The sequence below is a fragment of the Rousettus aegyptiacus genome, unplaced genomic scaffold (assembly GCF_014176215.1).
Source record: "Rousettus aegyptiacus isolate mRouAeg1 unplaced genomic scaffold, mRouAeg1.p scaffold_m13_p_7, whole genome shotgun sequence".
NCBI lineage: Eukaryota > Metazoa > Chordata > Mammalia > Chiroptera > Pteropodidae > Rousettus > Rousettus aegyptiacus.
In genome coordinates this window covers 24,835,674-25,106,302 of record NW_023416310.1, presented here as the reverse complement: position 1 = coordinate 25,106,302, position 270,629 = coordinate 24,835,674, and the positions used below count along the sequence as shown (strand labels likewise).

At 37.4% G+C, this 270,629-nt stretch overlaps 2 protein-coding genes, 2 long non-coding RNA genes and 2 pseudogenes across 12 annotated transcripts; 5 read left to right on the top strand and 1 right to left on the bottom strand.

Moving 5' to 3' along the window:
- Nucleotides 1–45,691: 45,691 nt before the first annotated feature.
- LOC107509593 (cytochrome c oxidase subunit 7A-related protein, mitochondrial) lies at nucleotides 45,692–57,606 on the top strand. The gene is made up of 3 exons (XM_016142246.2): nucleotides 45,692–45,848; nucleotides 55,384–55,515; nucleotides 56,736–57,606. Exons 1-3 carry the CDS (start codon nucleotides 45,777–45,779, stop codon nucleotides 56,874–56,876), a joined length of 345 nt encoding a protein of 114 aa, XP_015997732.2. The 5' UTR covers nucleotides 45,692–45,776; the 3' UTR covers nucleotides 56,877–57,606.
- Nucleotides 57,607–60,309: 2,703 nt separating this feature from the next.
- LOC107509595 lies at nucleotides 60,310–95,388 on the top strand. 4 transcript variants are annotated; one of them, XR_004952084.1, is made up of 4 exons: nucleotides 60,310–64,723; nucleotides 70,189–73,111; nucleotides 77,151–77,231; nucleotides 85,715–95,388. It is a non-coding gene; the product is annotated as an uncharacterized LOC107509595 (long non-coding RNA). The 4 variants fall into 4 exon arrangements; XR_004952086.1 differs by lacking the exons at nucleotides 77,151–77,231; nucleotides 85,715–95,388 and having other exon boundaries at nucleotides 70,189–71,584; nucleotides 72,974–74,355; XR_004952085.1 differs by lacking the exons at nucleotides 77,151–77,231; nucleotides 85,715–95,388 and having other exon boundaries at nucleotides 60,311–61,047; nucleotides 64,649–64,723; nucleotides 70,189–74,355.
- EML4 (EMAP like 4) lies at nucleotides 73,365–203,536 on the bottom strand. Of its 5 annotated transcripts, none has more exons than XM_016142247.2 (24): nucleotides 203,215–203,535; nucleotides 146,550–146,732; nucleotides 132,360–132,489; nucleotides 128,850–129,023; nucleotides 126,896–127,021; nucleotides 126,389–126,414; nucleotides 126,155–126,187; nucleotides 116,025–116,148; nucleotides 115,539–115,688; nucleotides 114,797–114,866; nucleotides 113,569–113,679; nucleotides 111,572–111,667; nucleotides 107,532–107,666; nucleotides 107,283–107,418; nucleotides 101,062–101,213; nucleotides 99,461–99,586; nucleotides 99,249–99,380; nucleotides 98,479–98,546; nucleotides 89,617–89,705; nucleotides 88,168–88,265; nucleotides 79,419–79,506; nucleotides 78,867–78,965; nucleotides 76,702–76,832; nucleotides 73,365–76,062 (listed from the first exon to the last, which is right to left on the bottom strand). In XM_016142247.2, the coding sequence occupies exons 1-24, from the start codon at nucleotides 203,237–203,239 to the stop codon at nucleotides 75,613–75,615; spliced, it is 2,952 nt and encodes a 983-aa protein (XP_015997733.2). In that variant the 5' UTR covers nucleotides 203,240–203,535; the 3' UTR covers nucleotides 73,365–75,612. The 5 variants fall into 5 exon arrangements, with proteins under 5 accessions (XP_015997733.2, XP_036080655.1, XP_036080653.1 ...); XM_036224762.1 differs by lacking the exon at nucleotides 203,215–203,535 and adding an exon at nucleotides 155,665–156,435; XM_036224760.1 differs by lacking the exon at nucleotides 128,850–129,023 and having other exon boundaries at nucleotides 203,215–203,536.
- Nucleotides 203,537–214,725: 11,189 nt separating this feature from the next.
- LOC107509464 lies at nucleotides 214,726–215,920 on the top strand (annotated as a pseudogene).
- Nucleotides 215,921–219,822: 3,902 nt separating this feature from the next.
- On the top strand, nucleotides 219,823–221,886 carry LOC107509465 (annotated as a pseudogene).
- A 42,283-nt stretch (nucleotides 221,887–264,169) lies between these two features.
- On the top strand, nucleotides 264,170–269,246 carry LOC107509596. Of its 2 annotated transcripts, none has more exons than XR_001596574.2 (2): nucleotides 264,170–266,066; nucleotides 268,969–269,246. It is a non-coding gene; the product is annotated as an uncharacterized LOC107509596 (long non-coding RNA). The 2 variants fall into 2 exon arrangements; XR_001596575.2 differs by having other exon boundaries at nucleotides 264,181–265,140.
- The last annotated feature ends 1,383 nt before the right edge of the window (nucleotides 269,247–270,629 follow it).

The following is a 270,629-nucleotide window of genomic DNA, read 5'->3' as shown; positions in this document are numbered from 1 at the left end:
TATAGAAACACACTGATATTTGTGTGTTGATCTTGTATCCTGCAATCTTATTGAACTTATTTATTAGTTCTAATTGGTTTTTGAGAAATTTTTATCATTTTCTTTGTATAAGGTTATGTCACCTGCAAAGAGAGAGAGTTATACTTCTTCCTTCCTTTTATGTCTCTCTCTTGCCTAATTACCCATCTAGAACTTTCTAGTACAATGTCAAATAGAAGTAATGAGAATGGACATTCTTGTCTTATTCCTGATCTTAGAGATAAAACTTCCAGTCTTCCACTGTTAAGTATGATGTTAGCTGTGGATTTTTCATAGATGCCCTTGATCAGGTTGAGGAAATTTCTTTGTATTCCTAGTTTGTTTGACTGTTTTCATCATGAAAGGGTTTTTGGATTCTAATGATGTGTTTTCTTGAAGAGATAGACAAATTTTGTTATGAGTTGAGTTGTTGTACTGTCTGTGTCAGGAAGTACCTTTTGTTGAAGTGAGTTTCTAAATCTATACAAGATACTAATCAGATTGAAGCCACAGAAGTGCTTGTTGATGGTTTTTACAGTTCGTCAATTGATATACATTAAATGGATTCTAAGAGTATTAAACTGATTCTCTTCATTAACCCAAGTTAATTTAAGTTTGTGTTCACTTGCCGAAAGATGCAGAGACACACATGTACAAAAGAGATAAGATCATTTGTTTCTGTTGGTTGCTTTATTTTAATTCCTTTTTATTACCTCACCTAGATTCTCACACTCAGATATTCCAGGAGTACTAGGAGAATACCAAACTGGATAAAGGCAGGCTTCATCTTCCTTAATGGTCAGTATTAGAGCTGTTGCAGTTTTCTTCTTCTGCATGTCTTGAAGATACCTTGGTAGAAAAGCTTGAGAAGCAGAGAGGCAGTCCAAGCTTCCTGGAATTGGGTTTCCTAGCATTTTAAAGTCTGCATCTTTCCAGGAAGTACTGAGATGGGGAAGAAGCCATCTCAAAACAAGACTTGATGCCATAAGACCTGTGGCATCGCTGCAGGAAAATTTTTTTATTTTTGTTAATTTTTTGTGTACATGGGTTAGGAACATTTGCCTAATAAGTGTCACTGCTGTGCTGTGTCCTGTGGGGTACACAGAGATGATCATTAGCTGGTGTCGCCCTGCAGAGACCCTTTGAAAAACCCCTCCTATTCTACCCCAAAGTCCCATTCTTTGGTTTAACTTGAGGGTCCTTTACACAAATACTAAACCCAGACTTTTTAATGTAATACCTTGCCATGAAAATAATAATTCTGAAATTCCTCTAGGAAATTATGTCAGTAAAATAATTGGAGAAGAGTTCGGTATTATCTGTAAATAATACTTCCCCAACAGGTTTGGAAAACCACCTGCAAGATTGAGTTTTCAAGTCTGACTTTTTGTTTTAAATAATATTTTTTATTTTTAAATTACAGCTGACATACAATATTATATTAGTTCCAGGTGTACAACATAGTGATTAGACATTTATATAACTTACAGAGTGATCACCCTGATAAATCTAGTACCCATATGACATCATACATAGTTATTACAATATTATTAACTATATTCAATCTGACCAACTTTGAATGGATAGAACCTTACTGGCATTTTTTTTTTTCATGAGTAATATTGCTAATGTAGTATTTGACTGGCTACTTACAGTTTTCTGATTTTGTACATATACCCCAAAGGCCTATGGCTAATGGTTATATTTCAAATAAATCTCATGAATGTGCTGAGCAAATGTTAACAATCTTCAAACCTAGTTACCACCCAAGATTTGGAGTATGCTACATTTGTAATGTTATATTTTTACTACAAATATTTAGGAAAAAAGGTTTTAAAGAGAGGTTTACTTTGCTACAAATGTAAAATAAGTATTTTCAGTGCTATTCATAGCAAATATTCTTAGGATTAGTAGGATTCCCAATTACTAGTCATTGAATGCTTGAATAATGGCTACAATTTCTAAAATTTATAGAGTAATGAAAATTATGGCAACTTTTTCATAAAAAATAATGTACTTATGTTTTATAATTTTTTATTTTTGCTTAATGCTTTTATTAAGTAATTTGAAAATAAATCTGACCCTAATTGGTCATCCAAAAAACCAAAATGTGCTGAGGAAACAAAATGTATAACTAGCAGTAACTCAAAAATATATCATTCTTCTGTATTTATAGGTTCATTTGTTCCAGGGAATATGTAGGTCACCAAAAGCAATGGGCATTTATTATAAAGACACAGCAGCAGCTGCCTGACGTCTGATGTCTCTCTTCCTGCCTCTCAGGGTTGGCATCACTTTTGGCAATGTGGCATCTTTTCCACTTGATATCTACTGGTCGATTCTCTTTCTTTTTCCTGTTCAAATTCCAGAGGAGCATTAGCTTAACTTTACCATCGCCTGGATTGAGAAGCAGTTTTTCGAGCCAGTCCCCCTGGCTTGGGGGAAGCAATCTTTTTGAGGTGAGGAAATTGTCATAGGCAGGGCAGTTTCCTTTAGAAGGAGATGCTGGAAGTGCCATTATGTGGTCTGCAGAGACAATGCACAAAACCACACCCTGGGTCACTACATGTATGGCGTGTTGCTGATTACACATGATGAACAGGAGGTGGCAAGTTCTTTGTGATCGGCCTTGTCTGGTGTACTCAGAGTAGAAAACTGATTTACCCAGAGCTTCAAATTGCTGTTGTGATTAGCCAGAGTTACAAGAAGAGTGGGCAGAAGCTGTGGCTGATTTTGGCTGTCTCTGAGTTTCGGTGTTTGAAGTCAGTGGCCTGTTCAGTTAATTACTAAATAAGCAGATTTCTAGATAGCTTGAAATGAAGAATCACTTGTATTTAGCTTATGGTTCCTCTTTTCCCTCCCCCACCTTTAACCAATGTTAGGACATTTTTGCAAAGGAGCAACTGTCTGAATTTGGTGCCAGAGAAAACTTGAGGGTGCTCGTGCCTAATCTGTAAAAGTCAGCAGGAGACCCCACAACCCGCAAATGCACGATGCCTGACATCATTATGGAAGTGGGATTTGGGTTGTGGATCTACTTCTGTACAGCTGTTTTAATGGAAACTTACATTCATCTGTCTACCATCTTAAGTTCCTTTTCATCTTGTACAATCAATGATGAGGTTACCAAAAAGTTTGCTCTTGAGTTTTCCAAAGTTTGGATTTCATTTGTCTCTATTGTTATAATTTATTCAGTTACATAGTCTAATCTTCTGAATCCCATTTTGTTTCCCTTATTTTAATCTAATTTGGAAACTTAATATGCAATTTCTGCTTAACTTCCCCTCAGAATAGTATTTTTCTAGAGTACTGGATTAAATTTTTAGGTGAACATATTTACAGATTTTTTCTCTTAATGTCACTAGAAGTTTGGCAGAGCAAACAAATGCAGTAATTGTCAAACTTTTCAAAATTCTCCCTTGCATTAGTTTTCCTTTATATTTAGGCATAATGAATACTACCTATTTTCATTTTAAGAAAAACATTTTTAATGTGAGTATAATTAGTAATTGTATATTTTCACTGAATGACATTGCAATCAAACTGTTCAATAACTAAAAATACACATTGACTATACATTTTTGGACTAGAGCCGATATTTGGGGTTTATTTTTTCCACTTTCTATAGTATCAATCATTTTTCACTTTTAGGGCCCAAAATGGATGGCTTACATGTTAATGTACCTAATGGCCTATGACTTAAATTTATCTTTTCTTTAATTTTATATAGCCATTGACTAGACATATCCAAAGATAAACTGTTAAACTGTTTCTAACTTGAAAGTAAAGAATAGATCTACTTTTGTAAAGGTCACAGAATGTAGATTTTTAAACATAGTATACATGCCAAGTTATGGATTATATTTAAATTACTTAGATAAAGGGTAAATATGTCCGTTTTACACTAAAAAGTACTTTACACATTCAAGCATTTTTATGTCACAGTGGGTCAGTTTTATGGTGAAATATGATAAGAAAAATTTTTATTTGATGTATTTTAAATTTTGCTTATTGCCTTATTTCAGTTTTGCTCAATAAACTCATCTTATGTCACTATCTCTCATGAGACCAATTCCTCTCTCTTTAGTTCAGAATAGCTTGAATTTTGGCACACATTTTTGCTGTTTTCAAGAACAAAGTTGAAGTAGCCTTATATCAAAGGTTAGCCTTATGTAGAGAGCCTTACTGCAAAAATTTTAGAGTATTTAATTTCTAGTATATTTTCTAGAATTCAGAATCTCGGGTATTTCTGGACATATAAGAACTTTGAGAAGAGTTCTCTATTTAGTTATGAGTAAAATATGTTAAGTACCTTACGGATGTCTTTACACTTTCTGACTTTTGTATTTATGTTGTTATACCTCAGTGTTTTGTTAAATTTGTACTGTCATGTGATAAAGTTCCCTAATGGATAAATTGCTGTGTATGTACATGATAAAGATACTTGCCTTAAAATAGAGCATTTCTGTATTGCAAACAGTCAATGGTTAACTTGTCTATCCAGTTACTCATGTTTCTGTGTGTCCAGTGAGTGCAGGTCTGCCAAAGTCCATGAAGGTAAGAATAAGATGAACATTTTTTATTGTTGATCATCTGAACCTGTATTAAAAAGTATTTTTGAAATGTAAAGATTTTATGGAACAAATAATATGTGTGTTATGTGGCATTTACTGCTAAAGATAGCAAGTGGGTGAATAGATAAAATGTGTATTGCTTTTAACCATTATTTTTATTGACCTTATTCTCCATGGGAGTAGTGATTCAAATGTATGTATGATTAGTTCTACTCCTTCCACTGTGTATACATAACTACTGCTAATTGTCATCATTAATCACCACTGCATATATCATGGAGGAATCAGATGTACTGTATTAACCAACAGGGAAGGTAATTTGAATGGTAAAGATTGTATTATAGCTTGGGATTTAAGGTAATAACTTTATTGTTTGGGAGTCTTCTAGGAATAATGATTTAAATGGATGTAGCTTTTACCTTCTAACAAAAATATTCTTAAAATCAGCTCAATTTATGTGGCATAATTTTGTTTTCTACTTTAATATGGGATAGATCAAGTATGCAATTATATGGGTTATAGCTTTTTTTCTCAGCTGTGTGACTTATGTATTTATGTCAGATCTTTAATAATACCTATAAATGTATATCCAATATTTAATTAATTGGTGGTTGAAGCTTTTTAGCATCTTTAGTCCTTAAGGGAATAACATTTTATAAAAAATTAACTTCATTATGATATGAATATGTTGTAAGTACATCTGAAAAAATCTGTACAGCTTGAAATTTGAATAGTTAATAAATTTTGACTTTGAGAACCACCTACTGCTGATACTAAATACACGTTACTATCTGTCGAGTCGACTACATTAATTAGTGTAATTCATTCTTGGTGGACTTATTTCCCATTTGTTCTGCCAAAACTTCACTTTGCAATAAACTAATGGTGGATGAAGCGTAACAGGTGTCTCCTGGCTGTGACAATACCTCTGATGGTCACATGGCTTTGAATCAGTCATTTGATCTTCCTCTGACCTGCTTACACATTCTTTTTCTCCCTTTTTTACTACTCCTGTCCTCTGTGGTAAGAACATACATAATCTTCAGGAGGTAAGTTTCTAGGTGATAATGATGGGTGGTACTTATAGACACATAACATGTGTTGAGTTGAATCAAAAACTTTGGAAATTGTACCTTCTAAATGCTTTGCTTGTGTACAGTATGTTCTCAGTGACACACATGCCTGCCAGACCCTTTCAGTTTTCCTAGTGAAAGGGCCATGCAACCCTCCCATCCTTCCCTTTAACCCTCCTCTTTTGCCACACTCGACATCCCTGACTTCCTGGAGGAAGTGAATTCAGATTTGACGTTCTTGTACTCCAGTGGCTCTTTAATTTGCATGGTGTTTCATCCTCACTCTCAGAAGCACCTTGCTCTGGCACTGCCGACAGCATGGTAGAGTCATCCCCAGCGTGGAGGCCAGCGGCACCTCAGGCAGGGCTTTCTTGCTTGTCCTGATTGTCTCAGTGGGCCCTGGCAATAGACTTAATTGTGATAAGAGGCAAGGACTTCTGAGGGTAGAGATGTAAGTACCTTCCTGGACAGCTGTTCAGTCAGGGTCCAGTGTTTCACTCCAGGGTCTCTGCTGACTGAAGTGGAAAGTGGTCCCATCTGCCCAAATGCTAAGGCAAGATTTCCTTTTATTTATTGCTTTTAAAGTTATTGTTTTAAGAGTTGGGCATAAACTCTAGAACTCTAGAACAGTGGGTGGGGATCACAAGAAATTTGTGATAATTACATTTAAGATAGGAATCCATTCGTCAGGTAATATTTATGTGCTGTTAATCAGAGTGATGATTTCTAAGCCACAGGGTTTTCTTTTCAACAGAGTTTTTCTTTATTTTTGGAACTAATCAGGATTTTGTTTTAAGGAAAAATAGTAACAAATGTCAGACTGAATATTACATGGTTGGATTATTTTTCACAAGTTTAAAAGAATTACAAGCCAATGTGCATGATTGAAATTTTTGATATCTGAAGATGTGTTGGTAAAAGAAAAAAAGAAAACAAATGAAGAATTTTCAGAGGGCTTTTTACCCCCTATCTTTCACTGATGCCTCAAGTTGAGAAGGTGATATAGAGAAATCATTCAGAAGTTCCATTGTCTCCATCCTACATAAATCTTATGCAGGTTCAGTGAATGTACTTCTTCATTTGTGTTAGGCTGTGAGTACAGTGAGGTTCTGATGAATGTTTGGCCAAAAATGGGTTTTGGCACTCAGCTACTAGAGCAATGTAACCTTTTCAAGGCCAAAGAATTTTTGTGTGTGTGGGTGGTCCTTCTGTCTACTAAAAGTGTTGAAGTAAGTGTTTCTACTTTGCTAAGTTCTAAAGAATTTGTGGAGCTTGAGGTGGGGGGTCTTGAGGAGCCAGAGGGGCTTGGGGAGAGAAGAACTTGATTTTACTTAGGCAGTGAATTCTTTTATTAGAGCTATGTAGGAGAGCTTGGACACAATTTAAAAATAAACTGATTTTTTAAATGTATAAAAATAGTGTAATCCACATACTAGAGAATATAGAAAACAGGAAGAGAAAAAATAAGCACATGCTTCTCTATCAGTATAACAACTTACTGTCACCACTTGGCTTTATTTTCTTCCTCTTACCTCATTTCTCTTTGTGTTGGGCCCTAGAACATGTGGAAGACATATTCTCCATCCTTACAGAGCTCCTGGTGGGGAAAGAGACCCGTAGCAAACCGCTAAAGAGGTCTAAGGGTGGGATAAAAGTTATAAAGTGGATCCCAGAGGACAGTCACTTCATTTAGCTCAGGAGTCAAGGAGTGATTTTTAAATTTGCTTCAGGGAGACAGACACTTAAGGATTCATGACACTTACAGGGTTTAGTATATACTAGAGCAAGAGAATGTGGCTTGTTCTGGCAACTGCACTTGGTTGGTCCCTTGCCCAGAGAAGAGTATGTGAGGACCAGATTAGGAAAGGCCTCACGTACCAGCCAAGGAGGTGAGCTTTACATTGAAGGCAGAGAGCCATTGAAAGACCTAAGTCAGGGGAATGACCTTGGCAGGGGTTTGTTCTTAAGGAGGATCACTCTTTCAGCTAAGTCAAGGGTGGAGAGACTGGGGACAGTGGGACCATTTATGAAACTATTGTGGTCATCATCCAGGTAGGAGGAAGTGATGAGAGAGGATCTGGTATCAAAGAGATACAAGGAGAGAGTAAGTATCTTTTGGTGGGAAAGAGTTAGTTCCATTTGAGACTTACTAAATTTGAGGAGCCTGGGCAGCATCCAAAGGGAAATATCCAGCAGGCTAGTGACTCTGTGACTTGAGCCCTAGGGAGAGCTTTGACTTAGAGTCATCCAAATGGTCAGAATTTGGAAATCCTTGACACACAGATGGAAATAGAAGCTGATGTGGAATAGAATATGAAAGAAATTTCTCTGCAAGAGAGTACTAAGAGAACAGAGGCAGTAACCTGGGCTCAGGTCCAGGAGACTATCAAATAGGGCAAGAGGAGGAAAGAAGGTTAAGGGGTCCAGCAGGGAGGAGATGTTAAACGCTTTCCCACAGGCAGGTGAGTGGAAGACCGAAATATAATCATTAGATTCAGCAACTAGGCTCCCTGGGGGACTTTGGAGAAAGCGACTGTGGTGGCTTAAGACACAGATGCAGGTTATAAGCTTCTTCATAAACATGGTGGTAAACGCTGTGGGTGTATAGAATGGCATCAACATTAGTCTGTGACCTTTCTCCCGTTATTGTCAAAACATAGGTCATGACTTTTGACATCTCCTTATGAGTGTACCAGAATTGATCTGTTTCCTTAGGATAAAGTTGCCTATTTTTATGGCTTCTGTAATACACTGCTGTGCTAATTTATGGTTGGGGTGTACTGATTTGCAGTGTTACCATCAATGAACTGACAGGCTCAATTTCACCACACCCTCATGAGCATGGGATTTTACCTCATTAAATTGCTTTCCTAATGTAATCGATGAGCAATGGCTACTCGCTGTTACCAATTGCCATGTCTCATAGTCGTTTTTAGTCCATAGCCAACCAGATTTAAACAACACATAGAGGATTGCAGGTTTCAGAATAAAACAAAAAACAGACTTGTCAAATCCTTCTGACTGGTTCTGGGGGCTGGCTACTCTTGCAGTGTTTTTCTGGTTAAGATGCTTCATCTCACGGGGTCTGTTTCTAGACTAAGAGAATTTGATGATGTTTCCCAAGGTTCTTTCCAATTCTTAGATTTTGGGCTATTTAACTCTGTTCTCCTTTTGCCTCTTCCAGTGCCTAAGAGTATAGGTAAGGCCTACGGCTGGCCTCAAATAAATACCAAACTAAAACTTTGGTTATGATCAGAAAATATATTCGGCCTTAGAGTACAAAGATATTACCAATAGAACAATAAGGACTCTTTATGTTCATTAAGAAAAATGATAAATTATAGATAATCGAAAAGAAGAAAATCAAAATCATCTATATTGCTGTTACTCTTCCTCTGCCCTTCTCTCCAGCTAACTCCCACTTACCTTTAGGTCTTTGTGTAAATGTCCCTTTCTCAAAGGGTCTTGCTGACCCCTGTAAGAGATTAGATTCATTAGATGTGCCATCGTCCTACTGGCCCTCCTTTATTATAATCATTTCTGAACTATATATGCATCATCAGAACAGTGACCTTATATGGGTCATTAATTACTGTATCCCTAATACCTAGCACAGAGGCCAGCTCAATATTTGTTGAACTCGGAAACTTGGATAATTCTTTTTAAAAATATTGTGGCATTTTCCTTTTGTGCTCTCTCTCTCTCTCTCTCTCTGTGTGTGTGTGTGTGTGTGTGTGTGTGTGTGTGTGTGTGTATACCAAGATGTTTTTTCCTTCCGAAAATGAGATCAGTTTACACCACTGTTTTGTTCTTTTTCACTCTCATCCAGTCATTTTTGCATGGTTGCCTAGTTTTGTGATGACCCACCCTTATGACAAAATAGTCCCTTTGTTTCCGGTCACACACAGTTGAGCAATTGCTGGTCTGAGTTAAAGCTGGGACTTAAAGGATTTAACTAATTGGGCAATCAGTTAAAAAGGGTCATTGTCTAAACTGGTCAGTCGTTGGAAAGGTCAGAATGATTTGTCACTGTGGATGGTGGTCCCACAGGGACCCAGATCGAGCGACCAAGGAGTAAGTATAATAATAACCAGCCTTTCCAGTTCCCTTTCACGTACGTGATAACTGCTCCGTCTTTGCCATAATCCTGTAAGGTGGACATTATTAAGCCCCTTTTACAGATAGAGAAACTGTCTGAGGGTAGTTAGATAACGTGTGCAAAAGCACACTAGCTCTTTGTGGTTCAGCTAAAATTCAAAACTCGGTCTTCTAACACCGAATCCTTATTTTACGTACATTGCCACATAAGTAGCGTGGAAATCCCTGGTTACGATGGCTGGTGGCCTCTGCTCTTGTGTCACTTTGGCCTGGAAATCAGTTCTGGGATGGAGCCCCAAAGCTCACGACTGTTGTCTTCTCAGTGCTGCTGTTGGTTAGTTGTGAGTAGTTATTTATACTTTTGCCACTTTGTCCAGCGAGCCAAGAACATGAAATAAATGGGTTACCTTTTAATCAAAGGGCTGAAAGTTCAAGTTGTATTGAATGGAAGCTAAAAGTAGCTGAGTGCTAAGGCCAGGCTTTCCAACTCTGATTTAGCAAACCTTTGATTCAGAATCTCCATTTCCTTGAGTCTAACCTTTTCAAAGGATATTAAAAAGCACCATTTGAACTTTATTCTAATCACCTGGGAAATTGCAGCACATGAGAACTTCTGTGGGCCTGTCCGGAACAGTGTTACACAGTTTGAACAGTAGCATTTTCAGTTAAAAATCAAGGGCAGATACACAAGGATGAAGCTGAAACCGAGTGTATTCCTAATCACATTTAGACTTGGGAATGTAGTTTTGTAATAAACTTAAGCTTTGTTCAAAAAAGACCTATTACTAATAATCATTAATCGTTATGAGCCATAAAATCTGATACAGAGGAATAGGAGAACTAAGGGAGGAAAAAAAATGGTAATATTATGTGTAAGAGTCTTGGTTTAGTTGTTTACAGCTTCCCACAGTGTGATTTTAATTTTTAATAAATATTCTTCATTTATGGAGATTCTGCAGCTGACTGATTAGAGGAGCCACCCTAAGCTTTCACTCATTTTTAAAAATGCATTTGCAGTGATTCATTATGTCTCTTGTTCATCTTTTTATCAAGAGGAAGTATTTATTTTAAGCTCTTTATTAGCTTAAAAATTGCATTAAAATTGTTATGACAAATCTAAATAATGTAGGAATATATAAAATAAAAGTAAAATTAAATTAAACCTAAAAGCACCTATTGGCAGTGGTTCATTGTGTAATATTTCAGGCCTTTTTCTATAATAGCAAGTATTTGGCCACTACTTGATCAAGAAAGTACAGTGATAAAAGCCAGGAAGGTAGAAACATCTCAAATGTCCATCAACAGATGAATAGATAAACAAAATGTGGTACACACATAAGGGAACATTGCTTGTCCTTAAAAACACATGCTACAACATGGATGAACCTTGAAAACATTATACTAAGTGAAATAAACCAGACACAAGAGGATAAGTATTGTATGGTTCCACTTATACGAGGTTCCTAGAATTGTCAAATTTGTAGGGACAGAAAGTAGAATAGTGGTTACTGAGGCCTGGGAGTGGGGAGGGAAGGAATGGGGAATTTTTGTTTAGGGTATAGAGTTTCTGTTTGAATGATGACATTCTGGAAATGGACAGTGGTTATGGTTGCACATTTTGAATGTACTTCATACCACTGGATTGTACACTTTGAAATGGTTACAAGGGTAAATTTTATGCATCTTTTACTGTGATTAAAAAAGGAAAGCACAGTGAATATGTAACTTTCACATCTTCTACACACTTAGAAATGATATAAAATACATGATAAAAGTATTTTTTAAATGTAGCTGAAGCTTGTATCAGTCACCTTGGACTAAATTATGCAGCGATGACTAACAACCCCCAAATCTTATTTTTTTTACAACCACAAAAGTTTATTTCTTGCTCGCATTACATGTCTTTCACAGATTGGCCATGATTCTATGCCACATCCTCTTCATTTTGGAGCGCAGGGTGAAGGAGCTGCTTTTGTCTGGGATGTTGCTATTCTTGTGTCAGAGGAAAAGGAGAAGGTGGTGGAAGCATGCAGACTCTTAAAGTTTCTACTTGGAAGTTTCACATTTTATTTTTATTCCACTTTTTATTGACGATGCTAGTTATATGGCCCAGCCTGACATTATCGGGGTGAGAAGGTATCAGAGTTAGTTGCAGCCATGCAGGAGTTGGAGTCAGATGTCTTGGGCTAGTCACAACTCGAGGGTTGGGAGGAAGTTTTAGTAGTGGCTTCCTGACCCTGGGTTGCTGCCATCATGATGTGTTTTTTAATTCTATTGTCCCTGTGGCAGCATCCGGCTCTCCTCCTTCCTGATGGTGGCATAGTTTGCAGTTCTTCCAAAGGGTCAGTTCTAGACTGTTTTGGGAGTCATTTCTGGGGGACCCATCCAGAGCTTACTTCTTCAGCCCTTTCTGTAATTTTGGAAGCACCACGTTCCCTTTATTAAAGCAGTGATTCCTGTTGCTCGCACTCAGACATGACTGATGAAAAGAGTACTGTCAACAATTCTATGCCAAGAAACTTGAAAACTTGGATGAAAGGATAATTTTTTAGAAAATGCAAATTTCTAAAATGGATCCTAGAAACAATGAAAACCTGAATAGATGAAAATAATGAACTGAATAAGTAGTTGAAACTGCCAGCTCGCCTTTCAACTCATGCTGAGGCTACTAGACCTAAACAGTTTTATGGGCCAGTTTTTCAAGGAAAAGAGGACCCTTGTGTCATGCAAATTGTTCTAGAGAGAAGAAAAATAGGAAAAGTTACTTCAACTCATTTTGTGAAGAAAGTAGAACTGAATAAGGAGAGGACAAGAAAATTAAAGTCCAATCTCAAGAACATAGATGCAAAAATTCTAATTATTACCACATTAAATCCACTATTGTATTAAAAATTATGATTATGCAGGGTTTATTTCAGGATAATACTAGCATATTTATTAATTAATATGTTAAATAATTAATAGAAAATATATTAAAATTAATTTATAGATTTTTTTGGTGCCAATTTTAAATAGTTTTAAGACATCACATTTTCTACTTATAGTACAGTGCTTACAAGGTGCACTGTTGTTTCCTTTCCCCATGCACATATTCCAAATTAAAGTATCTGGAATGCCCAGTTACCTACCAGAGCAGCTCAACTTTAAAACTGCCATGGAATTTGCTGCAGATTTAGATCTTTCAAAGTTTTATTGGGAGAGCAAAGCTAAATCTGTGCTCAGAGTGGCTTCGTCAACCTCTTCAGCAGTGGACGCAGAGGAGGCACCATCCCATGAAATATCTTTTTTTATCCCTTTACTTTCAGTCTGTGAGTGTCATTTGATCTGAGGTTGGTCTCTTGTAGACAGCATATGCATGGGTCTTGTTTTCTTATCCATTCGTCTACCCTATTTCTTTTGATTGGAGCATTTAATCTATTTACATTTAAAGTAATTACTGATAGATACATAGTTACTACCATTTTATTATTTGTATTTGTTTTTTCTTTTATCTTTTTTACTCCCCCCATACACATTTTTTATAGAAGTCCCTTTAGGATTTCTTGTAATACTGGCTTGTTGCTGATGGATTCCTTAAGCTTTACCTATCTGGGAAGCTCTTTATCTCACCTTCTATTTTAATTGGAAGCCTTATAGGATAGAATATTCATGGTTGTAGATTCTTGTTTTTCATAACTTTGAATATTTCTTGCCAGTCCTTTGTGGCCTGCAAAATTTCTGTTGAAAAATCAGCAGACATTCTTATGGTGATATCCTCGTAAGTAACTAGCTGCCTTTTTCTTGCTGCTTTTAAGATTCTCTTTGTCTTTGACCTTTGGCATTTTAATTATAATGTGTCTTGGTACAGGTCTGTGACAGTGGAGCTCCACCTGCCGGGAAGCCCGCCTGCATTCCTCCTGGCCTGTCTGTGCTCCCTGTTGCCGCTTGGTAATGAACGAGAGGGTTGCAGACTTTCTCCAGCTCTTTCTCCTGATGTTCACATTCTTCCTTCTCTGCAGTCTGGTTCTTATCAAGCCAGTTGATGATTTTATTACACTTGTCAAGAATCTTCTGTCTGTCTTCCTTGTTGATCTTGCCTTGAAGTGTTTTATCTTCAACAGTTGTTTTCACGTTGAGTGTATAGGATTAAGTGAATTCTTGGAAGACACTTTGTCCCGCTGCTTCTCATCTTCGGCTTTGCACTTTTCACCTTTCTAGGCCATACACTCAATGTCTTCCTTATGGAGAAACACCGTATGATTTAAATAGATTCAGTAAAGGCATTTAGCAAGCTTCAACACCCTCTCATAATAACATTTCTTGGCAAACTGGGAATCAAAGGGGCCTTCTTCACTTGATAAAGGATGTCTACCAAAAAGCCCATAGCAAACACTCTCTCTGGTTAAACTTTAGCAGCATTCCACTAGCGTCAGGACCATGGCAAAGATGCCTGTGATTATTACTAGTAAATGGCAAGCTCTGCACTAGTGATCCTAGTCATACAATATTACCAAAAAATCCAAGAAACCATGAAAGCACTAATAAAGGTTTTTTGCGAGTTAGCTGAATCCAAGCTCAACATAAAAAAGCAATAACATTTCTTTGCATGAGAAATAGCCAATTAGAACACATGTAAAAAAGAGAGACACCATTAACATTAGCAAGATAAATAAGATACTTAGACAAGAAATGCAAACTCCCATTAAAAAACTATATAAATGCACTTAAAGGACACATAAGAAAAACTGAATAAATCATATTTATGGGTAGGAAGACTCAGTAATCTCAAAATAGTCATTCTGCCCAAATCTGTAAATTCAATGCAACCCTAACAAAAATTCCCAGTAGATTTCTTTTCGTGGCCCTTTGACAGACATTTCTTAAATTCATATAGAGGATGAATGGTGATGACACACCAAACTCAGTTCTGAAAAAGAAGAATAAATACCAGGAGTCCAGGCAATATATGTCTAGCGTAATTTAAATAGTGGATATAAATGCAGAAATAAGCTAACAGATGAGTGGAAAAGAACAGAGAGCCCATAAACAGAGCTCAAGTACTGTGAGGTGTATTGTGAGATCTCCATGTGTGATGGATGTGGTCTCACTAATCAGTTGTTAAACGTGGATGTTTAATAACCGGTAGTAGAAAAATTGGTTTTCTGTAGAAAGATAAAACTAAATCCCTATTCCATACCAAACATAAAAGTAAATTCCGGAAAATTAAAGATCCAAATAAGAAACAAAACTTAAAACTATTAAAAGCAAAGTGTTTCTTTAAAAAATACAAAAAAGAAAAACATCGAGGAGAAAAACAATAAATTTAACATTGAAATGTGAAACTTGTGAAAAAAAAGTTCCTGCCCAGAAAGAGCTCCCAGAGATCGGGGCAGACTTCGTCCTTCCTCTTTGGTCAGTGTTGTTTACAGCACTATGTGTCAGGATCCCTTTCCCATTTCTCTGAGGAGCTTTGGGATCCTAGTGCAAGCAGGATTCCTGAGGGTCTGTTCTGTTGGCTTTGAATCCCCAGAATGAGCCCCTCTCTTACCCCCAGGACACATGGGAACCTTTCCCCCTCCATATCCCATGTTTGTGAGCACGTCTGCAGTTTGTTGGCGTCTTGTAAATCCCTCGCTTGCAGAGCAGTTTGTTGGCGTCTTGTAAATCCCTCGCTTGCAGAGCAGAGGGGATAAACCTTCTACTGTTGCAAATTGTATTGTTCCAAGGCCATTTCAGAATTAATAAGCAGAGCACATGTGTCAAAAATACCCAGTGTTTTAAATTGTAATGGGGTTTCCTTTGGAAGCAGCTGCTACTTTATTCTTTTTCTGTGATTTTTTTTGTCCCTAAAGGTTTGGATTCTGATGGAAGATTGTTTATTTAATTTGGAAGGTTATAATAATTATCAAAGCCATTCTGAGTCTTCCATAATGTTGTGGTAGAAGTTAAATGTGTCATTTGCAAAACCACATCTTAGTTCCCAGGTCTGCTCCTGGGGGATGCCCGAGGTGGCAATGGACCCTCAAGGCTGGACTGAGCAGAATAAAGGCCACCAGAATGATGGCAGAAAGCCATGGCAAAAATCACTAACCTCAAGAGTCCAGCCTCAAGTGGTATTATTTCACCTTGATTTTTAAAGACAATATCTGCTGCTTAGAGTTGTCCTGGGAATTAATGACTGGATATACATGCAAGCAAACTGCAAATGCTAAAAGGGCCATGCAAATGCAAGCTTTCCTAATACATGGCAGCTAGTCAGCCATGTCTTCTTAAAACTAGATTCTCTTTCTTTTCCATTATTAAATGAATTCAGAGTCATGAAAAAGAGCTTTGAAAACATAAGCCAGTAGAAGGAGGAGTCCCACAATCAGAACAACCACATGGCACTGTAATGTATGTCCTTCCTTCATTATTCTATGCAAAGGCTCGAGCTTATTTTTCATAGTGGTGTAAGTATATGGAACATAAGATGTTGCATGTCACCTTTATACCTAATATCACAGTACTTTCTCGTGTTATTTAATTCTCTGTAAATCTATTTTTTTTCTTTTCGATATAATTTTTTTGATTATGTAAAGCATGATTACAAAGTTGAAACTATATAATAGGTGTGTGTGTATATATATATATGTAAGCGTCAATCCCTTTCCTCTCCACCCTGTTCCCTCCTTCTGCCATTTGCAGCCATTTTTATTTGTCTATGATTTGTCTTTCCAGTGCTCACATATATTAGTACTTTTCACTCCTTCCCACCTGAAAAATAACATATTTTGCTTTTTTTCCCATTGAACAGTGTATCTGGAGACCATTGCGTATCAGATTTTATAGTTTTTCCTCATTGCTTTTTATGGCTACCCAGTACTCCATTGTGTGGCTGTCTTTTAGTTTCTTCAACAAGTTCCTTAAACAATGGACATTTAATTCCTTTAAATTTTATACTATCACAGATAATGCCCCAGTGAATGACCTTGTGTATACGCAATTTCAAATAGTTACAGAATGTGCCTAACCTCCCCTGTCATCAGTTTTTAAAGCAGTTGTGTGAAACCCCATTCCATATTCTTCTCCTGAATTCTGAATTCTCTCTGCTGAATCATACCTCAGTGACCCCAACCTCAGTGTCTCTGCTTTGAACTTGAGGCTTGGGCACAGGTTCTCCAGGATTAGAATCTTGACTTTCCCAGGGATCTCAAATTGGTTCTTCTCCAGCTCTCATTACCCAATGTGGACCCAGATAGAAATGCCTGCAGGAAACCCCCTCCCTCACCAGCTTCCTTCTGGAGGAATTTGCAGAGGTCACACCACAGGGCTTTTTTTTTTTTTTTTTTTTTTTTTTTTTTTGTCATTTTTGGACTGTTTTTTGCTTGGTTTGGTTGGTTGGTTTTACTTTTTATTATGCAAATTTTGAAAACACAGGAAAAGAGAAAGAATAAGAATGAAATCCCAATACCTTCCCTCAGCTAGATTAAAAAATTGTTAACATTTTGCTGTATTTGATTCATCTGAATACTTTTCCTGAGCTATTTTAAATAAAATTGTAGGTGTTATATGCTCCACATCTAAATACTTCTGCATACAACTAAAAAAGGCACATTCTCCTACATAAACACCATTATCACACTTAACGAAATAACCAATAATAAAAAAGTAAACTAATTTCCTTGTTTCTAATACCCAGTCCATATTCAAATTTTCCTACTTGTTCTGAAAGTACCTTTTTAACTTATTTTGTAAACCAGAATCTAATCGAGTGCCACAAATTGCATTTGGTTGTTATGTCTCTTTGTATCTAGAACAAGTACCCCTCACACCGCTTTTTATTTTTCATCAGACTGACTTGTTGACATGGCCTGGCTAATTGTGATGTGTCCCACACCCCGGATTTGTCTGATTGTTTTCTCGTGATTTCACTGACATTGTTCCTTTATCCCTTGTATTTTTTTCCTTTTTTTTTTTTTTAATTTTGTTCACCCAACATGGTCTCAGTTTGTTTTGCTCCCCTTCCCTTGAGAGAGTTCCTCTAATGATTCCTGCTGATTGTTTGCCTTTCTGTGGATCCTGTCCTTGCTGGCTGGTTCCTATCCTTAGATGTCCCCCGATGTCAGTAAGTCTGATACCCCAAGAAGATGTGTCCAGTTTCCTGCCTTGAGAGTATACACCTGGGAGCCAGTGAGGGAAGGAGTTTGGGGCTTTCAACATTCAACACATAATCATTGTTCAATCCCCTGTGTTCCAACTGAAAACATGGTGCTTGTCATTTCTCAGACCAGAGGCCCTTTATGCTCTCCAGAGAACAAACCTCTAGTCTTCTGCTGGGGTAGAGGAAAGACTCCCATCTGAGAAACGGGATCTGGGGGTCGAACTGCTTCTTCAGCAGCCTGTCTCCAAATTCTCCTGCTGTCGGCTTTCTTGGAACCACCTATATCACTCACCTGTATCACTTTTCCATCCACTTTCCAGCTCCCAAAGTATTGTTCCTATTGTCTCTTCCCCTGTCATCTTTGTCCTTGTGGTTTGTATACTTTACAGATTCCTTTATTGATGCTTTAGAAGAGTGTGAGGAGGGATCAGGAGTAATATACATATTCATCCACCAGCTTTATCTGTTCTCTTATTTAGAAGAATGCTTTGTTTGGTCTGATGAGCATTTTGGTTAAGAAAGACTTGCCACCAGCAATAGCAGGGCCCCTGGGCACTCATACAGGTGAGGGCATTGCCAAGGAGAAGCTGAATTGCCCAGCATCACACTGAGAAGAATTTTGAATTGCTGGAGAGAAGTCTGAGACTAGGATCAAAGGGATAATGTGAGACAGGTGCAGGTATGACAAAGGTCTAGAGAGAGACAGGAGCTAAAGTGATGCCAGTGAGTTAGTGCACAAGAAAGGAAAGGTAGCCGATAAAAACTCTCCCGTGCAAAGGTCCGGCCATGAACTTTGGAAAAGACAAACCTAATATTTAACTTTAGGTTGTTTGTTGTGCTGTGGCGGTGTGGCAGAGCCTGATATCTCTCCCTGCATTAACGCTTCCCTTTCTTTTTCATGGTTTTTAGCTGGACATATTATCACCTGGAATAAAGAGCACATTTCCAAGCTCCCCTTGCAGCAAGTCATGATCATGTGACCCATTTCTGATTAATAAGTTATAAGAAGTGTGACCAAGTTCAGGTCAACAAATATAAGCTGACGTGTTAGGTCGAAATCCTAAAAAGGCTAATTAAAGGGGAGCTAACTCAGCTGGGATAACCTCTTTTTGCCCATATGCCTCTCCTCCTTTAAGACTGCAATTTAGATGCAATGAATGGAGATCCAGCAGTTATCTTGTGTTATGAGGCAAACTTAAGGATGGAACAGAAAGATAGGATTCTAGGTCTAATAACACCACAAAGCTGCCATACCAGCTCTGGACTGCTTACCTTTGGATGTTCTTTTTTTAATGTCAAAGAAAAATAAAAACTGCGGGGGGCGGGGAGGAGGTTTCCCCTTGTTTTATGGTAACAATCAGGTATCACATGCCAAGTAGTGTTCAGAGTGCTTGGGTTACATACTAATTTAATCCTTATACAACCAGCCCTATAAGATAGGTATTATTTTCTCTGTTTTACAAATGAGCGATGAGACACAGAGAGATGAACTAATTGGCTTAAAATCACATGGCTGGTAGAGGCTAGTCAACTAGACAGTCTGGGCTTGTGAGCACTGTGCTATACTGCATGAATGTGGCCAGATTCACCCCTCACTGGCACAATCGTACAGTACCAATCTGGAATCTGCCACGCACCACAGTCATGTGTTATTGGTGAATTTCAGTACTCCTGTTGAACGATTTACAAGGCACAAGGTAGCAAGCACACTGCCACCCACCTCCCCAATCCCCCAGTTACCTGTCCCCTGATGCTGGGTGATTTGAAGACAGGAGACCCTGGAGTTTCAGGTTGTGACTAGGGTGGCGTGAGCAAAGGCCTAAGGAGAACCAGAGACCAGGTAGGAACCAGGTAACCTGGAAGGGCAAGGAGATGTGGAGTGCAGCATAGACCAAGAGCAGATGTTCCCAAACACATTAGAGGAAGGCGGTAGAGACGCTTGCGTTCATGCTCATAAAGCATTTCCAACATTCAGCGTCATTTCCTCAAGACCGATTCCCAGGCATGAGCTTTGGTACATCTCGACTTCATTTGAATTGAATCGATGAAAGAATTCTTCAGCCATTTTAGATGTTCTACTCATTATGAATAAAACAATCCCCACAGATTCTGCTATATTATCCCTGGTAGGTAAAATTAGGGGCTGAATTTCAAGATACTAATAAGACCGCTTGGCACCATAAAGCCATCTTTATTGATTGAATTTATCAAAGACAAGAGATATAAAATGTTAAAAAGAGATATTCACTCCTTTGATCAATGAGGAGGCACAGAGGTACAGCTTGCTTGCTTGCTTGCCCTCTCTCTCTCTCTCTCTCTTTCTTTTTGAGGTACAGCTTTCTTAGGAAGCCATAGTGAGAAATTTGGGCTGTTCATGTTGCTACCTTATATCTCTGAAACTTTCAGTACTCAGGGGCGTAAGTTCCAGTCCCGGGTCCCCAAGCTGATTTAAGTAGGCCAACCTTAAGGACAACTTTGCAAACATGTTGCTGCGAGTTTTGGGGGCTGAGTTAGGTGAGTCAGTTTGCCCTGGGTCCTTAGGCAGATCTCAGGGACTTATCTCCTTCTCACAGAAATGAGGAGAATTGAGGAGGGTTGGCTTTTTGTGGGGGATGCCATATGGAGGATATAGGATCAATAACTCTATCTCAGAGATGCTCTTCTGCTCTGATTTCCCCCTCATTCCTAATAAAGACACAAAACACGGTGAAGCAAATAGGCCCTGCATTTGGAATGTGAACCACATCTGGTAGAGCCACCCTGGGAGAAAACAATGGTTAGCAGCTCTCACCAGAAGAGTCCTTCTAGAGGATTCCTCAGGAGAACTGTGAGCTGGGCCTATAAACTTCCCCTCTGAATGAGGGGCATGGCAACAGCCTGGGAGGAAATCCTAAGCCCAAGCTGGACTGCCTGGAGAAACGAATAGGTGTCCCCAAGGAACCTTGCTGAAAAGATTCCAAACTGGACTCTCGGAGAAAATGAAAACACAGGTGCATCAGTCACGGTTTCAGACGTATTTGGAGCTTAGAAGACAACTAGGCCTACAAATGCCGGTGTGAGAGTTGCCCTAGTAGCTCACTAAATATTTGTAAGTTTTTGATTCACTTCAGAGAAAGGGGCCTTCCTAAGGAAGAACAGATTTTCAGATAGGCAGTTCTGAGAAAGGCACAGAGCTGCTGTGCTAGGTCAAACTGGCCTTATTCCGGGGAATATGATAAACGGCCCAGCAGCCTTTCTTCTCAGCTTTTATTTTCTCCCTCCTGATCATTCCGTATTTCATGACTTCTCGTCCCTTCATTCACTTTTACCCCTGGGGATGGGGTCACGGCGTAATCAGGGATACATCCAGGCACAGATCCTTGTTCCGCATTAAGGAGAGCACATCGCAGAGCCATGGAAAATGAAGCAAATCATTCACCTAGGACAGCTTGGAACAAATCATTCCCTGAGCTCTGTACCCACCATTCATAAATGAATCCAGAGCCTTTCTACAGGAGCTTAAAAGATTTTATTCCTAATCCATTTTTTTCCCCCTAGAGCTTTGGAAATATGGCTCTATAATTTAATGATTACAGGAGATGAGCAAAAGAATGAACTAAATAAGACAGCATCAGCCTGCTTTGTAATGAAGGGCCAAATTTTCCAAATATAGAGCAAAATCCAATTGTGGGGCTGTTTATGTCCTTGCATTACACTGGCATGAGAGACCCTATGGGAACACACACATGCCCTTTCCCACATAAAGGGCCTTCTCCTTGGCTCTTTATAAAGTTTGGGGAAATAAAGCCTAATGGCCAAATTCCCTAAATCACCCTCACTGCCCTGTGCAACAGTAACTTTGTTGATAGAATAAGCATAGGCTGGAGCAAGTCATGCCCTGAAGCAATGAGCAAGAACCATTAGTTAGCATTAGAGACAGCAAGCCCCCATGACACCAGGGACTTTCCAGCGGTCGATAAAAAGTCAGATTTAGAAGTGATGTCACATAAAACACAATGCAGTGTCCTGGATGGAAATCTGGAATAGTGAGAGGACCTTTGTGGAAAAACTGGTGAAATGTGAATAAAGCCTGCAGTTTAGTTAACAGTAATGCACTGACATTAATTTCTTATTAAATTTTGATGAATGCACTGTCGGTTGGATAATACGTTACTGTCAGGAGAAATGGTGGAGGACACATAGACACTGTCGGTATTCGGTACTATCGCTGCGACTTTGCTGTAGACAGACATTTTTTCCAAAATAAAAAGTTTATTTAAGAAAAAAAACGCGAGGCAACATTTTCATTTGCTATTTGTGGGAATATAAATGGGTACAAATATTCTGCCACTACTTGTGAAAGGCTTTAGGAGTATGCATGCCCGCTGACCTCTAATTTCACTCCCAGGAATTTGTCCTAAGTAAATAGTCAAAGGCACTCATCCCAGCTCTTTCCGTAATGGGGAAAATTGGCTATGAACTAGAAGGCCAAAATTAGGAACTATAGGAACCATGACATAGCCACACTGAAGAATTTATGAAGTTATTAGAAGCAATGTTGACGAAGTGAATTTGATGATGTAGAAAGACGGTCACCATATATTAAGTGAAAAAATCAGGTTGCAAAGTATTCCTCATGGTATGATCTCTTTTTTTTCCCCTCTCTCCTTCTTGAATCTATGTGCTTAGAAGAATGGGAGAAGATACACCGAAGTATAAAGAGCAGCTTTCTCTAAGTGGGTGAGATTGCGGGTGCAATGGACTGAATTGTGTCCCCATCAAATCCATAAGTTGAAGCCTTAACTCCCAATGTGACTGTATTTGGACACAGGGACTTTAGAGAGGTCATTAATGTTAAATGAGGCCATAAAGATGGGATCCTAATCCTACAGGACTGGTGGCCTCATAAGAAGAGGAAAAGAGGGATTTCTCTCTCCATGCGCATGCGTCCAGGAAAGGCCACATAGCTAGAAGAGTCATCTGCAAACAAGAAGAGAGCTCTCACCAGAACCTAACCGTACTGGCACCCTGATCTCAGACTTTCAGCCTCCAGAACCGTGAGAAAATGAAGTTCTGTTGTTTAAGCCACCTAGATAGAGTCTAGAGTATTTTGTTATGACAGCCTGTGTTGACTAAGACAGTGGGTATTCTAAATTTTCTTGTTTTTGCCGTCTTGCTTTTCTGTAGTGAATATGAGTCGCTTAATTATTTAAAGAACAATAAATGTGAACATTTTATGCTTACGGTTTCACTTTACTATTGACAGAAAGAAACACAACTCCCTAGGTCTCCTTCAGAAACAGTCTCTGAGAGGAGATAGTAAAATCACCCAGAGATCATTTTCCTCGTGGAGTCAGCCTCTGGTCGGGCTCCTCTTGCCCCAGGTCCTCAGGGAGGGGATGGACCCCTTTATTTCTGTCATAGCCAGTAATTTATAGCTGTTCATACATGACTTATAACTTTAAAATGTACCTATATATATTAACTTAGTTGACTATCACATGTAATAAGCAAGGCAGGTAATGTCACCTGCCACGAGCGAGGTTTGTGAAGGTTACAGGACTTGCCTAGGTCATATGCCTAGTGGTGGTGGAGCCAGGACCAGGAACTTGGTCTCTTGATTGCAAGGCAAGTGGTCTCCGCTATCAGTTAGGCCCTGTCTAGCTCTTTCTTTTGTGGCACTCCTAGGCCGTATCATGAGTAGGATTCAGAGAGCTGGCTCAGTCCTCCAGAGCCCCATCCCAGGCAAATTCTGGTTCTCATAAATTTCATATTAGAAATAGAAAGATGCTACAGTCTCTCACTTCTGTGCCAACCACAAGCAATTTCTGGGTCATATGTTTTCTAGAACCTCAAAGGATGTGCAGACTTTGAAAGAGTCTTGAGCAGCCAGCCTGGGCCCCAAAAGGAAGTAACACTTTCCAAAATGACTCTGCTGGATCTGAAAAGGCCAGGATCTGTCAGCATTGGGATCTAGCTTCAGATCTATCTATGTATTTGTTCCTATTGGCAAGGATAAGCTTGGGTAAACATTTTAAATTCTCCTAGGGATTTTGCCATTTTTGCATTAGTGAATGAGAGCAGTTGCAGACATTCGCATTATTTGCTCGATTTCTTAATGTTCAGAGATTAAGTAAAAATTTAAGTGACTAAATGGAAGAACCAAGGAGAGTTTGTATTGGAATGGGATTGCTACCTCTCTCTTTGACTGTGGAACTTAAAAAGTCAGTTTATTTATAAAGTAGGAAAATAAGAAGAACACTGTACTGTATGTGCATTCAACAGACATATTAATGCTTGAAATGTGCAAGACATTGTGCTTGGCTTATAGGAGATGCAAAGCTGAACACAAAATTAATATCTGCTCTCAAGGTGCATAAAGTCCACTGGGAGACATGCACGGGCAGTTGGGTTTTCACTTTTTGGAAGAGTGATGGGGATTATTTTATTTATATTTATTTATTTTTAAATGAGATTTTTAAAAATTGAGGTATAATTGGCATATAATTTATATTTGTTTCAGGTGTCCACATAATGATTCAAAAATTGTATATATTGCGGAATGATCACCACAATGAGTCTAGTTAACATCAGTCACCAGACGTGATGAGAACTTTTAAGATTACTCTCATAGCAATCTACGAATATGCAATAGAATATTATTCACTATAGCCACCATGCTGTACATTACTTATTTATTTTATAGCTGGGAGTTTGCACCTTTTGACCACCATCACCCGTTTTGCCAAACCCTCTATCCCATGCCTCTGCAACCCCCAATCTGTTCTCTGTATCTATGAGCTCGGGTGTTTGTTTTGCTTTGTTTTGTTTAGATTTGGCATATATGTGAGATCATGTGATATTAGTCTCTTTCTGTCTGACATATTTCACTTAGTATACTCAAGTTTACATCCATTTTGTCCCAAATGGCAAGATTTCATTCTCTTTATGTCTGAATAATATTCCTATGTGTGCGTGTATTACATTTTCTTTTCCATTTGTACATCGATGGACACAGGTTGTTTTCATATCTTGGCTGTTGTAAATAATGCTGCAATGAAAAAGGGGGTGCATATATATTTTCAAGTTACTTTTTTATTTTCTTCAGATAAATATGCAGAAGTAGAATTGCCGAATTGTATGGTAGTTCTAATTTAATTTTTTGAAGAAACTTCATACCGTTTTTCATAGTGGTTGCACCAATTTACATTCCCACAAGCAGTGCACAGATTTCCTTTTCTTCACATCCTCGCCAACACTTGTAATTTCTTGTCGTTTTGATGTTAGCCATTCTAACAGGTGTAAGGTATTATCTCATCGTGGTTTCGATTTGCATTTCTCTGACGATTGGTGATGTTAAGAACAATTTTCACGTACCTGTTGGCCATCGGTATGTGTTCTTTGGGGAAAATATGTCTAATTTAGATCCTCTGCCCATTTTTGAACCAGATTGGGTTTTTTTTTTTTTTTTTTGCTATTGAGTTTTATGAGGTTTTTTATATATTTTGGATACTAATCCCTTGTCAGATATATGATTTAGAATTATTTTCTCCCATTCAGTAGTTATCTCTTCATTTTGTTGATGGTTTCTTTTGCTGTGTAGAAGCTTTTTAGTTTGATGTAGTCTCACTTGTTTATTTTTACTTTTGTTGCCTTGCTTTTGGTGTCAAATACCCCCTTCCCGCCCCCAAAAAAATCTTTGCCAAGATTGATATCAAGGAACTTACTGCCTACGTTTTTTCTAAGAGTTTCAGGTGAAAGCGTTTGTTCTAATTGTTATAGACACTAGGGGTTTCAGGTGAAAGGGTTTGTTTTAATTGTTATAGTCACTACGGGTCATGTCTGGCTTTTGGGCAGGTCTAGGGATGCTGAATGTCCTGTAGTCTTCGGAAGAGTTGCATGAAACAAAAGTTGTCTGACTCAGAATGCCGAGAGTGTCTTGAGTGAGGATCTGAAGAAAGAACAAGCAAGCACAGGGCTGGGTGGAGAGGCCGAAGCTTCTGGGGACACTGAGCTGATGCCTGCAGGCAGTTAGCGTTCTGACAGGCGCATATGGGCACGAGGATATTCTATGTGGATGGGGCAAAGCAAACCAAAGCCAGAAGTGAGAACGCACAGGACATAGTCTCAGAATGAGAGGTAGCTCAAGGTTTGAGAAGTGGAAATAAGACTGGGAACATATAACAGGTCTTGAAGTGCCGTGCTAAGAAGTTTGGATTTTATTTCCTGGGGAGTTGGTAAACTCTAGAAGGAAGTTCATGAATAAGAGGAGGAACAAGAGCAAAATTGTACTTAGGAAGGATGAATCCAAGCACAATGTGTGGACCAGGCGGAGATGTCTGCTCCACCACTTCTGGGGTCTATGATTTGGGCAGCTCTACTTCACCTCTCTTGGCTTCGGTTGTCTCATCTGCAAAATACCTGGCATGCAAGTTGTCGTAAGGTTTAAATGAGACATAATGTATGTAAAATGGCCAGTACACATTGCACAAGCCCTGTAAACAAATGGTGGTTGTTATTGTTTGTGGCTTTGAGTTCATCGGTTTCTGCAGCTACCACTACCAGCTGCTGGCCAATAAAACTAATCAGAGATGTGCACATCAGTATGTCTTGGCACACAGGCATGTTAGTGGCTTTGAGAGGACAATTCTGATCTTGACCTTCCTTCCCACCAGGGAACTAGAAGAGGCAGTGCCTGAGCCCATACTCTGTCCTTGTCCCCAAATGAGCTGTCCTTAAATCACGAGGGAGCGCTTGGAGTAGGGCAAACCTCAGACGTCAACTTGCTCAGCACTCTCATCTCCAGAGGAAGAGAGTCAGGCTGGAGGGGAACTGGCCTGGTGTCACACAGTGGGGAAGTGTGATCAGATGCGGGACTGAGTCAGATGTCGGAACCCATGCCTCTGTCTCCCCTGCACCCTTTGCGGGAGGAGAGAGCTGGAGTCTGGGCCACTGATAAGGCAAGAAGGCCCTCAGCAGGAAGGTGGAGGGGGAGACTTCAGTCAGAGGAAGCAGGAATGATTTAAGGGAGGCCCTCCCCTGCTCTAAAACTCCCCGTGGCTGCCCAATATGGCAGGATCAGGTTCAGTGTGGCCTGCTAGACCATTCCCGAGAGGCCTGACCTGCAGACACAGCCCATCTCTCCCTGCTCCTCTCCACACTCCCTGCTGGCCTTCCTTGAAACCCTCCTGCATGTTGCTGACACTGGGACTTTCTGCACCACATTCCTGTGACCTCTTTTCCCGGCTGAAACACTGTATCTTTCTCAGTCCAGCTCACATGCCTCAGTCTCCATTAAGCTTTCTTAGTCCCTGTCTTGGGAAGGGCTCCCTCTGCTGCCTCTCAGCACTTGGCCATGGCCCGCCCTATTCTGTCTGGTGTCAGCGAGTTTGCTAAGCACCTACCATTTGTCCCTGGGGCTGTATGTTCTCTGAGAGTAGGGACTGTCTTTTGTCAGCATCTCAAAGGTAAATCTTGTGACAGAAATTTTGGCATCTTCAGGGTCAACCTCAGTCTCTTACATATCCTCAGTAAAGATAAACATTTCTTCAAGGAGATTAAATTTTTCTCTCCTCCACTGTATGACACTTAGTAACTGGCCAACAAATCTTTGTTGATTTGAGGAAGGAAAGAGAAAAGACAGGCATTAGGGAGGCATTTGTTCCCTCATTTACAAGAAATAGCAGAGGCCTGAAGTTATAAATGACAACTGGCAGCCCAGCTGATGGGCCATGTGTCCCAGCTTTCTGGAGTGGCAGTGACAGCCTTGCTAAGGACCACACTCCAGAAACTCCCGACACTGACAAGGCCGACGCCCTGCAAGGATGGAGAAGGGCAGGTGGGCAGGTGGGGAAGGGAGCCCTGAAGAAGCACCCAGCTGCTGTGTTTTTGGATGGGAAGTGTGCAGCTTAAGCTTACGACAGACTCCTGCGACATTTACTCTCACAAAGCCAGCACTAGAGTCATTAATGATGGATTTTAATCTAGACAGTCCCTTTCACCGGGGCAATTCTGAGGTTGAATGACCAGTGAGCTGATGGCTTGGGAGGTTGCTCTAATAACTTTATTTTTGCAAAATGAAAGAAAACGGACCTTAAGAACGAGATGGTTGTTTAGACAAGCTGCACAGCCGGTTTAGAGTCAGACCAGAATTGGTGCTCCAACTCCAGCTTGCAATTCCAGGACACCCAAAAGGCTGCTGTGGTCTGGAGGTTTAAAAGCTGTCGTCATATATTTTAAGAACTAAGAAGCATCGTGGTATGCCTTGTACCAAATTCTCAGGACTTCGCCCTTCTCCGGGACTGTCTCTGGAGAGTCCCCAAGGAAGAAACTCTGTGTGTGGTCCTTACCCCAAAGTGTCAGGTCGACAGACACTTTGGGTGGTATTTCCATTGGTGCGGAAACACAAGTCCATGCCCAGCCCTTTATTGGTGGCAGGGATTCTGGGTTTATAAAGCCAAGAGGAGCTGACCAAGGCTTCAAGGGTTTCAGGCTCCATTTATCTGACTAATTGGCTCCACACCAGTAGTGGAGAAGAGAAATGGGATTAGGTCATAGAAACCGTCTTAAGTTACCAAGAGGTGACCAGAGTCACCAGAGACCAGAGAAGAGACTTGAGGCTGGAGAGGGGAGTGTGACTTCCAGCCTTCCTTCTCTCAGGACAGGCACAGGGCAATGACAGAGCCATTGAAGTCTACCTTTAAACACTACCACTGATTGCCAGGCCAAACTGGCCTCTGCCACACACAAAGCTTGCTATGGATGGTAGCTGCATACTTCATGGCTGTCAGAAAAAGTCATTTGTTCTAAAAAACAATAAAACTCTTTTTTTTTTTTTGAGTGCATGCTATCACCACGGGCAAGTCATGGAACATATGGGGGTCTTTGGGCTCTGTGTTAGGCCATTAACTTAATGGTTTGTGGAAGCTCTGCTGAGGATAAGTCACCCTGTTACAAAAACATATTCATCCGGCTGAAAAATGTGTGTTATTGTTTTCTGAGTAATAGTCATTTTAAGTAATGCGTGTGTTTCTTCCCTTTTGATTGTCGTGAATATTATTTAGGCTCCTAATGGCCCCAAGAAGCTCAAAGAACCACAGACTTTCCTTTCCACCCAGTCGGATCTGGTATTGTAATCATTTCCCACAGGTTGAGGAAGGTACTGGGCCATCACTGCTGAGAAGATAATTAGGAGATAATGTCAGTGGCAGAAGAGTCGTCAGAGCGAAGTGGTCTCCACCCTCTCAGACTGCCACGGAGTGTGGACGCCGGAGGCCGGGATAGGCGGGGGTGGAGGGAGGGGAGAGAAATCCTTAGTGGAAGTAAATGTGGAGGAAGAGCCAACTATTCCTTTGCCTCTGTGGAGATGATCATTTTGCAGCAATATTCTGCCAACAGCAAATTCTACTAAATGCCCATCTCACTCTCCCTTGCATAGATATGGCCAGGGGGGTGGCATTGCTGATTATTATAATGCATGGCTAAGATAAGGGGCAGCTGATTGAGGAGGCAATCAATTTTGTACTGAAGCTTAACTTCTGGTTGGTAAATATTTTACACTTGATTCTCATCCCCTGAAAACTGAATGCCCAATTGTTTTTGCAAAGACAGATTGTGCAGTTCAAGGGGAGAATGATGGGCAGTCAGAGGAGAGCTGGCAGGAACCCCAGGCCCGGGCTCTAGATTGTGTTAGTGGGTTGGCCTGCTCCCCTTACTGCCAGGGCCTGATGCACTGAGGGACACACTAGTGACAGGCACCATGGTCTCTGAGGCAGGCTTTGTGGTGAGATCCTAGATCTAAATTTGGATTTGCCAAGTAAACAAAGATGCAATACTCCTTCTTCAGTGTATGTGACGTGACAGGCTAGTAGAATATTCTGGAGTGTGTGTGTGTGTGTGTGTGGCGTTTATTTATAGAAACACTGTACACCTTAAGTTTTAGATAGTATGTGATACCAGGTATTTCCAGACTTTGTCAGTCACCAGCGGTCAGCAGTTGGCTGTGACGCTAATGTTTCTTTCGGGCGGGGATTGTTTCTCTCCCTCTCCTTTCTCTCTGTTTCCTCTCCACCCTTATTTGTTCCATTTCAGAGCTGACCAGATAACATCTCAGGCATCACACATTTTATTCCTTCTGGGAATAGTAATTCACATTTAATCTTTGAGCATTTATCGATGCTCATCGTAGATGCTCAACAAGAATTTGTGAGATGAATGAGTGAAAAAAAGTTTTCCGTATTCTTCTCTTCAAGACACTGGCAGGAGAGGTGATTCCAACACCTTTCGTTTGCAATGCTTCTGGTTCAATCCATGAAACCCTTGTCCACCAAAACTGGGATGTCTCAGGAAGAGTTGTTATTCTGCATTTGCACCTAGGAGTGGCCACAGAGACTGCTAGCTTGTCCTTGTGGACCCCAAGGGGTAGCTTTCCACTGCTACAGAACCTGGCAGTTCGCTTGAGTTCTTCATACTCAGAAGGGTCCCGTCACTTACGGCAGCTGGTTCGACGGCCTTTTTCTTCAACCAAGAACCAAGGCGTGAATGCAGATACTCAAATAGCCAAGTCCCAGTGTGGGGTATTTATTGTCTGAAAACAGTCAGATTAAAAAAAAAAATTAATTATACCAAGAAAATAAAAGAAAAAGTTCATCCTAACAGAATGAACTCTGAATTTGTAATTACTGAGATTTATTTTTTTTTTGAGAAGAGACAATTAATTATCAGAGATGGACTCTGATGAACTGTAACTGAAAACTGTATAAAAATCATGCCAAGTGAGGGGGTGGAGGAGAATGGAGAATTTCAGTTAACCAAAGTTAGAAATGCCAATGGGATCTTTTCTGTACATACATGAGACTAGCAGAGTCAGGCGGGCAGCTGTCTTGGAGACTGAAAATCGGTCATTCTTGAGGGGCCCAACCTCGAAGCAGGACCTTAAGGGATGGAGAGTGTACATTTCTTATAATTATCTATATTTTTTATGAAACAAAAATATTCCTCTCGTAAAATTTCATAAAAAATTTAAAATAAAGTTGACCTTGTAACCGTACCTGTAATAATAACAATGCGGAACAGACAATGTTGGTTTCCTACCATATCCTTTTGCCCCCTCCTTCCCCAGGTCACCTGTGACAGGTCTCATATGCAGAGCCCCAGCAAGGGGCAAAGAATGTCCCTGTAGACCCATCTCTGCAGGGTAAGTCTGAGGGGCCCACCTCCAGGAGGTGGAGCCCCAGGTGCCCGCAACGCCCATCAACACACCCTTAGTTGGCTTTCTCCCTTCTAGTCTAATTACTCCACTCCCCCTCTGTGCTTCCTGGATCATCCCCCAAACAAAGTGCTTGCACCCAAATTCTTGCCTCAGGTTGTGCTTGGTGAACCCTATGACACTCCTCACCTCCTCCTAGATTTACACTGTCTGCACCCAGGACCCAGGGAGGGGCCAGTGTTTGGGGTACACCTGTCCTTCTACCTCATTCTTTTTTTCTCCTACACAAGCTGCTCCTTTTGCTGCTCAGCTCTCTGGTGCAGAGACCATCTCTCTTCCCACCAAGTCACCTTCTCACCCAACACGGTTTTTTCTAGTTTATTTCCATAATGTAAATACATTTTAGAGTCACATCCTAATTTATAATTCAATATGCATTCAGTCATTTGCTAAAGTGTGTGTCAATCACCATTGTGTCAGGAGCAGGGCAGACTAGATGAATAGCTCATTTCTAGCCTCAAAGCAAGGGAGTAGGGAGACAGAGACAGACATTTTTAAATAGTTACAGTACAGTATGCCAAGTGCTATTATACAGATTGAAAAAGGAAGTTGCTGTTGGAGTTCAGAACTCAGAATGCCTTTTGTAATAGAAATAATGTAATGTGTGATAGTTGCCAGCCAGGTGTAATAGATGGAGTCCATGTCCTAATCCTCAGGATCTGTGAATATGTTACTTCACATGGTAGGAAAGACAGCAGAAGTGATTAAATTACAGCTCTTGAGATGGAGAGATTATCCCGGATTATCAACAAGTGGGCCCAATATAACCATGAGTCCTTATAAGAGGGAGACAAAAATGTTAGAAGAGAGAGAGAGAGAGAGAGAGAGAGAGAGAGAGAGAGAGAGAGAGAGAGAGAGAGAGAGAGAGAGATTTGAAGATGCTATGCTGCTAGGTGCAGCATAGAGGAAGGGGCCATGAACCAAGGAATGGAGGCATCCTTGAGAATCTGGAAAAGGAACCAGCTCTGTCAACACCTTGACTTTAGTCCACTGAAACTGGTTTTGGACTCTTGGCCTCTGGAATTAAGAAAGAGAAAATCAGTATCGTTTTAAGCCACTAAATTTGTGGTAATTTGCTACAACAGGAATAGGAAACTAATATGGCTAGCTAATAAAAATGTTACCAGATAAAATACAGAACACCCAAAGGCACAACTGCAGTAAGTACAGACCCTTCCAGGGCCAGCCCTGGGGAACAGGAGCTGTGACTAGACTGGCATGTGAGTGTCACCATCCATTGGCCAAATGAAGTAATCATTGGAAAGCCAGCAACTCTCTCAGGAAAAATTGCCATAATTATTTTAGTGGTTCAAGAAGTGCAAATTAAAACAACAACAAAATGTTTTTACCTATCATAGTAGCTAAAATTTGAAATAGTAATGGTAGCTGACTTTGTGGGTGCTTACGATGTCCCAGGCCTTGCGGCAATGACTTCGAGATGGATTCTCTGATGTAGCACTACAGCAGCCTTCGATGTCAGTTCTGTCATCCTCATTCCTGACAGGGGATGAGGCTTCGGGAGGTCAAGCCAGTGGCATAGACACCAGGGAGGACAGGGCTGAACTCCGTACTGAAGCCCGCGCCCCTCTCACACACCCGGGCGTGAGCGTCACAGCCTTTCTGGAGGGTAACTTGACAATGCCTAACAAAGTATAAATGCACATTGTCATCAGCCGGCAATCTCACTTCTAGTATAAGTGTGTAAAGGCACGTGTGCAAAGATATATATCATAGTGCTCTCTATAATGATAAAACGTGGACAAAAATTGTTCATCAATAGGAGCCTGGTTAAAATAAATTATGTCACATTTATACAAATGGGGTATATTGATAAGGGAGAGTATGGGCGTGCATGCATACATGCGTGTGTCTGTGTGTAAACAGAGATTTTGGTGACATATGAGTATTGTTGAGAAAATATAAAGTTGTAGAACCATATAACATCGTTTTATTTTGGTAAAAATGTATCTATAATCTATATATTTCAAATTTTTAAATGAACAGGTTATATTTTTGAAGTCAAGGCAAAAACATTATGATATTTCCTGTCTAATTATTAGAGTTTCTCTAAATTTCTGCCTCATTTCCTGCCAGGCTGTGTCCTCGCAGTCCTCCACAGCCCCTGTTTATTTTGCCTCAGGGCCTTAGACCACACTGTCTTCAGCGCTGCCTGACTCCCCAGCTCACCCATTTAATTCTCCTCATCCTTCAAGGTCAGTTCAAGATCACTTCTCCAGGAGAGGTTCCTGAACTGTGGCAGACTCTGGGCAAACCTGTCTCAAAAGTATCCAGAGTGCATCCACATACACAATCTCACTTTTGTTAAGCCCTCTGTGGTACTTTCACCAGGTTTGTATGAGCCGAGCTGCAACAAGACTGCAAGCATCTTACACTTCTGTGGTCTTCCCTTGGGCCCCCTAGCTGACCCTGGGGCAGGTGCTGGCTGTTTCTGAACGGAAAGGCAGACATCGTCAAGAGTTATTTCTGCTGTGCCCTTGCCACATAGGACGTAATAGCTCAGTAGACAGGTTTCGCTCCAAACATTAATGGGTTGTATCTCTTGGTCCTTGCTCCTTGAACTTACTAGGTTATGAAATTAAACCTAATTGCAAATGTTAGCAAGATTTATTTTTTAAAAAAAATGTTTACGAAAGCAACACATTTATTATAGAAATATAGAAAAATACAGAAAAAACAAAAATAATTCCACCTCCTCTTATCTTCCCTTTTCATGAAACATATAAAGTAACATAGAAATAGAGAGGATCCTCCCGCCATCCCAGAGCTTGACTTTTGTTTCTATGCTTATCATCTATCTACCTATCTTGATAGAAGGACAAACTGTTATTTCCCTACTCTCAGCAGCTCTTGTGCCTAGAACCCAGGAGTTTCTGCCATGCTCTCCCTTTTGCACTTGATATCAAAAAGCTCTGTGGATCATGAAAATATACCCAACATCACTAGTCATTAGGGAAATGTAAATCAAAACCACAATGAGATATCACTTCAGACCCTTTACAATGGCTATTGAAAAACCAAACAAAATAACAAGTGTTGTCTAGGATGTAGAGAAACTGGAACCCTGTACATTGCTGGTGGGAATATAAAATGGTGCAGTCACTGTGAGAAATGATATAATGATTCCTTAAAGAATTAACACAGCATTACTATGTGATCCAGCAATTCCACTTCTGAGTATATATAGTCCAAAGAAGTGAAAGCAGGAACTCAAACAGATATTTGTACACTCCCGTGTTCATAGCGGCATTATTCACAAAAGCTAAAAGATGGAAGCAACTTAAGTGTCCACTGATGGATGAATGAATGAAGTAAATGTGGTCTACACATATAATGGAATATTATTCAACTTTAAAAAGGAAGGACATTTTGACACATGCTAAAACATGGCTGAGACTCAAAGACATTATTCTAAGTGAAATGAAGCAGTCACAACAGACAAATATTGTGTGATTCCTCTTAATTGAGGTTCCCAGAGTAGTCAAAGTCATAGTGACAGAAAGTGGAATGATGGTTGCCAAGGGCTGGAGTGTAGGGGGATGGGGAGTCATTATTTTTATGAGTACAGAGTTTCAGTTGGAGAAGATGAAAAAGTTCAGGAAATGGATAGTAGTGATGGGTGCACAACAATGCGAATGGACTTAATGCCACAGAACTATACATTTAAAATGGTTAAAACGTTAAATTTACATTATGTATGTAATGTTATGTGTGTGTGTGCGTGCACATGCACACACACACACACACACACACTCAGCTTTGTGAAGGAGTCATCAAGGGTGATGTTCTGTTCCAGAAAGTGCACCTCTTCTAGTAATAAAATCTAACTACTTTGAGTATTCAATATGCGTTAGACACCCGAGTAAGCCGTTTATATGCATCATTTTCTTTTCTTTTCTCAGAACCCTGAGGTAGGTACTACTATTATCTTCATTGTATAGAGCAGGAAACTGAGGCACAAAGAAGTTTCAGTGACTTGCCTAAAATGCCCAGCTAAGAAGGTACAGTCAGGACTGGTACCCAGAGCGGTTGGCTTCAGAGCCCAGTCTTTGGCCCTTGTGCTAGGCCTTTTTTTCTAGCAAAGGAGAAATCTGTTGGCCTAGCAGGCCACAACTTGTGGTAAGGGGCGAAATGCGGGTTCTGGAAAAGTGAGCACCAGTGGAGCCTTGCATTCACGGGACTTGGAAAAACCCCAAGCATTTCAACCAGTTCTGGAGTCCCAGTCCCTCCAAAGGGAATTTTTGGGCAGAGACAGCAGTGGTTCCCTGTACTTTTCACAGCACACTATGTCACTAGTGCTGCCATCGCGGCCCCCCTCCTTACTCTTAGAATCCACTGCCTTTTTGACATGAAAAATGTACTATAATGAGTCTACTGGCTAATTAATTAAAAGGGAAAAAAATCCCAATCTTCAAATATGAAATGATTAATTACATAAGCATTAACGCCTCTGCACACTCAGAACGGCACGTCTTCAATTTAAAACTTTTCCAGCACATTATTTTCTGCCAACGTGTGTGTTTTCTGCTCATACGAGGCCGATTTCTCATACACCCCAGTCCATTTCACAGCAAATGGTCCCAAATAGTGTTTATCCTGCTCATTAGGAGCCTGTATCAACTAAGCAGGCCTGGCTCAGCCTCCTGTCCAGGCCCCCATCTCGTGGGCCAGCCTATCTGCACTCTTCACATCAGAGAGCTGGCTGGGACATCCCATGCCCCTCCCCACCACTTAGGGGCCCTGGTGCTTTCCGCAGGCCCAGGGCAGAGCTCTGACATCAGAGAGTGGTGTTTGCACTTTATGGATTTTTAAAAGCTTATTGTCTGGCTCAGACACGAGGCTCCAAGCTGTGGACTTACTGGATCTTTCAGTTGTTTGCTTTTAACCAGAAGAGCCTCACCCCCTCTTATCCCATTTCCCAGCTTGTGCCCTTCTTTAGACACCTTTGTTCCACCTCACTCATGCTGCCTCTACTTGACTTCTGCCCCTCGTAAGGGGTGAGGCCAGGACTTCAGAGCCTGCTTCACAGGGACTGCTGGGAGCTTGCACCAGGGGGTGGCAGCAGCAGGAAGGCCCATGTACTGTCCCTTCCCTGGTGCCCACTGTCTGTAGGCAGAGGCCGCTTCACCCTAAGGGGATTTGCCTAGGCCCAGGGGTGGCACTCAGATCCAGGACATGAGCTGGTTGCTGAACCACAGTCAGTGGCATGTGAAATATTTCTCAGAGGAATAAGTTGTTACTTCACAAGCAGAAATGTTGAAATGCAGTGAACTGTCAGATGGCGTGGTTGTCTAACTCAGGGTGGGAAACCTGACCTCTCATTAGCAATAAAAGAACTCGTTGATGTTTGTGGCTGTAAAAGTCGAACAGGGCATTAGAAGGCTACAGAGGCCCAGCTCTACGTGGCTGGAAGACGGAGATATTAAATAATGATGGTCACATTTCGAAAATGGCACTGCCATTTTCCAGAAGCATACAATGATATTTTTCCCACCAAACTTATGAAAAAGAGAAGCTATTATGGTTCAACATTTAAACAGACATTAAAGCATTTTCAATACAAATTGAAATTATTTTTTCACTCCTGCGGCCTGAATTCATTAGCAAATGAGTTGGATTTCCCTCTTTAAAGATTTGGAAAAAAAGGAAGTTGTTCTGTCTTTTCTCTTTCTCACCTTGATTCCTTTAAACCTGTGTAATACCAAAGCCCCTAGCTGTATGTGGCTATCAAAATTAAAAGTAAAATGATATAAAATTACAAATTAAGGTCTTCAGTTGTGACAGCCACATTTCAAGCGCTTGATAGCCACACATGGCCAGCACAGACAGTGAATGTTACCGTCACCATAGAATGTTCTAGTGTACTGCTAATCTACTTTTATTATCAAAGTTAATTGTGCATTTTTGGGTAATATTTATTGAATAGCATTTTTGTATCTTGTAAGTAATTTAAATTACAAGTCAGTGAAACACTGTGGATACCCCTCCCTCGGACCCCAAATCTCTTCCTCTGTAAGCCCTCACGCACACACAGACCCCGCCACTCAACGCCCCAGCGACGTGGCTACATGAAGTTGTTTCTTTCTTACACATAAAAAGTTCCTCATGATTTTCTAAATCAGAGGCCTGCAAGCCCAGGAGAGAGTATAAATGTCTGACACTGTGTCTGTCAGGGCTTTCACTACTGTCCCCCTTCCAACTGTCCCAGGAGCTACCAAAGATCCTTCTCAGTCTGACTCCACTCATTTTCCCTGGGGACCCTTCCCCTTATTATGGGTGAGATGGTGTCAAAGTGGCTAAAACAGCCTGAGCAACCTGCTCAGGCTATAAAGGCAAAACTCCATTCGTGGCCATGGGGTGCTGCTAAATGGCTGTGGGCCTCCAGAGGCCAACTCAGGTTACACATAGCTTCGTCATGGAAATTTAATAAAAGTGAGTTCTTCTCTACAATATTTGCAATCAATAGAAAAGTAGGTTTGGTCTTTTTTGCTTTGTTTTAAATTCTGGAGCACAAAATCTTCACCAAGGGTAGTTATTCTTGCATCGTTTAACTTAGAATCCTACCGGGCCGCTGGCCCTCAAGCTTGCAGGATAAATGGCACTTTTACGACCCACCAGAAATTAAGTTTTGGTTGACCAACAGCACTCCAACTCTCTTGGAAAAGTCTGTGGCTCTCATTTCTCTCATTTGACCAGCTCCTGGAGTGGGCCCGGCTGGGGATGGGCAGTCCCAAGCACTCCCAAATCTCAAAGGAAAAAGGCCCACTGACCCAGTTAGCATTCCTGTAATTAAGACCTTGTTCTGGATACTGAATGTTGGCTGGACAGGCTGCAGAACAAAAGGCAAAGTACCTCTGTGGTGCTTCCTAGGGAGGGGAGGATGTGGAAGTCCATGGCACATAAGGGGCCTCCTGGGCCTTCTCCAGGGTGGATCCTGGTCTTGCTTTGCCCCTACTCCCAACCCCTATCCACTTCTGGGCTGGGGAGGCTTTTCTATACCTGCTTGTGTTGTGGGTAAAGTCTTCAAACCCCATCTCTGGATGAAAGCACTCCGGACATGCAGTCTCACTACCCTATTGAAAAGCAGTAATATTCTATTATTTCTGAAAGAATCCTTGCAAGTAGAGCAGGCAGAAGAGAAATTATTATGGAATTAAGTTATTAGATTTCTTCCATGGAACATTTTTTAAAATATCAAGCTCATTTTCCTAAGAGAAAATCTAATGCAATCTCTCCCTCTTTTAAAGCACCTAATGCTACCATTCTCTTGCCTCTAGTAGCAGTGCAGCTACCCCAAACAAGGGGACTTTGCAGTGATGTGCCACAGGGAACATGTCTTGGGGGCATGTGCCAGGTAGGACAATGCCCAGAAGCCAAAAATAAGGAGAGAAAGAAACAGTAAAGTAAGACTCACCCAGAGGGTACACACAGCGCCGGAGTCCAACAAGCACACATATTCCCCTTTTAGAGTGGGGGGACTGTGGGGGGAAGTGGCCAAGCAGGTAAAGTTAGAGGTAGGCACAACTGGGTTTGTTATCCCCATGATAAGTCTGAGAGCCACTATTTCTTGGGTGTTGCACTGTGTGCCTAGGTTGGGGAGGAGCGTATCAGAGAAAAGGATTTGCCAAAAGCCTACTCCATCCTTCTCCTGGCCTTTACCGCTGTTAGTAATAACAATATCTGCTACAGTTTAACGCAAACTTACTATGTTCTAAGCACTGAATCCTCACAAAGCGATATTGTGCCCATTTTGTAGATAAAGAAACTGAGGCACAGTGACGTTAAGTGTAATTTCCTGCAGCAGGTGCATAAACCACTAATTAAATCCTGCTGAGAATTAGCACCATGGAACTTTGTTTTTAAAAAATCTTTAAAAATGATTTCAGTCACAGTTAACATTCAATATTCTGTTAGTTTCTAGTGTATAGCATAGTTTGCAATCCAATACCTGCTCGACACTATACATAGTTGTTACATTATTATTGACTACATTATTGACTATATTCCCTATGCTGTACTTCACGTTCCGGGCACCACAGAATTTTCAATTCACTGGGTTAACAAGGTCCTCATTGCACAACGATGGAAAAAGGGAAGTGATTTTTTATGATTTGGGAGCAGTTGTTACGAGCTTTTTAAACAATACATGGTGTTCAAATTCAGTTGTTACCTGTGTTATTCATATTACTAAAACGTTTATTTCAATTGGGTAAATAGAATTGGTTTATTCTTTAAATTTATGGAGATTTTTATAAAGCTCTCAATATTTTTATTGGGTGTGGGAGAGCTGGAGACAGGAAGGAAGGTGGGGTGTTAAAAGGCAAACAGAAAAGATTCTTCTTAAAAAGAGAAAACACATCTAGAAATGATTGCTCCATAAACAAAACATGAGTGCACACAGCAATTTCATGTTCTCGTTCCGCCCACTCGGTTGTTCTTAATGATTCAAGAACAGAACTGCCTGGGCAGATTTACAGGCTTTGCGTTCCTGACATCTGTGCCGAAACAAGGCTACGTGTGTTTGCAGAGTACTTGCTTTTGCTCAGGGGAGAAAACACCAACACCTTGATTTGATTTTTACCTCTACCGTGAGTTGAATGAAAATAGAGGCAGTCATTCTCCAATATGCATCCGTAGGCTGTTAGGATATAGGGGTGGGCGCCAGGAAAGAGGGCAGAGTAGCCTGGAAGTTTGGGAGTTGAATGAGATGTGACGATCACACAATTAAAAGCCAATAATCATGTTCTCCCTCCCTTGCCGCTCCCCCCCCACCCCCACTTTTTCTCACTGTGAGAAAGCCAGGCTTCGACATAAGTCTTCTACTGGAAGGCTTTGGGTTGTTTGGATTGGTGCTCTAGCAAATTCTCTCCTGGGTCAGAGTCAGTGGAGGGCAGAGGCTTGGCTGGGGGGTGCCAGGCTCAGGGCCAATGCCACTTGACTTGGGCTTTCTGAGTTTCTCAGCTGTGGTTTTGGGAACGTCTTATGCTCTCCAGTCCCCCCACCCCTGCCCTTTGTTTAAGAGGGGACGTTTGTCTTCTATTAGCCACTTTCCCCAGAGTAATAACTTCCTCCTACCCTTTTTCCATGGCCTTGTTTCCCAGACTATAATGGTGATAGTCACAAGCCTGTCCATTTCTCAGAAGAGGACTCAGGCTGACCTTGCCGGTCCTCCTCCCCAAGTCAGCCATTCTGGAATCACCTGGTATGCTGAGCCCAGGTACTAGTGAACACAGGTTAGAACTTTTGCTACCTCATAATACACTGATAATTCTATGATTTAGAACCTTCATTTTACCTCTAAGATGCAGAGAGGGGAAGTAACTTTCCCAAGGTAACTGGGCTCGTTGGTAGGAAGAACTGGGATTCAAACGCAGGCTGGTCTGTGGTTACAGCCCACGTACCTGTCACCCTCTTCAGAAGGTGATCTGAAGTTAGAGCTATAACTTTGCGTTTCTATGCAGCATAACTAAAGAAACGCCAAATCTCCTCTGTATAAGAATCTGAGGCGGAAGAAGAGGCCAGTAAAATTATCTGGCATTTGAAAGTGATATCATTTTTTATTTTAATGTAGATGCTAAAAGGTTGGCTATTATTTTAATGGGACACTCGACTCCTCTCTTTGGCCTTCGAGCTTTAAAGATAGATTCCGTGTCTTTGGGAGCTGTTTTCATGCTGGTTTCTACCTGATAACTCTGGTCCAAATTAATATTTACTACTCTTGGGGAAAGGTGACAGGGAGAGGGGGAAAGCGGTAGGGACAGAGTAAATGGAAAGATTTTTAGGTTACTATGTTTATTATAACCAGGTGACATTACACAAACAGAAAATTGAATTGACTTAAAATTCTAATGCTTTATATCATGCTAAATTAATTTTTGGTTTCTATCATAGATCCAGTTTTACTATTTTTACTGAGTATTATTTCCAGGTAGACGTTCATATATTCACGCATTTTCTTTTATCTTTTCAGTACATATCTTATTTAATCCTTACAATCACCCTGTTAAGTCGAAATTTTTATTCTGTGCCCAAGAGAGGTTAAGAAACTAGTCTAAGTTCACAAATCTAGGGCAGGGCTAGGATCTGGACATATGGACTTTCAATGGCTATGGAGCAGCCTACGTATTGATATTGAATAGAGTTTAATAGGTTTTTCCCAGACAAAAAGTTCTACTACCTCAAAAGAAAATGATCCATCAACACTCACCTTCTTGAAACCCAGGTGTATGGTTCTTAGTTTCCTTTTCCACTTGATAATCAATTTGCATGGAATCAGGGTAATCATGTAAATAACTTCCCTGAATGGTTGTTCATTTCTCACAGCAATGTGTAGAGATGATGTTCTTTTGTCATTTGTTCTTCCATTCATATCTCCAGCAGCCTGGTGAAAAACCGCTGTAGTATTAACTCTGAAGGCCCCTTGATTGACCCTTCGTGTGGCTTAACACTTGGAGACTGTCACTCGATAGGCTCCTCACATCTGCACAGGGGGCGATTAAAGAATATTCTAAATTAATTGGTAATTTGGGGTATAAGAATGTGGAAACACTTTTAGAATTCTAATTTTTATGCCTTTTGGGGATTTTGTATTATTCGTGTTAGTATATGGATTAAAAAGTCACACATGCTCATTGTACACTATTCCAATACTGCAGACATGTGATGTAGAGAGTGAGAATCTCCAGTAATGAAGAATCGCCTTCTGACGACCCTAAACTAGGGAAGGCCACTGCTAATCTTTTTATTCTATGTATAGAACGACATTGCATATACTATATTTTTATAGATGATGTTAATGTAAAATTGCATGACTCTTGTTCTGGATCTCAACTTTTTTTCTAAGCATAATTAAGTGTGTTTGAAACGATTTAAAATAAATTATGAGTCATACCTCAGCCTTTCTCAACCAGTGAAACGAAATGTGATGTGTCAAAATTGAGTTAAATCCATAATCTCTGTGGATGTGCTTTTGACTTGCACATAACAGAAAGCAGGCAGCAAAAGTGAGCCAGCTTCACACACCATGTTGACATTCAACAATGAGAAGGTCAGAGGAGGGAGTTGATGTCAATATGTTCATCTCATACTGCAATAAAGCTGTCCCAGAAACTGCAGTCCCAGCTGCCATTTCCCCTTCTTTGGCTGAGAAAAGCACCATTCAGATCCTCAGCTCCTTAGCTGGGAAAATATCATATTGTAACAAAGGTTTAATTGTTTTTTAATAATATTGATAGAATCTAGATTGCAGGTTCAAAGACAAACTTAAAATTACCACACCAGATACGGCTTTGTTTGACAAAAAGACTAAGAAACGACAGCTGAGATTTCTAATTCTGCCACATGAAAATTGCCAAATAATTGCACGACAGGTGTCATTGTTCTGAGCATCATAAAGCGGGTGTAGCTCTCCATTTTATTTTAAGATATTTTATTGGGGGTGCTTTTCTTGGGGGATATTACCAGCAGTTTTAAATGTTGGGGAAAATGTTTTCCCTCATGTTCCTTTTTGCCAAAGAGAGGGTAGACTCAAACCACAATAGAAAAGGTAACACTGCACTGTAACATGACACTATTATAGTCTGTTTTCCATCAGAGAAACTACCTTAGAATGGGCAGAATCCACATGCACAAATGTGTTTCCCTAGGTTGGAAAAATTCTTCAGTTTGCAGATTTGGCAGCAAAGAAACAGTAAAGAGGGGGGAAGGAGGGCTTTTTGGAGATGCCTGCTGCATGGTAAATTAGCTCTCACTCATATTTCTGCTCCCAACTTGTGGCACCAAAGCTAGGTGATATATGGGCCCTTCTAAGGACAAGGAAGGATTGAAGGAATCAGAAAGAGGAGCCCACAATGATCTCAACTACTACAGGGCCTACACACTTTAACTCTGTCAGACCCATCAAGCATCAAATTTTTAAGTCAATTCTGAGAAAATTGGAGAATTAAAAAAATTAAGAACTGTTTCTCAAGGAGGCAGTTCCTATCTATGCTCAGTACAACCCAATTTAAAATTTATATTGGTTTTCCATCCATTCCCAAGTGCTTTCACAGAGAGGCCTGCCAGAGGCCATTTAGCACACAGCCCTTGTAAATGGAGAAGCGGCAGCTTTGCATTCGCTGGAGCCAGGCTGGCATTGAACTCACTCAAATCATATGGCAATTGACAGGCTTCTCTACACTGTGAATTGTGGTCACCTCCCCTCAGAATTGGATCTAGAGAACAACCTGAAGGAATCATAATATAAAGGAAGATCATACTTTGATGTTGGGTGGGATATGCAAATAAGGATGAGAATAGGATGCTTTAGTGCTGTCAGAGCGTGCTGCGTTTTATTTGGGAAATGAGACAAAATCTTCCTCTGATCAGCCACTCCATGTGACATCCCAACCCACACTCTGCTACTGACATTTTATCTCCCACTGAACAGCCCGACTGTTGTAACATTTTCAGGATTCTTAATTTATGTCTTGCAGGATCTAAAATCAGATGGCAGGAACTTTAAGAAAATAACCAGTGTTGACAGGCACCTTTATATTTCAAGAGGCTGGTACACCTTAGTGCTGCTAAAAGTTGAGTAACATTCTCTACTTTCTTCGTCCAAAATATGTCTACAAGACAGTGAGATGGAGATAGGGAGCTGTCCTAAATCATTTAATTTCTCTTTTTCAGTTTAAACTCTATGAAAGAACTTTTCTTCCCAAGAGTTAGCAAGCTCATTAGCCTTTCTTGATTTGAGTGATTCCAGCATTTAATTAATTAATCAATCAATAAATTAATTTAAATTAGAGTAACCAAGAAAAGTTAACTGAGATTCTTACATATAGCCAAGAACTATGAAAAAGTAAAATGATTCAAAGTAAGATCGGCAACATAACATTTGTGTAAGCTTTATAACCTACTGAACTGTTGAGAGGGTGATATAATGATGATTCCTATTTTATAGCAGAGACGGCAAGGCTCAGAAAATGGAAATGACCAGTTACGAATCACTCAGCCTTGAAGAAATGGCGATCAAAGCCAAATTGTATGTTCTTTTCATTATATCACAATGTTATTTTGTAAAAGCAGCGACTTTAGATCGGCTGATCATATGAAGAAGCTGAAACTTTTGCTCTGCAGAGCACTGGTAGCACTGAACATGCGCATGGGGCTCTTAGGCTTACACTTGACAAAGTTAGGATGCTCATGTATGCCCCAGCTCTGGTGTACTCAGCTTCCTCTTTTCAGAATGGATTTATATTTATTTATCTATAATGTAGTGCTTAAGAATACAGACTCTTGAGACAGATGACTAGCTCTGCCACTGATAGATGACCTGGGCAAGATACTTAACTTTCCTAGGCCTCATTTTCCTGGACTGTAAGACGGAGATGATAATAGCATCTAATAGGACTGTTGTCAAGATTAAATTAGTTTATTTATGGAAAGTGTTAGTATCACCCATCAGTTTGCCACATACTTTCATAAATGCACTATAAATGAACCTATAATATGCTGTGAAAACTTCTAGTTAGATGATAAAGCTAAGAAAAGCCTTGCTTTATGCCTGTAGATAGGAAGTGGCTCAAAAAACATTTTAAAATTGAACTGAAGTGAATACTACTTGAACTGAAAGTTGCTTTATGCCTGTAGATAGGAAGTGGCTCAAAAAACATTTTTAAATTGAACTGAAGTGAATACTACTTGAACTGAAAGTGGTAGTCCTGAACATTTCAGGCTCAAGGTCCAATTTTTTCAAGTGTTTTTAGTCCACTGTCCTCACCTCCCCACCTCATTTATCTCAAAGGGCAGAGGCCAGAAAAAGGATGAGTTAGGTAAGAATAAAAAATAGTTTTGAAAAACTGAAAAATTTACGTCCGGTGCCTCACGTTTTAGGTGTATTTTTTCTACACAAAGCCCAGGATATCTTCATATCATTGGAGTGAAACCCTTAACAGCCCTGTTACCAAACAGCTGTCAGCAGGTGCTTTCAAATTTTATTTGCTCCCAACTCCCAGGTTGCCAGAGGAGCCCGGCCGATGGGTCGATACTCCTAATCCGACTAAGTACGAGGAGGTAGATAGGGGAGGAAAAAAATAAGACTGTGAGCAAGTTAAATATTGTAAAGGAAGTGAAACCTTCAAGCCGAGGTACCAGGAGGCAGCCCTGCAACACTGGCTCCACGTGCCACACTAGTCACCCCGCCCCGCCTTTCCGCTCCCGGCCCCGCCCTCCCGCTCCCACTCCTCCGGTCCCGCCCTCCCAGAGCCCTCCCAGAGTCCGCCCTACTTGACCCCCGCACATCCCTCCGGCCCTGGCGCGCTGGGCGCCTGCGCATTTCTTAGGGCGTCTTGGCACTGCCTTAATTCAAATATAGGCAAAGCGGTAACCTCGTAGTTTCTAAAGACCCTACTTCAGTGGCTTTTCGCTCTCTCTTAAAGACTATTTCTCATTTCCTGGCGCTGCGCGCCTGGCTTTTCCTTCTCTCATGTGACTTAAGAGGGCATATTTTAAATTAGGCGGTCTTCGGGCAGCCCGTCTCTTGGCGCAGGGTCCTTGGGCTGAGCCTGGGGGCGACCGCCGGGAAGGCAGGGTCCTTCTGTGGGGCGGTCGCGCAGGCAGCGGCTGCGGGAAGCCGGGCACAGGGCGTCATGTACTACAAATTTAGTGGCTTCACGCAGAAATTGGCAGGAGCATGGGCCTCCAACGCTTATATGCCACAGGTACGGGTAGCGCCGCGCCGGCTCGGACAGTAGTGGCGGACCAAGCCTCTGCGCCAGGCAGTCGCGGCTCCGGAGCCAGCGAGGCTTCTTGCCTGCGTTTTGGTTCAGTTCGCCCCGCACCTCCCGGCGCCTTTCTTCATCCACTTATGGCGGCCATGGAGTCTCCCAGTTTTTTAGTTGCTCCTCCAGTGGGGTTGCCTCGGTGTGGAAGTTGGGCCTGGAAGTCAGGAGGAGTCAAGGTGACCCCGAGCTCCTTGCTTGTGGGTCATGGGGTGGCTCGTGGGGTCGGCGGGGCCCAGAATGTGACCCAACCGAGTCTGAAATTAGGTCTTGTCCTTTTTAATGAGGTCCGGCTTTCGGTCTCCTCAATGCCTATTGTTACCCACTGCCGCAGCCCAAAGGTAGCCTCATTCAAGCGCGAGATTGCAGAGCTGGTATGACGGCACTGAAGGAAGGCAAAGGGCGAGGACAGGCCGTATGATCAGAACTGGGAGAATTAACAGGTTCCTTGAAATGCCCCGGTGAGTCTGAACAGTTACATGCAACGAACTTACACTTTCGCAACTGTAAAATGGTTCACGGATGCCTATTATTTGAGTTGTCTGAAAAGTGTTCGGATTTCGCTCATTTTGCCAATTGGAGTTTCAATTTCCAGCTTGTGTCGTAGAGATGAGACCCATACATTTAATCTGGCGTTGGTGCTTAATTTTATGACCTTGATCAAGTTGCTTTATTGTGAGCTCAGGGCAGCGGTAGTACAGATTAAGTGAGCTGTGTGTCAAGTGACTAGCAGGCTTTGGCGGTTGGTTAGTACTGGATAAAGTGGTAGCTATTCTTCAGAAGCTGTGTCTGAGATATCACCCTATTTACTTCTCATCCTCGTAGTGATGTGGGAAAGGTTGATGAGATACGCAGACTGTAATAGTAAGAGGCTCAGGTAATGTGTAAAAGGTGCTCCATTGTTAAGTCCTTTTTCTGTGGGACAGGGCAACTTGCCCAAGGGGAGGGATAGTTAAGAATGATTTCAATCTAAGATTAGATGTGCTATTAACTAGGATAATGGAGGGCAAGAAAGACAAGTTTTGGGGTGGGCAGGGAGTTGGGGATTAAGGGTCTAGTTTATAAATGTTGAGCTTGTAATATGTCTGGTGGCAGCCGGGTTTATGAATATGGAGTATACTAGATTTGAGTATTTTCAGCCCATAGGTGGTAGTAGAATCTGTGGTGGGAAGATTACCCAGAAGTATATAGGGAAGAAAGTGAGTGGAGGAGAAAAATTGATATCAGAAGAACAATCCAGAATTGGTGTCACTGAAACCAAATTGGTGAGGAGGTCTAAAGAAGGAATTGTCAACAGTGATTTTTTTTTTTTAAAGATTATAGGAAAATTTCTATCGTATATGCTTCTACTATAAAGTGTATTTTTCAGTGCATGGATCTTAAATGTTACAGTTTGATGAATTTTGACATGCATATACTTTGTAACCTATACACCTATTAACATCATAGAACATTTCATCAACCCTAGGAAGGTCCCTTCTTACTCCTGCTGTCAATACCTGTCCACCTCCCTGTTTTGACTTTTATCACTATAAATAGATTTGCCTATTTTTGGATTTCATGTAAATGGAACCATACAGTACCCTTATGTAAGGCTTAGTTTTCTCGATATTTTTGAAAGTGCATGTTACATATGTGTTACGTAGTAGTTCCTTTTATTGTATGGATATTTAACAATCGGTTTTTCTTTTAGTGGTTGTAGGTGTTCTTTTAGTAGAGTTTATCATAATTTAGGTTCTATTACCTAGTAAGGAAAAAGTGAAGTTTTAGACTAAGACTAACATATTGAAATTAAATTGGCACTCAGCAGAGATTACCCTGAGTTGCATTTGGAACAGATAGGGCTTTCAGATTTCTAGCACCTCTTGAATTGTTTCTCTTGAGAATTTGAACTTCATAGTTACTAAGGACTTCTTGTTATGTTAAGTGATAACATGCAGGCTTTATATAATTTGTAGATTTCACACTGATTGTGGCAGGCATCCCCCAATTCAGGTACTTCAGTTTTCTTGGAAACATTAGCATACTGGAAAATGTGGATGTTTATGAATTTCAGCGTTATATAAAGTCCACTGAATAACTTAACATGCATCAAAGAACCTAATGTGGAAAAGCTAGTTCTCTTAACAATAGGATAGGTAGAGATTTATAAATCAATTTGATGGCAAGTAATTGTGGGAAGGGTATTTTTCAGTGGTTGATTGAAAAGCATTATCTTTACTTTCACATGCGGTGTCAAGTAAATTGAGGCCAATAAACACGTGAAAAGATACTCAGTATCTTTAATCATTAGGGAAATACAAGTCAAAACCACAATGAGATATTAGTTTACACCTGCAAAAATCAAGAAGACAGACAACAGTGTTGATGAGAATGTGGAGAAATTAGAACCCTACTGCACTGCTGATGGGAGTCTAGAATGGTGCAGCCACTTTGCAACACAATTTGGCAGTCTGTTAAAAAGTGAAACTTAGTTTTACCATATGACTCAGTAATTCCTCTCCTGCTTAAGCTAGTAGAATGATATTCTAGGTAAAGGGGACTGTGAGAGTAGGAGGAGACCAGCAGGGGAATCATTGAATAAGTTCGGCTGTGGTGCATGAAGGGAGATCATGAAAGGGCCTAGGATCATAGGACTTAATTTTGTGAGAATTGAGTAGGAATTTACGAAGCTACTTAGTGTAGCTTATGGTAGAGTTATGGTAGAGTCTTGTCCAGATGTTGAATTAAGGATATGCTTCTTACCTTTAGTTTAATGAAAGATTTATGATAGAGGAGCAAGTATCATGACCAGAGCTATGCCTTAAAAGATAATCTGACTGGGAGAGACCAGTGCCAGGGATTCTCGTAACACGTAAAATAGTTCAGGGTCTTCTGAGTAGGAATAAAGAAAGAGTCAAGAGGTCTGCGAGATAAGGACTCAGTGGCTGATGAGGGAAATTTTAGGAACTCCAAGGTCACTGGTTGATGGGAGGTTGGTAGTACTTTCCACAGAAAACTGGGATCTCCTGAGTAGGCTCGTGAGAAATTAGGTGAATGAATTTTAGCTGTGCGAAGTGCGAGGTGTCAGGGAAAGATGAAGGTGGCGATACCTAGCTGGCAGTTAGAAATGAAGGGCTTGAGCCACCGTGGATTGAAACTTCTTTCTAGTCCTAAATCAGGGTGAAAGAGTTCATAGGTTTCTGTCATTTAAAAATTAAAAACTTTTCACATAACTTATTTCTCCACCTTCCTTCTTCCTCCCCAAACCTAAAAGGTAGGAGAAGAGGAAAACTTTGGACCAGTCAACTTTGATGAGGAAAAAGCATCATGTTTACTTTTTTTTAAAAAAACGTTGGATCAACTAAAACAGACTAGAAAGAACTCAGCTACTGAACGTGATTACAGTCGAATGGCCCTTAGTCAATTATAGAGGTAGTGATTGTGTAAACAGCTGAGAGATTCAATATTAATAAGCAAAACCTGTGATTTCTATTTAGCCTACAGTCCACTTATTTTAAGAACAACTTTCAGTTTTTTCATTGCTGTGGGAGATGTGGGAGGCGTGGGAGGCTCTGCCTTCAAGTGCTGAATTACATGACTTTGGTTCTGAAATATTCAGATGAAACTAGACTTCCTTAGCTTATTTATATATTCAATAAATACTTACACACTCTTTGTGCCACTTGCTTTTTTAAGTCTTGGGAAAGAGGAGCAGTGAACAGAGCATGCCCAAATCCTGCCCTCATGGAGCTTCCATTGCAGTAGGGGGAGGCACAGTAAACAAAGTAGAAGATAGTATATTGATGGTGATAAGTGCTGTGGAGAAAAAGCACGAAAGGGGATAGGTTGTTAGGGTAAGGGGGGAGGACATGCAGTTTTAAAAAGGGTGGCTAGGGGACAGTCTGTCTCACTGAGAAGGTGACATGGGTAAAGATTTGAAGGAGGTGAGAGTTCAAGCCACATGGATACCTGGAGCAGAGCATTATAGGCAAGGGAAACATGCCTGGTGCTTGGGAGGTTTAAAGCCAGTCCAGAGGCCTGGGGCAGAGAAAGGGGATGAGGTGGGAGAGGGGTTGAGGGGTACATCTCATAGGGCCCTGAAAGTCATTGTAGGAACTTTGTGTTTTGCTCAGATTAGAGCTGAGTAGTGACATCCTTTGTTTTAACATAATCGCTGATTGCTGCATTCAGAGTAAACTGCAGGACAGCAAGGGTGGCAGCTGGAAGAGGAGTAGATGAAGGGATTTGCTCTAGGTCCCTTCCTGTAAATACAGCTTCCTGGTCAAGTCTATGCCTTAGTGCTACTCCCATCCAGCTGCCTTGAATCATTGGAAACATTGACTGCTCTTAATTTGTTAGGAGGTTTAATGAGGGATAGGTGAAGTACCTTCCGATCATATTCATTCCTTTTACCTGTGGGGCCAAGACAGCTGAATTGTTGATAGTATGGTATATAAAAAAAGCGTGGGTTTGAATCCCATCTTTTGGAATCTCCAAACTTTGGTTCAGTCATCTGTAACATGGGCTCATAATACCTCATTTATAAGGTTGATTTGAAGAGTAGATTTTGTAATGAAGATTGTGTAAAATCTTAAAAAAAAAAAAACGCTTATAAGTGAAAAAAAGCAGAATGTGGGATTTTACATTATAACTATAAAGATGTTAAATATGCCTATGAGAAAATATTGGAGGAGAGTATACAATTTATAATTTATGAGATAAACTAATGGGATGATAGGCAACTTTAAAATTCTATATTCTGAACTTTTACAATATAAATGGAAATATGAAATTATTGAAAACTATTAAGATGGTTGATACTCCTATTTTCTTAAGTTATTGTTCAGAAACTTTGCTGTAGTTTTGAATCACTTATTGGGTGAACAAACAAAGCAATTAAGTATAATCCCTTCTAAAAATGCTTTCATGTTAGTCCTGTCAAAACATGAATTTAATTTCAAACTGTCTTTGGAGATGCTTGGTAGGAAGCATTTTGGAGAAAATGCAAATTGCAGATAAGGTGTCTAAAATTCTCCAGGTCAAAGAGAGGTCCTTTATTAGGGCCCCCTCTTCCCATATCAGACTCCTTCTGAGTCTCTGAATAATGTGTTATATATCAAATGTAGGCTAACAGCTTACAGACTAAACTTTCTCTTTAAGTGTTTTGTTGTTTTTAAGCAGTAGTTGAGGGGCAGTGGCTGAGACAGCTAGTAAATACTTAAAAGCCAGGGCTTTGGTCTTATAGAGAGGCTTGAGTTTCAACACTTGGCTCTTTTTGCTATGTGATCTCAGACATGTTACCCTTTCTGACCCATCCAGTTTACTCCTTTCTAAGAAGAGACTAGTCACATTTTCCTACGGCTGCTGTCAAGATTAAATAAGATGATATATGAAATACTTAACATGATGCTGGGCACATAACAAGGGCTCAGATATTAGCTGCTGTTATTTCATAACAGTATCCATATTAGCAGAGATTTTATCTGTCTTATTCATTGTGTATTTTCAGTATAGCGTAAGAACTCAGTAATATGTTAATGTGTAAATGCAGTACAGAAATTAGTGATTCAGTACCATTTATGGGACTGTGTCCGAAGAAATAGAAGCCAAGTTTAATACTTTTTTGTTGCCTTGTTGATCCTAATGCCTTCCTAGTGGGAGTAACATTGAGGTTTCAATATTTGATTTTTAGAATAGGTTTTATCAGTTATAGGTAAATTTGATTTTTTTTTTTTTTTTTTTTTTGGCCATGGTCAGTCCAGGTGGGCCACTCTACACCTGAATTGAAATCCTGCATCTGACACATCTGCAGGCTACTAAGCCTGGGACTGGGTGGTTTTTCATCACTTCTGTAATGTGCCCTAAGAGTGTTTTAGCTGTTTTTTTTGAAGTACAGTTGACATAATAAACAGCATTTATATTGTACAGTTTGATGTCTTGCTATATATAAATACCTGTGAAACTATCACCAAAATCAAGATAATGAAAATATCCTTTACTTCCAAAGTGTTCTTCTGTTCCTTGATGATCTCTTTCACACTCCCCTCATGTACCATTCCACTGATCTCCTTCCTGTCACTACAGATTAGTTTTCAATTTTGAGATTATTTGGAGACACATCTATGTTGTTGCATGTATTGACACTATTCCTTTTTGTTTGTGAATAGCATTTTGATATGTAGACATGATTTATCCATGTACTTGATGAACATTTGGCTTGCTTCCAGTTTTTGGCTATTACAAATAAAACTGCTGTGGACATTCATATACAAGTCTTTGTGTGGACTTAAACTTTGAGTTCTCTTGAGTAAACATCTGAGAGTACAATGGCTGGGTTATAGTAAGGTACATATTTAATTTTTCTAAGAAACTCCAATTTTCAGAAGAGATTATACCATTTCCTTTCCTACCCATAGTGTATGAAAACTTCAACTGCTTGATATCCTTGTCAGTACTTGGTGAAGTCATTTAATAAATTTTTAGCAAATCTAATACGTACGAAGTGGTATCTTGTTCTAATTTGCATTTTCATAGACTACTGATGTTGAATGTCTTTTCATGTTCATATTTGCCATCTGTATACTTTCATTTGTCTGACCAAATCTTTTGCTTATTTTTTTAATTTAGTTGTCTTATTATCGACTTTTGAGAGTTCTTCATATGTTCTGGATACAAGCCTTTTTTCAGATATGTGAGTTGTGAATCTTTTCTCCTGGTCTTTGTCTTGCCTTTCTATTATCTTAACAGTGTTTTTCAAGTGCAGAAGTTCTGAATTCAATGAAATGCCACTTATTAATGTTTTCTTTTATGGATTATGTTTTTGGCATTATAACTAAGGAGTTGTTGCCTAATCCAAGCACACAAATTTTCTTTTGTTTTCATCTAGAAGTTTTACAATTTTAGGCTTCACATTTGCATATAGAATTTATTTTGAGTTAATTTTCGTATATGATTCGTGCTATGAATTAAAACATTTTTTTGTTTGAGCATCATTTATTGAAGACTACATTTTTCCTACTAAATTGCCCTCATACACTTTAAAAAGTTAGTTGACCATATATATATAGATCTACTTATGGACTCTTTATTCTGTTCCAATGACTTTTTTTTTCTGTATGCCAACGCTACATATTGAATACTGTAGCTTTATGATCAGTCTTTTTATTTTTTTAATTTTAAGTTTTAAATATTTTTAATTTTTCAATTATAGTTTATATGATATATTAGCTTTAGGTGTACAACCTAGTGATTAGACATTTATATAACTTAGAAAGTGATGGCCTCAATAAATCTAGTACCCATTTCACACCATACATAGTTATTACAATATTGGCTGTATTTCTTATGCTATACATTACATCCCCATGACAATTTTATAACTACCAATTTGCATTTTTTAATCCCTCCTCTTTTTTACCCACCCTACCAACCTTCCTCCCATGTTGCAACCATCAGTTTGTTCTCTGTATCTATTAGTTTGTGTTGTTAGTTTTGTTCCTTAGATTTCACATGTAAGTGAAATCATACAGTATTTTTCTTTATCTGACTTTCTCCACTCAGCATAATACCCTCTAGGTCCATCTGTGTTGCAGATGAGAAGATTTTATTCTTCTATTTGTTTATAGTTATGGCTGTGTAATATTCCATTGTATATGTGTACCACCTCTTCTTTATGCATTTACCCATTGATGGACACCCAAGTTGCCTCCATATCTTAGCTATTGTAAATAATGCTGCAATGAACACTTGGATGCACATGTCCTTTCAAAGTAGTAGTTTGGGTTTCTTCAGATAAATACCCAGAAGTGGGAATACTGGGTCCTACTTTGTCTCTTGTTATAGCCTTTGTTTTAAAGTCTATTTTGTCTAATATAAGTATTGCTACCCCAGATTTTTTTTCATTTCCATTTTCATGAAATATCTTTTTCCATTTCTTTACTTTCAGTCTGTGTGTGTCTTTTGATCAGAAATGAGTCTCTTGTAAGCAGCAGGTAAACTTAAATTTCTTTTGAAGAGATCAGAAACCAAAGGGTCTGATAACTATTAATTTGGACAAAGGATATTCTTTTTCATCTGTAAAATGGAAGAGGCTGGACTTGAATGCTACTTTCTAACTTTAACTTATTTTTCCTAGAATTTAATATAAAAGTATATGATTTTATTGATTTGGAACTCTAAGTTCCTTATTTTAATCTGCAGGTTATTTTGGAGAACCATCTATGTGTCTACTACTGTAGGTTCTTATAGAGTTCCCCTTAGGTTCTTTTTGTTAATAACAACTTTATTGATATATAATTCACATACCATATGTTCATTCATTTAAAGTGTATAATTAAATGGTTTTTAGTGTATTCACAGGTAATGTGCAACCATCACCATGTTAATTTTAGAGCATTTTTATCACTTCAGAAAGAAACCTATACCCTTCAGCTCACCCCCTGCCCCCCCATCACTCCAGCCCTGAGTAACCACTAATTTACTTTGTCTCTGAAGATTTCCCTATTTTGGACTGTCATATGAATGAGATAATATATTATGTGCTTTTTTGTGACTGGCTTCTTTTACTCAGTGTAATGTTTTTAAGGTTCATCTGTGTTGTAGCATGTATCAGTATTTCTTTTTCTTCCCTTTTAGGTTTTCTCTTTTAAGCCTGTGTTTGTCCTTTATCCATGTGGCTAAGGGAGCTGCCATTAGTAAACCTTTCTTAACCCCTTAATCTCATTCAGTTTATATTTATTGAATACCTGTGTGTGCCAGATGCTACTTTAGGCACGTATTATCTCATATGCAGTCCTTTCAGCAGTAGATACTATTATTATATTCATGTCATAGATGAAAACACTGAGTTTCTCATCTTTTTTATTTTTATCAACTTAAAGCATTTTTTTAAAGTTTATTAATAATAAAAAGTTCTGTTACTCTGTTTTTTTTTTGTTTTTTTTTTTTTTTTTTCTTTTCTGGTTCTTAAAAGGCAGTCTCTTAACCATTTCTGGCTCTTCCGGAGTGAGATATTTCATTACTGTATGTCTGAAATGTTTCTGAAGTCCTCTCTGGGGTTAGAGATTCCATGTTAGTACATCAGCTCACCAAGAGGAGAAAAAGAACAGCCAGATTTCTTTTGAAATCTACCCCAAAGATCATACAGATCATAAATGTTTTACTGTTTTGGTAACAAGATAGGCAAAATAGTTATTTCTACAAGTTCAGATTGGGCCTTTGTTGTTGTTTGCTCCTTTCTCCCTCCCCCATCTTAATGGCAGGGAGTTCTTGACAGGGTTTGCCTTGTGAAAGTGGACTAGGTGGTTTTGTTGGAAGTTTAAGGACTTTAAACCTTAAACTTAAAAAAATTAAAGGCCTTATAATGCAGAGTTGGAGAGATTTCTCATGTGGTTGAATGACTGTCTCAGCTATTTCTAGACAGCCTGCTCCTTGAAAGTCTTGTTCAGATGTCCGGACATACTTTCAACCTGATATTTTCCTTTTTTTCCCACAGGGATTAAAGCCTGTAGTTTCCAAAGAAGCACCGCCTATCATATTTGCCACACCAACTAAACTGACTTCCGATTATAGTGCATATGATTATGCTGGGAAAAACAAAGTTCCAGAGCTGCAGAAGTTTTTCCAGGTGAGAGAAGACTCTAGAACAGAGAAGCCTGTGAAATAATAGGTTTTATTATTTTTATTATTTAAAAAACTCTATGAAACCAAATCTTAATCTAGTTTACTATTCACCTTCTCTCTTGTACTTAAATAGAGTTTTCTGGATTTTAGTTTGAGCCCTAAACTAGTAGAATTTTGTGTAGGTAATTTCCTCATCATTTTTTGAGGGTATGCAGGTTTTCAAATTGCATATAAAAATGTTGATCATCCATTGGATGGAGGAAGCAATAGCATGTATGATATATAATATTGTGAATAATCCAATATATATTTGGCTTTGTGACACATGCAGTGACTTTTGGCAATGAGTTTTCTTTTAATTGTTCTTTGCTTGCGTGATATTAAAATTCACTGAGCTGTTGTTACAAGTGGAGGAGACTTTCTTGGGTTTGATGATCAACAGAAGACAGAATTGGATTTTAAAATGTTGATGTTAATGTACAGACAGATAATTGAGAGGCCATTGACCCAGCTATGTCTCAGGTTCTGTGGGAGTGGTAGTATCTGTTACTACTGATGCTGGAAGATGGCGTCTCCCTCCTCAAAAACAGTCTAGATTCAGGACCGACTTGGTAACTTTTGATCAATTTAATTCCTTTTTATCTGATATATAAGACTTGAGTGGGTATCTGGGGTCTTGCCTTGCAGTGGGGAGGGATTTTGGAGACTGCAAAATAATGGATTAAATATTTTACGGAGGCTTATTAAATAGGCGTTTAACAGTTTAATGGAGAGAAAGCAGTTGAATACAAAATGCATTTGAACCTATTAACTGACCCAGTGTGCTCAGACTTCATCCACTAATGATCAGGAAGTCAGACTGATTGTAGAACTAAATATAGAGCATTTCTTGTGCCTACAGTTCTATGTTTAGCTGCTGATTACCTTTATGTTTTGAAGAAATTCGCCAGTGCTTTTTTCCTAGTTAAAAATGTGATAAATTCCTTAGGAATTTTAAATTTGTTGCATGCATGTTCCTAAGGCTGCATTTTGGAGAATAACTTTGGACTTAAGCTTTAGTTACATTTAGAAGAAAATATAGCAGTATTTCAGTTAGCATTTTAATGGATTAGGGCTTTTTCCATTGCAGTGTGTTGATGGATTAGATACAGAGACATTTGTTCTTTATTAGCCTAAATTGTAAATCTTTTTCTCATCAACTGTGTCCTTGATAATTCTTTCAAGAAATCCGATGGTGTGCCCATCCACCTGAAACGAGGCCTGCCTGACCAAATGCTTTACCGGACCACCATGGCGCTGACGGTGGGAGGGACCATCTACTGCCTGATCGCCCTCTACATGGCTTCACAGCCCAGAAACAAATGAGTTAGGCTGCAAAGGACTGGTTTACTTTTTGGCATAAACCCTTTGAATTTTTACTTTTCATTGTTTCTGTAAAAAAATTTTTTTTTTTACTTGAACGACCTACTTAACATTTTACAAGAAAAAAAATAGATATTAAGGGAATATTTTGGTTTGTTTTTGAACTGCACATGGCCTGTCTGAGCTCTTTTGACAGTTAAAACTAGTATTCATGGAAATATTGCTGTTCTTCCAGTTGGGCCTCTTGATTTCCCTGGAGGTTTCGGATGAAGGTTGCGTACAGGCTCATTAATGGCAGTCTGTGCTGAGGTCATTGGGGACTTACAGTTGTATTTTTGAGCATGGGGTACAGAAGCTTTTCTGGATTTGGATGTGACTGAGTAAGGAAGACAAAAGCCAAGGCCAGGAGCATGAAATGAAGGGTTTGAGTTAGTAGTTACTTTGGGGATTTTTCCATCTTGCAGTAAATTGTTAATAGAAAATTTGCAGCATGCCTCTATTTATTGGGCAGTTTGTTCCAAAGAATTAATTGCCTCATCTCAGATTTTTAGTGAAATTTTATGTGTAATTGTTATGTATTTATTCCACCATGGGAACAGAACAACTGTTTAGTGTTGTACTTTAGACCGATGTCTGTTTTATTAATGCACAGTCTCCTTTACCTTTTAAAAATGTTATGGCTTTTAAATTATGATTTATTTTGATTGTGGAATAAATACATGAATGAAAAATCTCAAGTTTGAAGTTTTTTTAAGTGATCTTTCAAAATAATTTCAGAATACCAGAGATATCTTAAATCTGAGTGTAATTTCTTTCTTTTTAATTGGACACCAGATAATCTTTACAAAACTCTTCCTCAAAGTCAAGTAATAGAAGGCTGATGGCATATTGATGATTACCATATGGTTCCTTATATGAAACCTGCTTGCCCCTTAGTGAAATGTGCCCATAACACACAGTTCATTTAGACATTAATTTCCTGTGCTGTCACAGTTGGTAGACTTCATGTACCCTATGTTAATTCCACCTTAAAAAGGTGAAATTTCATTATTTAAGAAGCAGTGGTCTATATCTTGCCATAGCAAAGAACAGTGACCTCTTAATGAGGATAAAATATGGTATTTGAAAACAATATCATTCTCACAGGCTAGGAAGCCCTTATTTGTCTAAGCAAGTCTAAACTTTATTCTTAGGTATTTCCCCCAAGTTTTTACTTTGAAAAATTTCAGACTACAGAACCATAGTCAGAATCATACAATACACACCTGTACATCCTTCGCTTAGATTACCAGTTGTCAATATATTGCCATCTTTTTCTTGCTTTCTCACAAACATAGACACACAACAATGTATATACACACGTTTGGTTTTTGCTGAATCATTTAAGATTAAGCTATGAAATTATTCCTTCGGTCATAAATACTTTAGCCAGTATCTCCTAAGAATAAGGATATAATACAGTTGTCAGACCCAATTTAACTGGTAACAATACTAGTATTTAATATATAGTCTCTTTAATTTTCACCAAGTATCTCTATAATTTGTCCTTTGTAGTTGTGTTTTTAAAAATAATAGCTTTATTGGGGTAATGATTCACATACCATACAATTCACCCATTTAAAGTATACATTTCAGAGTTTTTTTTATTATATTTAGGGTTGTACAACCATCACAAATCAATTTTAAAACATTTTCATTATCCTAAGAGGAAACCTTAGGCCCTACTAACAGTCACTTCCGTTCTCCCTAGAGAACTACTAATCTATTTTCTATAGATTTGTTTTTTCAGGACATTTCATATAAATATACAATATGCAATCTTTTGTAACTGGCTTCTCTCAGTGTAATGGTTCATCCATATTGTAGTACATATCAGGATGTTCGCCCATGTAGTATGTATATATTTCCTGTTTATGGCTGAATAGTATGTCATATGCATATATACCACATTTTGTTTATCCAGTCATCAGTTGATGGACATTTGGGTTATTTCTACTTTTTGGCTATTATGAATAACACTGCTGTGAACATCGATTATACAAGTTTTTGTTTTCATTTTTCTTGGGTATATATCTAGGAGTGGAATTGCTGGGTCATAGAGTAACTCTGTTTAACTTTTTGAGGAGCTACCAGACTATTTCTATATTAGCTGCATCATTTTACAGTCTCACCAGCAGTTGGTTTTTGTTTTTGTTTTGGCTCCAGGATCCACTCAAGGGTCATACATTGCATTTATTTGTCATGTCCCTTTAGTCTCCTTTTAGAACAGTCCCCAATGTCCTTCATGTCATTGACCTATTTGAAGAGTTCAGGCCAGTGTTTTGCAGAATATCCTTTAACTGGATTTGTCTAATTGTCTCTTCATAATTGAATTCAGGTTAAATATTTTTGTCAGGAATTCTTAATGTATGGTATCCTTATTATATCAGGTGGTATTTGATACCAGTTTGCCCCATTACTGGCAGTTTGAATTAGATAATTAAGATGTTGTTTGCTGGATTTCTCCCTTGTAATTAGTAAGTAATCTGTAGGGTGATAGTTGAGACTGGGAATATTCTATCTTCAATAGCTTTATACCCAGTGTTAATGTTCATTGGTGATTCTTTGAATCATTTATTACTAAGGTGATTATAAAAAAGTAATTTTTTATTCTGTCATTTCTACTATATTGGTGACATTTTTCTGTGACGATGAGTACACCCCCTTTAAAAAGTTTCAGTGTAATTTTCTCATTCAATGTAATAACGATCTCTGTTGTTATTCATTCTGGTGCTCAATTCAGCTCAAATTGTCTTGTGTCCTGTTAACATGCCCCCGCTAGTCTTTGAGCATTATTCACTTTCTGACACACAAGATGCTTTCTCCATGCTTATCTTGCGCTTTCTCCATCCCACTTTCCTCTTGTTTACTTTCAGGTGTGTTCTATTCATGTACATGTACGTGTATTTTCCTTCTCCACCTGCTTTATTTTTGCCAAAATGGTACTGTGCATTCCTACTACTCATAATTTGGAAATTGTTCTTCGCCTCATTTTTCTGCATTGTATGAATCCATAGTTTAGTCTCCTTTTGATGGGTATTTAGTTTTAAATTTTTTGCTTTTACAAACATTTGATTGTATAATCTTTTCATGTCATTTTATATATTAAGTGTATTTGTGGACTAATTTCTAGAAGTGAGAATTATAAGGCAAAGGAAACGTGTGTTTCCAATTTCAATAGCTATTCCTCATTGAAAAAGATGGTGCTGATTTACATTCCTATCTAGCTGTGATGAGGGTGCCTGTTCTTCCTCCCCTTTGCCATCAGAATGCATTATCAAACTTTTTCATCTTTGCCAGTCTGGTAAGTGATAAAATTTCTTTGGTTTAAATTGCCTTTCTATTATAATTAGTGATGTTGACTATTTTTTATTTAAAATTTATTCTTATTTTTTTTAATCTTTTTATTTTTAATTTTTAAAATATTTTAAATTTTATAGGTAAGTTCTATTTCTTTTTTGTACTTTGTACAGCTATTCGTGTACTTTGCCCACTTATGTACAGGTATTTTTTGATAATGCCATAAATGTCATTGTTCCATCAGGTTGATTTCTTCAGGAACAGTCTCTACTGACTCTTGTCTGAGCCAAACCTCTTTTGATTGCAGATCCCAGAAGCTCTTAAAACCATCCCATACAGAAAGGGGGATTTTCCAGAACCCAAGTGCAGCTGGTCCTTCCTTACAAGGACGACCTCTGGGACCAAGGTGGTGGTTCTTTCTGTCACTCATGGCTGTGTGTCTGTTTGATTCTCTGTTTCTGTGGACCAGCTTTCTCTTTATTGTTGCACAAAGTAGGAAATGGTGGTCCAGCTACTGGAAACCAGCCCAAGATTCCAGGAGAGAGAATATCATTGGCCACCTTTTGGGTCAGGGGTCCCCCACCGGGTCAGTTAGCTGTTTGGTGCCAGGCTGTGGAGGCATGCAGAGAAACATCTCAGGCTAATCTGTCCCTGGGTCTGAACTGGTGACTCAGTCTTTTGCTGTATTCTCAAAGGTTCATTCCACCCAGGCATGTTACTTTGCACCCTTGTCAGGTTTGTCGAGTTTGCTCAGATGAGGACTATTCTCCTTGTCAGTGCTGTTTGGATGAGAGGCTGTTAACAGAGGGCCATTCACTCTTTTCACCTCCTCCAGGTCAGTTGGTTAGTCTTTACAATATTGATCTAGGCTCACATGCCCCTGGGGGTAGGAAGATTCCATGGGGTACCCAGCCAAGGATAGTTTTAAGGGAATCACTTTTTAGTTCCTCAGCTTCCATTACATTAGCTAAATTGAGCAGCCTGATAACACAATCTGGCTCAAGGGCCCTATAATCTTTTTCTCCTCACCCATTCTAATCAGACCATGGCATGTTGCCCTGGAGTATAAAAACCATCTCTGAGGTGCCATGGGGATAATTCCAAATACTAGCAATGTTGAGAATGTGACTCTAATGACTGGGTAATACATCTTTTAGCAAGTTAAAAGTTTTCTGAGTCTTTGCTTTTAACAAAATCGAAGGAAGAAACAATTGTGTTTTCAGTTGGTCATTAAGAATAATTGATAATTGACATGACTTTTAGTGTATAACTTGGGTTCATAGAATTAAGAGACATTGCTATTTAAAAACTTGCGTTCACATCTGTTTCTGAGAACAAGGTTTCTTAGTGCTTAATATCTGTAAAAATAAAAAATAGGAATGGAATTAGTGTTGAAAGTGTCTTTGTCAGGAGGATCATCCATGGAAACATGAACCAGCCCCCTCTAATTGGCATGCATTTTTAATAAAATTTTGCTCATTTTTTATAGTTATCAATATTTATATTTTGTTGTTTTGTTCAGGTATGTACTAATTATAATGCAATCTAGAATAAAATGTGTTTTAACACTGTTAGCCTTATGGTCACAGGCGATTTAACCAAATTTAAATTGTAATACGTTATAGAGAATTATAAGTCTGATCAATAAGAGATTTTCAGGCCTAATAATATGCTACATTAGGGTAAAGTTTTGGGAGTAAATTCTAGGTGGAATGGAAATACAAGTTCAAGAAGAAATTTCTGACTAAATAGTTTTAGCTTGATGAAGTTACATGTCCAGTTGCGATAGCATTTCTATTCTACTGGATACATTTAAAAGAGCGACTTGACAGTTTAAGCCATTATTTACAATATACCAGAAACTACTGTTTTAACAGTGAAAAGTTTTAGATGTTAAACTTGTATCTGCAAAAGGGTACACACAAATTTTCAAAATTATTTTAGGATGCACAAGAACAGGAAAAGTTGAAAATGGCTACTTTACACTTCTTTCATCTCAAAGAAGTATCCACTTACACCTTTTTTTTTTTTTTTTTCCTGTGTCAGCCAGATTCCCTTTCAGGGTTTGACTAGCTTTCCTTCTCCGTCCTCGTCCCTCATCCAGTATGACTCTGGTGTGCACCTCTCAGTGGCAGGATGAGGTGGGGAGTGACTTTTGTAACACTGGCTGGCTTTCTTTGATTTATATACTTTTTCTCCCCTTTTTGAGTGTGCCTCTGGGCAGCCTGCCCGGTTCTTTGGACCATGGATCTTCAAAGGCTAGAGGATACACCAGGAGCAATAATGATTGATTGCTTAGAACTTCTGATACTATTTGGGCCCAGTGATTTAATATATTTATTTGACATTTGACTGCAAATATCATGGGTTGGCTCACTCTAATCTAGCACCAAAGGCTGCCCATGTAGGGTTGGTTGAGAAGTGGGGTCCTGTCTTTATTGCTCCGCTAATCAAGTTCTTCGGTTGTCATCCTTGGTCATCCAGGGCCTCTTCTGACCCATGGTCATCAAGGAGTTCCACTAATCCTGTTTCTTCCATATATTTACTTAATGTGCAGGGACCTAGAGATAAATCAGATAGCTTTGCTTTTGTAAGTAAGCACTCTGATTATTTCAAAATTAGGTATTATTTTTAAAAATTACTTTAAAAATTATTTCTAGGTCCTTTTCAGGGTGTCTCATCTCTCAGGGTTGGTAAACAATTTGGCCAAGAAACTTTTTTGTTATGGAGGAATTCTGCTATTACCCCTCACCTACCTGTCTCAGTTGGGGAACTCCTTGGGACTGGTGGGGTTTGATTACTTTAAGATAGGCTGCCCTTGGCTGGGTGTGGATAGAGGAGCCTGGCTGAGGCTTCCGTTCTGGGAAACGTGTCACACCTTGGCGGTGGGCAGCATCAGCTGACCCTTTCTCTTATTACCTGAATAGACGGGTGGCTCAACCACCTCCTAAGGCGATAGTGGAGTGAACGGATCATTTGCAGTCTCCTCTACCATTAGCAGCCTTCTCTTGCATAAGCTTGAATCAGGAATCCTGGCCTTGGTGTGGCTCCAGGGTGCACAGGGTGCTTTGCTGCTGCAGATGTGTTGTGGTGGATAAATTGAGACTAGATACTGCTTGCTTAGGATCTGGAGTCTGTGAGACCTGATTTTTAAAGAAGCTGTTTTATGGAACTGATGGAAATGAGCAAGCAGAGTGGCTGGGAAAAGCATTTTTTAGATAATATATTTTTCCTCGAGTGCTGACACAGCTCCCCTGGGACATCATGCCTTTTCTTGCCCTGACCTTGTCCATGACATGGAGCTTTGTCATGGTTACATGTCTGTACCTCAGGGCCAAAATACAGGCCTTTCACTCTGCCCAACATATACTAGCTAGATGGGACTCTGCCAGCTCTCAATACCACATTCTGAGGAAGTTGGCTGAACCTGCCCAGGCTGTAAGAAATGATGGGGTAGCCTCCCAGTCAGCAGGGAAAAAGTTTTAGAAGCAGAAACTCATTGCAGAAAGGCCTTGGTATGGCTACAAAGTACAACTGACAAAGTCATGGACCTTGGTTTTCAAAGGCAGAGAGGAAGCGAGGCTGGGACCTGGGACCTGGGTGAAGTGCCAGAAGTCGGCTCAGACATAGGGGTGTTTCCTGAGGGCGCCTAGCCAGGCAGAAAGGCTGCACCAGGGCTCTTCACACATTTCAGCATCCGAGAGAGAGAAGTGGGAAGAAGGCAAGTGGGCAAGAGTAAAGCGGAGGTGCTGGGCAGGGCTCATTTCGGGGTCTGGCTGTGCCAGGCTTATGCTAAAGTTGTTGAGAGAATAGAGCCTGAGCCCAGGGCTGTGGGAAAGCCAAGGAAGGAGGCAGCTTGGTTGCTCAGCTCAGCCCAGGTCCCTTTTCTTGGGGAGGCCTGGCACAGGTTATGGAAGTGCCTTGCCACTGGAGAGGGTGGGGTAAGATGGAAGATGTTCTAGAATTGGTTAAAACTGTCAGGCTCCAAGTCCATCTTCCTCTCCGCCAGAGCTCCCCTGTTTAGGCCACAAAACCTCCATGTTAGACAGCAGATTAATTTGAAAATTGAGTTGCAGCTATGAGCTGATGTCAACTTCAGAGTTCAGTGGCGTTTAATTAAAGCTATCCAGGGACTAAACCCGCTCTCAGGAAATTATTCTGACCAAATAATTAAAGAGAATGAAGGGTAGATTTGAGTTTCTGGCTAAGTCTGTATTGTGTTTGGCATCGCCAAAACATGAGTTACAGTAAGCTTTCATGAACCAACTTTTCATGAACCAACCAACAGTTAGTTGTCAGTCTAATTAGAGTCACACAGAAGAGCCTTGTTTTATACTTGATGTCAGTTCCCTTTTCTCCTGGAGTTATGTCCTCTGGAAGAAAGTCGTTTGGAAAATTGATTTATAACCGTATGTGTCTACCCATCCCTCCTTTAGCTGGGTCCTGTTCATTGAGCTTCAGAAAGAATCGTGCCGGAGGGAATAAGCCACAGATGCAGCAGGAGGGCTTGGGTAAGTCACTCTTGGAGGTTGGGTTGAGGCTATGATTTGCAAAAATGTGTCCTGTTGGTGTGGGAGATTAAGGAATAGTTAAGGTCACCCACCCAACCCAGGCCAGCTTGGGCAGGCCTCGGGGGAGGTCCTGGGAAGCTGAGGGAAGTCATGGTCTTCCCAGGAAGACTGTGTGATCGGGAGGGGAGTGTGTTGCCCTTTGTGATACTGTGACCTAGCTGTCATTGAGCCTTATGCCCTGGGAGTGAGTGGCCTTGCTCCTGCCAAATGATGGATCAGAGTCCTCACCTGGGCCAATCTAGTAGCCACACAGGAGAGGTAGAGGAAAACGGTAGGGTAAAGCTATATGTCCCTATTTACAGCAGTTACCAGTACCTTGTCATCCATCATATGTTTTCTATTTTCCTGAGTGATTGTGGATTGATGTTTTAAAACCCAGAAAGAATTTCTAAGCCAATTCAGGATTCCTCAAGGTGGACCATCCCAGGCCCCCAGAACTCAGGAGATCGGGAAAAGAGATTTGCTTTCTTCGGCTCCAGGTTCGGACAAAGGTCAGAGGTGCTGGTTAGACCCTTACTTGTATATCTTGGCCTCCTACAAGTTTTGCTTTCTTCTCTTTTGGCCCATCAGGTTCCCTGTTGTCCTTTCCCATAGGGCTTTTCCATGAACAGATTTGGGATTACCTGAGGATAAGCACCCTGTCTCCCTATCAGACTGTGGGGACTTGCCCCGTATTCACCATCAGTAACCCTAACGGCACAAACCATTCATTCTGTAATCGCTGTGTGCCAGATTCTGTGCTGGGCAGTAGAACCCTAGAAAGATGACACTGTCCCTGGCTTCCAGAGCTCACAGAATGATGAGTGCAACCAAAGTGCAGAATAGTCCAGAGGCAGGGCTAGGGCTCATGAAGGTGAGGGGAGGAGTGAGGGGACTTTCTCAGAGGGGGCACTGTTTAAATTGAGTACGTATCACATGTGGAAGTAGTTTCCATGAAAATACAGTGTGGAAGGATACTTGACCTGAGGGAAGAGCATGCACTGATGTGTGAGAGAACCTTGAATGTGTGTGAGAGGATAGGGGAAGAGAGGAATGGCAGGACTCCGACTAGAAAGGGAGGCTTAGGCTAGCTCATGAGGCCGGGGCTGGGCCAAAGAGAGCTTAGACTCTAGTAGGTAAGTGGTAAGGGGGAGGGGGGGGGGTGCGTGTCAGGGGTGGGGGCAGAATCCAGTGTTCTTTTGTTTTTTTGAACTCCTACCAATATGGAGAACATACTGGGAGGGAGAAGGCTCAAGGCATTCCAACAGTTAAGAGTTGTTAGAGTTCACTTGAGAGGTAATGAGGGCCTGGGGAGCAGTGGCAGTAGGCTTAGAGAGAAAGGATGAATCCCAGGGAGGTTAAGAGGCAGAATGAACACAGTTTGACAATTAGTTGGACTTTGGAGGTGAAGGTATGAAAGGTTTCCAGGAGTGCTTGGGATGATTCAGCTTGACTTCTGCTTGAATGGAGGTACAAGCCTAAGGGAACACAGGGAAGGGCATGTTCTGCTGGGAAAATGGATTGCCCGTGAGACCTCTGGCCACAGACAGAGTTCCAGAAGGCACTTGTGGCCTGGACTGGATAGATATAAATTCGAGACTTAGTGGTAGAACTGATGGGTGTCTGTCACACTGTTAAGGAGTGTATGTAAGAATGAAGAAGTAGAATGGGAGAAATACCAATATTTTAGGAGTGAGTGGAGAAAAGTGTCTCATGAGGGTTATAGGAACGGAAGGAACACAGACATAATGTGTGAAAGAACCGAGATGCAAAAGAAACTATTTGTATAAAAGTCAAAACCAGACAAAACTAAACTTTAGTGATAGAGGTCAGAATAGAGGCTACCCTTGTCAGGGAGTATTGATGGAAGGAGGGCTCACAAGGCAGACACAAGTACTGGAGATGTTCCATACCTTCATCTCGGTGGCGGGTGTGTATGCGTATGCACACATGTACTAAGATTTGTGGACTTTGCTGTAGTTATACTTAAAAGTCTTTAATGAAGGAAGATGGCAGTGTAGGAGAGGAAAAAGAATTTTCAGTCTTTTGGATTCTTGGCTGAGACTCCTGTAATAAAAGACAGATTAACAGAAAAATATATTTGCTAACATGTTTACCTCGTGTGTATATGGGAGATACCCAGGGGAAAGTGAGTAATCCCCCGAAGTGGCTTAGCATTTAAGCTTAAATCTTCATGGGGAAAGAGGAGAGGCCTTTTAGGGAGAGAGTAAGTGGTTTTAGGGAAAGACAGTTGGGCCCTTAGACGATGGGAAGTATGGCAGTTTGTGACGAAGTTTGGAATTAGTGTGGACTTCTAGTCTCCTCTCCTGTGGTGAGTCAGTCTTCCCTGGTGGATGAAACTTCCAGGGAGGGACTTTGTGACAATTGAGTTCCTTCTGGAGACTCTGTTTTAAAGTAAATAGGGGAAGTTCAGAGAAAGCCTCTCCCTGCATCTGCTGTTTCTTGGGTACCTACAGCTGAAAATAACCAGTATACCATACCCAAAGTGGCATATTTTGGGGTGCAATGTTCTGCCATCCTTTGGAAGGAAGATGGAAAGAAGTAAGGAAAATAGGAAAGGAGGAAGGAAAAGAAAGGAAAAAGGGGAGGATGAAAGGAAGAAAGGATAGGGGATAGGGTTTTCAAAAAAGATGATGATGACTCATGTCACTCCCAGAGATCAAGCCAGGGCTGGCTCCATAGGGTGGCATAGATATGAGTTGTGTCCCTGGAGGCTGCCCTGCCAGCCCTCCAATGTTTAATAGTGTGTGTACCTAGAGCTGCTGAATGAGTGGCATAGAACAGACTCTAACATTGAATCAGAATGGGGAGGAGCGAGGTTCCCCAGGGCAAGGGCATACCTGAGAAACATCTCGCACTTTTGTCCATGGCTCTGGCAGTACAAATGGCCATGTCCGTGGTTTCCTGAGTGCTCTCCCAGACAGTCCCTGTGTTTAAATTTGATAATGTTTAATAAAAAATGTACTTAACTACTGTAATTTAAAAGAACTTCCTTCTATTTTAGTGTGAGGGTTCCCCATAGAAACCACTTCAGTAGTGGCAGCTGTGAATGGCAGCTTTATTAATGGAGCCATCTGCAGGCTTTCCTAGTTTTCCTAACAATCTGTCGCACTGCTCATTGCTTCCAGTGCAAACATTGTTTATTGTGATGAAGGCCCTAGGCAGTCATCTGGAGAAAACAGCCTTCCCTGCACCCTGATGCAAGCACAGCCAATCTCTTTCTCTTATGCCCCTTGAGTGCTGGGCCTTCACAGAGCAGGGGCAGGCAGAGCCCATGAGTTCACCAGGATGCCTCCCTGTGGATCAGATGCTTTTGGTGGGCAAGGCCCTTGTTCTCTCTTTTCAGATTGAGACCAGGAAGATGGGGCTCTGGGGCAGCACAGATAGTACCTAAACCCACAGTGAAAAATGCCTTTTTCATTGCAACCCTTTGTTTTTTTATATCAGATTCCTTACTTGTCCCTAAGGAAGGCTGACCCATCATCACATGGGAATGGGGTTTGGTCTCACTGCTCCAGGGTCCTGTGAAGGCCTGAGTCCTAACATTCTTCCAAGAGAGAGGGGACTTTTGGCTCAGCTCAGAATTAATTCATCTTCTAAATGGAAATGTCAAAGTTTGGGAAACAGCAGGCCACATAAAAATAGATTTCGTTGATGAAGCTGGGGGCCTGTCACTCTCATGGAAGAGAGCCTGATCATATAACCTCAATTTTTCAGCAGTTTCATGAGGGCCCTGCTAAAGAGTGGAATTCTTTTCCTTGTCATTTTGTGAATTCTGAATAAGGGAAGGTGATTCAGCCCAAGCACCTGAGCGAAGGCAGTGGCAGGGTGGCTTCTGGAGAGGTTTCCAAAAAAGGGAATGAGCACCAGTGACGCTCAGTCAGAAGTGAAACATGTAGGAGGGAGAAGGGGACGGAAAGCCCCAGCAAAGAGAGAGGACATCTCTTTTCATCAGTGGTTATACAGCAGGTGCCTCTCAGTGGAGGGCAAACCAGCAGGTCATTTCTCAGTGCCTCAGGTTGTCTCCTGCCCTGCTGTCCAGATGCTGAACTTTACAGCCACCTTGAACGAGCACCCCTCCCTTGTCTTGGGCTCTTTCATACCTACAGAAGAGCTAGGAATTCTCTGACAGACCTCCCCCATGGGAGCAGAGCGGTGGCTGGAAGGGCCGTGGAGAGCATACAGTTTCATAATTGTTTTTTTAGCCTGTAGGTGGAGTACCTCATGTACACAAGAACAGAAGTTCTATTAAACTTTTTTGTTGTTGTTGTATTCTACATTCTCTTCAAAAGAATAAAGGGACGGTGAAGTTTCTACATTATTTTTTAAACTTTTAATTTTGAAGCAATTATAGACTCAGAGGAAGTTTCAAAAATAATACATATCGTCTGGTGAACCCTTCTGTCAGCTTCCCCCAGTGGTGACATCTTAGATAACATAATATTAGGACCAGGAGCTTGATGTTGGTACAATATAGTAACCTACATTGCAGACCTTACTCAGTTTCTACCAATTTTGCTTACATTCACGTGTTCTGTGTAATTTAATCCCGTGTATATGTTCATGTAGCCACCATCCCCAAGAGTCTGATCACCATAATGGAACCTCTTTGTGCTGCCCCTTTATGGTGATAACCCCTCCCCTCTGTATGTGTCCCCTGGCAACCACTAATCTGTTCTCTATATTTGTCATTTCAAGAATGTTACATAAGTGGAAATACAATTGTTGAACTTTCAAGATTGACTTTTTTTCACTATGTATAATGCCCTTGTGCTCCCAATCCAAGTTTGCATGTATCAGTAGTTTGTTCCTTTTTATTAAGTAGAATTCCATTGTATGGGTTCTACATTATTTTTTAAATATCAAAATTTTACGTTTTGTATATTGTTACAGAATTTAAACAATGGATGGGTGGTCTCAATAGGTGACCAATCTAAGTTTCTTAATAGAAATATTTTCACATTTCAAATCATACACTATTTATAGTATGTTGTTAGAATTTTTTTAATTTTGAGGGAACTTGACTTTGCTATATACCAATTCTAAAATACACAAGATTGTCTTTACTAGGTTACTTGCCCCATGAAAGCAGGGGCTGTATCTGTCTCATCGTCGGATTCCCCACTGAGCCTGGCTCAGCTCCTTGCGTGAGGCAGGTTTGTAACATCTCTGATCAATGGATGATTCTTTTGGATCCTAGTCCCACCCAAACTCCCTAGTATTCAGACTGGGTACCACGTTGAAGGTGTTGGCAGCATAATAGATTTTTATTGTAGAGACTGAAATCTGCAGAAGAGGACCTGCCTATCTGGACATCTGACTTAACAGTTGTTACTCAAAATAGAGTTCTGCAATAGATAATGGTTAAGAGAATGTCAGCTTCTGCTTTCCTTGCCTCCAACTAGGTTTCCAGGTCAACCCAAGCCAGTGTCAGCTGGATATTACTGCGCGGAGGCTGGCCTGAGTACCCTGTGACCTTTCCCAGAATGCATTCTGGCTTGGCTATGTGAACGAGGAGGAGACAGGATGACCAGGTATGAGAGCTTTGCTTTTTGTTATTTTTCTTCCCTGAGGCTATTTCTTGTAGCACCCCCTTTTTCAGTTACTTTAGTGAGATCTGGTTAAACTTTGTCAGGAGTTGGATTTAGCCTCTGAAGCTGATTTTGTGTAATCTTGCCGAGGTGTGTAGTCATTAGCACCAGCAGTTATCCATGTTCATCTCTGTCAGTAGATGGCTGGCTCCCTGGTAAAATCTTGTTTTCAGGACTATGTGTTTACATGGCTGAAGGAGAGAAGATGGAAGATTAAAGCCCTGTGGCTGAGCACGGGGCTAGCAGGACCTCCAGGCTTGCCATGGGAAGTGTGGGATGGAGAATGAGGACAAAGTGGGAAAAGCACTTGGCCAATAACAAAAATAAGTTGCTCTGCTTCTTTTATGGTGAAATAAGAAATTACTGAAAGGTTGGAAAGTAAGAGAGCAGTGTCTCCACACAAATAGGTTTAAATTGAACATTGGGGACTGAGGACTTATGTTTGCTATAGCCAGTGAAGGCAGGAAGAGCAGGCATTTGCTGGCAGCAGGTGTCACAGTACTGTGTTAGGGCCTGGAAGCTGCTCTGCTCTGTGCTTCAGTTGTAGGGATGGCAGGAAAGGGGACTTGTGCATGAGAAGGGCGCCTTCAACTTGGTGACACTGTTCAGAGCCCAAAGCTACCTTTACCAAAGCTTAATCACTTTCTGTAGTTTTTCTTGATTCTAGTTTTAAATCTCTCCTACCATAATTTTAATTCATTTCTTTCCTGTTACTGATAATCACTAAATTATTGTTCTGTAGTAAACATCTGTAGTGCACTAGCAGTAGTGCATGGTGCTAGCTAGCCACAGGGACTCTGGAGGGAGAAGGACTTGGCTTTAAATCTTGGTGTAGCCACTTGCTATTAGTGTAACCTGGCTTCTGTTCCTTAAGTTTCCTGGTTTATAAAATGGAGATAACTGAATTTAGGATTGTTGTGAAGATTGAATGAGTTAATACACATAAAGCACTTAAATGTTACATTGTTAGCTCTTGTTGAATAGCAGTTCTATGGATGTGCCATATTTTAATCATTGAGCACCTAGGTGGTTGTTTCCACCTATTCCGTGTCTTTGTCCTTTGAGATATAAAAGTGGTACTCTTAAATTTTTCTGCCAGATTTCTAGATTGGTAAACTAAAAAAATAAAACCCAAGAAATAAAAAGTGCATTCAGTTGAGTAAGCCATGGTCTCCTGAGGATGCCACACATGGATACAGAAATTAAGCAGGTTGGTATTTCCAGAGGAGACAGTGAAACTTACTTTCCTTCATTTGAGTCTCTTTATTCCTTTAGCATCTTTGTATCAGAGCATTTAAGGTTATTGTACAGGCCTATTAATGAGGGCAGAGTAGAAACTCAGGTTTCCCTTGGAAAAGGTTAACTGATTATTAGCACCAAAGGTGTTAAATTATCTGAGACTCTGTGAAGAGAGCAGGAGCTGCATCAGCTGCATCTTTTTTTTTTTTTCCTTCTGGGGGTGGGGGGGGGGAAGTGGCAGAATGAAGACCTTTCTGTGGTCTTCGAGGACTCCATTCTTGGGTATCCTAGACAAAGTAGGCTCCTCCAGGGCCTGGTTTACGTGACAGTGACCTCACCCACTCCTGTATGGAGGCTTGAAACGAACACAGGGCCTCTTCTGTTTCTTAATCTGCTTTCCAAAATCTCTGAATTTCTGCCCTCATCTTTTCCTCCTTGCTTTCTGTTTCTAAAAAATGTCTTTCTCCTAATGTGAGTGGAAGAAGTGCAAGTTTTGAAGTTATAAAATGAGAAATCCTGGCGTGGCCCTTTCTAAGTAAACAAATAGTTACTAAATCTCTGCTATCCATCTTCTTGCCTACAGGGTAATATTACCTGCATTGCTAAACGAGAGTCAGGGTGTTCGGGGCACACTTGGCCGCACAGGTGCTCTTCTTGATCCAAGTCCTACATAGGTGCTCATCAGCCTGTCATTTGTCCTACAAATACTGTCTTGTCTTCATTTTCATTTCAGTTTCAGCTAGAGGTTATACCAGTACCTCAATACGTTTAAGATCAAATTCATAAACAAGTTATTTGCGATCTTTTTTATTAAGAGGAAAAATCACATTGTTTAGTGGGTTTGCTCTGGTGCCCATTAGCCATTTTGTCTCAGAACTGGGGAAGAATGTTTAGCCTCTTAAGGGTTAGTACAAGCATACCTTGGAGCTACTGCAGGTTTGGTTCTAAACCACTGTAATAAAGTGAGTCACACAGTGCATATAAAAGTAATGTTTACACTACTGGTTTATTAAATGTGTAATAGCAATATGTCTAAGAAAACAATGTATCTACCTTAATTAAAAAATATCTTATTGCTAAAAAAAATTCTAACCATTATCTGAACCTGTTGGCACTGACAGACCTGCTTGATGCAAGGTTGCCCCAACCTCAGCTTGTTTAAAAAAAAAAAAAAAAAAAATCTGAAGTGCAATAAAACAAAGTATGCCTATATATGTGAGCGGCTGTGAACTTATATTCATAGTCATCAAAGATGAGATGAATAAGGCAGTAATGAAAACCCCATCATTTCCATGATTGTAAAATGGAGAGGGGGGTGTATGGAATATTCTAATTCTTCATAGAGAAAAATTTGTTGCAGCTAATTTGTTTCCGGTGTACACTGAATCCGTGTCTCTAAGCAACATAGGAGAAATGGAGAAAGCAGGGAATACGGTGTCTTACTGAGTCCAAGGATTTCACAAAGGCTAATACGAGGGAGGCAGTGGCGTCGGGTCAGGTAGGTAACCAAGCTCACCACGATTAGCCAAAGTATAGACACTAAATTTAAATGAAGCTATTCCCCTATTAAATGGAAGCATAAGTCAGAAGTAATTTCCTCTAACATTACGAGATGGAGTTTGTTACTACCAGAATGGTGGTATCCATAGCAGTAGCCCTAGTCAACTAATAATTGTCATGCTTTCTGATGATTAGACAGTCATGGAGACTAGCAGTATAAATGGAGATAAGGCACATTTAGAGACAGATGAAACATTTTGATTATTTTATTTAATCTTCAAAAATTTCTGCCTTGAGACAGGAATGCATGATAGAAATGGCTCAACATCTTCACATGAAACACTTGGATTCATTTTCATTCACAAGTTTTTCTAAAAACATCTATAATTTCATAATCCCACCCACTTCCAACCATTATCACAGATTTAATCGACTGTTAAACAGTAGTTGCCAGCAATAGAGCTGGAACGCTTTCTGCGTATTAGTAGTGTCTTTTGAAACTACCACCCAAGAGTATCACGATTATAAATCTCGTATACAGCAACCCCAAAGTTGACTCATGTCCCCACATAAACTCCCTGCTTATGGAGAGCTGTGTCCCCCAGGTACTTGAAGAAATGCTTTTTCTACTCTTAGAACTACTTGTTCATCTCATAGTATTTTTTTTTTTTTGAAGGAAATAGCATATGCTGACTTGATAATTTAGTCACCACTGCTAAAAGGCAAATATATATGCCTGATACTTTACTTACTGATGCTCTCTGATAATTATGTACAGAACATACTGAAAAAGATGGGTTGCTTGGAGTCTACCTCTTCTTTGGAAGAGAGCTACTTTGAGGTTTTTTTTTTGAAGAGTTGTAAACAAAAGGAAAGAGATATACATGGACATTTATCTATACACTTAGAGATATACACTGAGTATATTCAATGTGGCGTATATCTGCTTATATAGATACACACAAATAGAGTGTCTACACTCACCCCTTCACACATACCCACACCCTTACATACAGCATGTGAATATAAATGTGAGTGTCCTAGGGAGTTCACTGGAGTTTGTATATTACCAAATGATGAAATACCTGATTTGTATTACTCCTGAGAAGATACTAGAAGGGAATGACAGTTCTGATGCACTTTGGAATGACACAATCACGTAAACACTTGCATACTTAAGACTTCTGAACTCATCCAAAGTTGCTAAACATGATCTAACCAAAAAAAAAAAAAAAAAAAAAAGATATCAAAACAACGCAGCAAGTTAAAAAATAAATCAAAACAGTTTTTTATAATCTAAGTATAAACAAACATATAGGAAATGCATATTTGTCAGTAATTTTAAAGTAGGAAACACATACTTAAGAAATAGTCATCTGACAAAACTTTAAAGAAACTATCCAATGCATAATACATGCATTGCCCAAATTAGCAGAGGATAGCCACATTAGAACTGCAAGGCTTAGAGCAACTCCACCAGAGAAAAATTACATATAGCAAGTCTGTTAAGTACGCAATTGATAAAAACTAGTGACTGTTCACACTTCTGTAAAAAAGAAATTGCAATTTGCTGAGTATCTTATCCCTCAATACATAAAAATTACAACTAAGCCAATGAACTTCAAGCACCAATTCCATCGTTTGAACTTCCTGTATTTATATTTCTCCTACTGAGGGAACAAATTATTTTGAAGGCTAAGCTAAAATTAGCCAAGTAATTAGTTTTATAGGCATGCGGTTTTTTTTTTCTTCCATTCACTTGAATGCCAAACATTTAAACTGGTAAAGGAATCCTTGGAGGAATCTTATTTCTGAGTATCAATGGTTTAATATACATTAAAAGCTCTTTAACAAACCACTGCTTTCTTAGTTCTAAGATTAAATAGATTTGCACACAAGAATTTAAGAGACTGTTCCTCATTATGACTTAAAAAAGGCAGCACCTATAAAGTAGACTAACAAGCACATTTGGACATTTAGTGGTAGTGTAGGAAAATGGCATTATTCAAGGAGGCAACACTTCACTGCCTGTGGCAATACTGACATTTTTCTTAACTAAAAAATTTCCACTAGATGTTTGGGGTGAGAGTCTATCTCAGTAAGAGTTTTTTTTTTTTTTTTTTTTTTTTTTTTCTGATTTTTTTTCTGCATCAGGAAGAGAGTAGCATAATCTGAGCCAGTAGATGAGTAAGTGTGATGCCTCTGGTTGTTCCTGAAGAAAACATTCAGATAACAAGGGGTTTGTTTTAAATCAATACAACTGCTGTTTTTGTTTCCAGTATTTACATCCTACCACTTACATACACAGTAATTTCTGAGACATTAAGTTTGGTTAATCTTCAGCATACACCAAACTGAACCTTTAGGTCCACTGTATTTGAGAGGCTGAAGAAAACAGATCACACAGAAACCGAAATCTTGATTAATAGTGATTTTTTGTCATTTCCCGGCCTGTTATCTGAACTCTATCAAAAGACCACATGCATTGAAGTCCTGGTGTTAAGATAGGGGTGAAGGGTCTTGCTGGTCCTCAGTAAGAGTGGTTTCACTCTGTTCCTCCTTCATCTCACTGGATGGCTCTTCATAAACAGGCTCACCGAGGTCTTCACTTCCCCCTTCACTCTTCTCCTCACTGTGGTCTTCACTGGGTTCCAGAAGTGTAGGAGAATTGCTTATTCTACTTTCTTCTTCAGCTGTCTCATTTAATGGCTGAGAAGGAGGTGGTGTGGGCGTATCAGATTGCATGACGTTTTCAATGGAAGAGATGGGGGCTTTGGTTAGACTAGTATCTGCTACAATCTCGTTTTGAGGCAAAGATAACTTTTCCACAAGTTTCCACTGAATAATGCTCATGTCTTTTCCACCAGTTGAAATCAGGTGACTGTCATTATGAGTAAAACTGACATTGGTGACATGGCTGCTGTGGGCACTGTACTTGTGACTAGGAGCCTATACGAAATAAATCAGACAAGAAAATTAAACTCATTCTGTACATGCCTGCTTACAGCAATGGAGGTGACTAAGGCAAGGGAGTAACAGGTAATTCAAATCAAAGCCATAAATCATCAAATCAGGAATAAAGCTAGCAGTAATTTTAATACCTATTTATATGGGAGAAACAGAACAAAATAATTAGACACTATACTTTCAGACTGTGTTAAAAAAAATCTGTCTCTTCTGGGTGTCAGGTTGGTGTACTTAGTAACTATTCTATTGAGATTGCCACAGAAGAATTTAATAGGTTGGCAGGATTATAGGTGATTTAAGAAATAGTTCCATGAGTTTTATGTTGAGCATATGTATAACAAAACAATATGTTTAGGAGAAATTTTAAACTTCCCCCAAATTCCAAATGGACAATAAAGAAAACATCAGCTGCCTTCTATATCTTCTCTTTGCCCTTAATGAGGAAAGAGAAGACAAGTAAAGCCTGCTTGCATGCTTACAGATGGCCCTATTTTCCTCCTCCTGTGCATCGTAGTCTCATGGACAGTAATTAGTGACCCTACAAATATTTTCTTGCCATTGACAAAAAATTATCCCCAAAGAACAGCCCCATGACGCTAGTTTTTATTAAATTGATTTTACCTTTGCTTTGGAGCATGGATACTGAAACAGATGGACTTTGCAAAAGTCATCAGCAACAGCTATCACCTTCCTATTATGGGATCGCACTAGCGCATTGATATCTGTCCCATCGGATCCTTCTGGCCAGACACCTTTAATATGGAAACATGGGTAGACAAAAATTAGCCTAAAAAGTATAACTGTGATGCCACATAGCTTTAATTTTAGAATCTTATTTTTCTCTGTGTTTGAACTCTCAGCTGCTAACATTTTCTTTACAAATTTCTTAATGGCTCAGTGCTTCATTCAAATAGTTTTATCCAAAATCTAACAAAATTTAACCAAAATAGCCTCAAGAAGGAAAATTTATTGGCCCAAAAGTACTCGCTGGTAACCAGCAGCTGGTGCTAAAAATAATTTGTTTTTGCTTAACTCACCTGAGCAATAAACTTTCTTTTTAAACTTTCTAGTTGGGAGGGAAGTTCTCAGTTACTTGTATCAAGGTGCAGCAACAAAGCCATAAAGCACTAACTCTTCAAAGTGGACTCTAGGTAAGCTACATAAAATTTACATACTCAGCCCCTTCCCTTTCAGGCAGGCAATTCCAAGAAAACCTCGTTAGAGTCTTAATGGAAATGCCATCCATTTGTCTGCTATGCTATCCCATAGAATTTTCTTGTAACTATTATTTATGTCCAAAGATAAGTTATAACAAATTTAATTTTTCTGGATCATGAGGAGGCACTGCTGAACACAGCATAAAATTCTATTAGACGAAAATTATGGAATGTGTAACTATTGAGATGTTGGCCTCCTGTGGTTCACTGCTTCTCTAGAAAACAAATGTTTTTGATAAATTTGCCTAAACAACTCAAAACACTTCTTAAAGTGATGTCTCTTAAGTATTATATATTGTTTCATTAAAATAACTAGGTAAGTTACCAGCTACTGGCCACTGCTTCAGTTTCACCTGGAATAATGAAATTGTTTATGGACTAGTTGTTTTTAATTTCTTCCTAGCCTGGTAGGCTTCTCCTCTATTTGTACAGCAGGAAAAGTACTAATGTTTTGGGTTTTACTTTAGGTATTGGTAACACATCCATATCCATTATTTTAATTACTGACTGTAACATCTCTTTTTAATTCTTTGCAAACAAGGCTTTATTATTTTCACTTTTCCATTTATCTTCTAACTTTTTCAGAAGGATATCTACAGATTGGGAAAGGATTGGAAAAATGTCACAGAGAACAGATTTCTAGAAATGTCCGAAGCATCAGATTAGAGATGATCCTCAAATTTTATCTTTAAATAATGTCCACTAAAAATGCCTTCATATTTCAACAAATGGTGCTGGGACAACTGGACATTTACATGTTAAATAAAAATAGCTGTTCACAAGAATGTAGAGAAACTTGAACCCCTCCTACATTGCTGGTGGGAATATAAACAAGCTCAGTCACTTTGGAAAACTGGCAATTCCTCAAAAGGTTAAACAGAGTTACCATTTGACCCTGCAATTCTACTTCTAAGTATATACGCCCCCCCAAATGAAAACACACCTACACAAAACTGACACGCTTGTTCATAGCAGCATTATTTATAATAGCAAGTGAAAGAAGCCAGCCTTAATGGATCACATATTGAATGATTCCATTTATATGAACTATCCAGAGTAGGCCAAGCATCAGAGGAAGAAAGTATTAGTGGTTGTCAGAGGGTTGAGGTGGGCAGTGATCACTAATGGGTGGAGAGTTTCTTTCTGGGGCGATGAAAATGTTCTAAAATTAGTGACGATGGTTGCAAAACTGTGAGTATTCTAAAACCACTGAATTGTACACTTTAGGTGAACTGTATGTGAATGCTATGTCAATAAAGCTGTTTTTAAAATGTATTTACAAATTTAACAGCTTCAATTTGCACTTGGAGGGAAAAACAGGCAATCTGTGCTATCATGCAAAATCCTTTTGTCTTCTATAAATTTATCAGAGACCAAAAGTCTGCGGGATTCTGTAGAGAACAAACCTCATATTGGTTCAATCCTAATATTAATTTCTCTCAATCTGGCATTAATAGTGATGACACAAGTGAACACGTGTAAGACTTTTACATTTAGCAATTTAGGCAAATAATTACTACATACAAAACCCTAGAAACCACCTTTTCTCATCAGGTGTCATGTCCTTACCAAAGACTTGAAAGCCTAGTACACAGGTGTATGTCGTCCAATCGATGTCCTTACAATCAGATCGATTCCTGATTAGTTTGCAGCCACCTGGAATGTCCCCTTTAAATTTAGAAACAGGCAGTAAATGATATAATCCATAAACCGAAAAACATTAAGAGACTTTTAAAAAGGAAAAGTGTTTCACAGGGTTTATGGAACTATGAACTGTTTCCCATGGAAGTTGTTCTTTTTTCTTTAGAAAGCATAAATGTCCATCCATTATACTTCTTGCCTCCGGGAAAAGTTGTTAAATACAAAACCACTCAGATCACCATCAATCTATCTCCCTGAGTAATTTCTTATGACTACATGTCTATACACATAAATTAACTCATTACTTTCTTGGAGAAGTGAAGCACATTTGAAATTCTCTTTCCTTAGCTCAGAGTGACATGCTTTCTCAGGTTAGAGAGGCCAGCAAGCATGCTCTCTGCACAATTAAAATTCCACACAGCCTGTTCATTAGTGCCCCTGGCAGACACATCTCAGCCATATGTGATCATTCATACTTACAGTACAATATTTCGTAGTCTCCCGAGTTAGACATTATATACTTGTTATCTGGAGACCAGTCAAGATGTGTGATATAACTGGAATGTCCCTAGGAAATAACAGATTAGTATTTGAAAGCATTTAGAACTTTGAATAATACATAGTTTAACAGTTAGCCAGTACTGTTTTCTGAGTAGCCATTCATCCATCTTACGTGTAGAGAGCAGTATCACAACCTGTGGAACTGAACGAGGCTCACAGCAGGTCTTTAGTTCTTTTTTCCTCTTTCTTGTTGGGAGGCGAAGATGTCAGGGATACATGAAGATTTCTGGCAGAACTTTGGAACTAAAAAGTTCTCACTACAGTGAAAATGATAAGCACTTGGAACTTGGGAGTATCCTGTTGGCCTCTCCACTTAGATACTGGCAACAAGCACCTATGGCCTGTGTGAGAGACTTCCACAACCTCTTAAACCTGTGCCTTTAAGGATACTGCAACAGGTACCACTCCCTCAGGCCTTATTTCAAGTCACTGGTATCCCTGTTAGAGTAACTTTATTTTTAAAAATGAAGTGATGATTCTGGTTTGTTCCCAGAGTAAAATCTTCCTGAGCTGCCTCTTGACTATCCATGGTATGCCCTAGAGGCTGAGGGACATGGCACATATATTCCGAGAAAAATTCCTGTTTCCAAAGAATATTCTAGGAGAAAAGTCACCCAACAATGTACTACTGTTGGATCCACTATAATTAAGACTCCTTAAACAGGAAGATTTTTTTCTACTTAGTTTTTACTAGCACTGTGAGAATTAAAAAACTACTAAATGCTGTATTTTGTTGGCTGCACATGTAAGCAGTTGATTTCCAATAAACTATTTCAGATAAATCACACAGGTCTTATTGGTTTACCAGAGATAATGGAGACTCAAAATCACTTTCATCTCCTATACTCAGTGGTAAAACATACTGAATTTCTAGTATACTTTTAAAATACTAGCTTTCTGCACAAGTGGTTGTATTTTTTAAGTTAATAAATTTAAAGTAGTTTAGATGTAGTTTTAATGACTTCTACAGAGTATATAAATTTAAATATTCTAATTATTCTTTTGCCCTTCTGAAGTCTTAATGACATGTCCTAAAACCTCTCTGGAGCTATGATCTCCCCGACACTGCTGCATGGCAAATATACACATTTATACATTATACATTTAAATGAGTTTCATGAATTTGAGAACTGTGAAGCTTCCTGAAGTCACCAGATTATTAGGTGGTATACTGGAAAACAGGATGGGAATCCCTTGCTGGGCACACAGGAGACCTACCAACTTAACAAAAAATTAAAGCCAGAAAGATGCAGGTGGTTATTGGGTAGTTTCTGAATATGGCAGAACGATGGGGTTCACACAAATCCTTTTCATAGTGCACATGAATCTGATGCCTGGCTCTGACACCTGTAGAAGTCAAGCTTCTAATTCTAAGATAACAAAACTTCTGTTACATGAATAACAAGATTAATCATGGCAAAGTGTAGTCCTCTAAGAAGTATTCATCTGAACGTAGACGTATTTAAATTACCTGAATCTGTGAAAAGCCTTTAATAGCATTACTGAAATCATCAAAAGCACTGTACGTATGCATAATATTATGTAACTCATGTCTGTTGGACACAGCATATTTAGAAGGTAAATCAATATATTCTCAAAAAAAAAAAAGACTCTTCAGTAGGAAAAGTAAATTCATACTGTATGGGTTCCAATAAATAAGCAAAGAAAAGATTAAATGCAACTGTTAGGGATCTCTAATCCTACCTTCCTAGATGCCACCTCACAGTGCCTTTGCCCCGTGCAATTCATAGGCCATGGAAGGTACAGGCACAGCTTGGGAGAAAAGAGCCTCGAATATCACCCCAAGGACAGAGGCACAGGAGCAAAATCCAGCATACCTCCTTGAAAAAAAGTCTTCCAAACCGGCACTTTCATTACTGCCACTAAATAGCGAGATGGTTTAACCACAATAACAACTATAGGTGATGGAGCCCAAAAATACTACTCTGGAAAAATGAGAAATATTTTAGCTAAATCTTAGTCAACTGCACAGAGAATCACCTACGTCAGTGGTTGCAACCCTGGCTGTATCTTAAAATTGCCTGTGGAGTGTTTGAGGTTTTTTTTAAAGTACCAAGGCGCAGAGTTAGGGATCTGGTTTCCTATCCAGGTATCCTCTCACCATCCAGAACAGTGCTGTCCAATGGAACTTTCTGTGGCAATGGAAATGTATATCTGTGCAGTTTGATGCAGCAGCGGCTAGCTAGAAAGTGGCTTCTGAGTACTCAAAATGTGGCTGGCTAGTGCTCCCAGGGAGCTGGATTGTATTTTATAAACAAAGTTGTGGTTAGTAGCTGCAATGCTAGATAATGTAGGTAGAGAACAGTTCATTCTTTCTCTACTGATTTCAGATACCTCTTTTATTTCCTATTAAGTTTCCACAGAAGCAGAGATCTGTTTCTGGACTCTTATGTTCCATTCTATTTGTTAGTGCCAGACAACTGTGATAGTTTCATGCTATGTGGAAAATTTCAGATGAACTTTAGAACTATTTTATCAAGCTCATAAATATGCTGAAAACTTAGGAGTACCTCAGCTTTAGAGAATAATTTGTAGAGAACATTTTTAGTAGTCTTTTCATCTAGAAACATTATGTCTATTTTTTCGCTTGTCTTCTAGCATGTTTCACATAGCTTTCTATGCTTGTAAGGCTTATTTTCAAAGCATCTATGGTTTTTGTTGCTATTGCAAATAGGATTTTTTTTCCCTCTCATCACAATTTTGATGTGCTTTTGCTGGATTGAGAGAAAGCTGATCTTTAGAGTGTAGACTGCTAGTTGCCTATTTCATCCACATTCTATCCTTTCGTTAAGTGCTCAGCTAAGACACTATTTCCCAACCTCTTGCAGCTAGGAGCTGCAGAAGTCAATGAATGAGACCTCTAGGAAAACTTTCAGATAACTGACTTGGCGAGAGTGCCTTTTTATGCCATGCTCTTTTCTTCTTGGAATCGGGACATGATGACTGGAGTTCCAGCAGCATCTTATTGAAGATGAGGGAGTAGAAAGAAAGAAAGGATCCTGAGTCCCCTACTTCTTTTAAATGAAAACATATCCCTTGTTTAAGTCACCACGTACTGCAATATAATTCTGAACTGTTATAGTAATATTGAATCGTACTTCATTATTGAAATACTGCATTTGTTTTTATGGGTTATTTTCCTGGAGATTTCTAGGTGAACAGTTAAAAACTATTTGACTTTTTGACATATATTTTCAATTACCAAAATCCTAGCAAAAGAACGTTTTTTACCAGGACTCCTTGCCTATGCTATCAGACTTTGTAATGTTTAGTACATCACTGTAACTTTGAAATACTGTATCTCTAGGCTAGGATCTGAATACCAGCATTAAAAGTACACAGTAATTTGAGTCAAACAAAGACATTATGTTGCTTTAATGTGCATAATAAAATAATCCTATGTGAACAGAATGGAACCCTTAGGTCAGTCGTAACATAAACTCAAGGAAAATAAGCATTTGTTTGTAATTAGAAAACAATTTTTAACTTTCATAGATTCATGTTAAATGTTGAAAAACACCTCTAGGTACAACCCAGGGCTCATTTAGTTACTGAGAATAATGCTACTGCTGCTGCTAACACCACCTAACATTATTGAGTACTTTTTATGTATATGGCATTAAGTATTTTACAGATATTATCAACTCTAAATCTTATAGCAACCTTAACTGAGGATGCCCACTTAGTAGCAGAGAGAGATGAAGTAACTTTTGGAGTCACAGTCCAAAGAACTGGTGGAGCCAGAGTTCAAACCCAGGGCAGATGATTCTGGACCAAATTAAGCACAGCATTTAAATCATGCTTATCTTCTACTTATTTCGATAACATTAAAGAGAGCAGAAAGCAATTTAAAAGTAGCACTAAAAAGGAAGTTATAAGTCATTGGGACTTTTTCAGTACATTTCAAAAACAGTACAGGAAAAGTCGTAAAACCTCATAACACTTAACACTAACAAGACTCAGAGATCTTTGAGAAAATCACTCAGCAGACTTCAAATTCTATTTAGCTATAAAATCCCTCTGCCACCTTAAATCTTACTACTCAAGAAGCCCACTATGTAAAACAAATAAAATCAGATCTATGCCAGCCCAGCCCCACCTCCAAAATCCTAGGGCTTAGTAGGAGATTTTAAAAAGAGCTTATGAACCCAAAGCCTTCTTAAAAGGTTTTCTATAGCAGCAGTTACAAAATCAAGCTGCTTATAGTGACTATATATCATGAACCCATAAAACCTATAATTTGGTCAAACAACTTTTTAAAATATTTACTGAACACTGAGAAGATGGAAGTTCTCATGGGAAGTAAAAGGAAAAATATCATTTTAAATCAGAGGAACAAAATGCCACAGATCAGGCCAAGTAGGTTTGCAGTTTGGCTGGAGGGAGACTTGAAGAACCTAAGGGCATCAAGAAGGCAGTGTGCTCAGGGGCAAACATGGGAAATGAGAGGGCAGAGTCAGGCACAGGAGAGAAAATGAAAGGCTGTCATGAACAGTATAGAGGGCTGACTCCATTCTACCTCTCTTCTCTTCTATCCCTCAGCTGACCCCGAGATTCAGGCTCATGAAGAGCAAATTATTTCTTGGAAGATCACTGGGGTTCCTTCAAAGAGATGGGCCAGGAACAGCCATGTATAGTAAACCTGAGGTATTTGTGAGGTGGTATTTGCCACATAGTAGCAAGTACAAAAGTAGCTTCAACAGAAAATGTTCATTCACTCTTCTTAATATAGATCTTTGAGGGAACTGCATGTGAGCACTAATCTGTAAGAAGCAAATACTGAGCAGAGCCCTATCTTATTCCTGCTTTCATACATAATGAGATTTATGCCTTTCTGTGGAATTTGTGATTGTCATAATTGTTTCACAAGCAATGCCTTAATAGCTATAGTCCGGTGACACAGAGTGGCTCTACACTACAATACAGGCCGACACCAAGCTTTAACATGCATGATAGAGAAAAAAGTCTTGTTGGTAGACTGAGCTATCTGCAGAAATAAGAGGCAAATGAAACATGTTATTCTTCCTTTCTGTACTACTCCAAAATTAAGAAACTCCTTTAAAAGTTGGAATGTGTTTACTTCATACTGCACCTATTTTTGCTTTGTTTCTAACAAAACAAAGATTGTCTTAGAACTAAATGCCAAGGTTAGAAATGGGAGAGAGAAAAGGGAAGAGACAGGGTATATGGAAAAGGTGCTCTCAGCTGGACTCTTCTAGCATAAGCTGTTTCAGGGTTCTAGGGATCAAACAGAGACACATCAAAGTTTTAACTCAGTCTTTATCACCTTTGGAGACTAGTTTATTCATGTACTTATACTGTACGGTGATCATGTTATGAGATTGGTTTGATCAGAGGAGTCAGAACATAAAACAAAGAAATGGTGATAAAAGAATGGTGATAAATGAGCTCCTGCTATAGCTGCCTCACTTTTCTTATGCATAAAATGAAGTTGAGCAGATAATGGTCCTTTCTGCCTTTTAAATGCTAAAAATTTTTATGATTCTAAATGAGATCAGATTTAACATTTTAAAAGAATACCTAGAAAAGGGGCTACATAATAAGTCTCCAAATTTAGAGTCTGTGCTAAGTTTTTTGAAACACTGATATTTTAAGTGGGTAAGGATAAACCAGGAAGATTATGAAAGATGTTTGGGGTCAGCAGAAAATGTAAATAAGTTTCAGTGAATGGAAGAGCAGGTTGTGTGTTTATGAAAACTACAATGGATGTTCCCTCAAAACCTCTGAGAGTTAAACTTCAGAATTAACACAAATCAGTCTAGAAAAAGGCAAAGTAAGAGTCACAATAGCTCTAAGGCCGCCGATTCTAGAGTACAACCTGATTGCGTGTATGAATCTATCCAAAGAAAGGGTTATTCACATGGGTTGGGGTATGGTGGTCTGCAAAGAACAAAGGCAAAGGTGGATACACCCACTTGCCTGAAGGGAAGTAATGGCTAGAGAATGCTCATGTCCTGTCCCCTTGACATTTATATATCTGCTTTAAATGAATAAACTGGTATTCTGATTATGAGTTGGTTTCCTGAGGCTTGCTTATAGACAGAAAACTTATAGGATTCGGTCCCTTGCCAGTTAATCGCTCTTGTGCAAACTGACATTTTATAAACCAGTTTTGGAGAACTTGGATGATGTAAGCCTATCTCTCTAAAAATGGATCTTGTCTTGTTTCTTAGCTTATGAGATTGCGAGCAAGGCCTTGGCTTGTAATGACCATGCCACTGATTAGCCAGCTGCCGTCTACTAAGAAGTGCTCCTTCATGTGCTTGGATACCAGTCATCTTCTCAACTGACATTTCCACAGAAAGTGAAGAGGGACAGGCTCCAACTGCTTGATTAAAATTTGCTAGAGGGACATTTTCTAAAGTTAGAAATGTGCTTTTGAGCAACGGTGGTCACTTAAATACTGACTAGTAACAGGAAAGTATTGGAAATAAAAGAGAAAACAGCATTTGTACCTGGAACTCTGACAGTAGTTCCAGTTGCCACATTTTAACAAAGACCTAATCTTCACAACAATCCTATAAAGTAGGAACTATTATAATCTCCAATTTTAAGATAATAAAATTAAGAATCAGAGAAGTTAATTAACTTGCCTAAAGTCACAAATTAGTAAGTTGCAGAGCCAGAATTAGCCTTGTTTTGTCTGTCCTATATCACAGTAGACAACACATAAAACCAGTTAATATGAAACTGTAAGACCAGCTGGTGGAAATAGACAGCAAAGGAGAAGTGATAGCTGGAAGCAAAGCAGAAAACAGAAGATAATTAGAAAAGCAGAATAATTGAGCCATTCATTACAGCCTCAAATAGTACTATAAACTTAAACAGTTCCTCAGGATACCTCAAATACCTTCAAACACTCTAAAGATAAAAGCTGCCTAAACTGGAGAAGGCCAAGTCTCATACCATTTCTCAGTACTTCCAAGATCATTTTCATTATCCAATGTCACACATTGCTATTTCCTTTCTGAATCAGTTGCTGTACTGTAAAAGCATAATACAATCATATACATATTGCAAAATCTGAGGCATTATTATATATTAGAAAGTTTGCTCTATTAAGAGAACAGGGTTCAAGTTCTGGATTTTCCACTATGTGACCAAGGACAAGTCATTTATCTTCTCTGAAGTGCAGTCTCATCTGGAAAATGAGGGCTGAGCTAAGTGTGTGCTACCTGTAACTATTATGATCCCACAAGATTAAATTATATTTGATATACTGTTTATTAAGACATGGATTTTAAGAAAAGGTTGAGGTAAAAAATAAGAAAAATTTGGTGCCTGGTAGGGTAAATTTCAGTAATCTGAAAATTCCTTTCTGTGGAGCATTTAATTTAATCATGTTGTACAATGAGGAGTCATTATATTCTTACATACCACAAATATGAAAATAATTAACTAAAATATGGATTTATATAAATTAATGGACGAAGATTTATAATTGTCAAGGTAAACAAAAATATTTTGGATAAATTCTAAAACCTTTAGGTTGCTTGTAGACTAGTTTATAGGCTGGTTTTAGCATATGATACAAAATATGCAAAAAAAAAAAAATCTTCAAATCGTAAATGACCTGCATCTGAGTTATGTATATGCTTCTAAAAACGAGTTCTTTTATTTATTTTCCTAAAACTATTTGTGATAAAGACTTAAAAAATCTGTGCCACTAATCACTAATTCACTAAGTGATTTACTATAATCCTAAATTAACTTCCTAACACCATAACATACCAAGCTACCTCCTTTTTCTATAAATAATAATAGTTAACATATATTGAGTACTGATATGCCAAGCACGGTTCTAAGTATTTTATATGCATTAACTTTTTTTAATTCAGTGAAGTAGAACCTGCTATTATCCTTATCTTATAGATGAGAAGACTGAAGTAGGTTTAAGCAGTTTGTTCAAGGTCGCACTAGCTTATAAATGGTGAAACAAGAATTCAAATCCAGGTAGTCTGATCCTAAGGCCGTGTCTTTAGCCACACTGTACAATACCACAAGCCTTTCTTGTCCTGTCAGCTTGAATGTGTACTTTTCAAGGACAAGGAACAAATCTTATGTGTACTGCCACTGCCTAGAACATTCTCTAGTTAGCAGAATACCTACCATTAGGTAAGTACTCAGTATATCTATAGAAGTGAATCTAATCTTCATCTTACAGTGATAATATAGTGAATCAGAAATGGTCAACAGATAAAAGGAAATACATTTCTGTTAATTAATAAGACAAATCTCTATAAATTATTTTAGTCCAAGGGAGGTGATACAGAAAACTGCAGGGTGGGCAGAAACATGGGATGTTGAGATTAAAAGTGAAATACCCTTTCATTTCTGACTCACTCCATTTTCAAAATGTGTTATTCTATGGCTTTCTCTGTGGAAATAGCTTTAAGAAACCACCTTAAAATTAGAGACCAAACTCCCATTAGAGGAGAACCCTTTCAAGAGTACACAGAACTATAATATTCTCTACTGTCAGGTAGTCTGTTTCAAAGATAGAGATTAAAGTTTAAAGCAGCTAAGGACAGAAAACAATGCATATATCAATGTAAACAACTCTTTTTAACAGAAGTAAAATTATCTAACAGTTTTACAACTTAATTTATTTTAATTCGCTACTTACAGTGCACTTTCCATATCTGCTATATTTTCTTCCATTTTCTGAGACTACATAGAGGTAAATAAAGTTGTCATGAGATCCTACAGCCAGGAAGGTGCCATCTAGAATGAAACAGGAAAAAGTGCTGACTGGAGGAATGAATTCGTAGATTTATTTACTGTTATTTTATTCAGCCTATACTAAAAGATATTTTACAAATTTAACTGTTACTTGGTTATTTGATGAATGAATCCTTCCATCACTATGCACATCTGAAAAACAAATGCTCATCAAGTCCAATACACAGTCCCTTTTTGGAGATACCCATAGGCCTTGGACTCTACCCTCGCTCTAGGCTCGTCTCCTAGTTAGCTACAAACTAGCCCCAGGAAGGATAACCTGCTTTAATGGGCCTAAATACACAGTATTCATATGGCAAGTTAAGTGTACAATTGCTCATTTCATCTGAGTACTACATATGACCTCTCCAACATCAAGGTACGTTTCTCTTGGGAAGGGACCTAGTTCTCTTCTTTATGGTCTCCCCTGTCGTATTTACTTCACAGCATTGGTCAACAAAGTCCAACTGATCTGTAGATTCTAATCATTACATTTGTAGTAGTTATTATTACAACACTGAAAAAAGCCAATCCCAAGTAGAAAACCTTTTCTGCTTAAACTATTGCCAGGCTTATAGCTTGAAGCAAATACCTTTGCTTACTTTTCTAACTCAGAGGACAGTATTCTGTGTTTCCCTTGAAACAACTTAAAATCAATAAAAAGATCCTTTGGACCCCACAATGATCCAACAACTACTGGAATATATTTTCAAATATAAGCAAATGTCACTCAAACTAACTCTAGGGAAGATAATATGAATCAAAAACATAATAATAAGGGGAAAAGAAATTGGAATACTATGGAAACACTATTCTGAATAAAGTAAAAAGAATTATTCAAACAAGGCTAAACAAATTTATCAAATTCTTATAATGAATTGCTGAGTATTTTATCTAATTAACCATCAGTGTATAACAACTAACAATGTAACTAGATTTTCAAGAACATGAAGGGTCTACGAAATTAGTGTATTTTGAATAGTACCATTTCCTTTGTATTCTCTTATATAAAAGGAAGGTTGCTAAAGAGATGTTCAGCCTGTTACCTATTCAAAATTTGAAGTCTATGTAGTTCCAAAAACAAAAGGAGTCGATTGCACTGTATTCTGCTTTCAACTGCAAATGCAGTTGGAACAGTTTGTTACAAATCTATGTTTACTTGATGATTTAGAATGCTGTTTAACTTTAGATCTTCTGCAGTTTCCTGCAGCAGAATTTAATCTGATGTTGGGGGGAAACATTGAATACTTTACAACTCTACTGGGAGTAGAGAAAAAAGTAGCTTTATTGGAACTGAAAATGTGCAATTATGGAGAAATGCGGCAAATGCCAGGGTGGGGATAAATCTGCCTACCTACTGAGTAGCGCATCACAGAGAGCTGTTCATTCCCATCTGTGTGGATAGAAACTAGATCTCTGGTTTCTGCATCCAGAACAAACCACCTGTTAAGAAATAAAATTTAAATATTTTCCATATATTAGCATTTATAGGAAAAAGTGGTTGCTGACTTTTCCTTTTTTAATTTTTAAAAATAAATTTTAATAATTCCCTTAAATATGATGTGTTACCCTCTTCTAATCCTCTTCTAATGAGGATAAATTCACTTTGCAAAATGTTGCTAGAGACAACATAAATATACGGGCCTAGGCATGTTCTCATTTCTATTTAGGTACTCACTGAATGCCAACAGTGTCTCTTTGCTAGGCAATGAACAGAGTAAGAGGACAGGATCAGTGTTCTTGAAGATTATACTAGCATTGGGGAAAAGGGAATGAACCGATTGAAACAAATTAAATGACAATCTCAGTGATAGTGACTATATATATACAGTAGAGGAACTCTCATAAGGAAAATGGTGACAGACACATAAAAACCTTTAGGGAGGATGTAGGATATGAGCTGAGCCAAACACAGGAAAAAAAGCACAGCAATTCAGGCAGGAGCACAGCTGCACAGCTATGGAGGTGGGGAGGAATATGGACAGAGTGAAGGTAGGAGGGAAAAGCAGAGGGCCATTCATTTGGTGTGATTTCAGAAGAACCAGCAGGGGGCACTCTGCCTCTTCAGTAATTCCAACTAAATTGAGACAGTTTTTCATTCACCTTTATAGAAGTCAAAATGTAAAAGTCTCTTGAGAGGTAAAACAATGCCTTAAATCCAAGTACATAATAAACGATGCTTATTGGGCCTTTTTCTAAGAGCACTTGAGGGAAGGGGTGGTGTTTCAGAACATGGCAAGATGTGGGGTATAAAGAAAAGACGGAAGTAAGGGTGAATGACTAAAGCCTGGGTAAGTGAGAGGAGGCAGGATATCGCATTGCTGGTGGGAAGGGTTTAGTTTAGAGTGGAGCACTGCCTGGTTCAGATTAGGCACTAAAAATATTTGTAGAATGAATCAATGAACTTAAACATAAATCTTGAACATGAAAAACCACAAGTGTTAGCAAGAATTACTTAATTGGAGAGCAGTGTGCAGGAAGAAATGGTTGGGGTGGAGAGAATGGGACAAGACTACAAAATAAAATCACTATCCTAATCTCACATACCTGGATAGGACAAGAACAGTTTTTAAAAATTATTCAGATGGAAAACATTCCACCACTAAAATAAGCCAATAACAAATCAGGACAGCTCCTCCTAATACTGAAGCTGATTTTATAACATCTAGGAAGAGACCACTTTCAGACTAAAAGAAATACTATTTAGGAGAGGAAAAGGCTTTAATGAATTTTTTTAAATGGAATGTTTAGTGGTGCGTTTCACATGCTTTAGTGTACTCAAGGTAGGAGATCAAAGACTAAAAGATCCCAACTCTGTATCAGTGACACCCCTCTCTACTTAACCTACCTTTTCTGTTTCTATAATTATATATCAGATGTTAATTCTACTTTTGGGAAGTAGTTTTTAGTTATAATTCAATAACTTGGTTATTAAAAGTAAACAACTTCCATGTGGACCCCTCTTGAGAGCTCTCTTTTTCATTGCATGAGTTATTTCTATGTTCAGAAAAGATTTTTGGGCTCAGGAACTCTGCCTCTAACAAAGGTATGGAGAAGAAAACAAATCCTGTAGTGAAGGGAATTTTCTAGAAATATTTAAGTTTTCACTGTGTTGAACTTATTCTAATCTAGAGTATATACATTAGAACCAAGCTTCTGCTTTAAGTTAATTTTGAATCATTATGGGGCTCTAAAGAACCTAATGGCCTAGAAGACTTATGGATCCTCCCAAATGTAACTGCTTAGTATTCGAGATGGGAAATCTTTGGTCATATATTTAAATTAATCTGACTTGTGAGTCAAATACCAAAATGTAGTATCATCATTTAACCTGATGACTTTTTTTTAAAGATACTGTATTGATTTCATTAGTGGCAAAAAAATGAGAAATATCATACTTTAAAGTCTGTAAATGGATAGGTTCATAATGAGTTAAAAAATATTCATCATAAGGTAAAGTGTGTCCTTTACGTGGTCCGTCTATAACTTTCACCCCACCTTGCTTTATGTTCTACTTAAAAGAATAGGAATGTGGCTTTATAATCAGAGAAATGTAAAGTTAAAAACAAGGGGAAGAAGAGCCAATTTCAACCCTCGTCTTACAAATAAGAACAATGAAATCCTATGATGTCAAAACACCTGACCAGTCATCAACAAGCTAGTTAGTAGCAGAACCAGGATAAATCTGGCGCTTGTGCTTCTCACTGTATCATACCAGGGAAGAGTGTGATCCCACCGAAAGTGTTCCCTGTCTTTGAAACACATTAACATTTAGGGATTTAGAGAGGAGTCAAGCAAAAAGGCAGAATAGTTCATAATCTAAATGGGGAGAAAGAATGCGTTAATAAAGTGGTAAATAGTTTGAAGTAATATGAATCACACATATAAGGATTCTGAAGTTTCCAAGGCAGGGAGTAATCACTGAGGATGTGGGTGATCTAGGATTTCATCACATCAAATGTGGCAAGAATAAGTGGGGGCATAAATTGGTGGAGAGGAGCAGCTAAGAAAGTAAAAAGGGCTGGAGTACATATAAAGGGCAACAAATTGACCATTCTGGCTGGAGTGGTGAGGGAAAAGATTTTTAAAATCTTTTAACAGGCTTTAAAGGCCAGGCCAGTAAGTCCGGATTCTACTGTTTAGGTACTGATGAGCCTTTAGAAACGTTCTTGTCCTGAGTTCAGTTTCTTGAGTTTGCTAAGTCCATTCCTCTTGCTTGATATGAGCTCCTCACTCTTCACTACCTCTTCAAGATCCAAGAACTTCAAGGCAGCACCAATTCTACTGCCTCTGTGAAGTGTTCTCTGACCAATCAGGCCCACAGTGATTTCTCTGTTGATCTTCAAGCATTAAATGCCTGTTTATGTTCAAGTAATACTAAACTACTTATGTGATATGATATCTTTTATGATAGGGATCATGTCTCATCCTTCTTTGTGCCATTCATTGCATTTAGTACAATGCTTTACAAATTATAGGAGCTCAAAAAGCATTTGAAGAGTGACTGAGAACTGGAGAACTCAAGGGAGATTCATGCTGATGGAATTCAAAGACACTTCTGTACCCTGAGGAATGAGTTAGGAATACCCATGGGCCAAGTTAAGAACACCAAATTACAGAGGGAAAAGCTATTTTTTTTTCTAATTAGACGTTTCCTCTTTAAAAAAAAAAAAAAAAAAAAAAGTCTCAGCTAGTGCTATTATGACTTTGACATCTTCCTTTTGAACAGAAGCAGTTCTTATGCTCAGAACCTTTATAATCAACAGTTATCTGGCTAGAATTTGCTAACAGTACTCTAGCTACATCACTGGCTCGCCAAGGTTACAGTCACTATCAAAATTGATGAATTGAGCTAGATCATTTAAGTCTCTCCAGGTTCAGAGTCCTGTGATTCCACATCAAAAACTAAAATTCTTTACTTACCCACTCCAGGCTCATTTTCTCAACTGTCTCTATCATTAGAGACCACCCTTATGTTATATATATAATGTGTTCTGTATTCTGACTCAATTCTGTAGATTCCTTTCTTTGAAACAATTCCCAACTTTAACCTTTGCTTTTTATTTCTCCCTATCTTCAAATCTATTGATTTCTCTAATTCTAGGTGTCTCACCTCCATTTACCAGCCTATAAAATGACTATGGCGAAAACTCCTTCTTTAAATACTATGTATGTTACAATTACTGTATGTTGGTTGGAAATGGAACTAAGTCTAACTGAGACTAGGATAAGGTTCCATGAAACTGCTCGGAGAATTTTGTCTGAGCTGATACAGACCTAACATCCTGATGGGATGATAAATATGTATGTGGTTTGGCGGTGGTATAAAGATTAAGTGTCTTTAAAAACTGGTTTTAAAAAACAGGAAGGGGAGGGATGATTGAGGTCTTGAAAAAAAATCAAGCAAAATGTATTTCTACCAGTAATTCATAGATTATAAACTTTCAAGTTCATCGTTTGGGTTACCATGTATTATGAGCTTTATGAAGAACTTTAAATCCTATCAACTATAACTGAGAGGTTATAGTTAAAAATCATGTGTAGTATACTTAGTAATTTTTAAAATAGTCATTGGTTCAATAAATCTAGTATTTTGGTAACTAATGATTAATAATTACTAGTATATACTAATTTTTATCCATTTGTATGCTTTAAATCTTAATTTTAGGAGATATCAGCCTTATTAAAGTCCTTAGTGCCAGTACTACCCTGATACCAAGACCGGACAAAGACATCAAAACATAATTACAGACCAGTATCTCTTATGAATACAGACATAAAAATCTTCACCAAAATACTAACAAACTGAATCAAGCAACATATAAAAAGGATGCTACAGCATGACCAAATAGGATTTTTCAAAGGAATATAAGGTTGATTTCACATCTGAAAATCAATTAATGTAATAAGGGACAAAATCCATGCTATCTCAATAGACCGGAAAAGGCATTTGACAAAATCCAATACCCTTCATGATTAAAAATTAAACTTAGAAGAAAAATTCTTCAATATTACAAAGGGCATCTATGAAAAACCCACAACTAACATATTTACTGTGAATGGCTGAATGCTTTCCCTCTAAGATAGAGAACAAGATAAGGATGACCACTCTTGCCACTTCTATCTGATATTGTGCTGGAGGTTTTAATTAGGATGGTTAGGCAAGAAAAAGCATTCAGCTTGGTAAAGAAGAAAACTATTTACATATTATATGATATTGTATGTAGAAAATTCTAAGAAATCCACTATAAAACTAAGAAACGAGTTCAGCAAACAACTTGTCTTGTGTGGGACACGATATCAGTATGTAAAAAGCAGAAGGACTTAATATTGGTAAGATGGTGACATTCCCTCAAATTGATCTATAAAGAAAAAACAATCCCTACCAAAATGTAGCTGGCTTTGTGGAAACTGACATGCTGATCTTAAAATTCAAGTGGAAATTCAAGACCCTGAACAGCCAAAACCACCCTGAAAAAGAACCAAGTTGGTAGGACTCACATTTCTTGATTTCAAAACTTAGTGCAAAGCTACAATAATCAACACTATGGTATTGGCATAAAGATAGACATATAGATCATGGAATAGAAATGAGAGTCCAGGTAGAAACCCATACCTTTATGGTCCATTTATTTTCGACAAGGTGTCAATAACTATTCAATGGGAGAAAAGAATAGTCTTTTCAACAAATAGTGCTCTAACTGGATATCCACATACAAAAGAATGAAGCTTACACCATACAAAGATTAACTCAAGATGAGTAAGAAACCTAAAGGTAAGAGCTGAAACTATAAAATTATTAGAAGAATGAGTAAATCCTTATGAATAAGAGATAAAAGAATAGATAAAATGACTAATGAAAATTTAAGTCTGTGCCACAAATGTTACCATCAAGAAAGTGAAAAGAAGCCTTGAAGTAAGAGAAAATACCTGCAAATCATAGATCTGATAAGGTACTGTATTCAGAATTATACGGAATTCTTACAACTCAACAATAAAAAGAGAAAACCAACTCGAAGATGGGCACAGGATCTGAACACACATTTCTATAAAGAGGTGAAATAAGCACCTGAAAAGAGATACTCAACAGCGTTAGCCATCAGAGAAATGCAAATCAAAAACACAATGAAAAAGCACTTTGCACCCACGAGGATGACTATAATCAAAATACAGACAATGACAAGTGCTAGTGAGGATGTAGAGAAATTGGAACCCTCATACTTTGCTGGTGGAATTATAAAATGGTATAGCTGTTGTGGAAAACAATTTGGTAGTTCCTTAAAATATTAAGCATAGAGTTATCACATGATCCAACAACTCTACTCCTTGGTAGGGAGCAGAAATAACTAAATATACCCAAGAGAGTGGAAATAACTAAAATATCCATCAACTGATGAAGCAGGTATATCCATACAATAGAGTATTATTTGGCCACAAAAAGAAGTGAAATACTTATATATGCTGTACAACATGGATGAACCTTGACAATAACATGTTAAGAAGCCCGTCGCAAAAGACATGTTGTATGATTCTATTTATAGAAAATGTCCAGAATAGGCAAACCTATAGAAACAGAAAGTAGACCAGCTGCCTACAGCTAAGGAAGTGGATGGGGATAACAACGAGTGATTACTAATGAGTATATAGTAAGGTTTCTTTTGGGTTAATTAAAATGTTCTGAAATCAGCTTGTTATGATGGTTGCACAATCCTGTGAACTTACTAAAATCTCTTGAACTGTGTACTTTAAATAGATCAATTTTATGGTATATGAATTATAATTCAATAAAACTTAAAAAGAACCCTTATTATGTGAAGATAAGCACGTTAAGGAAGTACTATGTCCACTTAAGGCTGCGTAATTACTTTTTTCCCCTTTGAAATTATATTAGTAATACATTCTTTTAAAATTATAATTTTATTTATCACTTTATTTATACATGTACTTATTTCTTGATTATAAGAAGAATATTTCTAGATATAGACACAGTACTAGTCACTTTTTATGAATTATACATAATTAGACATGTGTTGCTTTATACCAAAAAACAATTCCTTGCCCTAAGTGTGACCTTTTTTTCAGACTTGCGGCCAGTGATAATCTTTATGGCTAAGTTGAGGAATTTTCAGTTTTAGATGGGATAGCCAGGTAGTCACAGACCTATGTTAAAAATAAAAATAAATGAGAATGTTGAGAATCACCAGAATCTAATCAGATGTGAAACCAAAGACGGGAATTATGTATAGAATGAACTCCAATAACTATATCTCGCCTAAATCCTAAATATTCCCCTACTCCACGCCAGAAAGAACTGACCACCAGCACTTTTTACTTAGTTGTCACGTCACTCTCATTTATAAGTGTCTTCTACTCACAACTCCAAGCGGAATTAACAGGCTTAATGCAGGCTTAAGTCACTTAAATTGAGTGACTTCACTTTAAGCTTGTTAATGACTTCACAGCTACATATATGTTAGTAATTTCAGTGAGTTTAAATTCAAAGCAGTTTTTCCTTAAAAATTAGGGCTCCGTGTAGAACCTGAGTTCAAATCTAAGCTCAATTACAAGTGACTGAAACTCTATGGGTCTTGGTTTCCTGTATGTGCAATGGAGAAATTAATATTCTGTTGGGCTTTTGTGATGGTTTAAAGTAATATATAAAAATAATTTAGTATAAGATTTGTCATCGGATCCTGACTAAATGTTAGCTCTTACCCTTATTTCACTGACTTTAGCATCTGTGATATCTGTTCAGCTGAACTGAACTCCTTTGAGTTTTCTGAAAACCAGTTCAATATTATAGCTTTGGTTATGTGCTTAAGACTAATTTTTTTTTTTTTTTTTTAGGTAAAATAGAAAATAATTTCCTCCAGAGTGACCTGTCATACACCTTTTTAGTCCATGTCTAAGTAATACTCTAGTACTGACATGTAGAGTTTGAGGAAATCTGAGATAGTAAAGCCATCTATACTTGCAAGTTATTCCCAATTACACCCCAAGCAGCCTAATTCGAAAATTCAGTTATTTCACAACCACTCAAATAGCATCTCCAGTTCCACAGCCACATTTCAGTTTATCTTTACTTGAAAGACCTGTTTTTCCATGATTCCGAAAGATTTTGTAGCACTATATATATATATAACACTATATATGTGAATTTGAATGTTTTGACTTTCCAGAAGTGTTAATTTGTATCCAACAAAGGGAAAATTCTGCTACCAAACATTCTAAATGATTAAATTTAGTTAGAATTAAATGAACTGGCTGATTTGAAATATTTGTCACATAAAGAAAAATACTCACATAAGTGTGCTCATTAATAGTTTCACCTCATTAGAAATCTGTTTTTTAACCAATGTCACCTCAATAATTTTAATTAAAAAAAATAAAAAATCTGCCTTTCACATTTTCTATGGGTTTAACTTCTGGACATTGATTTCATATTTTCCTTTGCCTCTTTAAAAAAGAAATTAAGTTATTTGTGATGAACACTAATTATTAGCAGAGGCAATAAAAAGGACCCAATTAAAAATATACAGGTAATAAATGTTACTCAGTAACCATGGAAAGGTACCATACTAGGTCTGCGAAGACAAGCAATTAATAACAATTTCAGGAAATATACCTTCATAATCAGTCTGTGTAGCATTCAAAAGACAGGATAACAAAGCTATAGCACAAACTTATAAAAGCTCAACTGGGTTATTTCCGCTTTAATTCCCTTCCTAAAAGATAGACATTTTCTGATACTACAGAAAATTTCACAAAGGAGAATAAAGTCTCCTGAATGATCACCTCCCCAATGAAGCCTACCCTGACTACCCTATGTATTACTTTGCAACCACACTCCCTCCTAATCCCTCTACCACAACCATGGCTCTTAACGTTTTCTAGCTTAATTAGTGATAACGTTTATTTTTTATTCTGCCTCCACCCTGACACATGGTAAAATGTGGGCTCCACATCAAGGACAGGGATTTTTGTTTCGCACTATAATGTAGCCTGAATGCCCACAATAGCGCCTAACTAATGGTAGGTGCTCAATACATAATTATGGATGATTAAATATATATATGTAACAGATAAGAGCAATAACCCTATCAGTGTGCCACTTAAAAGATTAACTCTCCAGCTCAGAGAGAGAACATCCCTTAACAACAGTTAAACATCCCACCACTTTAAATTACTCAGCTCACATTTCCCTTAAAGACCCTACCTGCCTGAGTGCGTTCCTATGGCCACCACTGTGCCACTTGGATGAAAATCTGCACAGTGTCCTGGTTCCTAGAAGAGAGACAAACAGCTGTTGGGGAGTACATGACAAAGTTTCCCTAGATCTGTGGGAATAGTGGCAAAAACTTATTTGAAAATAACTTGTTTCATATACGCATGGAATTTCCATCAACTTCGTTGTAGCCAGTGGGAAATACCACATGGATATGAGAGGAAAAAGAACTTCAGAGCAGGAAAGGATATGCTGGCAGAGTGGTGAGGGGAAAAGACAGCCAGCTCATGGCTAGGCAGTGAAATAATAAGGATAATTTAACAAACATTTGTACAGTTCTTTAGAGTCTGCAAAGAACATGTATACACCTTTTGGGCTAGAAAAGGTGGCCATCTGGGTGGAGTAGGGAGAAAATACATTAAGAGACCAACTCGAAAAGAAGACAGTAGAGTCTAGTGGTGAGCATTTACTGAATCCAACCGCACTACCAGAGGCCCAAACATTTCCATAACAAATAATGCTCCAAAAATATGTAAAATCTTTTTGATTTTTACTACTGAAACTGACAGAAAAGTTGAATTTCTGCCTTGCTAATTTGCTTCTTCAGAGTAGGTTCATGTTATACTTTGTGACTAAACACTCTCCCCATTTACTAAACACTCTGTTTTAACCAATGCTGAGTTCTTTCTCCTTTGCTGCTCCCAACTGCTAGTCTGGGGAGTTTCTGTGGGAAGATTATGATCACATTTTGCTTTACTCACATCTACGAGTCTGGTCCATTCCAGCCTGTGTTCCACTGAGTTCCACATGCACACTTGTCTGTCCTGAGCACACGTCAAGAGCAAATCTTTGAAGGGATGTGTGGCAAGACCCCAAAGCTCATCTGTATGACCCTGAAAATAAAATACACCTATTGTTATAAGAAACAAAGGGTATCATCAAAAACATCAATGGTTAAAATCATACAGCTTACCTGTACTTCTATTTGAAAGCCATCATTAAAAGTGCCCCGTAAAATAAAGTTTCGTGATGTGCCCACTAAAAATTGATCTGCCTTTCCTTCTGCTACAGCTCTGATTGTTCCATACTGATCAGGAACCTAAAAAAATAAATTTGTAATGTCACCATACACATACTAACATGCATTAATTATTACCTAAAGACTGCATTTATAGATGAAAGCAATTATGGGGTAATGATAGGATTCCAAATTTGAAAGTAATATGGCAATCTTATGCTAATAATAATTTATTTGTTCAATTACATTTTATTACACAGAAGTTATAATGTATTATTATCAACATTCTTTGCTTAGTCCATTTTAAACTTATATTTTATGTGATTTCAAGAGTTAAGGGTTAAGAATAGAAAGAGTAATTTCTATTGGATTACATGAATAATGTGATCTGGTTTTGTTACTCACTAGTTATGTTATTTTAGGTAAGTCATTTAGTCTAAGAAAAATGTCTTTATATGTAATATGGAGATAATACATGTCCTACCTACTTGATTAAGGATCAAAATATGAGCGTAGTGCATGTGAGATTTCTCTGTAAACTAAAAAGCAATATATTGTAAAGTGTTATAATTGTTATTAATAGGACTCCTTGAGAGCGCAATCTCATTTAATCTACTACCTGGTATACTCTCAGCAAATGTTATATTAATATAAACATCCCAAAGAACGCCTCTTTCTGAAACAATGCAAGTCTGTCTTCTTTATGAAGTAGGATCCAAAATTACTCCTAAAAGCACAAAAAACTGAATTCTAAAAGCCAAATTTATGTTAGAAATGGCAAAGGGAGGATAAACTAGATGGTGTAGCTTTTGAATAAAAGGGTATGAAATAATATGAACTTAAGCAATTCTTATCTATCTTCTCCGAAATAAAACTCAAACGCAATACTATTAGGATTTCCCCTTGAGATTTTGTTTGGGAAGCATGTTATCTGTGGAAAACACTAAGCAGTAGTTCAAACTTTAAGTCACCAAAAAATAGAAGCAATATTAAGGTCTGTGAGATTTGCCCTTGCTTTGAGAATTACTGATCTAAAACACTATTTGTAACCATTTCACTTTCTGAGACCTCAATTCAATTACCAACCTTTTTACTGATCACACATCTGTCAGGTTTTATGGATACACTTGGTCCATGCCATGAAGCAGACACATGGTAGATAATTCCTGATTCTCATTAAGCCCACTGTCAAAAAGATTATTTTTAAGTTTTAAAATTAAACTGGGCATTTTGTATATCTTGGAGTAGAATACAATATTGGATGAATGCTTGTTGAATTTTAAGTTTGCATGGGTTTTTTTTGGGGGGATCACTAAAAAATAATCTCAGAAATACATAATAAGCAAGTTAATTATTCTACCCAATCTTTTTTATTTTTTATTCTTTCAAATTATTTTGTTTAACGAATGGTCATTTTGCTTTGTTTTGAGGAAATGATATGACAAGGACATGCACCAATTTCCCAGAAAAGTGTAAGCTATCTTAATGTGGGACAAAAGACATGAGTTTAGAGGATTTACTATTTAAAAAATTTTAAGTTCCATTTCCATCCTTACCTCAATTTCTCTTTCAGAGTTCAGATCATGATCCCACAGAATTACTTTTCTGTCTTTTCCTCCTCCTGTTAATAACATCCCATTTCTCATCTGACAAAGTGTGAATACACTGCCATCATGAGCTTTGATTTGTTTGCTGATCTGATAAACACCTAATATGATATGGGAAAAATAAAGATTAGTGACAACATTTGCCATCAGACTCTAGTGGATTTTTGGAAGAAAACTTTAGCAGGACTTATGATGAGGTTATGTGCTGATAAACCTACAGTGAGTTGAAATTGAAAATGCATTTACTATACCCAACTTACCAAACTGGCTTAGCCTAGCCAGTTTCTTCTAAATACATACAGCTTTAGAACTGTCATAAAGTCAAAAATTGTAAGTCAAACCGTAGTAAGTTGGGGACCATTTGTATAGAGTGAATAATCAAAAGCTCCTATGACTCAGCAAGTCTTCTGCAACATAGGTAGTAAAGCTTAAAATGATCTTTTGCATTTGTATCAATATTTAGTTACTCAGAGTATTTCGAAATGCATTCTTACAAAAAGGTAAGTTTAAGTAGTGATAATAGATAAACAGAGGATACTCAGAACTTTACTATCTCTTATAATCATCTTATATGGTAGTTAGGGTACTATTACTTTTCTGATTTTAAAAATGAAGACACAGGTATAGAAGTGGCTTAACCAATACCACAGTTAGCTAGTGACAAAGCTGTGACTGGGACTCATGTCCCTTTCCTCAATGTTCCTTTAAGTGTGCGCGCGTGCGCGCGCACACACACACACACAGCCTTTATTTCCTGCTGAGATGACAGCTATGATATTTAACATTTAGCAACCACTGTTGACCCGTTCTGCCATGGACTATCCCTTTTATTTGCTGAGATATAGGGGATTGGGGAAGGCACTGGGGCAGAAATGAGTGCAGGAGGCCTGGAGCAATGGCTTTTGACAAATGAGAAGTATTTTGGTATTTTAAAAACTGGTATAGCTATATAAAACTGATAGTTGAATGGTAGCCCAACTTTCTTATATGTTTACAGCACTTTACAAGTAACCAGGGACGGACAAGGAAGGTACATTAAAAATATTTTAAGTAAAGTCCATGTGGAGATTAAAGCACACGTGTATGCATGTGTGCATTCCGGACCCTTTTTCTTAAAGGTGAGGATAAGATTTTAATACTCAAACCTTTTATCTTTGGTATTCGTTATGCCTTATTCATAGTTCTTTATCTGTCTAGTGAGGCTGGTAGTATGAGAGCAAAGCTTTTCGGAAGATGATTATCTTACAGAATTAGTTACCTGGTAGAATCTTGTTTAAATATGGCCAAAGTCAATAAACAGGCCTTAGATCCTTTGGGAAAATATAAAAAATTACAAGTTCAAAATTATTCAGTGGGAGAAATGGGTAAAAGTGGTCAAAAGGTACATACTTGCAGTAATAAAGTAAAAACAGCTCTGGGGATTAAACTCACAGTATGGTGATTACAGTAAACAATATTGCATTGTATATCTGAACGTTGCTAAGAAAGCAGATCTTACAAGTTCTCATCACAAGAGAAAAAATTTTAACTATGTGAGCTGAAGGATGTTAACTAAACTTGTGGTCATCGTTTGGCAATGTATACCTGTATCAAATTATTATGTTGCATACCTTAAACTTATACAATGTTATATGTCAATTATAACTCAATAATCTTGGGAAACTATTCATTTTCTAAAATTGTTCATCAATTGATGAATGGATAAACAAAATGTAGTATGTCCATACCATGGAATTCAGCCATAAACAGGAGTGAAGTACTGGTACATACAACAACATGGATGAACTTTGAAAACATTAAGGTTCAAGTGGAAGAAGCCAGTTACAAAGGACCACACATTATATGATTCCACTTATATGAAATGTTTAAAATAGGTAAATCCATAGAGACCAAAAATAGACAAATGGCTGTCAGGTGTTGAGGGGAAGGAGGAATGGGAAATGACTGATAATGGGTACAGCATTTCTTTTGGGGGTGATGAAATGTTCTGAAGTTAAACAGTGGCGATGATTGCACAACACTGTCACTATATTAAAAACCACTAAAATGTACATTCTAAAAGGGTGAATTTTATGGTATATAAATTATACTCAATAAAGCTGTTAGTGAGATTGTTCATTTTTCATTATTTGAGCTGCTATTATATTTTTAAAATTAACTAAAATTTATAGAGAGCTTTGCTATCCTTAAAAAGTGCTACAGCTGACTATAAATATTACTCAGTGTGAGGCTGCTAGTGTACAAATACTTAGTAGATAGGTATATCTGGCAGGGTGGAAGGAAAAGGCTTGCCTGATTTGGAGTAGAACTTGCCCAGTTCAGCAGAGCTGAAATCAGAATTCCTACTAACTTGCTATTAAGGTCAACTGCTTCAGCTCACATCAACATTCATCACTTAAAAATACTTTAAACATTGAGCAATACGACTGTGTTCAGAAGGACAGCCAGCCAATTACCTATCATGGCTCTGGTGTAACCAAGAGAGAAAGGACATCTGAGAGATGTAAATTTTCTGAGAATATTCTTGGCTTTATTTGAGCATTAAAAAAAAAAAAAAAAGCAGCAGCAAAGGGCTTATTTTCTCATGCATGGTCAAATTAACAAGAGTAATCTGAAAATACCATGGTACCATGTACAAAATTACAATAAGCAGAGGTGTGGAGGTTCATAGATCCCTATCAAAATGTGGGAAAATGAAAGTTTTTATATTTTTAATTCAGTTTCCATACCTTTAATCATGCCAAAAACCTTGTTTAACACTTAAGATCTTTCTAGAATGCTGGAATATTAGAAAATAGAAAATACAACTGAAGAACAAATGCTTCATGAAGAATAAAAATACTGTAAAGTGAGATTCCCACTTTACGCTTCACCCAGGTAAATTATTTCCTAAGGAGGATCTATTATTAATTTAGCTAAAAAATTTCTGTGCTTTAAATTTATACAAATTAACAAAGCTTCAGATAGTATTTACCTATAAAAAAAAATTATAGTCAAAGATTTCTCTCTCATGGGCTTATATTTCTGACACTCCAGTTTAAGCCAAATTATTTGAAATACCTGCCATGAAAAATAATTACCCTTAAACTAAAAAATCTACTGTACCTCCAGGCTTAATCATGGCCACTTCTATCCAAGCATAAGTACAAATCTTCCCTTTCTTCTCATCTCTAACAGAAGTGAAGTTTCCGTAAAAAAACAAGTTTATGCTGACTGCCAAATAAAAATCACTTTTGATGGGGTTTCTGTGCCCATTTAAGTATAGAATCAAATGTCAGGGAGACTTTCAAATTTATGTTGTATTCTTAGCAACTGGGCAAATGGGCCCATGTTGATTATTTGGAGAGCAGGCAAAATGGTGGTGTTTCTTAGGTCCTTAAAGGAATTGATTTAAGAATGATCAACATTTTAACGATGTTGTAGATACAATCAACTTCCCCTTCTCACTTAAAAAATTATGAATTATTTCATATAAGAAAACTTTTGAACTACTTCATATATGTAGGAAATAACAAATACCTTGTATCCCATAAGAGAAAATCTGAAACAACCTAAGTGTCCAAAAACAGAGAAATGAATAAAGAAAATGTAGTGTGTTATGTGTATATTAATTAAAAAGAAGGAAATTTTGCCATTTGCAACAACACGGATGGTCCTTGAGGACATTATGCTAAGTGAAAATAAGCCAGAAAGAGAAAGACAAATACTGTATAATCTCATATATTCATCTAAAAAAATGAACTCATAGAAACAGACTGGTGGTTGCCAGAGGTGGGGGTAGGGGAAAGGGGTGAAGGTGGTCAAAAGGTATAAACTTCCAGTTATAAGATGAGTAAGTTCTGGGGATGTAATGTACAGCATGGTGACTATAGTTAATATTGTACTGTATATCTGAAAGCCGCTAAGAGAGTACTCTTAAAAGTTCTTGTCACAAGAAAAAAATGTAACCTTAAACTAAACAGTGTAATATGTCAATTACAATTCAATGAAACTAGAGAAAAGAGAAAATACTAATTACTTTGAAGGTTTCTGTTAATTTACATTTAAAGTATGGAAGTGAGAAGAAAATATACAGAAGACCTTATGTGGCATAAAATATACAGTTATGGTTTGTCGTCGTCTATTTACCAGAGTAAAAAGGATTAGCTATGATATTATGCTTCTGCCATTCCAACATGTCCCTGTATCACACACGATACCACAGTATACTCAAATTTTAGTTAAGGCCGTCATGGGTACAGAAATGTCATATTAGGGAATATGCAAACTGAATCAATCTACTGAAATTTTTGGCAAGAATTTAAAAATGGAAACAGAGCATTTGTTCCAATTTGGGCATACACATTTCACTGAACTCACCAAATCCTTCCCAGCTATATCTACAGAACTGGAAACCCAAAATATAAAGGAAAAAACAAAATTCTCTGCAAATTTGCCTATATAGGGTCAGTCACGCAGCAGAACACAAACTGGGCTATTTCATGCGCCCAGTTTACAAGATTAGATTTCCTGTTTCTTGTATGTACATATGCAGATTTTTCCTTGCAGAGGTTTTTCAGACAAAAATCAAAATAAAAACAACCTCTGAACCTTTCCCTGCCTCTCCCACCTCAACACACATTAAGCTAGTGAAGGGCACATTTATACCCAAATTCTGTTACATGTCAGAGGATAACATGTGAATATTTTAAGTCACAGTTTTGATATACAGTGCTGTTCCTGGCTATTTCTGATAGTAAACAAATGTGCCCAGGAAGAAAAAAAGAGAGATAAGTGGGAAAGGTAGTTGATAAATACAGTTGCTCTAACTTTCTTTTTTCTTAAGAATCCTCATCCCACTGCCATCCTTTTCACATGTGAATTTTGAACCTAAATTGCATGAAAGAGGCTAAGAATGCATGGTCAATGACTGAGCTCAAGGTTATTGGTATTACAATTTAAGGATTATTTTGTTAACTTTTAAATACATCAAATTCAATTCAACTGCAAAACTTAGAAATTTAGGTGAATGGATACAGAAAACACTAACGTAGTGTATCTCCTAAAAAATATGGCATGACAATCTTCACAATAAGACATCTGCAATGCTATAATCAAATTCCACATTTCAGTGAAAAGGGAATCAGCACCACTCAACTCTTCTACACTGAAATCCAAAAGTAAGATTAAAGTTATTTCCTTAAGAAATGTTTAACAAATAATTTTCAACAGCTAGTACCAAATGCCAGACATTGTGTTAGTCCTGGGAAAGTCCATCAGGGAAGACAGACAGACTTGTAAACTGGGCCTTTGCTTCTGAGCAGGGAACAGGATTCCCTTACTCAGGAGTCACATGTGGTTTCTATAGTCTGATGCAGACTCTCCAGACCGAGGGAAGGAGATGTTTCTTTCTCTCCAGTACCCCATCTTAACATTTTTTGTTTTTTTAATATCTCACTTCTGTAATCCTTGCAGGCTCTTTTCTGCCATCTAACTGGGATAAAGGATCCTGGGCCTCCCAGCTCTTATCTCTTCCATGGTGAGCGCAACCAGTTTTAAAGATTCTTGTGGATTACTCAGAAAATCTGTACCTTTAACCCCTACATGAATTTTCAATGGCTTAGTATACATTAAACTATTCAGAGAAATTATAAAACACTACTATTTTTTAAAATCGTACATCCTTCAAGTTGGTTACCTCCTGTTTCTGTTATTACTTTTTACATGGCAAATTTACACTACCATCAATGCCTCACATTCACATCTTTCTGCATTTGCTTATACTGTTTCTATAAACTGGGATCAAGGTTCCATATCTCTTGTAGTCTTATACATTAATTATGGCTTAAAGACCATTTTTTCTGTGAAGTCTTCACAAAACTCAGAAGATCAGGATGGTTTCTCTCTTAATCTTTATACTATTTAAATTACCGTATAGCTGTATCATCCCTAATTATTTTATATTAATCTCCTAGAAGGAAAAGTTCAGTACAGCAAATAAAGGTTATATATGCTTAACTGGGCAAATAATTTTAAAAAGATCATCATGAAAAGCCTTAAAAAATGAGATACGCATTAGTGGCTCTCCATGTTTCACTGCGGCTCGCTCTGCTGGTCTAGGTAAGATATAAGACTGCACTAGCAGTATGTGCAAATTAAAAAAGAACAACTTTAATCTGGGAATACTGTACCTTTAGGCCCTTTCCCAGGTGTCGGTTCTACAGTAGTTTTACTCCATATAAGTATGACTCCACCTGAGTCTCCAGTAAGAACATCTCCATTCCCCATAAACGCTAAACACTGCACAAATTTCGGTTTTTCGTATTTCTACAAAGAAACAACGAAAATTTTGTTTTCCCTTTGGCATAATGACTTTATATTTACTCAACAATTAAAAAAATTAAAGTTTTATAATGAACTTGCAACATTCTGATCCTTACCCCAAAAATTCCCTGTTTCCTTGTTAGCGAATTACCACTCCAGGTCCAGAAAAAAATATGAGATTTACCACATGTTATTATGATATTTGCATCTGTTGGATGGAACTCCACAGCCAAAACAACTTCGTTTGTTGTCTGTGGAAAGAGAAATAAAGCTTTAAATAAATGTATATCCTTATCTCCATCAAGTACCAATTACAGCTACTGATAAAATCTTTTAGGAAATGCCTCTTCTTCCGAGATCTATTTTCCTGAAAAATTTTAACAATAAATTTTTATAATAATGATTTAAATTCGATGTCCTTATGCTATATCATCTTTTATGCTATTTATATAACTTTATACTAAAAAGACATTTATATGAACTACGGTTTTAGATTATTTCAGTTTCTTGTACATTCAGCAAAAAGTATACTAAAACTATCAAATGCTAAAAAGCACTGTACATTTGTCAGTCTTATCTTTCTTTGTACTGTTATTATTGACCATTCACTTAAAAAATATTACTGATTTAGAGATTCATCTTCAGGTAAAATGCTTAAAAAGTAGATATAGAATGGTCACTACTGATTCATATAAAAATGATAAACAAAAAAAGCTTTTATGCTATGTCCTAAAACAAAAACTAACTTAGAAAAGACCAGAGTTAAATTTAAACGAACTGGAATGAAAAAAAGAGAAAACAGGCATAAGAGTCATAAAGGAATTAGAAGTACAGTTTTTTTCGTTGAAATTACTGAACTGAGGATGTTTTATAAACAGTAAATTTCAGTATGTTCAGTAAATCATAACTGAATTCTTACTAAATTGAGGTTTTTGGTAAAAGCACCTACTCAAACTTAACAGTGAGGTGAAATCCATGTGCTTGTAAAGCCGTTTACTGTTAGCTTGTGTTCACCTGCAGGGTAATCATTAATGTCCATTTTTAACTTAGCAAATAACTTTATATGGAAGCATTCCCTATTGCAAACCAACATGGTAAACATGGTAATCTTATGTACAAAGTTAGTTAAAGATAATATATTTTATATTCTAATAATAAAGTGACACTTGAAAGAACTGACCTAATTTTAAAAATTTTCCTATGGCTCCAATATTTCCACAAATTTTACATTTCAAATACTAACATATGGGCTCTATGGCCTTGTACAGGCACATAAATAAAACTCAAATGCTCTAATTTGAAGGCTTTTCCCCTTTATCACGTTACAAAAAGAAGGAAAAGGACAGTACCTTCTTGTAATAGAATTCTCCACAATGCTTAGTATAGAACTATATATACCTAGCAGCTCAAAGTAAATTTTAAAGATAATGTGTTAATAACGAAGCAAAAATTAGTTATTTCTTTTCCAAAATAATGTTGCCTTTTAAAAATTACCAGTAGTTAAATTTTCACTTAGACAAAATCAAAACTACTTGACAGTTAAATCTTATGCCAAACTGTTTCATCAAGGGTTAGAAAATTAACTACAAATATTCCAAGTATACAGACCTGTGGTGCTAGTATTAAGATATTTAATACAAAAATTGATTTATGAAATCACTTTGGGTATAAGTATAGCCTTATAGGATATTTCAACTTTTTATTTATGTGTATTATATAAACAGAAATGTTCACAATCCTATGTAGCTTGATAAATTTTCAAAAATTGAACATGCCCCTGGCACAGCCTGTACAGCAAAAAACAGAACATCACTAACATCCCAGAAACATCTCAGATTCCCTTTTCTAATCACTATGCTCTTCCTCTGCTTAAGTAACCATGATCCTAATTTGTAGCACCATAGATTAGCATTGTATGTTTTATTGCAGTGGAATCACATAGAATGTACTTGTCTCTGGCTTGTTTTATCAACATTACATTTGTGAGATCCATTTCATGTTGGTGCATGTATTGTAATTTGTTCATTCTAACTGTTGTATACTATTCCTTTTTATGGAAAGAGCATATAATTGATTTATCTATTCTAATATTGATGGGTATCTGAGTAATTTACTTTTACAATTATTTTTGATTACTTGCCTTTTGGTCAACATATGTATATACTTCTGTTGGGTTTATATGTAGGAGTGGAACAGGAAGGATCAGAGAGTATGCACATGCATACAGAATGTACATACATTATGTACATTTAGTACACAAATTCAGTTTTCCTAAATGGCTGTAATAATTTATATGCCCAGCAGCAGTGTACAAGAGTGTTTTTACCCATTAATATTTCCACAAATATTGAGCTTGTCAACTTCTGTAAAAACCATGCCGGATTTTGACTATATTGGACACATAGATCAATATGCGGAAAATGACATCTTTATAATACTGTCTTCCATTTTTACTGTATAATGCTCTATTTAAGTCTTCTTTAATTTCTGCCAATAAGGTTTTGAAGCTGCCTTAAACTTAAAAAAATCAACAAGTTATGTATCAATTTCCCCAAATCCTTATGACTTAGCCAAGAATAGAGCTCATCTACAGCAGAAAAGAGTAAGGTCAACACACAGGGAAAAGCTATGAGGAGAGACAGAGAATCAGAGGTCTAGCACTGGAATTACGTCATTCCTAAGGCTAAATTCCCTTATGACCTTTACTAGAGGTTTTCTTTTCCTCTCTAAACATGAATCGATAAATTCTATTTAAGTTAGCTTTTGTCGTTTTAAGTCACTTTGCTGGCTGACTAGGTGTGAGAAGCGAGTGACATGAATGATGCCCAAGTATCTATCTAGCTTGGGTAAATAAGTGGAATATGGTATTAATAATCACTGAGAGGTGATACTGATTGAGGGCTAAAGATGATTAGTACAGATTTGGATATGTTGATTTTGACTCGCAGGGCTGCAAATAAAGATGCCTGGCGGGCAACAAAATAACGTAGGTTTAAATCTGTGAGAGAGACCAGGGCTGGAGCTAACTGATGTGGGACACAGCAGATAGTAACTAAGGCCGTGGTAGTGGTATGTGGTATCAGTGGAGGACATGGGACATAACTCTGAGGAATGACAATTTAATACAAAGGATCAAAATTCACATATTTCACTTCTGTGTAATTTCCTCATGAATGATGGCTAAAAAAATCTTTATCTTCATTTATGCCTTCATAAGGTTTCCTGACATCTTATATTCAAGAACAATCAAATATACTCTATTTCTTTCAAAAGATTAACTTACACAAAAAGAAATAATCTCTTTTGACCAAAATACCTGGTCTTAAAGTTTGAAGTTTATATAAAACTGCTGAAAGAGGGGGAGGGGAGTAGGAGGAGTGGGAGGAGGGAGGGAGGGAGGGAAAGGGAGAGAGAGGGAGAGAGAGAGGAAAAAGAGGGAAAAAGAGAGCCAGAGAGAAAACATGAGTGAGAGCAACTGAAGAGGAATGGGATGTTATTTAAGAATACAGCAAATATGTCATAGGCTTTTTTTAGTCATCCTGCCACTCTGAATCCCTTTGAAAGCCTGTCAGAATGAGGCCATTTCTGACCCATGTGAATGCAGTTGCAATGTTAACCTTACATTCTTCTCTTACGAATCATAGCCTGCCTCATCCACACAAGGGGATCAACACTAGTCTATAACAACCATAAAATACGCTGTAGCATTTTATATACTAATCCCACAAACATAATTAAGACCAAAAAGCTTCTCATTACATATGCTTTTCAGCTGTATCAGCCATACTCCTAAGGTTGAATTTCTCCTTTAGATTTTTAAAGCTTTAAAGATTGAATGAACTAACACACGTTGTTAAAGCAGCAGCAGCCCAGTAGCATATTTAGTCTTAATTTTGCATTAGACACCCATCTACTTTGGCATTTTGGTAGCGCAAAGGGTCTAAAATAACACTGAAATTGGCTGAAGTTGCATGACAATCTTAAGAATACTGTAAGAATTGTATTCTTAATATCATAAAAATGATGTCAAATCAATAAATCTGATGAATCTGGCCAGTTGGTATACTTTGCACCTTAAATATGTGCAATGTACTTCCAAGGATCTGAAAAATGAATACTGTATTCTAAAAGATACTCAGAAATTTTTTTGATTTACCTTTATTTCTGCGCCTTTTGATTTTTTCTGCCAATCCCACACAGTAAGCATATGCTCATTGGAGTCATCGATAACACACAAATGAACACCTGAATCCTAAAGAAGTCAAAGGCATTTTAAAATTTTTAGATAAGGATGACTTTCTAAGAAGAAATACCATACTATTAAAACTGCTCCCCATCCCAAAAAAACCAAAACCTGCCAACATTATGATAATCGAAAATCCTTTAAACTCATGGTTCCTTGAAATATAATAAATCTACTACTAAGACTGTATTTTCTTCAGAAATATAATAAAGATTCTTTTTTAAAATATGTTCTATTTTTAATTTTTTCCCTAGGTTGATTCCTACTTGCCATCTAGCTACTCCTATTTGTTCAGAGATAACAAATAATTCATTTTGAGGATACCCTAGTCTCTTCTGCATCTTATGCTTCCCTCTAGGCTCCCTGAATTTAAAGCATACATGTCTCCCACCCCAATTACTTTTTGGACTTTTGGCTAAGATCAAATGTAAAGTATATACCCTTGAGGTAGGCATGAAATATGCATAATTTCATGACATGGCTCTTGACTAAATTTTGATAGTTTGATGGAACAAGCTGAAATTAATGGCTAAAGTCTGCCCATTTCAGTTTTCTATAATATACCTGATTTAGATTAACATGGCTACATAAGAAAAACATAACAAAATTCCTGTTTTTCCAAAACCATTTTCATTCATACAGTTTAAGTCTCCCAGTTTAAGAACTATGGATAATATTAAAGATTTGTGGGTTTTTTTCTCTAGTAGCCTTTGTAGTATATGCCTTAGATGTCTCTGGAACAAAGAAATACTGTGGTGAAGAGAAGAGGTACCAAGGAAGGGCAAAGCCTACTCTTTTCTCTTCCTCTTTCTTTTAGCCTGTATTGGAATGATTACCTAAATTAGGAAAAGTTAAGAGTTTGAAGTAACTGGAAACAGTCTTAACATTGTAACAATAGTATCAACAAAATGACAACAGTTCCTGCTACTGAGATTGGTGTGGGGGGGGGTAGTAAAAGAATTTCCTTTCTGTCCTTTTATCTCCTTTTCTAAATGCCTTTCTCCCAATTCCTGACTCATTTGACCCTTGACATTCAGTGCCTTTAAGCTAGCAAAGCTCATAGAGCCACCCAAATTTATCTTTCTGATCTAAAAATGTCCTATCCTCCATGTGCCACAAAACTCCCATAATCCAGAATATAGCTGCTGATAGCTAGGAACTGAAGAGAGAACATGAATACATGAATATATTCTAAAGTATGAATGACACCCAATAAAATCTGGAGGAATATTTACATTTTAACTTAAAAATTATAAATTCTAAAATATAGGTCTTCTGTATACTCTATAATAATTACATATAATTCAAGAATAAATGGAATGTTTAAATGAGTAACATCCTGTTTTATTTTCCCTTCAGAATGAAGCCTCCAGGCATAGGTAAGATTGCTGGACAGTGAATTTTAAACTCATGTTGTCATCAATTCAGAACCAAGATAATTCATGATTTTAATGAATATAAAAGGTTTGACTATTTCTTTTGCTCCAACGTGACATTAAGAAAAGACAATGTTTGTGCAGATTAGGCCAAGTTTTACATCTGTGAATTTTCGAAATAAAACATCTCCATTATTTAAGCTGAACAGAAGTATGTTTTATTCTTGTTTCTTTTTTACTGTGCTATGTATGTATTCTTCTAACCATTTCCTGCTACTACAATGGAATCCTACCTCAGGACAGAACAAAATTAAGTATAATTAAGTGCAGTATCTTGGATCCTATCTAAACCAAAGTTCTTTAGTACTTAGGTTAAAATACTGGCTATTACTAAGCAACAGCTAATATCTCATTTTTCAATTGAAAGTTATCACTTTCTTTGGACACATACACACACACACAAAACTGAGCTTAACTTGTTTTTTGCTTCTTTGTGTAGCATACTTAATTACTCCTTTAAAATTTATTACTTACTGCTTTTGAAAAATCAAGGCATCCTACTCCACGCTCAAAAGTTCCAAGTCCAATAATTTGCAGTGTGGCTAGACTAACTGAATCCCACACTCTGACATGGGGTTGCAGAGGCTGCAAAGACAATGGATAAAACGCAAGATAGCAGGACAAACTGGTATATATGCGGATGCAAATGAATACCACAACGCGGAACTGTTTGCTGTCTTTAAAAATAGAGATGGATAAATATCTAATAAAAAAATAGCTACTACATTTAGACATGTCCTTAAAGAATCCTGAACACGTATTTTCTTCTCATACCATGAAAATAAGGAAATAATAAGTGACAATAGTAGCAGCAGATGACTAAAGTACTTACTATGTGTCATATAAAATTCTAAGTACATCATATGTATTAATTCATTTAAATATCATAATTCCAGAGCTATGCAGTACTACAATCACCATTTAATGGAAGAGAAAACTGAGGTACAGAGATTTAAATAACTTGCCCAAAGCTATGCAGCTATTAAAAAGTGGATTCAAGTTTCTAACCCAGGTGAATTTGCTCTAGATACCCTGTTTCTGGCATTGCCTTTATTCCCGGGAAAATAATACTTTTTAAAATCAGTGTTTAATTAATTGCTGAGCAAACAGTACTTAAGACAGAATGTGAAACTGGAAGAGGTCTTATAAGTCATCCAATATAACCCCTCCAATTCCTTTTTATTAAAGAAACTGAAAACAGAGAATGTCATGAATACAGTCATATACTGCTAATCAGTAATCATTAATATTCACTGTTGATCCTTACAAATAATGAATTTGTTAAGTAAGCTATTTAATAATATTGAATAGTAACTGAAAAATTTTAAATGTTTTCAGTTCTAACCCATATATGAAATCAAGGGGTCTATAAATTTAGGGAAATCGCAGTACCTCTGGTAAGCATTAAGTTATTCTACGTCAAAAAAAAAAAAAAAGAAAAATAACAAGCTTATCGGTTCTTCTCCCATTTTGACAAGTAAACAGTTTCCTTAGGGAAAACATCTGTTAGAAAAAAATTTAAGTAGCATTCTCTTTTGTTTTGTGGACTGTTCTTATATTCTAATATCCCCTCCCCCCAGCTTATACTAGAAATCTCTTAGTAGTTAAATTTTAGAATAAAATGAGGTATTAAAAATTACCATCAATTCCATTCTAACAGCAACGTCACTAGGTACCGAAGGTATAAAACTGTACCACTCACCCTTCCATCTTTATCCACTCCAGCTATCTGTCCAGTTGCAATCCTAATTTTGTCGGGATGTACAGCAAGGCTAAAAAGCAGTATAAACAACGACGTTACATACAGATAACATGTGAAACAGCAGAAATATGCCTTACTACGAACGTTTTAAAAAACAAATAGTTTTTAATCATTAAAAATCTAAGTGACCTATTTACCTTCTTTAGCAATAAATGATTGAACTTAACTAAGAAGTAGCAAACTTAACTGAATAATTTAAAAACAAGCCTATCATTGAAAAGGTATTCTCACATTTTTACAGTTCGACATCCTATGGGATACTTATGATTCTTATTCAGCCATGATTTCTTTCTCTCAAAAAGAAAGCCTCGAGTCCAAATTTTATCTGCATAGATTAAATTGATAAATATTTGGTAACTAATAATCATCCTCGGATACCTGTAAGTCTAGTGTATCCCACATATATTTGATACTACAGGCAGGAAGGAAATGACCATAAGAGATCTGAGAAAGCAAAATAGGTTCTAATTGAGATTTATACGTGAAATGTTTTATGGCTGCTGATACCACAGCAACCATTTTGGTGGCCTTAAGTCCTTTTTTCTTTTTAAAATATTTTCTACAGAATACCCATAATATCCTTAAATTCCAAGCTCTCCACGAGAAATCATTTCCAATAAAACCCAAATTAAAAAAAAAAGAGCATAAAAAAAAAAAAAGAACAATGTTAAACAATACCAACCATTTCACACAGTCTGTATGACCCAGGTAGTGTCGTTGAGTTCTCTCCTCATAATTAAACAGTACTACTACTGATGCTATGAAATAAACTATTTCCCCAGTGGGAAGAAGGTAAACATTGGCTCGACAGTCCTTTCCTCGATAACCATATCTTAAAAGAGTCAAGGTTTTTAATAAATATAATTTCCAAGGTGTTAAATTTTTTTAAGGATACTTAAGGGAATCAAAAAAATATAAGTGGGAGTGAACTGGAACTACTTTACTACCTGCCATGATTATCGGATTATTTGCCCTATTCGAAGATATTAATTTCAGTGATTTTAAATTGCTAATAGCAAAATACACATGATATGTGAAAGGATCAGAGGTGGCATCTCCTTACTTTCTCAAGTAGTTGTTATGCTTAATACATTTACTTTACTTTTTTTGTATACTAATTTTTCTTAAACGAAATAAACAAATTTGCAGTCATGGTACAGAAGGATACGCCCACTCCAGTTTGAGCTTCTCAGGAGGCAGTTCTGTTCTGATGTCATCATAGTTGTCAACATCAGAAGGAATAAACATTGTAATTGGCCGACCTCGCATAAACATTTTAACATATTCTCCTTCTGTAGAAACAAGAGACAAAAGTTAAGTCAGATGCCTTTTCTGAATAATCATAGAAAAGTAGATTATTAATGTGATACAATAAAAATGATAAAAAAAGAGAGTTCTCATCTCATTATATATCAGTTTTTTGTATAAAGACCTCATCCAAAACATCATAGGAAAAAACTACTGGTCATTTTCTTAAATGAGAATAACTACTTTCATAATTAAAATACAATTTATTTGTATCGGTTGACACATTTCACCACGGCCAGGAAGGATGAGGTCGAAAAGTGCAAAAGAAAAGAATTTTATGATAGAAGTTTCTCTGATAGTTGAAAAGAAGAAAGATTATCAGGGTAGACAACAACCATGTCTACAACACTACTTTTATCAACCCACAAATGTTGTAAAGACATACAAAGAACATGGCCTGAGAACACACCACAGGGAGAGGAGTCAAACATCCTCATGTCAGGCTGGGAAGAGAAACTAAGAGCTCTGCTACACATGGCAGTGAGCAGAGCTACTAGGAAAAGAGGACCAACCAATGTCCCTCACTTCACAGCTGTGCCTATAATCAGCAATTAAATTTAATTATAATACACTAACATTTTAAAGACAATACTAGGAAACAGTTTCTAATTAGCAGCATTGGTCCTAAAACATCTTTTATTTACAGAAACCAGTAGCTATTTATAGGATTTGCAACAATCTAATACAAAAAATGTCAAAAAGACAACTCTTGAATCAAATCAATATACACCTTTCACAAATGGAAACAATACTTAACAATTGAGATTCTTATGCCTTAAAAAAGAAACAAAACAAACGGAACCAACAAAAAAACTCCCAACCTATCACTGGCCCCAGCCTTCCCAACCACATACAGACAGGTTTAATAAATGCTGACAGTGTTTGTAAAATGGTTATAAAATAACCTAAAAGAGAAAGAGAAATTAAGGGACTAAGTGCTATCTAGCACTTGCCAACTTGTCTGGCAAAATATGAATACAGCATTAGAAACAGACTGAGAATGTGGTCATCAACCAGAGGCTGATACAACCCTCAGAACCTCTAACAATGACCTAAACTACTAAGAGGAGTACATAAGTTTATATAACACAAACCAATAAAAGAAGATAAATTACTTTGCTGAATGTCTACAAGAATTTCGTAAGTTGGATTTAAAAACTGTGCTTGTTATGGGTGAGAAGTTCAAGTTATTTTTATTATTATTACTCAAAGTGTGCTGCTCAGCCTCTAAGATCTAAGAACAGGCTAATACCTCCTACGCCATGGTTTTAACACCACATGATGTATGTCTTTATTACTTCTGAATCTAAGAGTGGGCTCTGCTTCCTGATGATTTTTAGCATAGCTGAACTTTGATGATAACTAAATGATTACCAGCTGCAACTATCTCCCTTCTGCAATCTTTATCTGTATCTCATCCTTTTTTGTACAGTTTACTTTCTTATAGGTGTGAATTTGTTATATTATTTTCATTCTATTTTTTTTTTTTTAAGAACATAAATTCTCAAAGGCACATATCCTGTCCTTTGAAATTTCTCCCAGGACCTCTGATCAAAGATGTATACCATGAATGCTTTCTGAATAAAAAAGTAAAACATTTAGTAGACGCTTCTACCACCACTTAGAAGAGACTGTATGTCCAACAAGGGGAACGGGTTAGGGATAGTATCAAAGAAATGAAAAAAAAAAAAAAGTTTTCCTTTGCTAACAGAGGCAGCTCAGAATACAGTATTGATTTATCAACTGTCAAGCAACACAAGCAACTAAGTAAAAGTAAAGGAACTGTCTTGTGCTTGTTAACTTTTCTAATATAAAAATGGCAATGCATATTAGAATGAAAATGTTTTCCGTGACTGTATACTGGCAGTATATACACTGGGGGCCAAGTAAATAATCTAGGCAAAATTGTAAACAATTCCTGGGACTGACAGGGAGGCAATACATTACAGCAGAAAGGACATGAATTTTGGAAAAAGACTGTTTCAGATCCTTACTAGCTGTGTGATTTTGGCATTTTTCTTATTATATAAAATACTACTACTTGGAATTATGATTGATTAAATAAGACACCATACTATAAAGTATAATATGAGGTCTTTGACAAATATTCATTCCTTTCCCTTTGAGAAGAATCTGTAACCATTCTAAACACAGTCTAGTGCTTATAACCATCTAACACACTGTAATACCTCTTCATAAGCTTTAAAGTAACTGGCCACAGAACAGCAGGTGTAGGCAAATAAGCTCGAATTCTGCTGATTCTATCATGAACATTTTAAAACAGGAGTCACAAATTCAGATATTTATAGGCCCAGGCTGGAAATGCAAAATGAAAGAATACAGGATGACAGGTTTGGAGTGGGGGCACAGGCAGACCCCATACCCCATCTTAGGGAGGCAGCAGCTAGTCAACTCTATGAAAGATGTAGGCCCAGTGTTGCCAGATCTTCTCATTTTTCAAAAGAAGTAGGAAATCTATAATTTACTGCAAAATTTACAATTTTAAAATGTTTACTCCTTTGCCAAGAAAGGAAAAGTAGCATATAAAAACACACCTTTGGCCAACATACAGCACACAGGTTGCTAGTTGGCAACCTCTCTTTTCTATAACAGCCTTTGCCTTGGGAATAAGGTAAAATATATAAACAAAGAAGAGCCTATTTTCTCCTCAATCACTGTTGATCCAAATTCTCACTGCAGACTGTTCTCTGAGGCTGTCAGTCTTCTTGATCTTATAGTCAAAGGACTTAACAATTTGTTTTACCCCAATGCTACTTTCTAGCTGAGATCAGTACTATTAAAACAAAGCCTGGTGGTCCCGAAGAAAAAGAATGCGAGGAAAATAAATTATTAAACTATCTCATGATAATTAGTAAACACAGTGTAGGGCTACTAGTATTCGGAAATAAAGCTATTGCTTACCAAAATGTAATTAATTTCAACATTTTATCTCCTACCCTGGCACCATAAAAATTCCTGAGACTGAGAGGGAGGCTACACAGTACAGTGGAGAAAACACAAACTTGGTGATAAAGACAGATCTCTTTTTGAATCACAGTTTTTCCATTTACTAGCTTATGATCAAAGAAAATAAATATCCTTAATTGAATCTGATCAATGATAGCTTAATTATAAAAGAAGAAATTCTGTGGGATACTATTAATAAAAATACCATAAATGCTATCATTCATCTTTCTAGACACATGTTGGAACTGAAAGATATCCTAGAGCTACCTCTTCTAGTCCAACACTCCACTTTTACAGAAGGGGAAACCAAGGTTTAGAAAGATCAATTTAGTTTTTAGACTGTACTCCAAAATTTTGTCTATTATTTACAACCTGGGAAACATTTTCGTCTAAAACTATGCTCTGTATCTGTCTAAAGTGATACCACTGGTTATTGAATACTTAGAATGTAGCTAATTTGAATTGAGATATGCTCTAAGTGTAAACTACACACCAGATTTTGAAGACAGTATGAAAAAGGTAAAATATCTCATTAATGATTTTTTAATATTGATCAAACATTGAAATGATATTCTGGATTAAATATATTAAACTTAATGTTACCTGTGTCTTTTTACTTTTTAAAATGTGGCTACTAGGACATAAATCACGTATATGTTATACATTATATTTCTATTAGACAATACTGTTCAGACAATGGTGAGATCCTCAGCCTAGTCCATGGAAATCCAATTACCTGAAAATACAACTTACTTATAATCCAAATACTAGCTTGAATTCTGGACCCAACAGCAGGAATCAGAGAGCACAACAGAAGAGAAGATGATCTTTCTCCTCTACTATCTTTGAGTGAATGCTAGGCAAAAATTTGATATTCTTGATGTTATTTTCCTTTCTATGTCTTTTTGACATAACCTAGCATTTCCCCTTCAGTATCCTCAGGTTTTGTTGACCTTCTACTTCATCATCTCCCCTAGATTCTCCTGTTCCCCAAAATAATCTTAATATTTCCTAATTGCAAAATGATCTTCATATGTCCTAATCCAAACTTTGTGGGGTAGTTATCCCAGGTGTTCTAAGATAAGCAGTATTGCTGAAATGATTCCTACTGATGTAAATAACTGATTAAAAATCTTTTGCAGACTAACACTTCAGGTAGAGTGGAGAAGGAAGTTAGTAGTATAGGGCGACTCTGCTCCAGGATTAATACTTCCAATTTTCACAGCTTGCTCCATTTCTAGACTTGGGCTTCCAAATGCAATGGCAGAGCTTCCGGGGTTTGGACTATGACTGTACATATTGGTGTTATGGGGGTACTACTGTAGAAAGCCTTCTGAACTTTAAGAATGCCTGCAATTTATAGCATCTTTCTCCCCCCAATTTTTACTTTCAAATCCATTTTTGTTTTCTTTTAGGTTTACAATCTTTAGAACTAAAGAGCCCACCAAAACTGGACTTTGAATTTTATATTTAACGAAAATGTAGCATGTGGGGTGTGATACTACCTGATTTCAGCAAACAGAAAATTAAAGAATCTTTATTTAGTTTGAGCTTTTTCTCTGGTATTACCAGTTCTAGTCCCCAAAACTACAGTTACATGATAGGTAAACAAGATCTTAGAAATATTGACTATAATTTTACAGTAGAAAGTGACAAAGACCATTTTAGGTAGGCTAAAATCCATTCTAAAAAACAATGTTTTTTTCCAAACAAAAGATTTCAAGTCCCAGTTAATGACCGGCTCTATTTTAGTAATAATTTACTATTTTAAAATTCCAATGAAACAATGTAATCTATAAAAATCTTTGGACTTTTAACAAGGAATTTTATTTGTACTATCATAAAGTCAAAATTTCATCCCTTTTCAAAGGGCTAGCTGTTAAAATAGATCATAAAAAAAATGTAGATTCCCAAATTTTAAGAAGGAGAAGTGAATTCAGGAGAATATAATCTAATCTTATTTTATAGATTTCAAAACTTCCTAGTTGTGAGATTTGCCAAATATTATGTAGTTAGTTTTCCTGGCTAGGCCAAAAACTTAGGTCTGAAAATTCTGAACAAATATGAAAACACTTAAATTAATTTTCTTGGTTCTATAGACAGAGTTCAACTGGCTGGTAAATTTTACTGAATTCTTAACTACATGGAGGTGGGGGTGGTGTGAGGATGCACAATGAATATTTAAAAGGTTTCCATCTTTTACAAAGATGGAAAAGCCCCTTAGGAGCTTACAATGGAGACATAACCAAGTCTTACACATCAGCTAATCAATTCTTATACTAATAACTGTAATAAACCAACTTACAGTTAACTACTTTCTTGAGTCCAAACCTCAGTTAATCAGATTTCTCTTTGCTGTTCTGTTTACAGCTGTGACTGTCACAAAATTACTTGAAAATATCAGATATGGGAGTTTGCGTAAACATTTTAGATTATTTTTACTGCCTGAAAAAGTCTTTCTTTGGGAAAAGATAGAAAAGAAATCTATTTCAACAATAAAAGACACATAAAACGTTTAAAAGACTTGCTATAATTGGTATAGTCACTATAAAAAAGTTTAGAGGTTCCTCAAAAAATTAAAAATAGAACTACTTTATGACTCAGCCATTCCTCTTATGGGTATTTATTCAAAGAAAACCAAAACACTAATTCAAAAAGGTGTATGCACCCTTATGTTGACTACAGCACTATTTACAATAGCCAAGATGCGGGAGCCCATCAACACACAACTGATAAAGGAGATGTGGTGTGTGTGTGTGTGTGCACACACACACACACACACACACACACACAAAATGGAATATTACTCGGTCATAAGAAAAATGAAATCTTACCATTTGCAATGATATGGATGGACCTAGAGAGTATTCTGCTAAGTGAAATAAGTCAAAGACAAATACCACGATTTCACTTGTATGTGGAATCTAGAGAACAAAATAAACAAATAAAACAGAAACAGACTCATTTCACCCCTAACTAGGTCTACTGCTTATCCTCTTTCCACTATACCATTTTGCTTTCCTTTCCTAAGCCTAATGAAGCTTCTGTTGCTTAGAATGAATCTGTATTTTATAAATGTAATGGCTAACAAAAACAAAATTGAACGTGCACTATGATAAATGACCTCTTCACTGTTGCTTAACACAGCAAGAAAATGCTTGCTTGCTTCAGGGTTTATGGACTTTGATTTTCTCTGCTCATGAAATTCTTTTCTCCAGATAGCTACATATTTAACTCACTTCCTTTAGGTAGCGCAAATATCACTTTGTCAGAAATGTCTTCCCTAACCACTCTCTATACAATAGCAATTTACTCTCCTTTTTCCTTGCCAATATGCATCACCACTTGACATACTATGTATTTATTAAATGTTTTTTATATGGAGAATATAAGGTCCACTGAATTCAGACACTGTTAACTGCTGAATTTGGGTATCTAGGACCTGTCCTGACAAAATAAGCACTCAATAAATTTTTGTTAAATGAATGTTTAAAGTGTGTATCTGATAAAGAACAATAAAGAACATAACAGAGCTGTGATAGCTTTTAAAATGACAAGATTACTTATTTTTCTCTAATTTTGTAAATGATTTTACATTTTATACTTTTTGGTTATTTGAACAACTGTTTGGTTACCAAAGGATTTTGGACAGTATGTATTCCAATGTGACTTTTAAGTATTTTTCATCTGAAGCCATTTTTAGATGGGTAGCTAGGTGGCTAATAAGAAACAGTCATTTCCTTCTCCGATTCTAAGATATTACGACAAATATTCTTCCATCTAAATAGACCTGTAGTAAGCAGAAGTAAGAGTAAGATTTGGTTGACTGATGAGTTCCCTTTTCCTCTATTAAGCAGGGTTCTCTCCAGTAAGGATCTGAGTCATTTGGATTCTCAACAATGACCAATTAATTATGTGCCAGTTCTAAGGAGCACAAGTTTAAGATGCTACAAGGGAAAAATAATTTAAGATTATTCAAAACTGAAAAAAACCCCAAACAAACCAGTAACATGTAGTAATTTGAGGGCATTCAGGTTCTGCCCTAGAAATAAGAACATGTGACACTTATTTTCCATATTTAAAAACTGTCATATGTTTGATAACTTAATAGTTAAAGAAGAACTTACTGGCTGTACTCATTTTGCTTGTTAAAAATTTGTCAGATTATTATCTATTTTGCCTAATAGATAATTTTATAAAAGGTGCTTATAGTCCCCCAAGTTAGTTCACAAAACTTTCTAATCAATAACTTACCAAATAAATAGTATTGTACTAGAACCTAACTGCTACATCTAACAATAAATAGTCCTACAGGAAAAATGCAGTTTAACTTGATGTGTTGAGTCTTTATTTCTCTCATGATGAGAGCAGATCCACTATAACTAGGGAGAAAAGTAATGAAAGGGTTTAGACTTTTGGGATTTGAATGTAGATAAAGATCTAAGTAAGAGCCTCTTTTTAGTGGTATAACCTGTCCTTCCACCCACACCTAGCCTCAGAAATTGCCCAGTGTACATCCCATTACACCTCCCATTGCTTTTACTCATCCTTTCCTTCCTTCTGCCTAAGTGTTGATAAGAACATTCAGTTTTACAGCTCTTCTCCTACTCTGCTGTACCTGAAGGTCACAGGCCTTTGAGGTAAAGTTTTTCCTCCTACCACTCACCTAAATGTACCAAATGTAAAATGGCTTCTTCCCAAATCAAAGCAGATGGCTGGGAATAAGTCACACTTGCCATTGTTTAAAAAGAGCTAAAAGAAAACCCCAATAAGTCTTATTTTTAAGACTGTTCAAAAGTGACACATACATATTTTGGATTAATAAAGTGTATTTAAAAAATGTGTTGTGAAATGAATACCAATCACACTTTAAAAATATATCTACAATATCAAATAAAGATCATCTATTTAATAATCATCTTTCATCTTCCTCTACACATTTGAGTGCAAGGTTTTACAGCCACACTCATATATCGAATTTATTTCTGCCAGAATTATGTTTAAACATTTCATTATCTTTATTTTTGTAATAATATTTTGATGATTTATTATTATCTCAATTATAAATGAGAAAACGAAAGACTTAAGAGGGAAGAGTAACCTCAAGGTCACATAGCTAAGTAATAGTGAATTCAGTCTCTGCACTATGTTGCTTGCTACACATCTCTACAAGTAGATGAAGTCTTATGGACAACTCAAGTATAACTGTCCAAAATCAAACTCTTATTCTTTTCTATACATCTACTAGTCCTCAAATGTTCCTATTTGCTCAAGCTATCCTTCATAGATTCCCTATGTTCCTTATCTCTTTACCTCACTTATCTCCCAAACTATCCTCACCTACCCAACAGGCTGAAGCACAAAGGCTCTCCCTGAAGGTATATTCTAGCAATAAGAGCCTGCTGCAGACAGGCTATAGCTGATTAAAATGGCAAAAGAATAGACTCAAAATCCAAAAATAAGGCTAAATGCAAGCAACATTCGACATTAAATTCCAACATCTGGGACAATCTTTTTAAGTTAAAATTCTTGTAAACAGAATTTAACTTATTTTTCTATATCCTTTTTCAGCTTTTCTTTCTTCTTTCTTCCAAGACACAGGCTAAAGTCCTGCTTTGTGATGTTTCTGTAAGAAGAGTCACTCCTTTTAAAAACATGTGTTTACCTACATACCTGAATATTTTTGAAAACTGTCACCAATACAAACCACTCATTTACATACTAAACTTAAGTTCCTTTTGCCTTCCAAAGAATATACCACAATATGAGAAAGAGGCAGGCAGCTCTTTCTCATTTACCCAATACGGATTTTATAAAATTTAAGCTCTTTGGCAAAACATGTAATAATAATAATAACACCTTTTTATAGTTACAGTGTCTTCTATTTCAAAGTATTTTCATAAATATTATTTCATCCTTCAGTAGTCATGTGAAAGCTTCATAGTTATTATTCTCAGATTAGAAACCGCTCACATTGTCATTTTGCCTAGGTCACAAGGCTATTATCTAGAAAAGCCAGGACCAAACACTAAACACAGAGATTCTCCATTCACTGCTCTTTCCATACATATCACTACATCTATTTTTTAAAAAAGTTTTGATATACAGTAGTAAGGGTTGTTTTTGTAAATAAAATCTCATTTTTTCCTTAAAGTATCTCAACCATTACTTGATGTATACTTGATTATAAAAGAGGGGAAAAAATAAGATCAACTAAAGAAGAAAAATGCCAACTAAAATCAACTTCATTTAAAATTTCTATGTAAAAACAAATGATTCAAAGAAGATTATAAATATTTCTTTTCTTATTAAAACCAAAGGAAGAAATATCCATAGGTATCAATTTAAATCTCCAACAAAAATTTTAATCACATTGTTTATAATAGCCCAGAAAATAATTATGACAAATAGAAATGAACTGTAAAAAGCATGCACAGAAAGAACATGCTTTCCTCTAGACGGCATGCTTTAAATTTGCAAGCAATCCGAGGAGAATGTAAAACTAATGTATAAAACTTACTTACTTTGCAATTAAATTAAACACACATTTATAGAAAGTCTGCTCTCCTTCTTTTGGTCAGAACAAGCCAACAACAGCAAGTAGCCAGAAATTACAATTAATATAAAAAAAATTTAGGAGGAAATGGATTTGCTAGACTCATTATATTTCCAGTCTAAGCTTTAAGAAATGAGTGATTATTTGCAATGAAGTTGGCAAGACAGGAAACTGAGTTAAAATTTATCAATCTTTTAAATGGCTTTTCTAAGTACAACTTTTACTGTTTTTTAAAATGGGGAAATTCTGTTTAGTGTTTTATATCTTTTTGTAATAATGTATGTATTTCTACTGTTAACTCTGAATCTTCAGAACTCACAGAAATAAGATAAATTTTTAGAAAAGTATTTGGATTCACTAGTTCAAATTACCATATTTCCTTTAGTAGTATCAATAATGAAAAGCCAGATAAGAGATCCAGGAAGAAATTAACTTAGAAGGCGACCAACTGCGTAGCTTATTCTTACCTTGGCTGTTTTTTTCACGGGTTGACATTTTTGCTGGTTGAGACAAAAATGACATATCTTACAATAAAAACTGGGCATTTTCTTAAATGACTATAATAATGTACTTCTCTTTCATTACTATGAGCTAATAAAGTATACTGAATAAAAAAGTCAATATTCTTATCAATCAGCAAAAATTTAACTGAAGTAGAAAAGCAACATAAATATTTTTTTAAAAAAGTGTTTTTCATTTACCTTGATGGATGATGACATCTTTATGCCTACAAAAGAAATCAAAGACATTTATTTTATAATTTTATCTGGGTGACCATTAGAACTACCTAAAGTTGTAAAAGCTTCAATGTCGAGGCCATAACCCAGATAAAGCTCTAGAAGTGATTTTAAAAGCTTCAGCATTCTAACGTTTCTCACTAGTCTCAACTACTAATATATACTATTTTATAAAACAATGCATATTCCATGATTACATAAGTAGTGAAAGCACAGAAAGAACTTATGAAAGGAAAAATACTCAAGTCTTATGGGATCAATGAGCTTTATTATGTAAGTTAAGGAGCATTAACTCCTGGAAGACACCATCCTTCTTAGAACTCTTATAAGAAAAAAACACTTAGAAGATAAATTATAGTATGGATTAAAAAAAAAAAAAAAAAAGATTCAAACCAGGCATTTAATTGTACATGCAAACATGGCAGTCACATAATTAATTTTTAGTTTTAACTGAGAAAGTCTAGTACTTACTTGTCTGTATTTTTTATAACTCTTGATATTAATTTTGATGTTGAAACTGCTTTCAATAATTTATTACGACTATCATCTGAATTTTCCCATGAATTATGTGACTTTTCAGCCGTTGGTCGTTTTATGCTGCAAGAAACATATCAATTTCTTAAGAGAGAAATTCTGAGTGGCAGTGACATAAAACTGACAGTTTAAAGAGAACATAAAAGCAGCAATTAACATTTCCTTAAAGCTAATCCAGAAAAGGAAGGAAGGATTAGTTGAAAGGTTCTTCCTGGATGAGTGAAGGAGTTAAGCAAGGCTATTACTGTTTTACAATTTTCACTATTATTCACAAGATTCATTAGAACAAATATTATTTGATTAAAAAAAGTAATGCTTTAGTTTTTAATAGAAAAAAACCCATTTGCTTAAATCTCTAAGCAACACCATTTCTCATAATTTGTGATATTGTGTGAATCTGTGAAAAAAACCTATACTTTTTTGTGTCATTAAAAGGCTATTATTTTCATTTTTTATGTCATTATATATAGTACAAATGATAATTTCTAAGTAAATTGTGGGACTAAAACTCTTGTTTTTTACCTTTTAGAAACAATTTTACCCATGACCAGACTAATTCCATATATTTATAACGGAAATTTTTTGATTTATAAATGAGTTTTTGGCTGCATTGCTAACTATCCTACAACTCATCCAGTCTTCAAGACTTCTTGCAATAGTATATCCAAAGAGCAATTTAGAATGACAAGCACATTTCCAAGAGACCTTAAGAAGCTAGAAAAAAGATCTCGGACAAAGAAGATATCAAGTCAAATCAGAACCTTAAAGAGATTGATTATACCAAAAAAAAAAAAAGCCACCTTTAACCATACACATTCCAAAGTTGCATAACGTTAATGAACTACTTCCAAGAAAAACTCCATATGAGAACAGGCAGGAGAACTACAAACCATTTAGATAGCATAAGAATCTGCATGAAAAACACAGACAAAGCATTTTTTAATGTTAAACATGCATCAATGAAACGAAGAGTTGTTTTGTTTTCCCAAATTTCCATTAGAGATTTGAGACAAAATAGTAAACTGGTCAAATAAAAATATATTATAAATCTTTTAGGAATGGTTGTCATTTATTTTACTAAAATCCTACCCAGTTCTGGGAATGGTTTAATATTTTCCTAAGATTTCAAAGTGGAAGTATGGTGATAAAACATATCTATACCTAATCATCCAGCTGTAATCAGGCAAATTTTATTAAGCTGGTCTAATATTTGATTAAAAGGCAGCTGCAGCACTGAACTCTCAGCATGCAGGTTTAGATCCCCAATTTAGGCTCACATACATTGTTAGAATGTTTCTCCCTTCTCCCCCTCTCACAACTTTAAAATATTAATTATTACAGACACAGAGAGAAGCCCTCAAGCAAGCTTTTAGCATAGAAAAGACCAGGTGAAATGGATTCATTTATCTACTCAAGCAAGAACTTATCCTCCCAAAACCCAAAACTGAAAGTGAGATGCAGTCACAATGAAGAGCCATTTGTTGAGAGGGGCCCTTGCAAGTTGAAGGTTGTAATGATGCCAAAATACGGAGAGGATAATTACATATGGCAATTTTCTCCCCACGGCTATAAATTCATGCATAGTTATATATAAATTTTAAAAATTCTATACTTTATCATAAAAATATTGTTTTGGTTTTAGAGTAGGTTAGTTCTGCCTTCCTTTCATCAAACTGTTTATGATTTAGTTTTTTTCCCCCAGTTTTAACTGAGAAATTTTCACTTTAAATCTTCACCTCCCAATGTGCTAAAATACAGATTATAGCAACAAAACAGGGGGAAAAAAGCCATCAGGCTTTCTCTTGGACTCCACGGACAGCCAACTTTTTCTCACAGAATTTAGGTATCATTACAACTGTTTCCTAGCTCTGTACTTGGGGGCAGTTAAAACCTTTTGGTGGGAGTAGAATTCTTGCTTTCTTGAGTTTGTCTGTGTATTTGGAGAGGCTGTGAAGAGGGCTGGGGAGAAGGTGATGCTCGAATTTGTGGACTTTGATCATTAGAATGAGATTCCTCTTTTTTTTCTCTCTGTCCTTGTGGTTTTTCTTTCTTTTTTTCTGTACCACTGTAAAATAAAGTATAACATGGAACAACATATATTTCAATAAATAAAAAAGATAATATCAAATGATGGAAAAAGTAATTATATAATTCAGAAATCCTAAATCATAAAGCTAATACAACTTGTACTGTTCTCATTCAATAATAAAAACATTTCTCTGAAAATTCTGGAAGCTGTTAAAATCTTCATTGAAGAATTTAGGAGAATCCTAAGGTAAATGCATTTATGAAGATTGCCCCTATGAACCAAAATAATTTCTAAGGCAGGGGTCCCCGACCCCGGGACCGCGGACCAGACCGGTACTGGTCTGAAGTCTGTTATGAACAGGCCTCACAACAGAGGGTGAGCGGCTTGTGTGTGTGGGGGGGGGGGGGCCGGGGGGGAGGGGGACGGTGCGAGCGAAGCTACATTAGTATTTGCAGCCGCACCATAGCACATAGCCATCTCAGCTCCACTTCAGATCATCAAGCATTAGATTCTCATAGAAGCACTGCTCTCTGGTGCCAAAAAGGTTGGGGACCTCTACTCTCAGGCATTTGCCATCTTGGTGGATTTGGGGGAACAGCAGATCTCTTACTGACCTCAATTACCCAAATCAGAGCATTAGTGAAACTTTCCATTATATCTGTTAAACATACTGACACCCAAAGCACACTGAATGCTCATGTTTAGTAAGTTGTTCTCTAATTCCTGTTTCTTCTATATATTTCTGCTCCCACCAGTTGAGTATTAAACTTACCAAGAGTCAACTGTGTTTTCTTCCCTGAATCTGTTTCCGCCAGTTGTACTTGTTATTTTTAAGTTAATTAAATACAAAGAAAACTGACAAAACATACATAGAAAAGAGAATTGTAATTTCTATGACAACTCAGTTGAATGCTCTGGAAAGACTCCATTAAAATGAATTACTAAAAGAAAATACTGTTAAATTTTGTGTACATGATACGATTATATAAAAGGTTGAGGGGAAAAAATCAAAGAGAAAGACACAGATTTTAATTCATATTGTGCGTTTTAAATTTCTTACTCTTTTAAAAAATGAAAGTAAAAACTATTAAAAAATGATTTTCTGGGTGTATTTTATGCAAGACAGTCAGCAGGAATCTAATCAGGGACCATACTTAGAAAGAAGGAGTTGAGAGGTTCATTCAAATTGACAAATGAATATATGTGAACATATTTTATATTAAAACAAAATACTTAAAATATTTATGTATAAATTCTTGGGATTCTGCGCTTCGACTCTTGATTAATGAAGCATGTGCCATTCCCAAACACACTGGATAAGAATCTTTATATTGCACAAACACTTTTGACAATACTACAAAGCAGAAAGAATTAAGACTTGAATTCCGGAGTTGAAAAGGTAGAAAACTACTAATTGTCTATACTTCTTAATCAAAGGACATTTTGTAATCTGATTAAAAGGTACATAAATCTACAAGGAAGTATGTTTAAGAACATTTTAAACAAATACACATAGTATACATACAATTTATATTATAATAGCTTATAATAGCTTATAATGTTAAAATATAATTTTGACAGTGATGTTTCTTAATTTGATTCAGTTCTGATACCTTCAGACTGGCCCTTGACTGTCTATTCATGTTCAATTTTTTAAAGTATGTACCAAGAAATACAATTCTTCCTCAAAAATATCAGGTTAACTTCGAAATTTATAGCAGTTAAATTACTTCTTGTTGTTCTTCAAACTACCCTGAATGCATAGGTCACTAGTCTTATGTGGGCTCAGAATAACCTAAAAGAGTTTCCTCCTGGGGTAAAAGCAAACTACTACAGAGACCCTCCATCATAAAATAACAAAATCAGTTGGTTTCAGACTGCTGGCGGGGTCACTATCATGCATAATATTGATCAGTGCACAGAACTACAGCTATGTAAGAAAATGGTCTGAATCCAAACTGTTACTGGAAGTTGATTAAAAATTGTATTAAAAATTTCCACCAAGCATTTGTTTTCTTATAATTTGCCCTTTTTTTTTTTCACTGAAAAGTGGAGCACAGGTAATAAATTTTCGCATACCTTGGAGGAAAAAGTCTAGATCCTATAATGAAAATAACTTCAAGGACTGAATTCTAGTAGGGGTTTTTCTTCACCGTTTCTGTGGCTAAATGTTTGGTTAACATCTATAAATCCACATTGATAAATAATTCAGTCACTGGCATTAGTTTATTGAGGCAATCATTTTCCATCAGTACATTTTAAATATTATTCTATTACTTAAGGTCCTCAATCATTCTTTGAAGAAAACAGTTATAAGATTATGCAGTTGATCTCTTGTGGTCTCTCCAACTCCATAATGGAATAATTTGCTAGGAATTACACTAAAACAATTTTGCTTAAACAGAAGATTAAATTAATTAATTGATAAAAAGAACATATAGGATGTAAATCTGTAATCCACAGAAATTTTTATATTACAGTATTTTCACTGCCTTCCTGCCCTTCATCCCAACACACATACATATAGCACAGTACTATATTTTGAATTAAGCCTTAATTTTACAGTCATGGTTAAAGAATCAAAGTCATAGTAGTGTTTAACCCCCCACTAATGTAGATGTATATCAAAGATTATATTTCTTCTTTAAAAATGCTGTATCAGAGAATCACAAATACAATAATTTCACTTTTATGCGGAATTCAAAAAAAGAAAAAACAAAATAAAAACAAGACTCACAGAAAATAATCTGATGGGTCCTAGAAGGGAGAAGGGTGGGAAGTTGGGTGAAAAAGGTGAAGGGGACTAAAAGGTACAACTTCCAGTTACAAAATAAATCACAGGGATATAATGTACAGCATAGGGAATATAGTCAATAATGTCATAATAATAACTTTGTACAGTCACAGATGGTTCCTAGACTTAATGTGGTGTTCATGTTCTACGGTATATAAATATCAAATCACTATATTGTACATCTGAAACTAATATAGTATGTCAACTACACTACTTTAATAAATAAGCAAACAAGCATGCTATATCAAATATACCACTTATGATGGAAATTCACTTATGTAATTTCATTAAATATAGTCATGCTTATCTCATCAACAAATGCTTGTTAAAAAGAAACAAAACCAGGAAATGAAACTGCTTTCTTTAGTTAACAAACCAAAAGCTGCCTCACACAACTCAATAGGTATGATGAACGTAAACTGTGTGAGTATAGGCTGAATGTGTCTATATTCGAAGTTAAAGAATTCAAAGGACATGCTCACTTGAATTCCATAAACTCTATTTCCTATTTATTTCAAAAGGAGACTGAGTTATCACATTCAGACAATTTTATAATGATGCACCCTGCCCATGGATACCTTTTAGCAGCAGATGAAAGAGTTTCTTTTCTTGCAATTGAGACAGATGTGGTATGAGTTGGTTTTCTGTTCGCACCACTTCCATTGGTTATACAGGACATGGAAATAGCTTCTCGAATGCCTGGTTGGCCTAAAAATGGTTAAGAAAAAAATTTTACATCTAACTTCAAAATATTTCCTAAATATTGGAATTTAAAAAATTAAGCCCATCGGTGTTTGGAACTAGTAAGCAAATTGCTCTCCATGACATACAGCATACAAAATTATTGTCTCAAAATTGAATCTCATGAAAACAGACATATAGAGAAGTTAAGTAGCTTAACAGTAGCCAGACTCATTCTTTACCTAAATGATTCGCTTTCCACACAAAGCAGCTTTAAAGCACGATTCAAAGTCGTACTTCAAATTAAACCACAAATCCCCATGTCACTGATTTTCAGAAATAGCTCAAGTTCTGTTGAAATTTAATTTGTAATCCAGAAATCATAAATGTTAAATCTTAGCATGTTATCCTATATTAGTAAACCGTAAGTACACAAAGTAACCTCTGTTTTCTTAATTTATACATTAGAAGGACTGCAATAAATATGTGATGGGTATGTTGGAGTGGTCAGGAAGGTTCAAAGTCACAAGATACAACAGCCACATCTACTCAAGGGGCAAGTTTATTTAAAGATTTAAGCAATAGAGAAGTTTTGAATTTTTGGACTCAAGTTTTCTCATACGCACACAAGAAAATCTAACTTTTAAATTTGGCCAATCTCATGTTTGTTTATCTTTATAAAAGCATCAAGTAACACTTTTATGAACAGAGCCTAAAATATCTGGCATCCTAGAGTGTTTCAAACATGATTTTTAACATGAATAAGTAAAACTGGGGGCCACCTGTATCATAATCATCTAAAAAGCTCTTTAATATAGAGATTCCTAGAACCTACTTGAGACTGAATGACTGAGGAGAAAGGACGGGGGAAACCTACTGTACTTTTTCTTTTTTTAAACTTCCTAGGAAAATTTCCACATATTATAAAGCACAATACTCCTCCCACCCCTGATTATGCTAATATCACTGGTCATCAGATGTAGTACTAGTCCACCAAACAGGTGACTTCCTGTTGTATTACATCTTAAAAAAAAATTGTCTTAAAATACTCATAACATAAAAAACTTACCGGTTTAACCACTTAAAAAGGTACAATTCAGTGGCATTCAAAATGTTCGCAATGTTGTGCAACCATCACCATTATTCAGTTCCAGAACATTTTCAGCATCCTGAACAGAAACCCTGTCTGTACTCATTATGCAGTCACTACTCTCCACTCCTTCCTTCCTCCCCACAGCCCTCGTCAACCATTAATCTGCACTAATCTATACATTTGCCTATTCCAAATATTTTACATACGAAATATTCTCTTTTGTGTTTGGCTTCTTTCACTTAGTACAATGTTTTTAAGGTTAATCCATGTGTCAGCATGTATGGATACTTTATTCTTTTTATGGTTGAATTATATAAATATATTACATTCTGTTTATTCATCTATTGATGGACAATTGGTTGTTTCCACCTTTCGACTATTTGCACACGAGCTTTCATTTGAGTATCTCTGTCAATTCTTTTGGGTATGTAACTAGGAGAACTGCTGGGTCACACGGTTATTTTATGCTTAACTTATTGAGGAACCAATAAACAGCAGCTGCACTATTTTACAATACCACCAGCAATGTATTACAGCTCCAGTTTCGCCACATCCTTGCCAACATTTATTTTTGTTATTAAAACAAACAAACAAACAAACAAAACTTATAGTCACCTCAGTGAGCATTAAGTGCTATCTCACTGTGATGTTTGATTTGCATTTTCCTAATGATGAGACTCTTTTACTGGATTTGTTAGCCATTTATTCTCTTTGGAGAAATATCTATTCAAGTCCTTTGCCCATTTTTTAATAGGACTATAGGATGGAAATTATTAAGTCTTCCTTCTTTCTTTCTTAGTCATTCTAGCTAAAGGTTTGTCAAAGTTTGTTGATCTAGTAAAAACTTTTGGTTTCATTAATTCTTTATTCATCTCTTCATTTATCTCTAATCTTTATATTTTCTTCCTTCTGCTAGCTTTGTGTTGTATTTTTTTTTCCTTTTTCTATTTCCTTAAGGTTAGATTATTAATTTGAAATATTCGTTTTTTTTGTTTGTTTGGTTTTTTTAACACAGGCACATACTGCTTTTGCTGTACCAACAGCTGGTTTTTGAAAAAAAAAAAAAAAACTTTTATTATACACAAAAAACCATTAGCCACTGCAAAAAAAAAAAAAAAAAAACATACAGTCTGCAATCCACTTCCCATGCTCTCTTCCAGTGTCCCAAACCTCATCTCAAAAGAGCTCAATTACACCCATTAGGATAGCTATTATCTTCGACAACAACAACAACAACAAAAACCAACCCCACAACTCCTCCCCCAATAATACATGTTGGCAAGGGTATGGAGAAACTGGAATCCTTGTGTATTTCTGCTAAGAATGTAAAACATTGCAGGTGCTGTGGAAAACAGTATTAGCTGTTCCTTAAAAACTAAACATGAAATTACCATATGATCTAACAATTCCACTTTTAGGTATATTATATATTTCGAAAAGAAATGAAAGCAAGGAGTGGAGGTTATTTGTACACTCATGTTCATAGCAGCATTATTCACCAAAGCCAAAAGATGAAAACCACCCAATGTCCACTGATAGACAAATGGACAACCAAACGTGGTTATGTACATATGATGGAAATATTATTCAGCTTAAAAAAAAAACTAAATAAAGTTGTGAAACATACTATAACATGGACAGACCTTAAAGACATTATTCTAAGTGAAATAAGTCAGACACAAAAGGACAAATATGGTATGATTTCAATTATACCAAGTACCTAGAACAGTCAAATTCACAGAAATGGAAAACAGAATGGTGGTTGCTAGGGAAGGGAAAGGGCAAATGTGGAGTTATTGTTTAATGGGTACAGAGTTTCAGTTTGGGAAGATGAAGGAGTTCTGAAGATAGATGGTGGTTGTACAATATGAATGTATTTAATGCCACTGAACCATACATGTATAAATAGTTAAAGTGGTAAATTTTGTGTTATGTATACTTTACCACAATAGAAGTTTAAAAAAATCAACACATCACCAATGTTTCCAAGTCCTGCAGTTTATTGTTTAATTCTTCAAATGCTTTCAAGTTTTCTACAGAAGGATTGTTCATCTTCACTATTAGATGGCAGTGTATGTCTCACAGTTTTGATCACTCTAAGACCCTCTATTCTCATGCTAGATATTTACTCCAAAAAGACATCTTTTAACATCTTGGTCCTTCAAGGGCTATATACAATGACTTTCTTTTTATTATTGAACATAAAGGTTTCCAACTACTGAGCCAGTTATGAAGTTTACTCAATAACATAGTAACTATGCAAAAATAAAGTGTTTGTGCAATTACTTGAATATTTTATTCTGATTAAGGTCACAATTTGCATTAAGAGTATTAAGTCTTCTGTGACTCATTTGGAGTTTAATAACCTGTGGCTCTTCCATTCTCTAAACACCAACAAATTACCGGCACTGTTCAAAACATATGTACATATTTCTTTATATATGTATAATTCGTGAATACATAATCTCTAACTTTCCCATGTCATTGAATTGTTTCAGTTGTGTTTAAATTTTCTGCATTCTCTTGAATGTCATATAAAAAATAACTACCATCCTTTTACCAATACCTCAAATGGCATATTGACCTCAACTTACTATGTCTGGAAATTACGAACCTAAATTAACCTATATTGATAGTGATGTGATTGATACTGTTGTTATTCCTTCCTCAGCAACTTCAATGTTATGGTGAAATTTTAGTTATTAATTAAGAAATATACTTTTCTGAACTTTAATATATTCTGCAAACTGAGCCATTCTATAACCCTTAACTGAACATTACTTAAAGTGCTACAATGCAGAAAAATTTAAAAACTGATCAACTAAAACTTTGCAGAAGTCTTCCCTTCCCATCCTGTTCAAATTACACTATCCTGTAAGAATTGCTGTCAAGTTTATAATTAAAGGAATACAAAGGAACTTATTCAGCCATTATCAGAAGCAAAACCTTGGTTCTGACTTTTGAAAAATGTAAATATACTGCCATTAGAGATGAAGTCTATGTGTACTCCTCTCTGAACATATCCCCCTTCCTCCCTCCTGGAAGTTACCGTTTAGTTAGGGGGCTTCTAATTTGCAATAATAAAATCACCACACATAGCAAAACTTTCTGAGTACTGCTTAGCTACAACAAGCAGAGAGTTATAGCCATTGAAGAGAAAGAATCTGAAAAATGGTTATAAGAGGGTAAAGAAAGAATAGTTGGTGAAACAAGGTTTTTTCAGAAACAGGTTGGGGGTGGGCCTTAGCAGTCCTAAGGAAAGACTGGTCTTTACCAAAGATGTAAGGGTGGGTTGGGATGAGATGAGCACTGATTCCTTGCATCAATTACAAGGTAAATTGCATCTAATTACCCCTATAAATCAAATGCTTATAAACCAAATGCTTCTGTCTCTCTCCTCTAAGCCCCAAATTCTGTGGTTCCTCTTCCTGTGTCTCTGAATTGATCTCCATCTTTCCATTCTGCATGACCAAGGCTTACCCTTCATTCATAACCTTGCCTTGCTTCTATCCAACTGTCAGATTTATCTTTCTGAGACATAGATCTGATCATGTATTTCCTTAAGTTAAAGCTTTGATGAGAATAAGAAAAACAGAAACCTACATTAATATGGTAGAACTGCAGGTCATTTTTTCTTTTCAAAACTCCTTCAATGTTGTTAAATTACTTGTGTAATATTAAAAATTTGAATATTTAAAAGATTAAATCAAACCACCTTGGTAATTCTTGTAGAACTTAAGTTCATTATCTCACTCAATGCTCATTATCTGATCCTGACTCATCTTTACACCTCTGTTGTGCTTCTGTTTATGTTCTTTGTTTAAGACCAATCTTGCCTTCTTACTGCCAAGGTCCACTTCGACCTGCTTCTGAAGGAAATCTGGTTTTGCTGATTATTCTTTTTCATCTTTTAACCTGTTTTGGTCAACTTGGGCTGCTATAAAAAATTATCAGAGGCTGAGTGGCTTAAACTACAAACATTTATTTCTCACAGTTCTGAAGACAAAGTCTAAGATCAAGATGGCAGCAGACTGAGTTCTGATGAAGACTCCATTCCTGGTTTACAGATGGCTGTCTTCTGGTGGTACCCTTAAAATGGGGTAGGGGTGAGGGGCAGTGCTAGTTCTCTTCTTCTTTATTAGGACACTTAATTCCATGGCAGGGGCTCCACCCTCATGACCCAATTACTTCCCAAAGGCCCCAACTCCAACTACCACCACCTCAGGGATTAGGGTTTTAAATACAAATGGTAGATTCCATAGGATAACCCATTTTCAAACTTTCTCCTTGATGCCTCTTTTCCCTTGGCATATGAGAAAACATATGCTTACAGATCTACCTTATATATCCATACTCAAAAAAACTCCTTGATCCCATCTTCCCTCTAACTACACCTTCTTTGCCCCATGTGTACCCCGCCTCCCACTGCCGTCCCAAGTCTAATATTTAGAAAAGACCTAGTGATCTAAATTTTCCTACCTGCACCTCAACCTTCTGCAGTCTATCATCTAACTATTTCACAGAAATTTTTCTTGCCAAGATCACCAATGGCATTCAATGAATGCTTTTCAGTCCTCATCTTGCTCAACTTTTCTTCAGCATCTAATACTGCCAATCATTTAGGCAAAGACAATATCCTTAGCTTCTAGGACAATGCCCTTGCTTGAATATCTTCTTAGCTCTCTGATCATTTCTTCTCACATTCGTTAGATCTTCTTTTCTTGGCTCAGATTTTATATCTTGGCTCTTCAGATATCTTGATACCATCATATCCTTCTCATGATTTTTTTTATCTGTTATTGAACATCTCCCCATGAACTTTGTCCCTCCTCCCACCAAACAAAACTGCTACTCTACAATATACCTTACTCATGGTGAAAGACATTACCACCCATTCACTGTACAAACTAGAAAACATAAAATCGGCTTTGATTTCATTTCCTTACCACCAAATTCAAAGGTGACTAAGTCCTTTGATGCTTCTATGACTTATTTTTCCCCAGTTTTACTGAGATATAGCATACAGTAAGTTGCACATACATAACATGTTCAATTTACTGCATTTTGACATACATGCCTGTCAAAGAATCACCACAATCAAGATAGTGAACACAGACAACATTCTCAAAAGTTTCCTTGTATCCTTCTGTAATTCATCTCTCCCTCTTTAACTCTTGCTCCCAAGCAACCACTCATCTACTTCCTATCACTATAAATTAGTTTTGCATTTTCTAGAATTTTATATAAATGGAATCGTACAACATATATCTTTTTTGTCTCACTTTTAAAATTCAGCATAATTATTTTGAGATTCATCTGAGCTGAAATGTGCAGCAACAGATTATTCCTTTTTACAGTCCAACACTATCTCAGTATACAGACATACCGCAATGTTTTTATTCACTTACCTGTCGATACTTCAGTTGTTTCCACGTTTTTACTATTAAAAATAAAGCTAGAATGAGCCTGAGTGTACAAGTCTTTGTGTGGACATATGCTTTGATTTCTTAAAGGTAAATACTCGGGTTGTATAGTAGGTCAATGTTTAAATTTTAAGAATCTTCCAAGTTGTTTTCCAAAGCAGTCATATTATTTTACATTCTCACCTGCACTGTATGAGTTTCTAATTGCTCCACATCCCTGAAAGTACTTGGGATGACCGATCTTTTTAATTTTAGCCATCCTGGAGAGCATGTAGTGGCATCTCATTGTGGTTTCAGTTCATATTTCCTTAGAGTCTAAAGGTATTAAATATTTTTTCCTGTTTCGTAGCTAGCCTTTTTATTTTCAAAACAGCTTTGGAAGAACTTTTGATAAAGTTCAATTAATTGACTTTTATTATTTGTACTTGTTTGTGTCCTATTTAAGACACCTTAGTCAAACCCAAGGTCTCTAAGATTTTCTCCTGTATTTTCTTACAGAATTTTTATGGTTCTAGCCCTTACATTGATGTCTACAACCCATTTGAACTTAATTTTCTGTATACAGTACAGAATAAAAGTCGACGTGGTTTTGTTTTTTGAGCATATGACTAAAATCTTGAATTTAATTTTTCCTCCCTCTTCTTTCTTACACCAAGACTTTTGCATCTGGCTCTTCTGCTTGGAGAGTTCTTCATCTGGAAGGCTATCCTCAACTTTTAAATTTCAGCTCAATATCATTTCCTAAAAGGCGGCTTTTATGATCACCTTATCTAACATACCCCTATTAGTTTACTCTCTCACTAACCCAACTTTACTTTCTTTGCAGTCCTTATCACCATTTATAATGATCTGTAACTCTATCTCGAAACCTTATTTCTTTTGTGATTCTTATATGTATTCCTCATGCTTGGTACCGTGCTTGACATATAGAAAGCACTTAATCAATATCTAAATGACTAAATGGATGGCATTTTCACCACTACTGCCTCAAATTCCTCTTCTGGATTATGTTCGATTTATCTCTATACCCCCTTCTTACAGTGTTATCCTGCTCTTAAGGCATTCTCTACATGGTTCCAGAATGACCTTTATAAAACATGCTGTATGTCTTTGAATTCGAAGTGTATTGTGCACCACTATCTTGAATGCCACTACAAAGAAATATTGCCTATGAGAACTATAAGACACAATCAATTGTAAGATGCACTGCAGTTTTCAGAGATATTAAAATGCAAGTAATACAGTCATCTTAGAATTATTGGATTACTGTAAATCTACCTGTCACTCCTCAGTTTAAAATTCTTTAATGGCTCTCCAGTGCCCTCAGGTTAAAAATTATACTCCTTACCAAAGCATAAGAAAACCTTTCACTATAGGCCCTATCTAACCAGTCTAAGCTCATTTCTTAACATTCCCAACCTCACACCTAATGCTTCAGTTTATTCTGAACTCCTAAACTATGTACTTTTACTCCTCTGTGCTTCTGTATCTGGACAGTCCTTCTCTCTGGCATATGCTTATCATCCCTGCTTGCCTAAATTAACACATATTTATCATCCCTCTACCCATCAAATATTTATTCAGAGCCTATTATGAGCCCAGCCTTGTGTTTTACAAAAGAGTATAAGACAGGCCACTGGCATCTAGGAGCGCGAAATCTTGCAAAAGAGTCACTGGCAAAAACACAAAAACACGTGATAAGTATAGTAACAGTGATATGAACAGAGTATCCTGGATATATAAAGAGAAGAAGATACATAACTCTGTAAGGATGATTAGGGACACAGAGCTCAAGAAAGGCTTCCTAAAAGAAATGCAGAACTAAGCCCTAAAGGATAAGCAAGAGACAGCCAGGTAAAAGGGAGGTAATAAGGTACTGGGATCTAATTCCAGTATTTGTAAAGGAACAGAAAGAATATAAAAGCAAAGTGGGGTGTGTATGTGGGTGTAGCATAGGTGGGGGTAGGCGTAGACAAAAAGCTCTTTATGTGGTGAGAACGGAGAATAAGAAAGGACAGAGTCCAAATGCGAGAGGTGAGTCCAGATGGGAGAGGTAAATAGGAGTTAGATAATGGAGACCTTATCTGTTAGAAGGCAGAGACCACTATGGGGTTTAAGCTGAAAAAAAGACTTGGGTCAATTTACATTTTAGAGAAAATGCTCTAGAGGATACCTGAAGAGCAGATTTCAGGGCAATGGTCTAAGCTTAAGATGAGGGGATCTGAAACAAAGCTAGGTAGCATGAATGGAAAGGAGGTAGATTTAAGAAATGTTTAGGGCTTAAATGATGATGAAGCCAGTTTAGAGACATTTTACATTTATGAATTCTGAAGGACACACAAGCAGAACAATATAGTAAGTAGACAGACAATTCTGAAATGTTGAAGTCTAGATATAGATAACAATTTGGAAACTGCCAACAGTAAGTGGTTGTTTAGACCATGAAGGTAGATGAGTGCTAACGTCACTTCCTGCAAGGAACCTCCAACTCCAATCTGAGTTAGATATTTATCCTAGGTGTTCCCGCGGCACCCTAAATTTACCTTTTTAATACTAATTATCACATAATTTGTACTCATTATCTGTTTTCTCACTTCACCTCAAGTCCTTTAGGGGCAAATGCAGTGTCTTTTATTTCTTTAATCTCCAGGATTTAAAACTGCCTAGTATGAAGTAATATTAATTATCAAGCACTTGCTATGTGCTAGGTATCATTCTAAATACCTTACAATTGTTACATCTTTTAACCTTCACCATAATCCTAAAAGGGATTGACTATTATCCCAATTTTGCTGATGAAGGAACTAAAGCCTACAGAGATTATTAACAGGCTCAAGGTTATATTGTAGTAGGCAGTAAAACCAAGATTTGAGTCCAGGAAGAAGGAATGGTAAAGTAAGTAGAAAGGAATAATTCTGCCTAGTGGAAAGTGACATTTTGAGCTGCGCCAGGATAAAAGATAGGAATTTATCAGAAGGAGTAGGGAGAAAGGAAATATCTAAGCAGATAATAGCAATAAATCATCAAAGTCCCCAGAAACTTATATAAATAGCAAGGAAAGACCAGAAGATTTTTACAGTCACTTTCAATCCAACAGTTTAATTTGAGGTAACTCTCAGTAGTGGGAATCCTTAGTATTTGGATAAAAGAGAGAATGCTCTCCCAAGGTACAGGCAATGAGTTAAGAAAAGTGGAGGCAGAAAAAAAAGAAACTGTGACTGATGGTTTATTTTTCAATTAAGAAGTTTAAACTGTGAGCTCTGAAATGTAGAATACTGGAAATTTAACTGGATGAAAGGAACATAAAGATGATTATTACAGTTATACAAATTCATGTCTAAAATGCCTCATTAGCTATATACATAAGTGTGTGTATGTATACATGTGTGTATATCTACAGCCTTCTCTCCCAATGCTTAGGCATTGTAAACTCTGAACCATAACCCTCTCAAAGATTAGCCTGCAAGACTAGAAGCAACAATGACCTCTAAAGTAGTTTTATTTTGGAGCAGCAACCCTGCTGACATAAGAGAAATTTAGGCTAAAAGTCTATAAACCAGGAAAGTACCAATTTAGTTTTAATCACAGTGAAAACCATCATAATCCCAGGGTTGAAGGCCGACAATTATTTTCATACTTTATCTTACATGAGAATACTAATCATATGGTTTATATTCCTTGATGATAATCTTAAAATGGATGATCTTTCTAATACCTTAGCCTGACAGTTCATAAATATTAATGAATTTCACTGTACTCTAAAACTTACACAATAAAGTTATTACTAGGAACTGTTGCATATTCAAACTCTCAAAATCTGAAATCCTTGCTACCCTCTTCCCTATTATCCTCTTATTCTTGCATACATCCCAATCTTTCTCTCTAAAGCGGTAATTTTTTTTTTAAAACCACAACTTTTTATTTCTATAATTTTCTTCAGCCCACGTTACATCATTCCAAGCTATGTTGGTAAGAAACTGTCCCTGCCTTCAAATAGTTTATAATCTAGCAGGAACAACAAATATACCAAGAGACATACAAAACATTTTAAAATAATTCTAGGAAGACACAAAAAATGGAAAGATGATTATCAGGAAGTAATTTGAGGCCTTAAAGAATGAAAAAAATTTTGACTAGGAGAAGGGTAAAAGTGGCTCATGGAGAAAGAACCCTAGCTGATAACTCAAAATCTTTTAATCTCAAATTCCCTATTACATGCCCCACAGCTCTAGATACAGACTTCTTCTGTTCTGTTTTCAAATTCTCTGCCTTTTTTTTTCTTTCAATCTCTGTCAATTATTTTGCTTCATTCTTTGAGAAGACTGAGGACTACGTACACTCCTTGAAAGAAATTTTTTTTCATTTAGAATTTTATCTGTATACTTCTCCATTCCTCTAGTCTCCCAGGAAGGTGTTCTGAGCACTTTACTTCAAGATCACTCATTTTTTAAAGGTATGTTTTGAGTAGAAATAACCAAAGAATGATTTGGCTCTTATAAAGAAATGGAATTCTATAAATGGCAATTTCTGCCAGATCTGAGGTTCTATCTACTCATATACTTCTGTTTATAAAGAGCAACTTAGAAGTCTTTGATCTGTTGTCAAAATAATAAAAGACTCTCCTCCTCTACAACAATTATGAGTCATCTTAGCCCAAGGGCCTCACCAAGGAAATTTATACCTTCCACGTGATTAATATAATTTACTTATAGAAAACCTATGGCAAACCCTGTCTTCTCTCAAATGATACAGATCTGTGCCCACATACACTATCCCAGATTCCAAATAATTAGAAATGTTTCTTATGGAGAACTGACATCTCCACATTTCAATTTTGCCTCTGGGTTCTCTCATTTCTCAAGTGGCGGTTATAACGTTTGATACTTTTGGTTTACCGGCAGTTTCCTGGTTCAAAATGACTGATTCCTACCGTCAGATAAATCTGACTCCTTTGTGTACTAACAGCTTGTCTTCACATAAGCCACTGGTTTGTAATCTCAAATTACATTCATTCATTTGGTCACCCCAAAAAGTCGTAATAGGTTTCCCAGGCACCAGCTGTGACATGATTTGTCTTCCTAACAGTTAAAACTGCCAAAGTGTTCCCTGGGCCTTCAATTTTGCTCCAAAGTACAGGTAATTTTTTTTTCTTTTGGCAAAGAGTCAGTTGCAACTGGTGCATATATTATGAACATATGCCGTCAAAAGGAAAGAATTCTGACAGAAGAAACGGTATATGAGAAATTTATATAACTGGCACCTTAAAAACTATCAGGAAAATAGGAAAAATTCTCCAACAGAAGAGAAGGTAAATGAGAAATTTAAATGACTGGCACCTTAAAAAATTATTGGGAAAACTTTCTACCTTAGTTAAGTTTCTGGCAAATATACTCAAGAAAAAATGAGACTTAGCTTTTAATAGTACCCCCTTACTTGCAGTTTCACTTTCCAAGGTTTCAGCAACCCATAGTCAACCGTGGTCCAAAAATATTAAATGAAAAATTCCAGAAATAAACAAGTCTTAAGTTTTAAATTACATGCTATTCGGAGCACCTTACTTCATCTCATTACAAAAGCACTGTAACATCTCACATCATCACAAAATGAAAGGTGACTACAGTACAGTAAGATATTGTGGGAGAGAAAGCCCACATTCATGTAACTTTTATTACAATATGTTTTTATAATTGTTCTATTTTATTATTGTTATACTCTCTTACTTGTATGTATGTATGTATGTATGTATGTATGTATGTATGTATAGAAAAAAAACAATATATGTAGGGTTCAATATTATCTGCAATTCAGTTATCCACTGGGGGTCTTGGAACACATGTGCTGTGCGTTAGCGGGACCACTCTCCTTCTGGTACACTGGAGAGAATAAACTAAAAGAAGAGAACTAAAAATATTAAAATGACTAGTTAGGCATGTTTCTGATTGTGGTATTTACTGAATGGCACTATTACTATGAAGTGACATAGTAGAATGTCATTAGCACTAGCATACACGTCATTAACATTTAGTTTTAGCCATACCTGAAACCAAGCCACCATTTAGCAAAACTTTATAACAGTTGTCTTCATCAATAAGGAAATTGACTTATATTTTTAACCAGTTTTATAAAAAGGTTCCACCCTATTTATCCATAGGGATTTAGCCTTACCTCAAAAGAAAAATCCTCTAGAAAATGCGGATACCTTAAAAAGGTGACAGCGATTCTTATCCTATCAGTAGATTATGTGAAACTGAATACTATAAATTCTAATATCCCAGGAGACTAAAAAAATTCAGACAAGATAAAATTTTCCACTATCAGAAATGACTTTACTTTTGAATTGAAGAGGAAAAAATACAAAATCCCTCCAAAATAGTTTGCTCTTTTTAAAGTATTTTATGAAATATTTCATTTATTAGAAAAATTCTAAATATTCATACCATTAATATATTAGTCCTGTTTAATGTCAAAACTGATAGTTCATTTTTATTAGGCTATAAACAAATGCTGATAATGAAGAATCACAATAGTGTTTCCAATTTCTTTCTGTAGCCTACTATATACAAACTCCAAGATAAAGTTGTTTGAATTGTCAATAAAGTTAATAAAACTTTAAATATATATATCCCTTGATGTTTAAATATCAATATTGGAAAACATAATTGGTCAGTAAAGCAAATTTTCCACTACAGGGATATAAAGTAATTCTTAACAATAAATTATGCCCATCTTTAAAATAATATTTCCGTGAATTATTACATAATCAATCCCATCAATTCATTTTTATAGAAAGCAATTCAAAATCTATGTTTAAGGTAATGAAGTAACTTTAAGAACAATCACTAGTGAACCACATTTCAGAATGTAACCACGTTAGCATAAGTTATAAGAATAGCAGTCACGGTAAACTTACGAAGTAGAATCTATAGAAAAGAATTTAGTAACTCTCCAATTAACATCATTAGTAATAAGAATTAAGAGTCAGTACTATGTAGAAAGAAAACGTTCCAATGTAGCCAGCTACAGGTGGCTTTGTGACTCCAGAACTAGGTATGTCTCCACTACCTAACTTTGAATAAAACTGATCCGAGATTCACTTTAGAGACATAGGAATTATGAATAAGGACAATTAGAAAAAGTCTAGAAATGACGTCTTACAAAAAGTACGTTCCTGGGTACAGGAACTACAGCTATTTCATTGCAGTTATATTTTATGACACTGAAACAGGTACATGCTAAGTAGCTGTCATACAAAATACTTTCCATCAACCAAATTTTTAAAAATCAGTCTTTAAATTTCCCTATAAATATTCCTTTACTGAAATACTGTGGTAGAGAAAAACTATTTAAATTTTTCTCAACACAAATTACTATGTACTTGTTTTAGCATAATAAAAACATTAAATTTTTTTAGACTAATATGAACTATTTAAAACAAACTTTAAAAAATGTTGTGGATAATAACCAAACAGTGTATCATTTTCTCTTACATTGTTTAAAATACAGAGTCAGAATGAAGGTATTACTGCAAAGAAAAGGGTGCAAAAAGCAAGACGCTTCTATTTTTCAATTACCTTTATTTGGGACTGATTTCTTCACTGAGGCAACATGATCTTCTGAAATTGCAAGACGCCTCAAAACATCAGCCAAAGCTGCCTTTAGTACAGTGATTTCATCTTCTTGTTGTTGAACTCGTAACTCAAGAGCTGAGAGGCGATCTTGAACATCAGAAGTACTTGCAGCAGATATACTATCATCTATAAAATAAAGAAAATATGGAATTTTTCAAAGTAAACCGCTTAATAATCTAATGACATATAAGAATAACTATACCAGAGAAGTCTTTTAAAAGATGAGAAAAACTCACTATTTTTACACAGATTAATTTCTACAGAAACTTTTATAGTTATTTGAACTAATTTAAAATAATAAAAGTTAATATATCTGACATATAATTATGAAAAATTTCCCTGGGGTAAAATTTTCCCAATTACTATATCATCACCTTATTGTATTCACCAAAATGTTTCCTAAACATGTCATTTTACAGACTTTTGGAAACTTGCAAGAGAGCAAACTATTCAAAGCATCTTTTTAAATTACCACATCATTATCGTACTTCTCTATGAAAATAAAAAGTACAAATAACTTCAGTTTTGCTTTACACATAAGAACCACTCACCTTCATCATCAATGACCAAAAAAAGTACTCTTTAGTATTATGCTCCCCAAATCCCACAAAATACTGCTATATAATTAGCGAATGACTCTTTGCTGTTTTTTCCCTCTAATGCCCCAACCTCTTGAAGAATGGGAATGGACCCTACATAGAACATAGCTAATATTTGCCTTAAGTATATCACAACATAAAGACTATTTAAAAGCTTAGCTATAACATAGCAATTATAAACTACTTCCAAAGCTATGTAACTTTAAAAGTATACTGCTGGGTTAATCAGAATCCAGAAAGATGAACTGTTATTGGCTAAATCACCATACGCAGAAAAATTCAAGAGGGAACTTAGATCTTACATAAGAATGGTTTGGAACAGAGTGATATATACTGGGTCAGTCATTCACACAATAAAGCAGAGTGTGCCATTTTTCTCATACTGAGGTAATGTGCCATACATCTTCTTTAAAAAGGCAATTTAACTCGAAATTTGAGTTAAAATAAACATAGCATTTAAAAAGCAAACCTATCAACATTTATAATGGAGTAGTCAATATTCATATTTAAGAACATTTATGTCTACATACCTCTGAGGCATACATATATACTCTTCTACCTTTTACAGGTATTTCAGTGACACTCTTTGAGAAGTAATATGGAAGGAAAAGTTGGGTTTATTCTTCAATTTAGACTTCAAATTCTGGTTGCACATAAATTAGTTGTATAATCTCAGGCAAATTACTTTACCTCTTTGAACCTCAATTTATTCATCTTTAAATAGGATTGTTATGAGTAAGGTGCCTAGGATGGACATGTTGGACATTCAATAAATATTTAACATATAACAGAGAAGTACAAAAAGTATAATTTGAGACCTTTGGGCACATTTGTTACATAAAAAGCAGATTTGTCACTCAGCCTCTCACTTTAGAGATTTTCATATTTGAGGACTCTTTCATTCCCACAGTGGTCTAGCTATAACTTCTAGCTGATCCATATTCTTTATGTTATATTATGGTCATTCTTTTGTTTTGTCTTGTTTCTGTTTTTTGTTTTGTCTGCCTAGAATGCTTTCCAGTTTTCCTTTCTCTGGTAGAAAGAACAGCAAGCAGCTCTTCTCTTTTGTGGAACTCCACTGTTTTCTGAGGTCCCATCAGGGCTAATCTACGATGCCTCACTCTCCTCTCTACTACCCCACACTATTGATAGTTTGAACCATGTGAAATGGCCCTTTTAGTTGGCAAAATGGCTATTGGCAATTTTATATGGTTCAAGCTAACACTACCACAGGGGTGTGGTTGTGAGATATGGGCTAGGCCAAATGGAATCCTATTTCCTGGAAAGGACGGTGTAGCCCATCCTTCTTGGTTTGCCAGCTATAAAGACTTAAATCTACGGCTATAAGGGACAGAGAGAGTCTTGACTGCCCAAAGCTCTAGTTCTAGGCTCTAAAGCCCTGGACCTTCAATGCTGAGAGCTGTTCTAATAGTTCCCCTAGCTAATTATGTAACCTTAATAAATCCCCTTTTTTGCAAGCCATCACTTATAAGCCAAAGGTCTTAAGTCAGTAAGTACATGAACATGCCTTTCTAAATTGCTCTCAATTTATGAAGAATGAGTTATGTATTTAAATTACAATTAGATAAAATATTTATGTGATTTTAATAAATGATTTTATTTTGGTAAGGCAGCAGAGCCTGGTGAAAAGATTATCAGATTATAATGCCAAGGTTACAGTCATGGCTTTTAGTTAGCTTTTACTTTTGGCAACTCACTTAATATTTATGAACTTTGATTTTAAAAAAAGTGACTAAGGTTTTTATTTTGTGAAACTTGTTACATGAAAGGTGGTTCAGCTTGTAAAAACACTACCACTACCTGCTAGATACTGTGATAAGACACAAGGACAATTTTTCAAAGTTAACTATTAACAATGTCCTGCATCTATAGTGTATCTTTCATATTTATTGCCTCACCCCCTCCTCATACTATCTATTTTATATTAGAGAAAAACGGATTTGAAGTTGAATAGCTTGCCCAAGGTCACCAAACTACCTTGATATCTGAGACTCAACTACAACTCTTGACTCACAATTTAAATGTTCTTTACTCTAAAATAACCACAGGAGGACAAATAGTTCCCCCAACCGCCACCCCCCCCCCAACAAAGCCACTGAAGAGTTTAAACTACTGAGTGATCTACTAAGATTTTTTGTTTTAAAAAGGTCATTTTGGCTGCTAGGTGAGAATGGATTGAAACAGGATAAGAGTAAATGCTAGGAGACCAGGTAGGATGCTATTGCAGTAACCATATGAAAGGTGATGGTGGCCTATGCTAAAATTAAAGTGTCTATGTGTCTCAATTTGTCCAGGATAAATATGTCTCCTATCTCAATATAAATATTATTATAATGCTCCTTCTTCCACTCTCAAGTTTCCCAGTTTGAATGATCTACTGGGTTACAATTGAGATGCAAAAGAGTACAACAGTTGATTTCAACAAGTTCCTTATAGCTCTAAAATTCTATAACCTGTCCTGTCAAAAATCTTACCTTTCAGGGGCAAGAATCTCTTTAGAAAACCAATAAAAGCTGGGGAAAAACAACAACAACGACGACGACGACCAAAAAAAAAAAAACAGTATGTGAGCTGTAGTGTTATACTGCTTGAGTAAATTTGTTTGCTACTTAGCAGCTCTTTGGTTTCCTCATGTGTCATTTCTTCATGCTAATTACTACTTACCTCAAACTTGGGATTGTTACATGAAATAATGCACAGCACTGCCATATACTGAGGATTCAATAAGTTATTACACTCTATGGTGGTGTCCTTTACTATATTCTTTATTATTAGCTACAATAATGGGAAATGACCTAAAGTCTATGGATGGGTCAATAAATATATGTTCACACCAAAGAATACCATGTAACAACTAAAAACAATGTGGTAAGTGTATAAACTAAAAATTGGAATGATCCATAAGATAACTTAGGAGGAATAAGCAAACTGCAAAATAATATGTGAATTATTTATTAAAATACACATACACCAAAAACATATTTCTACAAATTAAGCAAAAAACTTCATATTTACATATGTATATAGTGTACACACAGAAAAAAGTCTAGAAACATACACATGAAATTGGTGATTGGGTTACTTCTGACTAGGACAGTGGCATTGGAAGGATGGGGTAAAGGTAAATTTTTGCTTTTTAATACAAGTATTTCTACATTCTTGGAATTTCACAAAAATGTGTAATATGTTACTAAACTTACATTTTAGCTAAAATGCATTGCTTCTGAAGCCTGATTTTTTTAAAGCAAGTTTCCTCCAGGCACAGCGTTCCAACTTTATAAAGGAATATATCAGAGTATAAGGCAATTAATTTTGCACTAGTCTATTACTATGGCTAGAAAAGAGATTATCTTGAACAATAACCCTTCCTGCCATTTTATAGATACGTAAGCTAAGACTGGGAAATTAGGTGAGTTACTCATGGTCACAGAGCAAACTGGGATTAGAGTTCCCCCTCCTCAGAGAAGCTACAAAATTCAACTCTTGCCCTTTCCAGTTTGTAAACTTTGTTCTTTTTTCCCTTCTCCCAAACTCTAATGCGCCACTCTCTCATTCACAATGGACTTTTTAGGAATGTATCAGTTATGAGAATATATCTATTTTCTTGGGGCTTTTTACACTTCCTCTTTTTAATCCAAGTATGAGTTCCTTTTCCTTATTTTTCTGTTCCTAAAAATAGCTTCCAGATTTAAGGGTTAAAATATGAACTATAAGTGAATTCTCAAGGGTTCTTAAACTCATTAAGGAGGAATGGAAGAAGACCGAAAGGAGGTCGATAAACCTTTATCCATCAGCCTACTCTATTAGCACAAATAAGTCTCTTTTATTAGAAGTGTAGGCAAATCTATATGTAATTAGTTAACTTTAATATTCAATATTATAGTTTTAAAACTACAATAATAGCGGTTCATTATGCTTTTCCTAAAGTAATTCATAATTAGTCTTTTGAATTGTCAAGAAATATGTGTTACCTTTGCAGATACACTATATTCTAAATATAAAAAAGATGGCAATCTAGCATATCAGCACAAGACATGCCTATAACATTTTGAATGTTAATGACTTTATGTAAATCCTTCTAAAATAAAATGTTTTGTCTTCCAAATAAGAACATATAATTATAATGTAGTCACTTCTAGATGACTAAGTCTTTACTAAGAACATTAATTCTTTTGTGCTGCAGCACTGTGATAAAATAAATGCCTTAGAAGCTATTACATTTCTAACTAAATAACTGAAAGTAACTCATCTTCAAATTTCTAATCTTTTGTGCAACTTTTTGTTTCCCTCTTTGCAGTTAGGATTAACTATGCCAGTCTACAGCAACACTGCTTTCCAATCTAATTGCCTACATTATAGTATATTAGACAACCAAGCTTTTTGAACTGTTTATAAGAAGAAAAAATAACCTTTGAAATTAGGACTTCTTCTATTTAAAAAATATATTATGTCTATCATACACGCATACATCATACATATGATGTATGTATACAATCTACATAGAGAGGGGAAAAAATGAACACAGCCTCAGGGCGAATATTGTGTCACTGGAGTCCCAGAGGAAAAGGAGAAAAAGTGTCTAAGTGAGAAGAAAAGTAAAAAAAAAAGAAAGAAAGAAAAGTGAAGAAACAATGGCTGAACTTCCTAAGTTAAATTAAAATTTGAAAATTCATTAAAATTAAGTATATATTGAAGGCCCTATCTCCATCACACACAAAAATCAAGTTCATTAAAAATTAAAAGCAAAATTATAAAACCTTCAGAAAATAACAGAATATTCCCATGTCTTACAAGAGGAGGTTCCTAAATAAGATGCAGAAAGCACTACTCATAAAAGTAAAGACTGATATGTAACTACATTAGAAGTGTATGCTCACTAAAAGACACAATAAAGAACAAAAGCAATTCATAAACTGGGAAAATACTGCTATAACATGTATAAGTGGTAAAAGATTAGTATCCTGAATAAGGAATTCCTACAAATCAATGACAGACAATTCTATAGAAAAACTGTCAAAGGTCTTAACTAAACACTTTTGCCACAAACTGGCAAAAAATTTAAAGTTTGACGATATCAAGTGTGCCCAGGGATACAGAACATGAACTCTCATACATTACTGATAGGAGGTAAACTGTTTCAATGATTTGGGCAGGGGGCAAGGGGTGAGGGGGAGTGTGGGGGGGGGGGGAAGACAGACAATTTTGGCATCATTTGGTAACACTGAAGATGCACACATTCTAGGATCCAGCAATTCTACTCCTAGGTGACCTACCGCAGGGCTGGCAATCTTTTTTGGTAGTAGGTCAGATAGTAAATATTTTAGGCTTTGCAGACCATATAGTCTCTGTAGCAGATACTGAGATCTACCTTCATTAGACAAAAACGGCTAAAGGTAAATATGTAAATGATTGGGTACGGCTATGTTCCAATAAAACTTTAATTATAAAAACAGGTGGCCTGCCAGGTAGTTTCCCAACCTCTGCTCTTGCACACACACCAAGGGATATGTTCAAGAATATTCACAACAGCATAGTTCATAATAGAAACAAGTTGGAAAGAACTTAAATGTCCACCAACTCTAAATTGGATAAATTGTGATGTAAACATTCAAAAGAATACTACAGAGTGGTAAAAATAAACTAGGGCTATAATGCAACATCATATATAAATCTCAAGAATATAATGATGAGTGTAAAAAACAGGCCAGATGAAGTTTATAAAATATAAAACTACAAAGCAACGAAATAATATATACAAAATTTTCAGCAACAGTTACTTGTGATGGTATAGGGTAGGGGATAGTACAAGGCAGTGCCCACAGATTACAGAACACCTACGTAAGAAAAACAATTAAAACAAATTGTATTATACTTTTTACAGGCGAAAGGAAGTTGAGTGATTTTTCTCTTCTGAAAGAAGTTGGGGAACAAGGATGACTAGCCTACATAATTGATTTACTTACTTCATTTTTCTGGAGAACATGAAACAATTTTTGCAAATTAAATTCCAAAACAGATTCAGATGGAGTTGCATTTCCAAAGAACACTGAGGTTTTATGTCATAAACCAGATGACTTTTATGATAAACTAGAGGGCAATGGTATGACCCTAAGAATAGCTGCTACCTATGAACATTTGAAAAAAAAAAAAAAACAGTTCATTTCAAAAGAGTATATGATATTAAATATCATCCAGAAAACAAATATTTAAAAAATTTTTTTATATGGTCTCTGTTCTCCCCTTCCAAAAGCACTTGCTTTAAGACACTAGACTGGCCAATATGATTACATGTGGAATCTAAAAAACAAAACAAACAAAAGAGAAACTCAAGGATACAGAGAACATTTTGATAGTTGTCAGATGAAAGGAGGCTGGGAGGGGTGAAAAGGGGAAGGAATTAAGAAGTACAAATTGGTAGTTACAAAATAGTCATAGGGGTATAAAGTATAGCATAAGGAATATAGTCAACAATACTGCAATAACTATGTGTGGTATAAGATCAGTACTAGATTTATGGGGGTGTTCACTTCATATGTTACATAAATGTCTAATCATGTTGTACATCTGAAACTAATATAATATTGTATGCCAACTGTAACTGAAAAATAAAAATTATTATTAAAAGTAAAAAAAAGAAGACATTGGGCAAGGGTTACTATGTAGAATGACAATGGCACAGGATCAGAGGGTTAGAGGAACTAGTAAGGGTAAAGATCCATGAGAAAACAACAATAATACTATGCATCGTTTATAGTTTTGAAAAAAGCAGTAGCCTGAAAGACTATTAAAAGACAACTGATTAAGTAAGTGGTCGTACTATGGTATACTATGTAGGCCTTAAAAAGGATGATGTATATTTATAATCACAAATAAGTTTAGTAGGAGTGACAACGTACTATGGATAGAAAAAAATTGCGGGCCACATTTATGTATATTCTATATCTATAAAACTGTAATATCCAGAGGTGTATATATATACACCACATAGTGTATAGAGAGACTGGAGGTTATATCTCTGAGAAGTGAGATTTCAGAATTTTTGCTTTATACTTTTAGATGAATTTTTACAAAATAAAATTCTTTATAAACAAAATTAAATTTCCTCAGTAAAAAAAAGAGTAAAGTTAACTTCATTTGTGATGTAAGCCTATTAGTAATGCACCCAAATTTTCAACACAAGTTTGTTTAATTTATAGATTTTTACGCATAGTGAATAAATACATTTCGGTGAAAATATAAGTATCATGACATTCAAAAGGAGTATTCTCAAGCTAATGAGAGACACAAAATCAATACGATACATCCAAAGGAAGACTTGGTCCTTAAAAATTATTACTCCAAAACACAAAGCAGAATTACAACTGATTGTCACATTAAATTCACATCAGAAAGCATTTAGCAACTTAAATTTTTTGTTTTGTTCTAAAATGAAATTGGTTGTCTTTAAGTACTGTCGTATACAGACAGAAATAGTCAAGTACTATATCATCACACTATGTATTCCACAATAGCTAAAATTCATTTTTGGAAATAAACCATAAGAAAATATATTCATAAAAACACAGCAGGTTATATGAAGATATATTTATATTTGTGCAGGAATTAATGTTTCCTAATCAAATTTTCTCTCAAAGAAATTTTAATTAAATAAGACATTTTAACTGTTAAAGCTTGGATTTTTATTTATTTAGTAAATGACAATATTAGTTACCTCCAGTTAGCAATATAATTATGTGAAAATATCTAATTTTTGGCTTCAATGAGATAACATAAATAATGTTGCTGACTTATTTTCTATTTTTAAAAACCAACTTTGTTTTTTCTAGTAAGATATTCTTACTAAAAATTGACCAACTAGCATAAAGTAAAAGAGTAACTGTGTTAAGTAAAAAAAAAGTTTTTAATACTGTGGTACAGTACTCTGAGCATTATCGCTGGTCCCAGGACTTAACTTCCTTTTAAAACCGGAATTCATTCACAATTACAATGGTCTTTTCCCATTTAACACAGAATTAAAAACAGATATTCATGTAATTCTGCTTTTGATGAGGTTTTTTTTTTTTTCCATAGAAGCAAACACCAAGCTTAATTATACAATTTCTGATTTGCTATTATTTAAGAGAGGTACTTTTTAAAATTATTGTCCATTATAAAGATCATCTTTTGGGGAGAGGGCAGGGAAAGAACAAGTTAAGCAAAGCCCACTCTGACCTCATAACAGGAATATATTTATTTATATAGTGATTACAGTCTTAAATAATTTATGAAAGTATGTAAGCAAATATTTATGCCAGTATTGACACACATATTTAAAGAGAGAAAGAAAAACAAAAAAGGAAAGGATTTAGAATTACTCCCAACTCCTCAGACTCCTTTTGTCATGAGTAGTAAAGCTTGTGAGACAGGTCTGAATTCCCAGGAAAGGAGAGATACATTACCAGTGCAGAAGTTCATAAGTGTAGAGGAACCATACACTGAAGCGAGACCAGGCAAGCTGTCTTCCATTCTTGCCACCTACGTTACAAGCGACATAAACCAGTTCTGTCTACGTTTCCTGCTGCCTTCCCAGTTAGTTTCAGAGCAAATATCAGCTCTCTAAATCTCACGACATACTTTACATTCTGAGGAAATCCTCCAGTCCAGATGGCCTACTACAAAGCACTTCTATTTTGGCACAAATAAAAACTCCTTACGATAGCTCTTCTCCTGGTCCTTTGCTCTCTGAACTAAAGAAAAGTTTTCTACTTATTTATAAAGAGAGACAAAGAAACTGAAGGAGAGACAGCAAACAGAGCATGCTGGCAAAAGGGGGTAGGGTAAGACAAAAACCTTGGGCTGCTTTGGGGAATGGCTAAACTCCAGGCGTAGGCAGAAACACATGAATTAAAGTACCACATGAAGATTCACTACAATAATTTGGTTGCCCTCGGCACTACTTTTCTGATCTTCTTTTACTTGGTTAAGAGTAAGGTACAATTGCTTCAAATAAAAAAATAGTTTTTGCCTTCTGAAACAGAAACACCAAAACGTACTAATGGTTTCTATAAATAAGAGTTAAAGCCCCCAAAGTGAGTATTTTCTCTACTAGGAAACAATATGTGTGCAAAGTAGCAAGGCGTATTTCCTTTTTCCTTTTGCTTTTGTTTAAAATAAAATGAAATCCATATGAGCTATAAAGACATTGAAAGAATTATCACTTTTCACTGATTTTTAAAACCTAAATGTTAAGACTACAATTCACTAAAGATAATTAATGTAATTAAGAACAAGAAGTCATTTTTAATTTGCTAACTTTCCAAATTATTTTAAAATAATACACCTGCCCTACTATGTAACCTATAATAAGCAATTTACATCTGGTTAGCTATTCCAATTTTAAACTCATATTTAAATTATTTTAACTGTATAGGGGAATTCAAATTATAAATATCTTTAGTCTGTCTTACAAAACCATGTAAAACCAGGTAAAAGCTGATGAATGCAATATGTAATTACTCTTTTGGTAACTACTGCTAAAGCTACTTCTAAAGCTAATCAAACATATTCATGGAGTTAAGTGTCAAAACAAAGCTACTGACAGTTTATCTCCTGAATTTGTTGCTTTTAAGTTTTATAATTGAGAAAAGCAAATTTAAACCAACCCAAAGTAAAACAGAAACAATATGACTGCCAAAATTACACCAAAAAAAAAATATTGTGAAATGAATGAACCTAAATCAATCTGAACATTGAGTTGTACTACAAAGATTGAGACAGAATAAACCAAAACAGCAAAGCTGATAAAAGATAGCAAGCAAATGATCCAGGTATTTATTAAAAGCCTTTATGAAGAAAAGAGTGTTCTTCAAGAGAGACTTGGGGAAAGCACTTCCCTTTTGATTAATGGTACAGTTTCATCAAAGTATAGGTTGAGAAGTGTGCAATACGTTTGAAACAAAGGACCATTTAGGAGAGACCACATAGGTAAAATAAAAGCTGCCAGAATGGGAAAAATGATAGAAATGTGTTATGCCAAGCAGACTAAGAACGCATTCATTTTCTTGTTGATTGGTATGAAGCTCTGAAGCAAATTGTGTTGTTTTTCTATTCAATCAGCAGACAAATGTAAGATGTAGTTTTATAATTTGGGTGTCTATTACTCTTCTTTACAGTAAATGTAGCCCAGTTAAATGATTGCTCACAGCCTCCTAAGGTTAGAAAGGCTGTCAAAAAGTAACCAAGTTCTTTCTAACTAGTAAATAACAAAAAAGGCTCCTCTCACACATCACAATATATGGGACTTCTTTTCACCACACCCATTTGTAGAGTGCTACTGTTCTGTAGATTACACAACTTGGGCATTCTTTTCTTCTCAAATCAAAATCTGATTTTAGGCCAGAAAATGTTTGTGATTTCCACCTCAGCTTCATTTCTGTGTTCAAGAATCATCTTTTCTTTTTTCTATTACAGTCAAATATCTTTCCCAAAAGGCCTATTCATCCATTCATTCCCTCATTCATTCAAATATTTGAGCTCTAATATGTATATAGAAAGTTTTCAGGATGCTGGGGAGAATCGAAAATTTTATTACCAGAAATTTACCCACTAGAAATTAGAAATGTAAAACTGATTTAAGAAATACTATTCTAGACAGAACTGATGAAATACAGTCATGTTTTTAGATGAGGGAATGAAAAGTAGGATTCCTATGTTTCTACTTGGATGACTAAGTAAATGGCTAGATAACATTCACTGAGATAGGGAATAAAGAAACAAAAAAACAGGTGGGAAATGAAAAAGTAGAATAATGAGTGGTTTTGGACCTGTTCAATTTGAGGTCACTACAAACAAAAGTACAAATTTTCGGCTTAAGACAGGTCTAAACTAGAGATATACAGCTGGCAACTATATTAGAATATAATTGACAGCTAGAGTCATGAGAACTGATGGCTCTAAGTGAGAAGAGACTAGGGCCAAGATTATTTAAGGGCAGCCAAAAGAAAAGGAACCTGCAGAGAATACAGAATAAAAATAGTCAGATTCATGAAAAGAGACAAAATTTCAAAGTCTGCAAACACATCAAAAGACAAGGACTGAAAATGGTTCATTAAATTTGGCAATTATTATAGAACCTTTACAGATTGGTTTAAGCAGAGTGATGGGGACATAAGAATGACTGCAACACAATGAACTGTGACTGGGAGGCAAAGAAGTCTTTTAAGGAATTTGAAGATGGAAAAGGAAAATAAATGGGATGAGTGGAGGGGAGTGGGTTATGTAAGACTGATGACAGATTTTTCCTCAAGATGGAAGAGCAGTATAATTACCAAGTCTAGGGAAGAAACCAAAGACAAAGTGATTGGTACTAACATGAGAGGGCAGATTAGTAGATAGAGCAAAACTCTAGTCTTAAAGATGTGAAGGGCTAACAGAAAACACAGACCAAAGAATGGGCCTTGAAAAGGGACACTGTTTTACCCAAATATCAAGGGAAGAATATATGAGAGCAGGCATAGATGTTTCATACCTCAGTTTTACTAGGTGAAGCAGGAAACACAGATGAGTGCGAGAGAGAGAAATGTAAACAAATAAATATTACACAACAGTTACCCAGTTATATATACAGAGAAGAGTAGGACCCAAAAAAACGAAGTTAGCCAGTTTTGAATGGGAGGAAAGAATGAAACCCTGGCTTCTGAAACAAGTTATTTTTCTGTTAAAAAAATATTGATGAGAATTTTTTTTAAGGCAATTGCAATTGGAGAGCTCACTATGTAAACCTATAAAAAAACATCAGACAAAAATATGACTTCTAAACAATATTACAGATATAACCTAAACAATACTGAATATTAATTTTTAAATGATAAGCCCTAAGGACATAATGCCTATTTTAAAAAAGGAGGAGAAAGAGGCAGGGGAAAAAGCAAGAGACCCAGAGGAAATGTATTGATTAACAACCACAAGCTATATCTAAAAAACTCATCAATTTAATTCCTAAAATTATGTAACTGAAGGGCATATGTATTGTTAATATGTCATACAAAATTGAGCAAGTTTAGGGTTTTTCTTGTTGGGGAGGGGTAGAAGAAGGAACAGCCTTAACAGTCCCATATGTATTCTGAAAGCAGGTAGGATATAACTCTTTAAAAATTAGGAGAGAAGGAACATTATTTCATATGTATGTAAAACTGAAAGCGGAAAAAAGCAGTAAAAAAACGCAAGAAAAATCTTATCTTATTTTTGAGGGGATTCCCTTTGTTGAACCTCAGAGAAGTTTTGTGGGCTCCTGATACTACAATCAAAACTGTATGTTTATACAGCTACCATCCATCACAGGCCAAGTGTTCTGGCTGAGAATTATGTGCGGATAGGCATTTTATCTCAGAATATAAGTGTATCCAAAAGATCTAATAGATTAATTCTTCTTTAAATGATTTTCAGACCAAGCCCAATCTGGCTTTCTACCTTTCTAATCTATTTGCGTAGACATTCAAACAACAGAGGAAATCCCACACACTATTAGAAAACCATAAAAGTACAATCAACACGTAACTCTGCAAATCATTAGGACTCAATTGTCATTTAATTTAGGTAGCATTATTTCTTTAAAAATGTTTAGATTTCCACAAAATAATTATTCATTTTACTTTTACTGAGTGACTAGTTTGTCAGGTACCATGTTAAATCCCAAGGCACAAATTCAAATTCAGTTCTTTGCCCTTCAAAAAGCAAAAAAAAAAAAAAAAAAAAAAAATTAAAGGCACAAATTGGAAAAAGATATAACATATGAGAGACATATAAATATTGCCTACAGATGAATAAGACATCAACCCAATGGAAAACATGAAAAACATCTATTTGCAGGTAAACAGACATACAAATTAAAATCAGAAGCTACCATTTTACATCCATTAAATAAACAAAAACTGTAAATTCTGACAACATTAAATGTTGGCATCAGAACTTTTATACATTTTGAAGGGAAGTGTACCTAGGTGAATAATCTAGCAAGATTTACTAAATACGAAGGTATACTTATTCTACAATCCAGCAATCCAACTCTCAAAAATAAGCCAAGGACTTGAATAGACTTTTCTCCAAAAAAGACATACAAACTGCTAATACTGCTAGAGGAAATGTAAAATCATATAGCCTCTGTGCCAGATATTCTGATGGTTCCTCAAAAAGTTAAGCAACCAATCTGGCAATTCCACTTCTCGGTGTATGTACCCAAAAGAACTGAAAGCAGATACTCAAATACTTATACGCCAATGTTTACAGCAGCATTACTCACAATAGCAAAAAAGCAGAAACTATCCAAATGTCTATCTACAGATGAATGGATAAACAAATGTGATCTATACATACAATGACATATCATTCGGCTTTAAAAAGCAATAAAACTCACACGTGCTACAACATGGGTGAACCTTGAAAATCTCATGCTAAGTACAGTAAGCCAAACACAAAAGGACAAATATTGTATGATTGCACTTTTATGAGGTATCTAGAGCAGCCAAATTCAGAAAGAAAGCAGAACAGTGATTAGGCTGAGAAGAGAGGGGAATGTAGAGTAATTTTTAAATGCATAGAGTGTCTTTGAAATGATAAAAACATTCAGAAAACAGATAGTGGGGATGATTGCATAACACTATAAACTATATCTAAAAATGGTTAAAACAGTAAAATGTAATTTAGGTACACTTTATACATTTAAAAATTCACAAAAAACAAATTCATAACAAAGTGCCACTTCGCACACATTAGGAAGGCTATAATCAAAATGACAATAAATGCTGGTGAGGTTGTGGAAAAAACGAACCCCTCATAGACTGATGGCGAGAATGCAAATGGTGAAGCCACTTTGGAAAACAGCCTTGAAGTTCCTCAAAAAATTAAACAGTTACCATGTGACACGGTAATTCCCTACTAGGTATGTGGCCAAGAGAAATGAAAACATGTCCACAGAGAATCTTGCACATGAATGTTCATAAAAGCATTCTTCATAAGATCCAAAAAGTGGAATTTGGTCTTTACCCTCAAGGAACTCTTGAAGATGCAAAAATCCTCAAAAAAAAAAAAATTAAAGTAAAGTAAAAAAAGTATTAGCTAACCAAATGCAATGATATATTTAAAAGACAATAAATCAGAACCAAGCTGAATTTATTACAATCAACAAAGTTTATCACATGAACAGAAAATAAAATCATGTTTATGTCAACAGAGAAAAAACATTTCATAAAACTTAATATCCAGTCAAAACAAGTATGTTAAGGATTATGATAGAAGGGAACATTCTTAATCTGATAAAAAGGCATCATGGCAGATCATATTTTCTACATTTTTCTCTCTAGCTAGACACACACGTGTAAGTATACATGTGTAAGTATGTATGCATGCCATTCTAAGTACTCTTCTTAAAGGAGTGACTGATAAGATACTCCTTTTCACCAAAAAGCAGAGTCTATGTTCCCTTCTCTTGTATTTGGGTGGGGGGCTTCTGACTGCTCCAATCAGGGTATGGCAAAAGTGATGCATATTTGACTTCTGAGACTAGGTTGTAAAAAGGATACAGCTTCTACCTAGATTTCTCTTTTTGGAAATGCTTGCTTTAGAAGAAACCAGCCACCATACTGTGAAGTTCACACTAGCCCACAGGAAGAGTCCACATGGAAGGACTCCAGTGGATAGGAAATGAGGCTTCCTGCTAAGAGCCAGAATCAACAACCAGACACATGAGTAAAGGACTCTTCATATGATTCCTTCCCAAGATGCCTTTGCATCTTGCAGCCACGGCCTCAGACAATTGAGAACAGAGAAATGCCTTCCCTGGAGTACCCTATCTAAATTCCTAATCCAAAGAATCCATGATCATAAGTGATTGCTTTATGCTACTAAATTTTTAAATGGTTATGCAGCCACAGTAACTGGAACAGGCATATGCCAAAAGCAAACAAACAAAACATTACAACATCATATTTAATGGTGAAGTACTAAAAGCTTTCCCTTTAAGGAACAAAACACTCACCACTTCTAGGCTACAATCGTATTCAGCTCAGTAAGAGAAATAAAGATTAGAAAAGGAGAAATAAAACCATCATTCACAGACATATATACATATAATTATGTATATAAAAATCCTAAAATATATAAAAAGTTTATAAGAATTAATAGCAAGTTTAGCAAGTAGATGAACAAAGGTAAATACACAAAATTGACTCTTACTATATCTTATCAATGAACAGAAGAAAAAAATTTTAAAGATATCATTTACAGTAGTATTAACAAATAATAAATATCTAGGAATAAAAATAATAAACAAAGTTCAAGACCCCTAAACATAAAACTAGTAACTGTTGTCAAGAGAAATTAAATACCTAAATAATTGCATATACTATGTTCATTGATTGAAGAGTCAATGAAAATATGACACTTTACCAAAACTCCTTGGAAATTTAATGCAATATAAAAAAATTTCAACAGTTTCTGTGTGTGCATGCGTGTATATATGTTTTGGCATTTGATAATATATTCTAAAGTTTATATGAAAAAAAACGAAGGGTCAAGATAAATAAACTCCCTTGAAGGAAAAAGGTAGACACCATTGCACTATTAGTTATCAAGACATCATGAAACTATAGTAATTACGACAAATGGACTTATAGAACTAAAAAGAGAACCTCAAAATAAACACTCATATAAAGACCAAAGGTGACTAGAGATTTGGGGAAACAAGAGTCATAACAATAGATAATGCTGGGTCAAATAGTTCTCCATATAAAGAGGGGGGGAAAAGAAACCTAAATCTTACCTCACAGCATATACAACAATCAGTTTCAGGTGAATTGCAGATTCAAATGTGAAAGACAATAAAGCTTTTAGAAGACAGTTGAACAAGACTCAGAAATCACTACTCGTAAAGGAAAAGATTGATAGCAGAACCTATCTTAAAATTGAGAATGTCTATTCATAAAAAGATCCCATTAAGAGTGAAAAGGCAAGATGCAATAGGGGAAAGTAGTTGAAACATCCTGAATATACAAGGAATACCTACAAATCAATTACAAAAAAGACAGTCTGATAGAAAAATGTTTTTATTGACTTGTAGGGGGAAAAAAGGATACCCAACGACCATACTACTGACTAAAATACAAAACTCAAATATTCTTTTGTCAAAGTAAATCATCCTCAAAATTTAAAGGAGCACCCATGCATTCCGAGTATGGAATTTTATTATGCTATGTGGATAAGAACCAAGTATAAAAGTTGATACCAAAGTAAACATGATGGGACAAATTTCATTCTTTCCTTCATCCTTCTATTCTCTTCAGATGGGTTTAGGAGGATCCATATAAATGAGATTCCAAGTAGTAATTCTCAAGTATAGAACACATGGGATATCTAGAGCCTACACTGTAAACAAAAGACAATGCAATCTTCTGGGATTACCCCAGATCTGACTCAGACCCATAAATTAATCCCAGGATCAATCTAACTTTAGAGATATTTTCCAAATGTGAGATGATGAGAGTCCAGATCAAATTCCCCATTTCTTTTCCAAAGTAAATCTACACATTCAAATATCAGAGTAAATCCAAACCATTTTCTCTAGTGAGGCATTTTGCTATAACATTTGTTGACAGACCTGATACATGGGCATATGTTCTAAAGACAATCCCAGCAATTAAGCAATGTAGTTCAAATTACCTAATTGCTCCTTAAGACAATGAATACATGTACACAATGAACATAACTAAATGTAGTTCAGAAGCATATTTTAAAAATTCTCCAAAGGGCATCTTTTTCATGGGTAGAAAGTGCCGTTTAAGTCAGTCTGTATTATGTAAATAACTTAATTCAAGCATGGTGAAGCCTAAAAAATAAATGTTAGGTTTTAAGTAACTAAAGTTACTATATGAAAAATAGTAACCACAGAGAGCCATCAACAAGATAAAATATAGTCAATATATAACAGGAAGAATGCAGGTTAGATAAGAATTTTCTTTGACAGTAAAGGTTAATTTATTAAAGAATGAACTATGACAATCAAGAACTGCTTCCTCTGAAAACTCTTAGTAAAACAAGAGGCTAGACTGCTTTGATATGTTAAGTATAATCCTGTAGGATTCCTAAATTACCTTCTACAAGACATTGTATCCCTATTAGAGAATTCAATTTGTTTAAATATCCCTCTCTAATTAGCTAATTATGCTCAAACAAGGTGAAAAATTTGAAACTACACTTATGTAAGTATATATCAGCAAGTGATAGTGAACAAACTGGTTACTGCTTCTTAGAGTTCACAGTTACAAAACAAAAAGAAATAAAATTCATTAGAAATGTTAATATACATATCTAGTTTGTATTTGACACCAAAGGTTTCCAATATGCTTAAATTCACAGGTAAACTTTAAATAGAAAATTTACTCAGCCCAACTGTCAGAATACTGGTAAAAGGAAAATTTACTTGATAAAAATGTTTCATCAAAATTGAAAATATAATTTTTTTCTTACTTCCTTATTTGTTCCAGTTTTAAAGTCAACCAGGACTGAAGTTGACCTTCCTTCCAACTCCTTTGTTCTTCTGCTGTTTCATCAGTTTCAACTCAAGTTTGGGTGAGTCAGAGGAACAGGATAAACTTTGCATATAACCAATTTCAGACAATAAGCAATTACATTTCATTTCATTGGGTTCAAAAGTTTTTCTCAATTGGAAAGCAACATAACTGTCCAATAGTGGCATTCTTAAAAAATATTAGTCCAGACATTCAATGAAATATCAAACACTCATTAATTATCAGGCTATAATAATCTAAAAACCACTTATTTTAAAAAAGATTTTTAACTATATGCACTAGCAATAACTATAAAATACATGAAATAGAAAGAGAATAGGGAACATATAAATGAGATCAGTTGTGCTTATACTGAGATTATGGATGATTGTTTTTATAATTTTTAAAAAAACGATTTCTGGTCCTCCAAAAATCTTAGTGAGACTACCAGTAAGAGTTGTAAAAAACTAAACCAAAGTTTAGTTGAATAGGTCATGAATAAAGCAGGCCGAAAAGTTCCCAACAGGTAAGTTCTCAGAGGAGATACAGGTAAAAAGATGAAAAAGTAATTTAAATCTGTATCTGAGTACCTGCAATTTACTTTTAAATTCATCAGAAAATAAGACATTGACAATGCATAGACATGTGATAATACAAGTATAGCAAAATGTTAATTACAGAATCTAAGTGGTAGATATGTACATGTTCACTATAAATCTTTTGTCTTTTCTGTATATTAAATATTTTTTACAATAAAACTGTGTCTGAGACACACTTCTAGGGGAAAATATAAATTGTAGAGTACTCTGGAAATTTTTTTATAGGGAAATAAAAATATTAATAGCCGAATTTTACAAAAATCAGCTTGGATTATATGATCTGAATACATTCTATTGAAAAAAATAATAAGTTCTATATATACTAAGAGTTAGACTCTTAGATCCTGCAGTATAGCTAGTTTCTAAAGAGGAATTCCACCCCCCACCCCCCGCAAAAAAATAAACCATGCTTTGCAGTATTCATGCCTTGTGTTGTCCTCTCCTTTGAATCGGGCTGGCCCTGTGACTTGCTTTTGACCTACGGAAGTTGCCTAACTTTCAGGACTAGGTATTAACAAGTCTTGCAGATTTTAAGACTCTCGTTTCTTTCTCCAGGAGTACTGAGCTGCCATTTAAGTCTACTCTGAACCACCATGCTAGAGAGGCCACATATATGTACTCAAATTTGGCAGTCCCAGCTAAATCCAGCCTCTGCCAGCCATGCAGACATGCATCAGACATGTAAATAAAACTGCCTGACATCGTAGTGGAATATCACCGAATGACCTTAATAGAAGAACTGCCTAAACTCTGCTCAAATTTCTGACCCACAATAATGTGAAATATAACTTGAATGTTTTAAGCCACCAAATTTTGGGTGTTTTTTTAAAACCCAGAATAAGGCAGGTTAAACGGTAAATATTTAGTCCAAATCTTTCACTTTTAAAACTGATCCATTTTCAATGAACTGAAAAACAGAAAAGCACCCTGTAAACTCTAGGCTAAGCAGGTGAGAATAAAAAGATAAAGGAAAAAGCTAAATAGGAATAATTCTGCCTTGCCTATTCAAATATTCAAACTCCACTGTATGTATTAAAAACTCAGCCATGCAACAGGTAACATCATTTCTTAAACCATTAAATTTTTACATTTTGGGTGATATCTACAGAATAAATGTGTTAGATATAATTTTTGCTATTTAAGTTCATACTGAATCCACTGTCTGACTAGATATAATTTTTGCTATTTAAGTTCATACTGAATCCACTGTCTGACATTTTGTCAGTAATCTGTGACTCCCACCCAAGTTTCTGCCTTATTAAAGAGTTACTGTAAGAGAATGAACTGAATCTAAAATGATAAAATGTTTGAAGCCTCTACATTTGGTTTTCATTGACTTACTGGGAAAAATTTTAGGAATCACAAATTTGTGTTATCCACCATTTAACACAATATTTGATATAAACAATAAAGCAAAGTTCTATGACTACATACATAACAAGCAATTCATAAATATTGATGAAATATATAAATCCTACACATTCAGCTCGTATAATTATGAGAATGTTATGAACATTAACTTAATATATCTAAATAGCAATCTAGTCAATATATACCCTTAATTTTATACTAGTTTTAAGAAAACACAAAAGTACCTTGTATCTAGTTGTAAAATAGGAATTAAAACTGGAATTCCTGTATCTGTCCTAGAACTGAAAACTTAGAAGCTATTTATTGCCCTTATTAATCAATAATCAAACTACTGCTTTCTTCCAACAAAGGCAACGAAGATTTAGACTAATTTAACTAAATTGAAGTACCCATTTGTAACTTAAAGTCATTCAAATGATATATGAATATAAATTGGAGTCAATCACTGATGATTAAAATACTTTCAGAAGTTTTAACTTTAATGTGGTTCAATTTATCTTTTTTTTCCTTTTTCAACTTATCTTAATATAGTTTGGTTTATCTTTTTTTTTTTAAATCTAACAGGATTGGCTAAATCAACCATATATTTATAAAAAAGAACTCCACTCAGCAATGAAAATCAACATACGACAGTTCTACAAACCTTCAAATATAATACTAAGAAAAACAACCCAAACACAAGATGCCACACTGAATGATTTCAAAACAACCAAAACTGATCTACAGTGATAGATGTCAAGATAACAATTACCCTCAGACAGGGGAGAAAAAGAAGTGACCAAGTCACCTGGGGCTTCTGGGCTTCTGGTAATGTATTGTGACTTGTGGTACAATCTATGTACTTTTTATGTACATAAACTACACTTCAATTAAAGTTTACATTAAAAGAAGAAGAGAGATATAAGATTTTAACATTTTTACACCTGAAGCCAAGGTATTTCAACAATTCGTTCTTGATATTTTACGCTAAGATGATAACTCAGTTGCAGAACCATAGCATAAAACGATGTAACTATACTAGGTGACTTGGAGATCAAATATGCCAAATGAGAATGCAGAAACTGAATTCCAAGGTTATATAACACCAAGCAGAGCCAGGACTAGAACACAAGCCTCCAAACTATTCCAGTGCTTTCCTACTACACAGTAATTCCAATTCCTTCTCTAGTAGCTACTTAAAAAAATATCTGCAGATTTGCTTTTCTATTCCCAAATCTTGAACAATACAATGGTACAATGTTGCCCTAGAAGAAACACTGGAAAATTTTATAAAAATACAGAAATGCATAAAAGAAATTAACAACTTGCTTTACTGTGGTACTAAAAGGGTATGTCAATATCATGTCAGTATAACTTAAATGGAAAGAAAACAGTTCTAATGAGAAGAAAATTAAGACAGAATTTTAGCAATGGCTTAGGAAGCTTTCTAAAATGACCCTCAAAACAGTCTCAAATGTTCATAAAATATTCTGATTTTTTATGATAAAACATATGTAGCTAAAAACATTTACTACAGTATTTTTTAAATGTATTTCCCTTCTCTTTAAAATGTGAAAGTTAAATAAAAATTTTAAATGGTATTGAAATGTAAATTTAGAAGTCTAACATTTAACTCATTAAAAGTTGACTTTAAATATATACTAGTTCAAATTTCAAACACCAAATATCACTCTGTAAAATATGCAATAAATTAGAAATTTTCATTAATTAAAATCAGCAACAAAAACATTATAATCTTAACGAATGATCAAAAAGGCCCCAAAGTAATCAAGAACCATGATGACTCTAAAAAAGCCATTATATATATTTACATACCATTTTTAAGTGGGTTATTATGTGTCTGGGAAGAAAATATTACTGTTTGCTGCCAGCCTAAGTTTATATTACCCATCAAGACAAGGGGTAAATCTTACCCTAGTCAGAACACTGGCAACACACTATGCAGTACCAGGAGTAGTTATAAAACTTAAATTTCACATTTCAATGAGAAAATATATAACCTCCCTGGATGGATAAAGATTCCAATGTTTCTAATAATATTTTATTTACAGATTTTAAACACCCAAATTATTTAATAATGAGAGGCATGCCATACTTTAAACAATGACTTTAAACCTTATTACAAAAGACAGGTGAATTAAAACACTGGTTTAGATACTTTCAAGCTACTCCAGTTCATATCAACATGAGATTCCATCCAAGCCAATTTCTTCATTGTTGTACAGATAATGCTCCTTCAGTTGCTTTTCTGGTCTGAATCAACTTCAACCACCTTCTCAAATCCTACCTTCAGGACCCACTATAGGTCTCAACTCTATGAAGTTCTTCCATCTATTCAACATTGAACCCTTTCTTTCTTAAACTCTTAAAAGCTTCACTTCCATCATTTAGTACTTAAAAACCATTCTTTTTTTATGGCCAATATTCAATGATTGCTTTTTTCACATGTCAATCTTTTCTTTTTTAAACATTCATGTAAACTTAAGTAACATAAAATATACACAATCTATAATTCTTTCAGAATAAGAAAGAATTATAACAACCAAATTAATGCTTTTGCAGCTAGTCACTCTTTTGCAGCTTGTATTTCAGACTACCTTCATCCACTGCCCACTAAATATTCCCTTTGCTTTTGACAAGCACTTGAGCTGGTTGTGGTTTTTGCTTGTTTGCATGATCTTGACCTTCATTTCTAAAGGGTCAGGGCCATCTGTTTCTTATAATTTTCCATCGACTCCTTTAAAAATTTTTTACATTTTCAATTACAATTGACATTCAATACTATATTGGCTTCAGATGTACAGCATAGTGGTTAGACATTTATATAACTTACAAAGTGATTCCCCCACCCCATAAGTCTTGCATCCACTTGACATCAATATGCAGTTATTACAATATTACTGACTATATTCTCAAGCTGTACTTTACATCCCCATGACTATTTTGTAACTGTTAATTTGTATTTCTTAATCCCTTCCCCCTTTTCACCCAACCCCCAAACTCCCTCTCATCTGGCAACTATCATTTTGTTCATTTTGTTTTTGAGAGTCCACATATTAAGTGAAATCATGTATCTGCCTTTCTCTGACTTATTTCACTTAGAATAATACCCTCTAGGTCTATCCATGATGTTACAAATGGTTAATATTTCATTTTTTTATGGGCAAGTAATATTCAATTGCATATATGTACCACCACCTCTTTATCTATTGGAGTTTTGATTGGAGCATTTATTTACATTTAAAGTAATTGATATGTATGTAGTTATTGCCTTTTTATTGTTTTCTGGTTGTTTTTTGTACTTCTCTGTGCCTCTTATTCTCTTGTTCTCTTTTCTATGTTGATGATTTTCTGTAGTGTTGTGTTTGGATTCCTTTACCTTTATTTCTTGCAGAGTTTTGGTTTGTGGTTACCATGTGTTTCATATATACCAAACTATGTTTATAGCAGTCTATTTTAAGTTGATAGTTGCTTAAGTTCGAACAAATTCTAAAATCACTATCATTTTTACCAACCCACTCCACATTTGTTTTTGTCTTTTTTTCACTTTTGTATTTGTTTGTAACCCCTAATTTTCTGTTCTAATTACACATGCTCTTCCTACTTTTGAATTTTAAATGTAATAGCTTTAATATTGGTTGATCTACTGCTTTTATTATGTTTTGCCTTTGTTAGTGAAAATTTTTTTCATTTGTACTTTTTTCTTATTCGTGTTTTTTATTTTTCCCTTCTTAAAGAAGTCCCTTTAATATTTCTTGTATTACTGGTTTAACATTTTTTGTAATACTGGTGGTGATGAACTCTAGCTTTTTCTTGTCTGGGAAGTTCTTTAACTCTCCTTCAACTCCAAATGATAGCCTTGCTAGGCAGAGTAATCTTGGTTGTAGGTCCTTGCTTTTCATACTGAGTATTTCACGCCAAAACCTTCTTTCCTGCAAAGTTTCTGTTAAGAAATCAGCATACAGTCTTATGAAAAGTTCTCTTGTAGTTAAAACTGCTTTCCTCTTGATGCTTTTAAGATTCTGTCTTAAACCTTTAGAATTTTATTATATATCTGGGAGTGGGCCTCATTGGATTCATCTTGTTTGAGACTCTGCATTTCTTGGACTTGTAATGTCTATTTCCTTTGCTGGGTTAGGGAAGCTTTCGGTCATCATTTTTTTCAAACAGATCTTCAATCCCTTGCTCTCTCTTCTTCTTCTGGTATCCCTATGATGTGAATGTTGTTAACGCTTGATGTTATCCCAGAGGTCCCTTAAACTATCCTCATCTTTTTCCTTTTTGCTGTTCCAACTGGGTGTTTTCCTCTACCTTATCTTCCAAATTGTGGAATCCATCCTCTGCTTCATCTAATCTGCTGTTGATTCCATCTAATGTATTCTTCATTTCTGACTTTTAAAATATTTTTTTATATGTTTTCTATCTCCTTGTTCATGTTTCCAATCTCTTTGCCAAGTTCTCACTGAAATCTATTCTTCTTCCCCTAGTTCACTGGACATCCTTATAACCAGCGTTTTGAGCTCTGCATCTCCTATTGTTTCATTTAGGAAACGTTTCTTTGTCCCCTCATTTTGGCTGTCTCCCTGTGTTTTTTTCCACGTATTCAGTAGATCTGCTACATTCCCAGTCTTGGCAGAGTAGACTTATGTACTGGGTGTCCTGCGGGGCACAGCAGCACAGTTTCCCTATTCACTTGAGCCAGTTTTTCCAGGGGTGTCCCTTGTGTAGGCTGTGTGTGCTCTCTTGTAGTTGAGCCTTGATTGCTATTGCACATCAGTAAATGGGACTGACCCTCAGGCTGACTGGCTTTGAGGACTAGCCATGACTACAGAGGACAAGCTGTTATGCAGGGGCTGGCCCCATGAAGCGGGATTTGCTTTAGCAGGGCTCTGGTGCCTGCCAAGTCCACCCTCTGCTTGAGGTATCATCACAATATTAGTGATTTAATTTTTTATTATTGTAATTTCTCATTCCTTTTATAATCAGATCATAATGAAGATGCATTTTAAATACTTTTTTTAAAAAAAAAAAGTAAGACTAAACTCTAGTGCCTACAACGAACACTTATGAGATAAAAACTGTAAGGAAAAATGGAAGTGATTGCTATAAAAATCAGGATTGATACGTAGATAACTTCTGGAGAGAAGAGACTGTGATTGGGATATGCATATGTAGGAGCTTCCAGACCAATAAATTTCAATTTCTTGTTCTAGGTTGTGGTTGCAAAGGTGTTCACTTCGTAATTTGCTAAGTTATACATCTGTTTAATGTGATTTTCTATGTCTGTTTTTAATTTTACAATAAAAAAGTAAAAAAATAAAATAATAAAATACAAAATATATAATAAAGAAAACTTTAACAATTGCAAATACAAAATCCCAATTATAAACCTTAGTTCTTTGATTATAAACATATCTACAAAATTAGTACCTTAAAATTTTCTAGTTCTAAATGATGTGATGCGTAACTACATAAGATTCGAAATAGGTATGAGAATAAAAGTTTGCCTCAAAATCTGAATATTCACTCTATCATTTACTAGCCTTATGTTCTTAAAACACTAACCTCTCCGAAAATAAGAGCTCCCTCCCAGAGTGAATAGGAAGAATAGAATAAGTACACAAACGTGGGTTGAAAATCTAAGTGGGAGATTGCAAATATAATTTGTATCTGCCCACTGAAGACATGAAATAGGAAATCTGAGTTGTCATCATAAAGCAGACTCTCCCACACTGATGTCTGACTTCAGGCTGTGTCAATACCATAGCACGCCCATTTCCAAATACTGCCATTTTCAGGGAACTCTTCATTAAAAATCTGTATTGCAATAATTAAGTTAGGGAAAAACTTCCTACAAATAAGATAAATGTAAATCAAATATGTCTGTCTAAAAATAAAAAAAATTAGGAAATTATTTACTCATCAGGAAAGCAAAGATGAAGCATTTTATTTTATAATATGCCTAATTCCGATAGGTTTTTTTTAACTTAAAATTTATTTTTCAACTTCAATTAATCAGAATTGAGCCACCAGAAGACGACCAAAAAAGGAGCTAATAATAGTTATAAAGTTAAACCATAAAGTTAAAGTACTAAGTATGAAAACTACTTATTTTTAGGACGGTTCCTCTGGCCCTCACAAGCTACCCCTGAACTAAGTCTATTATAAGTACAAATCAAAGTAATTTGGTTTTCCAATTCACAGAAAATGAAAAGCAATAAATTAAAAAACGGCTCAGGCAAAGCTAAGGTAAGCAAGAACTACTCAGCAATAGGAAAACAACCATTTTAAAAAACACAAGAAATCAGAGCATAGGTTTCAATATCATTCAGTGTAAAGGCAAACCAACCCGAAACATTTCAATCACCTCTATGGCATTATTAACATTTTATAAATTCTTTATGTGAAAATCAGTTATATCAGATATTATATGACTATATATATTTGGAGATTGTGTGTATACGAATGTATATATATAGCTACATATATTTATAAAAATTTGGGGTATGTTTGAAAATTACACAAAACTACAAACGATAATATCAAATAGGAGGTGTTACATATCCAACTCAAAACCAATTATTTCATTTTAGATTGTAATGAATAATCATGCTGATATATTTTTGCTATTTTAATAGGACTTACTGAAAAATAATAAACATATTGCTAATGTGTATTGAACATTAATTTGGTGCTGCATGCATTTTTGTTCTTCACAAACTTAGAATTATGAGGCAGAGCCCTATGAAACGGCCAATATGCAAATGGTTTTGACCTACAAAAAGGTATTTCAATTACCTGTATATTAGAGATTTAGAAATTAACCAAAGAGAGGTTAAACCAAAGTTTACATAACCAATGTTTGGTAGGTCCAGAATTTCAACCAGGCCAGTCTTTTTTTTGTTGTTTTTTTAAAAAAATTCCTGGAAGTATAGCCTTTTCCCCAAGTCCGTGTAACAAATTCCTTTCTACGCAGACTAGCTAGAGAAGATTCTGGGTTTTTGCAACTGTGTGCGCCAGACACATTCTGGTCCTAACTACTTTCCCCATATATATTAACTAATCTATCTTCTTTCCCCTAATCTGAAATGTAACCTTCATCATGTGCCAAATACTTTATATATTTGAGTCTGCTCTTTTAAAAGTTTTTTTTCCCAGTTTATTCAACAGCCAACACCATACTTTTTTTTATTACAATAGCTTTACAGTGATCTCTAATGCGACTGGATAAATGCCCAGGCATGTCTGGATCACTGTGCTATTCAAACTCATCAGTGACTATTATAACTCATTACGATGATTCAAATTGTACTATTTACTACATTAAACAGCAGCTGATATCTCTCAAGTTAATGCAGGTAAAGCCCTCAAATATTTGTTATATATTAATTGGCTCCACTGTAGGAGACTAGGCTCTGTTAAGAAAAAGAACCACTTTAACCAAGTGATCAAAGAAAACATCACAAATAATGGAACAAACATCTATTATGTACATCCTTACATGATGCACGCTAAGGAGACATCACATATACAGCGTGTCAAAAAATGCATATCCTAAATCTAATCATGATCGTACATCACACACGCCCAATTTGAGAGACATTCTTCAAAATAAATTGCTGGTACTCTTCAAAAATATTAATATAAAAGGAAAAAAATACTCAGGAATGGTTCCGGATTCAAGAAAGCAAGAAGACTAAAGAAACATAAAAAGTAAATGCAATACGTGACCCTAAATAGGAAAAGAAAAAATAATGCTATATAGAACTGGTGAAAATTTAAATAATGTCTAAGATTTAAAAATAGTATTGTACGAATGTTTATTTCCTGATTTTGATCACTGTACAATACTTATTTAAGTAAATGTCCTTACTCATAGGAAATGTACACTGAGGTATTTAGGAATAAATGGGCATTATATTTGCAACTTACTTTCAAATGATTCAGTAGGAAAAAAATGTATATAGGGAAAGAATGATAAAGCATATGTGGCAAACTTCCAGTCAGATGGCAGAGTAGGTAAACTCTACTTGCCTCTTCTCATGACCACATCAAAATTAAAACTTAACTACAAAACCACCATCACTGTGAATTGCCTCAAGTCTAGCTGAACAGAAGTAGTCTTAGAACTAAGCCACTTTGAGACTGGTAGGAGGGGTAGAGAAGCAGAATGGACTGGTCACCATACCCACAGTAGCGGTTAAAAATTGGAAGGGATATCTCAGCTACAGAGGTCCCCTCTGAGGAACAATGGGTCCCAGCCCCATCCCAGGTTCCCCAGCCCAGAGTTCCAGTGCCAGTAAGATAAGTCCCCACAAATACCGGCTGTGAAAAACAATGGAGATTGTGGCTCAGTAAGACAGAGGGCTGCTGGAGTCCCAGGGTATCTGTGCATGGACTTACTTGCTGATAGATTCACTTGCTCTGAGCTCCAGCATTAGGGCAGCCGCTCGAAAAATATCAGGGACATATGGGGAGGAACTGAATTGTCTTGTTTCAGGGCGAAGGTTAGAGGAGCAGTTTTCTCCCAGACAGAAGTGCTAGAGGAAGTCATCATTCCTTTGTTGAACCCTCCCCGCACTCCCAGTGTGCAAGCGGCCATATCTAAGTCTTCATCAACGTGACTAACACTGTTCACCCTGCCCTGGTGATTCTGAGATCCCACATTTGGAGACCAACCAAAACCACTCCCAGTGGCTTTTCCATATAAATAGCCTGTTTTGGCATATATTTCAGATTTCCCTAAAATCTCTCACACAAACCCCAAACAATCAACATCTGGCCTTCGTGTGCCCTGTACATCTTGCTTAGCAACTCAAGCCCGGTACTAGCTTCAACCAGCATCAGTTCGCAGCTTAGCCTCTCCCAGGGACCTCCAAGCCCAGTGAGGGTTGAAGAAATCTGCAGATTACTTTGTGGCTCATGCCAGGCGGCCCCTGTCAGGACACAAACAGCAGCTGAACCTGGCTGGAGGCAGAGCCTCCTGCAGGAAGCCTTCAGTTGGCATGCCAGGCAGCCAACTTCACACAGCGCTGAAGTACCACCCAGTAGCTCCAGAGCCCTGCTAAAGCAGTCCTGCTCCATAGGGTCAGCCCCTGCACAACAGCTCCTCTCCTGCAATCACTGCTAGTCCTCACAACTAATCAGCCTGAGGGTCGATCCCTCTCATTAAAGTGCAAACAGCAACTAAAGCTCAACTGCAACAGGAGGGCAAACAAAACCCACACAAGGGACACACCTGCAGTGCCTGGCTCAGGTGAACAGGGAGACTGCATCAGTGGGCCCATAGGACACCTAATATATAAGCTACTCTACCAAGACCAGAAGACATAGTAACTCTACCTAATACACAGAAACAAACACAGTGAAGCAGCTAAAATGGGAAGACCAAGAAACATGTCCCAAATGAAAGAAGAGAACAAAGCTCCAGAAAAAAAACTAAACAAAATGGAAACAAGCAACCTACCAGATGCAGAATTCGAAACACTGATTATAAGGAAGCTCAATGATCTCAGAATTTCAACAGAGATAAGCAACATAAAAATGGAGACAAAACATTAAAAACAATCAGTCCGAAATGAAGAACCCAAAAGCTGAAATACATCAAAGAAATCAACAGTAAGTTAGATAAAAGAGAGATGTGAACCAGCAATTTAGAAGATAAGGTAGCAGAAAACACCTGATCAGAACACCAACGAGAAAAAAATTGCTTTTAATAAGAATAGTTTAAGGAGCCTCTGGGATAACATCAAGTGTACTGATACTGGCATCACTGGGGTACCAGAAGAAGAAAGCAAGGAATTGAAAATCTATTTGAAGAAATGATGATGGAAGACTTCCATAAGCTGGTAAAGGAAACAGATATAAAAGCGCAGGAAGCACAGAGAGTCCCAAACAAGATGAACTCAAAGAGGCCCACAACAAGACACATCATAATTAAAAAGCCAAAGGTTAAAGACAAAGACTCTTAAAAACAAGAGAAAAGCAGCTAATTAACTATAAGGAAGCTCCCATAAGACAAATTTAAGCTGATTTCTCAACAGAAACCTTGCAGGCCAGAATTGACTGGCACAAATTATTCAAAATGATGAAAAGCAAGGACCTACAACCAAGATTATTCTACCCAGCAAAGCTATCAATTAGAATCGAAGAGCTTCCCAGACAAGAAAAAGCTAAAGGAGTTCAGTATTACAAGAAATGTTAAAGGGACTTCTTTAAGAAAACGAAGATCAAAATATGAATAATAAAATGGTAATAATGACATATCTACCAACGAAACTTCCAGTGTAAATGGATTAAATGCCTCAATAAGAACACACAAGATATGGAGGGAACCTGGGTGTCCATCGGTGGGTAAATGGATAAAGAAGAAGTGGTACATATATACAATGGAATATTAAAATATTATCCATAAAAAAATGAAATCTTGCCACCTGCAGCAACATGAATGGACCTAGAGGGTGTTATGCTAAGTGGAGTAAGACAAAGGACAACAAATATCATATCATTTCCCTTACATATGGAATATAAAAAACAAAATAAATAAACAAACAAAACAAAAACAAAGTCATTACAGAGGACATTTTGATGGTTGCCAGATGGGAAGGGGTTTGGGAAAAGAGTAAAAAAGGGGAAGGAATTAAAAAGTACAAATTGGAAGTTATAAAACAGTCATGAGGATGTAAAATACAGCATAAGGTTTACAGTCAGTAATAATGTAATAACTATGTATGGTTTCAGATAGGTACTGGATTTGTCAGGGTGATCATTTTGTAGGATATATAAGTATCTGATAACTGTGTTGTAAACCTGAAACTAATATAATATTGTATGTCGACTGTAACTGAAAAATAAGAAGTTATTTTAAAAAGCATATATAGCAAAATGTTAACAATTGTGCATCTGTGTGAAGAATATTCAGGAGTTCCTTGTACTAGTCTTATAACTTCTCTATTATATGAAATTATTTCAAAATAAAAGTAAAAAAAAGGAGAAATAATGTATTTTAGAAAAATTTTTCCATACACGTAAATACAGAATTCATAAAGTTTTAACTTTTCTTCCAAGTTCTAAGATACAGCAAAACAAGTACAAGATATGGTCTCTGTTCTCAAAGAGTCTTACATCTAGCTGTATAAATAAAGCAAATATGCATTATTTTTATAAGAAATGTCACAAAGCAGTATAAGAGTAACTACCAAAAGAATGACAGAGGTGATAAAGACTAGGAATTTAAAACGGAAAAAAGATCATGATGGACCAAAGTATTCCTGCTGAAAGAAGAGAGATTTGATTGAGGTCCTAAAGTCTAAGTAGAAAAGAGAAAAAAGAACATTTCAAAGCAGGAAAATAATTTGTGGATAAATAAGTGAGTAATAAAGATTGACTACAGTCTACTACCACTGGAGAATGAAAATCAAGGCTGGAAGGGAAGGATGGAGCCAAGTTATGGAGGCTTTTGAATCCTATCCCCCCTCAAAAATGGATCTCATACTTTAGGCAATAGCCAACCACTAAATGATTCTGATGTGCCATTCATACAAATAATTTCTCCATTTCCGTCTAGAATCTAACTGGTTCACTCAATTGACAATTCCTAAAAAGGACTTTCTTTTGTACTAACAGATCTTTTGATTCCTCCATGTGAGTGCTTGCTGATTCAGACCACAGCACACAGATTTTATCAACATCTATTGAGTGCTTATAGTGGATTAGGCAACCCAGGGATGCTGACTCAGCATCACCCATATAGTCCCTATAAAGGACTATTTAATTCAACACCATCTACAGCTATAGTTGTTATTGGTCAAACTGAAATTAATTTAGTTTTAGTGTATCTCTTTTCCTTACCAAATATTAAAATATAAACATTTGCTGATCAACTTCACTATGTGCAGGGACAGATTTTTATTAGTTTTGATTTGTCAACACTAAAAGTTTTCATTAAGCATTTTAATTCAGAATCATATATCAGCAATCACATCTGGAAGTATTTTTTGTTGCACATAAGCCAAACTTATAAGAAGTTCACTTTACAAAGTCAAGTTTATAAATGAGAAAGTGTAATCTAAGATACCAATTTTGTAAATTTTTCAAGAATCACCTTTTTTGAGAACTTTTTATGATATTTCCAACACCCAATTTCCCTTACCAGAAGAATCAAATTACCTCAGCACCTTATATACAAAAAAAATCCAGTATCAAAGGTTTTTTGTAATTACGGAATAAATGACAATAGGAACGACTAAAAGTTGAATATTTATGCTTTCTAAAAGCATATGGTGTGACAACAGGAAGAAGAAAATAATAAAGGGTCTCATAATCTTAGCATTTCATGAATATCAGCTCAAAAGAACATTTACCTAGATTCATTTTTGACTTATAACTGTATCTAGCCAGTTTATTTTTAAAAAATTGTAAGAAGAATTCTCCATTTGTTATCCTTAGTGAGGGAAAGAACAATTACAGCAAGTTATTCACCATGGGTCAGCAAACTACTGCCCACAAGCCAAATCTGATCCCACCACCTGTTTTTGTATGACAAGCAAACTAATAATGATTTTTTACATTTTTAAATAGCTGGAAAACAAAAAATAGTATTTCAGGACCCACAAAAATTAAATGAAATTCAGTGTCCATAAATAAAGTTTAACAGAACACAGCCCCACCCATTCTTCTAGGTATTGTTTATGATCATTTTACATAAACTGTAGAGCTAAGTAATTCTGTCCACCAAGTTTAAAATATTTACTATCTGGGCACACAGAAAAAGTCTGTCAACCCCTGCCATACAGCAAAGTAGACCAGAGATTCAGACCAACCTGGGTAAAAAAAAAAAACCAAAAACAAAAAACCATCTATGCCACTAGCTATATAGCTTCTCCAGTCACTTAATGACTCTCAAACTATTTCTATTTCTAAAAAGGCAGACAATATTATCTCATAAGACTGTTGTGAGGATTAAAAAGGATAAACACATATAAAATGCTTAGCACTATACCTAATACACAGTGAGCACTAAATATTAGATGATGTTATATTTTTATTTTTATTATCATCATCACATAGTTACAGAGGAATCTTTCCCTATCATACTGTTGGGGTGCAGGTCTTCTTCTTACTATGTACATGACACAAAAGTATAGGACCTATCTGTTCTGAGTTTGTCTCTCTTTACTTCTAGGCAACTAGAACTCACACCACAACATGTAGAAAAGGCTTCTATAAAACACAGACTTCTATAAAGTCTGGAAACACAAATATATAGAAATGATTTATAATATGAACCAATGATTACAGACTTTATAGTTACCTTGTACAATTGTTTCCATTGGCAAGGATACCATCATTGTACTATAAATAAAATCGATATGTTTAGGTGAACTTTGTTATATTAACTTTAGTTATATCTATGTCAAGACATTTGGTTTTCTTAATAATGAGAAACTAAATTTATCAAGTCCAGAAAAACTATACTACATATAATATAGATTCAAAAGTTTATTTCAGATCCAATAAGCAAAAAAGGCTACAATAGATGGAAAGATAAACTATGTCTACTGGACCATGAATGTAAAAAATAAACTTACTTTTAAATAATATTTATAAGAAGTATTATAGCATATTTATAACATGTATTTTAAGTATCTTAACTTCATAAACAAAGAAAACTTTTAACCCAAGCCTTACTTTCCTCATCTGTAAAATGGGGATAATAGTAACTCCTTCATAAGCTTATGGTGAAGACTGAATCAATACATGTTAAGTACTTGAAACAGAACCTAATACACAGTGATGCTCAATCAATGTTAATTATTATTACATATTCATTTAATTAAATAGCTAGATTTTGAGGGAAATGCTTTCACAGTTATGATTCCTGTCTAGGATGAAGCCAAGAAAAACATTCTGTAAATCAGCACAGTCCAAAGAATCTTCGAATTCAATTCTACTGATGGAAATTAGAATACAGGTATTCTCCACTTAAAAGGAATTCATTTATATGGACTTTAAACTTTAGTCATAAATCTAAAGAGCTTTGGGAAATACTATACCACTGCCATGTTGCGGCTGCAGTCAACAATTAGAGGACACAATTTATTTTGTTGATCTGAGTCATCCCTAGGAGAAAACAGTAGGCAATCCAAGGAGAACTGGGGAGGTGGCAAAGACCTGGGGTAAACTATGATGTTTTAAGTTTGTGGGTGAGCCCTCATTTCCTGACTGTTTCCCCCTACAATTCCCTGCAAAGCACTGGAAATTTCAGTCCTTTGCTTTATGTGCTATTTTTGCTCAACAAACATTCAATAAAAGACATGCCAATATTATCACACGAGTGTCTGCAAAAACTCTAAAAATGCCAAAGAAGATTTAAAACATTCCTTTAGGTCTGAATTTAGAATTCTTATGATGCTTAGAGCCAAACTGCTAAACCTGAGGATTATTGTCTCTACAAAGAAAATTTATGAGTCTGAATTACAGCCACAATTTCTGAAAGTCTCTTTTCAACTAGAGAGGCAGCTTGTGATTTCAATGAGCAGCAAATAAAAAATATGTATGTGTTAAATGAATTATATTTGCCTAACACCACAAATTAACATTTAACTACATAAGCGTTTACACTGAATTCACCAAAAACTGCTGCTTGTAGCCACAAGTGTAACAAAGGCCATAAGTAATTACCTTTGCAATTCTTACTTCTTACCTCATATCTAGAAAGTACTGATATTTCTATTTTAAATTTAGTAACCTTATTAACCCAGCCATTGTTCATCTCACTAAGGAACAATACCATATCAAAATTGTTTTTTTGAGACTGGCACAAATGATGTTCCATATAATACTTACCACCTCATAGCAAATGGTCTCCTTTCATAACACACAGATCATTTTTGTGGCCTAACACATCCACCAGCTGATTAGATGACAGACCCTGAATTTCTGTAAAGCTTGGGTCCTTATCTTTCCTACCTGCCTTCTCTCCTGATAGGTTACTCTCCTTTCCAACATTTTTCACTATGCCCTTTGCAATGGTGCTTCTTTTATAAATAAACTTCCCTAGATACTTTACAGCACCTTGCTTTACCTATCTTCCTCTGTATCTCTCATACACTAAAACAAGATATCAGCATTTTATCTTCTTCCCTTTAGTGGCACACACGATTACTCCAAAAGTGTTCTGTTACAACCTTTCTCCTTTGCCTGTAATTAGGCTCTGCCTAACTTCCTAGTCATTCCCCAACTTACATTGAAGGTTTAATGCCTGTCTTACTATCCCACTTGCCTTTTCAGTCACCATCGACCTGGGTGACTTCCAGATACATGTGAACATCCTAGCTGCTTTCCTTAAGGAGTGACGAGATAGCCAAATACAATGGTCTTTAACTCCAATACTCAATTTAATAATCCACCTCTATGACCACTCATATTACAAGTACAGATATTCAAATTATAAGCAATATATTATTCCTCTAATTCTATCTCATAAATCCTGGCTAGAGGAGTGGGAGTGCAGTGGGTGAGGTACCTCTTAAATTATTTCCAGAACTGTAATCTTTGTCCATAGCTAATGATACACTTAATGGCTAAACTGACATTTATCCACTATTTTGATCCACGTTCACTGGTTTCTTCTGAAGTACCAGAAAATGATTACTTGCAAATTTTTATTTAAGATAAAATATCCACTACCACAATGTATTTTCTATATATTTAAAATTACTTATTAAAGATTTACGATTTACATTGAGTTTATAGTACTTACCTTCCTTACTTTCTAGAGACTACTGTTTTTGATTTGCTAATGAGAATTTTCATTAAAAAAAACAACAACTGCATTATTTGGTTAAGCAGATGTCTTAAATATATCTTTGCAAACAGAACCCGTATTGCCTCTTGGCAACAGATGACTTGTGATTTTATTGCCCATGTTTATCTATTTTGGTTTTCTTTACTATCAGTAATTTTTCTATTACCAAGTTAAAAAGACACAATTTATTTCCTTAAGCCAACATCTGCTTAGATTCTTCCAGTGTGGCTGCCTTTCATTTTTGCATAGCTCTTATACATATTTACTGTATAACCTTACAGAAACGCTGTTCGTAAATAACTGAAATTTATTTTTTCAAAGTAGGAAGGCACTCATTCTAATCTCACATCCTTAAGGTAAAGAATGGGACTTCCCTTCTCTTTCTCATAGAAGGAGGAGTGGGGCAGCAGGCAAGAGTGGTATTGTATTAGGTGTTACAGAAAACTTCCAGTCTCTCTACTCCACAAACTTATGCTTCCTCCTGGGGAGGAGGAGGAGCTACTAATTCGATGGGTTAGAGCTCAAAGCTTTCCCTGGACCTAATTTTTAACAAGAAGAATTGAGGTTACTGCATAGAAAACAGGGCCATCTTTCCCTTTCTCACTCACTCTCGCATGGGCTCTCCACTGGGCTGCTATCTAGGGGTGTGAATCAGGCCAGTAATCTAGCTAGCTTCCCAGTAAGTGTATTCAGAGTAGGCAATGCAAACTGAATGCTCCCCATAGGTGAGGATTTGTTAACAATAGTAGCCAGCTTCCAACTTGTCTATGTTGTGTTCTCAAATTCCAGTATTATCAGAGAGCCTAAATTTTAGAAAGAAATGGGGGCAATTGCTATATACACTGTGTCCATTACTTATCCCTTCAACCTGGAAAGAGGACGCCTAAATGACTGGCACCCCTAACCTCAATATTTACTGAGTTATTGTCAGCAGATGATAATCTTAACAATACTACACTGAATTAAGCACATAGTAAGTACTATTCTTTTATATGCCCTTTTAATCCTGATCTTGCAAGGTAAATGTTTTTATCCAAATTCATTAATGAGAAAACTAAGGCTCAGAGAAATTAGTAATTTGCCTAAGCTTCCTCAACTAGTAACTTTTATAAGATTCAATCTCAAATCTCTATGATTCCAAAATTCTCAATTACAATACTCAAAAAAAAATTTCAACTAAATAAAGTCAAAGTATGATATAAAGCATGTCCAATATTTAAACAATGATCAAAGATACATTTATCTGCCATAAAAAAGAAATAACTGATCTCATAACATTTGGTTAATGAAATACTAGGTTCTATAGAGAATTCAGTTATTGGAAAATAATTAACTTTAATAACACTTGATACAATAAAGATTGGAGGAAAAAATCTCTAATGACCTGATGCTCCATTTCCGTCCAGACTTCCTGTAGTAAATATGCAATGTTGCAATAAAGCTCCTTGAGAAATGAGTCATTCTGAACCAAACATAATTAACGAAATAATGATTAACCAAAGGCTGGCATAAATGTACCAGAGTAATAGAATTCAAATTCAGCTTCTTAAAAGATAACTCACGTTTAATACTTATGTTGCATAAATGTAAGCCAATGATTGGGTCTATGCAATGTCAACATAAGCAAATGCAGACCTACATTTAGAATTTTGCTGTCTTATATTTTTATAATTATCATCATTTACCCACAGTACCTAACAATAAATGAATTTTATAGTGTCTTATCTACATTTCCCATTCTACACAAAATTTGGGAAACTTAGTTCCTAATGTTTACTAGAATGAATGTATTTCTGCTTATTTTTGTAAGGCATAAAAATTGACCATGCCACATTAGGCATTATATTACTCTAACTACTACATTCTTTAAAAATGTAATAACGTACTGTCTTTCACACAAAATTAAGTTAGTGAATTATCATGTAGGACATAGGCTCTAATGTTTCATCTGGTAGCACAATGGAGTTATTCTATACCCTCTTACTTCAAATCAACCAAATAATTAAAGCAGGTTAGAAATATATTCTATGCCCACAAAACAAGGCCAAGTTAACTGGATCCTGAAGAAATGAACCTATAATTCTGACTTCAGAAGCACAGATTCTACAACCAATGAGCTAAACATGTAAATACTTGGGCAACGAATCATTTTATAATGTAACATTTGAAACATAATTGAGAAGTACAGCAAAGTCTTTAACAAACAGTGCTATTTGTTATTATTCATAATGAAAAAATTAACTTTAACCTTTACCACATATAGAAATTTGAAGCAGTTCATAAACCTACATGTAAAAGCGTGTGCCCAAAATTTAAAATCAAAAATTTAAAACTCCTACTTATCAAAAGATACCATTTCAAAAACAACCAGGCAAGCCAAAACATGGAGATAAATACTAACAGCACATATAGCTCACAAAGGATTTATATTCATAGTACATAAGTTCAACAAATCAACAATAAAAATATAAATAATCAACAGAAAAAAATGTGAATTGAAAAAATAAAATTGAAAAATACATATTTTGTTTAATCTTATTTTTGAAAAACTTGATTTTCTTCACCAAATATTGCAGGATATTCCAGTTTTAAATACATCACTAACATTAGAAGTTTATGATGACATCTTTTTGTATTTATGTAGACTAAAAATACATTACAAATATAATTTAAAATAAGCAAAACATGAAGTGCCTTAAAAATAGTAAAAAGGAAATTCTACAACCATCTGACATAAGATCAACACATTCAAAAATAAGAGTGCACATAATGACTCTTAGCAGATTAATAACAAGTGAAAAAATTAAACGAAGTATATCAACATCCCTTTAAGAAATTTCAGAGATTAAAAAAGGCCAACATTTAAAAGAATTTAAATCATTTTAGCTCTCATTATAGCATTAGTCTGAGTTTGGCCCTAAGAAATGAAACTGGAACAGCAATTTCTTTTCTAAGAAAATTTTCCACTGTCAGTCTAAATACTTACACAGCAGACATAACTCTAAATGCTTTCTCTGTTTCTTCTTCATCCCAACTCACCTTTATTAATTTTTCCCTCAGGAGAATAAATTGTGTGACCATTATGTAGTATTTACTATGAAGCATCTGATGTAGGTAAAGAATAGTGGATAGCTAATGGATCCAACCAGCCAAACATGTCAGTTCTCATAGCCTCTCAGACATACTGTCCACCATGTCAGAGCTTGCAAAGTAATTTTACTAGTGTTGAGTTTCACCGATCACTCCTCTAGACAGCAAGAGTCTGACCGCTTTTTACAGATGTACCCAGAATCTTAGGGTCTTTAGATAAGGACTGGAGAAAACTGAAAATGATGAAATGGAACACAGGCAAACTCCTTTATTATATATTGTCAATGGTTGCTTTCATGCTACAACAGAGTTAAAGAGCTGCCTTTACAGAAAGTTTGCCAACCCCAATACAAGACTGTAAACACACACATGAAATCACTTGAAATGACAGTTTAGGAAAGTAGGATCATTAATTTCACCTTGCCACTACAACTACCTCCAACTCTGAGATATATTACTTTCTATAAAATAAAAACTTTAAATTAAAAAAATACTTGTAAAAAGGCTATAATAGCTTCTATCTGATTTCCCTTCCCCCAATGGGTAGCTCTTAAAATTCATATAAGTCTTCCCCACACCAAGTAAATAACAGCACCACGCTGATCAGGCTAAAAAACTAGGAGTTATCCGTGATTCACTCCTTTTCTTCATCCCTTACATATCTCCATCAGAATATCCATAGTCTCTTCAAAAGGGATTACAAATGCTACCACTTCTTTCACCACTACTACCCAAACTCCAGTTGTCATCTTTCACCAGTACTCCTGCAAGAATCTCTTATGATCTCAGGTGGTGGGGGTTTTGGAAGGAAGGGACTTAAGACAGTAAGTCTGGCAACAGAAAAGGAGAGAGAGAACTCACACACACTCTAATAGTCTAAAATTTAATTATTCCTGTTCTCATTTTGGAAAAAAATGTTCTCAATTCTTAAAGCAGATTTTTAAAATGGAATCTCTCAGCTCTCATTTAACAAATCTTGCTGCCTCTGGTTGTAAAACACACACACACACACACACACACACACACACAGAGCCAATTTTGACTTTTTAATGTGTCTTGTGATGTTGGTGACTAAGAAAAATGAATTCACTGTTCTCCAAAGCTCTATACTTTAAGTTTAGTGATTAAATTTTTCATAAAATACTCATTTTCCAATAGTCAACATAAGAGAACAGTAGTAAATAAAAGTAGTGTGATATAGTAGAAAGCATACTAGATATTTGAAGACATGACACTTGGGATTTAGTTTCTGCTTCATCACACTAATTGTATGCTCTCAAACTTAGTCCTCTTAAATCTTATAGGTCCCTCATTTATAAAATATTGATACTAGTGTATGCTCTAATTCCTAAAATTGTTAGTAAATCGAGTTCATGTTCTTAAAGTAATTTTTAAAATAAACTCTAATACCAATATATTTGTTAATGATTATTGACATTTTGTTAGTGTATAAAGTTTTAAAGTTAAATTCACTTCCTCAAAATTATTTTTCAAATAAAAAAATTTTAATTGAAAACTTTACCATACGTCTATAGTAATCAAGACATTGTGGTATTTATTTGCTCAATAATAAACATAACAATTTATGAAACAGATTAGAGTCAGAAACATAGACATATATATGGTCTTACTGATTTTTCAGCAAAGATGCCAAGGCCATTCAACAGAGAAAAGCTAATCTTTTCAACAAATGGTGCTGAAAAAAGGTATTATATGCAAATAAATGCACCTTGATTCCTACCTCAAACCATAATTACTCTAAAGGGATCACAGACCTAAAAATTAAGAGCTAAAACTTTAAACTAATAGGAGAAAATAGGAGAGAACCTGTGAAATAATGTTTCATTCCTGTCCCTAGGTCCCAGAATAAAACTAAAACCCTTGACATTTTCTGAATAGTAGGAATGAGAGGAACCCCTTTTATCCATACCTGAGTTTATGCTAAAAGGTGACTTTTAGCATAGGTGTTGGCCAGAGGAATCAATCATGTAATTAGAGGGCTGGAACTTTCAGCCCCACCCCTCAACTTCTGGGGAAGGAAGAGGAACTGGAGACTAATTCAACCATTGGCCTATAATTTAATCAATCAGGCCTATTTAATAGAACCTCCACAAGAACCCTAAATGATGGGATTCGGAGAGCTTCTGGATTGATGCTGGAAGGTGCTGGAAGGTGCTAGAAGGGTTACATGCCCACAGGAGGCATGGAAGCTCCACACCCCTTCCCACAAACTTTGTCCAAAGCACTTCTTCTATTTAGGTTATTTCTGAGTTGTATTCTTTATAATAAATCAGTAATGTAGTAAGTAAAATGTTTCCTGAGCTCTATAATCTATTTTAGTAAATGATCAAAGCTCCAGAGGGGGCCGTGAGAATCCCTCACTTATAACTGGTAAGAAGTAGTTGAGGCCTGGACTTGAAACTGGCATCAGTCTTGTGAGACTGAACCCTTAAACTGTAGGATCTGCACCAACTCTTGATATTGAAAACCCACATTGGCGTCAAAAGTGTCGTGATTAGAGGAAATAGTTATCTTTCAGAATCTTCGTGAGCTTAAGTTAGGCAAAAATTTCTTACATAGGACACAAAAAGTGTATGCTATAACAGAAAAAAATAGATAAATTAAGCTTCATCAAAATAAATTGATAAACTGGATTTCATCAAAATAAAACTGTCACTCTTCAAAACACATTGCGGAAGAAAATGTTTACAAAACACATAACTGATAAAGGACTTGTATTCAGAGTATATAAAGAATTCTCAAAACTTAGTAAGATGAACAACCCAATTTTAAAAAATCAGTACAAGACAGGCAAATTCATAGTCGGAAAGTAGGTTAGTGGTTGTAGGGACATGTATGTGAATGTTCACAGCAGCTTTATTCAGAAGAGCCAAATGTCCATCACCCGGTAGATGGATAAATTAAGTGTGGCTTATTCCACACAATAAAATGTTGCTTGGCAATAAAAATAAAACAAACTACTGAAACACATAACATTGATGTATCTCACAAGCATTATGCTAAGTGAAAGTCACAAAACACCATATATTTTAAGATTTTGGTTATACAAAATTTTAGAAAAGATAAAATGTAGTGACAGAAAGCAGATCGATGGTTGCCAGTAACTGGAGGCAGAGAGAGAGGACAGACTGCAAAGAACAAGGGAACTTTGGGGGATAATGGAAATGTTCTATATCCTGATTATGGTAGTAGATACACAACTATATAAAATTTCCAAGACCCATTATACACTTAAATTTGGTAAAATCAGCATAGCTCAAAGCTGATTTTAAAAATTTGAAACTTCAATACTCTCATTTTATTCTCTTTCATTAAAATCGAGATATGATAATGAGGTACTGTGTTTTAAGATAAATGACTAAGAATTTCTATCAAGAATGCATTTCATTTGATAACAAAAATGCCAGATAAATAAAGAAGTCCAATGAAGTCTGACAAAAGAGATGGGCTTATCCAGGGTCATACAAAATGTCAGTGATGAGTAGTAAGAACAGATAGACAATTAAGCAGGCGAAGAAAATTAACAAAACCTTATTCTAAAGATACTTTCTCACGCAATTCTTAAAAAATGTGTCTTTATCTTACCTGTTGGTTTTCATTTTCCTTAGGATATATGGCAGGTCTGTCAATATCTTGTTATATATATTACATATAAATAATTTATAATAGTATAAGAAGAAAGAAGGTAGCAACGTGAGGCAAGAAAAAGGATACTGAGAGAATCCACATAAGATTCCAAAAATAAGGAGGGCATTAAGGGGGAAGGCAGAAAAGGTAAGGCTGGAGTCAGTGGCGGGGAAGCTTGGTTACCAAACTAAGCGTATCTCATATTGATCGGAAATGATACGTTTTTAACCTGGGGAGTGACAATAAAAATGTATTGAAAGAATAATCCAGTGGCTATATGCACATTAAATAAGTAAACAAAGATCAAATGCTAAGAAATTAATTTCTAGATATTAAAACAATTGCCTGAAGTAAATCTGAACACTTAAAACCATATCAATGGTTTTCAAACTACCGAAACAACTTCTTTGTTATTGCTGTGACATAGTCACATTCCTGTGCATCTCATCCAAAAAAAAACATCTAACATCATCTTATAGGTGCTACTACTATGCAACTGTTCAGAGTGCAGCAAATAGCCCAAACTGCTTTTAAGTACCAAAGTAGGTGTTAAGGTCCGGAAAGAAAGAGCGCCAGACGGTGAAAGAGGTGACCTCATCCTGGTCATGCAACCCACTGTTTGCCTCTACCATCACCACCACCCACAAACAGCTGTTTGGAGATCTCCACAGCATCCTGGAAATACTCCTAAGTGACTGAATAGGGTTCTGAAATCCAGGTTGACAAACAGTGAGTGACCTATTGTAACTTAGCTGGGAAGAGATAAGATTTTATAGAAATACAATCAAATTCTTCCATAAGAAAAAATATTAAAACTGAATACATGTCCAAACATATAAAAGTACTAAAGAAAACTAAATCTTAAAAATGAATGATGAAACAAAACGAAAAAATATTAAAACTGAATACATGTCCAAACATATAAAAGTACTAAAGAAAACTAAATCTTAAAAATGAATGATGAAACAAAACGACAAATTAAGAATCTAAAAATGAACACCTAAGAAAGATTCCAAAACCCTATCATAAGTAACAAAGTAGCCTTTGTCAGTTTCACCCACCTGTTTTTGCATCCCCAAGATGCATCCCCATTGCTTCTAAGCTTATCTGACACAATCAAACCTCGCACATGTTATATCACCACCTATGCTATGAAAAAAGAATAGTATGCTTATAATGGACAATGCAGACATCAATGCTTATACAGGAGTCATTGATGTCGTAAGAGTGAATAATTTAATGAAAATTGTTTATTGTCTATCTCCTCTCTCTATAATATAATCTTCAATAGAGGAGGGATTTTCCTTTCTTTTTGTTCCCTGATACAGTCCTAGAATGAAAACAATTCCTGGTGTGTAGCAGCTGCTGAATAGATATTTGCTGAGTTATCAGATTTTCATTCTGGGAGATATAGTTAATTCAGTCACCAAAAAGATGTCACAAACATTACTATAATCACCATCCCCATGTGAATGGTTGTAATAAACAACTTCAATCTTATTCAATCTACCTAACAGTTACCTTTGACAGTTTTTAAAGCTGAAATCAGATGTTTTTGGTCCTTTAGAAAGTTATTGTTTAATTTATGTAAAGTGTTACAGTTCCTGAAATCACAGCTGAATGAATAACTTAGTGACTTTGCTTCACTACTCCTTTTCAAAAAGCTATCCATTTTAACCAAATTTCTTGAAATGCAGTCTATAAACCACAGTATCAATGACTGTTTCCTAAAGCAAGTATAATGCAGATCATAGACTAAACAATCACAGGGCTCACACTCCATCAAAGATATAGCTAAAGCAAATATATTTAAAAAAAAAAAAAATACCATTAAACAGATAACAGAGAGAGGATAGAAGATACTGAATTCACTGCCTTAAATTAGAATGACACCAGGAAGGCACAGAGGACAATGGCTCCTCTTCAGGTAGAAAAAATTGCAACCAAAGTAAGCTCTATTGGTAGTTTGTAATTTTCTCAGGTATCTGGAAGTAGGGGAAAAAGTGAATGATACCTCTTTAAACTGTTTCCAAAAGTTCCATTGTGACCCGACCTCTACTTTTCTGCTTATACCCTAAACAAAGACATGCATTTGAATAAACAAATACATAAATAAAAGACTAAACCGTGAAGGCTTATCAAGGTAGTCAGCCCTCCATGATTCCAAAGCTTCCTATACTTCACCATCACAATTCTTACTACTTTGTATTTTAAAAGCCGACATTATAAGCTTCATAAGGGCTTTGTTTATAGCTGGAAGAGTGCTGAGCGCATACCAAGCATTCGATAAATATTTCCTGAATAAATATTGCCTAAATCCCCCACAGAAATATAAGCTTTATGAGAGCAGGGATTTTGAGTGTCTCATTCACCAATTTACCACTGCACTTAGTATATAAAGAGTGTGATCCAAAAAAGCTAATTAAAACCCATTTACTTAATGAACGTGTTTATGACCAAGAAACAAACAAACAAAAAAGTGGCCTATATGAACCTCTTACCCATAACCTTAGTCCCATCATAGTATAACTAAGAAGTTTCAGTGTGCAAGTATCTGCATGCATAATTATAAATCTCATTCACATGCAAAAACTTCAAGAAGTCAAATACTGACTACTTTCCCAAACAGCTCTTTATTCTAAACTTTGTTCCCCAACACATTATCTCAAATAATTCAAAATATTAAGTCCTAAAGATCAAGGAACTGTTTGTGCCAAAAACATCTAAACTATAACTGTAGAGGATTAAAGATGAATGCCAAGAGGTACTCAAAGCAGTCAAAGTAAATCAAAAACTATGCCCCAACTAAACTGAAAACAGGATATCCTTTAAAGTTTAAAAAAAACAAAAACCTCCCACTTACTCATCAACAAAAGTCAGTTATGACACTTTTCTGGAACAGATGGCTCAAAGAAAAATGCAAACAAATTTTGCCATTTACTCTGACATATCAACTAACGATACTGTCAACTTAAAGAGCAGCATAAGACAGTCACTTTGAGACCAGTATGCAAGTATAAAAAATGCTTTAAGGAAAATAAGGAAAAATATCAGATATCAACACTAAACAGTTGTTTTAAAACAGGAAGTCATCAATTTTGGAAAGTCAGAAAAAGTATTCACAGAAAAATATTTTTAAAAAGGAAAAAGTGCATCCTTATTATGGAATATTACAAATATAATACAGCATAATGTGACTATACTAACATTTCACTGATCCAAGGATTTATTTTAACAAAAGAAACGAAAATACAGGGAATATAAATGGTCTATAATTTAAAACATATACGTAACATCAAGTTTGTGAACTAAAAGCTCATGCATTTTATTAAGGGCCTCATTCAGAAATCTAAAATTTTACTCTGAGGAACATCTGGTATCCTTTTATTCACATTATCACTAACATTAGCAATACTTATTAGGTATGCTCCTGTCCCTGTAGGTGACACATACAACTTAAATAGGCAAAGGCCCTGAAATCTGGGTTCTTGCTTTTTGAGGTTCAAAACACAATATAAGATGTAAGTCAAACTAGCTTTGCTATCTGGTTTTCCAGACCACAGCAGATTTAAAAATGGGGGTTGGGGAGAAGCTAGATTAGAAACAATAACTAATTTAGTAACAATGAGCACCTCTAAAGTCTAAAATACCAATGCATGCCCAAAGAACCAAAACTTCTTAGAGAAATAGCTGATTATAGAATTGAAGTAGGAAATATAAAAGAAAAGTGAGCATCCTGTCAATCAGAAAGCAAGGAAGTCATCAAAGATCACTAGGATCAGGACTCAGGAGTCAATCTGAAGATGCTCTTACAGGCCAAAAATGAGAAAATCTGAGCATCAAAAAGTAAAGTAACAGTAACAGACAGAAATCCATCAAATATATAAAAATCCATAAGTTTCAACTTAAAGGTACAGAAGACAAAGAAACATGTTAAATAACACCAAAGCATACAATCGGCACTTGTGTTTAAAAAAAATTCTAACAAAAGGTCTAGTTTCAACAAATTGCAAAGAAAAAAAGGGGAATTACAGATTAAAAGACGAGACATAGCAGCCAAATGCAATGTACAAATCCATTTAAATCCCAATTTAAATAAACTACTGTAAAATGACATTTCTGAGAAAACCAGGGATATTTGACTATATATTTGATATTAAGAAATTACTGTCAAATTTTAGGTCTGACAATGAAAGAGTCCTTCCAAGAGATAAAAACTCAAATATTATGGGTGATATTTTTAAAAAATAATAGAGAGGAAGGGGTAAAGCACACTGACACTAGGTGACAAGCAATAGTAAAGACATTACAACTATAGGGTCATTTAGTATACAGAGAAAATAGCCCTACACAAATAACTCTTGAAGGCAGCACTGTATTACAGTACAGAACCATGTTTAATGCTCATAATAACCAATATCAGTCATCAAGAATAAGTTAAATTATGTTCTATATACACAGCCTACGAAGAACAGATGTTAAAATAATGGAATATGATACATTAAAGTTTATATTTATACTTGCTGAAAAAGATAACAATATTTTAAGTGGAAGAAAACAGTTGATCTCGTTGCTTAAACATATTTCCTTGTACCCGACCCCCTCACACATACCACCTAAAAGTATCTTGCTCTAAGTTAATTGCTGATTGTTTAAATATAGAAATATGACAGCAAGAAATATAATCCTGAATGACTTCTCATTTACAACAAATACCTTATATTAATTTACATTAATGGTCTAGTCCATGTGTTTAACACAATGTTTAATTGTAAGATAAAATATGCAGTTACAAAATTACTAAAGAATCATAAAAAATATTCACTAACTTAAAATTACTTAATTCAAACCTGAACCATAATTAAAATTATATAAAATACATATGCATGTTATTATGGGCTGAATTGTGTACCTAAATCATCTCATTGTGTCAAAAAGAAAGTCCTCAAAAAATGATGGGAACATGTCAAAAGAATGCAGAAGTCAGTGTGAATGGACACCCAGTAGCCCAAATGGTGCCAATTTGAGCTTCAAAATAAATAGCGATGAACTGTACTGTCAGCTATTAAAAAAAACAGGATACCTGAGTCCATACAGATAAAATTTACCGGTAAATTGAAGGCCTGATGAGGAAGAGAATATTTACGAAGTTTAAAAGCACCACTTACAAAATACTTATTAATTACAAAGATTTTTTAAAAAGGTAATTTTACAGTAGAAAAGCCTAGCAGACACCACCTTAATAAAGTGATCAAAATGGACATCACAAGTAATGGGACAAATCTAAATCGTGTGACACCTGACAGGATACAATGAGACAAAACACAGCTTCGCTTATGTGGCATTTGTGCCAAAGATACGTAACTTGAATCTAATAAGAAGGAAACATCAAATTTAGGAAGTGTACAAAACAACTGGCTTGTAATCTTGCGAAGTGTCAAGGTTATGAAACCCAAGGAAAGACTAAGGAACTGTTCCATATTGAAGCCAACTAAGGAGGCATGACCACTAAATGCAACATTTAATTCGGAATTGGATCCTTTCGCTACAAAAGACATTAAAACAATTAGCAACACCTGAATGGGTCTGAGGATTGGTAACATCAATTTCCTGATTTTCTTGGTTGTAGTAAGGTTAGGTAGGATAATGTCCTTATTTATAGGATAATCAAAAGAAAAGTTAGCAGGTAGGTAATAGATAAGCCATCAGTTCAGCAACTTAATTCTGAAATCATTATGAGCATTAAAAAAACAGACACCCCATCTCTTTAGCTAGGTAAAGGCTGCAAACATATGCCTACAGAGGCCAAACAGTAAATACCTGAAACAAACCAGGTGTTAGGTAGGGACTGAGGCTGCCTACCTGAAACACCACTTAGTGAATATATACATCATCTGGAATGCAAGCCCTAAGTAGCAAGATCATTCCATTTTTTGAGAGAAACCAAAGATCCAGATTTTTATGTGAAATTTCCCAATTTTTAAAACACTCAAAGGGGCCAAAGAAAACATGTCTGTTGGCTAAATTTGAACCACAGCTGCCTCTGGCCCAGAGGCATGTTTCTCAAACTGAGACCTAAGGATAAAAGGAAACCACATGATATACATGGAACATATTCTTGGAGCCACAGTTTATCCAAAGAGTTTGTCTGGAATTTTCTAGGACAGCAGATATTTCTATATTTTTTAAATGCTGTATTATGGGATAGAATGCAAAGTTATGATTTTAACTTTTCATTTGAAAATAATTTCAAGCTTACAGAAAATACGTTAAGAAAAATATATAAAAATCCATATAGTTCTCCCAAATCCACCTTTTATTAACATTTCGGGCATTTATTTGTACAAGAGGATCCTCCCAGCCTCCTTTGCTCCCACCTTCTATATATATATACAGCTATGTATACATATAGACATATATATATACATATATAAAACACGCATACATATTACATAAATTTTCCTGAACCATATAAGTAAGTTCCATACATCATAGCCCTTTCTTTATTCCTAAAAACTTCAGTGTGTATTGCCTAAGAATAAAAATATTCTCTTATATAACCTTAAGATAGGTATCAACTTCAGTAAATTTAACATTGATGCAATGCTTTTCTTTAATCTACCATGCGCATTCTATTTTGCCAAAGTAATCCAATAATATCCTTTATAGCATTTTCCCCTCTAATACAAGATCCTGTCCAGGATCAGATATTGCAAGTAGTTGTCATGTCTCTTTAGTCTCCTTTAATCTGGAACATTTCCATAGCCTTCCTTAGTTTTATAGCATTAACTTTAACAAAAAAAAAAAGTAGTCTCCCTATCCTTTTAAAAAATAGGATTTTCCTCATTTGGAGTTCAATGTTTCCTCATGATTAGATTCAGGTTATGCATTCCTGGCTGGAGAACTACATAAGTGATGTGATCTTGGGCATCACCTTCAAAGGCACACAATGTCCACTGGTGCTATTTATTTTGATCATGCACTCAAGGTGTTATCTGATTTCACCACTGTATAGAGTTACTATTTTTTTCCCTTTGCAACTAATAAGCAATACATAGGGAGATATTTAAGACCATGCAAACATCCTGCTTTCATCAAAATATCTCTCTATATTTAGCATCTATCGATGATTCCTGTCTGAACCAATCCTTATTATAATGGCAGCAAAATTATCATATGAATTTTTAAGTTAAACAGACTCCAACTTTTGGCTACACTCCCAGATCCCTTAGGTGTAAACCTCTTCCACTTGAGGAGCACTACAGTGCAATGGTTTACGTGCAAGGCTAGAAAAATCAGGTGCTTCTTCCAGGAAAAAAAAACAATGTACTTGAGCCATGTCTTAAAGATAGATTTTACATAGCTAATGAAGTAGAGAACCAGTCAAGACACAGCCAACTTCATCAGCAAAGATAAAAACACAATATGGTAAAAATCCTTTTGCACAGTAAATGACACACTCCAGCCTATTATCAGTTTTATAAAACCACATTTCTACACGTTAAATTTGCCTCAACTACACTGATTCTAGAACTACATTATTTTTGCTGCTGATATTAACTAAAATCATACTCAAGATTCTAAAACCTTCAAAAGCAGAGCACACAACTTATTATAATTATTTGATTATGTATCCACTTTTCATGTATGTCAGCCTCCCACTTCATCTCTCAAAAACAGGCATTAGCCACTAAAAGTGTATCTTTCATCTGATTGTGACCCACTGTAAGAGATAAATTCTACGTTGCAATACTACGGCAAACATATAAAACTGAAGTTTCTTGAAGAAATATCATATGAAGCACCAATATTTTATAATCTTTCTTCCTTTCCTCTTCTTTATTATTTTTAATGTTGGTCTTACCCCAAATAAATTGACTTCTAAATCTATAATAATAGGTCATGGACAAGTCCTGCACTTGAAAAACACTACCCCAGAATCTGGCACAGAGCTCTTTATCAGACATCTAACACAATCTGGAATAAAGTTTTCACTCACTTCAGGAGAAATCAGAAAACTAAGAACAACGTAATAAGTAATTTTTTAAAGGACTCTATTCTGAGATTGTGTACGATAATTTTTTTGGTCTTCAAATGTTATTTCTTCTATGAAATAATGGTGAAAGCAAAAAGTTGTTAGGTTAATAATTATATACTGGTCCCCAAATTTACTGGAGCATGAAATCTCCACTGCTCTACTGTAAGATTTCAAAGTGTAAGTCTTCAACGGGTTTATAATTTGGCTAGGGAATAAGACAATTTTAAGACTTATTAATTACTTCGACCTTCTAAGAAGAGATTCTGTGACAAGTGCCCTAAGAATGTTCCTATGTTAAAAGTTCAAGGGTAAAAACTTTGGGCTGAAAATGAAAGGGAACAAATAAGGAAGGATGTTTAGATAGGCATATTTGAGTTGGGCCTTGAAGGGTACTGAGAATAGTCACAGGGATGAAAAAGTACCAAAAAAATTCAGGAAATATGTTAAAAGAGTAGAAAGAGATAATGAAGGACCTTGAGAACAAGGCTAAAATGTTTGAATGTAGTGACTAAGGAAATGGAACAAACTAAGAGAGTGAATGGCACCATCAATGTGCTGCTTTAGGAAGGTTTTTTTCTAATTTTAAAGTCAGACATTTACACAATCCATGAAGTGATCCCCACCCTGAATGCTTTAGGAGGACTAATTTGAAGCCGCCCACCCCCAAATAAATTGGACAAGTGGAGGTTCTTGAGGCTACGTAATAATCCAAACAGGGAATAGTAAATATTTGAACTGTGGTGGTGAAAAAGGAAAGTAAGGGATGAGAAGGTGACAAGAATTGACAAGTCTTAGAAGAGATTTTAATGTGGCAGGCAAAAATGGCAAGGAATCAAACATGATTCTGAGATTTCAAAGCTGGATGTTATGTACGGACAGTGGAAAAGAAGGAAAAGCAGCTGATTTGGCGGAAGAGTAGTTCAGATTCAGGTATGTTAGATTTGATGCACCAGCTGGATTATGAGAAGTCACGAATGGGGCAGAGAAAAGAACATTGAGCTCTAGCAGAAAAATCTGAGTTCAAGTTAAAAAAAAAAAAAAAAAGGCTAGGATCCAATGAAAAACCCAGAATGCACATGTATACATAGCATGAATTTAACTATGTAAAAAAAGACTAAAAACAAGTATATCAACATGTTAATGTCAGATGCATACAGATGAGCTAGAAAAAAGATAATGCATTTTTCTTTCATTTTTTGTACTGTATTTTCCTTTTTTTTTTTAAATATGAATACAAGCCTGACAAGTTAGGCTCTCCAACCAAAAAAAAAAAAAAAAAAAGAGGAAAAAATCTGGATTCAAATAGTCTTTAAAAAAATGGCTACCTCTCTGAACTTCGGTTTCCTCATCTACAAAAAGGGAATCATTTCTTCTCTCTCCAGGTTAGTGTGCAGATTAAATAAGATAAAGGTTTTCATAAACAGCAATATACAAAGTTAAGGCATTTATAATAGTCTGTGACAGCTCAAATTATAGGACATAAGATCATACACAGATGTTAAAATATACTATAGATTTGGATATCTACACACTGAGGTAATAGCTGATGAAGTAGATTATTTTCCTTAGACTTTTTAAAAGTCTTAGAATCCATTTATTTTAAAATAAAAATGTTCTCAAATTTCTTATGAACATTTAAGTTTTATGTTTTAGAAATGAACTCACATACATAAAATTAATATAGTACTTTTTCCACGTTACTGAAATTTAAACACAGGCAAAAAAAAAAAAAAAAGACCTAGTAATATTATTCCCTAATATCTGAACTGCTAAATAAATAACTTCATTGTTTTAAAAAAACCAGGCTCTACAGAGATAAATTTAGCAATCTGCAAATGTTCTCTCACAAGTTACATGCTTAATACATTGCATGGTATTCTAAACGGTGCTTTCCCCCTACTCCCACTACCATTTCTGGTACTTTACTTATGCTTAAACATCTTTAGATATCTATTTAAAATCAGATCGTAAACTTCTAAAGGGCAAGCAGCATGTCTTATATTTGTCCTTCCCCTAAGAACCAAGTACAGTACTGGTCACAAAAAAAGGTTAATTCATATACATGTTAAGAAATACTCTAGCTAACTCATGTTATAGATGCTGTAGTAACCATTTAAGAGTTACTATTCATGTCATGTTATATAACTTAAGCCTACCTTGAGCCCTACAAGAGACAACCAGTAAGAAATTAAATGGTAAGAAAAAATTCCTCAAATGTTATTTCATAAGAAACATTTTATGACTAAATATATTAATGCTTTAGACTAAATTAATATGTAAAAATCACACGCTGTTCTTTTAAGAAAGCAAGAGTATATATATAAGAATCATGGTTCTACTATCGTGATGTTAAAGACTATTTTCTTAAAATAGTTCATAAATTGAAGCATATTGCTACTATTTGTTCATATATCCTGCACGCAGAATGTTATGTTTCTTACAGATATTAATCCTACAGTTTCATTCATTAGAATTTTTCTTTAAAAAGTTTTTGAATTTTCTTTTGGGTTTTTTTAAACCTTCAGAGCAGAAAGTTAAAACTGAAATAATTAACTAACTGTATGCTTCCTTTAAAGTGCAAACACCTACTAACCTCTAGGTGAATTCCAAGACAAAAGTATTAAAATTAAAGCCTTTATTATAAAAAAGAGACTGCTGAGATGAAGCCTGAAATGCACCTAACCCCTGCCTTATGAAACTGCGTTACTAGTTCTCGACTTTGCACATATACCTGAGATTTAAAATATATACTCTATATACATTTTGTAAGTGTGTGTATGTGTATAGTTATATAGTGAGTTAGAGGCAGGACATCAAGATAAGATTGTTAAGGGTACTTTCCCCCAAATAAGTTTTTAAACTGTTGTTTCCAAAGTGCTGCCTTTTAATTATCATAATTCGTAAACTAAAAGATACTAGCCCAAGGGAAATTCCAGAGTACAAGCACCTGCCAGCCAAGTTGCCTGAAATTCACCAGCTGCAGAGATTAAAAGCATCCTTTAGTTGTTTTTACGTAAAACAAAATACGACAGGTATATATATTTCAGTGTGGCACATATAACATGACCAATCAATCACTTAACATTCTCCTCAGTGATTTCAAAAACCACTACTAACAGTTTTAACTGCCATTTTAGAGAGCTTATAAAATGCACATTATAGTGTTTCCCTTATCTAAACACTCATCAAGGGTACAGTTTAAAAGTTTTTCACTTACAAAGTGATTCGCCATGATTCCCTTAAATAATCAGTTTCTCTAGAACCATTCCATTTATAATGCGCTCAACTTTTCTGCTTATAAAAATATAGTTCTCATTTTTTTCAAGAACCCATTTAGTATATAAAAGGAGATACGCATGTACAGTTCCTTGAGAATAAACACTTTCAATACTTGTGACTCCAGAAGAACTACACATATTTTGAATTCTTGTTTGGTTAAATAATAGTTTTTAAACATCTACTAGAATACAAATGCTTGCCTTTACATTCATGGTTCTCTTGATGATAAAATAAAGATCAATATAACTCTAAGCTCTAGACTAATGAACTGCAGGGAACAGAAACAAGCAATTTGGCAAGAGCTGAGCAAAGCTCTGCTTAAAGGCTACCAGTAAAAGACACCAGCACTACCCCTCCCCCACTCCAACTCTTTAAGGTTTCAATTAAGATGGGGCCTAGTTTTACTCTTACAAGGGGGACAGAAAGAGAAAGCACAGAACTCCTGCTGAAAAGTATCTTCATCTGGAGTAGCTCCAGAAATACTGACAAGAATCATTTCTTTCCTTCTCTGCTGACACAGGTTCTTCCCTTTAGAAACCAACATCATCTCTGTTCCTGATCAATAACGTATGTAAAGAAAGTAAAGATTTCATTAATATACTACCCAAAGGATGGCATTAAATGAGTAAGAAAAAATTCAACATCAGCTCTAACACTTTATGAAACCTGGGCACCCCAACTGCAATTCATCTTCATCTTTCAGTCTCTCAGATAAGCTGCTTTATGAACTGGATAACAAGGGATAAAGTTATTTAATAAGGCATGTCCACAAAATAAATTTAAGTGCCTCCAACTGTTAAGAAAGGCTCCCTCAAAACACTTAACAGAAGATGAAGCTTTGGCAAGCCTTCCGAAAGTCCCCAAAACTAACAGGAGAGAAGTATAACAGCTGATTCTGTGAGTAGCCACTACTCCTATAGGGTGAGGAGCCAACAGTGCAGAGACAGGTCAGCACCCCGCCCCATCATCCCCCACCCCCCGCCCAAAATCCCCTAAGACTCTACCATTTTTGCTTATGATCACCCATTTGTGATCACATAAGACAAGTCTTTCAGTCTGATATAACTGGCAAATAAATCCAGGCATGAGGCTATAAAAGGGGGGAGGGGCAGTGAAAAGTTGATGCCTGTTTCAAAGGAGCCCAAGAATGAAACCACCTCACTATGTAAGGAATTATAAGACATCAAAGGTTAGATAATGGACAACAGGTGCCTTTTGGAAGGAAAGAGTAACACTCAGCGTCCTATTTTAGGATTTCACAAAGCACTCTAATTAATGTGTTTTTTTCTTCTCAAACAAAAGGCCCAAATTATGGTTTTTACTATTTACTACTTATAATGTGTCCATTACTCTTTGACTTACTTTTTTACTTTAAAGTATCCATCTAATCCCAACATGTCTGAATAAAGTATGGCCTCAGGCCAGATCACGTACTGATCCATGAACATGAACTAGGGATTTTGCTCAAGAAATGCAAAAGAAAGGTGTCTGAATACAAACCACCTCCAAATAAAATACTCAAAATACAAAGCCAGCAGCAGGTATCACATAACTACAGTATCAGCCAAAGCAGAAACTATTTCTCTCACCATCATAACAGGAGAGCTCAATCTTTACCAGATTTCAAGGGCCTCAAAGAATAGTAATTCCAGACACAGGTTATGGGGCCCTGAGTACCAGCCTTAGCTCTGATTCCCTTAGCCAGTTACAAAATTTACTACCTTTATTTGGGTGAAAGGGAACACTGAAAGGATACTTTAGCCTACTTAATAACCTCTTCTCTTTTCCATTCCATAAAGACAACATATTCCAAAAATGGAGAATCTTTTCTTTCCCTGACAGAGGCCCCCTTTCCTATGGATTCACCGGGCAGGATTACTTCTCCCCAGAATGCTTGCAGAGCCAGAAAATACTTCTGCTTTCACTCCTCTTAAAGAGGGTCCCCCAACACAGATGTACCTCTTCCTTTCCTGTATTAGGCAAATGATGCTTCAATGTTTCTGGTTCTCTCCACCACTGCTAAATGTTCAGAGAAGTGGAGAGAGTGAAAGGAAGTCAGTTACTCTAAGAGGTACTTAAAAGAAATCTCCAAACTTCAAGTAAAGACTGGGGGGTATGCCCCCTTCCTGAAAAGGGAATGGGGATCTCTATACCAAAAAGGAGCTTCTCTGTGGGTAAGGGATATATCCCTACTCGGAAAGAGAGTTCGGTATGTGGAAAAGGGAAGGAATGTTGTACTGTGAAAAGAGGGGTCAGGGTTTGAGAAAGGGGTGTCCCAACCATGAAGGTGGGTTTGTGGGGGGGATCCGCGAGTGTGCGGGGAGAAGGGTACCAGCTATTGGAGCCTCTGAGAGAAGGGGTTCCCATTTGGGGGAAAGAGGGCCAGGCACTGAAGGGGGCGCTGGGAGCAAAGGAGGGGCTTGCTGAGGGCTGGGCTACGGGGGAGGGGTTCAGAATCCACCGGAGTCTGTACAGGGGCGGCAGCCTCGAGGGGAACATGTGCAGTGGAACTAGTGCCATCCCGAGGGGCAGGGTGGAGAGCAGGGCCTGGGCTGTATGTAGAAATGACAAGGTTTCCACCCTGCGCAGGAGAGGGAGGATTCCCTAGCCGTACTCACCGAGGCTACCGGCGAAACCGTCCATCTTGCGGGGAAAGCGCCGCGCTCGGGGCTCAGCGGGGCGGGCACTTCATTCAGCGGACCGGCAGAGTGGCCGACGCGGAGCCTGACCCACTCGCGCTTCAGGTCGCCTGGCTCGACTCCCAGCCCCCGCCTCCGTCGTCCTCCTATCCGTCGTCCCGTCTGTCCGCCCCGGGACACTTAGCCGCGTCCGCCAGAGCCACTTCCACGTCAGGTTGAGAGCCGCAACGATCCGCCGCCTGCCCGGCCTCCCTCCCAGGCAGCAGCCGCGAGCTCCGCGCCGCGCCGCGCCGCGCCGCGCCGCGCCCCGCCCCCGCGCCCGCGCGCAGCAGGAGCTCCTCCCCCGCGCACGCCGTCACGTTTCCGACTCCGCCTCTCACGTGACGGCACGGAGGCGGGGCCTTGAAGACCCTTCTCACCTTGCCTGTGCTTTGGATTCCTTCTACCTCGCGTGGGCAGATGTCTTCGTTTGCGCGGTGGGCCTGCTGAAGGTCTGGGACTCTTGGGTCTGGAAACTGGTTCCGAATGGACTGGAATAAGGGGTGGTCTCTACCCTGGGACCCTAAGAGCATGGAAGAATACTCTCTCATCGCAGCCCTTGGAGAGGCCGCAGAGGCCCAGAGGAGCCCAAGTCTGGGCCGCCCCCTTGACAGGAGATGGGCACCCCGTGGGTAATAGGAAGACACAAAAGAGATAACCAAGTGTGGAAAGGGATCCCTTCTTTCCTGGGATCACCCTCGCCCCACTTGGGTGAGGGACAAATAGGAGCACGTCTTCCTTACTAACTTAAGGCCACCACTGCTACAGCTGCAGGACCCAAGACAGATCAGTAGGAAGGAAAGTTAGTGCTGGACAGGACCCAAGAGTTCATCTTGTCTCCCCTGTAGGGAGGACACTGAGCCTTAGAAAGAACATGACCTGCCCAAAGTTATGGAGCCTGGTAGAAACAGAGCAAGAACTCGGGCTTCTTAACACCCCTGATTTCTTTTCCACCAGGAACGCAAAGCAAACCCTTATAGGGAAGATCAGAGTATTGCCTACTAGGGAATTCTAACAAAAGATTAAAATGAAGCCTGAATTATAGGCCTAACTCCATGTGACTCACAAGACGAGTGTCAAGTCGCTAAATTTATTTGGGCCTCACTTTATTCATTTGCAAATGGGAAAACTGGACTTAAAACACATACATATACACAGCCTTCATCTTCCTCCTCCCTCCCCCACCCACCTCTGTTCACCATCCTCCTAAAGACCTTCCTGTGGTTTCCAAAGTCCCTACTGGGACTTGGTTGTATAGAACAAAATAATAGTTAAAAGAGGAGAACTTAAGGTATGCAGGAACTAAAATAATCTGTACAATAATAAAGAACTAAGCTAGGGAGGGGAGAATAAGTCATTCTAGAGAGAGTTGCAGGAGAGGGACAGTTGAACAAAGGAGATGAGAAATATGAGGTAGCAATAGTCATAGTGATAGGGACTAAAAGGAATTATATGGTTATATGGTTGAAAGGATTGTTAAACATTTTGTTGCTGTCTGGCAGTGTACTTTTCCCCTTTGGTGCCTCTTTTAAAATCTTTCCTAAAAATCTAAATTATTTTTCATTTCTTCTTAGGATATCAGATCTGTGTCTTCCAAATACCATACTATGTGAAGACTGGCCATAAGGCAGCCAAATATATTCAGGTTAGAGACTAACCTACTTCAAAATTAAATTATTTACCCAAAGTTTCTTCTGCTATGCCCTTAAAAGTTTTGATTCTGACAGTTGCTCTTCTGTGTCTGCCTGCAACACTCTATGTCTTATGTCTATTAAAATAATATGCCTGTTAAAATATTAGGAACTTGCATTGATATATTGGTTACATATGTATATTTTTAACTCAAGAAGGATCCACAGTTTGTGGGGCCTGAAGCTTTTATAATTGGGCCCTTTTGAGAAAAATTAAAACAAAAATTACAAATACAAAATAACATTAAATAGAATATTTATTTAGACTGAGAAAACGCAGCAGATTACACATTTTTAAAAGCCTGCAAATACTACAAACATTACAAAATTGAAAAGTATGACATTTAATTAACTACCCAACATAACTCCAATACTTTTTTCCTAAATTTCTTGGCTGCTTACTCTTTGATTATCTCTTCATATAACAATAATTTTTTTTTTCTTACTTGATATCCTTTGCTGGGATCCTGCTATAGGACAGGATTTGTGCCCAGGTGCTTTTTACACATAAACCCATTTCAGTGTCATAGCAAGCTCATGAGATCAGTGTTATGAATATCACAGTGATTTTTTTAAAAATAACTTTTTAATGTAATACAAAGATAACTTTTTAGTTTCTAGCATGGTTGATCAATTTGTCTTTATTATTGACCATAGGATGCGTAAAAAACCACTTCACACATATAATACAGGCTGTTTGTAGTATTGCTCCAGGAATTCTGATTAATTCTATTTCATGTGATTCACATTCTAAAAAAGAAAAGAAAGAAAATGTAAAATTATACATGTTGCATTTTAAGTATATTCCTGAAAGGAGAGAACTTCCATTGTGGCTTGACCTCAGTGAGAACCAAATTTTCCACTTATAATTATGCATATCAGATGATTAGAAAAATTTTCCTTAGATTAGCTTCTGCTCTTGATGTTTCAAACCTTGTTTCTCCTAACTACTTATACTTCCAGTGCCAGCTATGTATTCCCTGCACCTCTATGACAAGATGTTGGGAGTCGTAGGAATATTCCTGGAATCTATTGCTAAACAAAGGCAACCTGCAATAACTTAATTAAATGTAAAGATATTGTAGTGGAAGGACACACTTTTCTAGAGTCTTAGAAGAGACCCCTGGAGCTTGTTTCATTAACTTTATGATGAATCTGCCTGTTTTAGTTACTCTTAATTACTCATCCTAAGTCGGGAAGCCAACCAAAAGGTTTTTTTAAGGCAAAGACAGGAAAAAAAGTGAAATAAATGCTTGATGAGAATAAGATCAAATAGCAGGAGAAATACAGTAGTCACTTATCCATAGTAATTTCAGAATACTGCTAGGATAGGTATTATGAAGGATAAGGAACATTCTTCACTTAACTCTACCTTGCTCTTCTTTCCAAGAATTCCCTTGTCCACTGTACTCCATGGCCCCTGGCTTTGTTATTCTATAAAAGGGTGTTTGAAAATATACCTTCCTCATAAGTTGCTCATTTTGTACTGGTGCAAATATGAGATCCGAAAGTTACTTTCCAATTCAAATAACCGAACATGACTCCCTCAAAAACTTGGTAGGCCTCTGACCTGTTTGCTTCCAATCAACAACACGTGCCAATAACCACACCCAAAGTTATTTCCTACACATAATTCTCAAGCATAATTTACATCTTTGTTTTTCTTTCCTCAGTTTCTCTCTCTCTCTTTCTCTCTCTCTCTCAAATGGGGGCTACCTTCAGGTGAACAGAATTGGATAAGAAGACCACACTCTTAATCAGATCACTGCTGTGAATCTGGTTCTAAATGCACTTTTATTACTCAAAGTTTTTTAATATTTTGTTTTCTGAGTGTCTAGAAGTAGTCAGCTTTCTAACCTTTTAGCCTCCAAATTTCAGGAGTTCCTTTAATTCTCTTTTATTTTTGCTTACAAACCAGACAATTCTTGCTTGCGCTTTTCTCTTTCTTGAAACACTTTACTAAAATTAGCAAATAGTGGCCAACACAAACTATTAGTCGAACTCTTTCCCAAAACTTCCTCTAGAGCTATAGGCTTACTAGGCAAGTAGTGTCCTGCCTTCCAAGTTATCATAAGCAACAGATGTAGCATATCTTTGCCACAGCGTAACAGGGCTCTTAAGTAATCCAACCTCCAGTATCTGTTTCCACACCCTGGTCTGATGAAGAATTGGAGGTCACACGTTTCAGATCTTTTTTCCTTACAACTACATTCAATTTCAAGATTTCATTTTCTGTATTAGTCAGGATAGGCTAACTGTTAACTGCCAAAATTTCAGTTGTCTTATTATAATAAAAATTTTTCACTCTTATTAGTATCCAGTGCAGATCATCAGGGGGTTTGGCTCCATAAAGTCATTCAGGGATCCAGACTTTTGTATCTTGACCTCTACTCCTTTCAGCCATAATTGGAGAACATGGAGGATCAATCAGTAAGCTTTTATGTTCTAGGCATGGAATTGTGTACCTCACTTTTATGCATAGTTCATGAGCCAGAACTTAGTTGCATGACCACACTTAATAGTAGGTGAGGCTAGAAAATATTATCTAACTCTGTCTAGAAGGAAAAGAGAAACATTTGGTGACAATGAGAAAACCATTTCTGTCACACTCCTCTTCATAGTACTTATAAGAGTTATAAATTTTTATTTACTATAATGAGTATTAATAAGTGTCTCATTCATTATATTGCATACTACAAAGAGAGTTTTTAGAATATAGAAGAGATAATAAATACAACCCAGTGGTTAAGAGTACAGACTATGGGTTTATACTGTCTAGATTCAAATCCCAACTCTACCACTTACTGGTTATGTAACATTGTACAAATTACCTAATCTCTCTGTGCCTCAGTTTTTTTATCTGTAAAATGAGGATAATACTATTTCTATTTCCTAGAGTTATTGAGGGGATGCAATGAGATTATACATGTAAAGCCCCTAGAATAGGCATGTTATGTTCTAAGAACTCAGTAAGTATTAGCTATTGTTATTATTATAGGTGGGCTTGCATTGTGTCTGTTTTTGCTCATCATTATATACCCGGTGCCTATTTCAGAGTAGCTGTCCAATAAATGTTTACTGAATATTTGAACAAATTTAGAACTCTGAAAACTACTCCATCTGAATAGATTATTTCAAACAGTGCCCAATTGTTTTTAAACCAGCCAGTATTAACTTTTCAGCTTTATGTTTATAAAATTAGATCTTATAAACTGTTTAATAATGACACGATAAAATGGAAGATTTAATATAAATCCCTCAAAATAAAAAATATAGCTGTACATGATCAACAAATACACATAAAAATCCAAATATACAAAACAGTTACAAATTACTGGGTAGTTATTTAGATTCTTCACTATAACAAATGAGTTATGTCTAGATTATTTTCAATACAGAACTCTCCTTTCTCTTTGAGCCTTTAAATGCAATTTAATTCAGGCAAATATATATGCATACCATTTTTCAGGAATCCAATTATTGCAAAAGGCTAAATATAGGTATATCAAATAATAAACATTTAAAATGTTCTCTCCATACATAGAATCTTGACTCTGTGCAGTTACCTTCCCCTTTATGTCAAAATGAATTTATTGTGAGAGGGGTTTCAGAATACTTGTAAAGATACACAAAACCTCTTGTCAAAGATTTGACCTAAGATTTGGAGAAAAATTAAATTCTTGTACTGATTTCTTTGCTCTGCTTTTAGTAACTAGATGACCTTGAAATGTAACTATAAACTCCTTTTTGTCTTCTTGACTTTCTCTCCCTCAGACATTTTAAGTGTTGTTAAGAGTAATTAAGCTCATTTTCTTTTTAATTATGCTGAGCTTTCTGTTCCTTTGATTTCATTGTCTCAATGTTATTTTAAAGACTAAACCTTATAGCCATGGACCTGTGTATATTATATAAACCTATAGTCCACATAAGCATAAATATGATAGAGAAAAAAACTTAAATGTTTTTCTTTGGCCTTTAAAATAAAAAATTAATAATATCTGAGTGGATAAAAAGAGTTTTTTTTGTATTTATTATATGTTTAACATAAGCAGTGTATGAAAGAGTTCCAAAATCTATAAGAGGCTAAATGGCAATGTTATTCTACCTCCTAATCATAGAGAATGCCTAGGGATAACTAAAATTATTGCAAGAGGAAAAAAAAGTGTGAGAGGGTATACTGCAAAGTGTTAAAAAGTAGCTTTGCCTCTGGGAAATGAAATTGAGTGAGGGAAGAAAAAGGTAGAGAGAGATACAGGGGATTCCACTTTTATATTATTTTAATCATATCATAAACATCTGTTAATTTTTAAAAACAATTAAAGATGCAAAAACAAAAAATATGTTGCAGTACATATTAATTCACATATTCACCCACAAACTGTATCTGTAGAGACTGATTTAAAATATCAAGCTTATTAAAAAACTGTTTGACCAATCTTGGCATGATTGTTATCTTTCACCTAAGACTTTCCAGACTTACTGACCTCAGAAAAGTATCAAGCAATTAGTAGTGCTGTAAATTCTTGGCAAGAGCTTATGAGACTGGAATCTACCCTGTGGGAATCACCAAACATGCTTCATTTAGGGGGATTTGCTGCGTGGATGCATGAGTGAGTGAATTAATGTGGACTCAGGTTAATTTCGGTAGCTCTGTTGGTGACATTCATGACTAGTGGAGAGAAGACACCCAGCCTGGGCTGCAGGGCTGAGTTTTTCCAATGCTGACCCAGAGTTTATACCATGAATTGGGGCTTAAACTTGTGAGATTGTAGAACCAATAAAATTTCTATGTGCTAGAGCTTCACCATATTTACTGGATGTTGGACAAGCCTTAGAAATAATAACTAATCATTTTAATCTGTCCACCATAACAGTATACTTTGTCCCAACAAGGAATTTATAGCAGCCTCTCAAAAAATTGAAATTCTACAGGGAAATACTATAATCAATATTATAATGGAAAGCAGCCAATCAAGGAAATTCGACTCTCAAAATTAATAACAGAGGAAGTTCTCTATTTGCAAATGAAATATTTCTAAAAGGTCATTCATAAGTCAGCTGTTTGAAATTAGGAACAATGCTATAAATGGTGGTTAGATTGCCACTTAGCCTCCAAAACATGTAGCGTGCTGATCTCAACCTGCCTGTGTGAAAACCACACTGATGACAACCTTACTTAAGGTTTTGAACCAGAAGGATCTGTAATTGAATATTGTCCATTATAAGCATCTGTGAGTTAATTTTGGAACCTAAACAACTTATAACACTATTCCAACATTTAAAGAGTTGACTTACAAATGCCCTAGGAAGTAGGTTTTATTATCCCTATTAGTTAGACAAAGAAAATGAGCCTCAAGAGTATACAATTAAAATTGGTACAGCCACTATGGAAAACAGTTTGGAGGTTCCTCAAAAAATTAAAAATAGAGCTATCTTATGACCTAGCATTTCCTCTTCTAGGTATTTATCTAAAAAATCCCAAAATACTAATTCAAAAAGATATATGCACCCCTATGTTCACTGCGGCACTATTTACAATAGCCAAGAAAATATAGAAGCACCCTAAGTGGCCATCAATAGACAATTGGATGAAGAAGTTGTGGTACAATGAAATGAAATGTTACTCAGCCATAAGAAAGAAAGAAAGAAAGAAAGAGAGAGAGAGAGAGAGAGAGAGAGAGGAGAGGAGGGAGTGAGGGAGGTCGGTGATTGATGGGCAGATCATAGCATAGTCCATACTCAAGAAAGAAGAAGAAAGACCTAAAACTACACATACTAGCCAATCACGAAGAAAGAAAGAAAGAAAGAGAAAGAAAGAAAGAAAGATCATACCATTTGCAACAACATGAATGGACCTAGAGGATATTAAGCTAAGTGAAATAAGTCAAATAGGGAAAGACAAATACCATATGATTTCACTTATATGTGCAATCTCAGGAACAAAATAAATAAAAAAAAAAACAAAATGAAATCAGACTCATAGATACAAAGGACAAAATGATGATTGCCAGATGGGGAGTGGGATGGGTTAGCGGGCTGGGTGAAAAAGGTAAAGAGATCAAGAAATGTAAATTGGTAGTTATGAAATAATCATAGGGATGTAAAGTACAGCATAATAACTATGTATAGTGCCAAGTGGGTATTAGACTAATTGGGAGATCACTTCATAAATTATATAAATGTCTAACCACTATGCTATACACCTGAAACTAATATGAAATAATATTGAATATCAACTCTAATTGAGAATAAATTTTTTTAAAAGAGTATATAATATATTCTTCAGTAGGAAAATCAGGGTTTGAAACCATATCAGTTTACATGTGAAGGTCCAGTTCTGTTCATTTCACTGGTTTGCCTCTTAGTCTCATTGGAATTCTGTTGTGAAGATCCTGGAATGCCAGGATAAAATGTCTCAATAATGCAGCAAGTGATATGATCAAAGTGTTGCTACAGAAAAATTAACCTGCGGGTGAATAAATTGGAGAAGGCTCTGTAAGTAGGAAATGCAGTTAGGAGGTTGTTGCAATGGAGTGGTAGCTGCAGAAAGGTCCAAGAAGAAAAGAATTGAAGGAAAACAACAAATAAATGAACAAAAAACAAAATCCTTGTATACTTGGATGACCGATTGCTCCAAAAGCTAAGAGAGAGAAGGAATTAAAAGAGGTTATCCAGGTGCAACTCCCAGTGATGCAGAGTGATGACACCATTAAATGCAAATGGAACTTAAAGAAATGGGGTGATAATAGAAAAAAAGTACATAGTGCTTAATTGCCATATTTTGGTTGGCCTGTATCAGAATCCCCCTTTGTTTTTCTGGGAAGCTGAAGGGAATCAAAGGTCCCCTTTGGCAGCTGGGGCCTCGGGACATGACCCTGATCAGTTGGAAACTCCATCCCAGGTCTTTTAATCTGGAGAGAAAAACACAAAAACTATCAGTTAGGGACCACACTGGAAAGTATTTGAGAAATTAAAGAGGAGCAGTGATCACGTGTGGGGGAAGGGGACAACCAACTCCTGGGCAGTATCCTCTATAGACTCTTATGGGGTACACTTGGCAGTGTTCTCTGTGCCCTAGACTGTCTGGTTTCCTGCCCATTTTCCATGCTTGGTTCTCTGGCTTCCCTGTCAGCCCAGTGAAATACCTGATATCCTCCCAGTGAATTCATTTTCTGCTGGAGTTACCCAGTTAGTGAGTTTCTGTTGGGTGCAGTTGAGAACCCTGTGTGGTACAAACACTGCCTTTAGTTTTAAACAGATTGTGCTGGCATCATGACCAGATGCCCAGATGGAAGCCTGCAGCATTAGTTTGAAATGTGGGATTAGAGTCTAGGAGAGGACTGGGTCTGGGAATACAGATTTAAGATACTTCCAACCAGAGTCTAAGATTTAAGCAGGGAGAAGTCATCTAGGGAAAAGATTTGAGGGAGAGAAAATAGAAGTAAGCAAAGTGAGCAAAGTGTAGAACTTGAGGGGCCACCCATATTTAGAAGGCAAGAGAATAGATTAGGGAAGAAGCAGTAACAGTAGGAGGAGGCAAATCACACTACTGCCATATCATTAAGACTTTAAAAAATGAAGATTGGAAGCTATTAAAATGCTGCAGAGTCCAGAGAAGATGAGCACAGAGAATGGGTTACTCAATATCATAATTAGAAGACTACCAATCTTTAGAAAGCTGTTTTATCGTGATGGTGAGAAAAGAAATCAGGTTGCAGAAGGGTAAAGACTTAGAGAGTGGTGTGAAAGCAGGAGAAAATATAGGCTATAGTTTAGAGAAGTTTGGCAGGATTTTGTCTGTCTTGTTCACTGCTGTATTGCCAGCTCCTGGAAAAGTACCTGGCATATGACAAATTCTCAATAAATATTTGTTAAATGAATGAACAAAGAAGAGCAGAAGGAGAAAATTAACTTGAGTTAAAGTATGGTAAACAGGCAAGTTTTTAGAATTGAGGTACCCAAGTATGTTTGCAAGTCAGGGTTACCAAGTCCTCTGTCTCACTTCCTCTTTGGGCTATAGACTCTCCATTAGTTACGCACTAGATGCTTCTTCTCCAGTCTACTATCAGCTTCCTCACTCTACTATTTAGTTTGTTTGTACTATAAGCTAATTTAATGACCATTCCTTAGATAATTTCTCATCCTAATTTATTTTTCGTTCTCCTCAGAATATTCTATTTCTTCTACTAATTACATCCCACACAGAGCTAAGTCACATATTCTTCATCCATACTTATTTTGTAGCATACCACAGTAAAACTTCAGGAAGCTGTTGTGGATAACCCAATAAAACTAAGTCTGATTAACTAAGAACTGTATTTCAGGTGTACCATTACATGATATCTCAATTGCACATTTTAAGAAATTCACGACTTTTTAGTCCTTTAAAACACCAAATTTAAAATCCAATAACCAAATGCCCAAATACAGTATCAAGACATTATAAATAAATCTTGTAAAAGCAGACAATTTAAATAGCCTCTGACTTAAATAATAATAAACATAAAATATAAGATTTATTCTTTTTCATTTTCAATCTTTCCTCTCCAAATGTCAGAAGTCTATGAGTAAAGAACAGGCATTAAAAAAATAAATTGTAACTAGAAATTTAAGAAGTCATCAGCGGTTCTTAAGTGCAATACACTTGGATTATAATAATAAGATTACAGACCTAGAGGTTTCTCATTCTTAGTTTATGGTTCTTCATGGGTGCAATTAAAGCATATAAAACCTTTCTAATGGATTTAAAATGTAGTTTTCTTTTTGCTTGGAGGCTTTAGGGAGGCAATCTTCAACTGCCTATCATAAGTTCATCAGAGGAGTAAGCTATCTAGTGTTCCTGTATTAATTAGGCAGTCTAAAATTATTTTTGGTAAAAGACTGGAGGAAACACAAAGTGAAAAAATTTACTTTTGATCACATCATTCCCTTTAGTCTTTTCTTAATAATGTTATATGCATGTACATGCAAACATTGCATGTATGTGTATATGTGTGTGTCTGCAGACAGGTGGTCAAGAAACTCTTTGTATCATTCCTCACCCTCCTCCTAGTCCAAAATTTGGCTTTGCCAACACTGAGTGCTTGATTAAGGTGTGAATAGTCTGTAATAGCACAGTTTTTTCAGTTGCACAGGCCAATGATGTTCATCATCAAAATCCTCCCAGTCACAATAGGGGTTTTTCATTCTTGGGTATGTGGAGACTTGAACTTAACTGAATGGTCATTTGTAGATAAGGTCTTCAATTAAAAATGTGATGATTGAAGTTTTGGGAGGATCTAGAAGTTTGTTAATCTATGAACTAAATGATATGAGATAACCTCAGACCTGAAAACCTTCATTCCAAAATGGCATTGTTTTTGCACCGAGCTGTGTGGTGAGACATGACCTAGGTACAGACAATCCATGGTATGAATTGAGCCATTTTCACCCACAAGAAGCCATTCCTGTGGAAGAGCACTGGGGGCCTCCCAGGGCCAGAGATGTGGAAAAGCCATCTTCTCATCAGTGCAGAGCATTGCCAGTCTTAGTCATCCAGTAGTCGACACAAAACCAGGCTCGTCAAGCTGGCCCAAATGCAAGTTGAGAAATGTAGGCACAGGGCAGGAGTTGCTAGTCATGGGGTTTGAAGGCGATGGCCCTGACTGAAGGCCGGGAGACCATATCTCACATTCTTCCTATATTTGTTTTCAATGTTTCTGTCCATTCATAGTCATGAGAGGAGACAGAGCCCTAAAGCAAAGATATCGGAATGACAAAAAACTATTCAAGGGTAATGCAAGCCAACTGTAGTCAACTTCACAGTCCTCTAAGAGCTGCAGGCAATGAGGATGCCTCAGCTTCCCAATGTGTCCACACAAATCGATGAAAGGTTCTTGTTTTTATTCTAGCGATGAGCATATCCAGATAAACTCCATCCCTAATAACTGCTGAAAATCCAAGCTCAGGAAACATAGTCGACTGTTCATAGCTGTGCCCATGGATGTGTACATAGTCACTTAGAAAGTCGTGCACATTGTGAAGCAAGGCAGCCTGACGATGCTGCCATGGAGTCTGGAAATCAGAGAAGTAACTCCTCCGAATTTTGATATTTCTTCAGGTGGCTGCAAAGAAGCCTTCCATATAGGTTGATTCTGGGCATCAAACTAGTTATGCAGCATGTAACAGGAATTTGTCTTGGATTTGGGCTGCTTACACCTTTTAGGTATGCAAACAAAAGCATTGTCAATTGGGTTTTTCTAAGAGAGAGGTGCTCAGAGATTCAGTGTGCTTGGTTACTGGTACTCTTAACAGGATCTTCTGTTCTTTTAGATTATACCTTTCATTCTTGGTCACTTTATTATAGCTTAATTTTTTAAAAAATCCTACTTTGGCTCATTCGAGCTTCTGGGAAGTACTTTGGATTGTTGAAATTACAGACTTCATTCTGAAATTCCTCTTCATGGGCTTAAAATGCCTTATTTTATTGGTGCCTTCTTTCATCATGCCTTTGAATCTAAGGGTTACTGGAATTTGTTCTTAGAATTATGTACTACCATACTTTTGTTCCCATTCCAGTTTGGTTTTGTTCCCTTATAAGCTATGGGGCATTTGGTAATGTAACTAGATGGAGTTCTGGCATATTGCTTGCTTTCCTTTACCTCGTATTACAATTTTTGGACTTTTTTGAACATCTAGGAACTTTCAGATGGGTTTTGCGAATACTTTTTACACGATGAAGTTAAGAAGTGGCTGCCAGCAAGAGATAGTGTTCAGATGTGGATGATATTTGTTCAATATGTCGAGCTGAATTTCAAAAGCCAATTCTTCTCATCTGTCAGCATATATTTTGTGAAGAGGGCATTGTTATGTGGTTTAACAGAGGGAAATCATGCCCACTGTGCAGAGCTATGATTTCAGATCATATAAAGAAATGGGAAGATGGAGCTGTTTCATCACACCTTCGAATGTATTAAGTTGTATGAACTATTAAGGCCACGAAACACTGATTTCATTTAGTTACAGTGAGTATTGATAAAAACATTAGAATGGGTTTTTAGGGCTACAAGTTAAGGAAAATGTTTCCAAGCGGTTTTAGAAAATTATCATGAGACTTAAATGTAGTCCAAATTATCATGAGATTAATTGAAAGAATCTTATGTTTTAATATATATATATATATATAAGTAATGTTCAACCTAATGCATATTCAACATTTATTTTATCCTAATTATTTAACAGGTGATTGCAGTGTTAAATTTTAGATGTATTTTCTTGTTGATTTTATATCAAAACAGCAATTAGATAACTAGAACTAGTAGTTCTTAGAGAATCTTAGGTATTCTTTCCTGAATTGCTTTCAGAGTAAAGAATATTTTTCATATTTTAAAATAAAAAAGAAATAGAGGCACAACAAAAGACAGGAACAGGCATTTCACAAAGGTAGAAATATAAATCACTGATAATTCTGTATAATAACAAGAATAATTAAAAAGCAGCACAAATTAAAATGAGAAGATACCACTTGCCAGAAATCAAATTGGGAAAGGTCTGTTTTGTTTTTTAAATACTATTTAATGCAGATGAGGAGGCAGGTAGTTTTATACACTGCTAATAGGTATGTAAAATGGTCAACATTTCTAGAGGGACTATTAGTACTATTTATTAAAAGCCCTAAAACATGACTACTTAGCAACTTCACTTTGAGAAATTAGCCAGCCCAAAGGAAATAATCAGAGCTATGTGCAAAGATTTATCTATCAAAAAATCTCCTTACAATATTATTTTTACTGGTGTAAATAGACATCGCCTACAACAAGAAAAAAGATTATAAAATAATGCTGTATGATCTCAGGATCACAAAAGAGATGATGGTATATATATAGATCTATGGGTAAAGGAATCGGGGGGGAAAAACCTACCAAAATGTTAATAGTGGGATTATGGGTGATTTTTATTTTATTCTTTGTACTTTTTTCTATATCTATAATGCACATGCATTACTTTGGAAGTGAATACAGTTGCTAAAAACAAATAAAAGGAAACATACGGCACTAGTCCAGGGTTTTTCATGATTTAATTATGATTCAGGAGATGCAACTAAACTTCCTGCTTAGTTTTCATATCTACTCAGTGGAGGATTTGTGATGTTAAGTGCTTAAACTGCAGAACAGAGCTCAACTGTTATAGTCCAATTTATCAAAAGATTAACTGAAAGAATCTTATGTTTTAAAAAATACATAAGTAATGTTAAATCTAATGCATATGCAACATTTCTTCTATCCTAATTATTTGACAGGCGATTTCAGAATTAAATTGTGTTTTCTTGTTAATGTTACCAAAACAGCAATTGGTAACTAGAACTAGTAGTTCTTCAAAGAACTCAGGTGTTCTTTCTTGACAACTGCTTTCAGAATAAAGAATATTTATTCTAGGGAATGACTTCCTATGACTCAATGAAGGCAGAGAAATTAAACAGCTTGCATAGATGTCTTCCCTCACCTATACTTCCCCATTTGGGAGCAGGGTCAGCAATAGGGTAATACTTCCAAGTGGACTGTGCCCTACACATTCCTGCCCATCTAGGGTGCTGGGGACTCTAAGCTGCTCATAGTATCCTTGAACGGAGGAGAACACTTAAGGGAGAGCCAGGACAACTGGTGTGAGCACATCACTTGTAATGTTTCTCTCATGGCTATGACATCAAATTTGCCCCGAAACACTTCATGTTCTAGATGACATTAGATAAGTTGGTCTGGTTCTGTAAGTGGTCTCCATGTCCCCGTTACATTTTTCCATTAATATTTCCCATACTGATATTTAAATTCATGGTTACTATAGGTATGTTATGAAACCTAGTAGTCATTTACCTAAAACTGGGCTGCCTATTTGTAGAGGTAGACTTGAGAGAGTCAGAGACAAGGTTTTCCTTCAGTCATACCACCAGATCATTTTACTTTGCCTTCCAAGTAGAAAGGGTAGAATTAAAATAATTTCTCTTTAAGGGATGCTAGCAAGTTCTTCCCATAAAAAATATTGATGTTTCCTCACAGCCAAACCTGCTAAAGAAAGGCTGTTGTGGAGGTAAAGAAAGGCAATTTTTTTGACATGGAAATTGAGCCATATTTTCTTGGTGAAATTCCTTGGTAACAAGCAAATGCCTTCCTGTGTCTGTCATGTTCTGCCTCTTTAAATGAGCACAGCTCACCCCCCAAATATGCAAGTTACCCCGTGTAGTTGGGGTGAAATGAACACTCATCCAATTCTGGGAGGACGATGGCCACAGTGGTCCAGGTATGATCTTTCCAGCAGGCAGTTTGTTAATCTATATAAAAAATACCTAAAATTGTTCATGTCATTTGCCACAGAAAATACTCTTCTGAACACTTAAGTTGAGAAATAATTTATAATATTCGAAGAATATTTAAGAATGTTCACTGATATTTACAAAAGTGAAAAACCGAAAAAAAAAGTCCAATAATTGGAATTTGTTAAATAAATCATAGCATAATCACACCATAGGGTTCTAAGAGGCCATTTTTCATTATATACTTGTTATGTCCTTGAATAATATGGAAAGATATTAAGAAAGGTACATGATATAAAGATAAGTGAAAACATGTATACTATCAATCCATTGTTGATGTATATTCTATAGACACATACACACACAACACACATTTGTGTAAATACATGTGTATTCACCACTTTTCTTTTACCTAAGAGCTACATTAGTACCAGTTTTCAATAACCAAAAGAAATCCAAAGAGGACGTTTGCTTTTACAAAAAAAAAAAAAAGGTGAAAAGCCCTAACAGCTTTTAGCATTCGTTTGGGAGTGAGCTGTTACAGAGGCAGCACGCATACGTGTGAGAGCGTGAGAGTAACTCCACCAGCTTCCTCCTCTAGGAACTATACTCTGCATCTCAGCATCGAGTGCCACACTCATGAGGTGGCTCGTGGAGTTGGAGGGGGCCAGAATGTGGCCCTACCGAGTCTGTGAGCATCTGTGCTTTGTCTTGATTTACTTGTGCATCCATTAGCAAGATGTGTCCTAAGGTATCGTAAAAGCCTAAGACAGCTCTTAAGGATGTCACTCATAGCGTAAAACTGGATGTAATTAAGCGTGTTTGGTATAATTTGGTAGGTTACTTTTTGGGTCAGAGAATGCTCAAAAATTTTTCCATGTAAATTAATGATAATTGCCTATTTGCTTTATGCCATTTTAGCTAAAAAAAGGTTTCATAGAAATACTCTACTTTTGGATAGCGGGGGAAACCTAGATATAGACATAGATAGGTAGAGATAGAGATATGTAGTTCTATCTATCTATCTATCTATCTATCTATCTATCTATCTATCTATGAATGAGACTCCAGATTTTCTAGCCTTACTGGGTAACATTCCTTCATATTCTATAACTCTATTTTCTATTTTGTATGAACACAAGAAGGTCTATCTTCTTTTCAGGCATTCTGAACACCTCCAGCAAGTGTTTACATATTCTTCAATCCATCCTGGTTTCCAGTGTCACCTTACAGTCAGCAGGCCTGCTCCAGAACTCTCTCCCAATTACCTCTAGCCATCTCGTAACAGCTTTTCCAGCTGGCTGTCACTATAATAACTACCTTACATGAAATGTGAAACATTCTTTCTATTTCCCAAGAGCAGCTAACATAAGGCTGCAATTTTAACAAACTTTATGAAGTCTTGAGGATTACATAAGAAAATTACAGTGCAGAAAAAGAAAACTTAAAAGTGGGTATCAGAGAAACCAGTTCACACTAGAGTTCTGTCAAGGAAGCAGCTCCGTGGAGCTCTGAGGAGTAGACACCGTCTGTCACCATGGGTAAAGGAGACCACGACAAGCTGGGGACAAGATGTCTTTGTATGCCGTCTCTGTGCAAACCTGCCAGGAAGAGCCTGAGAAGAAACACCCAGACTCTTCTATCGATTTTGCCAAATTCTTCAACACATGTTTGGAGAGATGGAAAACCATGTCTGCAAAGGAAAAGTTCAAGTTCGAAGATACGGCAAAAAGTGAGAGAGCTTGTTATGACAGGGAGATTAAAAAATTATGTTCCTCCCAAAGGTGATAAGAAAGGAAAGAAAAAATATCCCAATGTTCCTAAAATGGCTCTATCTGCCTTCTTCCTGTTTTGCTCTGAACATTGCCCAAAGATCAAAAGCGAGTACCTGGCTTATCCACTGGGGATACTGCAAAAAACTGCGTGAACTGTCAGCCAAAGATAAGCAGTCATATGAACAGAAAGCAGCTAAGCTAAAGGGGAAATATGAGAAGGATATTGCCGCATACTGTGCAAAGGGCAAAAGTGAAGTGGGGAAGAAGGGCCCTGGCAGGCCAACAGGCTCCACAAACAAGAATGAACCAGAAGATGAGGCAGAAGAAAAAGATGAGGAGGAGGAGAAAGATGGAGATGAAGAATAAATGGTTATCCTGTGATGATGTGTGTGAAGTGTGAATGTGGGCCCAGGTAATTGTTTTGCTAAGAATGTGAATTCAAGTGCAGCTCAATATTAGCCTCAGTGTAAAAACTACAGATTTTTGTATAGCTAATGAGATTCTTTGTAGAGAAAATACTAGTTATAGCTTTTTAAGGGGCTACTACATATAGTTAGATTTTAAGGCTTCTGATGTTAAATATTTCTAAATAATGATTTCTTTTACTTCTTGACTTGTGTATGGTAGCACAGCAAACTCACAGGAATTAGTATCAATAGTAAATCTTGTGGGGTTGTTTTTTTTTAGAATTTTGTATTTTTAAATGTTGTAATAAAATTATGTATATTTTTTAAAAAGTGGATATCAGATATCATTGCCCTTAAAGTTCCTCCATATATCTCTTTCCAGGGGCCCTGGGACTCCTGCCTGGCAGCCTCTCTTCTTTAGCTCTCAGCATTGCCCCACCCTCCTGGATGCGAGTCTCACCTAGTACTCTTGACCCAAGTCCTGGGGCCCTAACTGCTTATTTCTGACCATCGACAGAGGAAACAAAATGTTGGATCGATTTAGACAGAGGTATACCTGCCCCCAATAAAAATGGCTCTTTGTGCTATTAACAGAAACTTCAGCATCTCCATCTAAAACATCTGTATTTGGATTCCCCCACAGGTTCAGGATGTCCCCCAAAACAACTGGTTGCCACTTTTTTTGGATCCTCTAGAACATAAAAAGAACATAAAGACAAAATCCACCTTCTATCCTTAGAACATTCGAGAAAAAAAATTCAAAGAATTTGAAATGCCATTTCAGATACTTAGTAACAAATAGCTAATAAGTTCTCACTATGTACCAAGCACTGAACTTATATTACATTAATCTTCATAAGACTCCTCTACCTTAAGTGCTATCATTAATATCTTCATATGGATGGGGTAATTAAGACAGAGAGCAGTTAAATAATTTGCCCAAAGTCATAAAGCCAGAAAGTGGTCAAACAAGGCTATAGCCAGGTAGTCTCATTCTACAGAGATAACCACTCTTAGCTACAACATTATACTGCCTCACAGGATGGGAGGAAGGAAAGAAATGGAATGTACAGAAAGGAGGAAAGTACTACAAAATGGTGACTTAGTATTTTTTTTTTTTTTTTTGTATTTTTCAAATCGCCTAAAAGGAACTTTACCTTTAGAATTAGGAACTGGAATTTCTATATCTATATATTGTCTATATTCATATCCACATCTGTGTTCTGCAGTTGTGCACTGCATAACAACATTTCGGTCAATGATAGACGCATATATGACAGTGATCCCACAGGATTATGATGGAGCCGACAAATTCCTATTGTTTAGAGACATCATAGCTACATGAACTTTACAGCACAATGCATTACTCATGTGTTTGTGGTGGTGCTGGTGTAAAGAAACTCACCGTGCTGCATTTATATATACTATGTAAAAGTATAGCACATACAATTACAAATAGCACATAAAACTTGACAATAATAATAAATGACTGTTATTGGTTTACACATTTACTATGCTGTACCGATTTTGTTATTTTAGAATGTACTCTTTCTACTTATAAAAAACATTTGCTGTAGAACAGTGTGCTATTATGCCGCCAGCAGTCTCACATATCTCATGTTTACTAAGTCTATTGATTGCATCATTTTTTCTTGTGCTTGATTTAATCTGGTGTCATTTTGTACAGTGACATGTCATGCAGGCTTGTAGCTTAGGAGCAATAGGCTGTACCTTACAGCCTAGGCATGTAGTAGGCTCTACCATCTAGGTTTGTGTAAGTGTAGTGTATGATGTTTGCACAATGAGGAAATCGCCTAACAACCCATTTCTCAGAGCATGTCCCTGTCATTAAGCAGCATACGACTATATGAAGAACATGACTGTATATCAATGAATGTGTTGGGGAAACAAAAAGCTGCTCTAGACATGCACATTCATCTCCCTAATTCACACTGACCACTATGTAGACATCTTTTCTCTAAGAAATACTGCTTACTTACATGAATAGGTCCCTAGGGGACTATGTTTATGTTTCGTGACCTCATGTACTGGCTTGAGTTGACTAATTAGGAGACCACCTGACTCATCTTGGGCCAATACAATTTTCTTACCTGAAGATTCCAATCAGAATTGAGACTCACCAGTCGAACTGAGTTAGTCTTTTTGTACAGAGGTCATATATGGTCAGAGTAAGTTAATTGCTATAACAATCAATCCTCAAATTTCAATAGCTTAGATTTATTTCTCAATCATATCACACAGTTCAGTGTAGGTCAGTGGAGATGGGGAAATGCTCTGCTCCACAGATTTTTATCAGGTCCCCAGGCTCCTTCCATCTAGTGGCTCAACTATTCTCTAAGTCCTTAGTCGAAGGAAGGAGAGGATGGAAGGAGTAGGTTTTTTTTAATTGGTCAGCCCTAGAAATAGTATGCATTGTTTCTGCCCATATTCCACTAACCATAATTCATCATATGACCTTGCTGAACTGCAAAGGACACTGGGAAATGTAGTCCAGCTGTATGCCCAGAAAGAAGAGAAAATGAGTAGATGACTATCTACTTAGTTTGTATTACGACATGTAAGTTTTAAACTATGAGGTCCATAGTCTGTCTACTATGTACATGACAAACTAAGAAAGCTTATTTGTAAAGAGACGAAAATGAAGCAGATATACACAGGGAAACAAAGATGAGAGCCTGAGAGAGAGAGAGAGAGAGAGAGAATTATATGGTTCTTTTTGGCTTTCCACTTTGTGGCACTACATTTTTTTTTTGTTTTGCTTTGTTTCATTCTGTGTGTGTATGTGTGTGTGTGTGTATAAACATAAAATTTTGTATATATAATTTTTGTAATAACAGCTTTGTTGAGATATAATTCACATGTCATACAATTCAACCTTTTAAAGTAAAAAACTTTTTAATATATTTAATAGTTTTTAGCATATTCAGAGTGGTGCAACCATCATCGCTAATTCCAAAACATTTTTATCCCTCTCTCCTCCAGGCAAAATTCCAAGCACATTAACTGTCACTCTCCATTCCTCACTCTACCCAGACTCAATCAATCACTAATCTACTTTCTGTCTCTGTGGATTTGCCTATTCTAGTCATTTCATATAAATGGAATCAGACAATATATGGCTTTTTGTGTCTAGATTCTTTCACTTATTCAAGGTTTATCTATTTGCAGTATGTACCAGAACTTCATTTTTATAACCAAATAGTATCCCATTGTATGGATATATCAATTTGTTTATCCAATCATCAGTTGATTGACATTCGAGTTGTTTTCACTCTGGCTATTATGAATAATGCTGCTATGAACATTGATGTACAACTTTTTGTGTGTGTGTACGTGTGTTTTCATAGGAATGAAATTGATTGGTCAGATGGTAACAACTCTATAATTAACATTTTGAGGAATTGACATTAGTTTTCAAGAATCTTGGCTGCCCTTGAGCCACTTTAGCATTCTTTACATGAATACATTCATTTTTTTTTTAAAATCAACTTGAATTAGATTCAATAATATTATTTACAACCTCAAGAGCCTTAACAAAGTCATCGACCCCTGTTGCTTCTGGTTTAGACTTTCGTGATTTCTCACTCCCCTTTATTTTGTCTCTATTTTAGCCTGCCTATTTGATAATGCTTTCGGGTTTTTGTTTTTGTTTCTCGTTTTGGTTACAAGTATCAGGCATTCATTATCCTCAATTCAAGTATAAGAATTTTAAGAAAAATACATGATAAGGTAATGGAAGCTTTCGGAAACCCAAGAACAGGAATTATAATGAGCCGGCTTCAGAGAAACTAGTGCTAAAAGTTACTTCTCAGTCTGAGGCGACTGTACAGACCTCCACCAATAAAAATTCACAGGTGTTCATGGTATTTCATCATTATAAATACAGTTCAGGCATACTCCTTCAGTCCTGATACTACCTGGTAACTTTTCTCTTTACTTTCATGCCATGTCTCTGAGAGAGAGACTCTGATTGGCCTAGTGTATCTTTTCAAAACTGGCTACACGTCATGGGAATCTAGTCAATCTATGGATTGACTGCCCTGGAATCAGGTACCCACTTCTGGTCCAATCAGCCATGAGAAGATAGAAATCGGAGAACTGAATCATCTGATACAAAGCATGGCTGCTGAATCTACTTTTTCGGCAGGAACCAGAAGTTAGAGCAGTTCACACTAGATGCTACTGGGGCAGAGAGATTGATTTTGTGTGAATGTGATAGATATTTTTCTTAAAAAAAAAGTGAGTCACCTCTTTTTCATTAAACTTGTTTTTGATCTTAGCAATTCTGCCAGGATATAATTTCCTATATCCAATCTCCAGCTTTCTGAATTATAATTAAAGGTAAGGCAAGCCCATGGTCTCATCCCAACCCAGTCAGTCCTTGCTCAACTACCTCCCTGTGAGAGGAGTTAGACTAGACATGTGGTAAAGGCATCTTGTCCCTTGGGTGGTGTGAAGAGTAGGAGTAGGAAAAAGTTCCTGAGAAGATTCTATTTTCTGTTCCCACCTAGAGATCCCTCATTTCCTCCCTATCTTCCACCCGATTTCCTAAACCATAAAGGGTTAGAGCTATAGCAAAAGCTCAAAAAGTATAGCAAGTTGGGCATAAATGCCAGCTCTGCTTTCAACATGTCACAGCTGGAACAGGATAGGAAACTTCTTGAGCCAAAACTTAAACTTTGCAATGAGTAGCAAACTGGCTTTAAGTATTTTTTTTTCTATAAGGACAAAACCGAGAGATAGAAGTTTATTTATAAAAGGAAAAATGCAAGTTTTAGTATATTGTTAGAATGAGCAGTAACTTTTTTAATGAAAACTTGAACTCTTACTAACAAAGTAAAACATTTAAAAAAACCCTTTCGGTTTTATGAAGGCTTTCATTTGGAAAGATTTCTAAAGAGGCTAGGCCCACAGTCTGCCTTAATTTAATTTCTTGTTTCCCTGTTTCTTTTCTTTCTTTCTTTCTTTCTTTTTTTTTTTTTTTTAAATATGCTTCCCTGTGGTGAATGTCAAGTGTAGATTTGCCAGATTGTTTGGATATACTCCAAAAGAAATATTTCACCCATATCTTTAAAGAAAAAGGCATTTAGTATACACATGTCTAAAAGCCCCAGTAGCTTGAAGGTAGGGATGGGGCAATGAAGGAGAGTAGAGGCAAGGATTCATATTTTACTAGCAAACTTTTGACCAGATTTTCTGAACCTTAGCATTTTAGAAATTTGAGTTGGCCAAGTCAGTTGTGAAAGACTCGTTACACAGCAGGAACCAGAAAAATAAAAGATTATTTGCATGAGTTTTCCACCACCTAATTAGATATGCACTGTTCCATAACCTGGCACAACATAAACATGTTTGTTTATTTTAAGGCTGTCTGCTGACATGCATTGTGAGTTTGCTCAGGGGTAGTGTGGCACAGAGAGGTAGAGTTGACAGCCTAGACCCAGAGCTTCTAAAGGCAAGTGCTGAAATCATCACTCGAAGGGGTTTCTCAATGCAGGCTGGCTATTATCAGGAATAGTCCTTAGTCCTTAGTGTGTACAGAAAAGTTAAGAGAATGGACTTGGGAGTCAGACTGCATGGGTTGAACTCCCAGCCCTCCTTCCCTCGCCATGTTATCTTGGGTAAGTTACTTAACCTTGCTGTGCCTCAGATTCCCTGTCTATAATATGAAGGTTAAATAGCTCTTACTTTTATAGCATCATTATGAGTATTAAATGAGTTAACACTTTTAAGGTCATTAGGACATTATGTGACCTGCAGTAAATGATATATGTGATTGTTAAATAAAGTGGTGAAGCTCATATTGATGGACTCCAGAACTCTGTATCCTCAGATGAGAAAGTGTTAAATGATAGAATCAACCCATATTGGGGCACATCTAAATAAACTACAGTGTGGTTGGTCTATGAAACACCATACTAGTCACTTTTAAAAGCATATCTATAGATACTGCTGTAGGTATTAGGAATAATCCCTAAGAAACACTGTTAAGGGAGAGAGCAAGTCCCAGTACAACATATGTAGAAATAATTATGATAAGTAGCACTTACTATTTTCTTTGTATCAGGCATTATTTTAAGAACTTTACATATATTAACTCATCTAATTTCAATAACAAGAAGGGTACTAGTTTTTTCCCCATTGTGGAAAACCAGTCTAAGAGAAGTCAAGTAATTTGTCTAAGGTGACCCAGTCAGTAGGTAGATGAGCTGAGACTTGAATTCACATAGTCTTGCTCCAGTGCAGATTTATTAATCACGATGTTAAACTTTTCTTCTAGTAGCATAATCCCAGTTGTGAATAAATAAAACTACATACATGTAAAGATTAATACACCTTTTAAAAAAAGGGTCTGGAAGCTTAGACACTAACTATTTAACCCTTAAGGAGAGGAGTGCGATTGAATTGTGGAGGAAGAGGCAGATGCTTATGGAGAAGGGAGGCTTTCACTTTTTATTATATTTACTTGTATTTTGTTTTAATTATTTAGGATAATATGAATATGAACTCATGTGTTGCTTTTGGAATTAAAAATAATTGTAAAATAAATGAATTCATTTTACTTACATAATTATGAAGGACTTACTCTAATGCCAGGCAGTATTCTTAGGGCTTTACAAATATTAAATAACTTAATTCTCTTTTTTAAAAAAAATCTCTATTTTTGCAGATGAAGAAACTGAAGTACATATCACACTGTTGATAAAGAGGCCAAGTTGGGATTTGAACCCAGAGGCTGGCTATAGATCGTGTGCTCTTAGTCACTGTATTATATATGTATACATGTGTGAGCTGAGCCATGAACCCCTGGTCCTCACTCATTTTTCAATGCTAGACCTACCCACCACCCACTCTATGCCATGAGGAACACCTTTAGTTGGGTGGTCAGAAGTACAGGTTCTGGAATCTCACAAACCTGGACCTGAATTCCATCTCTACTAGTTACTAGCTTCGTGACATTGGGCTAGTTATTTAACAGTTTTGATCTCAGTTTCCTCTACTGTAAAATGGATATAATAACTATCAATATCTCAAAAGGTTGTTATGAGGATTAAAAAGCAATGGTATACATAGAGTGCTTAGCACAGAATCTGGCACACAGCAAGAAATAAATCAATCTTAATTATTGACATTAAAACGATTAGTTTGTTGTCTAGGCAACCCCTTCCCAACTCCCATTAAGATTGGGGGTAGGATTTTACACCCACCTTTATTAGGGATACAAAGGCACCTACCTATGATACAACAATTATATTGTAAGGAATTTATCCATTGATATGCTAGCAAAAAGTACAACTTGTAACAATGTTCATTGAGGTGTTGTTCATTCAAGCAATAAACTGGAACCACCTAAATATCCATTATTAGTAAAGTGATTAAATAAATTTTGATATATCCAAATAAGGAACAGGATTTGGCAACTCTGAGTAACCCAATAAACAGCAGCTTTCTTCCCTGTTCAGATTCCGAACAGATTGAGAAATAAAGGAGTGGCAGATGAAGGCCTAAATGCCCCTGATAAAAGGAAAAGTTGGATGTGGTTCTATGTACTATCTCATATGCAATGAGAGAAAAATAGGCTTCTTACTATTGAAACCCAGAACTGGGCAGGCAGGCACCAGTTCTGCTCACTTCTGGGCGAGCAGAAGCATACCTCCTTTAGGCAATTCGATCCTAAGGAGAAAGGGCAGAATTGAACCTAGCATATTTAGGTTATTCTTCCAAACTCGTTAGTCAACTAAGTCACTCTGGACTCGGGGAGTGGAGGAAGTAAAGGGACAGAAAAGGGCCAGGAATTATATTACCTGAACACTATTCATTTGGAAGGCACATTCTCTTCTAACAAAGATTGCACAGATATTAAAAGCAAGGCGTATATCTGCAATCCACATGTGGAGAGATCTCTGAGACAGTATTTTTGGTAAAAAAAAAAAAAATGCAAAATTGGTATAGTAAGATTTCTTTTATGTAAAATTTTATTAAAGGATGTACATAAATACATAGTAACAAGGATACAGAAAACTAATAATTGTAGTTATATTTTGGAGAGGGACTCAGAGACAGAAGAGGAAACTTTTATTTTACCTCATACCTCTTTTAATTGTTTTAATTTTCTTTCTGTGTATATATTACTTTTTATTTTCTAAAATACTGTTAGAGGTTATCTGGACTGTGGGATTAATGACCCCTACTGTTTTAATCTTTATACTTCTGTGGAAAATAAGTTATAATACATGTTATTTAAAAAAAAATAAAAACAAGTCTGCTTTAAAAAAAAAAAGTGCCTTCTAGCCTCAGGAGTCCTAATGAGCTATAATCATAGAGACGCCAGACTAGTCAAATTTGGAAGAAAGAGCTATAATCACAGGAAAAGAACTCTCTCCACAACTTGAAGTATCTCAGCAAAAAGCAGCAGTAATGACAGCAGGACCGACTTCAGGAAGAGCAGAGACGAGAGGAGCCGTGGCAGGGCTTGCAGTGGCTGGCATGGGTGATAACGTGGAATGACATCAGAAAACAAAAACCCAAAGGCCTCGAGAAAGAGGCTGAAGGGTCTGAGGCATAAAACAAACAAGAAGGAATTTAGGTAAGTGCTAACTTTATTATGACTCACAGTCCGATGGTCCTCAAGACTTGAGTGGCCTAGGACAAACCGGGGTCATAGTTGTGTACCCAAGGCATTATGCTGGAGGAACGTGATAGACGACTAAGTGTCTTCCTGCAGCATCAGGTGATCAAAACCAGGTCAGTATGACAGACCCTGCAAGGAGGCAAGATAGACGCCTCAAATAAGTATTTCATCTCTCTTCTTTCTGCCTGCCAAAGCTATGCCAGAGAGGTGCATCATTACAGAAAAGCATGCATGTGACCTAGTTCCTCGTCACAGTCCTCTGTCACTAGACCAGACCCTGTAAGAGATCTGATTTTCATGAGAACAAAAATACAGTAATTCATGTTGCAATCTCACCCAAGTCACTGAACAAATACTCTAAGACCTAAATTCCTTAAAACAACTTTGATTTACCACACACTACACACTCCAACTAGAGTTTGAAGTGAGTGTAGCTGCCCACGTGAAGCCATTCTCAGTGTTCTCTGGCAGTAAGTGCTCAAGAAGAAAGATATTTCTTAAACTTCCTTTGGTTCTCACAAAACAAAAGGAGCGGTTACATAATAAAGCATGTAAACTGCTCCATGGGTTAAGAAGTCCCCGCTGTTTTTCTTTCTTCAGTCATTTTCTTTGTTTAAAGTATTCAGAAACAGTGAAAGTTCATGAAGAAAAACCGCCTCCAGCAGGAAAATGAGTGTGAGAGTTAGTCAGCAGCTAAACTCACTCATACATCCATGAGGTTGTAACTTAATCTTGACAACATAGTCTTTCCTGGAAGAGATTTGAGCAGAGATTTATCATTTTATAATTTGTGGTTTAAATTCGAGCCATAAACCAAGCAGCTGTATTGGTTTGAAGCACTTTTGAATCTTTTAAAAACCCCAGGAGGCAAGAAGACAGCTTCAAACTTGAGGCCTCAAACTCCTGGGGTCTAACTGAGAATGCACAAAAGACAAGGTTTCTGTACTCACTCTCTTTTCTTAGGAAATGTGTGGAATGCACGCTTTTGTTTGTTTTAGACTAGGGAAAAAAAGCAGACTTTGATAGCTGGAGCCATGAGCCCCCTCATATCTGAGGATGGCGGGGTTTCATATGTTCCAGGGTCCCCTGGGAAATGAGAAGCTGGAAGTTGAGAGGGGGGAAATGGGTGGAGAAAGGGGAAGCAAGGGGGAAGGGAGGAGTGCTAGAGATAACTCTGCTGACTTCACAGTTTTCCACTGGGACCTGCCCTGCCTACCTCTGTTGACATCAAAGCTCTAAGCGCTTGCTCAGTCAGCCCTGCAGGGAGAAGGAACTGGCTGTTAGCCCTAGGATGAAATTTCTGATATTAACTTTGCTTTAATAAAAAAAAAAAAAAAAAAAAAAAAAAAAAAAAAAAAAGATTTTCATCTCTGTGTGGCAGCTCTGGGTCACCCCGTGCTTGTGTTCAAGCATTCACTAGGGAAAAAGACAGCTTTCGCAGTGGTGTTCTGGAGACTTGGGCAGCTCCCCAAGGAGTCTCACTGGTTCTGCAGCAGTGTTGGCCGTCTGTGGGCTGATGGGTGTGGCTTTCCCAATCATGTTAGGGCGCCCGGATTTGGGAAGACTTGCATGCTCTCCTCGGAACAATCCAGGGCATCAGATTTTTGCTGGCAGCTGAGCTCCCCTCCCACGTCCGCTGCCATCCTCTCGCCTCCCGGCTGGGGATTCATTTGTTTTGCTTCCCATCTCTCTTTTCTCTGGAGTCCTCTCACCTTTCCCCAGGGAAGAAGCAGAGGAAATAAGATGATCATCCTGTCTGCTGTCACTTATGACCTTCAGATCTGCATATTATTCTAAGGCCAGGAGTGAAAGAGTCATGGCACTCTCTCCAAACAAAAACAGTCGTAGACTCCACAACTTAAAACCTAGTTGTGCAGTACAGGTTTAAACCATATATATACACATGTGTATAAGATTTCACGATTCTCTCCTTCACTAGTTCCAGGTTGTACTGGAAGTGTTTGCTTTAACTATCATCTCCTGTTCAACATGAATTTAAAGATTAGCCTGGACTAGAAGTAGTACCTTGGAAATCTAGCCACAGCAGCAAAATTAAGCACTGCAAGCAGTTTAGAAGATTCTGTAACTGGTTACCAATCGTAGTTACAGGTCAAAGGATGCCAGCGTTCTCTCTGGTCTAACTTTATCACTGCTAGCCCTAAGTCCTGGCTAAGAATTTTCTTAGAGGAGTCTGGCTTAGGCTTTCCTGGAATACAGCCACACTGTAGGCTGTCTGTGCCTGCTGCGTCCAGCTTTGTACTTGGATGGAAGAGTATATTGAAGAAGAACACATTATTCTTGTCCGTAAGGGGAATAACACAAATGTCACAGTTTAGATAGGAAATGGTGATCAAGATAATCCAAACCCTCTATTTTAAAAGCAGGGACTTTGAAATTGGGAAATGAAAGCACGGATGAGTTAGTTAAGAGACTTGCCTAAGGTAAGGTTTCATTGGTTCATCCTACAAACAAGGATGAGAACCAGAGTCAGTCAGTATGTAGCATATGTTTCCCTGTGGCCCCAAACTCAAATACAAGTGTTACTCAAAACCAGCCTTACTACGACAGATGCACAGAAGTTCTTTTATGGGTAAGGTAGCTGATGGTGAAAACTGCCCTTGGTTTTCTAGATTAAAACTAACTTCACCCACCCCGGTTCTGGGGTTTCGACCAAGTACTGTCATTGCATTTGAAATTGATTCAATATGCTTTCTGGAGAGCCATCTCAGTTCAGCTTGCAGGCACTCTCGGGGGCTCCCTTCCAAGGAGAAATGAACTGGCATTCTGTCTGGGCTAGACCCAAATCAGGCTCTGCCTGCCTGGGAGTGTGTCGTCTCTGTCTTTGATAGTCTGATGGCCAAAGCTCCAGGCTCTGGCTCTTCAATCAACACCACCAAATATCTGCAGTGTTGGCTCGACTCATAGACCTTAATCTTCAGCTCCCACACTGTTGAGACAATTTTTTAAAGAGACATTAAAGATACATTAAGGTTCTCGTCCCTGAATTCTCTTTCTCAAACTTCCATCATCATTCTTTTACTACTATTTACTGAGTACCCAGTATGACGTAGGTACTGAAGAAAACAAGGCAGACTTGGTCCACGCCCTCACGGGATCTTTAAGTGCCATGGGTAATCATCGTATAACCAAGTTAGAGATTCACAAAAATAAAATACGACGGACAGCCCACAACCTTCTGTCTCACTAATCTTGCATCCACTCCACCTAACAAAATGAGGGATCCAATAGTCAAGTTCTTCAGCGTTCTCTTGGCTCACTTCCCAGCTGTGGTCAAATTCTCTGCATGCTCATTCCTCCTTTTCTGGATTACTTGTGGAATTGCCAGGAACGCAGAGGCATAGAGAATGCAGGCGGTAAAAAAAAAAAAAAAGCATCTGTAAGTGATCGACCAAAACCAGTTATAGTTGGACAAAGTCAGGATTCTTATTTGTAAGCAACAGAAACAACCTGTACTGCTACCGCCTTCAGCCTGAGACACCGGACACCACCATGAGCACCAGCGCCTTGGGGGCCTGTGTGTTTCTGTTGCCCTGCAGCCTATCCCCAGAAAGAATTCTCCATTGTCCCTATTTCTTTGTGCCATCTGAGTACATGTGGAGCAGGTAAACCCGATTGGCCAAATCTTGGCTGTGTGTCCATGCCCTAGCTGCAAAGGAACCTAGAGAAAAGAGTATCTGGACTTTGGGGCTCTTTCTTAGGATACCAAGATTTATGAAGTGGTAAACGTCCTAAACATGGAAGGGATTTCAGATGCTGGGTAGCAAAAAATAACCCTGATTAAACCTTCTTTCTCTAATCCCAGGTGAAGGAGTGGACCTGGGTCAACACTACTAGCCTGCCAGAGAATTGAAAACAAATCCAGTATACAAATTCCAGCACTAAGGCCAGTATCCACTGACCTGAGAAGCAAGACCCCTAGGCAAACAAGACAGCACAACTCCCAGAGAAGGGAAAGACTTCTCCCTGGCTCCTCCCCTCCCTCTAGTGAGGAGAGGAGAGGAAAGAGAGCAGTTGGGAGCCTCCCTGGAAGTAAGCAGAGTAGCTCAAGCAGCCTCTCCACCTGTACCCGGATTGGCTCTGCCTACTCCAGCCATCCTTTCCCAACCAGCAGAAAGGAAACAGAGGCTGCCACCGTCTAAAAGCAAAAGACCAAAACTTGTGTCCAAGGTTCTTATTTTTGGCCTTGACCTCTCATCCCAGACGTGCTGCTTAGACTTAGCTATGGATCCTGACATATGGTGATTCATCTTGATTTTGTCACTGCTAGCCACCAAACACAAGGGCTGGAATTAGTGTGTATGTGTGTGTGGTGGTGGTGGGGGGGGAGGGCGGAGGGGGAGGGGAGTCAAATCTGCAGTTTATATTTTGTTTGTTTTAGTCTTCCACTATTTAGGGAGTTGGTTTAAAAAAAAAAAAAGCCCAAAATAAAACCAAAAAGAGAAACTCTTTTTGAGTCATCTAATTATTTGTTTTCTGCCTTTAGAAGAGAAGCAAGCAAACCCCAAAGTGTAGCACTCATTAGAGGGTAATATTCAGGATCAGGCAGTCCCTCTAGCCATTCTCAGGGTCCTACCCTGGGGTGGGCCCTTGGTGACACACACTGTTTTCCTTTATCCCTTTCCTGGGGATGTGGCTGGGAAGTACCTTCTGGGTGGATAACTCCAACTGTCTGATTCTAGCTTGGGGGGGAGGAAGTTAGGGTGGAAGGTGAAATGTGGCTATTCCCAGCCATTCTTCCTCTACCCCTCACCGCAAACCTAGTTCTATGGCATCCCCACCTTTTCCTTTAGGCTGTCAGAGCTCCTAGGGGAGCCACACATAAAGCCTTCATACAAGCTCTGGGCAGTTAAAAACTTCTGAGTGTTCCTTTATTAGTCAGATCACTAGAAACTAATAAATTTAGAATATATTAGCTTACTCCTTTTAAAATGCCTTCACTGAGCCAAGGTTGAATACTATAGTTCCAAATTTCTTACAAGGCAAACATAAAAAAATAGAGGAAAAAAACCCACATTTTTTGAATCTCAATTGAAGACATTATCCATTATGCTCCTCAGCATCCTTTTATGGTCAATGTATTACATTTTACTTAGAATTTAACATGAGGAAGAAGACTAAGTTTCTTCATGAGCTAATATTCCTTTTTTTTTTTTTTTCCGAGACAGTAAGAGTGATGTAATTTTGTGTTTCCCTTTTTGCTCTGTCAGGGAGCCCAGACTTAAGTTTAATATCCATTTACAAAACTATCTTATCTCTGGTTCCTAGTGTTCCCCTTCCTCTTTGTGGTTGCTCATCTCCCTTTTCAGCTTTACTTTAACTGCTTCACCTATCTGTACATCTAATTTCAGCTATACCAGAGTTTTTAAAGAAGCAAGTTAAGTGTGACAAATAATAAAACCAGCCAACAAATCAGTAACGTGATTAAGATCATCCAGAACTTGATCTCACCTCCCTGATGTTCTCAGGCTAGCTGAAGAGACTAACTCACAAGCTAGCACACGTGTAACTATTAGAAGAATACATTCAAGTTTGAAATGAGGCAAATAGGGGTTAAGGAGACAGACTCCTTCAGGAAGCCATCCCTGTACAGGCTTCCTGAAGGAGGCAGTACTTACTGTAAGTTTTGAAGGCTTGGAGTTAGTTTCAAGGGTTCATTTCATTGGACCAGCTGGTATGGTTTTGTTGGGCTATAGGAGGCATTGGGGCAAGTACCTGGGACTTTGTCTGGTTAGCTCTTTCCTGGGGGCAGTTTCTGATCTTCTCTGAGTAGCTAGTGCATTGCTTTCTAGAGAGCAACTATGTGAAGGTGATAGGGTTAGTCCTCAGTAAAATTATGAAGTAGGTGGGACGGGTCTGGGCGCTGTTGGCATTTTAGATGAGACGATTCTTCATTGGAACTCTTACACCTACTCCAGTATGTTTGGCATCCTGGTTCACACCCACTAAATGCCAGCAGCAATCTCCAGTCATTGGGACAGCCCCAAATGCCTACACATTTTCCACAACGTTCCCTGAAGGGCAATAACCACTCAGGTGAGAGCTTCCATTCTCTCAATACCCAAGATTCTCCTCTCCGGCCTGCTATCCACAACTAGGATTTCCAGATTTAGCAAATAAACAATAGAGCATCTAGTTAAATTTGGATTTCAAATAAACATGAATCATTTTTTAGTATAGGTATGTCCCAAATATTGCATTATTTGTTGTGTATTAGAAATTCAAATGTAACTAGTGGTCCTTATTTCATCTAGAAGCTCTACTTACAACTGGTCAGCACCACATACTGACCTGCCTCCCCGAAGTTCTGTTGGGTTGTCACTGTTCTCTGTGCTGAACTAGCCCTGCTTCTTCCCTGGGACACCCATCTTGTCTGCATTTCAGCTCCTCATGTTCCTTCTCTGTGCTAAGTCTCAGTGGGATGGTAAACACTTTGATCAAATGAACAGATTCTTCTTAATATGTAGGCCAGTTATCTCATCCAGATAATATCTTATCTTGACCTGGTTAAAGAACATACCAGCCTGCAGAAGGTGCAGAATGGTGGTGGAAAGGACAACTGTGGAAATAGGAACCATTCTCAGGGTAAATAGCTGATGCCGTGGGACTTCAACATTTCGATGATTCCCAACTTTGCACAATGGAAGCTTTAAACACTATTGATGTCTGGTCCTACCCTCAGAGACTATGAGTGAATTATTCTGGGTTGGAGCCCTGGCATGGGCATTTTTAAAGTGTGTCATTCCTCCCCTCCCCATGCCTCCTACCCAGGGTCATACGGCCAAAGTTGAGAATCACTCCTTTACTTCCTGAGAAAAGTGAGAAAAAGGAGAGAGCAAGATAGGGAAAAAGAGAGAATGAGATCTGGTTTCAGGTGCTCTGCTTGGCATTGGTCATTGAGGAGATCTGGAAGAATCCAGAGCTGAACACATTCCACTCAAGCAGAGAGAAAAAGTTCAAGAAAGTAATACTCTGAATGTGTTCCATTTTGAGTGAAACATATGTGAAAAAGAACTTCTGAAGAATCCAGAGAGTGCTTCATTTTGTGCCAGACACTGTCCTTAGAGATGCCCCAGCTTACAAAAAAAAAAAAAAAAAAAAAAGTCCCCTAGCAAGAGTCTCATTTTTTTTTTTTTTTTTTTTTTACTACGAAGTGATTCTAACCAATGCCAGCATCAGGTTCAGAGCCCAGGCTGCTCACACGCGTGGCTTTGCTGGTGTTGGCTAAGGAGCAAGTTTCTGATGTCACCATGGGCACCTCTGTGAAAGAGGCTCCCCTCTCCACTCCATGTGGGCTATGAGCCCAGGGTGTCAGTCCCTGTGCCATCAGTACACGCCAGCCTCCACCCTGACAAGTAGGTCAGCATAGACACGGATGGCTCAAGCCTCCACAGAGAGGTGCTTGCCGCTGGCAGGAAGCTGCTTCTGCAGAATTAAAAACCATCAGAGTAGATCAAAGGAAGTGCAGGGTAGGCTGGCGGGCGGGCCAGATCCTAATCTCTGCTCCTGGCCTCACACATCACTGCACATGAGTCACCCCGCTGAGCTCAGCGGACATGCTGTTTGGATTAGGCTTTCACAGGCAAAGTTTGCCAAGCTGGCCTTTGCCAGCTCGCTGCACAGAGCAACTGAGAGGCGAGGGAGGAAGATGGGGATGTGGGTTAGATGTGGTTGCCTAGGTGCCAGGCAGGAGGTGGTTGGTTCCCCAGGTCCTCACGATTGTGGCACCAGGGAGTGCTCGTGAGTCCTACTGTCCTCAGTCTGTATTCTCAGCTCAGCAACATCAAGCCCATCAGGGGAGCCACGGAGCCCACACCAGGCCCACACATCCTTCCTCTCCTGCCAACTCTCCAATTAAGATGTACTATTACAGGACACACATCTTGCCTTCACTCAACCATTTGCCTCTTGACGAGCAGGAATTCCTTTTCGCAAAAGCAGGCAACACTTCACCACTCAGGAATCTTGCTCAAAAGCCGAGGAGTCCAGCAAAAAAAAAGGAGGGGAGTTAGAAAATAAAAATTTCTAAATTAAGAGCTAACCCATAAAAGCAGGGCTTCCCCTACTGCCTGGCTGGTATGACATCACCAGGAATTACTCAATGAAAATAGTGTCAGAGAGCTCGATTATATGTGGAAAAGTTCCTCAAAAAGCAAAACTCTGCAGAAAATAAGTGGGGGGTAGAAAAATCTGACCCAGCACATAGGTCTTTTGGGGATTGCCTCTGGAAATGCTGATTTCCCTGGGCAGAGAGCAGCATGGGATTCTCTTCCAAGCAGCATGTAGTGGGCTCCTGTGCTCAGCAATGGTAACCCAGTGTAACCAATCCAGTGGGTTTCTTTTTCTTTTTCTTTTTTTTTCTTTTTTTGCTTCCTTCTGTGGAAGCAATGGTAGTAACAAGATCAAAATCCTTTGTTTCAGATTCTGCCAAGTTTTGCTTCTGTGCATGGTAACTTGGGAAGAAGCAGCCCCCATTCTTTTGTAAGCTAAGGAAGGATTTTTGGCTTGTCATTTCTACTGGGATTCTCTTTAGAGTATTTTGGACTCATTTATTAAAGGCATCTAAATGGAAGTGGCAGCTCTTGACGCTTTCAAAATAAATGTTGCCCCTAGTCCCTACACCACTCTTGACTCTAGATCCTAAGTTTCCAAAGTTATCCATTGCTCAATTAGCTGTAACTGAAAAGTATTTCTTGTTCCTCTTCAGGTTTCTTCTCATCTCTCTCTCATTTTCAAGGTGGTCGGATTTGCTCATGACGTCTGTCTTTTCGTTCCTTTCCTCCTTTACTATTTTCACTTATAAATGGAAATGGAGATGAAATGTACCACCCTGGTAGCCTTCCAGTTACTAAACACTGCTCAGCAGCGTAACAGAGTGGTTAGAGTCTGATGGGTAGGTAAACATGTTTGAGCCCTGGCTCTGCCACCAACTCACAGTATAACCTTGGAGCAATTCTCTTAACCTCTCACCCCGCTCAGTTTCAATTCCTCATCTGTAAAATGTGGGTAAAAATAGTCCTAACTTCATTGGTGAGGACTAAATTAGCTAATAATACAGGAAAAACATTTAGTAAAGTTCCTGGCACCCAGTAAATATACAATCAATGCATTATATTACAATCATTACTCTGCAACCAGAATTATAGTATAGCTAATAGGGGTAAGCTTAATGAAATCTTCAGCTAACAGGTCTTCCTTCTGAAATTCCTCAGTGCCCAGGGAGTTAAGATTTGCTTTAATCAAATGCATTTGCTTGCTGGTGCCTGCCTATGCAACCTCCTTTAGGAAAAGACCGTAAGAGAGGAGGATGGAAGGATCATTCATAAGTGATTAAAAGGAGGAACTTACCCTTCTTGGGGGTTCCTTTCTATAACTGGAAGACATTATTGTTAAAGTCCCATGTCCCTTGAGGGCTTGCCATGAATGGGAGACAGAAGGCACAGACTCACTTCCTTTACTGTTAGTAGAGGAAGCCCTGGGTAGGAATTTGATATGGCTCAATGTATCAGAATAAAATATCTACCCAGCATCTCCCAGTGGGGATGATGTTAACGAGTGGAGGTCCTTCCGATTACAAAGGCACAGTGATGGGCAGCATTTCTGGTGCACAGGTAGGCCCTGAGCATAGTTTACAGGTGGGGGCTGACAAAAGGGGAATTGGAGCTGCTCCGCATAACAAAAGTGAAAACCTGTCCTTATTTAGTTGGGCAGAATTTGTTGCCTTTAGGAAGATACTCTCTCTTCTCCTTAATGTGGATTTAGACTGAGACCAATGGTTTGTCTTTGGGATATGTGCCATGTGTGTGTGATCTAAGAATTACTCAGAGAAGATCAGAAGACCACAGGAAGAATAAGGAAAGGTATTTTGACTTCACGCTGACAGACGGAACCTGAAGAAAACAAAAACTGGAGAAATGAAGCCTGCCATGGATCATTCTGGGAGTCAGCTAACTAATATGGCATGATCTCACTAATTGAGCAACTCAGACATTGAGAAAAGTATTGTCGTGGATTATCTGTATCTTACAGATTAGCCTATTTGGGGTAGAGGGTACAAGTTGGTGGATCATGTTGGGTGGAAATATCATGCAATGTAAGCACTGTGATAACTTGTATGATTTCTCTTTTGTATCCACTGTTCTATTTCTAGCACTGAGAACAGTGCCTGGGACATAGTAAGTACTCAGTAAATATTTGTCGAATGAATGAATTTTGCCACAGAGAAAGGAAAGCAGGCTTACAGAGAAAAAGAAAAAAAGAGGGTGGGCTTTGCAGCTGGTCAGCAAGGCTGGGAAATGGGGTATGCCCACAAATAGACCCTGATAAGGGTTTTTCCTTATCTGCCTTGGGCTCTGGGAACAATTGTATTTAATACCAGGTTGTGTTTTGTTTTGTTTTGCCTTCTACTTATTCCCAAACTTTCAACGAAGTGGCTTATACATGTGAGCTAGAGGTATGTAGAGTTAAGAGGCATGACAACAAAGGCAAACGTGGCTTTCCGGCAGCATCCCTTGTTTCAATTCCCTACAGCTGGAATAACAAATTAGCACAAACTGGGTGGCTTCGAGACACCATCGATGTATTGTCTGACCGGTCTGGAGGTCAGAAAACCTAAAATCAAAGTGTCGGCAGGGCTGTGTTCCTTCTGGAGGCTCTAGGTGAGAATCTGTTTTCTAGCCCTTTTTAGCTTTTGAAGACTGCCTGCATTCCTTGGCCCCTCCCCACGTCCCTCTGACCTCTGTATCCGTTGGCACTTCTTTTCTCTGACTCTTACTCTCCTGCCTCCCTCTTTCCCTCAAAAAGACCTTGTGATTACATCTTGCTTTCACCTGGATAATCCAAGATAATCACATCTCGAGGTCCTTAACTTAATCACCTCTGCTAAATCCTTTTGCCATGTGAGGTAACACATTCATAGGCTCCAGGATGTGGACATACTTGGAAGCCCTTATTCTGCCTTCTATACCCCTGAGGCCATATTGGAGTCATGTCAAGGGAAGATGGCAGCCCCAGAGCCCAGGCCAGGACTCACACTGCAGTGAGCAGAGATCCGGCTGAGTGAAAGCAGAGAAACAGGCTGCAGTCTGGACTGGCCTTGGAAATGAGAGACCACCTCCCTCTCTGCTAATATATTGGAGGAAAGTGGTTCTTGGTGACAGAGGCAGAAAGATAGATTCTGCTATTATGGATACTGGCAGCAGACACTCAGGTTACAGCTCTTTTCCAGTTCGGGGGTTAAGAATTTGAGAATTTGTAAGGATCAGTGTCTGGTTTATGGCAGGTGCACAATTCAATAAGAGTCATCTATTATTAATACCAGAAGGAGAGGGGCCAGGGGGGGTTCCAGAGCTCCAGCTGTCTAGGGAGGCAGGTCACACACGGCTCTACATCCCTGAGCAACAGGAAGACCTGTCAGAAGGGAATAAGGTTGAGGCAGGTGGGCAGAGGTAGAGTTTCAAATGCTCTTTATCTTAACTTCTCCCCACACAAACTAGGAGGAAGCATCTGGCCGGTTCTTTAATGAAACTTGGAACTCACTGCTGTAGTCAAGAAGGAAATATTTTTGTGGTTTTTCTATGGAAGAAGAAGGTAATAAATCTTTCTGTTGTTGAAGGCATACCTTTCAGTGGTGTAGCTCTGAGAGGGACATATTATTCCTAAAGTGTACGTGCTTGAAAGTTTGTTAGAGTCAGGCTGTTGGGAAGCTCCACATAGACCCTGAGGGGCAAGAGTAAAGTATGAGCCTGTGGTCACAGGCTCTCCAGTAAGTCACGAAGGACACAGATTTAAGAAACAGACATTCCTATTAGCACAGATAGGTTTTTTGGGCTGAATGTTGATTTTGTACCTCCTCAGGCACTTCCTGTGGAACACTTCTTTGTCGTCAGAGCCCACTTTGCTTAGTCATGTGTGGCAGAAGACAAGGTCTTGCTCTTAAGGACATCATCATTCTGCACAAATGTGTTGAACCCTTGCCGCATGCCTGGTACTGTTCTGAGTTCAAGGAATACCACACTGATCAACACAGACAAAACGAAACCAATATGTGTCAGGTTGGGATAAGGGGTACAGACACGAGGCAGAATCGAGGGCTTGAGAGTGGCAGTGGGTGTGTGCTATTTGATGTAGGCGGTAGGGGAAGGGTGCTTGTGCAGAGACCTGAAAGAAGTGAAGGTGACCAATGGGCAAGTCGCATAGACACCTGAGGGGTGGTCCGGGTGGAGGGAACATCTATCAGAGCATATGGAAACAGCTCATTTTTTACTGGGTACTATTTACAGTGCTGTCCCTCCCCTTATACATAAGCCCCTAGCTACGAATGCAGCTCCTGGTAGCTTCTTTGCATAGCATGTCCCAATCTCGAGCCACAGCTGATTGAACCTAAGGAGAACATCCTATCCAAACTGGGTCAGAGTCCAAGACAGATGAGGTGGTAGCAATTAGCAGTAAGCAATGAGAACCTGGAGGATGACAATAGCAATGGAAAATCATGAATACTGTATCTATGGGGGCTGACCTGGGGTTTTAAGCATAGGAGACTGTAATTAGAAGGCCTGGCCTCAGGCAGAAGCCCAAAGCCTGTGTGGGATCCTCGTGACTGGTGACTATGAGCAGGTTTATCAGTCTGTCCTTGAGGCAAAGACTCACCCAAAGCTAGGCTTATGCAGTCTCCACTTTTACCGGGGTAGGTCAACCCAATGTAGCTACTCTACCTAAATCTCCTCAGGTGAGGTGCAAGATTTCAAAGAAAGAGTACACAGCAAACAGAAATATTTCTACTGAGGTTGATTTGTGTGAAGGAATATTTCCACTCCCTTATGCCTCTACGATGATGAGTAGAGATGTAAATTAGATTTTCAAAACTTTTGCTGAATGATGTCTTTTTAAAGGTACAACCTTTCCAAGAAGCATAGTGTTTATATCTTGACAATGTAACTTCAAGTGGTAGGTGTAAGGGAATTAAAAACAATAGGCAGTTTTTAGATGAGGAAGCAATGTCCTTTTAATACCTTGCATACCCTGCGGGGATGGAGCAAGTCAGGCTCTGACAGGCCTCTTGTTCCAATCTCTGCCAGCTCCCAGACTGCAGCCTTCCACAGCTCACCTCAACTTGGTGGAGCTGTTTTCTTCATGAGCAAATAGCAATGTTTTAAAGGCCAGGGCATTTCTTTCTTCTGGGGAGTCTGTGAATTTCCAAGGAGTTTCTCTGTTGGCTGAGATTTCATGAAATAAACTGTGTAAAGTCTTACTGTAATACTTAGCACCAAATACTAAATGCTAAACAAATACCAGTAGTTACTAAATAGACTCTAGCACCTATATGTCAAAAAAAAAAAAAAAAAAGTCCTTGTTAGAGAGATACATGTTTTTTCACTATTTATGAGTGAAATAACAGTGTCTTGGGCTTGCTTTTAAAATTTTTCAGAAAAAAAAAAAGTATGCATATTTGTGAGGAGATGGGAGTAGGGTGGGGGTCGGGCGGGGGGTGCTAGATGAAACAAGACTGGTCCATGTGAAGATTGCTCAGGCTGGGTTAAGGGAGATATAGAAGTTCGCCATTCATTATTTTTCATTTCGTATGTGTTGTTTGAAAATTTTCATGATAAAAAAAGTTAAAAGACAGAGAAAGAAAGAAAAAAAAAAAGTCTGTGATCCGCTCTCTCCCCTCTTGAATCTGTTGTGTTGTTGCATAATTATCAGCGGGGATCCTAATGTGGGAACTTTGACTATGGGAGTTTTCACAGTATGACTTCAACAAAGAGAGAAAAGTTTGATGGATTATTTCTGGAGAGTGGAGCAGTCAGGGCTTCCAAGAAAAGTGATGTTGAAATGAATACGGCAGATTCCCTGCTCAGTGATGCAGCCCCGTTGGCTCATCAAACTTTCTGGGAAATCCTTGGGCTGATGTTGCCCATGCAGCTTAGCACTTACTTGTGTAATATAAGAAAGACCCACCTATTCCTGAAGTTTTGCTTAGTCCCTCGAGGACCACGGTGGTGGGATTTACTTGTACCTTCTATCCAGGGCTATAGCTGGATCATGCAGCCGTCTCAAGTCAGTCCTGCATCCTGTCTCTCTGGATATGACCTTCTCAGAAACCTGTGTCTTCCAGGGTGGGGATACCCTTGAGGGAGGTGTGTGCGATGCAATCAGGCAGTTGCAGCCAGTCTCTGGCATCCTCACAGACATTCCCACTAAGCTGAGAAAGGAGGACTGGAATGCAACACGGGAAGTCCTCCCTTCTCAGTTTGTCACTGAGCCTGTAGGGTGGGGTGGAAACTGGCCTCTGGGTGACCACACCCAGCTCCCTATCCTCTCTGGCCAGAGACTTTACATCCTCAACAGCTGCTGTCTGTGTTTGGCTTTCAACTCAGCTGCACTGACCTAGCTCTCAGAGACCAGTCTTCAGGGGACAACTGTGACACTGGCGTTCCGAGCATATCTGACCCGCACCCCCTCCCCGCTGCCTTCCTGCCACACACACTGTATGCCTTCGTTTCATTTCTAAGATGGGATTTATCTCAGGAAGCGTGTTGATGATTTGCCCCATGGTTTTGTTCTGGAGTTTTTAACGACTTAGTCCAAAAGCTCCTCACTTAAATGTGGAAGGAATTGGTTCTTTTTTAGTGGGTTTCAGTGTACTATAGAATAAGATGATGGAGATACATTCATCTCACATTGCTTGGACCCCTCTGCGAGATGAGGCTGAACAGTGAGTGATGCTTTAGTATCTTGACCCTTCTGTATCATAATTAATTTAAAAAATCTACATATGACATGGGCTATGAACTTTGTGGTACTGTCTTTTTAAGGGCTCATTGTCCATCCAAGTCATTCGAATCCTTCAACAAAGTAATACTACTCCTGGAAATGTACATACACACACACACACACACACACACATACGCACACGAAAAGAAGGGGGAAATCTTTATATGTACTTAGATGTTTATGGTAGGATCACTTACAATAATGAAAACTGGAAACAACTTGATATACAGCAGTAGGAGGATGATTAATCATATTTGGTATATCTAAGGAAAATTGTGGCCACAAAAATGATAATTAGGAAGACTATATAAGGACAATATGAATGTTATTAAGCAATATTAAATAAGAACACAAAAATTATATGAACTTTAACATTATAATTATGTAAAATATTTCTATCTTTCTGAAGCCTGGAAGGAAATTTGGGAGAAGAGAAAGTGGTTGTCATGAAAAAATGAGTGTTGTTTTTCTTTTTCAAAACCTTCAGTGTTGTTGTAGATTTCTCAGTAATAAACAATTCCTTTTTTTAAAAAAAGAATGATCAAGTTCTCTAATTTGTTGTGGTTATATTTTTTTTACTTTAGGCAGTGAGAAAACATTCAAAACAGAGGAAGTCACATCAGCAACTATCAAGTCTTGAGCTCGGCATGTGACTTATTAATAATGAAAGGAGTCAGGTAAGGGCAACTGAAGGTAGCAAATACAGAAAATAGGTCCAAGAAGGCAGTTTTGGGGAAGGGATTTGCATAGCTGAATATTTATAAAAAGGAACAAACTCATCAATTCATTAGTTTCTACTGAGGCCAATAATATCTGAGAACAAAAAATAATAAAATAAAATAAAATAAAAATGAGAGTGTGAGAAAGAACACTAAAGAGGCATTTCCTTTGTCTGTTTATCTCTTTAGAATGTATATTGTTTCTAAAATATTAATGGTATATATATATTTTGACTGGTCCTTTCCCTGGAGGCAGCTGAGCCACTTATCTGGAGGAATTATTCAAACCATTCCTTAATTTTAAATATTAATCTTTGGCCAACTCAATTAACCATAATGTACCAGCACTTGGAAATACTCAAAACAAAAATCTTTACACACAGGAGATGCATCCACCCCAAGCTGTTCTTCCCTCATAATCTTGCCTGAAACTCTTGTGGGTAGCTCAAGGCAAAATCTGATCTCTGGCTGCTAATGTCCTGTTTTAATAAAGTGAAGCAGGCTGACAATCTGCAGCCTGAGAAGATTTTTGGAGAACAGCCTGTGTGTCAGGGTTAATTACAGCCTGATTTAAACCTTAGGTTGTGAATGGACCATGAAAAAGGCAGATTGATGACTACTATGTGGTCAGATGAACTTAGATACTTAGATCTTTCAAGAGGAAAAAGAAAACTTTAGAATCTTCTCCAGGGTACAACCACTGTGGTAGGTCCAATGAAAATTATAAGGTTTGTGTTAGACACAGCTCTTGCCCACAACCTAAAACGGTGTATTAGGAGGACCAGATAGAAATACAGATAGACTTCGAGTCAATACACATACCTCACATAACAAAATAATAAAAAAGCAATTTGAGTTAGGAAACTTGGATTTGAATCCCAGCTAGGCTCTCTGATTGACTGTGTGATCTTGGACAAGCATCCAAGACTCAAATTCATTTTCTGTAAAATGGGAATGTGTAATGCTTACCTCAAAGGCAGGTATGAAGGTTATATAAAATATTGCGTTTTAGAATCTGTTGAATCCATAATGTGGACTGCAAAAGGCAGTGGATCACAAACTTGGCCACACATCGGAATTACTCGAAGTTAAAAAAACACTGATGTCTGGGTCACACCCCCAGAGATTCTGAATTAATTGGTATCATGTGTGGCCTTGGCAGTGGGATGTTTAGAAGTGTGAAGCAGAAAGAAAACAAACCTACAATTATAGTATGAGATTTCAATATCCTTCTCTCAATAATTGGTAGAACAAATAGAAAAATCAGTAAGGACTTGAACAACACTATTGACGAATTTGATTTCATTGGCATTTTAAGAACATTTCATTTAACGATGTAAGAGTACACATTCTTTTCAAGTGCACACAGAAAAATTTCCAAGATAGACCATATTCTGGGCTATAAAATAAGCCTTAAGAAATGTTAAAATATTCAAGTCAGACAAAGCATATTCTTTGCCTAAAGTGGAATTAAGCTAGACATTCACAACAAAAATATATCTGAGAAATATCCAGTTATTTTGTAAAAAATTTATATAGTTCTAAATAATCCACGGGTCAAAGAAGAAATCAAAAGGGAAATGAAGAAATATTTGGAACTAGGCTAAACCATATTTATAGGGAAATCTATAGCCCTAAACACTTATATTAGAAAAGATAGGTCTCAAACCAATGATCTTAGATTGTACCTTATGCAACTAGAAAAAGAGCAAATTAAACCTAAACTAAGCAGAAGAATGTAAATAATAAAGGTTAGAGAAGAATCCAGTAGACTAGAAAACAGAAAAATAATATAGAAAAATCAATGAAACCAAAAACTGGCTGTTTGAGAAGTTCAATAAAATCGATAGACCTTGAGCCAGACTGATCAGGAAAATGAGAGAAGACAAAACTACTAATATCAGGTCATATCACTACAGATTTTACTAATAGTAAAGGTATTATAAGGGAGTAGTAAGAAAACTTCATGCCAATAAAATTGATTAATTTAGAGTAAATAGAGAAATTCTTAAATCACCAAAGCTTATTCAAGAAGAAATAGATAACCTAGATAGCTCTGCATCTATTAAATAAATTGAATTTAGTGGTTAAAATCTTCTCACAATGAAAACTCCAGTCCCAGATAGTGAATTCTATCAAATATTTAAGGAAGAAATAATACCAATTCTATACACAAACACTTCAAGTAAATTGAAGAAGAAGAAATATATCCCAACTCATTCTATGAAATCAGCATTACTCTGATACCAAAATCAGACAAAGACATTACAAGAAAGGAAAACAAGAGACCAATATCCCTCATGAGTATAGATGCAAAATTTCTAAAACAAATTTTAGCAAATAGAATCTAACAATATATAAAAAGATAATAATAACTAAGTGAAGGTTACCCAAGGAATGCAAGGTGGGTTTGATATTTGAAAAATCAATCAATACCATATTAACAGACTTAAAAGAAAAATCATACAATTATCTCAATAGAACCAGAAAAAAGATTTGACAAAATTCAAGATCCATTTCTGATTTTTTAAAAAAGCAACTCTCAATAAAGTAGGGAACTTCTCAACTTGAGAAAGTACACCTATGAAAAACCTACAGCTAACATCATATTTAATGGGATAGACTGCTTTTCCTCTAATACCAGAAACAAATCAAGGTTGTTTGCTGTTGCTATTTCTATTCAACACTGTACGACTTCCAGCTAGTTAATGCAGTAAGGCAAGAGACAAAATATGAGTCCAGATCAGACAAGAAGAAGTAAAACTGCCTTTATTTTCAGACAACATAGCTATGTAGAAAATTTTATGGAGTCTACAAAAAAGCTATAGAAACAATGAATGAGTTTAATGAGGCTACAGAATACAAGATTGATATTAAAAATTAACTGTATCTCTAATAGCTTCAATAGTTAAAACTGCAATTGTAAATATTAGCATTTATTAAAACATAAAAACATCAAATACGTAGAGATAAACCTCACCAAAGAAGTGTGAGAGCTATATGCTGCAAAAACATTGCAAAGAGAAATAAAAGAAGACCTTAATATATGGAGAGATACATCGTGTGGACTGGAAGATTCAATATTGTTAAGATGTCAGTTTTCTCCAAACAGATCTGTAGATTCAAGCAATCCCAATCAAAATCCCACCAGGCTTTTTAACCCAGAAATTGACATTCTAAAATTCAAGCTTATTCTAAAATTCTGATTTTTCTTGGAAAAAGGATAAAGCTGAATTTTAAGACCAATTATAAAGATGCAGTAATCAAGACAATGCTATATTAATATTAAAATAGATCAATGGAATGGAATAGAGAATTTAGAATAAGCCCATAAATATATGGTCAATCAACTTTCAACAAAGGCACAAAAGAGGTTCAACAGAGAAAGGCTAGTCTTTTCAATAAATGGTTTTGGAACTATTAGATATACATATGTAAAAAAGTAAACATCATTCTAAACCTTGCATCATATATAAAAATTAACTCAAAATGGATCATAGACCTAAATATAAAACCTAAAACTATAAAACTTCTGTAAGGAAACATAGGAAAAAAATCTTTGTGACCTTGGGCTAGGCAATGACTTCCCAGATATATCACGAAAAGAAGAATCCATAAAAGTAAAATTAATAAATTGGACTTCATCAAAATTAAGAACTTTTGCTCTCTGAAAGACATTGTTAAAGGCTGAGAGAAAATATTTTGCCAGTCATACAGCTGACAAAGGATTTGTAACCAGAATATATAAAGAACTCTTAAAATTCAATAATTAAGAAAATAAAACAAAACCCGATTTTAAAAATAAGAGAAAGATTTGAAAGATTCCTCACCCAAGTAAATATAAAGATGGAAAAAATATACATGAAAAGATTCTCAATATTAGTAGTCATTAGGGAAGTGTAAATGAATACCGTATTGGGATACCAATGGCTAAAATAAAAAATACTGGCAAAACCAATTGCTGGAGAGGGTGGACCAACAGGAACTCAGACACTTCTGGTGGCCAAGCAAAATGGTACAACCACTTTGGGAAATACATTTAAAAAAAAAAAATCAAATGTTTTCTTATAGTACACACTTCTAGGTATTTATCTAGAGAAATGAACAGTTTATATGCTTATGCTTGTACATGAATGTTTACAGCAGTGTTATTCATAATTGCTTAAAACTGGAAACAACCCAAATGTCTTTCAATGGTGAATGATTAGACAAACTGGTACATCCATTCGATGGAATATTAGTCATCAATAAAAAGAAAAAATTGTCAATACAACATCTCAGAACATTATAGAGTGAAAGAAGTTAGACCTAATAAACAGAAAAGAGTATGGTTCCAGTTACGTGAAATTTTAGAAGAGGGAAAATAACGTATATGGGCAGAGAGCAGATAAGTTGTTGCAGGCTGTGGGGAGGGACTGCAAAGGAACACAAGGAAATTTTGGGCATGATTAGCTTGATCATGGTGATAGTTTCACAGGTATGTAACATATATCAAAACTCATCCAATTAAACACTTTAAATATGTGCAGTTTAACGTATGTCAATTATACCTCAACAATGCTGTTTAAAAAATTTTATTCAGAGGATTCTGATGTGCAGTCAAGTTTGAGGACCACTGAACACATATATAACTATCCTAAATCCTTCACTCTTTGGCTTAGACATTGGACTGCTAAAGCAGGAAGGAGGCAAGAGAACTAAAATGTTAAATCAAGCTATATTCAGAGTCTGCGATACGTTGTTCAGCCCTAGAGCCAGACCGTGGGGAACTCAGAACAAAGGGAGATTTTTGCTGGGATTCCTAAGAAACCATTTCCCCACACTGTGACGGGAAACTAGAAAATGAGCCTTTAAGTGGCTCCCTATACAAAATAAAATCATTCATTCCCTATGGCTAAAACCATGGGGAACCTATGGATCAAAGGCTGGGAGCTGCCAGCAGGCCTTGCACGCTACATATTCTTACTTCTTCATGCTACATACTCTATCCTCTCATGCTGTATTTCTATACCATCAGAGGAAATTGGGTAAACAAAGTCTTTAAACTATGATTCGCAGAAACAAAAAACGATATATAAACTGAATTCCTTGAACTGGGGGTGGAGGGGTCCCTCTCAGCGTCTTTTTCTCTTGGTCCCTTTCAATGTCTTTTTTCAGTCCTCTGTTTTACTCTGTTCTTCTATCTCTGTTCCTCTGTCTGTCCCTCTGAGTCTCTCTCAGCCCCTTTCACTGTTTGCCTCCGAGAGGAGACCATGCACTATCTATTGAGCGTTACCCCTTCTCTAATAAACTTTCCTTTTGACTAACTCTGGCTCGCATTTGAATTCTTTCTTGAGCACAGCCAAGAACTCTCTCTCGGTGCAGGGCTGGAGTCCCCCCTCTCCCCCCCCCACCCCGCTTGGGGAAATTTGCCCTGTTCTACATCACTGCCATTAACCCACATTTTTCTATTGTCCAGAGTCCAGATCTGTTACAAATCTGAAACTTAAAGGATAACTGCAGAATGAGCATGCAAATCACCAGATAAATTCACTTTATTGTTCCAGGGACTTCATGTTAAACTGCAGAGACGTATTAGATAAAAATTACTAATCTGAAATGAAATACAGCAAGAGACTCAAGCCTTTAAGCTTCCAGGGCTATAAATCACTCACAAGCAGAGACAATTTTGGAACTGGTAATTTGGCGAAATTGCTCCTCCCATCCTTCATAGACACAGCTTCTGTACTATCCTTACTTCATCAGAATTTGCTATATGAACCCATTCCATTTTCTGCTTCTCTTTCTTTTGACCTAATCTGCAGGGTTTCCAAGAATAGGTACTTAATGTATTGAAGAAGTTGCTAAATTTGTTATGCTATGCCGAGACTTCCTTAAATGAGTACATTTCCCCTTTCCTGTCAATGACTCAAACATGACAAACTATAAAGGACCTGAAATTGGTTGAATGAGACTGGTCTATTTATTGTGCTCAGTTCTGCTCAGAGGCATGTGACCTCAAGTGCCATATTTTCACCTGCAATGGCATGTGAATCACCCAGGGATCTTATCAAAATGTGATTCTGAGTTAGTAAGACTGGGTGGACCCAGATTCTGCATTTTAACCAGCTTCTCCCTGGTAATAAAGATGCTACTAGCTGGGTTTCAAAGTCCTTTCATCCCTGGGAAGCAAAAATGATTCGGAGAGGAAAAAGGCCATTCAAGTCAAAGGGAGAAACACTGTTAACATTGCCTTTGATGACATTCCCCAAGTTATGAAACTCCTGCATTACAGAAATGTTTACACATCTGGTAAGGGCAAAGATTCATTTGTTGCGAATAGCTCAGAAGGTTTAAAAAATCTTGTTGATTGAACTTTTCTTACCTTTTACTGCAAAGGATTTACAATAGGGAGAATGGTGTTTGTAGATTATAGTTAATGCAACCTAACCCACCTTACCACTTGCATCCATCCAACCACCTCTTGTGTGTGTGCTTTTTTTTTTTTTTAAATAAAAGATATATAATATTGAGGTATAAAACTAATGTTTCACGTACTACATAGCTGATGTTTTCTGTTCTTATGACAAATGGGTTGGTTTCTCTCTTAGACAGTGAGAGGATTATCTTGCATGTCCTCAATGTTCCTCTTTTTGAGGCAAAGATAGTCCTGGTAACAGCAGTAGTTGCTTCTATGATTTAGAGTTATAGCAAAACCTGTTGGAAGAGAATTGCAGGACAGTATTGAAGTGTGGTCGTGAATCTTCCTAGGGAAGCTGGTTGCAGCCCTTGGGTGGATCTTTCTTACCTGTTACTTACTTTCATCCCCCTCTGCTTTGTATATCAGGAATTTTTTTCCAAACCATATTCTTGAGTTTTGGAAAGAAACAGTTTAGTATCTCCTAAAACTGACACATTTAAGAAAACATGTTTCAAATACAGGCGAACTTGCAGTTTAAACAAAGTATTCTTGATGTGCTTATAACCAAGCTAGTCTATATTTTCATCACAATTCTTATTATGAGTAATTTTCCATCTCAGTTTACCTTGCTCTTTAAATTAGTTCATCGTGATTTTCAATGAAAATAACTGAGAAAAATACATCCATAAAAGCTAAGAGGAAATCCTTATTCACAGCTCTATATTCCATGTCCAGGATTCCTTATTAAGTGATTATAAGAGCAATTTTCTGTCTTTCAAGTCCATTTCTGCAGAAGAATTTGAATCACCACTGGAATGAATGTGGTAACGAGAGCAGTTCTGTCAACAATATGTGACACTAGGGAGGAGAGCATAGAAACTGCGCCGTCTGGATGATGGTTTTGGATGAGGTTTAGGATTTTTGTTGTTGCCAGAAAATTCAAAGTTCAAAGAGAGTAAAAAGCATATTGATTAGCTTTGGAGTGGTCAAAGACTAGATTTATATCTGAATTTTACTAATGTTTTACACATGGTCTCCTTTGTGTTTAAAAGATGTTGTACCCTGGGTTATTTAAAGACTAGGGCCAGCTGAAAGCAATTCCTCTTCCCCTTTCCTCCAAATCATGGCCATTTAATAGGTAGAGAGATATTAAATCTCGAAGATCAAAAGGGAGTATGACTGGCACAAATGAGCTGTGATCTTTAAAGTTCCCACTGGCGCCAAAAGATCTTCGTGGCTTATTTTTCTCCTCAAACCTCCTATTCCAGAGGCCATGTTCATGGAGATATCTGGAGAACCAAGCTGACCACTTGCCCATCTGCCAATTCACCTTTCTTTTGACCAGCTTATCAAAGATATTTGGATCTGCTGATGTAAATTTCAGTCCCATCACTTAATTTTCATTAAAAAATTATGTTGCTGACATTATTGAGAGCATCGTGCTAAACACTTTATGTATATTATCTTATTTAATCCTCATGATACCCATTTTACAGGTGAGAAACCTCAGACTTGAGCAGATTATATAACTTGCTCAAGTCGTCAAGGCCGGGATCCAAAACACAGACAATTTAACACTAGACACATGCTCTTGACCACGATTTAACCTGCTTCCCTCACGGGTAGATTCTTCTAGCACTTGGGAACTAAAAACGTTTGGGAAAGAGACAAGGATATGAACTCCTAATGAAGTTACTTTAAAGCTTCATAGTCATCCATTCACTCAACAGTAGTGTGCTTTTGCTCAACTCTTCCAGAAGCACACTTTCAATTACAGGTCATACTATCGTTCTATAGCAGACACCTTTTCCTGGTAAGTGGCCCCCACACTAATACACAGGGCAAATCTTCTGCAGCCATGTTTGTATTTTAAAACCTGCTCCTCCAGTCAGAGTGGAATGAGTCCCAAGTGGGGTCAGCAGGATTCTTTCTACTAGAAATATGCAGTTGGGAAGGGGAGATGGAGAGTTAGTTTCTGATACGGCTGGAACTGTGACGTGCAAATCTGTGTAACATGTAAACTCAGAACTGTAGGGAAGCTATTTTCTTCCACAAATGAGAGGGAGGAGAGGGGAGAAAGGAAAAGAAAGGAGAAAAGAGAGGGAAGAAAGAATGAAGAGAAAAGGAGGGAAGTAGAATATAAAGAAAGGAAGCAGACACACAGAGAAGTTGAGACCTGACAGACAGAGGCCTTTTTGCCAGCTTTCCAGGACATGGATTCAATTCTTCATGAAGCATCCATATTTCCTTAAAAACACTCTTTTTGCGTGAGCTGGTTCAAGCTGATTTCTGTCCCTTGCACCCAAAATCTTGATTAACCCTCATTCGAACTCCTATAAGACCCAGGAACTGACACTTTTGTATCTCCTCGAGGTCCCACAGAAGATTCTGGATTCAATCAATGCTTTGCTCTCCATTCTCTGCTCCAGAGTGCTCCAGCCCTCCCCACTTACCTTCAGTATGGATTCAATCATCAGATTGTATTGCCTGAAAACAGGCTCTTTTCTCTCCTGTTCGCTTTATATTCTACCATGAGGCTGATCTTCCAAAACTTTGTTTTCCCCCACGTGTTGCTTTCCAGCACAAAAATCTTCGGTGGCTCACTAGCCTCTATTTGTATCTCATGGAACATCAGTGGAGATACCCCATGCTAAAAAGAGTTCTGTATCAAGGCCTCTTGGGAAATCTCATTCCCCCTCTCGACTTTGCCACATATACGAGCCATAGAAAAGGCTTGAGAAGTTCCGCTTAGAAATCATACTCACCACTGCCAAAAAATAGCAAAAACGATAAACCCGGCTTGAATTTGATTTGACGTTTCCTTTCTTGGTGTAGCATCTCCAACACAAGGGGAAATAGCTACATAATTAAGGCCAAACATCTTTTTGGCTCTCTGCCCATGCGCCTCATGTATGAGTTATCTGATTCGACTGACCATTCCTCCCTCAGCTGCAGCCAGAGGAGCCTCATTCCTGCCTCCTATTCCTCCTCCCCTCTGGGCCTTTGCTACAGTGTTCCCTTCACATGGCATGCTCCTTGCTCACCCTGCCTCAAGCTCCACCTCCTTGATGAAGTTTTCTCAGACCACTCAATTCCACACTGTGCTTCATACAGTACTTTTCTCCCTTCTAAAGCCCTTGTGATTTGAACTAGAGTTAGCATTTAGTCATACATGGGCTATGTTTCCACCTAACTCTTTCATAATTATGTCTGTCAACCCAAACAGCTTGCAGACCCAAAGGGATTGTAAGTTACTGCAAGGCAGAAATCTTATATTTTCGTCTATAATACCCACCTCAGGAGTAACATGAAAATATTTTTTTAAGAATAATGCACTGAATGAATTAGGCCAACTCCCCGACTTAGAATGACACATGTTTTCTCTCCATCTGTGCAAGAATGGTCTGGCTTTGGTATTTAGAGGTAAGGATACTCAAGTCCTAATGCCAGGCTTTCTCTGAAGAACACAAGGACAGCTAAAGCATGCGAAGAGTTACTTCTGCCTTAGCAGGGTCCTATGGAGCAGAGAACTTTAAAGGCATCCTTATCTGCTTGTAAGGGATGAAGGTCAGCATGTCTGAAAATGGGTTGTGCAGATAACCTTGCCACGGTTAAAATTCCATGCTTGAAAACAGCCCAAATCCCTGTTCATATAAGATGGGTTAAATCTATGAATGCATGTCCATAGCACAAAATCATACACAGCTTTAATAAATCATATTGTAGAAGGACATTCGATGACTTGGGAAATATTTATGATATATTAAGTGAGAAAAAAATTCTGAAAGTATGTTTTTAATTTGATTTTTTAAAAAAAGTTATGCATTGAAACAACATTGGAAAAGTAAGCTAACATATTAATATTGGTTGTATCTGGGTGGTAGTATAGCGAGTTTTTTTTTTCAATCCCTTCTTATAGTTTTCTATATTTTCCTGTTTTCTACATTGAACATATATTACTTTTGTAATTAGAAAAAAAAGTACATTTCTATGTTTTCTCTCTTCCTTCAGTTCCTGCCTTCACATTAAATGCTTCAAGTCAGGTCCAGAGGTCTAAAAAATCCTCCGTTTTGACTTTGTGCCTTAACCTCTTGTCTATGTGGTCAGCTTTCTTTTTCTAACATAGGAATGTCCCAGCATCCACCGATAACCTGGGCACTGTCCAGTGTAGGCATCTGAGCTGAGTATAAAGAGCAGATCAAAATAACCTCTGCCTCCCTCCTTCCCCACACATGTTCTGATTTCTCTCCTGTCTCCCTATCTCACTCTCTTTTCCTCTATAAGGAAAACGCTGATGGATGTGGATATTAAAATCACCTTCTTGGGGCTAAAAAAAGACATGGAAGAAAGACATGGGATCATATGATAGCCCCACACGAGTATGTGCTGCTTTACCTGACTGCTGGCTCCTGTTTAGCGGGTCTGCTACTATACTGCTCAGACTAACAACCTAGAAAAGCTAAGACCTCAAAGAAGCCTGAGCAGGCCAGGAACGGTTATACTGAAAATGGAGAAAAGAAAAGGTCTAGAGAGAGAGGAAAGGCATCAAGAGTCAGTGTGTGTGTGTGTGTGTGTGTGAGAGAGAGAGAGAGAGAGAGAGAGAGAGAGAGAGAGAGAGAGAGAGAGAGAGAGGTGTGCAGAGGGTGGGGGAGGGGCATGAGCTGAGTTTTGGTAAAGAGGAATGAAATGGGGCAGCTGTGAGTGGAAGAAAACAATGTTAGATTGTGTTAAGAATCTACTTATCTCCTTTGACTTTTTCTCACAAGACTGGGTAAATATTTTAACTGATTTACATCACATTATTCTACAGGAGTGCTGTTTCTTCTGCTGTGTTTTGTGCTTACCCTGAACCACATAGGGCGTCCCTATTCATGTCAAACATGAATGAATTTACTCATTCGATGGAAAAAACTGATAAGACTTATCCTCTCATTAGATGACCTCTATCAATATATTCCCTATATGAAAGGTGCAGCTGAGCATGCCCCTATTTTGGAAAAGGCACTGTAACATGGTTTGAGGATCACCTGTGAACTGAGGTCTTGTCATCATGATTGGCCAAGACGGATCTTCCATAGTTTCTGCCTGGAGCCCTCTGGAAACTAAGAGATGCCTGGAATTGTTTAGGAATGTTATGAGGTGATACCTCAGACTGTAAAGGCTTCTGGGACTCTATTTCTTCTTAGCACAGGTAAAACATCCTGGCTTAGACTTCACTCTGGCCTCAAGCCCCTGGGTCAGCCAATGTCTAGAAGGGCTTAGGAGCCCCATTTAACTTGGTTTATCCTGAGTATAGTGGCTCCTTGCATAACATTGGCATCTCTGGAGAAAGAGTATGTTGGCAGTCAGCCTCGAGGCTGCAATCCCTGTGGGAAAGGAAAGCATGGCTTCCAGAAGGCCTCTGTTAACAGTGAATGTGGCGGGGCCCAAGCAAGCAGAACTCTTAACACAACTGCATCCAATGATTACAGAATTCTGATGAAATGGGACAGGGGACTCCCACAAATATCTGGTGCTACAATATCCTCTACTGAGAAGGCACTTAAGGGAACAGGAAAAAAGAGGAGTTTCTTTTTCAAAGACCTAACTTGTAGGATCCTGTTCTGCCTTTACTCTCTCTGGGTGCCTCTCATCAACTGTGTGATCTGCTTATTTAGGGCTAAGAGAGCAGCTAAAAAGCCACCAATCATGAAGAAAACTGGGTTAGTGTCATTGGTCCAGGCCTTTATTTATTCTATATATGGTAAATAAAGTCATTTTACTACCTACCATGTGGAAGATCCTATCTATCCATCTATCTATCCATCTATCTATCTGTCTGTCTATCTATCTATCTATCTATCTATCTATCTATCTATCTATCTATCTACCTACCTACCTACCTACCTACCTACCGACCGACCTACCTACCCACCTACTTACCTACCTATCTAGCTAGCTATCTACCTACCCATCCATCCATCCATCCACCCAGTAATTATAAGAACACAGTTTGGTTTTGACTTGACCTGACTTTGCTCATGGATCATATGTTTATAGTAAGCTCCAATTGCTCTTTCTAGTTCTATTCTCCCCTTTGCTCTTGGCCTGGTCATTTCTGGTGGCCAAGGAAATAAATCACTATCTGCATTCTTTTCATTCATTCATTCAAAAAAAAAATATGTACTGTCTCCCTATCATGTACCAGGTACTGCTCTGGACATTGAAAATACATTTGTGAACGAAATAGACAAAGATCCCTTAGGGGATCAGGGAGAAGATAGAAAATAAGCCATAAACATAGCAAATACATAAATTACATAGTATGTTAAGAGGTAACAAGTGCCATGGGGACAAAAAAGAACACGATTGTACAGGTTAAAGGTGATCAGGAGTGTTGGTATGTAGGAGAAAGGTCCAGTTTCAGTATTACACAGGGTGGTCAGGATGGGCCTCATTGAAAAGATGAGATCTAAAAATCAGAGGAGTGGAAAAGTTTGTCAAGGGGCAAAAGTGTTCAGGCAGACTGTTCAGGTATAGCAGAGGCCTCACTGTGCAAACACGCTCAGTATGTCTGAGGGATAGTAAAGACAGTAAGGATTTCCAGAATGAATGAGGAAGAATGTCTCAAAAGAGAAAGACAGAGAGGTGAGAGGCGGAGTGGGCAGACGGTATGGAATCTTTTTGACCATTGTGAAGACTGTGGTTTTTACACTGAGAGAAATGAAGAGCTATTAAAGAGTTACCCTAAAAAGAGTGGAGGAAAGACTATTGAAGGGTTTTGATTAGAGAAGTGATGTGACCTAAAGTTTGTTTTTAAATGACCACTCTGGCTGCTGTGTTGAAGGCAAGAGGAGCAGAAAGACTTGATAGGAGGCTATGGCAGTAATCCAGGTGAGAGACGATAGTGTCTTTGACTAGGATAGCAGCAATAAAAGAGGTGAGAAGTGGTTAGATTCTCGATATATTTTGAAAGTAAATTCCTGCCAGATCTGATGTGCATGTGAGAGAAAGACTAGATCAAGGATGTATCAGTTTTTTGGCTGAGCAACCGAAAGAATAGAGTTGCCATCAATTGTGATGGGAAAGGTTGCATGTACATCAAATTTGGGAGAGCACATCAATAATTTGGTTTGGAAATCTTGAGCTTGGAGATATGGAACAGAAAGTTGAATATATGAGTCTAGAGTTCAGGGAAAAGGACTGACTGGGATAGAGATATAAATGTGGGTCCTGGTATTTAAAACCACATATCTGTATGAGACCATCAAGAGAGGTGGGGAAAAAAGAACAGAAAACTGGGGTCTGAGACCTGGGCACTTCAACATTCAGAGGCCAGGGAAAAGAGGAGGAAACAGGAAAAGAGACTGAGTAGGTGGGAGCAATGAGGTAGGAGGAAAACCAAGGGGATGAAATGTCTGGAAGCCCAGTGAAGAAAGTGTTTCAAGGGAGAGGATGTGGTCAATTACATCAGATGCTATTAATCAATGAGTACTGAGAATCGGCCATTATACTTAGTAACATGTAAGTCACGGGAACTTCGACAACAATTTCTGTGAAGTGATGGGGGATATAAGCCTGATATAAGTCTGGCTTAAGTGAGAACTGGAGAAGAGATTGGGCAGAGCAAATATAGATACTTCTTTTGAGACATTTGCTCTAGAAGGGAACAAATGGGACAGAGGCTGCCAAGGGAAGTGCAGTCACTAAACGGCTTTGTTGTGTTTTAAGATGTGAAAAGCAATAGCATGTTTGTGTGATGGAAATGCTCCATTAGAGTGATAATTTGGTGTAGGAGAGACTTGCTGAAGTAAAGTTCTTGAGTAGGTGGGAGGGATTGGATTGAGTGCACAAGCGAAGGAATTTGCTTTTGATGGATGGGTCATCTCTGATGATGGGTAGAAAGAAAAGTACGAAGATGCAACTGCTGGACAAGGGACGAATGGGATGGATGGTGAGAATCTGCACAGTTCTCTTCTGGTCGCTTCTATTTTTCCCAGTGAAAAAAGAAGCCAGTTAACAGCTGAGAGTGAGAATGAAAAGGAAATGTTAAGGGCTTGAGAAGAGAAAAGAAGGTATGAAACTGTCATCTAGGAGCATAGATGAGTGAATGGATCAAGGCAATATAAATATGACTATTGGGCAGCACTTGAGTTTCGTCATCGTTCATTTAAAGTGAGATCGAGCAGTTGGCTGTGTGTTTTTCTCTAGCTAGGTGTGGAGGTGTGAGATAGAGAAATTGACTAGGTCTATGCCATGTCAGGGAGGTATGACAAAGAGGCAAGGAGTTGAGGCTATGTGGAAGGGAGGATGATTATAATGACTAACCATGAAATTTACACTGAGTCAGGAGGAGAATAAGAACATCAGATGAGTGGGCAATAGTGAAGAATGGTGGGATCAATAGATTGGAGGTTCTGCTGTGGAGGGGGGCAGCAATGAATTCAGGGAAGAGCCAAGAGTCGTCCCTCGTAGGGAAAGAAGTAAAAAGGATGCTCAGAGAAAAGTGACTTTGGTAATCATGGATTCTGAACTCCAGAAGTCATGGAAGAAGAGTCTCAGGATTTGGGGAGGGTGGGAGAAGAACATGGACTAGGGAAAAGACAGGGCTTCATGGAGGTTAGAGAGCTGGAGATAGGTGATTTGAGATCAGGGAGATGTTAGGACTGACATAAACAAGAACAAGGACGTGAGATTTGCATCACTGGTAGCAAGGCTGATGATGGTGGCAAGATTGAGTGTTGGGGTTCAGAAGGGGTTTCAGGGCCTCTTTTCCACCTGATGATGGGGGAAAGTTAGGGGACACTCTCTGAATTGAGTGTAACCTGACCGGGCCTGGACATTCCCCACCAGGAGACTCTCCTCCCTCTCTCATGCTCTCTATATTTTCACCTTTTCCATTAACAGTACAGTTTAAGAGCATTCAGCAAGACAGCTTGCAAAGTGCACCCAGCAGTTGGACAATTGTGATTGCCATATTATCCACTAGCTTTAAAAGAGGTTAGACGAATTTTCCTGTCTCTGATTACGGAACTTCCTTTTCTCTATAAGCCCTAAAAGTACTTCATCACATCTACTCTCCTCCCCACCCCAGAGTACACATCTTGGGCTCTATTGACACATGGGTTACTCTTTCGTCACCTGAGTTACCACAAGAAAAAGGTCTAAGTTCAAATATTCACAGAGCCGAAAATCTTCCACATGGGCATTTTAGGAAGGTTGAGGCAGCTCTGAGATCTATCGGACCTTCGGGCTAAGGCCATCACATCCCTTCCCATAGCTCCATACTGAACCTCTTCTCCTCTCTGCCTGCACCGTAAACTGCTTTGTCAGGAATAGCTTCCAAATTTGGGGAAGATGGTTTTCCCTCAAATGGTCCACATTTCAGAAAACACAGCTGCTCACCATCTTGGTGAATGGGATCATGCTTCAGTTCCTGGCTGCCCAGGCCCCAGTTAATCACTTGGTCCTCATCTTCATTCAGCTATTCTTTTGGACTTAGCTCTGTCCTGGTTGAAAGCCAGAGCCATTCCTTTGGGCTCGCTCACAGCCTGAGTCGGCAGCCCTCTAATCACCTCCAGGGTTTGCTTCTGGATACTACCCAAGGCACTTCCAGAAGGTTTGGGGAAGGGAGCCCAGGATACTAATAAAAGCTTGGTGTTTGCTAAGTTAAATAAAAAGGATGAGCTCCTGGGAAACAGGTGATGTTTTTGTTGCACATACATGACAGCTGTTTGAACACCAATTTCTCGTCTTGTAATCTTCTAGGACTCTAGAAATAGTCTCTGCTCTGGGGATGGCCCGATGCCTTGTCTGGGGGAGATCCACTTTCTCTCCTACCTCACTTTAACTTACCTCAATTAATTTCAACCAGCTCTTAGGAAAAGATACTCATACTGGAATGAGACTAATTAGACTCAATTGTTACCTCTTTAGTGAATATCTATGTTTTAATGAGGGAGATGAGAGTCAGCAAATGCAAATGCCAATGGGCCAAGCAGTAGAGTGGGAGTTAAAGACGAGAAGAGATGGCCAGGACTGTGGTGGACTGCAGCGCACGAGTCAGTGTGGCCAGATCTTCAGATCTGGGTGGGGGGAGCTAAAAAATCCAGATATTTCCTTACAATCTTCCAATTTTAAATGTTTTGTAATTGACGCAACATTTTAAAAAATGCTAGGAAAGCCAGACAAAATATATCTTTGGGTCACCAAAGATGAGATTCAGTGACCTGCAAATTTAAGCACACATCTGGTTCTGTGTTAAGCACAATGGTTCTTTTATGGTCGATTTTCAGTAAAAAGGCCACTTGAGGTTCCTTGTGGTCCTGAAATCACACAGGAAGGGCTGGTTCAGCGCTGATTCTGGTCTTGGTGACTTATGTCTAGTCTATTTGGAATCCTGCTCCTATGGACAGTTTGTTCCTCTAAATGTTGGTGTCTTGTGGGTAGGTTGCCTGGGTCTCTCAAGAAAGCCACTAAATTCAATGAGGCTGCAATCACTCAGGTCCGCTGGAGGCAGGTAAGAGTTACAGGAAGGTCTTCACTGTGAAAGGCAGCTGAAGATTGTAGTGGAGTCATTTCCATCTCTGGTCAGAGAGACTAGTGGAGTTGATGATCCCACAGTAGAGGTTCAACACGTGACCATTAAAGTCAGATACTTGGGTTCAAAACAGTCCTCTAGCTAGGTGGCCTTGGGCTAATTACCCTCTCTGATCTCAGTTTCCTTATCTGTAAAATGGGGCATTAATAGTATAGTCTAAGAAGCATTCAGTGAGACAGAGCTTGCAAAGTGCTTCCTTAGCACAGAGACTGATGAGTAAGCTCCCACATTTGGAAGAGGGATGTGACTTCATTTTTAGGATTACCCACTATGTTTTAAAACAGGGATTTATTTATTTAGTTAAAGCTTATTTTTACAACCACATTTGAAAACTGTGGTTCAGATCTGTTTCACTCATCATCTTCAAATGTGCCATGCTTCTTTTTTACCCCAAGGCATCAGGTCTCTGAGTTTCCTGAGGACAATTTTTGTATTCTTAGCCCTAGGTGTAAGAACTTCATTGACCTTTTCCCCAGTGGAGTTTCTTCCTGCCCATAGGCTCCTCTTCAACTCGCTGCAACCCACCAAGTCCCAGGCCCTGGAGATTGGCTCAGAAAGTCCCACTCAGCTCCTGGGAACAAGCCCTATGGGAAAGCCTCTTTTTGGTGGGCTTTAGCCCTCCTTTGAATACACTCCAAGCTTCTTCCTCCCCGTCTTTTAGATCTACTCTGCCTCCAGCCTATTTTTTTTCCCGCAAACAAAAAGTGTTACCAAAAAATTTAAAATCAAATTTTAAATCGTAAATCTGATTCAGGTTGTTGCCTTCCGACCAAAGGCAGCATTCTTCATCCATCTCCAGCGAGGAGTCAGCCTTTTTTAAAGACTGATCACAGCATGGGGTCCCTGGGAGAAGCCTTCTAAAAATAGGTACCACGAGAGGGAGGGAGCAGTCTGCCATTGGAGGTTAGGGAGGTGTATCCTGAGTAGAGGGAAAACCCTCAGGTTGGGCACAGTCACGGGGTCTCGGAAGAGGAAGGAGAAGGCAGGCCTCGGTTACAGATGATGTCCGCCCCTCCCTCAGCGGGGCTCCGGCCTGCAGCGCCGCAATGGCCGGAAGTGCTGGGCTCCGAGGAGGGTGGGTGGGGACGAGCTGCCCGAGAGCTGTCTTCTGGCTGGGCTGGGATATTTATAGCACCTGTGTTTCTGGACCTGTCTCCACCTGGATTTATGTGGTCTGTGGCTGTAGCGGGAATTAAGAACAAGTGTGGGGGTGGGGGCGAATATCTTGCTGCAAGGGCTGATTCTTGGCCTTGGGACTCTGGCTGTAATGAAAGTTACAAAATCAAAACAAGGTGCCATCTCCGGGAACACCGAGGCAGAGCGGCTCTTCCGTGCTGCGTCTGCAATGCAGGCAGTGGTTAGGCCTGGTGAAACCCGGGGCTTTCCAACCGCACCTAGTGTGACATTTACAGCGGTCTTGGGCGTGGGTGAGGCAGGTGTGGGCGGTGGGGAAAGCGGATCCCACCCTTCCAGTCGCCCCGGACTCTGGCTCTGCATTTCTTCGCTGCTCCTCCAAAGGGTTTAAGATTGAATGTTTCCTCTTCCAAGTGATCTGCACTTTGAAAGAGGGGCCCGAAGAGTACGTGGTGGCCCTTCCTCTGTTCAGACCGGCATGTACCCACGTTTGCGCAGCCATCATCTGGGTCGGGGGCTGCACTTAACTCGTCCTAATCACTAGTCTCAGGCAGCTCTTAGGTGGCGATGACATCACATGAAAATTTTAGTAATTGTCCTTTAGGCTTTTTAAGAACCTAGAGGGTAATGCTTAATCCCGAGGATTGTCACGTCGGACCTTCAGGCATTTTTTAGACCTAGAGGGAGCAGGCTTGAGCAGGCCCCAACGGGAAACAGCCACCTACTGTGCCTACCTGTAAAGCCGGCCCAGGACAGCTCCACCCGCAAATTAGACTGGAGAGGCCATGGTAGGGCGGGCGGGAAGATGTAGGAAAGCAAAGGACAGTAGCGCTGGAGAAAGGAAAACAACGCTGCCTCTTGTCCAGCACGTTCATTTTCTCATTTAACCTATGACAGCACAAATGAGGTAGCACAATGTTAGGGTTACCATTTCACAAAAGGAGAAACTGAGGCTTAGAAAGGCTACGGGATTTGGCCCAAGGTGAGGTAGCAAGTGCCGATTTCGGTTTCAAACTCATATTCTGGGGACCTGCAGGGGTCCGCGGTGGCCGGGGAGGGAGCGTGGGGGGGATAAAGGCAGCCCGAGGGCGGACGCGCGGAGCGGGGAGCGGTTCCGGCGGCAGCCGCGCAGGGAGGAGCCGGAGCCCGGGGGCGCCGGGCAGGCCCGGGGCTGCAGGAAAGGCCGGTCTGGTCGCCCCGGACGAGGGGCGGCGGGACGGGAATCCCGAGCAGGACGGCGAGGCCGGGGCAGCTGCCAGACGCGGCTGGGACTGGCCCCGCCGCCCGGCCCCCACCTCGGGCCGCTCTGCGGTCGGGCAGCGAGCAGGCCACATACCGCGCGGCGCGGAGGAAATGGCTGGAATTCCTCCCGCGGCGCCGCGCTCGGGCCTCGGGGCGGGCGGGGCGGGGAGGGCGCTCCAGGGACCGTGCGCAGGCGCTGCGGGGCGCTGGCGAGGGCTGCGCAGGCTCCCAGCCCCGCGCACCAGCGCGGACCTCTCCCTTGGGAGCGCTCTGCTACTCACTGCCCCCATCTAGGATCTCCGCAGACTTCCCAGCCCCGCCTCCTGGCCCCTTAACCTGCCTTTGGCTCGCGTCGTTTGGGGTCGGCCACCTGGGGAGCAGTCCTGCAACCCTGCTGATCAGGCTTCAGGCCCTCAGCCTCTGGGATGGGGCACACCACGCACAACACTCATGGGCCCCGGCGTAGGAGGATATGGAGGCTCAGAGTAGTGAGGCGTCTGCTAGTTCCAGCCTACGCTTTTGGAAAGCGCTGGCCTCTGATGTCTCCAGATGTTTTAGTCTTGGCCTTCGTGGCGTAGTGTGCAGGCCCTTCCTGGCTACAGGCGTTGAGAGCAAGGCAGAGAGTTTGCTTAGAGGGAGAGGCTGATTCCTCATACTGTACCACCTGGCTGATACCTCTGCAGCTAGGTAGTACAGTATGAGGCGCCGGGAATGGGGTTGATTGTAGAGACAGAACCACCAAGATCAGAGCCTCAGCAGTGACCTGGGCCTGAGTGATAAGGCTGGTCTCAGTGTTCTAGAGTGTGGAAGTATGAAGAGGGGATAGAAAACCTCCTTGGGGGTCAGCATAACTTAGGAACGCTATCCCCCCGCCCCCCCGCCCCGCCCCAGTTCTCCAGGACAGGACCAAATGTAATGTGGGTGGAGGTGGGGAAGGTGGACTCTAGGTTGGGGCCTGTGTTACCTCTGCTAGGTGGGCGGGACTAGAACAGGGGCTGGTTGACTCAGGATCTTTCTCCTCCCTCATTCTCCACTTCATTGGGGTGCCTGGTGCAATCAAGAATAGCCTTTGGAGGATTCTTTACTTTCTGCCTCATACTTGGAGACTCGCTACTGAGGACTTTTGAACTTATGCTCCTCAGCCTTTGTTTTTTGTCACCCTGGAATGGCTTCCCTTCCCTTCTCTGGCTGGTGAGTCCCACTTTCAGCTCAAATATTTTCTCTGTGAATTATTCCTTGACCTCCACTATCTTATACATCCTTCATCTGCTTCCACAGGATACATTATTTCACCTTTCACACCAGGTCATGGATATTTGCTTATAAATTTATCTCTCTAGTTAGACAAAAGTTACCTGACAGACTCTTACATATCTTTGTGGGCTACCAACTAGTATTGTGCTTGCTTTATAGTAAAGACATTATTTAAATGTTTGTTGAATGAATGAATGAGAGGAAGGACTTGGGTGGGCACAGGACAAACAGAAGCAGAGACCAAAGGAAAAGAAGGCCAGATGTGGATCCTGCTAGAAAGTTCAAATCTTTGCTTCCTGCACACACAGAGAATGGGCTACCTAGGCCCTGTCTAGCCCTCTCTTACCCAGGGCGGAGGGCTGGGTGGCATTACTTCTCACCTTCACACCTTGATCCTAACCTTAATTCCAAGGCCCTTCTCACTCCCTTTCTTACCCTGGCTCTAGTCTGAGCTTGGCTAGGTTAATAAGTACCTGTTTCCCTATTCCACCCTCCCCCAGCTCCACCTCCAATACTTCCCCTGCCGATCCTCCTCCTTTCTCCACCCAGGGCTCAGGAGGGTCTAATTCCACACAAAGTGGTGCTATCTGCCCATTCGAAATGGGACTGGGGCACAGAAGATGATGCACTGGCCTGAGGCCAGCGGCAGGGAGCGCAGTGGCCATATCGGTTTACCCCTGGGGTAAGATGGCTTCAAGCTTGAGAGGAGGGCAGGGACAGAGTTTCCCAAACTGGTCCACATCACCTTTGAGTCCAAGATATCCGCTTAAATTTTGACCCTCGCCAGGGCCTTCTGAGTAACCAGACGTGGGCCCGGGGAGGGACTCTCCTGCATGGCACCAGGAAGAGACAGGAGGTCAGAGGTAGGCCTGTCCTGATGCGCTTGCCCTTCCTCAGACAGGGCTGCTGGGTGGGCGGTGGTGGAACAGGGGAGGAGCAGGGAGTGTGGTATCATTTCCAGGGCTGCACACTTGCCCATGAGGAGCAGGCCCAGGAGGCCTTGGCAGACCCTTCATACAGACACAGGCAGACAGAAACAGACAGCTCACAGTGATAGTATTGATTCTGGGAATTTTGGAAGTCAAAACCCCTACATTTTTTCACAAGAAAAAGGAACAGATTTTGGCATCTTTGTTCCAGAAACAGGAACTGACCAAGACAGTGACCTCTGATAATCACTTCCTCATCTCGGTGTACAGAAGAGGTTGGGTTCCGTCAGTCCTTCTGTTTTCTTCCCAGGGTTCTGTGAGCAGCAGCCCTGGAGTTTTATGGAACAGTAGGGTAGAGAAGGGAAGAGAAAAGGAGAAAGGTATGGCAAAGGGGAGGGAGGGAATAAGGGGAGATATTTTTAAAGGGGTGTGTCCTTGAGGATTGAGGAGGCCAAGAGTCTGATGGGGATGGGATTGGGGCCAGAAGCCACCTAATATGCGCTCAGTTTTATTTTGATCTCCTCATGGAAAGAATATCCATATTATGTGCTTCTTAGAGTTGGTGGTTCCTTTGACCTGTGTCTCATAGCATTAAAATACAGCAAACATCCTTAGCTGTATCTACTCTGCATTTACTGAGCACCTGCTACAAGTCAAACAAATTGCTAGGTACTGGGTGAATAAGAGACAGATTTTTCTCTTGCAGATCTTAGAGTCGAATAAAGGGGAAGGGCATTCAACAAATAAAGCATTAAGGTAACTAAACGGACAATAACAATCACCAAGAGAGGAAGGAGCAGCTATGTCAGGTTGCCTTCAGAAGAAGGTGCTCTTTGAAATGGGCCTTGAAAGACAAATGAGCATTTGCCAGGTGGAGAGGGGGGAGGACCTCCAGGGCAAAGGAACTATGTCAACAAAGGTGGGGGTGGGAGGCGGAGGACGGGGAGGGAATGCATGCACATCTAGGGCACTGAGTGTAGGGCGCAGCCGGGCACAAAGGAGTAATGGGAGAAATGGTTGAAGTAGGAGGTGGGATTCACTTTGTAGAGGGCCCTGAGTTCCCGACTGAGGTATGTAGGCTTCCCCAGAGGGCTATGAGGAAGCCTTGACCCGCAATGACATGACAAATCCAACACCATAAGCTGCTGGCAACTCAGAGAAAGGAGTGAGACAGTGTGGGAGGACTGGGGGAGAAAGGGAAGTAGCCAGATCATTAAAGTGTTTTGTATTCCCATCCCCTCATACGTGCAACTGACCCGAGAAGTTATTCGTTGGTCAAAGGTTTTTGCTGCAAAACGCTGAGCCTTGGTTCCCCTATGGGAGCAAAGTGAGTGTTAAAGGTGGTATCTGTGGTCTTGTGTGAAATGACCAAAGGGGTAGTCGCTGTGGGCAGAGGCCGTCCTCCTTTTGGACAGGCTAATGAGGGGTGCCTGCGCTAACATGGGGTGGACGAGTGGGAGAGATCACAGGTTTGGGCTCTGAAAAGGGTAACACTTTGTGGTAGCCCAGATGGAAGACAGAGGGACAGTCTCCTGAGGCAGCCAGTGTGGGGAGGGGTCAGGGAAGAGATGCCAGGGGCCAGAGAGGCATGAGGCAAGGTCTCTGGAACAAAAGATCCCTGAATCTAAACCTACATATACCCATATATATATATAGGTATTTCCATTTTCCAGTTTCTTTGCTAAGCATGGCGAAAAACGATAATGATGGAGATAGATAAACTAATGCTCAGCCCCTAGAAGGGGACCTTTCCAAGGCTTAATAAAGGTCTGAAAGGCTACTTGGCTGCAAATGGTGTAATTGTCCTTGCTAGTTATGATTTTGTGGCGCCATCTGCTGGCTGTATGTAGAAACTATAAATGTACACAATTGTTAAAACAGACACAGCTATGTACACACAGTGAAATATACATGTGTTCATAAACAGGCACACATATATGGAAACACAGACACACAACAACATGCAGAAATTCAGGATTTAGCACAGTATCTCACCCTTGGTAGGAGAAATCCAATAGTTCTTTCTAGTCTACAAAATAAAATCCAAATTATTTGGATCGGCTTTCTTTTAGGCTTATTTTTCACCACCCTTTCTAGTCAATTAGTTTAGAATGTTCTATTACCACTTTCCCTGACTACTTTCCTTCCCCTCATTCTATTAATTCTTTAAGACCAAGTTCAAACGCCACCTCCTCCCTTATCTCTCCAGTTAATGTAATGGCTTCCTCTTCTGAACCTTCATAGCTTTATAATATTTGTCATTTTACTAACGTGCATTTTAGCTATTTTGGGACATGTGTTTTCTCCCTTTCCAGTCTGTAAGGTCCTCAAGGATGAGATTTGTGCTTCTTTCATGTTCCCCCATAGTACATAGTACCTGGTACTTTGCTTTGCGTAAAGTGGGGACTCAGTACGTATTTGCTGAATGAATGAATAAATGACACAGATATAAATAAAAATAGTATGCAGAAATGTACACCTATTTACATAAATTTTTCTATCTTTGAAAAAATTATGCGCATTTATATGAAAGCACAGAACCATACATATCTATGCCTATAGCTGTGAGTAGACATGCCCCTTAAATTAAACACTTTATTATTTTTGCTGTTCTTCATTCTAATCCAAATCTTCATCTCACTGACTGCAATAGCCTTTTAACTCATTTCCATTTCTAGTTCTTTTCTTATCATTTTTCCATTGTCCTCAGGACGCACTTTTCTAAAACACCTCTTTGTTAATATTATTCCCTAGCTCAAGAAATCCAGCAGTTCTTGCTGGCTCGCATGATAAAGTCTGGAGAAAGCTAAATCCTTTTTTTCTATTCTCCCTTTAGGGAAGGAAGGCACAGTTATAACCAGTGAAAAATAAAATGGAAGTGGTTTCTGAGAAAGTCTGTCATTGCCTGTTAAAAGAGACAACTGTCGCTAGATGCCATTTATCCTCCTTCCCTGCTGCCTTGAATGTAGTTACAAAGGAGCTGCAGCAGCCATTTCGCAACCATGAGGGAAAGACCAAGCTGTTGTTCCTGACCTTACTGAGCAGCTGAACAAATGCTACTGCTTCTAGATTCCTTGTTTATATGAGAAAAATAAACCTCTGCTTGTTTAAGCATTTGCAAGTCATGTTTTTTGTTATGTTCATCTGGATGTAATCTAAACTCATGATTTTTAAATATCTTCCTTCCTTCAATACCCATAGGATAAGGTCAAGTTTCCTTAACCTGGTATTTTAAAAACTGAGCCTGAAGGATGAGAAAAAGCAGATACACAATGAGCAAGGGAAAGGATTTCTAGGCAGAAGGAGCCGTACCTACAAGGGTCCTGAGGCAGAGTACTCATTATCTGGCCCCATTCTAGTCATCCAGGCTTAGTTTCCAGTATTCCCAATATTCTTTTTATGGCCAGACCCTAGCCCAAGCCTCCACCATTTCTTGCCTAGACAATTTCAATAACTTCCCAATTTATCTCCTCGCTCCCACTACTGACCTCCTCTAATCCATCCTTCTCATAGCAGTCCGATAGCTCATTTAGAAAATAAATAAAAATGAATGTCTTTTCTATGCTTAAATGCCATCAATGGCTTTTTATTACACTTTGACTCAAACTCAAACTCCTCAGTAGAACTCAATTTTCTGCAAAGATCCTCAACTCCAGCCTCACATTAGAGTTACCTAGGAATATTTAAGAAATGATCAATGGCTGAGTTCCACCATTAAGCATTTTAATTTAATTGGTCTGGGATGGGGCTGGAGCACTGATATTTTATCAGTTAATAAGTTAGCTTGATACTGTTTCATGGATGCTGGCAGAAGACACAAGACTCCCAGGTCAGAGGCAAAAGACTTTATTATTCCCAGCAATAGCAATGGCCAGAGTACAAGCATTTGTACTGGTTCCCCAAATACAAATTCCCACATGGTGATGTGAGGAGGTCCAGGTGACATGTGCATATGTAGTGTGTTGCATTATAGAAAAGGAATTGTAAGCTTAGAGAACCAGAATCATTTATCATGGGAAGTAAGCCTACTTGACCTTTGCCCTACAAGGAGACCTTATCTTTATAACACTGGACAGTACATAAACCTGCCATTTGTTCCAGAGGGAGACACTATCTCTATCTTCCAAGGCTGTTCATTATACCAATACCCTTGGAAAGATTGTCAGAAACAAAAGCAGTTGGTGCCTTGGTTTGCATGACCTGCAGAAGTGGGAGACAATGTTTGATGACCCAGGCTATAGACCAAGCACAGGAAAGGGGTAACTGAAAGAGGACTGGAGATGTCATTTAATTGAAATGTCAGAGATTAGAGGTCAGGAAGGCTCAGGCTGCTGGAATTTGTGTGATAGAGTACCGGAGAGGAGGAAGCTATGTGGAGAGAGTGCCAGCAGTTTGCATGGGTTCCCTTGAGTGCTGACTAAATACTAATCTGTGCTTGTGTGGGCTAAGACTCCGCTAAGCCAGACAAAGGACAACTACTGGAAAAATAACTACCAG

Coding starts and splice junctions, on each gene's coding strand:
- LOC107509593 (XM_016142246.2), top strand. CDS start 45,777: ATGTACTACAAATTTAGTGGCTTCACGCAGAAATTGGCAGGAGCATGG. Junction 45,849..55,383: donor CCAACGCTTATATGCCACAG/GTACGGGTAGCG, acceptor TTTTTCCCACAG/GGATTAAAGCCTGTAGTTTC. Junction 55,516..56,735: donor AGCTGCAGAAGTTTTTCCAG/GTGAGAGAAGAC, acceptor AATTCTTTCAAG/AAATCCGATGGTGTGCCCAT.
- EML4 (XM_036224762.1), bottom strand. CDS start 155,731: ATGGAAGACAGCTTGCCTGGTCTCGCTTCAGTGTATGGTTCCTCTACA. Junction 126,415..126,895: donor GTTATAAAAAATACAGACAA/GTAAGTACTAGA, acceptor TTTCTTTTGTAG/GCATAAAGATGTCATCATCC. Junction 114,867..115,538: donor CATACAGACTGTGTGAAATG/GTTGGTATTGTT, acceptor ACTGCTTTTTAG/CCTTGCTGTACATCCCGACA.